This window comes from Mya arenaria, chromosome 11 (assembly GCF_026914265.1).
Source record: "Mya arenaria isolate MELC-2E11 chromosome 11, ASM2691426v1".
Classification (NCBI taxonomy): Eukaryota; Metazoa; Mollusca; class Bivalvia; order Myida; family Myidae; genus Mya; species Mya arenaria.
Window position 1 is genome coordinate 5,033,771 of NC_069132.1, and position 264,568 is coordinate 5,298,338.

The window sequence follows — 264,568 nt, forward strand, 5'->3', positions numbered from 1 at the left end:
TTTTGATGTGCAAACATTGCAAGGTGTGGTGAGAGAGGGAGACTTGTGATGTGAAACATTGCAAGGTGTGGTGAGAGAGGGAGACTTGTGATGTGCAAACATTGCAAGGTGTGGTGAGAGAGGGAGACTTGTGATGTGCAAACATTGCAAGGTGTGGTGAGAGAGGGAGACTGAGGATGTGCAAACATTGCAAGGTGTGGTGAGAGAGGGAGACTTGTGATGTGCAAACATGGCAAGGTGTGGTGAGAGAGGGAGACTGGTGATGTGCAAACATTGCAAAGTCTTGTGAGAGAGGGAGACTGGTGATGTGCAAACATTGCAAAGTCTTGTGGGAGAGGGAGACTGGGTATATGCAAACATGACAAGGTCTTGTGGGAGAGGGAGACCTGTATGCTAACATGGCAATGTGTGGTGGAGGAGGGGACCTGTATGGTAACATGGCAAGGTGTGGTGGGACAGAAAGACCTGTATGGTAACATGGCAAGGTGTGGTGTGAGAGGGAGACCTGTATGCTAACATGGCAAGGTGTGGTGGGACAGGAAGACCTGTATGGTAACATGGCAAGATGTGGTGTGAGAGGGAGACCTGTATGCTAACATGGCAAGTTCTGGTGTGAGAGGGAGACCTGTATGCTAACAAGGCAAAGTCTGGTGTGAGAGGGAGACCTGTATGCTTTCATGGCAAGGTCTGGTGTGAGAGGGAGACCTGTTTGCTAACAAGGAAAGGTCTTGTGGGAGAGGGAAACCTGTATGCTAACATGGCAAGGTCTGGTGTGAGAGGGAGACCTGTTTGATAACAAGGCAAGGTCTGGTGGGAGAGGGAGGCCTGTATGCTAACATGGCAAGGTGTGGTGAGAGAGGGAGACCTGTGATATGCAATCATGGCAAGGTCTAGTGTAAGAGACCTGTGATATGCAAACATGGCAAGGTGTGTGGACAGAGGGAGACTGGTGATATCCAAACATTGCAATGTGTGGCGAGACAGGGAGACTTGGGTTGTGCAAACATGGCAAGGTGTGGTGTGAGAGGGAGACCTGTATGCTAACATGGCAAGTTCTGGTGTGAGAGGGAGACCTGTATGCTAACAAGGCAAAGTCTGGTGTGAGAGGGAGACCTGTATGCTTTCATGGCAAGGTCTGGTGTGAGAGGGAGACCTGTTTGCTAACAAGGAAAGGTCTTGTGGGAGAGGGAAACCTGTATGCTAACATGGCAAGGTCTGGTGTGAGAGGGAGACCTGTATGCTAACAAGGAAAGGTCTTGTGGGAGAGGGAAACCTGTATGCTAACATGGCAAGGTCTGGTGTGAGAGGGAGACCTGTATGCTAACACGGCAAGGTGTGGTGGGAGAGGGAGGCCTGTATGCTAACACGACAAGGTGTGGTGAGACTGGGAGACTGGGGATATGCAATCATGGCAAGGTCTAGTGTAAGAGACCTGTGATATGCAAACATGGCAAGGTGTGGTGAGAGAGGGAGACTGGTGATATCCAAACATGGCAATGTGTGGCGAGACAGGGAGACTTGGGTTGTGCAAACATGGCAAGGTGTGGTGAGAGAGGGATACTGGGGACGTGCAAACATTGCAAGGTGTGGTGAGAGAGGGAGACTGGGGATATGCAAACATGGCAAGGTGTGGTGAGAGAGGGAGACCTGTGATATGCAAACATGGCGAGGTCTGGTGTGAGAGGGAGACCTGTGATAATATGCAAACATGGCAAGGTGTGGCGAGACAGGGACACTGGGGTTGTGCAAACATGGCAAGGTGTGGTGAGAGAGGGAGACTGGGGATGTGCAAACATTGCTAGGTGTGGTGAGAGAGGGAGACTGGGGTTGTGCAAACATTGCAAGGTGTGGTGAGAGAGGGAGACTTGTGATGTGCAAACATTGCAAGGTGTGGTGAGAAAGGGAGACTTGTGATGTGCAAATATTGCAAGGTGTGGTGAGAGAGAGAGACTTGTGATGTGCAAACATGGCAAGGTCTTGTGGGAGTGGGAGACCTGTATGCAAACAAGGCAAGGTCTGATGAGAGAAGGTAGACTGGAAATATGCAAACATGGCAAGGACTGGTGGAAGTGGAAGACCTGTATGCTAATATAGCAAGGTCTGATGGGAGAAAATGATCTGTATGCTAACATGGCAAGGTCTGATGGGTGAGGGGACCTGTATGCTTACATGGCAAGGTGTGGTGAGACAGGAATACCTGTATGGTAACATGGCAAGATCTGGTGGGAGAGAGGACCTGTATGCTTACATGACAAGGTGTGGTGAGACAGGAAGACCTGTATGGTAACATGGCAAGGTCTGGTGGGAGAGGGGACCTGTATGATTACATGGCAAGGTGTGGTGGAAGAGGGGACCTGTATGCTAACATGGCAAGGTGTGGTTAGACAGGAAGACCTGTATGGTAACATGGCAAGGTCTGGTTTGAGAGGGAGACAGGTGATATGCAAACATGGCAAGGTCTGGTGGGAGAGGGAGACCTGTGATATGCAAACATGGCAAGGTTTGGTGAGAGAGGTAGACTGGTGATATCCAAACATGGATATGTGTGGTGAGGCAGGGAGACTGGGGTTGTGCAAACATGGCAAGGTGTGGTGAGAGAGGAAGACCGGGGATGTGCAAACATGGCAAGGTGTGGTGAGATAGGGAGACTGGGGATATGCAAACATGGCAAGGTGTGGTGAGACAGGGGACTGGGGATATGCAAACATGACAAGGTGTGTTGAGACAGGAAGACTGGGGTTGTGCAAACATGGCAAGGTGTGGTGAGACAGGGAGACTGGGGTTGTGCAAACATTGCAAGATGTGGTGAGACAGGGAGACTGGGGATATGCAAACATTGTAAGATGTGGTGAGACAGGGAGACTGGGGATATGCAAACATGGCAACGTGTGGTGAGACAGGGAGACTGGGGTTATGCACACATGGCAACGTGTGGTGAGACAGGAAGACTGGGGTTATGCAAACATGGCAACGTGTGGTGAGACAGGAAGACTGGGGTTATGCAAACATGGCAACATGTGGTGAGACAGGAAGACTGGGGTTATGCAAACATGGCAACGCATGGTGAGACAGGAAGACTGGGGTTATGCAAACATGGCAACGTGTGGTGAGACAGGGAGACTGGGGTTATGCAAACATGGCAACATGTGGTGAGACAGGAAGACTGGGGTTATGCAAACATGGCAACGTGTGGTGAGACAGGAAGACTGGGGTTATGCAAACATGGCAACGTGTGGTGAGACAGGGATCCTGGGGTTATGCAAACATGGCAAGGTGTGGTGAGACAGGAAGACTAGGGATATGCAAACATGGCAACGTGTGGTGAGACAGGGAGACTGGGGATATGCAAACATGACAATGTGTGGTGAGACAGGGAGACTGGGGATATGCAAACATGGCAATGTGTGGTGAGACAGGGCGACTGGGGTTATGCAATCATGGCAAGCTGTGGTGAGACAGGGAGACTGGGGATATGCAAACATGGCAATGTGTGGTGAGACAGGGAGACTGGGGTTATGCAAACATGGCAAGCTGTGGTGAGACAGGGAGACTGGGGATATGCAAACATGGCAATGTGTGGTGAGACAGGGAGACTGGGGTTATGCAAACATGGCAATGTTTGGTGAGACAGGGAGGCTGGGGTTATGCAAACATGGCAAGGTGTGGGGAGTTAGGGAGACTGGGGATATGCAAACATTACAAGATGTGGTGAGAAAGGGAGATTTGAGATATACAAACATGGCAAGGTCTGGTGAGGGGGAGGGAGATTGGTCATATGCAAACATGGCAAGGTGTGGTTGGGGAAGGGAGATTGGTCATATGCAAACATGGCAAGGTCTGGGAGAGAGGGAGACTGGTTATGTGCGACTACTATATCAAAGGCATTTCAATATGTTGAATGCATTTTATGTATCGCCTTTTATTGAAAGAAAATTCTAGCATGTTTTTATTCTGAGAAAATTATCAGATGTTTTTAGGGTCGTCATTGTCATGCGAAAACTTAAACCTTGGCCATGACTAAAATAAACAAGTTGAAAGATTTACATTCAAAACTTTATATGCATGTTGCCAGGGACAATGGCCATAACTCTGGCTTCAGTATTTGTTGAGTTATGTCTCTCATTTTACTGAAGCAAAATATATTGCTTTCGGTATGGTTATCCATCTGTCCTCCAGTCACAAAAAAATTGGGTCACACTAGGTGTAGAATTATGTTGAGTTATGGCCCTTGATTTGCGTATTTCAAAAAGTATAGGATAACCAGCATGTGAATTTGTGCGCCATGGGCCCCTTTCAATAACAGATTTTAGTTGTAACTTCCAAAATATTAAATCTGTAGAGATCCAGTTATAGGTCATGGTCAATGTAAAACATGTGAGGCATTAGTTCACTTCATAATGATAAGGAAAACCAAGTTTCAAAACAACCTCTTAAATTGTAGAAATAGAGTTCTCCACAATCTCCATACCTACTAGGTGAAAAGTTTAATTAAAAGGCAAATGACAAATACCCCCAAATGCCGCCTGGACACAGGAATGGCAAACCATTCCTTTGAAAAGAGGCCATAACTCCAAGGTTACTGCACACTGCATCTTCTTTTATCATGCATGTATTTTTTGTCCGGAAACCGTTTTTCTATTTTCGTAACAGTGCACAAAAACCTTTACTCCACTGGCCCCATTTTCAATCACAAGCATTGTCTTCACAGAGGCTGCCTATACAGCAAGTTTCATCACAATATCTCATGCCCAATTAAAGTTATGAAGCAGAAACCATTTTTCTATTTTTAGTAACAGTGACCTTGACCTTGGCCCCACCAGCCCCAATATCGAACTTGACCTGTATCTTCTGATGTTACACCTGTGTACCAAAAAATGTTCAAATCTGTCAAGCTTTTCATGAGTTATCGTCCAGAAACCATTTTTCTATTTTTAGTAACAGTGACCTTGACCCCACCAGCCCCAATATCGAACTTGAACTGCATCTTCTGATGTTACACCTGTGTACCAAAAATTGTTCAAATCCGTTTAGCCTTTCATGAGTTATCGTCCGGAAACCGTTTTTCTTTTTTTAGTAACAGTGACCTTGACCTTGGCCCCACCAGCCCCAATATCAAACTTGACCTGTATCTTCTGATGTTACACCTGTGTACCAAAAAATTTTCAAATCTGTCAAGCCTTTCATGAGTTATCGTTCGGAAACCGTTTTTCTATTTTTAGTAATAGTGACCTTGACCTTGGCCCCACCAGCCCCAATATCGAACTTGACCTGTATCTTCTGATGTTACACCTGTGTACCAAAATTTTTTCAAATCTGTCAAGCCTTTCATGAGTTATCATCCGGAAACCGTTTTTCTATTTTTAGTAACAGTGATCTTGACCTTGGCCCCACCAGCCCCAATATCAAACTTGACCTGTATCTTCTGATGTTACACCTGTGTACCAAAAAATTTTCAAATCTGTCTAGCCTTTCATGAGTTATCGTTCGGAAACCATGAAAACCGACAGACAGACCGACCCACCGACCGACAGACCGACTGACCGTCAAGCTCACTCCTATATACCCCCTCAAACTTCGTTTGTGGGGGTATAATAACTGTTGACCAGCTTGACCGCAACTGACAACAAGAGTTCGATGCTTGAACATGGTGATCAATTGTACCAAGTTTCAGAACACTTCCTCTTAAGTTCGCCCTGAAAAGTCAAATTATGGCCATAAGCATAAAAGTTAAGCTCAGGGGCCTGTACTTCTTGAATCTATTCAGAAGAATACCTCTTTCCTTCCCTTTTATAGCTATTAAGTGAGAAAAAGTTAAAAAGCAATTTACTATAAACCAATTGGCTACAACTGAAGGAGCTAAAACAATTCACGCTGATCATGTGGACCATGTTTCAGAACTATCCATCTTTTAAAGAAAATTTCTCCAGGAACTTCCTTTAACAGACCGTCTACCCATGCGGAGGACCAACCGACTGACAACTAACACATCAACCAACTAACAGTATTGGAGGATATAAAAAAAAAACGAACCCCAAGTTACTTTATATATTATTTTAATTGCACAAGTCAAAAAATATAGCAATGAATAAAATCTCAAAAATGTGAAACATTAAAAAATAACATACTGTTATAAATACAGTATGTGAAATTGTTCTGGCAAATATAAAATATGATGCTGTTTCTGCAAACTGGATATATTAATATGAATACACTAAATATAAAACAATTATGGCAGTAGGTAAGTGCATTGTGAAAATAATATGCTGTATTTTTCATTCCATTTCAATATGTTAAATTGAAAAGGTATATATATACATATTATTATACATATATATATATATGTATATTCAACATCTCAGACTACAATAAATTGGTATTGAACATGTATGAACAAAAGTATATTGTTTGTTTAAGAACTCGTTCCCAAGACTACATGCACTTCAAATAATTTCGCATTTAAAATTCTGTAAAGATATAAAAATTATTCAACTGTAACACATAATTAATGCTGTAACACATAATTAATAAAACATTGTCTTTGAAGGAGGATTTATCCAATCTTCAAGTACTAATCATCTCATTGTACAATAATATTGAAAGAATTTAAAATACAGGTTTCTCAAAACTTGAATAAGTCACCAGGGCCATATGATTTCATTTTTAATACAGTAACCCTGAGAAGTTAAATGATTATATACATGTATGTTGTGAAAACTTATTGTTAAATCAAAGCATTAGCACATGAAATTTTTTGCAATTTAATCGTTCACTCTTATGTAATATTAAAAAACTAATATTAAAGTATTTGTGTGAACTTACAATATTTAGAGGTACATTTCTCCCTGAAAGGACCCAATGATCTCAAAAGAACACGCTGAAGTCACATAATTGTTAAAGTACTTGAGACAAGTACTAACTAGAGCACCAATGAGACCTACTAGTGGCAGAAGAGGTGAATCACCACGTTTAAAATCAGATAAAAACCACAAAACAGGGTAAAGTACAGAGTAATAAAATAACAAATACACAGCATGATTGATTGAAGTTGGACTTGGAACACTATGGGCAACCAGATGAACTACGCTATTAAATTTGATCTCATTGCATACACAATTTATTGTACTATCAACAAAAAAAGTGATCAAAATTAATGAAAATGACAGTTTCTTTGAAACATGCTTGATAATTTGATGTGTCTAAGAACAGCCATACTTCAAATATTCCTAGTACCTCTGAACAGCTTTTACAGAAGCTAAAATGTCAGATATAAAATCGAGTCATTTTTTAAAATGATCAGTTATATACAGTTATAATGATCTTTCATGTAATGTACAATGTAGATCTTGAGTATAAAATTTTAATGCCTAAAATAATTATGAATTATAAGCTCCAAATTTAAAGAATATCTACTTAGTAAGTTGATACCATAGGCCAGTTTCTACATATTCACTGAGAATTACCAGTATATAAAGAGTCGCTCAATATTTTTATGACTAATAGTCAGATCACAGAACGTCTCACAATTAGCCATTTCCTGACTGCAAAAATGCTTTCTCATCTCCTCACAAGCTTTAGCACACGGAACAAAGTACACTTTTTTTCGTATATCATCAGCTAACTGAATCGGGGACATTCTAGTATGTGTATGATACAGTGTCTTTGCTCCACCTTGGGTACACTTACACCGGAGCACTTGCATTTATATTGCACAGTTTGTGGGGACAGTGCATGCGTCTGAATACTGTGGTATAAACCTCCCTCCACTGAACACGCAGCAAATAGGGCTATGTTTGACTGAAAAAGAAATAAATATAAAAATAACAACACAATTCATAAATAGCCGTTTTAAATAATTCCGTAAATTCTTTTAATTTCACAGTTGCTAGTGTACAAATACTTATGTCTATTCATTAACATGAAGTAAGTTCTGTTCAAAATTTTAAATAAGATCATTTCCTGCATAAAAACACTACTTATGTCTGCTATACATGAACTAAAAGGTACTTCATATTGGAATCAAACAAAACAATTCTTGGGCGAGAGGTTTATACCTCACTTAAGCACAAAATTATGTAAGGATCCTACTGTAGATTTGCACATAATATGATCATGGGTTCTAAAGTCAAGGAAGTCAAGGTGGTCCAAAAATTAAAAATCATATCATCAGTAGCATTTTCATGACTTAATCAAGATTGTATTTTTGAAATATTCTTTGTAGCACTAGCAGGGTCAAATCATGTATATTCAATAAAATAGAGAAATGCATCGCTGGATACACACCACTTACCCATTCCGTCACACGGAATTAACACACATTAATAAGAAATTAGTGGGATGATGCAGTGAGTATGAGAATAGGTCGCACTTGGGTATGCGATGGTGTGGAGAGAGTTACTTACCTCCAGACTAGTAACGGTGGGGAACCACGGTGTGTATGTAGGGATGCTATCCGAGGGGACAGAACTCCGGGTGTGGTTGTAGTACTTGCACTGTGAGAAATTCGCAGCGCCCTGAGGACCCTAGTAAGATATATAAATATTGCATTATCCTATTTTGTTCAAGCACATACTATATCACAATCCTCTAAGCCTAAACACACAGAATATTTCGAGAACTTTGGTAAAAGACCTTTAGCTGCCGTATGTGTTCAGATGAGCTAATAAAAACAAACACATTTATAAATGATCTCAAATAAAAGTGCACTATAGGTCAATTAGGGAAATAACTAGTACATCACTTAAAATCTGTATCAAGATTATTTCTATTAATTGGGTAAAATAGATCTAAAGTTATATCTACTTCAACTTACAATAAACGCTAAAACTATGCACAAACCTGAGGTCCCTCCATCTTTGAGATTGAATGTAACTGCAGCTGTAGGGTGCTATTGAGATGCGAGATCACATCAGTTAGGTTGTTGAAGTCAGCCATTGCCTGCTCCACGTTCTTCTGTATCTCCATGGTCTGGTTTACATGGCGACCATTCAGACCAGCAAGCTCTGCTGTCAGGTTTCCTTGGATACGGTTCACTTTCTGAACAAGGTCTGACAACACCTTCATCGTATCATTGTTGTCCTCGAATGATGACAACTGAAGTTTAAAGAAATATCACATCATTAGTCATGAGATGGACAAAATGGGAGCGAACGCTAAGGCTATTCTGGGTTGGATTTCAGTCAAAGAAGGGGACAACCACTGCATTGAATTTCTTTAACAGATCTAGCTTATTAAGGAAAACTGATTAATAATCTAAATGTCTACGTTCTTGCGCAAAAAAACTTGCTTTTGGCAAACAAACACAAAACTGTTTCCAAAGGTTGATTATTTTTTTCCTCATATTTTCTATGGCTAAGAGGTATCTGAACATCATTTTTACACAAGGAACCATCACCCCTTTGACTATACCCATTGTAAACTAGATGCTCAATGTTAACTAGATGCTCAATGTTAACTAGATGCTCAATGTAAACTAGATGCTCAATGTTAACTAGATGCTCAATGTAAACTAGATGCTCAATGTTAACTAGATGCTCAATGTAAACTAGATGCTCAATGTTAACTAGATGCTCAATGTTAACTAGATGCTCAATGTAAACTAGATGCTCAATGTTAACTAGATGCTCAATGTAAACTAGATGCTCAATGTTAACTAGATTCTCAATGTAATCTAGATGCTCAATGTTACCATAACTAGATGCTCAATGTTACCATAACTAGATGCTCAATGTTAACTAGATGCTCAATGTTAACTAGTACCTCAATGTAAACTAGATGCTCAATGTAAACTAGATGCTCAATGTTACCGTAACTAGATGCTCAATGTTATCATAACTAGATGCTCTTATGTTACCATAACTAGATGCTCAATGTTACCATAACTAGATGCTCAATGTTACTGTAACTAGATGCTCATTGTTACTGTAACTAGATGCTCATTGTTACTGTAACTAGATGCTCATTGTTACCATAACTAGATGCTCATTGTTACTGTAACTAGATGCTCATTGTTACTGTAACTAGATGCTCATTGTTACTGTAACTAGATGCTCATTGTTACCGTAACTAGATGCTCAATGTTACCATAACTAGATGCTCAATGTTACCATAACTAGATGCTCATTGTTACTGTAACTAGATGCTCATTGTTACTGTAACTAGATGCTCATTGTTACTGTAACTAGATGCTCATTGTTACCATAACTAGATGCTCAATGTTACCATAACTAGATGCTCATTGTTACCGTAACTAGATGCTCAATGTTACCGTAACTAGATACTCAATGTTACCGTAACTAGATGCTCAATGTAAACTAGATGCTCAATGTTAACTAGATGCTCAATGTTAACTAGATGCTCAATGTTACCATAACTAGATGCTCTATAAAAACTATACATTCAAACACCTTGCCCGTACCAGAAACTACAGACAGAGCTCAAAAAAGGAAAGTTTTGTCTAGTGTCAATATAAAAAACTTGATCCTGTGCAAATATTTTGGGTAGGTATTTTTTCTTGTTATACCTTACCAATAGTTCTAGTCTTTCTTGGCTTGCAGACAATCGTTCAACTTCAGGGGACAGGACTGGGTGACGGTCATCTGAAATATTTAAGTTATCTCACTATAACAAAAGATTGCTTGATTTATTCAATAACCAATTATTAAAACATTACAAATTATTTAAGGAAACAGAAAAACAGTTTTAATACAATTAATATGTTTCTAGTTCATTATAGGCTCACCTTTAGTTTGGATGTTGTTGATAACAGCGAAAATGCTGACAGCGAGTGCCGCACAGCTGATGACAACAAACACAATAAGTGCGCACTTTAGCCAGCGCACCTGTTTCTTGAGAGTCTCTGTAATTTGATCGGACTTGGTCTTGTTGTATATGCTGGGCATGGACTGGGTCATGGCGTCATACAGCGGGTTTACACGCTTTCTGGAAGACCAATGTTATCTTTTTTTATAACATGTTAAAAACAAAACTTCACTTAAAAAAAAAAATTATTCAGTACTTTCCGAGGAGAGCCATCAATTTCAAGTACTTTTCAAGACCTGTGCAAACCCTGTATTAGAATAATAAGGCAAACATATTTTATACAGGTTGCAAGTTTGGCTAAATAATTTGTGAACTTTAAAAACATAAAAGCAATACTGTACTAAGTCTATTCATAGGTACTTACTTCAGGCAATAAATGGGTTTTTATAATAAAACAAGAAATTTGATAACCAGATACAAGTAAAATATCTCGAAAATGCAGTTACAAAAGTTTTACATTTACACTTACATGTAGACCTATTTCTCTCTCAGATACCAATCTGAACTTGTGATATTTAGAAATTGGCCAATATGATAGATGCAAATGTCAGAACACTTCAAAACATCACATGATACTGACAGTGGAACTGAATTTGGTTATATCAGATGTGTGATGAATCATTTAGAGATACATGTCTATAAAAAAAATATAATGGTTGAGGAAGAGGCATAGGGAGTTTCCAGTAAAACATACTGGCACACTAAAAAGGTCGGGTGGAAAGCCATGAATCATTCAAAACTGGGGCATTATGCTCATTTAAAGCTGCAATCCCACAATGACCATTTTGACAACTTCTTTAATTTTTGGCCTTTGAATGAACCAAATCTTGTGTTGTGTTAATGTTGGAAAACCTGTGATATAAGACTGCGGATAGAAAATTAGATAATAGATTTGAATATTTATGCTCGAAAATTGGTGTTTTATGGCTAAAAGCGTTACTAATGCTTTAAGAAAACTGAAAAATTTAACAGTTTTCCAAAATATTGAGATCTGTTCTGTTGAGTGTTATCCTATATGACTTATTTGAAAACACTTTTGCCAAAATTAGCTGATTCTTATTGAATTGAAAAAGTTGCCAAATCGGTCAATCTGTGAGAATGCAGCTTTAAGCACATGAGTACCAAGCACGTACCTTTTCTCACTTAAGTGACTGTTGCAAATATTGCTAGTATCTCCAGTCTCAGACACGGACCTATCTGTTGTCCCGCTGGAAGACTGGTACATCTCAGAGCGGGAGTCAATCCCGCTGTCTTGAGGCGACTTAGCGATGGACTTCCTGTTTGGCAGCTCCTCATACTGGTGTCCGTAGTCAGCATAGTCGTACGTCTTAGGCTGGGAACAATCCACATGGATGTGTTCTAGATCACCCACTCCTAGAAAACATACACACAGCCCACTGAACAACACTGCTATCATTAGAAATTGTTTTACATACTCTATACCAAAATTCCTGCTTTGTAAAATTTGGATGAAGCTTTATGTTTTAGCCATTCTGTAAAGTTGGATAAAAAAAGTATACACAATGTCAGAATAAAAATGAAAAAGGTTGTCAAACAGCTCTGTAAGTGTTTAATTAGCAAAGACTTATTGATGATTCAAGTTTAATGAATTATTTGGATTAAGTTTCCTTTCAGTTGAGAAAAGGTATAATGCAAAATATTACTCTTCATTGCATAGTGTAAAAGATGTTTGAAGCAAGATTCTAGTTTAAATATTCAACAAATCTGAATCAATAATCTTAAAATCTGCAAAAAGAGAAGTTGCATGCAAGAACATCTCATATGATGTTATTGTAACCATGAATTATTCATAAAACACAGCCAGGCCAAGCTTTTAAGGCAGCCATAAGCAGAAGCACAACATACCATAGATAAAATTACTTTGCACACGACTACATTCCCCTCGCAACCGCTGCCCCCTACAGGGCCTACTTTGCGGGAGCAGAGGGGCAATGCTCCTGAGCGTTGAGTCGGGGGAGGGAGTGCTTTGGATGCTAACATAGGTGTTTCTGTGCCCCGGGTTTGAGTCCCCACCTAGTGAGAAGGAGGATGACAGGGAAAATTGGGTCGGGCTCCCCGACAACTCTGGTGAGAGCAGATAACTCTCAGAGTCCTTTCTCTCCGAATGTAGACGAAGTCCAAAAGGACGTTTTGTTTTTCCAGTCGCCATTAATTTTTTCACTTTTCAAAATTGTGTTCACTAAGATTGTGCTAAAGTGTTCTTTATATCTCTTACAGAACTCAGAAATATTTATATCTATTCTGCTTTGAAAGTCACTCTGTTGTACCGTTCCTTTTAAAATATGATTCAAATGCAATATAAATGATAGAGAAAACAATAACCCACCTTGATCATAAACAATGTTAGAGTAGGAACAAGCAAGGACCCTATGCTGTTCAGCCATTAAACTCAAGAATAATTCCAAATCTCAGTAATATAGCTGGGCAGGTATTCAGTAAACACTTTGATAATAAGTCAAAAACCTGAACACATTAAACAAAAATATATCATAATACATGATGTGTTTTCAAATGTTTGTTTTTATCCAAATTTGTTGAAATAAATTTTAAAAAATCATATTATCATTTAAAAAATGTTGACAATATTTGGTGTAAAAAAATGTTACCAGTTTTAATTTGATAAGCTAAGAAATGTTTGAAATGGAAAGAATACCAGCCCTAAAATCCAGCCACACAAAAGACAAATCACCTAGCATGTGATAAAAGACCACTTACAGAAAATTACAGCTATTCATGACGATAACTAATAGTAATAATAAAGCTTGAAGTGGAAATGAAGACTTCTGAAAAATTGACAACTGGTACAATAATGTAATTGTACTTTAGTTTCACTTGTAATGAAAATTACTGAATAAAAACCTTAAACACATCTGATTGCAAACTGGTCATTATGGTCATTGAATTAAAACAGCTCTGAGTTGAATAAATAAATAAAAAAATCCCTACAAAATTGATCTATCGTCCTTTAATGTCAAACCCCTACTAGGGTCCTAGACATCTGTATTCACTTGTTCAACTAAATTATATATATCCACAAAAAATGTATTCCACATCCCAACGATAAATATAATATAAGGATAACACAAGATAGAAACAAATGTCAACTTGTAGTTTTGAAACATATATTGTACATGTACATGTTTGTTGAAGTGTTGTCAAACTGATTCTCCAAGTTTGGTGTTTTGTGTGCTTAGACAATGGACTTTGACCTCAGTAACTGAAGGGGGATTAAGTGGTTGGTGATAAAACACCATTTGTGTACATATCAATATAATCCTATAATATGTCAATTATGTCAATTACCTCATTTTGGTGGAACAGAAATTATATTGCAGCTTGGATGTCAAACAGTTGCACTAATCAATGAACAGGTACATGTAGTCTTCAGAGATTGATTGAAAACAGGCATTCTTTTTGAAACCCATCCAACGGCAAACTAAATAACATATCACCAGTGACTGCTACGTTCAGTTAAGGCTTACAGTCCCCCCCCCCCCCCCCACGCCCCCATTAGCAAAAAAGTTGTTTGTTTTAAATCCTGTTATATCGAAGGGAATTCAAACATTAGCTTTATTATTATGGTGAACAAATTTTAGATCTTAACTGTAAAAAAGGGCTGCTGTGCCTGTTCTAATGAAACCTATATATATCGGCAGTTTGTGTGTAGGCAAGAATCACACTATTTAGTTGTACCTTTGAAATATGAGACCAAACTATCATGTTCACGTAGTCATGTTCTTAAAAACCCCCAGATATTATTGGCAGTGTAAATATTGCAGGTTTTTTATACAGGAATGAGACAGTCATCACATGTTTCCAAAACAGTCCTATTATAAGTGTGATACTGTTTCATGTACAGTAGTAAGTAAAGAGTAATGTATTTTCCGACATTTGAAACCGGTTGGCTTGATCTCCTCATTGACTAGTTGTAAAGGACCAATTTATTTTTACTCTATGTAAGCATTCCCGCTTGGCTCGATATTCGATATAAGTATTTTGGCCGGTCCAAGGGATATCGAGCCAATGGGTTTCGACTATAATGAATTAAGCGGGAAATAATTGTCTCTGTTTGATAAATTCATTGTAACAACCTATTATGGTAGTCAGCTGACCAGTGGTGGTCAGTCAATAGATATTGTAGTATATTGGTCATTCAGGGATGGTCTTTTATGATACACAAGCAGACAAAAACAGTTGTATATCAAAGTTAAGTTTAAACAGTATTTTGTGAAAAGATAAATTTCATTGATCTGTGATAAGAATGTATAGTGAAATGTTGTTGTTGCATGCTTGTAACTGTATTGTTCAAGCGCTTACTTACAATTAACTATTAAACAATGAAAGATTCAATAGTTTTGTCTTACATAGTTAATGAACTGGAAATGGTAGAGGAACTTTAAGAACTATGTAGGAGTCTGTTGTCTCCATGGCAACGCCTTGGGGGATACCACACGGACACATTGAGACATTGATCCCAGAAATAATTTCTTCCATAAAAGAAGGGATAAATCTCATTTAACTAAAAGCACAATTTTTCTGGAGGTCTTAGGGAGGCATCGACATATTATACTAATAGATTCTGAATATTACCCCCCCACACAGTATCAGTTCTGATTGTCATGCATTCGGAAAGAAATACTTGATTGCTTTAGGGAAATCTTTTCATTTTCTTGAGGCAAATTGAATTTCATGGGTTTCTAACATTCAACAAATGAAATAAATGTTATTCAACAAGCTTGAATTATGTTTCTGTGCATTGATGGAAAAAAACAAACCAACTAAACATGCTTATATTACCGCTGATGATACAAGCCAAATGTCAGTAGAACAACATTCCCACTTTGAGACTTCTCATGTCTTGTAATGGCAGAAATAACTTACTTTAATTTACTTACTATACTTATAAACAAAATCTTTAAACATATTTTAACATGCCATTACATAGACCCAATGCAAAACATACGACCATGTATAAAAATATATATAAATCAGCTGCACAATTTATGCAAACTCGCATACAAAAAATACATGGTTATAAATACAGACATAATGTTATCACAGACATATAAATGCACCATTTACAAACCTTTAGAAATTGATATCATTTTGTTCACAAAATATTCGTATCCAGGATAAAAGCCTTGGTTTAATTTGTGTAGCGTTTTTTGCTCAATCAAATTAAAGTGTTTTTGCTTCGCTCCATTAAGTTACAGTAATAAATGACCTGTTTATGGTAAGATGAAGTACAATAACTTTGAAATAAGATGTTTGGGTTAATTCCAATACAAAACTTACAGCATTTATTGACTATGCTTATCAATTGTCAATGATTTTTCACAAAGATAGTTTATTGCAATGTCAAGCACAGGTCTATTTTTAATGTAAAAAAATATAATGAAGATGCTTTTGAGCTTACCATAATGATAAATAATTTTACAATTCAATTACTAGGTTGTATAAGGTTGTATTTGAAGGAATGGCAATCAATGTGTGTACAAAATTATTTGTTGCAGCTTATGCACCAGTCATTTGTAACCACGGCCCCCCCAGGTCCGGGGAATAGCCGGGACTTTGACTTTCAGTCCAGCCAACCCTGGGTAAAATCCCTGCCCTGCGGAGACGAACTGATGGTTAAACCCCGGCCAAATGCCCCCGCACCCCAGAGACTCTATATAAGGCCCAATCTCGGCTTAATTTGGTGGTATGACAAAACCACCGCGGTCTACCGGCTCTGCGGGGCCACCTGGAAAGTAAAAACACGGCCCTTTTCCCCGGCTATCTCCAGTTTACCCCCTGACCTGGGGGGGCCGTGGTTACAATTGACTGGTGCATTAAACAGACAGGGAGAATGCAAAATTTAACTATCCAAACAAGTATGGTACGAAAATGTGTTTTCAAGTTTGGATATAGTAATTGGTTATTCCTTGAAACTCATATGCTATCAAAACGGAGTGCCAAACATTTAATTAAAAGCAATCACACAGCTATTTCAGCTGATACTTGGAAGTTATTAATTTAATAGAATGAAACAAATATGAACATGTCTACAGTTTTTACATGTATGACATGGCTTTTTTTGGAAAGACACAGTCTTATCAGATCTTTATCAATTTCCCAAAAATATTGCAACATGATATGGTATAAGTGAATAAGAGTGGTATTAAATACAGATTATATATGTATATCATATGCTAGTATATATATGCTATAAATTATTTCCAATTTATTTTTTAACACATACTTATCAGAATTTTTTTAAATTTTAGTTCTCAGTTACCACATGAGCGCATCCAAAACATATCTCCTCCGCCCACCCTCGGGGCAAAAATGCCCATGTTGGTATAGACGTAACATTATAGACACCATACAGGGGGATTTTGTCCGGGGAGGCTGGGACCAATAATACAGTAATCCTACTCCCAGGGGGAGGGGAAGATGTTTGTCAATCTCCCGTGCATTACTCTTTTTTTTAAGTAAAAGAGTCATAAATTAAACAACATGTTTCATTTAGTGATAATATGCAAACTTCTATTTCAAAGTTAAAGCTCAAATTAAATATATGGATGTAACAGCTAGAAGAGGTAAATGAAATTCACCCTCCATATAGTCCTTCCCTTTTTCATCACTTTTTAATTACTGAACCGTGAACAGTAGGAGACACCTAGCGCATACATGTATGTAAACATGCAAGTAAATAGTTTAATCTGGTTTTAAACAACTAAATAAAGCTCTATTATGGATACACGTCACTTTAACTGTTTAAATGAGTATTAACACATACCAGTCCGTATATTCTGGGGTAATAAAGGATCCAAAGCCATTTTGTTATTGTTATTAAATCCATGCATACTGTCGTAATCATCCAGGTCAAGATAAACTGGTATGTCCATGATTTGTCTCCCTTTTATATATGACACTAGGGGGTATAACTTGTTATCTCCCTTGAAAGGTTAACACTGTATTAGGCGGTTGATAATCTATCAATTAAAGCTTAGTAACCCTTCAAACATAAATCATATCTAGCTGGTTATCTATTTTAATACTGTGCAATCATGAATGTACCAACTCTTGACAACTGCAAATCAAAATATCAGAAACGTTTTCCTTCCAAATTAAATGTCTTAATAAAAAAAGCTGTTAGTATTCTTCTTTTGAAGATCTTAATGAATTTAAAATGTTCAAATAATGTAAAAAAAGATAATTTATATCAAAGTTTCAAATATAATCACTCCCTTAACATAATTATGCCCAGTTGTTTTGTCACAATCCTTTACAATCAACTTTTTCAATATGCAAAATCAACCCTAAAACAAACAATCCTATTTGAGCCTTTAAGTCAACTGGTTGAATTTCTGTACAACAAGAAATGCAACTGTTTTTATAACACCAGGAAATATTTAATGGAATAACGTCACTTGTTCTGAAACTGTTTTCATGGCAGCACAGTCCTCCTACGATATTTTGCCAATTTTTCTGTCCAAGAAATACCATTGCCATCAGAGAGTGGGAGCCTTCAGTTAATGGGATCAGGATAGGAATTTCTCCGAGACTTAAACTAACCCAGCATATTATTCTGCCTGATTGAATAGCTGGAAATGTGTCAGGTCTTTTATTCTGCAGGATTTGAAGCAGTTAAAAGCTTTTGAAAACATCAAACACAACTGTTAGGAACTTTTTTCTGCAAAAATGACAAACATTTACACTGTGTAAACATTTTTCCATTTCCTTAAAACAACAAACAGTCGTAAGATTCTCGTCCAATTATTTATACCAGAAACAATATCTTGCTTGATTTATATGCAAACTGTTAGTCAACTTTATTACCATTAGATACACACTCTCCCGGAGTTTAATATGGTCAACATAAGACCAACAAACACAGCTCAGCACAAAACTGACTTGAAACACTACTAAGGTTATGACAATACTTGTTAAAAACAAACAGGCTAGAACTACAAGTCTAGAAGACATGTACAAGACCTCTATCAACGTCATGAACTATGTTGTAACTCAGAAATACTTATATAATTGTGTTACAAAATGTATGTCAATACCAGGGCAAGCCTGTGCTATACCTGGTAACTTGTCTAGTATATACACATGTAATTATGTATTATTGTAGTTATTATCACTCAATTTTTTGCCAAATTGGATAATACCTGGGGCCATGATTACGAACAGTCTCAAGTCCAAATCTAGACTCAGACTCAGAAAAGCATTTTTATAAAGGAACACAATATCATATTTATTCCATTTCTTTTACAAAAAATATGTAAATAATAGTTAAACATTCAAATACTGATATATTTCAGCAAATTTTATCATCAATACTCTGATAGAAAGAAAGTTCCATGAAATGAAGTATTGCCAAAATGAGTCTTGAGTCTGAACTCAGACTTGAGACTGTTCGTAATCACTGACCCTTGGTTCATGATTCAAACAGTCTCAAGTCTGAGTTCAGACTCAAGTGGCAAAACAGCAAATCCCCATTTCATTGTAACTCTCCTTCTAGTTGAATATTGATGATGGAATTTGCTGAATTTTATAACTTTTTGAAATTGTACCTTTATTTTCATTTACTTTTGTAAAAAGAAAAGAACAAATACAATTCTTTGTAATTTAATAAAAGTATGTTTCTTACTCTGAGTCTGGACTCAGACTTGAGAATGTTTGTAATTACTGGCCCTGGTGATGATAGGATGGGTACAGCATACACACACACACATACAAATGTTTGTAATTATTGGCCCTGGTGATGATAGGATGGGTACAGCATACACACACACACATACAAATGTTTGTAATTATTGGCCCTGGTGATGATAGGATGGGTACAGCATAGACACACACACATACAAATGTTTGTAATTATTGGCCCTGGTGATGATAGAATGGGTACAGCATAGACACACACACACATACAAATGTTTGTAATTATTGGCCCTGGTGATGATAGAATGGGTACAGCATAGACACACACACATACAAATGTTTGTAATTATTGGCCCTGGTGATGATAGGATGGGTACAGCATACACACACACACATACAAATGTTTGTAATTATTGGCCCTGGTGATGATAGGATGGGTACAGCATAGACACACACACATACAAATGTTTGTAATTATTGGCCCTGGTGATGATAGGATGGGTACAGCATAGACACACACACATACAAATGTTTGTAATTACTGGCCCTGGTGATGATAGGATGGGTACAGCATAGACACACACACATACAAATGTTTGATTGGTCAAATGAAATCATTTTTAAAACAATCCATATTTTAACCAACAGAGTGATCCAAAACTTAACATAATAATGTATAAACTTTCTACCAAAATCAGAAAAGCCCACACCCCCCCAGTGAGGGCACAGCCCAAACAAGGCCTTCTATTATCTATAGGGGGTTAAAAGTATATACTACATAAGGATGCAATTCAGGATGCAATTGTTTCTGGACCAATGATAATTGAGCTGTATTTACATCTGTGTCACAGCATGCTTCCTGGGTCAATGACGTCAGTAATAAGCACAATTTTAAGACCGAAATAAGTGAAGCTTGATAGCTCAGTTTGTAACGCTCCTGACTGCTAAGAGTTTGAACCTCACCTAAATCACGAACTTGTGTAAATTGCATTTACTTAAAAGATCATAAGTGTGAAACTTTGTCAGTGGCGGTCCCCATTGTACAAATTTTAGTAACACAACACTACCCATGGGCTGCCCGACAACAGACAAAACTAGAAATGTGTCCATAGGACACGGATGCCCCCACTTCGATTTTTTGTCACAGAAAATAAGCCATAATGATTATTCAGGATAATCTGAGGGCCCTAACTCCTAAATGATTAAAGCGATTTCCATGGCTATCGAACTTGATCAAGATATTATGGTCACAAACATGTGTTAAAAGTTTGGTGAGGATTGGACAAACAGTTTTCAAGAATTAGATCGGAAACAATCTTCGGGACGTATTTTTCAAGTCTTTTTTTGCAAATAAAGAGCCGTAACTCTTAAATGACAAAAGCGATTTCCATGGCTATCGAACTTGATCAAGATATTATGGTCACAATCATGTATGTAAAGTTTGGTGAGGATTGGACACATACTTTTCAAGAATTAGATTGGAAACATATATTTTTGAAGTATTTTTGGCAAAAAAGGGCCGTAACTCCCAAATGACTAAAGCGATTTCCATGACTATCGAACTTGATCAAGATATTATGGTCACAAACATGTGTTTAAAGTTTGGTGAGGATTGGACAAACGGTTTTCAAGAATTAGATCGGAAACAATCTTCGGGAATTTTTGGCAAAAAAGGGCCGTAACTCCTAAATGACTAAAGCGATTTCCATGACTATCGAACTTGATCAAGATATTATGGTCACAAACATGTGTTTAAAGTTTGGTGAGGATTGGACAAACGGTTTTCAAGAATTAGATCGGAAACAATCTTCGGGACGTACGTACGTACGTACGTACGTACGTTACAAGTCATATACGTACGTACGTACGTACGTACGTACGTACGGACAAGGGCAACCCTATATGCCGCCACTTTGTGGGGGCATAAAAACTAGAAATGTGTCCATAGGACACGGATGCCCCCACTTCGATTTTTTGTCACAGAAAATAAGCCATAATGATTATTCAGGATAATCTGAGGGCCCTAACTCCTAAATGATTAAAGCGATTTCCATGGCTATCGAACTTGATCAAGATATTATGGTCACAAACATGTGTTAAAAGTTTGGTGAGGATTGGACAAACAGTTTTCAAGAATTAGATCGGAAACAATCTTCGGGACGTATTTTTCAAGTCTTTTTTTGCAAATAAAGAGCCGTAACTCTTAAATGACAAAAGCGATTTCCATGGCTATCGAACTTGATCAAGATATTATGGTCACAATCATGTATGTAAAGTTTGGTGAGGATTGGACACATACTTTTCAAGAATTAGATTGGAAACATATATTTTTGAAGTATTTTTGGCAAAAAAGGGCCGTAACTCCCAAATGACTAAAGCGATTTCCATGACTATCGAAGTTGATCAAGATATTATGGTCACAAACATGTGTTTAAAGTTTGGTGAGGATTGGACAAACGGTTTTCAAGAATTAGATCGGAAACAATCTTCGGGAATTTTTGGCAAAAAAGGGCCGTAACTCCTAAATGACTAAAGCGATTTCCATGACTATCGAACTTGATCAAGATATTATGGTCACAAACATGTGTTTAAAGTTTGGTGAGGATTGGACAAACGGTTTTCAAGAATTAGATCGGAAACAATCTTCGGGACGTACGTACGTACGTACGTACGTTACAAGTCATATACGTACGTACGTACGTACGTACGTCCGTACGTACGTACGTACGTACGGACAAGGGCAACCCTATATGCCGCCACTTTGTGGGGGCATAAAAAGAGAAGCACCCAAACCCTTTTCAACAAAATATAGCCAGCCACCAGGTGTTCTAGGGATTATAAACAGGTGAACATTTGAATAATACAATAATACTTTACTTTTTCATTAATATTACAATAAAGCTTGATGTTTAGTATAAATTTTCTAAACAGTATGATAACATTGTTAATTTTGGCCATTTGCGTATCTTGTGATATGATTTTAGAAAGAAACTGCAGTTTTCAGACTCTGTACACCGCCTCACACTCCACTCTGTACACCACCTCACACTCACACTCTGTACACCACCTCACACTCACACTCACACTGATAGATGAGTCAGGACTGGGACAGAATCGGATTCCATTTCAATACTGTGGATGCTCAACAAAAAAAGTTAAAAGGGCCTTAAATTGACTCATTCACACATTTTATGTTGACAACGAGTTTTTAAAACTATGTTAAAATTGCTAATATTTACTTACTTTTAAGAATGAACACCAAAGAGCAACCGCTGGATACATTAAGAACAGAAAATTGTAAATCCGAGCCAAAAATAGTTCTATTTTCAATAGGATTACTTACTCCTTTCAGAAAAATAGAGTATTACATGTAACATTTTGAAATAATTAATAACAAAAAAAGCTATTTTTTTAAACTTTAGATGATGTTTATCAAGGAAACAAGTTTGTTTAAAAATATCACACAATTTTTCGTTTTCTCAATTTTTTTACCAAATATATCGTGAAGGAGTCCGTTTAACCAGTGACATGCCCTACATTGCGATTGAAGATAACAAAATGTGTCCACGCAATTCCGAGACACCTACATAACACAGAAAGTACTACCTGGAGGCACATTACTTCTACAGCTAGTATTCCCCATCGATGCTTTTTTTTCATGATCAGGTAATTTATACTGACAGTAGCCTACACAATGACATTATACAGGAGATACAGTAGTTTTGTCAACATCTTTCTTCAAATGTATGGGAACATGGTCTTTAGAAATACAAATGTCAAATGTAACCAGATGCACAGTGGGAAGCTTATTCAAAAGATTGAGGGAAGAATCATTCAAATATTATTTGTATTTCCAAAGAACAGAAAACAATCCTTTATCAGAAATAATCATTACTGGGAGAAACCATGCTATTAAACAGCAAAAACTGAGTAAACATTTTAATAAATCAAGGTCAATTTTGTTTTAACATTTGAAATTTAAAGACATGATTTATCAAGAAATCAGTCACCTACCTGATAAAGAATTTATTTGAAAACAAATGTAGCCATTATTACACAACATAATTTCTATAAAATATTGAATAGTTCACTAGTTTAATTAATGAATAACACTCCCCTCCTTTAGAATCGAATACTTCTTCATTTTTCTTTGTTACAAATAATATACAATTTTCAGAATCTGCATACAGAAATAGTATTTGGGAATATCTATGTACCAGGTAATGTTTGGCAAAGCCACGAATTTCCAAATAAAAAATGGACTTACAAAAGAGTGTTAAGCAGAAATTGTCTGATTTGTTATTAAACGAATGGTACACTGTGAACTCTTCAAGTAAATGTGTAAATTATAAATTACAAAGGCGACGTTTCATTGATAACTGTTATTTTAGAACTCTGAATATATTGTCATTTAAACGTGTTATGAAATTAATCCCCGAATGTATTATGTTTTCAAAGTTGTGTAAATTTTATGAAATGTATCATTAAAAAAGTCGATTATAGAATATAATGTACTCCTCTTTATACCATGATGTTAATTATTATTATGATTAAAGTTCATTTTTCAAAGCCTCTTTATGTGTAACTGTATAATATGTTCATTGCAATTCTCATTTTGTCATGCATGTATGACATGAGTTTACTGAATAAACTTGAACTTGAACTTGAACTTGGAATATCTATGTACCAGGTATGTGCAGCATATTCTGGATCAAATAGCTCCTGAATACTACAAACCCGTGAAGTGGGTCTCAACTCCCTACATACTGGTAAAGAATACCATCAAAATGTAATAACATGTTGCAAGATATTCAATTAAACTGCAATGCTTTTCAAGTAAACTGCAATGCAAGTGTGTAATTAGGCAAATCTTACCTTTCGAAGATGTCATTGACAAATAAGAATCCATATTGTAATGAGGACTTGCAGTCAGATATAACCTTGTGTACATTTGTAACAGCCTCAAGAATGAAGTAAATAAGTTCTATTGTTCAGTGTAACTTAAATTGTCATGCTGAGGTATTATATAGAAATCTTTAAAGTATATTGATTTGATTTTGACAGTTTACTATAACTCAATCTGAAACAGTATATTCACAAAACCACAAGGTGTTAAAAACATATATAAAGTGTGTTCATTAATGCAAGGAGTCATAACTGGCAGAGTTATGATGCATTTACAAACATTCATGTCAACACATGTATGGCAGGTGAATTATAATGAGTTACTCTTTTTATAAAGAAAATTAAAATTTAAAATGGTTATCATGATTTCTTTCCATTTTTATCTAAGATGAAGACTGTATTCCTTTTGTTTTACAGAAAATATTATTATTTTATAAATTTTAGAAAAAAATCCCTGACAAGCTTTATAATAACAAGCTTTAAGTTGTCTGGCTGGAACAGTGGTTAGCAAACTTGCTTATCACCCAGGGGACCCGGGTTGGATTCCTGGTCTGGGCGCATGTGTTTGGTTTATGGTCACCAAGCCGGACAACTGGGTTCCTTCCGGGTACTCCCCAACAACACAAGACCAAACTCTAGCGTAGCATCGTGCCAATGAGAGTGAACATTTGACCCAAGTTTCATGAAAATCCTTCTAAGGGTCTATGAAATACAGACAGACAATGTGTCTGCGTTAAACACCATATGTCTCCACCTGCTGCAAGTAAAACTATTCAATCTTTAAAGCATGAAAACTGCAGCCATCCTAAAATCTTGATTACTAGTTTACCTCTCAAATTGAAAGCCATGCACAGCTAATACGTATTGAATATTAATATTAAAGCATAGGTAGCTAAAAGTTATAGGGCAAGCATAAAATAACCAGTTCTTGACTTTTACCTGAGTCTATTTCTGCACATGAAGAATGGAAAAAGAATAAAGAATATAAAATAGTGTTTAAGCTTAAGATGCGAAACAGTCATGTTAGATACTAAAACAAACAACCCTTTACAAGACTAGAGATTACTTTTAAAAAAAGCGCTTGTTTCCCCCATTGTGAGATCATAGCTGAGAAATAATTAATGATGGATGGACATGAAGTTTGTACTTTTGGACTGGAGGAAAACCAACAGTGACCTTGAAGTTTGGTCTATTCACCTATATTCATTTGTGAACATAACTGCATAAGATCAGAGATCTTAAAATCAATATGGGTCATCTACTAGTCATGATCAACTGGCATACCAAGTATGAAGTTTCTGGGTGCAAGCATTGTTAAGTTATTGAGAGGAAATCAATTATCAGCTTAAGATCACCGCCAACATTCTGTTTTTCACCTGAAGGTCACCATGACCAAGACCTTGACCTACTGATATCAAAATCGACATGGGCCATCAAGTAGTCATGACCAACTCGCATACCAAGTATAAAGGTCATGGACTGAAAGGATCTTCAGTCATTGAGCTGAAAATGTTTTTTTTTACCTTAAGGTCACTCTGGCATTGATCTCAAAATCAATATAGGCTGTCTACTTGTCATGACCAACCTACATACCAAGGGCAAAAACAATATGTTTTTCCATGTGGGAGACGTAAAAACAAAATACACAAAACAGGAGCGTAGCTAGGCCAAGTCTGTTGTTACCCAATACCTACTAAGTTACATGCATAACCCTTCATTACCTTCCAACTTTCAACAGTTTTGCAATGTTTTAATGTCACTTATGAAAATGATGTTATGGATGTGTGTATGTGAAATTTGGCCCCTGGAGAATACAAATGAAAGAAACAGAACATTGAATCACTAACTAATACAACTTTCAATAAAGTAACTTATGAGCAAACCTGAATCAAAGGCTGAATGTTTTGGTCTCAACATTCCAGGCTCCCTCGGTACTCCAGCATAGGGATCCCTCTTGAAGACCCTAGTTTTTGGCCCTGCCTGACCCACTGCCTCCCCGGCTTTATGCAGGTCAGTCATGGACCCCTTGGAAAACAGGACACCGTCACTCCTTGAAATGCTCACTTGACTATCTTCTCGTGAGGGTGGGGGAGGTGGTCTCCCTTGGCTGTCTTCCCATGTAGGTGGTGGAGGGGGTTTCACATCCACTGATCTGGGAAGGTTGTTCATGTCTAAGGACCTCAGGGAGTTGGTTGACTCCAGTGTCCGCGGAGGGGGTGGGGGCCCGGGGCTGCTCTTGCTCTCTTTAGTTGGGTTCATATAATCTTCCTGCTCTGGGATGTTAACATATTGTTGTACTTCGCCCTTTAAGGTCTCATATATGTCTGATGTAATGGAAGGGTTCTTCTTTGCAGGTAGTGAATCATTGGACATCTTGAACTCTCCAGGCTTTAAACCTGTAATGCACAGTACCATCACTTTACTCTCCATTTCAGTATATCTCAAGTTATAAAAAAATAGCATTCTACAATCAAGTATACACTGGCAGTATTCTATATAACAAATAATATAAAACTTACTTTTACAATCAATCACTGAGTATGACTGCTTCATACAAACATTTTTGCAATACAGTTTAAGAATTTGTCCATAATTCTAATACTGCTAGTGCCAATATTTGGTTACCTATGTTAAAAACATCCTCACAATCACACTAGAGTTGTCAATCTAGTGACTTGACATGTTAAATTGTCAAAAATCCCCTAACAGTGAGTTTTGTAAAAGCTGTTGGTGTGTTGCTCTGACCTTTTTGTGTATCATTTAGCTGTCTGAAGTTGTGTTTTGGCAGATGATAGATTGTAAGTCATATGTATTACACCAGTGCCGTAGTTACACTGAGGCACACCGAGGCAGCTGCCTCAATGTACACAAACCATCGACCAAAGATACTCCAGAATGCAGGAAATCGCTTCTTGCAAAAAACAGAATCCAGGAGGGGGGGGGGGGGGGGGGGGGGGGGGGGGGGGGGGGCATGCCCCCCAACCCCCATAGACCGTTCTGTCTCGGTGTTTTTTTTAAGTCTGGCTACGGCACTGTACACCATCATTGAATGTGGTTACTTTCGTTTTTTAAATCTAATACTTTTAAATAATTCCTCAGGCAAATAAAACAAAAGCAAAAACAAATTATACAGGACATGTGTATACTTCAAACCAGTCTAATGACAATAAACCAACCATCGTTATCTGTATGTATATACATGGTAACTCATGCATGCAGGTCTTCTTTTATACCATCTTTATTATCTATTGTTTTCATCTCAATATAGTTGCAATTCAAAGTCCGAAGTGACCAGATGGTGATAATGATCAGTATCTGCATCAGTCCTTGATTACAAAGGTTTCAGTTTTCCAGTGATCACCAATATAATGACAGAACATGTTACCTTTCTAAATGCTGCTGGTCACTCTGTTAGATGCCAGTGTATGCTGTATTTTATCATCAATCCAATACAACATATAATTGATGATAACTTTTTGGTAGTACGTTTAAAGTATGCAGGTGAAAATATAAGGTTAAAATCACTGACTGTAGCAACTTGTTTAAATAATCTAAGTCATTTAACAAAAATACATCTTTAATTAAATGAAGCATATCAGAGAAAAACTTAACCTCACTAAACGTCCTTGTAGTAACGTTTGACTGGTATTTAAAAAAAGTATAAAGCATTACTCACATCACAATTTGGATTAAAAACAAACGTAGCGAAAAAGGTAATAACTAATCCATACACACAATATGAAAATACATTAAACAAAGCATGTTAAACACAACATACAGCAGTCACTTTGATTTGGACATTCAGACGACATGAAGGAGGGTGACCGAGGGTGCGTGAATACCAGATGAGTCCATGTTGATGGATGGCTGCAGTGATGTCAATCATTCCATGACCCTGACTCAAGTTGCCCCTGGCTACCAGCAGTTGAGTATGAATGGCCATACCACAGTACACCAGCATCCTAATTAACCAATTGGAAAATGTTAATTGATTTGTATGTTTTTAACAAGTGTCATTAGTAAATTAATCATTTGTGTACACATGAATTAAGTTTTAAACCATATTAGATGACTAAGGGGGGGGGGGGGGGGGGGGATGGTTTAAATAAGGTTTTTGGGTCCTCTAACAAGAAAGTTGTAGCTATATTTAGGCTAAAATGGTGCATTTTCTTTTTTTAAATATATAGGAATAAAAAATATAAGAGAAAGAAAGTAATGAAATATGCCCCAAATGCACCATTTCCCCCAATAAATTTTCTTGGGGAAGTAGCCCAATCCACCCTACCAAAACTTAACATCTACTAATTTATGGTTACGCCCCTAAATTTAGCCCCCTCTAATATCAAATTCTGGATCCACCCCTGCTGTGACTGTATTGCACTATTGTTATAAAATCAGGCTGTCAAGTGACCCTTTTTAAAAAGTATGAGAAAAGTAGGAATAAAATTACCAAAAAGTAGTACTAATAGGAAATATTTTGTTTTGGTTAACATAATTAGTAAATAAAGACAGAGAATGCAACAGCAAAGTTTTTCAAAACAACAGTTTCATGTACACCCAATTTATCTATGTTACATATTAATGCATGTTAATGGGAAATACATTACCATTATGTTATGTTAGCCATTGCCCAAGAAACCTTCTAAAATATTAGAACGGTAATCCACCTTAATAAATGTATTCTTCAATAGTCATTGGGTATTGGAATGTTTTACTTTTATCATAAGTCACATATTGCAAGTTTTAGCATTAGCACAGTTTGGTTTTATCTGTCTGTATTTACACCTCCAGTTCCATTCCTTAAATGAACTGCCTTTCTGCAATCGCGTTATCATCCGATTTACGCAACATCTTCAGATCGCGAGTCACCGCCTAACAATATACATGGCAATTGTTTATCTTGTTATTGATGGTATTGTATCAGCAGGACCAGTAAAAAATAAATCAATATTTTAGAAAGTGTTAATTTATGATATGTTAAAATCAATGTATTTTTGCCATTACTGTTTCAATTTTACATTTCAAAAGAGACTAGAGTTTCTATTTTGAAAAAGCGCTAGTCTCCCCTATTGTGTAGTCATAGCTGAGAAAAAATAAATGATGGACATGAAATTTGTTATTTTGGACTGGAGACGAACCACCAACAGTGAAGTTTGGTTTATTCAACTGTATTTAATAGGGAAGATCTACTGCGACCTTGACCTTTGACCTACTGATCTCAAAACCAATTGGCGTCATCTACTAGTCATGACCAACTAGCATACCAAGTATGAAGTTCCTTGGTGCAAACGTTCATTATTTATTGAGCGGAAACGAAGTGTGACGTACAGACTGAAGGGCTGACTGACGGACTAATCACAAAATCAATACGGGTCATCTACTAGTCATGATCAACTTACATGCAAAGTATGAAGTTCCTGGGTGCAAGCGTTCTTTAGTTACTGAACGGTAACCGAGGGAGCATAAGGTTTTGTGCATGATTTGTGTATTTGGGACGGGCTATTGTGCTCGTCTCCTCGACTTATTGAGGTTTCAATGCAGCGTTGGTATATTTTATATGAAAATAGAAGGAAAAATTTCCAGGACTAAGCTTCGACCGCATGGGACCGCAGGTTCTCGAACGACCGGAAGTCGAGCATCTGCTGTTTTACTGTACTTGATCTGTAGTTTAATTATTGGGAGTTTCTTAGCCAAGTGGATTGTAACTTCCTTTCTGATGTCCAATAGCATTACCTTTTGCTCTCCAGTATCTAGTTTTAAAGTTTGTGGAGTCTTTCCACCAACTTTCGTTTTATTGTAGTCAAAATATTTCTCAGGATCTTTGACATCAACATCAAGCAGTTATGATTCATTGGCTACAGCTACCACATCTAGTTTCATGAATATGAGCAGCAAGGTTCTTAGAAGATCTGACGATTCAGCATACAATAGATATATAAGTGGTTCCTGCTTTTGAAACATGGTTAAGAAGCATTCAAAAATGGGGCATGTGCTCAAAAAGGAACTGGATTTCCATTAAAGTAGAGGCTTCAACATCTTGCATATCCTTTGATACCTCACATGGCACTGCATATTATCACTGAGAACATTAACATTGACAAAAGTTCTACAGAGTACTAAATCATGACAAATATAGTATTGTACTGACTATACTACTGAGATGACTGTTCAATATAACTAATGAAATCAATTCTTACCATTAAGTAAGCAGCCACAGGCTCCCAGAGTCTGTACAGTCTCTGACATCAAGATGATTCCAGCTTTTTTATGCACTCCTAATTGAACAGATCCTACAAATATACTACCATTTTCTAACTACTTATATAAGGTAATTGTGAAGTTCACAATTTGAACCCAAAAAGTAGGAAATTTCAGGAATTTTGGCCTAAAAGTAGGAAGAAATAAAAAAACTAAGGAAAAATAGGAAAAAGTTGGAAAAATAAGAACCGCTTGACAGCCTGTTAAATTTATTACCAGTTAAATGTATATATATGCTTTCCATTTAATAAGAAATTTGATCTGAAAATTATAACTTCATACTTTCACTAAATAAAACTGTAATATTTTTCCAACATATCTAATTTTAAAGATAATATCATTTTAAAGATAATATCATTTAAATACAGTTCAAACGGGCTTTGGCAAAATATAAAAAAAGATAAATAAATAAATTAAAGTCAAACAGATCATGATGGAAAAATAACATTATAGCAAGAGGCAAAGCATGGAATGAAAAAAATTGAATGTAATTAAACCTGTTCTCACTTCCAAATCAAACGTCAGCATGCACAGGGCTGGGACACAATTTCAATGACCTCATTTAGTTTGCATACCATTTAGCGCTTTTTTCTGAAAAAATAAATAAATATCATTTTTTATTCTTTTAGGCATATGATAAAAAGAAAATTTGATTGTTACAGTTATATATTAGTGAGGTAAAAAACTAAGATTTTTGTTTACACCGGTCTGGTACAAAAAAATTAAGGTTGGTTGGTTTTTTAAACACAGTATATAGCCCCAATATCACTTATATGGAGTATATATATACAGCAGACACTTAAATAGGACTCACCCATGTTTTGGCACCAACTTTTTTTCCGATAATGCATCCGAAAACACTCATATTTTACTGTTATGTATGTATGTATGTATTTCTTTAGACCTTGAGATCAAGGATAACCCGTGAAAGCCCAAGCACTTATTTCCAACTGGGTCCTTTGTTTTTGCAGAAGGGACAGCACACGGAAGAGACAGTGGTGGGATACAAGGAAGTCCGGGTGCAATACCCTAGCTCTTTTTTCGAAGAGACCCCTTGGTTCTTTCACGTGCAAGGTGTAAAGCACCGATACACGGGGTACAGCTTTCCTGGGTTAAACCAGTACTGAGTACACCACTTTTCCAAGCACTACCCTTTAAAGCTGCACACTCTCACAGATATACTGTTTTTACAACTTTGTTCATTTTTGTCTTGGAATGAGCAAATTTTGCTGTAAATTCCTGCATACCAATGATAAAAGATTGCTGACAAAAGATCAGTTTGCAGATTTTCATATTTCTGATCGAAAATTAATGATTTATGGCTTAAAACTAACGGTTTAAGAAAAATTGGCTTGTTCAAAGACCAAAAATAAAAAAAGTTGTCAAAACGTTCAATCTGTGAGAGTGCAGCTTTAAATGCCGATTGCCAGACAAGGGAGCCACTTGTACCAACTTTTAATGTCTTTCGGTACGACACGGCCAGGGATCGAACCCACGACCTCCTGCTCTGTAGGCGGACGCCTTAAACACTAGGCCACTGAGATGGTAAAAATACAGCACTTACACCTTAAGTATTTTAACATGCGACGTCAACCAAATACCAACAGATCCCTTCAGAGAAAAGCATGCTCGACCCTGAAGGGGTCCGCTGGTCTTTAACTCCTTTCGAATACCGCTACCGTAACTGCCTATTGCAGACCAATTTTTCAAGGGTGCTGGTTACCGCTGCTGTTTTACTGTAGGAATACTGTAGTCGACTGAAACGTACCGAAAAAGTAGGTACGTCCAGTTCCACAGCCGCAAAATACACATTTTCCTCGAATTTGTGGTACATTTTTCATTAAAATAAGAAGGATTGTGAATTTTAAAAACAGCATTAGTACGCTATGGTACTTTGTCTTAGAAACAGTTACTACACTACGGAATTTCTTTCAAATATAATAACCATGCAAAAATAAGCAACGGTATTTCTTTAAAAATCGTCATTCAACATTATTCGGCTCTGGCTTTTGTAAATAATAAAAGCTTTAATAAAACAGCGTGCTTATGTTGTCCTCTTGTGTCAAGAGTACGCTGTGGTATCACTGTTTTTAAGAAATGAGCAAAACTGCGCAGTGGTATTACTGTGAGATTTGTGTTATGGACTGTGTGTTGACTTCGATAAGGTAAACATTTCATGATTGAATTAAACTAAAATCAGTCACTTAGGTACACTTTGGTAGCGTTCTTGAATCTAGAAGTATGCAAAACTACGTAACGGTATTTCCTGTATAAACATAATACGTTATCAACATAACCCATGTCAAAGGCGACGTTGCCTTTGAAAGTCATTTAACGCTAGTTACGCTCCCTTTAACTGTTGAAATATTAGCTATAACTTTCTTATAAACCCAACCGGACATCTATTACCTGATCGCTATTAAGTTATCATGGACACTATAGTGACTACAAATATATCAACAGAACATCCATTACCAAATAGCTGTCACAGTTGCCATGAAAACCACTGCAATAGAAAATAAACCAACCAGACAAATATAACAAGGTCGCTATCAAGGTTATATTGGAACCACAGTGACCCCTCTTATGGAAGCTGTATGGGAAACCAGTACGACTTAATACAACATGCATCAATAAATATGTTTTGATGAAGCAATGATCAAATGGCTCGAACACCATTCAAGAATCGTTGGTGCTCCTAACAAGCCCACAAAAAGGATTTAAAATGTTCGTGTGTCATGGGGTATCTTAGGAATTACCAGGTGTACTTAAGTGGAAAGATAGAAGTAGGGTTGACTTAAACAGTTATAGAGAACTGAAGAGAAAACATCGCAGGACGAAAATATGTTGTATTGAGGATGCTCAGCAGAGGGGAACACATGGCATGAAATACCTCGGAAGGGAAGCACTGCATGGGAATAATCAAAATATGTGTGCAACCCGGCGACATGTTTCAATCCTATAATAAATAGCCGACAGAACAAGGTTTTGAGGGAAGAAGTAAATACAAAGGGAAAGTGGGAAAAAGCATGCATCGAATTCCGCAAGTTATTGTTTAATTAAAAAAGAACATGTGTGTTGTAGACAGTCATGACCACTCGTTTGTGGACCTAATTTGTGTGGATTGCCGTGGACATCTCGCTTGTGATTCATCATGTTAAAACGTCAACCCTCCGGATACCCATAAACTGTTTGAGAGAATGGTAATACCTTTTTTACAGTATATTACAAACATTCTGTAGAATGTTAAATCGTAACCATAATCACGTTTAATAACATATTGATCGTTGCATGTACCACCAAAATGAAACATGAACAATATATTTAAAAATCAGTCAGGTGTTTAATGTTTTATGTTTGTGTTTTAAGGTTGCAGAACAAATTATCGGCAGGAATAGCACACGCATAAGGAAATCAAAACAAACAAGCGCCATTTCTGAACTTGACCTTTTTGGCAATATGCAGTGCAGAGTCGGCTTGCACAAGTATAATTCTAATGTTTATAAAATAAAACTCAAATTATTTTATTGAAGGGAATGTTTTATTCCGTACCATGTCATTACCTCTAGAAAAGGCCGAATGGAGGTCAAGTCCAATAAGACTATTGCCCCAGAAACACCGAGGAACGAAAAACAGCAATTCAAGTATGTAAAACATTTTCAGTAATGTATGTGTTTTTTTATATTATTACATTTTGAAATGACCCTTAAATCGAACCAATGAACGGCCTCTTAAGTTCATGAAAATTACAAATACATTAAATTATTTCTACTGTTTAATGGCACATCTTGAATTTCAGAGTCTAGTACAAAAAAGTGCCGTTTAGACCAATCAGGTATTAAAATAAATTTTCGATATAGTATTGATGAAATAATACAATTGTCGCTAACGACGTGTCTTTATAACAAATATTCATCAATATGTGATTTCTTTTTACAGACCGATGATATTGCAATGCACCAGAAACTCCACTAGACTCTGTTGCCGTCTCGTTAATCGCATGCTTTGATTATACTGGTGTTGTTTCCCGTGACATTTCTTGCGATATTTTTTGGAATATAATAGTAACAGTAAAATTCTTTGATCTATATTTTGGTCTATGTTTTTCCTTTATATAATTATGAACATGTGTTCTTTGTTGATATAGAGAATAGTATTATCATTATTGATTATTGTCATGTTTGATTTTATCCCTATGTATTCCCCAAGTTCCTATGATGTAAATAAATTAATGAAATTCAATCCATGATCTATACATTTTATAACCTAGATGTATGAATGAATTGTGAATCCGTATTTGGATTTAAGTGTTTCAAGTAGACATTTATATGGGAAATGAATGAGCATGTGTGTAAAATATCATGATAGAGAATTGTTATCTTAATTCCTTTCTGATTTATTTGATAAAAAAACAACATATTGTTTCGTAATTGCTCTATGCATGTGTAAATAATAAAAGAAAAAAACTATGTATAATATAATGAAAACTGCAGGGACAAACTGTTGAACATTAAAAAATAAACCCTGTTTAGGGGTACAAGTCAAGGACCCAAACAACAATGAACTACCAAGGCGACCCGGGTTCGATTCCCGGCCCGGGCGCATGTGAGTTTGGTTAGTGGTCACCAAGCCGGACAAGTGGGTTTTCTCCGGGTTCTCCGGTTTCCCCCAAAAACACAAGACCACACTCTCGCGCAACATTGTGTCAACGAGAGTGATTTAGTATAAGCTATCATAGCTTATTTCACAATCGTGGTAAAATATATAATGGTTAAAGTAGCAATGAACTAGAGACACAAACCTATTTACACCACTTCTTAAATGATAAGTTTTACTTTTTGTTTTATAACTGAATTTTCCATGGAATGACACGTGCCTGGAAAACTGTGATTATTTGATGTCTCCATTAAAATTAAGCACGGTATTTGTACATACATGGTTTAGTCACACATGGCATTCCAGAAAGTGTTTATGTGGATTTCTTCAATTTACTCAGATTCAAGCAAACACATGCATAAATTTATTGAAATATAAAAAAAATCACAACATTGCCTTTCAAACATTACGTGAATCATTGTTCTTTTGAAATATTTTGGAAAACCTTTTTCTACTACTGTAGTACAAAATTGCTGTTTAAGAAATATCAAATACTAGCCGTAGCGTATTTATGAGGAAAACAACAGACATTAATATCGAGTTGCTACAAAAGTTAAAACTGCCATAGTGTATCTATGCACGCACACGTGGTATAATTTTAAGACTGATTATAACATTAAACGTCCCCGGCAATTTTAAAATACATATACATAAAAGGTTTGTACTAGAACTACCAGAGTGTATTAATGCATAATATTATCCATTATGTACTTAAAAAAATTGTTAAAAGAAGCAATTCCTATATCTACAAAACTCGCCTATAGTAGTTTTATAAACATTAAAAAGTAGCCAATACCGAAGATGAAAATTACCACAATCTACATATCACAGGATTACCATTGCGCTGTTTTGCATGTGCGTTTACCTACTGATGATGGTCTTCAATTAAATTACTACAACACACATCTACGGATATTGCTACATTTGTTCAAAATTCATCATATCCGTAGTGTATTAATGAGAGTTTTGTATTTTTCCGAAGTCAACCAGAGCGTAGTTATACCGATATGTCGTATTTATTTATAAGTGAATATTTTAATTGCCGTTACATAATAAAACCAATAAAATGCATTTTATTGTATTAATATGTCTATAAAAAGGTTGATGTAAAAGGAAAAATTAACATTTTCACTAGAACATTACCTTATTAGAGATAGTGTATATGTCACTTATTCGTGAAATGCAAACTTGATTAATAAGGGCATTATATTATATAATTTTATGTAATATATAATGTTTGTAATTAATTTCTTTAATTGTGTAAGAAATTTGTACTGTTTCGAAATTGATAAACATTTTACCTAATTGCTAACGCATTTTAATCGGGAGATTTAAGTCTCTGCTTTTAGCAAAACATGTACAAGATTATAAAAATAAGCGGTATTCCCACGCTGTACGATAGCGGTAATCAGAAGCCAAAAAATTTGAGTACGGTTTACACTGATGTGGTAGTTCGCGGGTGTATGATAGAGGTAATGGAGACACACGAATTTAGGGTCTGCATTAGGCGGCTATGTTAGCGGAAAGGATATACAGTAAATTCCCAATCCACACAGAGTCCGGGCTTTGCTAATTTGCATATTATCAACCAAGTAAGCATACTATGAACGTACTTCCGTCTATAACGGAATATTATACTATTAACGCACACCCGCCGCCTACAGCGGAACATCACAGTAAGAATAATAATCTGATTTAAGTGGGGATGCAAACTCAAACATGTACTCTTAATGACCAACCTGGGACGAATAATCCTACTCCCAGACCCAGGAGCAACGTGTAACGTTTATACAGTAAGGGTCGGGTACAGAACATTCATGTCGGTCAGTTTTTTATACAATGTACATAGCCCCTAGTCTTTACTGAAAACGTCGGAGGCAGCGTTGTCTTACTCTTTGATTTACTACATGACACAAATGAACTTTATTAACATCACGATTGTGTACCATTATACAATGTCTTGAAAGTAAAAAAGGGCCGTAATCATTGACTTGTTCAGCCAACGCTGTTTGCCGTACAGATCCGTATTACTCGTTCTCTGCGAACACGCTACTGTATGCTACAAGGTCCGTGACAATCGGAACTCCTCGGCCAGTATTGGGAATTGTCTATCTCGAAGTTTGCCGGAGATGGCCGAGTTGTTACGATTGGGTCCGTGATATAGGAGAAAGGGAGTAGCTCAGCAATCAACACTCATAATAAAATAAAAAAGAACCGTTATACCGATCATTCTTATGGATAGGGCAGAGACAGGGCATTAGATCTATGAGAAATCGTCCGAATTCACCTTTTATGTCGAATTAATAAAGAATAGAATGCACAAAAAATGCACCGTCTAAAAATATCCTTATAAGGGTAATAAGACAATGGTACGGCCATTGTTATTTCATTATTTAGTTACGTACAGAATTCCTACTTTTATCATTGATAATGTTATACGAAAAAAATGTCATTTAATTTTCAAGTTTAGCCATTAAGCAAAACAAATTTTTCGAAACTTTTTTTTCTGAGCATTGGTGAATCGGTTCCTCCAGTTCGTAAACCAAGCATACAAATTCGTAGCTAACGAGATTGGGGACAAGTCATAAAATACACTACCCATAAAATGTGTTTGTAATAACAGTATAAGACATATGTTTTTGTTTTGTAACTTGATGTTTCTCCTTTCTATTATCAGTATAAACACTTGTTTATAAAAATGTGTTATCAAACATATTTTACAGTATATTTTGCAATGATAATTTTGTTTATTCCATTTTGAGCACGTGACCCTCCATAGTACAACACTGAAACCTATCAAAACTGACGTCGCGTTGCGACGTCAACAACACTATTAGTATCAGTCCTTAAAGCTGCACTCTCACAGATTTACCGTTTTTCCAACTTTTTTTATTTTTTGTCTTGTATTTTAGAATATTTTTGCGTTAATATCTGCTAACCTGTGATGAAAGACTGCTGACAAAAGATGAGATCGCAGATTTTCATATTTCCATTCCAAATGTAATTTATTATTAAGGAAGATACATAAAACATCAATTTTGGGACAGAAATATGAAAAACTGAGACGTGATCTTTTGTCAGCCGATTTTTATCTATGGTTTACAGATATTTACGCAAAAAAATGCTCCTTCCAAGACAAAAAAAGTTGTCAAAACGTTTAATCTGTGAGAGTGCCTACGTTAAACCAAAAAAACTTCGGCCATAAAAATGTTAGCCTGAGAGTGTGAAGACCCAAACTGTGCCGAATTCAAGGCTTCAATGAGCCCACCATGCAGGGCGTGTTGTTTGATATTCCTCAGGAGAGGATCTCCGAACCTCCTAGGATTGCACATTCCATGCATCTTGGTGTAGGCCCATCTCCGTCAGTTACGATTAAAATCTGCATTGAGCATACACGTATGCTGTTTATAAAACTTAACTTTTTACTTTTAAAATGCATACGTTTTTTGGAATGAGAGATTGTTGGCTCAAAACGAGTAACACTTGTTATCATTTTATATTTTACAATATTGTTAGTGCACGATCTACATGTATATAAAACAAAGACGAGACATTATGACTCACATGGTGTTAACCCATACGAGTAAAAATACAAAGAAATCGGTAGGGTAAATGCACGAAGGATTGACTTTGGGTGTGTTAAATGTACATGATCTGAACAAACAATAAAAATCTGATCGTCTAGAAATGGCATAACTTGCTAGAGCTAAATAGGGATAGGCTGGACCTCTTGCCGTATATGTGATATGTTTTATTTCCGTAACTAGACACTAAAGCGATAAATTGATACACTTAGATGGTGATGTTATTATAAAGTAGATATAAAAACTGACCACATTTATGTAATATATAAGTATGTCCGTCGCCATAAAAACGCCTCTCTTAGCTAAATTTATACAACAGTGTGATAACCTATCACTTTTACATGTCCGTGTACTAAAATTAACTGCCGTCACTGTCGTATCCCCATCAAGTCCAGTATATATTATTATGTCGGAAAAGGTCTAACTTATACAGAGTGTGTATACTACGTGATAAATTGCGTCATAAATGCTACGTCGGAAGGCAATATTTTGATTTGAAAAAATACTTTAAACAAAGATAACTTGTCCAATTCTTCACCATTTAAAATGAAACAAAGCGCAGTCTACGCCGCTAACAGCGCCCCACCTTCGGGTTTTTACCATAGTTTGATTGCGAGTTTACTTTCTTAAAACACTTCGACAAACCTATTCAAAATACGGCCGTCTGACGGAGCACTGTCAACACATTATTTTGGAAACAGGTTTGTCGAAGTGTTTGATGAAATTAAGGACCTCATCAAATTTCGGAAATAAAACAAATGCGGGACTCTTTAAGCGGCATAGACTGCCCTTTGTTTCATTGAAAATGGTGTTGTAAATGAAAAGTTATCTTTAATTTAAGTCTTCATTTTAAGCAAATGTTTGCCGTCCGACGTAGCATATATGACGTAATTTATCACATGGTATACACACACTGTTATAGTTCAGAGTAGAAAATATTCCCGACGAATCTCCAGCGGGAGGGACAAGAACATAATTTTTGGACCAGGTATGGACAAAAGGAAACCACATATGTGCGAAAATATCGCACGGGCTTGGTATAAATGGTGACACATTGAGAGAAACACACATCCACCTTATTAAACTGATGCTTTTTCTGCTTTTTTAGTAATGCTATTACCGCGACCATTTTTCGCGACCATTACTACTATATGACCTTATTGTTTCTTCTTTAAATTCGGTTCTAACATTCGCCAGTATTTTGCCAAAATTGTCCAGGAGGCCGCGCGCAGTCTTCTGACCTTACTTATCATGAAAGTAAATGTCACGTTACGCCCCTCAATAATATCCATGAACATACATAATGTTCAAGGAAATACTGTGTACCTCAAAAAGTATTAAAACCCATGCAAGTTTTTGCTGTCAGAACCATTACCTACGTAACTATAAAAATACTACCTATAATTAAAGAAGAATGGAAGCGCAGATGATGACGCCCCGCGTAAATGAAAGAAGTATAAACCGATACAAGGTTAAAGTACATATTCTATGCAAGATACTTAAGTTCAAGTCTTAAAGTAAGAAATCATAAAAATAGAATAAAATAGCTTACTTACTTGGAAATGCATTTAATTGCATATCACGTACGCACGAACGAACATATACGTATATATTAGTATCACTCCTGTGTTCTTTGGCGGTTATGGCATGGGGTTACTAAATCCGGGTGGACTACCTGGCAATACAATATTTATTTCTTCTTTTTACAGAACAAAGAAAGTTTCGAATCTTAACAAATATTTTGTCTGGAAGTCCAGATTCCATTTTCGTAGTGTCTACTTCAGCATGTTCAAGTCACTTACAGATGTAGATATGATAAGTGTTCAGACAGATTCGTGTTTTTCGGGTTTGGTAATCACCCCTTTACGACGGCTATTCTTAAAGATTGTGGACAGGAGCAAATTAATTCCACAAGCTATTAATGTAAAAAGTATAACATATGCCATATATCGGGAAATATATTGTGAAGAAGTATTGCATATTTCATTAAACAATACTGTGTGCAGTTTTTAACAACCACCCCTTTCTGCACGGAGCCTTTTGGCACGTCGTGAATAAAAATCATTTCAAAGACTGTTTTCTGCCCATAGCCTTACTAAGCTGTATCTTATTGTGTGTTTTCCAATCATTTTGTATTAAAAAGCTATGTAGATTAATGAATTGTTATTTGGATCTTACGTTTTTCTTTTTTCCTTATGTTGTAATGTCCAAGGTGGTTGGGCAATGCTCAAGAAAAGGCGCATTAAGAAACGGTTTTAAGGTCAGAAACCTTTCTTTCTAAGCAATAATTGGATGAAATTCATACCTTTATATTTGGAGAAAACATATACTAGTACACATTTCTATCAAATGTAAAACTGATCATTGGTAACGAATAACGAATAACGAATAGTTTATTACGTACTACAAGGCCTCCAGCCCAAAATACACAGTATCACATTTGTTATATAGATGACATATTCATAATTTAAATAATAAATAGACATGCACATGTATGTACAGTAACACATAGAATGGTTATGAAACGATAACATTGGTGCATAAATAAGCATATAGGCAATATTTAAACATGTTTGTAACATATAATTATGTTCGTAATTGAATGTTGTTTTAACTTGAATAGTTGCATCTCTTAAAGAAAATGCTTTTAGTAAAAAGTTTGCCAAACAACGTATATATATGTTCTTCCTGATCACTCGACATGATAGCATTAAATAGAGCAACACTCACAAATGTATTTAGCCATTGTGGCATAAAATGTTCATTTCTCAAGTCGTTATAAAGTGGACAAATTAACAGCATATGTAATTCATCTTCGACAGTGTACACATTTCGACTTAAGCAAAATGGGCAAAATCTATACTGTCGTTCTATATTCACATGTCTCGAAACGGTCTTTCTATGTAAATATGGCATATTAAGTGTTAGATATTTTTCAATGTCAAGTAATGATTTAAATTGGCAATAATAGATTGCTTTTGCAGATGAGTTTATGTCAGCATTAAGTTTCTGTAAAGCATAGTCTTTCAGTCTTCGAGTGAATGCAGCCATAAATGTCTTAACATCACCGATTTCGTCTGCAATCCACGCGTAACCGAAACCATGTTGAAACAGTAGCTGTTTAACATGGGACGTCCAGTTGATTCTTCCTGCCTCTGACTGTCTACGCAACATCAGGTAACATTGCCGTGGGTATCGTTGTGGTGACATCTGTAGAAGTCTCGTCCAGTACTTAATACATCTTGTCATATAATTGACAAATAACGGTAATCGTCCACATTCACTAAGTGCGAAGAAGTTTGCTGTATTCGTATGCACTGCACATATTCTCTTACAAAAGTTTATTTGCACACTTTCTGTGTTTATGGAAAGTTCATAGCCCCATATTTCGGATGAATAACAAAGAATCGGCACAACCATTGCATCAAATAATTTAAAAGATTGCGAGGGGTTGAAATGTCCAAAGTATTTTTCATATTTATAAATAGTAATGAGTGCTTTTGAAGCTTGTTTACACAGCATATCTTTTGTCATTGACCAACTTAGTTTTGGAGTGAAGTATGTACCCAAATACTTATAAAAGGACACAACTTCAAGTAATTTCCCCTTATAATACCATTGTTCATTAGCTCTTAGTGGCCCACCGTAAGGGGTAAGTGTTCGGAATAAACCGATAGCTTGATAAAAAAGTAGGTCAAAAAGTAACAAGCAAGCTCAACAAAGCACTCAATTGACATTTATTTTAAAAAGTGTACACATGGTCCAAATTTTATTACTGTAGCTTCAAAATTAAAAAAGTTAATCAAAATGTAACTTGTCTATGTCAATATTGATATTTGTTTGCAAAACTATACTCATATTCCAATGCATTAGCTCAAAATAAAGTAGGTCAAAATGTCAAAATCAATGTCATCTAATAAGCACAATAAAAACTGTACATATATTAATTATTGCTGTAGCTCTTTAAATAAGGAAGTAGGTCAAAAGGTCAAAAGCAAGGTCATTAACGCACAACATTCAACACTGAAGACATGGTCCAAATTTCATTGCTATATAGCTTCAAAAATAAAAAGTAGGTCAAAAGGTCACAGTCAAGGTCATCTGAGGACAACATTGAGGCTTGCTTGCAAAAATGTACACATGGTCCAAATTTTATTCTGTTTCTTCAAACAAAAGAAAGCAGGCCAAAAGGACACAGTCAATGTCATAAGAAGATATTCGTTTTCAAACTGTACGCATTGTCCAAGTTTCATTGCTTTAGCTTAAAAAAAAGAAAATAAGTCATAAGGTCACAGTCAAAGTCATCCAAGCACAACATTGATATGTGTTGCAAACTGTACACATGGCCCATTTTCATTGATGTAGCATCAACATTTAGAAAGTTAGTCAAACGGTCATTGTTGAGGTCATTCAAGCACACCATAAATAATTGTTTTCAAAACTGTACACATGGTCCAAATGTCATTACTGTAGCTTCAGAAATAAGAAAGTAGGTCAAAAGGGGTTGGCCAGCATTGACCCCAGGGGCATAATTACAACAATCTTGGTAAAGAACCATCATATGATGCTACAAAACAAATATCAAAAGTATGCGCCTAGTGGAAAGTCTCTTGGATATTTGTGACCCTTGGGTTTTGACCCCTGGGGCATAGTTGGACAATCTTAGTAGAGGACCACTATATGATGCCTTATACATAATATCAAGGATTCCGGGCCTAGCGGTTTCAGACAAGAGTATTTTTAAACATTTTCCTATATAAGTATACCAAACTTTTGAACCCCGGGGCATTGGTATAATTTTAGCAAACATTTATAAACAATTGTGGTAAGACACACGAAAGACAGACACTGTTCCATAATATAAGCTCTCCTGGCCTTTGGCCAATACAGCTTCAAATCAACCAACCCTCTTTAACCGTAAATTAGACAAAGGCAAGGGAGAGTAAAACATAAAAACAACTGCACAATCTAAAAACAGGTTGTCTCTCTCAAATTATAGACTTGGCCAAACAAGTGTTTTTTTTTATTATTTCGAGGTCCATAATCCACTTGCTGGTTTTTGAAAGGAACCGAGCTCTCATGGATATCTAACTACTGTATAACTTTTATTAAGATACAATCAAACTGAAGACTGTATCATGTTCACACGCAATTTTTACAGACACACAGATGTATTGACGACTTACATCGTGCCATGCCATAAGCTAATCTGGCCAGTACAGCTAAAAACCATTATTGTGTTTAGAGTAATTGCCCTTTGATTGTTTTTATCTTCTCACCATACCTCCATATGTTGTGAAAAAAGGCAATCTAAAATTCTGACAACTTTTAAAATCAGTCAACTTGATATGCTTTGTCTTGTAAATCGCCACCAATCGTGCAAAGATCAATCCACTACAATGGAGTATACGTCTATCAACTGCAATGGAGCATATGTCTATCCACTGTAGTGGAGTGTATGTCTATTCACTTTAGTGGAGTATATGTCTATCCACTGTAGTGTGTGTCTATCCACTGTAGTGGAATGTATGTCTATTCACTTTAGTGGAGTATATGACTATCAGCAGCAATGGAGTGTATGTATATCCACTGTAGTGGAGTGTATGACTATTCACTGTAGTGGAGTATATGTCTATTCACTGCAGTGGAGTATATGACTATCAGCAGCAATGGAATGTATGCCTATCCACTGTAGTGGAGTATATGACCATCAGCAGCAATGTAGTGTCTATCCACTGTAGTGGAGTGTATGTCTATTCACTGTAGTGGAGTATATGTCTATTCACTGAAGTGGAGTATATGACTATCAGCAGCAATGGAGTGTATGTCTATCCACTGTAGTGGAGTGTATGTCTATCCACTGTAGTGGAATGTATGTCTATTCACTGTAGTGGAATGTATGTCTATTCACTGTAGTGGATTATATGACTATCAGCAGCAATGGAGTGTATGTCTATCCACTGTAGTGGAATGTATGTCTATTCACTGTAGTGGATTATATGTCTATCAACTGCAATGGAGTATATGTCTATCCACTGCAATGGAGTTTATGTATATCCACTGCAATGGTGTGTATGTCTATCAGCTGCAATGAAATGCATGTCTATCAATTACAATGGAGTATATGTTTATCCACTGTAGTGGAGTGTATGTCTATCCGCTGAAGTGAAGTGTATGTCTATCCGCTGTAGTGGAGTGTATGTCTATCAACTGCAATGGAGTGTATGTCTATCCGCTGTATTGGAGTATATGTTTATCCACTGTAGTGGAGTGTATGTTTATCCATTGAAGTGGATGTATGTCTATCAATTGAAGTGGAGTGTATGTCTATCAACTGCAATGAAATGTATGTCTATCAACTGCAATGGAGTGTATGTCTATCAACTGCAATGGAGTGTATGTCTATCAACTACAGTGAAGTATATGTCTATCAAATGCAATGGAATATTCGTCTATCCATTGTAATGGAGCATATGTCCATCAACTGCAATGAAATGTATGTCTATCAACTGCAATGAAGTATATGTCTATCAACAGAAATGAAATGCATATCTATCTATTAACTGCAATGGAGTAAATGTCTATCAACTTAAGTGGAGTAAATGTCTATCAACTGCAATTGAGTGTATGTTTTTCAACTACAGGGGAGTATAAGTCTATCAACTGCAATGGGGCATATGTCTATCAACTGCAATGTAGTAAATATCTTTAAACTAAACTGAAGTATATGTCTATCAACTGCAATGGAGTGTATGTCTATCAACTACAAGGGAGTGTATGTCTAACGACTGCAGTGGAGTGTTTGTCTATCTACTGTAGTGGAGTATATGTCTTACCATTGTGGTTGAGTATGTGTCTATCAACTGTATTGGGGTGTATGAATTTTAAATGCAATGGAGTATATGTATATTCACTGTAGTGGAGTGTATGTCTATCCACTGCAATGAAATGTATGTCTGTCAACTACAGTGGAGTTTATGTCTATCAACTGCAGGGAAGTGTTTGTCTATCCACTGTAGTGGAGTATATGTCTATCCACTGTAGTAGAGTATATGTCTTCCCATTGTGATGGAGTGTATGTCTATCAACTGCAATGGAGTATATGTCTATCAACTGTGGTGGAGTATATGTCTCATCACCTGTAGTGGAGTATATGTCTATACACTGTAGTGGAGTGTATGTTAATCCATTGTAGTGGAATATATGTCTATTCACTGTAGTGGTGTATATTTTTTCATCTGCAATGCAGTATATATATTTCCACTGTAGTGGAGTATTAGTATATCCACTCTAGTGCAGTAAATGTCTATCCACTGTAGTGGAGTGTGTAGTGGAGTATATGTCTATCCACTGTAATGGAGTATATGTCTATCGATTGTAGTGGAGTGTTTGTCAACTGTGATGGAGTTTATGTCTATCCACTGTAGTGGAATGTATATGCCTATCCACTGTAGTGGTGTGTATGTATATCCACTGTGATGGAATATAAGTCTATCCACTGTAGTGAAGTGTATGTCTATCCGCTGTAGTGAAGTGTATGCCTATCCACTGTGGTGGAGTGTATGTCTATCCACTGTAGTGGAGTGTATGCCTATCCACTGTAGTGGAGTGTATGTCTATCCACTGTGATGGAGTATAAGTCTATCCACTGTAGTGAAGTGTATGTCTATCCACTGTAGTGGAGTGTATGCCTATCCACTGTAGTGGAGTGTATGTCTATCCACTGTGATGGAGTATAAGTCTATCCACTGTAGTAAAGTGTAAGTCTATCCGCTGTAGTGGAGTGTATGCCTATCCACTGTAGTGGAGTAGATAGATAGATTTATTTCGGCATAGGAAGCATATACATAGTTAACAACATAACATAGGATAAAATAATGAGCATTATTAAATACTATATCACATACGAGAAAACTATGACATACACACCAACACCAAGGATAACACAAAAAAGGGCAAGCCCTTATTTCCATTGTGGTCCTTTGTATTGGCGGCATGACACAGAGAGGCGGACCTAAATATAATCATGTGTAAAAGTACTATTGAGTCATAAAAATGTATATCACAGTCAAATCTTGATTTAGTGACACTCCTGTTTGCAGCTAGGATTTAAAACACATTTCTAAAATTGTAAAAAGATATTAGCAAACAATTTAAAATCCTGAGCCGAAATAGGTAAAAACAATTTTAAATACTGTTCATAAGATGCCTTTTGATGGCAACCTTAAAACTTTGTAACCTGTTGATCTCCGTTAACTCTACAGGTAAATCATTCCATAGTTTAATTCCAGAGAAAGCAAAGGACTTAGAACCATGACTTTTGACTTTAGGTAGACAATACCCACCCTTTTGACTAAGTCTTGTACTATAATTATGTACGGAATCTTGCGAAATAAAGTGTTCACCCATGTAATCCGGAGACAGGCCATTTTTTATCTGAAAAACATGACACAACATTATCTGTTCAACTCTTCTGTGGACCGGTAACCAGCTAAGGGACTTAAAGTGGGATGGGTCAATATGGGCTCTGGAATCTAAGTCAAGTACAAATCTCATTATTTTATTTTGACAAGTTTGTAACTTATTTTTTAAAGACTGTGTCAAGCTATTATACCAAACAGAGCATGCGTAGTCATAGTGACACTGAATTAGAGACATAACCAGAAGTTTCTTGGTATGCTGAGTAAGAAACTCTTTCTTGCGGTAAAGAAATTTTAACCGAGAGTTGGCTTTCTTAAGAACAGACTCGGCCATTGGTTGATTCAATGGATGTACCAGAACAGGTTATATGCAGGTTAGATTGTGACCTAAGCTTTTGCTTGGACCCAAATAAAATTGACTCGGTTTTACCCAAGTGCAGTGACAACTTATTGTCCACTAACCATTGGCTGACCAAATCCATATCATCTGTCAGCGCCTTTTCAACAACAGATAAACTTTTACCAGATACCAGGATACCAGAATCATCAGCATATAAAAGCAATTTATTTTTGACCACAGCTGACATATCATTTACATAAATTAAAAAGAGAAGGGGTCCAAGGATTGAGCCCTGAGGAACCCCACATGTTATTTTGGAATTGGAAGAATAAGTACCAGAGACATCTACAAGCTGCTGTCTATCTGATAAATATGATTTGAACCAATTTAGGACGTCAATACTAAGACCTGATGCTTGTAGTTTCATTAAAAGAATGGAATGGTCGACTGTGTCAAACGCTTTCTGCAAATCCAGCAGCACCATACCAACAACATTACCTTTATCGTTTTCATACCTGATAAAGTCTGTAAGGTGAACTAGACAAGTATCAGTAGAGAAACCACTCCTGAAACCTGATTGTAATTTATATAACAGATCTTTATCCTTAAAATAAGCTTCAACTTGGTCATAAACCACCTTTTCAAGGAGTTTAGATACAACATTTAAAATGGACACAGGCCGGTAATTACCAACAGACAATTTGTCGTTCTTTTTATAGAGGGGAACAACTCTTGCAGATTTAAGATCATCAGGGACTTGACCTTGGATAAGGGATAAGTTTATGATATGAGCTAATGGACCAGCAATAACTGGGGATCCATCTCTGATAAAACGAGAAGGTATACCATCTAAACCAGTAGCTTTTTTGACACCTAATGAAGTTAAGTATTTAAGAACTTTACTTTCAGAAACAATGGAAAAAGAAAAACTGTTTGCAAAAGCACCCTTATTTGCATAATAAGTATTAACAAAATTCTTACTAAATTTATGCACCCTTTCTGGCAACTTTTCAACAAGTTTACATGCAACTGTTGTATAAAATTTGTTGAATGATTCAGCAATAAGTTTCTTTTCAAAACACACATTATCATCGATATTTAAACAAATATTTGAACCAGTTGAAGATGAACCCTTCTTGGAAGGCAAACCAAGATTTTTAACAGTTTTCCATAAAGAGGTTGAGTCATTTTTGTTCTCCTCGAGTGTATTAGTAAAATATTCCTTTTTTGATTTGACAATAAGATTCTGAACTTTGTTTCTGAGAGTCTTAAATGATTCATAATTATCACAGTTTCTATCACATTTATATTTATTAAAAGCTTTATCCCTATCATTAATCGCACTAAGAATGTCTGAGTCAATCCATGGTTCTGTTCTCTGTTTAATTCTAGTCTGTTTCACAGGAGTTATATTGTCTATCACAGATAAAAGTAACTGTTTAAATATATTCCAGGCATCATTTACACTATCACTCAGCAAAACAGGAGACCAGTCAGTAGCTAGAAGACTAGCCTGAAAGTCATCTTTGTTATAATTTTTCAAAGATCTTAAAGTGACATTGTTATGAGAACAATGTCTACACTGTATGTCTATCCACTGTAGTGAAGTGTATGTCTATCCACTGTAGTGGAGTGTATGTCTATCCACTGTAGTGGAGTGTATGTCTATCCAATGTTATGGTGTGTATGTCTATCCACTGTGATGGAGTATATGTCTATCCACTGTGATGGAGTATAAGTCTATCCACTGTAGTGAAGTGTAAGTCTATCCACTGTAGTGGAGTGTATGTCTATCCACCGTAGTGGAGTGTATGCCTATCCACTGTAGTGGAGTGTATGTCTATCCACTGTAGTGGAGTGTATGTCTATCCACTGTAGTGGAGTGTATGTCTATCCACCGTAGTGGAGTGTATGTCTATCCACTGTAGTGGAGTGTATGTCTATCCACCGTAGTGGAGTGTAAGTCTATCCACCGTAGTGGAGTGTATGTCTATCCACTGTAGTGGAGTGTATGTCTATCCACCGTAGTGGAGTGTATGTCTATCCACTGTAGTGGAGTGTATGTCTATCCACCGTAGTGGAGTGTAAGTCTATCCACTGTAGTGGAGTGTATGTCTATCCACCGTAGTGGAGTGTATGTCTATCCACTGTAGTGGAGTGTATGTCTATCCACTGTGATGGAGTATAAGTCTATCCACTGTAGTGAAGTGTAAGTCTATCCGCTGAAGTGGAGTGTAAGTCTATCCACTGTAGTGGAGTGTATGTCTATCCACTGTAGTGGAGTGTATTTCTATCCACTGTAGTGGAGTGTATGTCTATCCACTGTAGTGGAGTGTATACCTATCCACTGTAGTGGAGTGTATTTCTATCCACTGTAGTGGAGTGTATGTCTATCCACTGTAGTGGAGTGTATGTCTATCCACTGTAGTGGAGTGTATACCTATCCACTGTAGTGGAGTGTATGTCTATCCACCGTAGTGGATTGTATGTCTACCCACTGTAGTGGAGTGTATGCCTATCCACTGTAGTGGAGTATATGTCTATCCACTGTATTGGAGTGTATGTCTATCCACTGTAGTGGAGTGAATGTCTATCCACTGTAGTGGAGTGTATGCCTATCCACTGTAGTTGAGTGTATGCCTATCAACAGTAGTGGAGTATAAGTATATCCACTGTAGTGGAGTGTATGCCTATCCACTGTATTAGAGTGTATGTGTATCAACTACAATGGAATATGTCTCTCAACTGCACTGATGTGCATTGTGCATATGTCTATCGACTGCAATGCAGTATATGTCTAAAAGCGTCTTGAACGATAGACTCAATATTGAAACATCTCTTATTACTGAGTATAGAGGATATAAAATTCCACCACCTCTTGGACCAAACCTGTTTAAAGTTATATTCAGAAAAGAGACCAATGTTCTGGCAAGCACTTTTACAAACTTGTTCGAGGACCACTCACTAATAAAGTGTTACGCCAAATATCTCAGGACTAAGCTGTCCAGGTGCAGACAAAAATATGTTTCATTTCGTTTTCCCATAGAAACAATGAGAGATATAAAGGCAAAATGAAAAAAATTGTTTCAGAATTTATTGGTAAAAGAATGAAATCACAAAGAACAAGATAAATGTGTTTGTTGAATGATATAACTGAATGATATAACATTCACTGGCATTATCATGAAACAATGAAGTACAGTCTATTTACTGCCTATTTTATAATATATATTTATTTCACCATTAAGTTTGTACATGTTATTAAGACAGGGCTCAGGTGTATACATAAAACAACAGAGTGAACCCCATTGCTTGTCTGTTGGTGCTTTTCAGTAAAAAAGGCATAACTTGATAATTATTGAAGTTGTGGGCCTTGCTGCACATGAGCACATTGTCACTCGTTACATGGTTACAAAGTTTTGTGTCATTATCATAAATGATTATTAACATATGGCCACCTTGTTTCTACGGGACTTATTCCAACTGTCAAGGGGCATAAATTGACAATTAATTAAGCCACTGTTGTTGACCTAGCTACACATTTGTATACTGTCCCATGTAACATGTGTACAAATTTTAGTTTAAACTTTATTTAATTTTACAACGACTGTGAAACAAGCTATAACAATATATATTAATCACTCTCGTTGGCACGATGTTGCGTGAGAGTGTGGTCTTGCGTTGTGGGGGTAACCGGAGTACCCAGAGAAAACCCATGCGTCCGGCTTGGTGACCACTAACCAAACTCACATGCACCAAGGCCGGGAATCGAACCCGGGTCACCTTGGTGAGAAGCGAGTGCGCTAACCACTGCGCTAACCGGACAACACAACAAAGTTTTATGTGTCATGGCAAAATTAATGTATCAAGGGACATTATCTGACCATTTTTTAAGTAAGGGTTATGAGCCTTGCTTTAAATGGTGCGCACAACATGTGCAGCAAGTTTCCTATAAATCTTAAACACTTAATTAATTATGGCTAAGGTTCAAGTTTTTGCACACTGACGGCAGCAAGGGCATCGAAACAGCCAAACACACTGAGGGCAGCAAGGCCATCGAAACAGCCCAAATATTAATTTTAAAAGAGCAACAACAGACAAGCCAAAACCTGTCTGTTACATTAACCTTCAAAATCAACACAAAGCAAAACAACAAGTATTCTCAATCACAGTGTTTTTTTCTAGTCAACCAAGAACTAATTAATTATGGCTAAGGTTCAAGTTTTTGCACACTGACGGCAGCAAGGGCATCGAAACAGCCAAACACACTGAGGGCAGCAAGGCCATCGAAACAGCCCAAATATTAATTTTAAAAGAGCAACAACAGACAAGCCAAAACCTGTCTGTTACATTAACCTTCAAAATCAACACAAAGCAAAACAACAAGTATTCTCAATCACAGTGTTTTTTTCTAGTCAACCAAGAACGTATAACTAAAATTATTCAAGCCTAAATGAGCTTGCCACACATAATTTGCATATTGTCGGTGTTTACTAGTGCACATTCATCTCTAGTGCCAGGGTAATCTGACATAAGCCATTGAACGTCATTCGTTAGTAACTAGTGCTATGTCAACAAATAAATGCAAGGTTAAACAAAACAGACAACAACTGACACATTCCGGGCAACACCTGACACATACCAGTGTGTTAAAATTACAATATCTAGATTTAACATATCACAGATTTTACACAAATTACAACCACACAAAACTGTAATGTTCCAAACTAACAGCTAGTTGTTAACAAAGTATTTATGGAGCTTTCTGTAAAGATCAGAAGAAATTTCTAAACCAACGATACTAGATGAAAGGATTATTTACATCAAACTTTTTTGAAAATACTTTTTTGAACACCACTAACTGCCATACATGGAAACCTTTTCTTATGGAACAGTTATTTGAATATAATTTGTTTTTGTAGTACATCAAAAGTGTAAAAGGCATTGTTTTCAATTGTACCCTGAGACTCAAATTAAATATGAGAATTATTGCGTGATTCTGGGCCTTCAAACATAATTATCTCAGCTCATACAATATATTGTAAAAAATGTGTTATGAATATTAACATGAAAACTTCATGTATAAATATTAATTTTGAAAGCCATTATCAACTACATGAACACACAACTTTAACACATGGAGAAATCAGCAACATCAAACATCAAGGATATGTGTATTTCTATAATAAATGTACCAGGGCCCAATTTCTTGAAACTTCTTAAGTCCCTTATAACAGGGGTTAGGGTTAGGGTAATCTAATTATTTTTGGTTTTTAATAAATTGCATAATATTAACTTCTTTAAGAGTTTTTATACATTAGATAAGATTATCTTTATTATTATCACAATAAACCATTTATCATAATTCAATTTAAGTATGTATTTTGGCTAATTGAAATAAGCTATTTAAGCCTGTTAAGCTTAAGAAGTTTCGAGAAATTGTGGCCATGCAGGTATATAATTAACTTGGTATTGCAATGTACATTCAAACAGAAAAAGCCTACAAAACACAATATAAGTGTCATATCCTTGTCATCAGAATACAATTTTCAAAATATTTTATGTTCCTTATACAAAAAGGTAGGTTAACAATTTCCTTCTGTTTATAGCAGACATTAGCCAATTATTGTTGATATATAAGTAAGTGTCATATGTATGAACAATCCAAATACAAATATCTGACCATAGGGCAGGTGCGGAAGTTTGTTACATTATGAGCAAACATATCAGTGATCCATTTTCTTATATACTTTAAAACTCTAAAGTTTTATATTATCTTAATTTATCTTATATATATATATATATATATATACAAATGTTCAGTTTGCAAGGTTATATTGCAATATAAATTCGAAAAAAGGAGAAAATTCAGCATCAATTGCAGTTATGATTTTTCCAGCACTGGTAAAAACAAATTCAAAATCGAGTATACAAGAAACACATGTTTTTAATTTATTAATGTTTTATTCAAATGCTCATGTTATCATATTTTAGATTAAAGTTTTCAGGAGAAAACGGTCAGTGAGGACGAGAAAATTAATTGTGAAATAAGCTACTGTAAATCAAAAAATCATTCGAGTTTCAAGCTTATAAAAAATGTTCCAATGAGAATGAGCAATGCCATGATAATGTAAATGCCAACTGTAACTAAGAAACTGGTCATATGATCATAATCCATGTCACATAACTACACATAAATATTATAAATGTAATGATAATTTAATGAAAATAAATGCAAACAGATATTTCTTCACACATAAGGCAACATATTTTTAACTGTCTCATTACAGAACTGTCAAAACACTTCCTCTGGTCACATGACCATGAATGATCAATCTACAGTGCACATCGCATGATCACATGACCATTAACAACATCACATGATCAATGCAGATCACATGACCATTTTGTACATGACATGAGCACATAACCATAAACAACATCACATGACCATCAAGTACATGACATGATCGATTACATCCAATCATTTCCTTTAATTGACATCACATGATCACTGGTGACGTGACGCGTCTGACGTGGACTGGAATGTATCTTGGGAACTGTCATGACTCGACTGGCGCACAATCGTCTTAACAATTTCATCGTGTTCCTGGAGTAAATGCTCTAGCTCCTTCTTGCGCTGTTTAGCATCTTCCTGAATTGCGAAATAAAATAGTAGTGAATTATTACTATGTAATACCATACGCATTCGGTGTATTAAAAATCTCACATTTTTTCTTACTTGCAATTTAAATCAAAATTCCTGAGCTAAACAACACCTAGAAAGGCACCCTGAAGTTAAGTCCAATTTACTGTATCAAATGCATTCTCATATTCTCTCACTTATTATTGAATTATTACTATTACAGACCACTTCAAATAAGAAAATAATGACATCATTCTGCATGCATAGTAATGTCGACATGGAATATTACAGAATCATACCGTAATCAATCAGAACTTTAAAAACAATGTTAAAAATCAACAACAACATGGCATGCATTTCTAACTACTGTATAGCGTGTTCTAGTGGAATATTGTTGATAATATGTTATTATTATAGCATGTAGACATATTAAAAAAAAATGATTTAAATAAAATTGATGAATTCAATATTTTTGAGTCAATTGCCAACTTGAATAGGTCTTTCATCAATGAAAAGACAATGATTGCATGTATAGTGTGTATAAAAACAGTAGTACTGTATAATTATTTACTTAACAAAACAGGAAAAAGGCTAACTTTATAGATTTATGTCTTTGCTAATAAAATAGTTTTAATAGTGAACTTAACATTTTAATGTTTGAATGTTCTTGTTTTGAAAAGAAGTTCATGCCAATTTTTTTCCAAATCCTACAGAAAAGTGATAGTCATTTCCACTTTAACATTATAATAACATCCATCATTGATAACTAAAAAACCTATCCATACAATATCTTCCTGTTGACTACTATTTTATTACAACCTATGATGTGCACAAAGCAAAAAGCTTAATACACAGCTTGAGTACAAAATAACTGCATTTCTAACATAACAAATATATGATTTCTCCAAAAGTACAATTACATATTTGACATTGTCAATGATGTTATGTAGATATACAATTAAAAGATAGAATGTTAACCTGTTGAAATCAGTTCTTAAATAACAACATTGTGTTGTCATAGTGATTTTGAAAATGTACACGACATGGTTCCTTCAAGGACTGTAAATTTCCCTTTATTCCAAATAATATGTTTAAAGTAATAACATAAGTTCCAACATTTCTTATCATGCAAAAACATGCAGTTAAGGAAGACAGCCATGTTAGAGTTAGACTGGGTATTCTGTTTATGGTTGCTAGGGTAACCTGTTGCTATGGATACCTGCATGGATGCAACTTTAGCCTCAGACTCTCTTGCTTTCTCTATGTCTAACTCCCCTGAAAATTCTACAAATCAAAACCCAACACCACATAAATATTTATCACAACAATTTTCATACATAAAATGGTTCAATCATTATCAACATCATTTCATTCCAGGTAACTCAATTTCAACAAAAAATATAATAACCAATATGTATACTAAATCAAAATAATTGTTTATAATACACAACAGTCATGAACAGATAATTGAGGAAAAATTGAGCATGGAGTCCCCTCTTTATAAAATTAGAATTAATCACAATCATACAAACTACATTTTGAGCCAATGAAACAGCTCATTGGCATGTATGTAGTACCGCACATGAAACCTTAAGAATTTCAACATTCAGCCGGCTTTTCAAGCTCTGCCTACACAGAATTATAGTCAGTTATAAAAGCTCATCGGAGCTAATGTTGTCTGTATATCTGTCTTGCCGACTTTAAATAAATCTTATCTTATCTTATCTTAGAATCTGAGTAAGCATTACCATATTTGGAAATGTATTTTTAGTGTCTGTAACAGTTCCTTCCCTTTCAAAACATATTGCCTTATGGTATTGTACATTGTTTCATTCACATTCATTCAGAAGATATTCATTTGTGTGGTCATTGAGGCCCTTGAAATCAAAATTAAATATTATTGATATTAAAAGTTGTTTTTTAACATAATACTGTATTATACTGTGTATAGGACACATTTTTGCCCCATAATTTAATGAATCTTTTTTTTCCGAATACCATTTCTGGCCGAAATTGCTTAAACATAGAAATAAATGGAAGAAAAACGTGTTTGTTAACATTTTTAACTTCAAAAGGACGTTACTCACATCGATTGATAGATTTAGCTATACTGGCAGTGTATGATCGGGAACGGTTAGCATCACTCAGTTGAGTCTAAATAAATGCAGTTAATTATTTTATTTAATTACGTCTCGATATTGTATGACAGATTTTACTTATTATGATTCTGTATTAAAATAACAAATAAACATGCGTATGTGACCTGGCATAATTGTGCTGTCAATGTGTGAATTCGGTGTGAAAAACTTACTCTGTCTTAGGCATGATACAATGTGTATGTAATACCATGATGAAGGTGTTGACATGTTGATAACATTTATGTACAATATACGGCTGGTTTTACAATGCGCATCAACAAAGAGCAACATCGGGGAGTGTGATTATTATTCTATTACCGGGTAAGAAATTTGCCATTTTCACGATTTACTAAATTTGTTAAAAATAAAATGGTGCTTATTTTGACATTTTTTCACTGCGTCCTATCTATGTTTTCAGGATTGTTCACGTATTTTTTTCCCTGCGTCCTATCCATGCTAACGACCTAAACACAGTATAATATGGTACCCTTCATAATAAACATGCAGGAAATATTGTCTTGGTGGTATTTGTGTGCGCTAAATTTCTCTTAACAAGCATGCGCGAACTGCTGTATAAATTATTAACTAACAAATAAATGAAAATGTGGCTATTGTTTTTGTCACAGACCTTCTAAATAATTAAATCATGACCTGTTTGGTGACACCATTGGCGGAGACATGAACATCAACACTAAAACCAGTTATACGGTACTACCGTAACACCCATTGTCAGGGCCCGTTAGTGTAACACGACTAATTGCGCAACAAATATTAATAACTACAAGATCTGTCACATTTTATTATATGACGTACAACATCCCCTCAAGACAATGAACCTATGATAGGTGAAGGCTTCAATAACCTGTCTACATCATAGAACTGGGGAATATCAATAAAAACCCTGTCTCCTCTTATCATTTCATAAGTTATATTTCCAAGAGAGCTTTATCCGATAAAGTGGCAGCCAGGTGTCGGTAATATCAGGAAACTCTTGCTTTCTACGTACATTTCAAAACCTATTCTGCAAGATAGTGTTACTATTTTTATAGTATATCAAAGAATTGTTAGATTTGCTAGAAGGTACGAAAGCCTTTTATATTTTATTTGTCACTTGCTTCCTTCTGACACACCTCAAGAATTATATTAGCATGGTGTTACTATTCCTAACACTGTCTTATATCATAATTATGATGATGTTTTAAGTAATACTGTTTGAAATAAGCAGAAACATGACTGCTGAAAATGCGATGCTCCATAATGGTTTATATCCAGGGAAAAGAATGAAAATTTTATCCAATGAGAAACCTGTAAAAGAATGCCAGTTTATTAAGCTTGTTAAGTGTTGTGCTTTCAATCGATAAGGGGCATAATTCAATAATTATTAAAGTGAATATTTCAGTTTTTGAGTTATGGCCAAAGTTAAAGATGCTCATGCCGACAAAGTTAACAATAACACAAAAACTATCACATTGTTTTATACTTAATGAATATGAATACAGGTCTTCCATTACAGGAAGAATATTTTTTCTTTAAATACCTGGAAAGGCACCCTGAAGTTAAGCCCAGCTAAAACTCCCATAATTAAACATTGGAAGTACAAATGTATGCTACCTCATGGCCTCATTTTCAATAGCTCTTGGAAGTAAAATACAATTTTGTAAAGTAGACTTGTCATAGTTGCAATTTATTTAATTTTTAACAGAAAAGTTCCACTCAAGTGAAACAATTCTTCGTTTTCGAGAGACAGAAACTTTCACATTTCAAAGAAAAACTGCAAAAACTTATGACAAAATTTCTTAATGGAAGCCCTTTATGACATCCCTAGCTTGTGGAAAATAAAGGGAAAAGGGTCAATCTACATTTAGGAACAGAATAAAACAGGTGTCATTACAACAGTGAAATGTACCGGAGATTATATAACCAGCAACACAGTGCATGTTTACATCATCAAGTGCTCTGGTAGTTAATACAATGCTCACAAAAGTGACCTATGCCATATAGCAGTCAGCTCTCAATATATAGATGCAATGACAACCAGAATACAGCTGTTTTTGTACCTCAGTAAAGGAGACACCCATTACATAGAGCTCAAGCTATTTAGATATACTATAGTCCTTTTTAAAGATACCGCCAGCTGTCACATTTTACACTGAGTAGTTTTGTCTGTTCAAAGCAATGAAATTGTGATTTGAACTAGACAGAGATAAATATTTTGTTGGAAAACCTGGCTATATAAGGTATCTACAAAAAGGTCTACAGCTTCAATTTGTAGCTGGGACATTATATCTTATATTTCACTGTTCTAAACAAAGTGTATTAGTTCATTGTACACACTGAATGACAATTGTTACTAAACAATTATGCAGCTATTAACAGATTTGTTGACTTTGTCAGGGAAAAAGAGGCCTGTACAGGAAAAGATGACATTTTCAACTTTGGGAAGTTTAGTCTGTTTCATAAATAGTTCATTACAGCTATTATTAAATACATTTGAAATTTATCATTTGGTCAAGATTTGCCAAACATATTTATGGATTGGTCAAAATATACCCCATATAATCACTTTTAACCAATCAAATATTTTCAAGGTGTAGTCCTAAAAAACATGCTGCAGAAAACTCATCAAAGTTATATACAATTTGCTGCAGTTTTTGCTTATCCATATCAGTGAATAAATCTTTTCTTTTCTTGATAATGTAACTGCCACTTAAGGACTTATTTTCTCTGACGATGTTGCTAACATTTGGTGTATTACCTGCATCATCCAGGTAGATTTCCTGTTTCTTTCCATCCTCATTCTCAAGGTCAAGCCGTATTGTGCCATTGTTGCTGGTCTGGCGCTGTGGTGGGTCCATGATGGGCGTATTGTGTGTGAGTCTACCAGACCTGCCTGTACCAGACTCTGACGATGGTGCTGTGTGTGTGGCGTGTCCAGTTAACTCGCCTTGGTTTGCTCGCTCTTCACTGCCACCGCCTCCTAGTTGGACACCTTCTGCTCTTAGCTCTAATGGCCCACTGCTGTTTACACCTGTAACATTGCGAGGTGATCACACATTATATTGACAATCTGAAGAGACAGAAAAAATTGTTTTAAACATTCCTCACTTTTTTTAAAATACAATTGTGTATAATAATGAACCTTTTGGACCAATTGTATACTTTCTCATTGCATTGGAAAATAATGTCAAAAAAGAAAAACCTAGAAAACCTAGAAAATAAACTCTTAAACCCTGGAGGTCTATGTTCAATTTTACATAGGCATTTTTAAGAACACGATTGCATACAATACATTTATGTCCATATATATGAAAAACATTTTTGAAATCAACTGTCAGATGATATTTTAATTTCTAAAGATGATTTTTTTTCTTTCTTTTTGCAGACACATGGGATAATAGTTCTGCTGGAACACGGAATATCGGTCTTATGTTACAGAGAAATTCAGTTTACTACGACAATGTAAAGTGTGATTTATTGCTAGACAAGACATACGCAACAAAGAAAGCCAGCACGAAGAATTTTCCGAGGTTATATTATGCATCAAAATGTCAAAATGCACTTATACATCAAGCCAGTAGATGCAGCCTGTCAGGTTTATTCTCCCTTACCATTAACATTAATTAGTCCAGTGGATCCTATAAGTAAATGAAATAATCCATTTCCCTGTGTGATTGATTAATTATAGAAGCCACAAATAAGAAATTTTATCATTCATCCACCCTACCAGGAGGCACATGCATTCTCTCTATCAGGCATAAAACAAGTGGGATCGGCCAATTCAAATATGGCATACATCAAACAGACTAGACAAAGTTGATCACAAAACATATTTCGGCTACCAAGTACAAAACTGTGTGTGTTTATATTACTTGAGTAACAAAGCTACAAACTCATAAGGACACTTGACCGTTTTCCTATTGAATCTACTGATAATAAGTTGAGGAAACATCTGGAAAAATACTTATGTCATCGCAATATAAAATATTTTTTTATCATAAAAATGAATGAGAATCACAAGGTTTAGAATCTTTCTAATGCATCCTTGTACATACAGATAAACACATGGAAAGGCTTTGTCGTAAATTTTTGCAACATCACATGTACTAAAATTATATAATTGTTCACATCATTTAAAAAGCTTATTCTAATTCCAGATTTAATGTTAAGTTACGTTTCATCATCTTTGTATCTCAATAGAAATATGAAGAGCAAAGCAGTTTGTATTTTTTATTTTGAAGAAAATATCTTTCAGTTTTGGACTGTTCTTCCATAGACATCATTTTTTAAATATTATTTTTCAACTACTTGAAATTATAAATAAGAAACATGCAAGATATTAAAATTATACATACTTGTTCAAGTTTTAGATAGCAACAATACTTTAACACATTATGCTTTACCTATGACTTCATCCAATACATTCCCTCCACTTTCTTTGCTGATGACAGTACAACAAACAAGTCAAATAGCAAATGACAATCATAAATTATTTTCAGTGTTTCTTTACAGAGGTTTGACAGTTTTTAGCACATTGTTGTAAAACGCGGAACACTTGTTGGCTATTTTATATGACAGCACTCTACTTATAGCAAGTTATTGAATAACTGTGAATTGCAATAAAACTGTGTTCATCCTTTTCATGACATTCCATTTGGTAAACACTTTCAGTGTATAACATCTAGGCATCGGGCAATTACTTTTTTTAAATTAAATGTTAAACCATTCAAACATGTTAATTAAAGAAAGTAAGTGCTTTTAAGTCTCCGGCATGAACAAAGCTGCACAGGAATAACTTATCTACAAAACAATTAATTATTTAATAAAACTTTATTAACTATTTTAGAAGAAATTTATGAGTGCACTTCTTAAATATGTCATAATTGAAATGCTTTATTCGTAGATCAATGCTTAATATGCATGAAAATGAATAAAAAAATATATTGCTGAAAATAGCATGTGAATGAATGAACATGTTAATTTGAATTCATTTTGATACAAATTAACATAACTTCACTTATCAACATTCACATTGTCTGAAACTAATGAAAAAAGATATGAATGCTATTTCCTGTTCATACATAATAATGTTACCATGCTTCAGGCACATTTCTTTTATCCTATCAATCTAACATATTGTTTGAAAATCTTTCCACAAGAAAGCAAGAAAAAACAAAAATTATCCCATTTCCAATTCCAAAGTCCACTAGAATAATACACCAACTTACCTGAAGCAATGGCGAACAATCAAAATAACAAAAAATAGTTTGTTTTAAAAACTTATCCAAGGCTGGAGCTTCGAGCTAACATGTGAAAGCTATGTAGGAGACATTTCCCCCCATTCACTTGTTTTACAGAGCATGGGGAATGACGTCAAACAGTTAATGATATACTAAAGATATGCCCCATCTTATTTTTCCTGCTAAATATAATTATTTATTTTAGGAACATTTATTCCTTTATTACTGATACTAAATCTGATATCTTCATTACTTCGTTGTTAGCTGATGTTTGGCTGTAATAAGAAAATGATTGCTTTATAGGAGGCTAATATTTTCCCAAGTAGTCCATTAAATATGTACAAGTGGCCACTGTAACATTAGAGTCAATACAAAACCACTACCTCACCCTTTTGATAATATGTCTCCTACATTGGGTTCTTGATAACAATCCATTACATTCAAGGCCATATGGTAACCTTTATGAGGTTTATATTTCCTAGTGTGAAGTTCAAGAGTAATAGTGTAATGTTCTAGACATATGCTTCAATCCAAGCCCTCTAGAGGATTAAGAAGGGGCGGGTTCGACAACATATTATATTAATAATTGAATAGGGGTTGGTCCCAAATCCCCAAATTTATATTAATAAACAATCTTTGCCCGAATTCGAAGGGAGATGAGTTCATGTCTGGCAATATTGTGATCATATAACATAAGGGTAAAAAGAAATTGCATATTGCAAATCTGCTAATGACTATTTGACATGGATAAAAAAATCTAGAAATCTCTAAATATGATTCTAAATATGAATGTGTCACCATGAAGGTCATTAGTAAGCAGTATTGAGAATGTCCACCTATTTCCATCTTAAATCCATCCTATTCCACAATAAATTAAATTTGTAATTAGCTGCACTTAAAACACAAAAAATAATTAGATTACATTCCCACTGCCATCACGCAGTCTTAGCTAGATAATAATTTAAAATATGAAAAAAAATCAGACAAAGCTTCATACAGTTTATATCAGGGGTGATAACCCTGAATAATGTGCAGGTCCATCAATAACTTAGACTGAAAACTTGTCTATGTCTAAGACCAAGTGTTGTGCCGATGATCGATTATAATCAACAATTGATTGGAAAGGCCTACGTTGGCGACAATCGAGTGAAATTTGAAAAAATTATTATAGAAACAAGGGACGTAACCGCTACTGACTAATGATTTTTTTCTGGTTAATGCTAGCTCATGTTGAAACGTTAAGGTGTTACTATGTTAAGTTGTTTAGTTATATTCTTATCAAGTCAGTATGTCACTAAAGTACCTTATTACAAATTTTCTTTGTAATCTTAACTGGTCATGGACTGGTTCTCAATTTCTCATGTTTGTGGGTTAAAAGTGATTTTTAAAACATGTTCCCATTTACTTTTTACAATGTAAGAATTTAGTTTTCTCAGTTTTCTGAAAGGACATGTTCTTGTAAAATATATAGAATAGTCAACTGCTTGTTGTACTAGTTACTGGGAAAAAGGGCCGTAAAATATGTTTCAACTAAGCTTTTTACTTACTGATTATTAAAACCAGATATATTACACATGTATACAATACTAAATGTACGACAAAAACTAGAGCCTATGGTCTCATGTTCTGTAATACACAATGTAATAACTTGTAAACACTAAAGGACAGTTGCGTTCTGAATAAATAAAGTAATTTATTCAAAGAAATGTACAAACAATATTGTAAGGGAACATATTGGTGCATAAAATTTGTGCATGTACTGTATCTGCATGCCTTAAATCACCAAAGATAATTAAATGATACAAGCCATCATTGATCAGTTTCATAAACCGATTATCGATAGTAATTTTTCTGTCCGATTCCCAACACTACTAAGACCCCTGTTGAATTGTTTTCTTTGCCATTTACATACATGTTAAAATAAGGGACAGTTACTTTTTACCATTTTTAAGCCAAAATGTACACTAGACACAAAACAAAATGCATGTGTTCAGAAGCTTTCAATCCTGATTTCAATGTTAATCCTGAACATTATCATCCCTGAAATTTACAAAGTATTTTAATAACTGTGATGGTTAGCACACTCAATACTTGCCAAGGGGTTCCAGGTTTGATTTCCAGCCTGGTTGCATGCGAGTTTCATTTGTAATCCCAAGCAGGAGGAGTCCTCTGGGTACTCCAGTCCCCCCCACAACACATACATAACATTAAGCCAACAAGAGTGATTAATATAATGTTGTAATATCTTGTTTCACAATTGATGTAAACAAATAAATTAGTTTAAACCAATAACGATCCACATGTCTACATTTGGAACATAAGCTTACCTAAATCCTTGCCTGGAGAGTCATTCCGCGGAGTTCCCTACGAAAAAACAAACAAGAAAATTGCATAAGAAAAAAGCATTTCCTACCAAAAATGTTAATTATTCTTGAAAAGCAAACTGATAGAAAGATGATGATAAAAATCAGATTTGCATCAGATACAAGAAAATGCATTTAATCACCTGTATGTATTTCACATTAAACAAGACATTTAAGTTCCATGAAAATTTTCAAGTAAATTCTGATATTTTCTTGAAAACAGTGTGCACGGTGCAATAACCAGCCGCTATTTATTTCAACTAGGTAAACCAAAACCACAAATCCTTAAAAAAAAGGCAGTTCAATGGGTAGATTAAATACATCAGACACATTAGTTTTTGCGTAATATATAAATAATGTCTATTACCCCGGTACTAAAGGAATCCTACTCAAACCTAAATTTCAACTACCAAACATCAAGTCTAGCAACATCAATTGAAACAGGGAGAAAAATAATACTTAGGATATTTTCATGTCTCCAATAAGGAAGCGAAACAAATCATTCTTAATTGACATAGAAATAATGTATAAATGAAAATGGTAACATGTATCTGAATAAAACTTCTTGGAACACCTCATACACCTATAATGGCGAGATATAATAAGCTTGATTGCTATATCATTGAATATCATTGATTTGAATGATTTTTTTGTCAAATGTTTTCATCCAAGCATATATCGTTACATATTTATACAATATATACACTTATACAGTGCCAGTGATATACAATTTTTGAACTGTGTCTGCCATTATGTTATAAATTTTGTACAAATACACTTGCAAAGTCTTGGTAGTTATGTTTAAATACTGTACATCAATACAAGGCAGACTATTGTGTGATTACCAGCAGGAAATGCTCAAATTGAAATCAACCACTGGGTGCAGCATCCACCAGTGTGTTTTTCTCATCAATCAAATGAACCCTTCCTACATCCACAGATTTTAACTGATCAGAAAGCTTGTAAAGATGTTCTACATGAAACCACTTATACTTAAAAAAGAAAGGCCTAAGCCACAAAAGACTGTGGTTTATCAATCAGCTCTTTTATTTCTATCAGAGATACTATCTCTGCAGTCTGTTGCCCCCAGTTGCAATGATACCTGCTGCCTGCAAATACTGTACTAATAATTTCATTCAATATCGTTTTGCTCTACAAAATCACTGGCATAGAAAGCAGCCGTCATACACCTATGGTGGGTATAATGGATATAAGAGTAAAACAGAAATGTATTGCCAAAAATTAGACATTTGCGCACAATAGAAGGGACAGGGGATGGAGATTCAGCTGTGTACTTGGTACCTGGTACATTACATAAACGCAACATAAGTGGATTCAGGTGCAGGACTGTCTTGTTTCCAATCATAGAGGGACATAACTCTACAAATATTAAAGCAAAAGTTATGGCCTTGCCACACATGAGCGTATTGTCACTGGAAATTATTAGCATGTGTACAAAGTATCATTTATTTCTGAACATTATTTTTGAACTTTTTTAAGCTATGACCATGCTTAATTCTATTGTCACACCAAAGCCAATAATAGCCCAAACCATCTCAATACATTGACTTATTTCTTAAAAAAAACAAGCTAATAATGGCCTCCCCGCTGATTTTCACTAAGTGACCATTGCACACTAGTTTCACATTGGAAATACCCTTATTTAATGTGAAGTCAAAGGTCAAACTAATATGTACATGCTAATGAGTAAGTAACAGGAAAACATTCATTCATGATCAACACATGATCAATATGACAGTATGAGGTTTCTACTCACAGCATCCATCTATAACATGTCATCTACTGTGTATTCACTAGCCAATATAGTATCATTGTATGGTTTATTGCATAACTGACTAACATTTGCATACAAATACAACAGAACATGCAGTTTGCACAGCGGTATGTTGACTCCCAGACTAGTCATTATTAATAGTGGACAAAAGGCCACTTAATGGAGATAATAAGATTAGCACCATAAATCAATGACAATATTTCTTTCCGCCTATAAAGGTGCATAACTCAATTACCGTTAAAGCTGTAGATAATTGCCTTATAACGTTGTTATAAATGTGTATATTGTCACTGAAAACATGTGCACCAAGTTTCATGTGAATTTCTTGAAAGTTTTTTGGTTAAGGTGATGGTTACAGATATTGCATATAATGAGTTGATCCTTCCAAATGTTACATTAACAGATGAACTAAAAGTAACCATAAGTATACACTAATGAATATGTTTAATTATTCTAAACCAATGTAAACTGTGGAATTAATGAGTATATGAATTACAAAGTCCATTCATCTATACTTATGCAATTTAAAATGCGAGAAAATCAAACATGTCTAATAACAGTACCTGACATTTATTTTTGTATAATAATGACGTAAATGTTAACTTTGCTTGGGTGAAAAAAAAGCTTGTCCTGCTTTATCTGTCCAACAAGGAACAATGACATAAATATTCAGTCAGAGTTATGGGCCTGGCTTTCATGTGCCATGATTACAATAACAACACTGGGGGGGGGGGGGGGGGGGGGGGGGGATATCACTTACTTCATTTTTGGTTGTTCATAAAAAAGACAAGCTAATAATTTGCTTTGTCCTAGGCCTTATACAAATGAGTGCACAAAACAATGTTCTCTTATATCAAAACGGAAAAGAATGATTTATGTTGACAACATGTGTATTACAAATAATATTATGGTGTTGCTGACATTTTCCTCTGTAGAAGGTTACTTAAGAAGACAATCGTTTACATTCTTTTGATAAATATTATTCTTAAAAATGAGTGTGTTGTTTTTTAATGAGACAACAGTGATTAATTTCAGCCCTTTAAATATGTAAATGTCAAGTAAGATTTGGACAGATTTTGTTCAAAATCAGATGAAAAGTCAGAAAAACCTATGGTTCTTTTACGCCTCACTCAGGACATTACTTAGAAATTATGGTACTATTACACCTACACCTCACTCCGGGCAATGGTATAAACCAAGGTCCTATTATGCCTCACTCCGGGCAGAGGTAAGAAATTATGGTCCTATTTCACCTCACTCTGGGCAATGGTAAGAAACTATGGTCCTATTTTGCCTCACTCAGGGCAGTGGTAAGAAATTATGGTCCATTTACACCTCACTACGGGCAATGGCAAGAAACTATGGTCCTATTATGCCTCGCTCCAGGCAATGGCAAGAAACTATGGTCCTATTATGCCTCACTCCGGGCAATGGTAAGAAACTATGGTCCTATTATGCCTCACTCCAGGCAATGGTAAGAAACTATAGTCCTATTATGCCTCACTCCAGGCAATGGTAAGAAACTATGGTCCTATTATGCCTCACTCCGGGCAATGGTAAGAAACTATGGTCCTATTATGCCTCACTCCAGGCAATGGTAAGAAACTATGGTCCTATTATGCCTCACTCCGGGCAATGGTAAGAAACTATGGTCCTATTATGCCTCACTCCGGGCAATGGTAAGAAACTATGGTTCTATTATGCCTCACTCCAGGCAATGGTAAGAAACTATGGTCCTATTATGCCTCACTCCAGGCAATGGTAAGAAACTATGGTCCTATTATGCCTCACTCCAGGCAATGGTAAGAAACTATGGTCCTATTATGCCTCACTCTGGGCAATGGTAAGAAACTAGGGTCCTATTATGCCTCACTCCAGGCAATGGTAAGAAACTATGGTTCTATTATGCCTCACTCCGGGCAATGGTAAGAAACTATGGTTCTATTATGCCTCACTCCAGGCAATGGTAAGAAACTATGGTCCTATTATGCCTCACTCCAGGCAATGGTAACAACTATGGTCCTATTATGCCTCACTCTGGGCAATGGTAAGAAACTATGGTCCTATTATGCCTCACTCCGGGCAATGGTCAGAAACTATGGTCCTATTATGCCTCACTCAGGGAAATGGTAAGAAATAATAGTCCTATTATGACTCATTCAGGGCAATGGTAAGGAACTCTGGTCCTATAATGCCTCACTCAGGGCAATGGTAAGAAACTATGGTCCTATTACGCCACACTCCGGGCAATGGTAAGAAATTATAGTCCTATTATGACTCATTCAGGGCAATGGTAAGAAACTATGGTCCTATTATGCCACACTCAGGGCAATGGTAAGAAACTATGGTCCTATTACGCCACACTCCGGGCAATGGTAAGAAATTATAGTCCTATTATGACTCATTCAGGGCAATGGTAAGAAACTATGGTCTTATTATGCCACACTCAGGGCAATGGTAAGAAACTATGGTCCTATTATGCCTCACTCAGGGCAATGGTAAGAAATTATGGTCCTATTATGACTCATTCAGTGCAATGGTAAGAAACTATGGGCCTAGTATGCCTCACTTAGGGCAATGCTGAGAAAGTATGGTCCTATTATGACTCATTCAGGGCAATGGTAAGAAACTTATGGTCCTAGTATGCCTCACTTAGGGCAATGCTGAGAAAGTATGGTCCTATTATGACTCATTCAGGGCAATGGTAAGAAACTTATGGTCCTAGTATGCCTCACTCAGGGCAATGCTGAGAAATTATGGTCCTATTATGCCTCATTCAGGGCAATGGTAAGAAACTTATGGTCCTAGTATGCCTCACTCAGGGCAATGCTGAGAAAGTATGGTCCTATTATGACTCATTCAGGGCAATGGTAAGAAACTTATGGTCCTAGTATGCCTCACTCAGGGCAATGCTGAGAAATTATGGTCCTATTATGCCTCATTCAGGGCAATGGTAAGTAAGTATGTACCTATTATGCCTAACTCAGGGCAATGAAGAGAAACTATGGTCCAAATATGCCTAACTAAGGGCAATGAATAGAAACTATGGTCCAAATATGTCTAACTAAGGGCAATGAATAGAAACTATGGTCCAAATATGCCTAACTAAGGGCAATGAATAGAAACTATGGTCCAAATATGCCTAACTAAGGGCAATGAATAGAAACTATGGTCCAAATATGCCTAACTCAGGGCAATGAATAGAAACTATGGTCCAAATATGCCTAACTAAGGGCAATGAATAGAAACTATGGTCCAAATATGCCTAACAAAGGGCAATGAATAGAAACTATGGTCCAAATATGCCTAACTAAGGGCAATGGTAAGAAATTTTTGTCCTATTAGGCCAAACTGACATGGTAATATTAAGAAACTTTGGTTTTATTATGCTTCACACTTTGTTAGTCTATCATTCCAATATATTTATATGGTAAATTCAAAGATAAATGATTCGTGCATGTTAGTACGCCAAGCTCAAACATCATGAAAATACTTAAGTCTTTCTCAATCGCAAGCTGAATTAGGTCATCATTTTTTCACATTACAAAATGACATGATTCCAACTCTTTTATGCATTATACAAGAAAAAAAGAAAAACGTTTCAAGTGCAACTCAAAAATTATAATTTGACTTCAAGTACAATGATTTTTATGTAACTCTTGAGAGAATATGCTTTTAATAAATATACAAAAATATAAAATTATGAATCATTTTCTTCATTTATCCCTTTGCAGCTAGTGCATGTAAGATAGTTTGGCCAACATATATAATGGTATAATGTGTTGAGATTTAGATTGTTTTTAAAAATTCTTGTTTGATATTAGGGCCCGGCTTTGCACAGTTACATATTACATTCTCAGTATTTTAACCAGGATATAAATAGAATGTATAATCATATCACCATTTAAAAAAACTAAGTTAAAGTAGTTCATGTTATGTAACATAAATGGCAGAACCATTTAGGTTAATGGTATATGTCAAAAAAGACTGTGTGACTAATGACTGATGTCAACTTGTTGTAGTATGTTCATATAACAAGTCAAAACACTGATCAGATACATATGTATTTTTACTAATAATCAGACCAGATTGTTAACAATGTTTAACCACAATTTAAATTCTAATTCACTGTATTTGAAACCATAATACATGTTTACCAATTATAATATGATAATGAATTGATTGCTTTATTTTTTTGTACATTATGTTTCTCATATGTCTGTATTTTTTAATATATTTATATGATTGTTTCAAATGTTGACATTTAAATCACTCTACTTAAAGTTAGAAATAAAGAGTATTTATAAATGCAAAATAAGCTTAGCCAACCATTAGTTTGCATAGATTACATTACGTTCAATGCTTCATTTTGTCTCTCTAAATATCACTATGACTTCTTTGGTGATGTGAAACACACAGATCACTGCAAGTGGATTCAACTCCTATCTTTATTTCTCAGAATATCAAGGGCATGATTAAAACACACCATTCCAGCCACAGTTCTGGGACTTGTTTGCCCTATTTACCAAATATCATTGTTAACATAAAAGTTATATACTTAGTTTAATGTTAATATCTTAAATGGCTTTTCAAATGAGTAACAGCCAAATCGGAATCTTTTTGCTCGATGTCAACATCAAAGACAAGGCATCAATATGAAAAATATAACTACATTAGTATCTAAAATTTTACTAAACCTTTCATGTTTCTCATACCAATAAGTTGTTTGATATATATATTTCCAGGCTTATATTTATTTTTTGTGTTAGTCATTCATTGTTTTAAAGAACTTAAAATAAACTTAATAAGAACTAAAGACAACAATTCCCTATATTAAAATTTGGAATCACAATCAACAAACCCACACCAGAATAGTAACTAGCTGAGAGTCAACAGTGCGAGGTGCATTGCAGTAACTGGCCATGCTGCAACAAAAATGCATGCTACAATACCGCGCTTACTAACAGTTCTACGGTTAGACAGAGTTGCGAGACCAGAGAACCTGAAACAAAAAAACATTCTTCACTACTATGTATGACGTACCATTTGGTTCAAGACGCCTTAAGCTACAGAAATGCCAAAATATAGGTGTACCTTTACGCATAAAGATGTGGGTGTATTTAAGAAATAGAGGTGCATCTCTACATACAAAAGGTGCAGATATATAATGAAATAGAGGCGCACCACTACATTAAATGGTGCAGCAGTTTTCATAAAATAAAGGCACAACTGTACATATACAAATATGGGTGTATTTATAGAGTAATGGCGCACCTCTACAGATAAAATTGCAGGTGGATTTATAAAATAGAGGGACCCCTCTACAGAAAAATGCAGGCTTATTAAAGAAGTAGAGGCACCCCTCTACAGATAAATATATGCAGTTGTATATTTAAAATAGAGGCGTCCTCTACAGATGAAGCTGCAAATGTATTTATGAAATAGAGGCACAGCTCTTTATAAAAAGGTGTGAATGTATTTAAGAATAAGAGGCACACCTCTTCATAAAAAGAAGCAAATATATTTATGAAAAAGAGTAGCACCCTCATAAAAAGGTGCAGTCGTATTTATGAAATAGAAGTGCACCTCTTTTTTACAATAAGCACTCCTTTTAATTTACTAGTAAAATGCAAGTTTTTACCCAATTGGTGCGTCATAGCTACATACTTATATATGTTGTGTTCTGAATGGGAGAAAACATTTTTCACTAAACAGCTTATGATGTGTTCTCAACAAGAACTGCCAACCAAAATGAGCCTTTCAATTTTTTCTAGTTCAAATTTGTGAATGTGTCAGACTGGTACACAGTTAGTATTAGGTTTACATATGTTCAAGCGAATCTTGTTGAGAACACTGTTTGTTCTTGAAAGCTGGGGATAATATGTTAAAAGCATGGAAATATGATAATGCTGTTATCAGTCTTGAAACGAAAATATGGATGAACAAACCCAATCTTTACATTAGAGATTGGCTCTGTGAAAAGCCAGCATATGTAAAATCTAGACATTGAGGAAGTCCAACAAGTATTTGAATAGGGGGCATGCTTTTAGCTTCTGCTTATTTTGACCATGAGCTTTTGTTCCATTTGTGCCCTCCAAAAAGTAGGCTCTCAGCTTTTTGGTTACAAAGCCAACAATTATTCATATTAAAGTATTAGAAAAGTATTAGAATACACATTTTTCCCATCAAATAACAAGAAATAATAAAACTAATGCGCTGAAAAGCATCATGAACAGATTTATTTCATAAAAGGGAAGATATGATAACCAGTAAACTGTATAATACAGTAAACAGACTTGTTTTTTAAAGGGAATAACTTCAGAAGACTTAAGTTAACAAAATTAAGCCCGACATAAAGATGAAGTTCATTAACATTTCATTTGCATAACTTAACCCCAGAATAGCAACACAGAGGACTACATATGGGAAAGCATGCAACATTCTGACATAACTGTCCCAATACTTCTTGATTAATGTCATGTTTAACCGTAAATGAAATTACAGTATTTCATTACCATAATTATATAGCACACATTTTTATAAGCCTTAAATACTTTTCTTACGACAGTTACATTGTGACATTTACCATAATAGTTTTGCAATTGACACAGCCATAATAATTTTAAGAGATCAAAGAACTATATTATATTTTCAACATGACAAATATAAGAAATAACCTATAAAAACAGAGCAAATCTGCAGTACTAATTATTGTAATTCTTAATAAAATAACTATTGCCTTTAATGTTCTACTTTCCTTAATACCTGTACTATGTCTCTAATGACATAAGCAGTGCTCCAGCTAGCCCGTTTTTCAATGGCGCAGCGCCCGTGCCCCTTTTCTTACCGCCCTGCCCCCTTTTTGAGTAGTGCCCTTTTCACAAATGCTCTATTAGCACCAATTATCCCGTTTGTGCCCTTTTTACTATTGAAATCATTATAAAAGATCGGCAGCCCTTAATCCGCTGTCATAATTGAGACAAATTACGTAATACTTATGATAATAGTGTTCCCGCTGGGTGTCACCATGCCCCCATTGACTGCTTAAAATATGCCGTACTGCCCTTTCATCTTACCATGTGCCTTGTCCAAGTCATATGACAGCTAATTGTGTATTTGTGTAGTGAGCAGACGACCTGTGTATTCATAATCCAATAATTAAGAAGAGACAAATAGGGAAACATCGGCAGGAGGCGGAGCTATTGAATATCAGCCAATCAGAATATACATTGAGAATTCGTTCATTTAATGATGAAAATTCGTAAATGCGATAGAAAATGCGAAGGGATGGTGAAAAATGTTGTCAAGCACAATTAAATCTTTTAAAATAATTGTTAATTGTATTGTACTGAAGAAAATCGTCATTTTAACATTGTTGATTTGAAGCAGAGGGTCACGGCCAATTGTAAACATAACAAAGGTGGCGCTAACACAATCAAATACTTCACTATTTCAGTAAATGTTTTTTAAAGTTTATTTGTAAAATATTATTGATGAAAATTTCATTGTAACCCAGAAATATATGCTGATGCTTTATGTAGTGTTTACCTATCGTGGTTATGATCATGTCAAAATTCGCCGAAACCGCCATTTTGTCAGAACGAATTTCGGAGTTATTTTATCAATGTTCTATGTTTTATAAGTGATTTTTAAAGAAAGGGCAGTGATTTTTATTGTCATTTTATTCTAAAACATTAGCATATTAAACATTATTTTACCAAAGACAATTAAAAACAGCCAGGCTGAATGTAACATTCGTACCCAATCCCGATCGTACCAAACTAAGATTCGTCACCTACATATTTGTTTTTTGTGTATTTATTTATTTGATTGCTTCAAATGTTTAACTGTCTTCGATTTTTGGAGAAATATGTGACATTGCACTAAAGGAGACTCCAGACAAGTACAATCATACTACCACAGACAAAAAGACAAATTTTAATTTTGATATTATTCAAACACACCCTTCCAAATTTGGAGAAAAAAACAAACTTTTTTTGTTCAAGTCTGGAAATCATGGAAAATGATTTAAATTGAGTATGAAAACAAATCAAATTCTAGGTGGAGACCCGCCCCCCCCCCCCCCCACAAAACAACAACAAACAAAAACAACCTTGTGACAGGGGTGGACCCCTCCCACAACCACCCCCAATCGCCCCTACACGACTCATGTAGTTGCCCTTTTCAAAACTCCGCCCTGCCCTTTTCAAATCCTGGCTGGAGCACTGCATAAGACTCTCATGCACTTGAACAAGACAACTACAATAGGATGGTAATACTTGACAATTTCTACTCTGTTGTTCAAGGGACATTACTCTATTATTAAAGCAAAAGCAGTCTTCAAAACCACCCACTCGCCCAAGGCCCGGAATTCGCAAAAGTGGAAATTCCAAATACCTGCCTGAACGGTCAAGTCATTTTTTATCCTAGATTGACTAGCAATTTAAAAAATATGTTGATAAAGTATGCAGGGAGACTTTTGGACTGGTCATTATGCTGATTGTACACATAAACCACAAATTTTCATTCATGAACCGTAACCAGTCGATTCCATATGCTGCAGCTGTTTAATGTTATGACCTTTAACCCTAAAAACAATTAACAATAACTAAATACTTTTCTTCAAGGAAGTGATGTTTGGTTATTGTTATGACAAAGAGCGGGGGAAAAAAGGCCACTGTAAGCTAGTCAAAAAAGATTAAAATGATAAAAAGACTAAACAGAACTATGAACGAAATGAGGAAACACAAATCCAGCCATTGTGACAAGCCAATAGACTGTGGCTCATGTATAAAAGTTGTTCTTCAGGTCGGGAATGATAGTTTTCTTGTTGTTGTCATTAAGAGAGTGAAATAAATGAAAACAAGTTTTTTGACATAATTTTATTCAGGCAAGTGAAAATGGTTATGGGCAAGTAAATTTTGAAAGCAACTGGGCAAGTTCAGCAAAAATTATTTCGAAGACTGCTAAAGTTGGGCTTGGCTACAAATATGTTAACAATTATCAGTGATATCATTGAGTTAAGGCCAAGTTAAAGATTTGCATGACACTGCCAACTTCACCAGGTTATATATCAATACCTTGACCTTTTTCTCTGAAAATCAAACAAGCCTGTTAGGTAAATAATAATAAGGTGTTAGCAATAATCATTTCCACATAACCCAGCTCCTACTGTCCCACCTACCCTTCGTATCCTTCCAGCATCCCCATCTGTCCATGCGGAGGATGACCTTGCCCCACCTGCCCGCAACGACCGAGACACAGTGCCCGTACCCGGGGCTCCAAATATCTTTTCCCCATTCAATACGCTGAACTGATCTCCTGTGAGACATAATTATAAATGGTTAAAATCTGTAATAACTGATCCCATGTCATCCTTGTCCATGTACATATGTCAATCTGAGCTTCTGTTTCATGTGAATGGACTGGAGGCACTTATACTTGTAGAAAGCTTTATTCATCCTGAGTGAAAGATAAGGCATTTAATAATAGATTGCCAAAATACATTTTTTGACAAGCATTGAACTTGGAGACTCATGGAAGTACTTGCCTTCTGGTTGTGATACAGGAGAGTTCCTCTTCTTGGTGCTATTGGCAGTCCTTGGTTTGTTGAAGTGTTTGAAGAAGTATGGAGCAGGCACAAGGGGCTGGCGCTGATGAGCCTGGTTGACTGGCACGGTCTTTGGGCGTGAGGGCTCAAACTCAGCCAGGATCTCTGCAGTATTCGGGTTTCTGTAGCTCCTGTTTAAGAAGAATGTACTTCATATAATTCCCTTAATTGTTAAAAAATTAATTACCATAACAAATAGATGCTACTAGCTGCAAGTTCTATATTTAGCAGACTTGATGCATTGTTTATTTGCGCCTCTATATTTCTTACAAAACATTGTTGAAATGACCATGAATGATGCAACAGTGACTGGGGTTACTCTTGTGATATGGGAATAACCCTGTTTTCAACCTGAAAGTGTCTGATACCTACCTGACAGTGAATCCTGTAGAGTAGCTACCCGGGCGGGCACTGACTTTTCTCAGGGGCAGCAGGCTGTGAAGTGACTCCGGGTTACTCTGGTAATATTGGAATATTCTTTTAACATTTTCTGCAATTATTTTATCATTTTTTTCAATAAAAATTCTGTGCATCAGAATCATAAACAAGAGCTGTCACAGTATGTGACGAATGCCACCCGAATGTGACATTGACCTATGAACAAGGTCAGTACATGAAAAGTTAAAGATCAAACAAATACATATGGCAAGTTATTTTTATTTGCCTCTGAACATAAAAAAATACCACCCATACTTGACAACCTACATTCTTATGTCCTTATATTCAGCATTCCATTGTGAATAAACACTAAGTGCATCTTTCACCTTAGAAGTAGCGACATGGGTGTTGCACATGACACGTCGTCTTGGTATGTCGAACACATGTGGCAAGTTATTTTCAAATCTGTCCATACAAGAAAAAGTTACAGCCCGGACATAACAACCAAAACTCTGTATCCTTATATGCAGCACCCCATTATGAATAAACACCTAAGTGTGACCTTGACCTTAGAGGTAGGGACACAGTTCTTGCACACGACACGTCGTCTTGGTATGCCGAACACATGTGGCAAGTTATTTTAAAATCTGTCCATACAAGGGAAAGTTACAGCCCGCACACGACAACCTATACTCTATGTCCTTATATGCAACATTTCATTGTGAATAAACACCTAAGTGTGACCTTGACCTTAGAGGTAAGGACACGGTTCTTGTGCGTGACACTTCGTCTTGGTATGCCGAACACATGTGGCAAGTTATTTTAAAATCTGTCCATACAAGGGAAAGTTACAGCCCGGACACGACAACCTATACTTTATGTCCTTATATGCAGCATTTCATTGTGAATAAACACCTAAGTGTGACCTTGACCTAAGAGGTAGGGACACGGTTCTTGTCGCGACACGTCGTCTTGGTATGCCGAACACATGTGGCAAGTTATTTTAAAATCTGTCCATACAAGGGAAAGTTACAGCCCGGACACGACAACCTATACTCTATGTCCTTATATGCAGCATTCCATTGTGAATAAACACCTAAGTGTGACCTTGACCTTAGAGGTAGGGACACGGTTCTTGCACGCAACACGTCGTCTTGGTATGCCGAACACATGTGGCAAGTTATTTTAAAATCTGTCCATACAAGGGAAAGTTACAGCCCGGACACGAGTTATTGAGCCGGACACACGGACAGACGGACGGACGGACAGACGGAGCGATTTTAATACGCCCACCTTTGGGGGCATAAAAAAAGTATTATCAATGGCTGTTTCATACCTATGCTTCAGTGCTGGTATGCCTAGCCCCCTCTCTTCCCAACCAAGAAGCATTGTATGGTTCGCCCTTGAACTATTACGTATCTGTACAATCTCTTCTAAATTTACTAGTCATCATGTTTGATGATGGCAAACTGTTTTTTTTAATTTCCCACAAAATGATTTATCTATCTTAAGCATTAATAGGGTAAGAGTGGTCTATTGGCGTAGATAGGATTTTAAGAATTATCCCCGACTAGAGGAACATTTTCAGAGACTCTCAAAACTGACACCAGTTCTAATTCACTCAGTATTTGACCAATTGATATCAATTTAAAACTAAAACAATCATGCTAAAAACATGGTATAAAATAAAACATAAAAAGAGCTGTCCTAGTCATGCGCCCCTCTTGAGCCTTGTCAGAACGGATAGCTATTATTAGAGCACAAGAAATATTGCCCCTATGTATTCCCCATCTTATTGCAGGCAATTAGTTCTAAATATTTGTTGGATAGTTTAAGGTAATGACCAACATCCAAACATGTTTGAGGCCTAAGTATACTCTAGTAATCAATAGGACAAGCGTTTTGTGTACAAGGTCACTGCGACCATGACCATTGACCTACTGATCTCAAAACTGATAGGGGCCATCCCCTGGTCATGACCAACCTCTGTACCTAGCTTTAGGATCATAGATATGCTTGACCATAACCTTTGACCTACTGACCATCCTTCCTGCCAACTTTGAGGATCATACACCAAGCATACTCTTGTTATCAATCGGACAAGCTTTTTGTGTTCAAAGTCACCACAAACTTAACCTTTGACCTACTGGTCAAAAATCAAAAGGGCTCATCTCCTGGTCATGATCAACCTGCCATACAAGTTCAAGATCCTTAGGCCCAAGCATACTCTAGTTATCAATAGGATAAAGTTTGGTCTAACAGACGGAACAACAGACGGAACAACAAGTGCAAGGCAATATACCCCAGCATCTTCGAAGCAGGGCATAATTATATAAAGCTGACATAAGGCCCTTACCTTGCAGACTTTCTTAAAACATTCTTCCAGACCAGCAAGGTCATCATGGGCACTGGCCATTCGCTGAACTTCGTCCACTAAAGCTTCGGGTGGGGGAGTGACCATCTCAAAGCCATAATGGTCAGCAAAGCTCATCAACCCTGTCAGGTTTTCTGATCGAGTCACACCATTATTGTTTATTGCAGTGTAGTGTCTGGCATTTTGCCTGAAAGTAAAAAGAATGTTTGCAATTTACAGAAACAATCAGTATTATTACATGACTACCAATATAAATCTTCAGTTACTAGTTTTCATTATTTCATGATTCGTTATATAAAAATCTATTATTTTTTGCTGTTTTATATGAAAGCTATCAATTTGTCTTTGATACTCTTCCGCAGTCAACAGTATGAACTGTTTCCCTCTCGCACAATGACGTTATTGAAATTTCCAAATTTTATTTTTAGATATTATACCATTAACATTTACAAAGTTTCCCTGTATTACTTATAACATTTTTTTAACACTACATTCAAATGAACTTTTGATCAAGTAATAAAACAGTTATTTCATAGTTATTTGGTAACAGTAAAAACTGTTGTTCCTTGAGGATGACATTCTGAACTGATGCCTTTGGCCTATCAGAAGGTTACTTAAAACATACACAGGGCAGTATTATGGTTTTAAAGCATTGCCAGCTATCTATATTTGAGGTTTCATTTCAATCCGTTTAGTATATTCAAAGATATGGCCCGGACAAGAACCCATTTTCCAAAATTATCAGGTACAGGGGAGGTAACTAGGCAGAATAATAGTGCACTGCACTTCATTTCATTCCCATCCATATTTATTTGAAGTTTCATTTAAATCCTTTTAGTATTTCCCCAGAAAAAAAATGGTTAAAGGAAGATAACATCATAAATATGCATGACATGATTATGTTTCTTCTGCACTGCACTTTCTATTACTGCCATTTATCTACAGATCAAGCATTATTGCAATCCCTTTCTTAATGATTTTCTAGATTTGAACCATACAAGCACAGATAATGAAAAAAAAATGGTTAAAGGGAGATAACTTAATATATATTCATAATAGGTTAATGGTTGTTGTGAACTGTCCTTCCTCTCATTGCCATCTACCTATATATGAAGTTTTATTTCAATGTCATCGGTATTAAATTTCGATGTTATTCTCCAGACAAGGGCATGCAAGCAACATTATGAAATAAATGTTTAGGGGAGATAACTTTTTAAATATGCAAGATAGGATAATGGTTCTTGTGCACTGCACTTCCTCTCAATCTATCTATATACCAAGTTTTATTCCAATCCAATAAGCAGTTATCAGAACAAGGGTGGGACTGATGCACAGATGGATGGACAAAGCGGCGACTATATGCTCTCCATTCAGAGAACAGAAGTATTCTCAAATCAAAGAGAATATGTCAATTTCCAAAATACTGTACCTAGAAAAACAACAACATCACTGTAACAAACACATGTAAAATGCTTAAACAAAACAAAAGAAATATCTTATTATCATAAGCACTGAATTCCGTGAAGCCAGAAAGGTACCCATGCTGGTCTGTAAGGTTCTAACTTCCAACACATGGCAGGGTGCAGCACCCTAGAGAAACCCCTACCGTATAACATCATCAAAGTGTCTTGGGTCAGCAGACTTGGCCGGTCCCCACTTCCTGTGATGTACTTGCTGGGGATTGGAGCAGCGTGGTGTCAAGTTCTCTTCATCCCATACTTCCACAGGCAACTTCTTCTGTGCAGGCAAAACAATTAAGTAACAAAAGTGCCAGGGAGCAAATGCCAATGTTCATCTGCTTTTGTTTGTTCAGTTAAAACAGGCCATTACTCAACTAATATACAACCAAGAGTTGTGGGCTTTGCTACACGTTTGACTCTAGTCCCTTTCAACATATGTACAACAAGAATATATTTTTTTGTTATCGCAAAGTTTAAGCAAGCAACACCAAGGCTATCACGATACCTTAACATATTAACTTAGAAAAAGAAAAGGGCTCATAATTATAATCTCATTATATATGAAAACCAAAGCCAAACACATCTTATAATTAACAAGGGGCTTGATACAATAACAAATAAATATAAAGGAATTTTAAAGATAGATATATTTTTATCTTTTATCTAAACTAGATGAACATGTCTGATTAAAGTGTTTATATGTTGCAATAATATAGGTCAGGGCCGTCTTTTTAATGATAATATCAGCCCCATTTCACAATGTAAAAATGAGATGTGTTTCCAAATTGGTTTAAACATTTCTCTTCAGGTTGTCGATCCTGTCTATAAGGAAATAAATTTGACCAAAATCAGATCAAATATGAACTTTTTTTCAGCTGCAGTTTTCCTGCCACTAGACTCTAGGTTATCTAGACATGTACTTAATATGATTGTGATTTTCAATATGACACAACAGTATCATTATACTTTTTATATATAAAAATATAAATATTTTTTGTGTTTGTTCCAAATGCCCTTTTGAGGGGAAATTCCATTTGTAAAGGCACTGTTGCTTGGTCATATTCCCCTAGTGTCGAGAGAGAGCCCTGTAGGAGGTATGTAATTACCAGTTCATTTAAACCCTTTTAAACATTTACCTTTAAGGTACCACCCTTGAAGCCTTTTATACAGTTTTCCTTGACCCTTAAAGATTCAACCATTTTCTGAAATAGTGAAAAGAATACATACAATAGGACCCATTCATATGAGTAAACATATATGAAAATAGATCACAAATTTGACTGAGCATAACTCTGTTACAATAAGAAGAGAGGAATGATGTTTATTTCCAATGTTCCTTTCAATATTTACCATAACATTCATTCAAGTGTCTTTATAGTTTATTACCATCTGTAAGAGTGAATATTTTGCATGGGAATGCCATAATACTCATGAATAAAGAAATGATCAAAAGCGTTGATATCATTTCAAGTATATGTTATAACATTGGTGAGAGCCAAGGCCTTATTCTTGAAACATAACGCAAAATGTTCATTGTACATCTCGAAACTCACATAAAGCATGGATATGAGGAACACGCTCCGTTAAAGAATCTTGAGACATAATTTGCTTAAATCCTAAATTTGTACAAATCCCATAAATATTGACATTATTATTTATAATATTTTCTTGAAAACTGGCTAATGTTCCATTTACACAAATGCTTATAAAAATACCAAATATGGCAAATTCAATTTACGCCTTTGATCGACTAAAATCTTCATTGAAACAGGCCCCAAACCCTAGCTAGCACCAAGCAGGCCAAGATTTCAGGCCCACTAGAGGCATTTTCTTACGGCCTTACTTTGGAAAAGTGTTTTGTTTTCACTTATGCATTCATTCTAATATCAGAATGGTAATCAGTAGGAGGAGCTTAATATTAAAGCTTACTGTGCAATAAGTAACAAGCAAATTAATTCCAACACTATTTTTATATATGCATACTGGATCTACTTATTGTAGGATTAACTTGACAATATAACCAAACTATATGAAACTCTCATGATTGAAAATATACATAACACTGGCTTTGGGTTCGTTCATAATTTGAACACCATGAGAAGTTGGTGCAGTAACTATTACTAGTACAAAGTCAACTGATGTGGCCGTACATATCGCCTGATCTCAGCCGTGGTTCTGGACTTGGATGATGTGCCCTTCCTCACATTGGCAGCAGTACCTCCTTTGTTGGGTGGTGGATTAATATTCCCTTCCTGCAAGCAAAGTGAATATTGATGTCAACACTATGGAATATGTTATATAAAATGTATATTTGCATTAAATATTATTCCATATGGCCATTGTGTGATATCCATTCATGAATGTTCAATCATATCTTATTATAATAATACTAATATACATAACCTTTTTATGACATAACCGTTTTATTTGATATAACTATATACAAATGGATCGGGTTATACATAAATGGTCCCATTAGTACAATTTATAAAGATTAGAAATTTAAAAACATGGCACTATTGTGTTTTCATGTAACATTGCATGTTTTACTGTCTGAATCCTTTAACAGTCTGTCAATAACAAAGGGACCCTCTCATACTGCTAGATAAATAGCAACATTTAGGACAAATGTATTTCTAGCCCAAAGTTAATACAAAGTAAAACTCAGTACATGTGTAACTAAAAATAATTCACTCTTCAGATAATTTATGTTCAAAACGAATTGTTGGACATAAAGATGCACTCTTACTCCAAATAAGCAGAACTACATTTAATACAATTGTTTTAAAAGAATGAATTCCTATCAAAACAATGGTTCTTATGAAGGATACCATGTTTAATTTGAAAGAAAGGTGCATAAAACACAGCATTTCTACCTTACGAGACTATCATTGACCTCCATAAATCTACTAGGACCCACCACTCATTTGATATTTGTGCATTTTCAGCGATTAAATGCATGGTTACAATCTTGCTATCAGTAATTGACATTTTCAATAAGGGCATTATTAAGAAGTCGTTGAAGGTTTATCACTCAAAATTTCTGTTTGTAATATTGATTTTAAATACAAGTATCACTGAAGAAAAGCTAGAGCAAAAAAGTTGACTTACCAGGCCAAGGTAAATTCCAGTCATATTTCTTGGTTGGTTTCTACTTGGAACACTGGCCGAGGACTTCGGCATATTCCTCGTCATTGGTAGCATTAACTTTGGCTGCAGACTGCGCAGCAATATATCCTCCGAATACATTGTTTACCCTTCAATCAATAGTTCCGTTTGCAGATAGATAATAATCCTTCAATTCAAATATGATTGTCTTTTTAAAGTGTTTGTCATCTCCAACTATTCAATCTTTTAACCAGAATTCATATGTTTTCAATAAAGAGTGTCATCTTATCACTGAATCAATTAAATGTTCAATTTAAACTATTGATTACCAGTTTGTGCAAATAATCTCATTTTTAAACCCCTGCTAGATTCCCCAATCAGACAATATTGATTATAAAGAAATACCAATATTATCCTATAACTCTTATTCTAAAATGTCTACTCTATGATCACAATGTTTCTATGCTTTCTAAATGAAACACCTTTGATTGAAGATTTTAAGTACAATAATAGTCCCAACAATATTTTCTATCAGATTCATATATTTTTTCTGTCGAAACCGTTATTAATTATATATTTTCAATCCAAAACCTTTATATATATATATATATATATATATATATATATATATATATATATATATTCACTCTTTAATGGAGCTGAACCAAGATCTTCCTGAAAATAAACCAAGGAATAAATATTGATATAACAATTGTTTCTATGTAAATAAACAGAAATTGAATTCTTTCAGAAAGAAGTTCCTCTTAATATTTATAAAACATCTTATAATCTTGAAAGATTAGCCAGCTACTTTGAGTATGTTTAATACTACAAAAACTCAATTACTCCTTTATTTCAGGCCCAGCCAATCTATGTATTTGTTCAGAGAAAAGAGAAAGAGTAATTATATGAAATTTCTTTATGTAATTTAAACAGGAGAGGGTGGAAAGAAAACTATCGTTTCCTCCATATAATTATACCATAAATGAAAATGTGAAACAATTCTCCAAATTTCAAACTTGAGCCATGTTGTTTACAAGGCTATACTCTCAATAATCTTCCAAACACATTTTTGAGTTATTTAAAAAAAAAATGTTTCTCAAGGAAGCAGTTTTTTTGTTGGTTTTTTTTTGCATCTTAATGTAATAATTGCCCTTGACATTTTTTACCAAACCTTTTGGCGTAAAACTGGAAGTGGTGTTGATATTTGTTTTTAAATCTTTTTATTTACCATTTCCAAATAAAAATCAATTTTGAGTGGACTTAGAGAAATCAAACTTCAATTCAATAAAAATTCAATTTAAATAAGTTCTGCCACAGTTTCTGGATTTGTTTGCTCAAACAGCGGGATTATTTTGTAAAATTACACGGAACAAAGGTGTTCATAAAGAAGTCTAAGCCAATGCACTGTTTTCCATTTACTGTCAGTAAGGTGTTGTTCTTATATTGTATTTTTAAAGAGGATTATCATATTAGACTTACTGACTTTTTAATTGTTCTCTTGAATTATAAGTACATTTTTTACAAATGTTTTTTTAATCATGAACATAACTTTGTATTCTAGTAAAATTTTAACTACAATTGAATATTACCAGTTTGTATGGTCAGAATTTAATTAGAATGTAAATAAGTGCTGTTGATGAGAGGGTCATGCGTTTGATCCTCAATTGCAGCTCTGCCATTGATTTCTTGTAATAGAGGTAATTACGGATTTACTCCAACAAGATAAATGCTGCACATGAATAAATATATAATTATATGTTAAGGACTCAAAACTATGACTTGCCCCACAACCAAGGCCATTCCCACAATCCGTCTGAGCATGTTCAAGGAATTCAACTAGCAACAGTGCTGCTCTGTAACATGCTAAAGTAGGTTATTTTCAGTTCATAAGGTGCAACTAGTTTCAGAGTTGGTAACATATCTGATGGAATGTTCCAAAGGGGATTCATTCATGTTTTGGCACCAAAAATAATTTTCCCGGTAATGCATCTGAAAGCACTTTTACTATGATTATTTTACTATTTGATACAGAAATTACCGAAAAAATACAATTAAAGTATATATAAACAACACGGTTTTAGTTGGGAGCAAGTTGTTGTACAAAGGTACAGTCAAGGAAACATTAGAAAACCGACAGTTTATCAAATAAAACTGATGGAATATTAAAGCTTTAATATTATATTGAACACATTGCTAGCATCATGTGATAATGTCAATCAAACTGACACACTACACATCTTTGCTGAATCATGTAAGTAATGCAAATCAGTTTCATTTACGAAAAAATTGAAACCAGAAATTGACAAGCAAAACAAACAGTATGTATTATATTATTCCTTAATGTTGTAAAAATATAATTTTATTCATTTCTGCTTTAACTTTATTAGTATTATGGGTTCCTATTTAATTTTCTGCCAAAGTTTTAAGGTGCCCCGGTTGGACACCTGACTTGGACCTGACTTGGAGGTTGGTGCCCTCAAAAATCTTGACAAATCATGATTGTGGCAACAATCATGATTGTTTCAACATGAATCAGGATGAAATAGTCAGTCAACAAGGCAAAGTCTTACTGGCATCAGATCATTTATGGCCTTTAAAGAGGATTATTACAGGGATTTTTTTACGATTAAGTACAAATGGATACGACTATTCCAGTCTTTAATATGCTTTCCTAAGCAATTGAAGATAAATGTAACAAGCCTTTAAGCATTCATGTTGAAAATTTAGATTTGACACATATCGCTGTTATTGATATCCTGTTGACGGATAAAACCCATTATTCATATTTGCGACATAATCAAATAAATAAAGATAATTCTGGAATCATGTACCCCTAATTCATCTTTCATCGATTAACAGCTCAACGATAAGTGGGGGGAAGTTGAGGCAGTGGGAGCCAGGCTTTACAATATCCTATGAAAGAATCAGATCCCTGAAATCATATTTCAATGATAATATACAAAAAATGGCTTAAAACAGATATTGAACACATAAATGTATGAACTAACATCCATTATCGGGGCTTCTCTATTCTATTATCTATAATTAGCGCTACAATGAAAAACACTATTGGTTATTCCATACGGTACCTTATTATTGCTCTTTCATGTCAACGGAAGTTCGGTATCCAATGTAAACGTTACCCCACCCACCATTTTCCATGAAACGTTTTTCAATCATATTCATGACAGATGATGACACGCTGGTTAATAGGTTTAAAGACAACATCTAAAATAATATTTACTGAACCTGAATGCTACAAAAAACCCATAAATTACTCCACAAACCTGTTACTGCAAAAAAGTAAACATTAAACAAACTTCGATAACTTCCGGTGTGCTAATTAAGAAAGCACCTGCGCAGCCTCGATTAATGCGGGAAAATTCAAAGTTTTCAGTGCATAAGCCATTTTGACATCTTAGGACGGTTCATTGCATTTATTTTGTTTGTTTACTTTTAACTGTGTTTAAATCAAAATCATAATACAAGTGAAGAAGACATTGCAAGTTAAAATACCCGCGATGTGAACACCTACACGTTATCGACTGCACTGTTCTTTGATAAAATTCGGTTTTAAATACTTTCTTTGAAAAGGTTGGATGGACAAAGTTTGTGATAAAAAAACTGAATATGGGGAGATAACATTCTAACGAAGTTGCCCCAGAGTTATGTTTTTTTCAAGGTGCACAACTATACATATATGTTCCAATTTAGCACAGTTCTAGTCCTTCAAGTTGTTCCCGAGTACTCCTCTGGAAAAATGGTTAATAAATAATTTATGTAAACAAAAGCTATCACTGGATGGGACTTATACCCCACCACACCACTGTCCTGAAACAAGAAACATCAGCTTTGAGTGATCATGGTGTATGCTCCTTGAATGTCCTACATGTGTATGTCGTTGAGAAGGCATCAATTAAGTTAGTGGTTCTACTGTAAGTATATAAGGTTTATATGACATCTGTGAAATAAGGCATGACATTTTAATTTATGCTTCTTCTGTACAGTTGAAGTCAATACATTGTACCTCAAAGACATAATACGTATATATACATACAAATAATCAAAGAGCATAAACTTGAAAATGTTTCTTTTGTACAGCACTTATCCTCAACACAGTCGTTATGTGTATGCAGTTTGAAGACAATACCTCAAAAACCCAGAGGTGCAAGGTCATTTTTGACGACGGAATGATTTTACGGTCGGTTTACTGAAGTGGCATGTTAACATCCAATAATAAATCTGATTTATCACTAGAATTTCTAATGATAATGCCGTTAATATTTATGAACTTATTATTTTTAACAAACGTCATTACATCATTTATACAAATATTGGTTAACTTATTAACATTTAAAAGTGTTTAACAATTTTAACACGGTTGGATGAAATAGATTTATTTATCACATGGAAATTTGAACCCAACATATTTTGATCAATCAACTAAAGGGAAGTAATAGTTAGCGCGAAAAGGGTTAAAACTGAATCTGGGTTATGCCTACTAAAATGCCCATTTTCATTTGCTACCATTAAGTTGCATTTCCGTAGTCAAGTGAGTAAGTGACTCTAGTAGACACAGAAGAGTCCTTTTAGCACCCGTTTTTGAAATGATTATTTTTATACGTTTTGCTTAATACATGTAAACTTCGACAGTTATGTTTACAGGACATGCCCTTTGTCGAATGGAAGACATTATATGTTATATAAGGATGAAAGCAGTAAATAGGTAACGGACATGGTGAGATAAAAACGCATGGAAACCTCAAAAAATAATGTATGTAGTACTCAAATGCATGCGAAACATTTACACAGCGTTCACACTGGCGAGTAATTCAATTGTAACGCTACAACGTTCACGGTGTGCGCAATATCGCGGCATTGTTCAAACAACATATCCACTTCTATTATCCTTTATAATGTCGTACCTGATCTAATCAGGCAACATTTATAAGGAAAATGTTTAATCATATTAAATGTTACAGATACTAGAAACTCAGTAACGGAGAATATGATACTTAACTAGCAGAAACGTGAACGTGATTGTAACCATTCAATAACGTATAGTTTGCACTTTATTGCTAAACAAAAGTAAATGATTGTTACACTATTAATTTTGTTCACTCATTCGATATCTAACTATGTAGTCCAATCAAACGAGCCGATCGACAACCAAACGACGTCGGGACGTCACGTCCTTACAGTACACCTTTTGCTGTAACACGAAGACGATACGCAGTTGAAATTCGTGAAATTGGTTTTGAAACAAAACTTAAGTGTATGAACACAACTGCTATAATTATGTAGATTGGTTTTAACATTATCAAAATACAAATAAATTGTGTTTATGAATGAAAAACGGTAGCAGTGACGTCAACGACTTGGAAGTCTGATGTGAGGAAGAAATTTGAATATTAAATACGCGAATTTAGGTTTCTATTTCCTGGAAACGTTAAAAGCATACCCTTTCATGTACTTTAAAGGAATGACTTCTTAAAGAAGTTTGTAAACGTTAATAATACAAGCGGTGTGGACTGAACGTATCGTGATGTAATGGTTTATTTTCGGAATCATTGTTTTTCGCCGTCTGTCATGGAACTATGTCGTAGGTGTTTTAAAATCGCTTTAAATTTTCTAGAATCACGATTTTAATATAACCGTAAAACCACATAAATATATTGTTTTTTTTCACTCATACGTTCTGCAGAATATGTTCAAAAGAGAGACGATTTTCCAATTTCAAGCGTATTAAGTGAGTTGAAGTGTTTGAAGTGCTATTGTAACCACCACACTCGCTCACTATTTGTCAATGAAACTGACTGAGATGAGGATGCTTATTCTTCCAAATAGTTTAAATAATCGTGATCAACTGAATTGTTTGGCGCGGAATTACATTGGATACTCTTAGACACATGATAGCTAATATTTGGTGACTATTTCCTTGTTGGACCATGCTGTGACCGATTATGATGGGTGACATTGTTCTCGGCGAGTGTTAGGGATCAACCATGCAGCGAAAAGGACCTTTTGACTTGGACTTAAACTGGTATGTAACAGATATAAATATACTATTTTATTTTTGTTTTTCTTCGAAAACCATGTTTCCGTACAACTAACAGGGTTGTCTTTCTTTTACCATGATTTGGGCTGGAATCCAACAGCATTTCCATCTTGATACAGAGGCAGATCCAGAATTTGACGTTAGAAGGGGCATCACTTGTCGGCGCAAGAACCGATTTTTTTTAAACGGGGGGTTGTTTAAATGGTCCACGGCACAAACATACATTGAGCCACCTTTTCCCTTTGTTGGATACCCCCTATACACTATTGCGCTATGCTTCGTTGTGTATGGAGTGATTCTGAACAGAAATAACTATGGTTGCCGACGATGCCTTTAACGTATTTGATGTACTGCAATTCAATTTTCACCAAGAAGTATGGTTCTGTACCATACCAAACAACAGTTTTACGGGTACCTTAACTCATAGTCAAACAAGCGTATGCCCTGCTTATTTAGCTCAATTAAAGGCTTGAGAAAACTTCATCCTTTGCTGTCGTCACGCATATCACATGAACGCGTTCAAATTCTTGATTTAAAAAAGTAGGATATCAATTGCGTTGGAGATGTAGCTTAAGGTAAACCCTGGCAGTAATTTTGGGGCTCTCTCTTGCGTTAAACGCGGCAGTAGCTTTGGGGCTCCCTCTTGTGCAAAACCTGGAAGCAGTTTTGGGGCTCCCGCTTGTGTAAAGCATGGAAGAAGCTTTGAGGCTCCCTATTGTGTAAAACTTGGAAGTAGCTTTGGGGCTCCCTCTTGTGCAAAACCTGGCAGAAGCGTTGGGGGTCCGTCTTGCGTTAAGCCTGGCAGTAGCTTTGGGGCTCCCTCTTGTGTAAAACCTGGAAGTAGCTTTGGGGGTCCCTCTTGTGTAAAACCTAGAAGTAGCATTGGGGGTCCCTCTTGTGTAAAACCAGGAAGTAGCTATGGGGCTCCCTCTTGGGTATAACCTGGCAGTAGCTTTGGGGCTCCCTCTTGTGTTAAACCTTGAAGTAGCTTTGGGCTCCCTCTTGTGTAAAAGCTGGAAGAAGCTTTGAGGCTCCCTCTTGTGTTAAACCTTGAAGTAGCTTTGGGGCTCCCTCTTGTGTAAAACCTGGAAGAAGCTTTGGGGCTCCCTCATGTGTAAAACCTGGAAGAAGCTTTGAGGCTCCCTCTTGTGTAAAACTTGGAAGTAGCTTTGGGGCTCCCTCTTGTGCAAAACCTGGCAGAAGCGTTGGGGCTCCGTCTTGTGTTAAGCCTGGCAGTAGCTTTGGGGCTCCCTCTTGTGTAAAACCTGGCAATAGCTTTGGGATTCCCTCTTGTGTAAAACCTGGAAGTAGCTTTGGGGGTCCCTCTTGTGTAAAACCTAGAAGTAGCATTGGGGGTCCCTCTTGTGTAAAACCAGGAAGTAGCTATGGGGCTCCCTCTTGGGTATAACCTGACAGTAGCTTTGGGGCTCCCTCTTGTGTTAAACCTTGAAGTAGCTTTGGGCTCCCTCTTGTGTAAAACCTGGAAGAAGCTTTGAGGCTCCCTCTTGTGTTAAACCTTGAAGTAGCTTTGGGGCTCCCTCTTGTGTAAAACCTGGAAGAAGCTTTGAGGCTCCCTCTTGTGTTAAACCTTGAAGTAGCTTTGGGGCTCCCTCTTGTGTAAAACCTGGCAATAGCTTTGGGGTTCCCTCTTGTGTCAAACCTGGAAGTAGCTTTGGGGGTCCCTCTTGAGTAAAACCTGGAAGTAGCTTTGGGGCTCCCTCTTGTGTAAAACCTGGCAGTAGCTTTGGGGCTCCCTCTTGTGTTAAACCTTGAAGTAGCTTTGGGCTCCCTCTTGTGTAAAACCTGGAAGAAGCTTTGAGGCTCCCTCTTGTGTTAAACCTTGAAGTAGCTTTGGGGCTCCCTCTTGTGTAAAACCTGGAAGAAGCTTTGGGGCTCCCTCTTGTGTAAAACCTGGCAATAGCTTTGGGGTTCCCTCTTGTGTCAAACCTGGAAGTAGCTTTGGGGGTCCCTCTTGAGTAAAACCTTGAAGTAGCTTTGGGCTCCCTCTTGTGTAAAACCTGGCAGTAACTTTGGGGCTCCCTCTTGTGTAAAACCTGGAAGTAGTGTAGCGTGGGTGTCCCAAGACAAAACCACTCAACTTCGGAGTTCGAATATTATTTATTTATATGTAGTCGAACGAAACCTAAAACATATAATAAAACATATAAAAGTATATGCTAACATAATCATATTATTAATAACACAAAATACAAAGACAATGAACAGTGATCGGTAAATATATCAAGGGAGACTTCGCGGTTAAATACATAAAACATTCTAAGAACTATGAGCAATAAACTTACCAGGCACGTCTAAATAATAATTAAATATGAATGAATATTTGAGCTCAAAGATAAGAGCGAATATTAGATAAGTAAGAATATTTCAGCTCAATGATAAGAGCGAATATTAAATAAATAGTAACAACTGTTACAATTGAAATCTTGACTTGCGTCGATGATGATTCAGAACGGAATGATATATGTGTATATATAAATAAGGGCGTGTGCAATGAAGCGGGAAAAAGGGGAAAAGGCATTATGAACCAATCAATCACTCTATAAATTTAGACAAACTCGCATAACCAGTATTCACGCTCTGACGCACTCGGACATAGACGGACATTGACGGACATAGACGGACAGTAACGCACAATAACCACGTAGCACAACACTGAACACGACGATACACAAACAATACAAAACGATATACGATATAGAACCATACCAAACACACAAACTAATAAAATACTGAAATATGCACCTTGCTACAGTAGCTTTGGGGTTCCCTCTTGTGTAAAACCTGGAAGTAGCTTTGGGGTTTCCTCTTGTGTTTAACCTGGAAGTAGCTTTGGGGCTCCATCTTGTGTAAAACCTGACAGTAGTTTATGGGGCTCACTCTTGTGCAAAACCTGGAAGTAGCTTTGGGGGTCCCTCTTGTGTAAAACCTGGAAGTAGCTTTGGGCTCCCTCTTGTGTAAAACCTGGCAGTACCTTTGGGGCTCCCTCTTGTGTAAAACCTGGCAGTAGCTTTTGGGCTCCCTCTTGTGTAAAACCTGGAAGTAGCTTTGGGGTTTCCTCTTGTGTAAAACCTGGAAGTAGCTTTGGGGCTCCCTCTTGTGTCAAACCTGACAGTAGTTTATGGGGCTCCCTCTTGTGCAAAACCTGGAAGTAGCTTTGGACTCCCTCTTGTGTATTACCTGACAGTATCTTTGCGGCTCCCTCTTGTGTAAAACCTGGAAGTAGCTTTGGGGTTCCCTCTTTTGTTAAATCTGGAAGTAGCTTTGGGCTCCCTCTTGTGTAAAACCTGGAAGTAGCTTTGGGGTTTCCCCTTTTGTTAAAACTGGAAGCAGCTTTGGGCTCCCTCTTGTGTATAACCTGACACTAGCTTTGGGGTTCCCTCTTGTGCAAAACCTGGAAGCAGCTTTGGGGCTCCCTCTTGTGAAAAACCTGGCAATAGCTTTTGGGCTCCCTCCCGTTTAAACCTGGCAGAAGCTTTGGGGTTCCCACTTGTGTATAACCTGACAGTAGATTTGGGGCTCCTTCTTGTGTAAAACCGAGCAGTAGCTTTGGGGCTCCTTCTTGTGTAAAACCGAGAAGTAGATTTGGGACTCCCTTTTGTGTAAAACCGAGCAGTAGCTTTGGGACTCCGTCTTTAGTAAAACCGAGCAGTAGATTTGGGGTTCCCACTTGTGTAAAACCTGGAAGCAGATGAGGAGCCCCCTCTTATGTATAACTTGACAGTAGCTTTGGGGCTCCCTCTTGTGTAAAACCTGACAGTAGCTTCGGGACTCCCTCTTGTGTAAAACCGAGCAGTAGCTTTGGGACTCCGTCTTGTGTAAAACCGAGCAGTAGATTTGGGGTTCCCACTTGTGTAAAACCTGGAAGCAGATGAGGAGCCCCTCTTATGTATAACTTGACAGTAGCTTTGGCGCTCCCTCTTGTGTAAAACCTGACAGTAGCTTCGGGACTCCCTCTTGTGTAAAACCGAGCAGTAGATTTCGGGTTCCCACTTGTGTAAAACCTGGAAGCAGATGAGGAGCTCCCTCTTGTGTATAACTTGGCAGTAGCTTTGGGCTCCCTCTTGTGTAAAACCGAGCAGTAGCTTTGGTGCTCCCTCTTGTGTAAAACCTGGAAGTAGCTTTGGGCTCCCTCTTGTGTAAAACCTAGAAGTAGCATTGGGGGTCCCTCTTGTGTAAAACCAGGAAGTAGCTATGGGGCTCCCTCTTGGGTATAACCTGACAGTAGCTTTGGGGCTCCCTCTTGTGTTAAACCTTGAAGTAGCTTTGGGCTCCCTCTTGTGTAAAACCTGGAAGAAGCTTTGGGGGTCCCTCTTGTGTAAAACCTTGAAGTAGCTTTGGGCTCCCTCTTGTGTAAAACCTGGCAGTAGCTTTGGGGCTCCCTCTTGTGTAAAACCTGGAAGTAGCTTTAGGGCTCCCTCTTGTGTAAAACCGAGCAGTAGCTTTGGGACTCCGTCTTGTGTAAAACCGAGCAGTAGATTTGGGGTTCCCACTTGTGTAAAACCTGGAAGCAGATGAGGAGCCCCTCTTATGTATAACTTGACAGTAGCTTTGGCGCTCCCTCTTGTGTAAAACCTGACAGTAGCTTCGGGACTCCCTCTTGTGTAAAACCGAGCAGTAGATTTCGGGTTCCCACTTGTGTAAAACCTGGAAGCAGATGAGGAGCCCCCTCTTGTGTATAACTTGGCAGTAGCTTTGGGCTCCCTCTTGTGTAAAACCGAGCAGTAGCTTTGGTGCTCCCTCTTGTGTAAAACCTGGAAGTAGCTTTGGGCTCCCTCTTGTGTAAAACCTGACAGGAGATTTGGGGCTCCCACTTGTGTAAAACCTGAAAGCAGATGAGGAGCTCCCTCTTGTGTATAACTTGGCAGTAGCTTTGGGCTCATTCTTGTGTAAAACCGAGCAGTAGCTTTGGGGCTCCCTCTTGTGTAAAACCTGGAAGTAGCCTTGGGCTTCCTCTTGTGTTAAACCTGACAGGTGATTTGGGGCTCCCTCTTGTGTAAAACCTGACAGTAGCTTTGGGGCTCCCTCTTGTGTAAAACCATGAAGTAGCTTTGGGGCTCCCTCTTGTGTAAAACCGGGCATAAGATTTGGGGCTCCCTCTTGTTGATAACTTGACAGTAGCTTTGGGGATCCTCTTGTTTTAAACCTGGCAGTAGATTTGGGGCTCCTTCTTGTGTAAAACCCAGCAGTAGCTTTTGGGCTCCCTCTTTTGTAAAACCTGGCTGTAGCTTGGGGGCTCCCTCTCTTGTTTAACCTGACAGTAGCTTAGTTGCTCCCTCTTGTGTAAAACCTGACAGTAGCTTAGTGGCTCCCTCTTATGTAAAACCTGGCAGTAGCTTTGAGGCTCCCTCTTGTGTTTAACCTGACAGTATTTTTGGGGAGCCCCAAATCCACATTGTGCACTAAATATTCCTTCATTATCTACCCGAATCTAACGTACTATCGTTTGAGTGGTCCTTAAAATCATTTAGAATACTGCAAACCGGGATGAGGGGGTTTGGAAGGGAGGTGGGGGAGGGTTTTGGGTAACTGTTCCCGTAAAGGTGCTCTGTAAATACCAAAGTATGCGGGTAAGGATTAAAGTGATGGATGATATTTACTTCAATGCAATTCTTGACAATACGTTTTTGTGATGGACGTCATTCACTTTAATACAGCTCTTGAAAGTGCATCCTTGTGATAGACGTCATTCACTTTAATATAGCTCTTGAAAGTACATCCTTGTGATAGACGTCATTCACTTTAATACAGCTCTTGAAAGTACATCCTTGTGATGGACGTCATTCACTTCAACGCAAAACCTTGATTGTTCATTCTTGTTATGGACGTCATTCACTCCAATACAGATATTGACAGTTCATTCTTGTGATGGCCGTGACGTCAAACACTCAAACTAATCAAATTGTTCATTATTGTGATGGACGACAGTCACTTCAACAGAGATATTGACAGTACGTTCTTGTGATGGACGTCATTCACTTCAATACAGATCTTGAGAGTTCATTATTGTTATCGACGTCATTCACTTCAATAGAGATATTGACATTACGTTATTGTGATGGCCGTCATTCACTTCAATACAGATCTCGACAGTTCATTCTTATTATGGACGTCATTTACTTCAATACAAGTCTTGACAGTTCATTCTTGTGATGGACGTCATTTACTTCAATACAAATCTTGACAGTTCATTCTTGTGATGGACGTCATTCACTTCAATACAAATCTTGACAGTTCATTCTTGTGATGGACGTCATTCACTTCAATACAGATCTTGACAGTACATTCTTGTGATGGACGTCATTCACTTCAATACAGATCTTGACAGTTCATTCTTGTGATGGACGTCATTCACTTCAATACAGATCTTGACAGTTCATTCTTGTGATGGACGTCATTCACTTCAATACAGATCTTGACAGTTCATTCTTGTGATGGACGTCATTCACTTCAATACAGATCTTGACAGTACATTCTTGTGATGGACGTCATTCACTTCAATACAAATCTTGACAGTTCATTCTTGTGATGGACGTCATTCACTTCAATACAGATCTTGACAGTACATTCTTGTGATGGACGTCATTCACTTCTATACAGATCTTGACAGTTCATTCTTGTGATGGACGTCATTCACTTCAATACAGATCTTGACAGTTCATTTTTGTTATGGAAGTCACTCATTTCAATACAAATCTTGACAGTTCATTCTTGCATTGAACGTCAAACACTTCAATACAAATCTTGACAGTACATTGACGTCATTCACTTTAATACAAATCTTGATAGCTCATTCTTGTTATGGACGTCAGTCACTTCAATACAAATCTTGACAGCTCATTCTTGTTATGGACGTCATTCACTTCAATACAAATCTTGACAGTTATTTTCTTGTGATGGACGTCATTCACTTCAAAACAGATCTTGACAGTTTTTTTCTTGTTATGAACGTGACGTCATTCACTTCAATACAAATCTTGACAGTTCATTCTTGTAATGGACGTCATTCACTTCAATACAGATCTTGACAGTTCATTCTTGTGATGGACGTCATTCACTTCAATACAGATCTTGACAGTACATTGACGTTATTAACTTCAATACAGATCTTGACAGTTCATTGACGTCATTCACTTCAATGCAGATCTTGACAGTTCATTCTTGTGATGGACGTCATTCACTTCAATACAGATCTTGACAGTACATTCTTGTTATTGACGTCATTCACTTCAATACAGATCTTGACAGTGATGTCTTGAGATGTACGTGACGTCATTCACTTCAATACAGATCTTAACAGTACATTCTTGTGATGGACGTCATTCACTTCAATACAGATCTTGACAGTACATTGAGGTCATTACAGTACATTCTTGTGATGGACGTCATTCACTTCAATACAGATCTTGACAGTACATTGAGGTTATCACTTCAATACAGATCTTGACAGTACATTCTTGTGATGGATGTGACGTCATTCACTTCAATACAGATCTTGATAGTTCATTCTTGTGATGGACGTCATTCACTTCAATACAAATCTTGACAGTTCATTCTTGTGATGGACGTCATTAACTTCAATACAGATCTTGACAGTTTCATTCTTGTGATGGACGTGACGTCATTTACTTCAATACAAATCTTGACAGTTCATTCTTGTGATGGACGTCATTAACTTCAATACAGATCTTGACAGTTCATTCTTGTGATGGACGTCATTCACTTCAATACAGATCTTGACAGTACATTCTTGTGATGGACGTCATTAACTTCAATACATATCTTGACAGTTCATTCTTGTGATGGACGCCATTAACTTCAATACAGATCTTGACAGTTCATTCTTGGGATGGACGTCATTAACTTCAATACTTATCTTGACAGTTCATTCTTGTGATGGACGCCATTAACTTAAATACAGATCTTGACAGTTCATTCTTGTGATGGACGCCATTAACTTCAATACAGATCTTGACAGTACATTCTTGTGATGGACGTCATTAACTTCAATACAGATCTTGACAGTTCATTCTTGTGATGGACGCCATTAACTTCAATACATATCTTGACAGTTCATTCTTGTGATGGACGCCATTCACTTCAATACAGATCTCGACAGTTCATTCTTGGGATGGACGCCATTAACTTCAATACAGATCTTGATATCGCATTCTTGTGATGGATGTCATTAATTCAATACAGATCTTGACAGTTCATTCTTGTTATGGACGTCATTAACTTCAATACAGATCTTAATAGTGCATTCTTGTGATGGACGTGACGTCAAACACTTAATACATATCTGGCAGTTCATTTTTGGTATGGACGTCATTCACTTCAGTACAAACCTTGACAGTCCATTGACGTCATTCACTTTAATACAAGTATTAGCAGTTCATTCTTGTTATTGATGTTCAATTCAATTCAATACATATCTTGACCGTTCTTTTATCACAAGTTGTCTTATGTTTTCGTCTCTATCAATTCCATCGTACTCCCGCCAAGTTGGCCAAACCATATCATGGATTTCATCGTAAACTTAGTGTTTTTCATCAATCCCTCTCTGTTTGGTAAGGAATGTCATTTCTCTAAATATTGTCGCTTTTTAAACACCTCATCTAGATTATCTCTCCAGCTCCGTACGAGTAACTGTCAAAGCTAACTGCAATTTTGGACATTTGAATACTTATGTTGGTTCTTTATTAGTTCCAAAATATTTTCAGACAATTTATGTTCTTCTAAATCAGTTAGAATGTGTTTTCCGCTCTTTCACGAAATTATATGGAAGGTTTTTGTGGTGAATTGCACCTTTTAGCCTTGCCAAACATGCAAATACATTTGGCAGGAGATTTTGCTTTGTGAACGTATCAACCGAGGTTCGTTCTACGTATCAACATATAACATTTTTCATAACAAATGATATGGCTTTAATATACACGATTTAATAGGTTTTAACAAAATGAAGACCCTAAACTGATATTCATGCCAACTTACCGTTAGTTTTTGCTCGTCTCGAACAAATCACACTCGGAACTCAATGACTCTTTTCTCTCTTCCTTCTAATACAACAGAAACCATTTGAGCTTCCTGAATATGTTGTTGTCTTGTACAGCGGAATGCATTAACATACTCCTAGGCCAGGTATTCGTCGCCCTCTGCTGCTGCTGGTCCAGACCAAGGGCGTAGCTAGCCCTCTATTTATGTGGTTTCATAATTGTGCTAGTGGGGTTTGGGGGCATGCCCCCGCGGGAAAAAAAACATGGTGCAATCTGAGGGTTCTGAGGTGCTTTATTAAGTACTTGGAATATGGACAGTTCAAGGATCATGTACTTTTTGCAATGATATAAATACTTTAGTATCGTGGTGCAGACGCTGTAAACAAAAATAAAGGGAGGTAACACGAATATATCTGACAATTCATTTATGTATACAGAGTTGTATATCGCTTGCTTCTTGCAACGACCAAGTTGCTTTTTTCGAATGACGTATATCACGGTGCGTATCCATATCAGTACCCTCTTTGTGAAATCTACTGAGACGGTACCTTTTTTGCACATGCACCGGTCATTCTCGGCTGAAAACAAATCGACGATGGACAACAATCCAGTTAATGTTCATTCTACTGATGAAAGGAGGTATGTCATGTGCAAAAGAAGTATACCACGGAACACTAGAATGTTATAGCTATGTCTTTTTTGTCATGTGCATATTAATGCAACTCCACAATAAGCTACACAATATCGATATGTCTTGCCTCTGCAAGTTCTGCGGGCTTAAATGAACCACTGGTTTGATTATGTACACACCCAATCTCATTAAAATCATATCGTGACGTTCACTTCATTTCATTACGTTATGTAGGGTTAACGTAACGTCGTGAAGCGTGCATTGGGGATCTGATTTTAATGAGATTGGTACACACCATACATATTACATGTATTCATTAATTATTATTTCATTTATATATCATATTAATACAAATTGCAAACATTTGTCAAAAATATATGTAAAATTAAATAAAACACCCTACTTTCGGTTTTACAGCGGCACGGGTAACCTCTTTGCTATTGAATTTTTTATATCACAGGTAATCTCTCTCTCAATTATTTTCATTGTAGAGTCGCTTTGCAAGAAAATGACTGAATTACTTCCAACAATTCTAACAAACTTAGAACACGCCGGAAAACATGCTGAGTTTTGTCAGTTTCTTCGACTGATAGCCGTAAACAAGTTTCCGTTAAACAACATATCATTCTTACTATTGCTTGAAAAAAAAAATGAGAGAGAGATTACCTGTGATATTAATCACTTCACGCAACTTAAACCTTTGGCGTAAATTGAAAATTATTTTATAATAATAGAGTAGTGGTGTGTTGACTACGCCATCCTAGACGATCCCGGACAGTCCGGGGGTCAAAGGGATTGGGGCTTACGACTAAAATACCATTCTTTCTTGTGGGGTTGTAACCTATATTAGGTGTTCCTGTGGTATGGGATACATGTCCCCGCGGTGCACCCTTATAGTACGCCACCTCTAACGACACATCCTGGATCCGCCTCTAGCCATAATCTCACATTCATTCCTGCGGATCTAGCCATAATCCCACATTCATTCCATGATCCGCCTCTAGCCATAATCTCACATTCATTCCATGATCCGCCCCTAGCCATAATCTCACATTCATTCCATGATCCGCCTCTAGCCATAATCTCACATTCATTCCTGCGGATCTAGCCATAATCCCACATTCATTCCATGATCCGCCTCTAGCCATAATCTCACATTCATTCCATGATCCGCCTCTAGCCATAATCTCACATTCATTCCTGGATCCGCCTCTAGCCATAATCTCACATTCATTCCTGGATCCGCCTCTAGCCATAATCTCACATTCATTCCTGGATCCGCCTCTAGCCATAATCTCACATTCATTCCTGGATCCGCCTCTAGCCATAATCTCACATTCATTCCATGATCCGCCTCTAGCCATAATCTCACATTCATTCCTGGATCCGCCTCTAGCCATAATCTCACATTCATTCCTTGATCCGCCTCTAGCCATAATCTCACATTCATTCCTGGATCCGCCTCTAGCCATAATCTCACATTCATTCCTGGATCCGCCTCTAGCCATAATCTCACATTCATTCCATGATCCGCCTCTAGCCATAATCTCACATTCATTCCATGATCCGCCTCTAGCCATAATCTCACATTCATTCCATGATCCGCCTCTAGCCATAATCTCACATTCATTCCATGATCCGCCTCTAGCCATAATCTCACATTCATTCCATGATCCGCCTCTAGCCATAATCTCACATTCATTCCTGGATCCGCCTCTAGCCATATTCTCACATTCATTTAAAAAAGTTGAAACCATTTTGCCTTAGACAGTCTTGAAAGAAAAAACATATAGCCTTGCCTGATTTCAAAGCTGTACACACAACTGTTTAATTCTTGAAATATATAAATGCTATAGCAGAAGTCACTCTCTGACAAATTTGGACGAAGGATATGCCCCTGGTGGTAAAAAATGTTATAAAATAGTATTTATTTCCCAAACTTATATACTTCTATATTGTATTTTAAAGGACACATGCTAATTTGTCTATATCTACTCGATTAACATTGTTGATCGCTGCCCTTTGGCTAAGTACTACTAATCTTACGAAGTAATATGTTCCAGGAAATATTACAGAAACTGATTCTTTCAAATGCCATAACGGTCAAAAGGTTAGTGATGCAAATAGGAAGATTCCAAACAAGGTTTGCTCAGTACTTAAAGGGATCATTTCGTGGTAAAATGCACTTTGTACGGATATCTTAAAATATAAAGTATGGAAGTGTTTACTGACAGCAGGAACTCTTCAACAATTGTTGATATATTGTATATAGATGTTTGAAGTCCGCGATTTAGAAAAAAAAAACCCGTTAGTAACGCGATTTAGCAAACGGTTGAAGCGTGATTAATTGATTGACATTATCACGTGGTGGTACAAATGTATTCAATAACGGTTTAAATATCCGTTTGCTTAGCATGAGTCCTTGTGGGTGAGTGGATAAGATACAAGTTTTCTTTTTTCTTTCTTGATTGTACCGGCGTAAGTGTGCTACCCACTACAACAAGCCTTTTTATACTTTAATTGTATTTTTTTCTGCAATTTATCTATCAATGAGGAAACGAATTATAATTCAGATTACCGGAAAACTGATGTTAGTGCCACAAATAGAAGCGAGTCCCTTTAAGCCTCTTGAAAGTTTCAGGAGATGTCATCAAATTGGTAATGACGGATAATTTGGTTAAAGATCAGGGAAATATAAGTTTGAGGGCTGAGGATGTACGCATATTTATCATCAGGATTAATACTGAATCCATGGAAAACATATATCGTCTTATAAATGATCTTTTGGGGTTCTGTTTCCAAAAATTGATCTTTTGGAATTCGGTTTTCCAATAGGGTTTACTTGTGATGAAGAGTTGATCAGTTGTTTCCACTAGATTTGTTTTAATCAGAACTGTGGTAAAAACATACCATATAACTATCGCTTACTAGTAACTGAAACCATGACATTTAACACAACCGGCACCGTCAGTCCAACCACGAGTGTGAACAAGCACGACGAACACTGTGGATGTTCTAACATTTTCTGTCCTTCTGCTAAAAAGCTGCACAAATATGATAAGCCATTCTTAGTTTACACTTAGTCGCATTTGTGTGCGTAATCTAAATGACCTGTCGTCATCTGAGCTTTTCCGCCTCGACTACAGCGGTTTGACTCCCGACCGGCTCAGAGGGATTCACATTTGGCTGTTATACAAGTATATGGATGATTGAAAGCATCTTCCCACTGTTTTTCACTCAATTCAATTTCCCTACTTTAAAACTAAAATATGAATTTAAATACATGAGTCCCATTCTTTTTTTCGATCACGCCGGCTTAAAATAAATTGAATGTTAGGTGATCACGCCCAATATCGTAAGTCACACATCCATAACAGAGTAACTCTATTTGTCCGCTGACTTTACCTTACGCAGCAGTCAATTGCAACCACGCCCCTCTTCCCCCAGGTCCGGTGAAAAGCGGGGACTTTGACTTTCGGTCCAGCCAAGCCCGGGTAAAATCCCCGCCCTGCGTGGACGAACTGCTGGTAAAATCCCCGCCAAACTGCCCTCGCAACCCAGGCAGGGACCCTTGGTAAGGCCAATTCCCCGCTATCTTTGGCGCGAAGACAAAACCCGCGCATTCACCCGGGCCACCTGGAAGGTAAAAGCACGGCACATTTCCCGGTATACCCCCGGACCTGGGGGGGGGGGGGCGTATTTACAAATGACTGGTTCATAAATCCCTGACTTCTTTGATCACTTTTCATGTTGTTGTTCTTGTTTCAAATTTAACTTTGCTGTTTTCATTCAGTGATGGACGCTCATCTGAACTAATCGATGATATTTTTTTCTAGTGTAAGACTATTGCAAAGGTAAACCTAGTAAAATATCCCCTAATGGAACAGCCAATCAAAACCTAGTTCAGTGAACGTGAAAAAGTACAAATAGGAAGTGAAAGTAAATTCTGCAGCGAATTATTATTCATTTAAAAAATGAAATACTGCGATTGGATATTCGCCTATACCAGTCCTGAGGCACTCTTTCAAATACAAAGTCGTTACGCTTTAAATATAATTGTTCTTATATGAAATGTTACTTTTTTCCTACCTTGCTTGATGTAAGCTCACTGGTTGAACTTTCTTGCTATATATGTTGTAAGCAGTCTTTGGGTTCGTGAAATTTTAGAAACCATTGTATAGATTTGTCAATTCACTGTAGAATATGTAGGAAACTTATTTGGTGATCTCAAACCTTAAAATCACGTGGAGATCTAGCGAATAGGCGATTATGGGGATCACCCAATCATTTGCCGATTCGAATGCCAGTCACATTTCTTTCTATTCATACAACTGCACATAAATGTTCTGAACATGCATACAAAACTAATTACACATAATAACACTTTTTGAAAATCTATTGGCGGAATAGGAACCAGGAAAAAAGAAACGTACCCCGAAGGAAGTGGAACTAGATGACAGCTCTATAAGTCATGATATTAATGAGGCCGATTTTTCAGAACTTTGTTACAGGTAGAAACGTGATTAACGGCATCGTTGTTAACTTTTAAGCGTCAAATATTTGATGATGTGCTAATATATTCAAATGAAACAAGTTCAGCTAAAACAGTTGACTTAAATCTTGTTAGGAACATAACAGATCACATGTGTATCCATTAAACTTCCAGAGCAGGAAATATTTGAAAGTTACAACGATGACGTTACCAACGTTGTTCACAACAACAAAGTTCTGAACACTTTGCCCATGGTTTATTTGGAACAACAGGAAATATACATGTACGTCTGACACCAGTTCACTTCTAATAGAATAAGATTCAATTCTAATTCCGTATTCGATGAAAAAGCAAATGAAATAAACGAAACATAAAATAAAATTATAATTATTAAAACAATACAAATACTTAGATACAAGCACGAAACCGAATGAACATTTGAAATGTCAACAATGAATCTGTTAACAGCATACCACGCCATTGTAATTACCGAAACGAAAAGATCCGCAGTTGAATTTAGAAAATAATTAATCGGTGGAGCCCAAAGAGGTAAAGTTGGTCGAGTTATACGTCCCATTGTTCCTGCGAGGTACCGATGAAGCATCTTTCGGCGTTCGAGAAGGTACGACTGAACAGCTCTACCTGACTATTGACAGAGGGACAGTGAACTGTTGGCGTCACCTTCTGAATCTGAAGAGATCAAGAATGTGAAGTATTGGGTCGGGTTCAAAGTTGCTGAATTGTTCAGAGAAGGCGTGCAACGGGTCGCCGAACCAGGAAAATAACTGTAGAGGGTTATTTGTGGTATGCGAGTGTGTGTGTTCAAACCGAACAGATCTGAGCTTGTGCTTTAGGCTAGAAAAGTTAGCTTGGTTAACCCTACTTTGTTGGTAAAGCGTGGTATTCTTGAAGAAAACACTTCACCATCAGCGCAGGGCTTCACAAAGTAGTCTGGCATTTCGTCAATGATCAGGAAATCTTCCTTAGCAACTTTATAAGGTTGAACTACACGGCGCTTTGCAACTGTCACAATTCTTGAGGTCGACTCACAAAAGCATGCCTTGCCATATGGTGGCATCAGCCATATGGTAGCCTCACACATTTGACCTGCATGAATGTGGTTACATGTCAACTTGCCATATTCAATACTGAATCCTTGCGTGTCATTCAGCAGTGTAAAATCTTGCATCTGAGCAACGGAGACACCTATGTCGTCAGCATGAAGTCGTATACAAGTACTGCTATTGACGTTAATTAATTCAAGCACATCATTAAGAGACGCGGTCCCGTTATATCCAACTGTTCCATCAGCAGACAGAGTACAAGTCACTGGTAAAGGAAAACAAACGTTCGTGAATATTTGTCCTCTGGCTTCACGTCATTCGCAGTCTCAGTAAGACGCTGGCAGAAGCAGGAACTAGAAGTGTTTTGCTAAATACTCCAATCGTTTGCACTCATCATACTGTCAGTACATTCTAATCCGTTTCCACTATCTTTCTGCTGGGGCATTTGCGATGAACTTTTCTACCTCCTGTATTGTTTTTAGTTGTTTATTTTGCTCTTTCCTTGAAAAACAAATGTGCCAGTTCGACAACCATTCCCTTTTGCGTTCGGAACGTTAGTGAAAAGAGTAATGAACAATCCTTATAATAAGAGATGCATTACCGAACGTCAGTATAACTCTGATAATTGGTTTATACATTTTTTTCCAGGAACTATGTATACATTAAGACGTTCGATGTGCGTCTTATAAATGTTTATGTTATTGTATGTCGAGGGGTGAATGCCAAAAGGTTCTGTTGTTGCAGTGGTATTCATATTCGCATCATACTTGTTCCTGGAAGTACCATGTTCTTGCAGAACAACCCTAAGCGCCATGCTTTGCAATGTGTTATATATGGCTACTTGAAGACCTCCAGGCGGCCGCGTTATCTCCAACTGTTCCATCCGCGGACAGAGTACAAGTCACTGGTAAAGGACAAGAAACGTTTGTGAATTCTTGTCCTTCTGGCTTCAAGTCATTCAAGGTCTCAGTAAAAGAAACGCTGACTGAGGCAGGAACTAGAATAGTTTCTTGCTTAATACGCACATTCGTTTGCATTCATACATTCTGCAAGTACGTTTGAAGCCGTTTCCACTTACCTTCTACTTGCCAGGGGTGTTTGTGATGAACTTTCTACCTCATGTCTTGTTTTCAGTTGGTAAACAATACATGCAAGGCATTTTGCTGCAGTGGTATTCATATAAACACCATGTTTGTCCCTGAAAGTACCATGTTCTTGCAAAACTACCCATGCTTCGCAATGTGTTATACATGGCTTCTTAAAGACCTCCAAATGAGCAAAATATGTAAAAATGTAGAAAAATGAACTTTGTTTGATGTCATCAGCATAACGCCGCATACACGTTCTAGCATTGACATAGGGACACGCTGCTACCATATGTGACATATTGTCGCATATATAACATCCGTTGTTACCTAACGGTTCATTATATCGTATTGCTGTATTAAGCCACTTCACTTTTTCGCAGATTTTGTAACTATTTGCTCACGTCTAGCGCAGGCTCAGGTTTCTGCGTACGTGAGTATAGACGGTCGGTCAAAGCACACTGAAAATACTTGAACAACGTTGCCCATACTGCTTCAATGTCTAGCTGGCCTTATTGCCTGCTGGTTAGTGAGGTATCCGGCAGTAACGATAGAACTTTAGCTTCTTTCGCGTGTACCTTAGCGGCCTAATATTCAATGGACTCGCTTTGCATGTGTAAATTGGCTTCGGCGGGCAGCGTAGCTAAACACCAAAGTTGCGCTAATATTTCTTCAAGAGAGAGCGACGTGGTAGGTCGATCCAGCGCAATAGTTGAGTGTCATTCATACATACTGTCAGTTCATTCTAAGCCGTTTCCACTAACTTTCTGCTGTGGTATTTATGATGAACTTTTCAACCTCCTGTCTTTATTTTCAGTTGTTTATGTTGCTGTTTTTATTGAAAAAGACTGTGTCAGTTTGATAACCATTCCGTTTTACGTTTGGGAACGTTACTGGTAAGAGAAATATGCTTATAATAAGAGCTGCATTACCAGACGTCAGAACAACTATGATTATTGGTTTATACATTTTTCCAGGAATTATATATATGACGTTCGATGTGCGTCATATACCAGTAAATGTTTATGCATTTTGCTGAAGTGGTATTCATATTAACATCATGTTTGTTTCTGGAAGTGACATGTTTTTTGCAAAACACCACTGAGCGCCATGCTGCACCATGTCTTATATATAGCTCATTGAAAACTTTTAAATGAGCAAATTATGTAAATATACATAACATGGTTATTGTTTAATGTTCCTCATAGTATGAACAGCCATACTGGCAAAATACCCCGACATACAAGCAAGTGGTGGTCTCCAGGACATATAACGTTAACTTTCCGTTAACTGTGCCCCCTTGTCTGACGACTGGGCATGCATGGTGTATTTGCCAAAACATTTTATTATGCTGAAGACATGTAAAATGATGTATACTACTTAATCAAAATTAGAAATATGTATGTAAATGATATTAAAATAGAATAACAATAATAATAATTAATAATAAAACTATTTGATTTGGTATCAATGGATGTAAATAATGATGCTAACAACATTTAAAAACATAAGCCAATTAGCTCTTAGTTCGTCCATGGATGCTATTTCAACATTACTGAGAGTCCAAGTTTATTCCTTATACAACAAGGTAGATGCCAATGAGTGTACATATATTGATGGCAAATCATAGTCAATGGACAAATGAACATCCATTGAAAGTAACTCAGAATATAAAAGCATAAAAAGTAATGGTGTCAATATTATATATGCAGTAAGATTTTGTGTTAGCCTTGACATTATGCCATAAAAGTAGTGCAACAAAACCACAGAGTTCATCAACAGTATGGAAATAACATCTACGTTTTACTTGACTGCAGTGTTAGCGCAACGATGTCAGCGCTGGCGAGGTACCGAACGACCAACAAATAAACAACTGTCATAAACTTTAATGTGTGGACTGTTTACGTCCGCCACATAACTAACACTAAGCAACAGTTGAATTGTAAACACATTTTGTTAAATATAAATGTGTTTATATATGTTTTATTTATTATATATCATATGTATGTCAGCTACTTTTGTGGCTAGGATTGGCGTAGAAATGGGCCAAGGCTTTGACCTAGATGCAGCCTGCTCGGGCCAGTATTCGGCGGTAGAGATATGGCATGTCTGATGATGTCACTGTTTCAACGCTATCTGCTGGTCCACCTTCAACACATGGCCCATTTCAACGACTGTTTCGTCGTACCTTGAATAATGCTAAAATTAGGATCATCTTTTTTATTTATGCTAGAAAGGTGTAATAAATCTAGCATACCATGTCATGGTATACTTTGCTGAACTTTATTAGAATATTATAAATGCCCCTCCCACTTCCAACAAGTGAAATACTGATTGATATGTTGACTTTATGTTTGCTGTCTTGTGGCGGTGAATGTCTAGTTGACGATGATGTATGTTGGTCTTTGACAGATGAGTATTTAAACAAACGCATACTAGTTGTAAAAAAATGACCTGTATTTTTTCCAAAGTATTTCCGATTGTTATTTTGTTTATTTCACTCTGAAAATCCCGTTTCAGTTCACTCTTCCAAACGTTATACTAGTATTTAAAGCGTTTAAGTTGTCATAAAATTGATGAACATAAGTGAAGGGCTAATTCCCCACGTCAAAATATTTGGGGGACGGACAAAATCATCTCTTACTTTTTATGTTGTTTCTGTGTAAAAAGTTTGATATAATTAAAAAGTATGCAACTGAAACAGAATGTGTGGTAAATTATCTTCGAACATAGAACGAAAAGTTGACAATCATAGTGGGGATTTTGTCCGCCTATGCAAACCTGTCGGGTCCGATCTCTAGGTGAACATACATGCATGTTTGATAACCTAGTAGTGGCTCTTTGGAATACTTTGCCAGTCTTTCGTAAGATCGAACAGATGTGACGTTGCCTTGGATTACTGTTAAGCCTGAAAGCACCAGTGTCCTTCATGTAGAACTTTATGCAATTCGGTTGAGAGATAAGGCTTGCGTCGTCAAGGAGGTCATACATATTTCGACTGAGTTGATATAGTCAATTTTTAACTATCAGCAAAAGTAGCGTAAGTCAATTAGAAATATATTGCAAGATACACTGGTTATGAACACACAAATATTGAAGCACTTAGTAGGCCAAAAGTTCGGCAAACAATTGCTGACCTCGAAGTGTATGTTCACAAAGGGGCCATATGGTTATCATTGAACCTAAACAAAATAACAGCGACAAAAACAACAACAAAACACTATTAATGCTAGATCACCAATTTAATGTGGTAGAAATAAAATGGAGTGCAAAAAATGATCCCTATCAAGTGGTAGTTATGCTATTCTATGCTCACCAAGGCTTTGATTTAAGTTCCTGAAATGCGTGTATCTTTCTAGCGATAATAAGCAAACGTCTTTCTGTGAAATTCTTGATCATTATTCATCGTATTGTTTACCAGAATTCTCAAAATATGTATCTAGCATACAATATATATGCTATTCAACCAAACTGCAAACGAATAACTCGGTCAATATTTTCGCCAAAATTACAAACTGCAAATCAGAGAGAAAACAGTAAAACTCATCAATTTACCGGCATCTAATTTATTGACAATTAAACCCTCAAGGAAAGCACTTTGATGATTGTGTTTAAAAAAGGCACCAGTGCAATGAGCACTGCAGTAACTGATTAATGCGGCACATTTCCCATTGTATATTGGGCATATCTATCAACAGTTTATTTGTTGCAGCATGTGAGGCTGGAATGACATCTTGAGTTACACTTCAGCTTTGCTTTAAAACATGTGCATCTGTTGGACTGGCACTTTTTTGGACCGTTGCAGTTGCACTTGGTAAAACCTTGCCCACCAGATGAAGATTCCGCAATAACAGCAGAACGAAGTGACGTTACATTCTCCTGACTGACATCAGCTTCTGTCAGTAATCGCTGAGGACACAAATCAAACTGGTTCCTGGACTATTGTCCCTTTAAAACACCCGCCTTTACAGCAATCTTGTACTGGTCAGTTGACGATGACACCAAGAATGTTACGAGGATCCCCTCTGCCACGATCTACTGCCGGTATAGGAATAGCCACATTGTCCCCAGGCACACCGGTATTGAGATCCACACGGCTGCGTTTCACCATCCTCTCTGCCTGAGATAGTAGTGCTGTATAGGCTTCAGCTCTACGCTTCCTGATCTGGATAGTGTGGTCTTCCAAGATTGGTGTGGTGGTGACTGATGGCTGAGTTTGGCTGCTTAAGTCGGCTGGTATGCTGTCAGTTTCATGAGAAGAAGCTGGGCTGTTTGATGAGGCTGTGATGCTGTCAGTTTCATGAGAAGGAGTTGTGCTGCTTGAGATGACTTGTATGATGTCAGCTTCTTGTGTATGAGGTGTGCTACACGAGAAAGCAGCCAGAAAATCATCCTCACTCTCCATCCTGTAGATCACTTCTGTGGGTAGTGCTGAAGAGGTTAAGCCCACTCGAGCTTCACAACCAAACATGGCCGAGTATGGTGAACACTTAATCCCCGAGTGATGTGCTGAGTTCTTCTGGAATTGTACAAACTTGATGCCTGTAGCCCAGTCCTGTGTTTCATTGTCTGCCATCCATGCCACTAACATGTCCTTGATGTCTCCATTTGCACGTTCTACAGAACCTTGGCTTTGTGGATGACGGGGTTTGCCATGTACAAGCTTAAGGGTTGGCCACACCTCCTTTAGCTCTGTGATCACATGGGATGTAAACTCTGAACCATTGTCACTCTGGAGAATGACAGGAGCTCCCATGAGGAGGAATATGTCCATGAGCTGGAAGGCAACCTCTGAGGCACGCTTGGTGGTGAGTGGTCGGATGACACAAAATTTGGTCATGTGGTCCTGGTAAACCATGATCCACTTGTAGTTGGAGTGTGCCATAGCCTGCATGTCTATTAAATCAACCTGGTCTCTACATGCAAACTCCTTGGTCAGAATAGGTCGCACCACTACACCCTTGGTCATTGGACGCTTCCTCTTTTTCTGACACTCCGCACAAAGTGACTTGAAGTGCTCTAGAGCCTTGGTAGTGATGTTCGCATAGTTTCGTTGTAGTTCCTTGATCATGCGATCACGACCACCATGTTTATATTCTACATTAATTTTATAAAGACATATATAGAAAATTCTACTATTATTCTTCGAGGGGATTTTGAGTATGCTGTATTTTACACCTAGGAAATTTTGACTACCTAGCCATTTTTGGACCTAGGGGATTATGAGCTAGGGGATTTTGTGGTACACTCGTTCCTGGTCATCTCTTTTCCAACTTTTCTGAGCATTTGGAAAAACAGACATATTTAAATTACTTAAATTAATCTACTTACTTGGATAACAGATAGTAGCTGCTCCTGATCTTCGTGTGATTATTGGTAGATGCCGATTTCAAGCTTTCTATAATTCTGTAATATTCTGTCTTTGGAATCAGATACTTCTGACATACTTCATATCTTTTGAACAACTCTTGCCTGAAAACGTCTTCCATACTATAAGAAGACATCTTGCATGAAAGTAAATCTATACTGAATGGGCTGAACCGGGATGGGATGCCTTTTTAATAGGACAGGCCTCAGGTGAAGCCATTTGCCAGGCTCACACCTATTGACCTGGTGTGACTGGAAATAATTGACATATGGTCAGACAGACAACCCCTATTGTCCTGACCGACACCTTTTTCCTGGTAGTGCACATCAGTAGAAGTGACTTCCTGACACTGTTTGTCCTAATGAGTGATGTAATAATCAGAAAAAACAACTGTATAGTAAGTTAACTAAAACAGAATTACACAGATTTACTGAAATCAGCCAGTAAGATAGTGTAAAATCCCTGCCCATATTTCAGGGATTTCATGAAATAACTGGAATTTTCAGGGATTTCATGAAATCCCTGAGTGAAACAGTAATTTCGTGAAATTACTGTAACATATATACATATGGCATATCATTTAACATGTATTGGTGATCGATATTATATTTTGTCCAAATGGATGGCACTATTTTTTTGTTCATTGAATTTGGTAAATCAGCAGTCAGCCGTGATTGTTTAAGTTTAATCAGGTAAATAAACAGGCAAATTATCATCTCGATGACTCAGCATGTTAAAGAGTTATTAGTATGCATTTACCATTATGGAATTGTTATGCGACTGCGTCAGTTATCACAGCATTATTCTTATAGCAGATGAATGAAATAATGCATACACACAGTATAAGTGTCAAATGGTCACCTTGTCTTACACCAAGTAAACATGGAAAGCCATCACTTATCTTATTGTTTGTATCGTTTTTTCAATTGAATGTGATCTAACATTGACTAAACATTATTTAGTAACGTTATATTCCTTTAATGTCAAGTTTTATCATCATGAAACATACACTGATATTTATAACAAAATAATCAAATGCCAATAACAAAATTGCGAAGAACCTTGGTTGTCCTATTGTTAAACATATTGTTAAACTTTCCATAATAAATTAAAGCATCTTTTTTGCAAATATGTAATGAATTATAAATGTCTGGATGTGTATTCTGAATGTGATATGTTTCAGGCAAAGATTTCGAGATATGCCAGTAAGTTTATCTGAGCAGACTGTACATTTCCTTCGATATGTACATAGAACACTATTTTCAGGCTTTATTTTTCACACCTACTAAAAACGAAGTTTTTTTCTTTAATAATTTACTAGTTTAAATTAATGGTTTTGTCTTGAGGTTTAAAAAATACACTGCTCATTCGAGCTCCTCCTGTAATTATTGGATTCTACCTGTTTTGCTGGGCTTTTTTATTTTATTTTGGTTGGAAGGTTGTGAAATCTCAAACGTAAAAGGTCAAACAGAAATATCAGCAATATTTACCGTGCAGATATATTTTTCAGACTATCAAGTTGACATAAAGTTAGAGCACTTTCGCATTTCTTTCCCTTGGTTGGTAGAAAGTGGAACGCTACGCCATTTAGGTCAGGTGAAAATATGGTCATATGACCAGCTTTAACCAATGTAATGATAGGAAACTGTCACATGACTGCTACGCAAATGAAATACGTCAATAACCATACACAATTATCTTAAGTTAGCTCAAACAGTAGCAGGATTTTAATAGCAGCGGCTGGTCCGCTGGATTTTGTGATTTTATATTAGTTTGTGTATTATATGTACTAATTGTTCATGAAAAATGGCACCGGGCCCTGTAGAAGAGCTGGCTCTTTTAGAATTAGAGAGGTAAGTGATAGAAGCCTGGCTTTATATGCGATAAAATACGAGTTTATTATAATGTTCTGATTAAGGTTGAAGCAAAATGGCAGCCGAGTTATAAATAGCGTCTAGTTAAAACATTGTTAGGCGTAGGCAAATATATTGTTTGCTCAAGGGTAAAATGTTATCAATATTTTGCTGATTTTTATCTTATTTTTTATTATTGTGGAAGAGACGTACTTGATATATATATATATATATAGATATTTCACTAATTTAAGATGAAATAAAATAAAAGGTTCAATCTTAATTGAAATTGTAAAATATATATATCAACCTAATGCACATCTGGGGTTATTATCGTCTGTAGTTTGTATTCATCATTTTATTGTCAATGAATTCCTTAGTCATCAATGATAGGTATTTTGGAATGTTTCCCTGTTCCATAAATACAGATGATAATATTGTTATTAACTTCTACACAATTAAAATTAATCGTCTTATTCTTCTACTTCTCATACTGATTAAACTATTCGTATACCCTTTGGAATTATAATAATATACTTGTTATGCTGTAATGGTAGTAACAAATAACCTATGTGATAGAAATATGTACGCTTATTAAATACTATCTGAAGTTGTATAAAGGTTTGACACTATGTGTACATGTATAGACATTGTGATTACAGCGCAGGTACCCAGATATTTGATACGGTTGAAGCATTTATGTAAGAAGCATATTTGTCAAATTTCTTTACATTTGCAGTGACCCGTCATGCAACCATTGGTTTGTTTAAAACTTGAATATTTAACTAATTGTTAACGTACTTGGCCTGAAGACAAGGCCATTGTGGTTTATTCATTTGCACAATTCAATTGCAATACCAAGAAACCGGTTATATTTAAGTGGAAGTACTTTCGACATAGTAACATTATAAGTGCTTAAAGATGACGGCCCGACCTCTAAAATGTTATCGCAATCTACAACTGTGTACACACATGTACTGGTCGGAGATGTAACTATGTCGACGGTTGACAGTTTAAAAGCTATGATTTGGCTTAACAGACTATGAAATAGTACACAGAGAAACAGCATTTTCTCTATTTTTTGGACGACGAAAAACACACAAAAACTTTCGTCCTTCTAACCCATCGACACGCAAATCGTTTATATTTTGACACTTGTATAGGAAAAAGGTAACTATATAATATTATGGAATTTGTCTAAAATAATCTGAACCCGTTTAGTGATTACATGTTTTTTTACCATAATTGTTAAACATAGCAAGACAATTTCGATACAGCGGGCTACTTTCCCATTACATGCAACAAAAACAAATTAAAACTAAAACCAATTCCAGGTGTGGTTTCTCTTGAGTTATTTACAAAGCGATGTATTTGTGGACAAGCGCTGCAACATTTTTTAGCGATTAAATCATAGTCTGCCACTTGTTACAAGACCGACCTTGAAGGAATCATGTATTCCACACTGACTGGGGCACCAGCCCCATGCTGCAGCTGACTACTTCACTTCTGTAAAACCGCGCTGATTCCAGGGAAAGTGTTGAACCGCATGTTATTCGTGAGATAAGCTGATATGAGATTATGTAGGGTGATCGTGCTCTGGGAACGTTCAGCGAGAACCAGCATGACACGTCTCTGTGGCATACGCAAATATAAAGACGGCTTTGTTCTGTTAATTTGTACAATCTTAGGGCTTTTTATTGAAATAATATTTTAGTTTTTGTAGGAACACCATAAGAATGACTATACCGGTTATGGGTTCCGGTGGTTTCCGTTTATACCAATAAGTACCGACAAAGTCCTAGTTTTGATTTTTGCAAGTTGAAATTTTAAGTACACGTTTTCTGTAAATCTGGTAGTAGGATTGATTGTTATTGGTCCAGTGTACAGGCACCTATATTGTGACGGGATTGGCTAGTTCATGTATATTAGCTAGGCAATAGTCTTTGTTTATATCTAAGTTTATATACGCAGATAAGGATGGTTCCTCTATGACGTCCAAAATGTAAAGGGAAGATCTTGGGGTCAGTCCCATTTGACCCGCCTCTGAGAGATTAACAAACTGGGGTCCTAATTGTCACACGTCATTAACTTCGGCGGACGTGTTCATTAAAAATTGCTGAAACATCGTAAAGCCACACCGGCTATGAACAATCCTTTCACTTATTTGCGAAAGATAAGTCAAGACTGTTGGAAACGGAAACATTGATTCACACGTGTGAAATCTTATTGATTTTAAAACAATTGTGAAAACCACTTAACAATATAACGTTATATTAACCACTCCCGTTCGCATGATATGCCACCAAGTTGTTGGGGAAACCGGAGTATCGGGAGTAAACCGTGGGGACAACACACAGAATACAGAACATAAATCAAAAAATGCACACACAATTTATATGCAGGTCGAACAAGGGGGCCTCAAAGCAGCGGCGAGATCAGATAAATGGCGAGATTGGCACGATGCGCGACCTACTTCCGCTCCCGGAGTCCGCTCGACAGAGACTATCCCAGCTTCAAATAATGTCGCTTAGCTGCGTGTATATCAGGAAATGTAACATATTACAGAAAAGTAAGTGGCCGTGAAATGTGTGTTTTATATGTTTCCCGACAATAAAGAACGAAACTGTGTTGTATGTGTGGACATCGATTTAGCGTGTGCATTGTATAAAGCAATGAAGTTACAAATACACCGCTGAAGCCCCACAACCATGATACTCTTGTAACTGAAAATAATCCTTAAGCAATAGTAATAAGTTTAATCATCTTCAAAGTAAGTGATTATTATAAGTGTATTGGTGTATCCTAAAGATTGGTTTGTTGTTGCTGTCCTGCGAAGTGTACATAACTATAATTAGGTCAATATACAATGGTATAATGTTTGGAAACGGTGTTTTTAGAAGTCATTTATTTCGATATAACACAAAAGAACTACACGACCCATCCTATGATCTTAAGGAAAATTCCCTCCTCGAAATTATCAGACAATTACAGAGTTTTGGCACAAATAATGAACGTTTCCTGTTTTCTTTTGCAGTGCTGCCAAGCAATCGTTGCTCAATCGAAGTGCCTTGCGATTTCTCATCGGTGAGTAGGCCTGTACCTATTGTCCCATAGTACACCAGTAGCATGGATTAAAGATGCACTCTTACTCCCAAATAAGATTTACCAAAATTAATAATAGTGTTTTAATATTCCAAAAAGGATGAATAAATGTCAAAAACAATGGTTCTTGTGAAGGATACCGAGTTTAATTTGACAGAAATGAGCATAAAACACGCTTTCTCTACCTTATAAGACTATAGTAGACTACAGTAAATCTTTTAGCATTCACCAATCATTTAATATTTTTTGCGCTTTCTGCTATTAAACTCGCGCTTACAATCTTGTTATCAGTAGATAGTATTTTCCATAAATGCATTATTTAGTAAGTAGTTAATGGTTTATCAGTCAAAATTTCTGTTTGTAATTCATGTGTATGTATTGATTTTGAATAAGAGTGCAAATGAACAACCGGCCATTTCTTATATTGTTACATAATCGATAAAAGTAGACCATTATTTCAACCCTTTCTGTCGGCTTAAGGCACTGATCGGCTTTGGAAATAATAGAATGTTTAAAAGATTAAGAACTAAAGTATTAAATTAAGAAGAAACAATTAAGACTGGTATTGAGTTTTGGGTCACTGTTGGTCTCAAACATTTTTAAGAGTATGATGATAAAGAAAAGTATGACAATTTTATATCTCCTGAATCAACTGGTTTGTTTGCATTTAAAACTGTTCAAGTATTTGCCATTTCACAATTTATGTGTATATAAACCGAAATATATTTTCTTTTAACATCACCATAAAAGAATGAGTCACAGCTTGTTACATTTTACATTCTTAAACCTATAAATGCAAAGAAACTAGGAGTGTGTGTTTGTGAATATATTATTTTGAATAAAAGAAACGTCTCCTATGGACGGGCAGCAGTTTAAGAACATATTAAATATAATACGTAAACAGAAATTTGCTAGACTATGTATATATGGCTGCTTGCCAAATGATGATGGGTGCCCTCGTTTTGGTGACAGATGGATCAGTTGCGAAATGAACGTAAACTATACCACCAATCCTAACCTGGTGATTTGAATACGATGTTTGCATCCGGTAGACAGATGATTATGATAAATTGTCTTGTGTCAGAGATGGACACTTTTAGGACAGCACTTGGTCAATCCAAACCTTGCTGTAATGTCTACAATACGTTGTACAATAACTCTGTATTTATATAAACGCAAAACGTATGTACATTTACACGGATTGAAACGAACTTTAAAGCAGAAAATATATAATTAGGAGTCTAATTAAGTACTGCAATTTAGCTCTTCATTCTTCGAATAGGTGGCAAGGTTAAGTTTAGAATACAATGCACGTATGTTCAGTTTACCATTCGCTCAGTTCCTTTAAGACCAGACTGAACAAAAATTAAAGCAGAAAATATATAATAAGGAGTCTATATAGATTAAGTACTTGGATTTAGCGCTTCATTCTTCGAATTGGTGACAAGGTCAAGTTTAGAATATAATGCACAATAGAGAATGTGCGTAATGTTTTTACCTTTCTTTTAAGCGAGATTGAACTAAAATTTGACATAAGCAATAGCGAGACCAACGCTGAGTTGAATTACGTTCATACCCAATTGGCTAAGTAGGCCGACCTCTGACGTCATATGCCCATATATGGTGTGTCAATACCCGGTATAAGTTTGCACAGTTGAAAAACATTTCATTGAGCTGATCGGATCCGATTACATTTTCCGCAATGACGAACATGTTCTTTATATACGAAATCAATGACAATTTAGTTTCCTCCCATTTTAAAATTGAAATAATTGTGTGGTATTTGTGTCAGATCCCTTATTCGATTCAAGTTTGTTCGGTATTTAGATATAATTACTGTATAAAGATGTTCTGAAAATGTAACGTTAGATCAGTGTTACTGAATGCTGTGAATTCAAAAAAGTACATTCGCTGAATATTTCTAAAGATTAGTGCCAATACACTACCATTGATGGACCCTGCGGTGGTGGTTAGGTTAGGCTAGGAAGCAAGATCAAACCAGTTGTTGCACGAATTTCACATTGCAATCAGTTTGACACCAAATTTAGATTCAAACATACACGAATGTATATATGTATATATTTGATAACACTTAGGAAAACCGCGTTTTGTGAACACTAAACTACTAAGTTTACGTCTAGACATAAAGTATGTAAAAACCCTGTAACATAGCAACCGAAGAAGGCTTATCGTGAAAATGCCACATTACTATCAAGGAGATGATGATATAAGCAATTAACTCATACATTTTCTCTGTTCACTGCAGGCACTGACTGGGTTCATACTTGTGACGACCCGGGACGGCAAGCTGGTCTATATCTCGGAGAATGTAACCGAGTACCTCGGACACTCAATGGTACGTCACTCAACCATGTCCATACCTAGCCCCTCTTATTACCATAGCGATCACGTCTACCGCGCTTGTAATTTTGATAGTCTCAGTGTTATTCAGTAAGTGTTACTCGGAATTTTCTCAGGAATAGCAAGTGTCACCTTATCTGTTATATTCAACTGAAACTAATGTGGTTCTCTATTCAACTAAACCTATGGCGCATTTTTTATTGGTTTTCGGCCGATGTTTACAATTTTGTATTTTCCTCTCAAACACTTACCATCGGGCAATAACTTGTGTATTTCTATTATGATGTAAGAAATACAGGTTGCATTATATGAAATGTTATAAGAGTGGGGACAAAATGATTAAAAATGCTACTTAAATCAGAAGTTTGCGTCTCATCAAATTTTAATTTTGTCATTGAATATAATTCAAATAAATTACAGTTTATTGAAACCATATCTTTTCTTGTCAAAAATAAAATACATCATTACAGGTGGATATGAAAACCCAGGGCGACAGTTTGTTCGACATTGTGGACAAGCGGGACCATGGAACTGTGCAGGCGCAGTTACTCCATGGCTCCACTTCCGCCGAGGGATCCCAGGACCGTCAGATCTCTTTTTTCTGTCGCATGAACATGTCACGGACGCTCAAACGCCAAGGCGGCTTCGGTGATGTCAAGGTGAGTGTGACGTCATATCCGTGTTTGCCTGGTAGCGGTGGAACATCATTAAACATGATAGCACAATTATCAAAATGGGCCTTCCACCTTGATTGTTTTTGGGCTCATATGATGGTGACTGTTGTAAAAGAAAAGTTTCGAATTTCCAATGTGAAGTATTCTAAGTTTGTAGACATAATGGAGTCACGGCCATTGCAGTCTCCTCAAATTACGCTATCTTTGTGAACGAAAACTGTTCGCCATATGGAACACGGGGTACATAGGCGGAATTCCCACGGCGCTGTGGAGTTTAATGGTTATTTCACATTCCTTGGTGAAGTAATAACGAACAGTTTTTACATGTTTTGTATGCGCTGCTCTATAATTGAGGAGAATGAAATATTCAAGAGAGAACAAGTGTTAGGAAGTGGAGCGTTTCAACTTATTACCAGCGAGCGGAAATAATCGAAGAAGTAAATAGTTTGTCATTCTGGGCCCAGAAACCAATTATCACTGAGAATAATTATAACAATACTGGATGCTGTTGACAAAATTATTTTAATGTATACCTGTAAATTTGTATGTCTAAAAAAACGGAAACAAAAGTTATGCCGCTTATACCCATCACCTCATTATGGTGTGAAATGCGTTAACGCGGATGTAACAGTATTGCTATGGCAACTCACTTTAAGCTGTAAATGGAGGAAGGCTGTACGGTTATTTTTCGTCGAATTCAGTTAGAGTATTGGTTGGGTTGTTGGCCAAAGAGCACATACCGGATGAATCCCTGGTTAAAGCTACTCTGTTTTTTTTATCATGCACTAGTATAAAGAACCGTCAGTCCCGGGAACCCCCGTGTAACGTCCCTCCCGGGAGACGTGTCTGTTTGTGAGTGGTGAGGCGGGGGATCGAACGTGCGATCCGTGCGACAGTCACAAATGGCAAATGCCGCCGTTCTCATGTTGTGTTGACGATGGTTCTCTTTCCGGGTCAGAAAGGGGTCATAGCTGTTGGACCATTACGATGTTGTCCTGTGAGCAGAAACTATTGTTCGACGTTAATGTTTTATGAACAAAATTTACACAAGATATCTATTAGCGTGTAGCGGGTACAGAAGGACTAGTTGAACTAACTAACAGCGAGTGTACACGACCATGGCGCAACGTAGATACTTCAGAAACCCAAACGCAATTATAATTTATCGCAACATCAATTGCGACGATACAGAGAAAACCCATAAAACACTAGAGTTCCAGATTCCGTACAATAGTTTTACAAGTGGTGGTACTTACAGGCCGTGCACATTGCCGACGTAAAATAATATGACCCAGATAACTTGACGCCACTTTATGTGAAGTTGGGTAGAAACTTGGAACACATGAATTCGGTTAAATAGGCTTAGTAACATAACACTTACGGCCCGGTATAGAAGAGAATCATGCTCATGAATCTACCCACGGGGATATATTAGGTCTACCTTTAAATATGCAATTCCTTTTACTACAGAACTTTGGTCTTTATTTCTGACCTAGCTGTATGTGTAGGTCGTAGAAAAACAAAGCAACCTACGTGTGTTGAAAATGGTACTAAATACATCTCCCTTGTGCATTATAATTTGCTCACTCTGTGTTGAACCATTGATTCACTGAGTATGAAAATATAGCAGCAGTTGGCAGATAATGACTAGTAACGTTGCTGATAGCTACCTACTTCCATGAGGGATCGATATAACATAGAGCACATCCAGCACCGAACCTAGTCTGTGGGCGATCCTGGCTGGAGTTGTGTCAAGTTTGTTCATTACAACAGACGCATTGTCCTTTAACAATGTAATGGCGATATAATCGTGTATAAATAAGTTTGGATGGTCCTAAAAGAACGTTTTGATTTGTACAAACAATATTGAACTTCTCGTCTTGTCGACGTCTGAACGGTAAACCAATAGTGGGTGTCCTTTTGGTCGATGTTAAATAACTGAACACATGCATGGACAGGGTAAATACGATGATTGAACTGAATTAAAAACCAGTTGAATTAAATTACTTTTCTGTCGAGAAAAGAAACCTGTCATTACTCGTTTAAATGTCACCAGCAGGGATTCAGAAAAAAACAACAACATATCATTGCATCAACAGACTACGTTTTGTATTTACTCTTATCTTTACTGCACAGATGAATTTTATCTTGTTCACAAGTGTTTCTGTTTAAACAAGTTTGCAAACAATGCAGGTCTTCATTCAAACTTCCGTTTTAATGTCAGTGTTCAGGAAATTTATTATCTCCAGCGTAGAGGAAATTTTATGATAAATGACAAGGATGTTGGCAAAGAGAAATCTACTGTTTTAATCTGAACATTATGAGCTGAGACAAACACAGACAACTGCGGCATGTAGATATGAGTATACATGACTGTACCTTGGAACCGTTGTAGCACAGTATTAATTCGCAATTCATGTTAGTGGGGTGGGGGTGGGGGTTAGAAAACGGTCCAAATTTGTTTAATAGATCAATTGGTTTCGCTTTATTGACTAATTATAAGGTCGCAATATCGATGATTTGAAAAACAAAAATAATCCCAAGTCGTAATTCAAAGGTAGTATTATAGTTTATCTTTGTCGATTTCGTTTTAGTTACATCAAACAGTTTTATAAACAGAAATTCGAATAATAAAGTCTCAGTAGAGGAGTGAATGTTCACCTTACGACTGTGAATGAATTTGTCACTCGGTCTGACGGGCTGTCAAAACCAGTTGTGTAAGACCCCGTAATGAAGATATATTGTCCGCAAACGCAGCTTTCTCGCATCCTATAGGTGCACAGCGGTTTACACACATTTTATTCAGTTGGATTACCAAATACATCAAAACCATTGTGCCGTTAACTTTAATGAAAGGGTGTTTTTGCGAGGTATTGTAGTCGTACCTGAATACTTATGTCCTCGTAAAGTCAGCCAGGTATGACTGTATACATTTATATAGTTCATGTATTTCTTGTCTTTTATATGTTGAATGAGATCTTGTGCCAGGCTATCGTTATATTCCTGTACATTCAGAGCCACGCCTCTCCCTGCCATTGTTTCTAGTTCTTATCGTAACGAATGATTCCCGAGAAGCAGTATCAATTAGGCATTAAACGACAATCTATCTATATGCTGTTGTACATTTCATAAGATTTACGACGCGAGTCCCAGTCGTGTATTGGCGCTAATCAGCCCTACCCACCGTCTGTTTCCGAGAAAAAAAGTAATACCTACGTACGAGAACCTCGATTCTGGCAGTGTTGTGGAAAGTGTTGATAAGATACTGGGGAAATTGTGTGGCCATGTCTGCAGTTGGCAGGCTGTAGTAACAGGGGGATCACTGTCATTTCTGTCAGACTCGCTAGGATGAATAATGAATAATGTTAGAGCAGTAAAACGCGTAAACATTATGATGCAAGTATACTTCACAATTATAAATCCTACAAGTCACTGGTAATCAAGTCACTGTTCTGACAGTTGCGGTCAATTAACAATCGCAAATATTCACAAGTTTCGTAGGTAAACCCAAGTTGACCTTTTTGTAAACCAACGGTTTAGCAGTTATGGGTTCATTATTTTAACAACATATTTCTTAGTCACAAGAGTACGTACAAGTACGTAGTTATTAACGAGTACGTGTAACAAGTTGTAACGAATACCTCTACTTAGTCTAGAAGGTTGTCGAATTTGAGTAACTTTTGTCTATGTAGGCATATCTGTTACAAAACATTACGGTAAATATTGAAGATATGTTTATGATTTTTCTACATTGTTTACTTTGACACCTCCAGGTGATGCACGTGCGCGGTCACTTGGTACCAGTTGGCGGGAAAGAGACGAGCCCCGAGCAGCACATGTTCATGGCGCTGTGCACGCCCCTCATCACCCCTGACGTAAAAGAAAGCCTTATACAGAACAACACAACTGTGTTCAAGAGCGTTCACAAGCTCGACATGTCCTTCATCGAAATCACCGAGACGTACGTATACAACCCATTCAATCTCGACAGTGCCCGCCTAATAAACAAGCCTCTCCCCTCTCTCAAAATTTAATCTGACTAGAATATAAGACGGTTGGTGGAAATGATTGATATTTTGTTCTACTATCTATTAAAATCATACTAAACTATTATACAAGTGTTACAAGTAAAACGACCAATGACCGGGCACTGGCCGAGGATTGAATTATAATAAAGCTTTTCAATCAAACACGCGTCTGCTTATAGCCCCTTTAGTAACATCATTGGAGCGCTGTAAGATCAGCGCTATGGGGTCTGCGTAACGTATACATACATGTATATTTGTTGATTGTCCATTATTCAAACAATGTCGTAACAAAGTGAAAAAAACATTACAAATAAGCACTATGTCATTCAATTACAGAGGAGAGTTTCATCTGGGGCTTGGGACAACGGAAGTGGAGGGCCGCTCCTGGTACTCCATGCTTCATCCGGAGGACCTCGCCGAGGCCCGCGCTAAACACATGCAGTGTGAGTACCTTGATGTTCCTCTAGAGAACTCCGAACACCTTAGTGTGCCCTTTGAGTACTCATAGTACAAGTACCTTGGCGTACCACTTGAATACCGAGTACCTTGGTATACCATTTGAAGACTTCGAATGTCTTGGCGCACCAGTCGAGGACTACGAGTGTCGTATTCTACGAGTACCTTGGCGTACCGCTATAGTATTTCGAGCACTTAAGCGTACCGTTTAAAGTATTTCTATTTCGAGTACCTTGGTTTCAGGACTCCCAAAACTTTGCGTACTTTTTGAGGACCCGATATTTTGATGCACATGGTGTAGCTGGGTGTACGTTGTGCAGTAATGTATGTGTGTTTGGATAACACGCTCGCACCAGCCAATGTCTGTATCAGGGATTGACAAGATCCACATGCTCCTCTAGCCCATTTTAGTCTAAAAAGTTGTCGTATTCTGAAGATATATCGTCATTAAATCAACTTTCAGTCAGTAAAATTTTGCAGTTTTTTTCATTTATCATTACCGTCCAATTAACATTCTTCTGTAAGTGTTTTATGGTTATGATTGATCGATATGCATCTGAAAAGGTTATTAAAACAGAGCTGGAAACTTTTGGCGTGTATTCCATATTTTAAACAAGTTTCTTTCAATGTTTCAGTGATTAAATCCCGACACGAGATGGGATGCATGATGACAGTGCGCATGCTCACGGAGACGCACGAGACCGTGTGGGTGAATATAGTGATGCACGTGCGACAGGCGCTCGTTACCAATAGTGACGACCCGGTTATCGTCTGCATTAATCAAGTTGTCAGGTGAGAGCTCACTCCACTTACTTATAGTTTATATTTTGTCTTTAACTTGTCATTTGTGATAATTATCTGAACAATATGCCTGCTCATCCAAAAGGAACCGTTGTGGTTAAACGTTTTTGGGTTAAGTGCGTGAAGAGACATGAAATTTGCATAATTATTGTTCACATTACAATCGTGCATTGTGTTTTTATAAAACTTACTAACATCTATCATGCGGTTTTAGAAACTGTCGGGGAATTTCTGTTTTTCAAGAAAATTTCCCTTACGTTTTTAGCGAGAACGAGGCTGCTCAATTCAAAAGTCAAGGGCAACTGTTTGCCCTGTTTGCTGCAAGGACACCGGACATGTTCTTCGGCGGCCACCACTTCAACCAACTACAGCAGGAGATGCTCACACGACAACACGCTCAGGCGTACATGCAGCAGCAACCGGCCCAGCCCCAGGGACCCCCGGGCTTCTTTGCCGAGCAACAGCGATACCAGTACACCGCCCCTTCTCAGACACAGACTAGCTTTCCGCAACAGCAGTCTCAGTATATGGGCGGAATCGACTCAATCTGCCAACAGCAGAGGACTCAGGGACACACGAGCACCATCAGGGCTCTCAAGCGGAAACTACAGGAAAACTTCATATCATCATGCAAACCTAGCAAGATGTCCAGGGTGGGTTCATTTGACAGCGAGGATGGTGGTTTTGCGGACTTCATCTCGGGAGGTGAGACACAGTATGTCATGAATGTCAACGTATTTAGGTCTGCCGGCTCCGCTTCACAAGCTGTGGACAATGGAGGTATCGCTGCTTTCACTGGCGAAACCATGCCATTGGTCTACCAGCATAATAGCCTGGACCCCATGCACGCCCTACGACTGAAGAAGTCCATGCGTCTGCCAGTATCTATGAATCCTGTTGCTTTCGGTGCGGCACCCATTGTCCAGAAACTGCCACCAACTTGCACCTTAGAGCAGGTTGTTCCGGAAGTAGTCATTCCTGATTGTTACCTGACCCCTGACCCATCCCCGGCTTCCTCGCCCAAACCTCTGATCTCCAGGACAGGTATCAAACAGGAAACACAGGAAATCAAACAGCTGACGTCATACGTAATGGGTAGACTTGACGAATTAAAACAGAACCAGACAATCTCAGAACCATCGGTAAAATTAGATGGAAAGAAACGGAAAAATCTGCCAATCATTGATGCCACATTCGTTGATACATTCTTCGATGAGATAGAGCCTATGCTCGTCAGACCAGGCAGTGTCGAGATCAAGACCGAGCCTATGTCTCCTCCGGTGCCTATGGTTCGGGAGAGCCACCTGTCTCCCCCAGTCACCCAGACATCGCACACGCCTTCTCCGCCGCCCACTGTCTTGCCAATGCCGCCGACGTGCGAACTGAAGGAAGAGCTCACACTGGAAGACTGCACATACCTGGAGGAGTTCCTTGGCCTGGTAGGTTCGGCTGGTCCTGAAATCCAAGCCGCGTTTTCTCCGGTGTCCGTCGCCGACAGCATGTCTCCAGTCGCCTCTCCGACGTCCGTTGGCACCGGCTGTATGCCGGAGTCCCTGTCACCTAGGGCACCAACATATGGCTCCAACCATTGCATCAAGCAGCAGAGCTCTATGGATCAGACATACCCAGAGCTCAGCCCCTGCTCCACTTCCCCCGGATATGAGGGTCGGGACGATCTCATGGACCCAGACAATTGGCTGCTGGAGCCAATCAGTCTGCCCCTGGAAATGACATTAGACGGCCTCGACACCCTGCCGGAAATGAGGCAGGATGTGCGACAGGACGAGCTATGCCGCCTGAAGCAGATTCTTCAGCAGACCTGGGGACCATGTGGTAAGTCTGCCAACAACTTAATTGATACTAGTACTGATGTTTATAAGTAATTGAGATGCTGCGGTGTCGTGTTTATTTGTAAGGAAATGCATAAAGTTACTTTTCATTTCCTCTAGAGTTACACTATACACCCATATGTTTAACTGTTATAAATGTGTAGTTCATTTTTCAGTATTTTATTATTGTGGCCTCTGTTATTTAATAGTATCCTTATATTGTGTCGTTTCAGGTTCCTTCTCGCATAAAACCACCCTGTAGGATTCTCGTGTGTAAGTGTTACTTACGTCATAATCGTGTATGGCATATTGCCATGTAGCCACTCAGCGTCCTTGGCGCCGCCTGCTGGTCAGGACTTCCGGTCGCCTTACAGACGCCGCTGTATCGGCCCCCCTCGCTTGCTGGTCGGGCGAGGCACATCCTGTTTTATACCCATCATTGGAAAAACTTACATTGTTACATACTGACTCAAAACATCTATAGATGTCCGGAGCCATCATCACAGTGTGTACTTATACTGCAGCTAGATTATTCTTATTGTATTTGTCATGCTGGTACATGAACAATTTTTATTTATTTTGTTTTACTTTTGCGCGGGCGTACATTTCATTTTACACAGTATGATATTTGCCTGGACAATGTATTAGCTTATAGGGCGAGCTTAGCTCTGAACTGAATATCATTGGGACTGTGTAAACAGACGGAGACGGTTGGATAGGAAGAGGAGTGCCTTCGTTTATTGTTAAAGTTGACGCGGGCGGAACCGAAAAATAAGTGCTTTGTTTTAAGGAGAGCCGAAGAAAACTTGGCCTAGCAGTTAGTTAGGCCATGTTTTTCTGAAGCTTTCCTGTCGTTTGTATATAATTCAACAACCTATGTATTTGCCTTTATTCATGATGTATGCTATTGTTTTCCCGCGTTTTTCACTTCAGAAATGTAGTTAATTTGAAGCTTTATGTTTTGCTAACTTTTTTATGATTTTAGCCTGATTGAGTTGGCGCTGGTAGCTTTAATCAATCCCAAATAGTTTTGTTAATGAGAACATTAATGTTTTTTGTGTATATTTATGTGTCGTTCAGCACGTCGCTTTCATTATTTTAACAGCGTAACTCTTTGGGCAAGACTTGATGGATTTGTGTTTTTGCCTCTGTCGAACTGTTGTCGCCTGCTGGTCAGGCGGGCAACAGACGGGGTTGTCGTCAGCTGCGGTTCCCCGGGTTGCTCGTGCGCTGGTTCGCACTTCCGGTAGTTAACTGGAGAGCCGGGTACCGCGGTCGAGATGAGAGATTTCTCTTAGTATGTTAAGCTTGGTTTTGACATTGTCAATAACTCAATGTGCTTCTGCCGGTCGGAGGCACGAGTCGTTCTTCCTATGTTGTACATGCTGTAATTAGCTCATTGTGTCCATTACTAACCTCTTTTGTTATGCTGCAAGTTTTTGCTACTAACATCGTTTTGTTTGATCACCTATGAATGTATTTTATTTTCGCATTACTTGAGGAAGAGGCGTAGCTAATTTTGGATTTATTTGCATTCAGTCTGCACCGCACATATTATCATTTATGTAAGGTTTTTGATTTCACAAAGTGATGTATTAAGTTATGTCAGCCGCTGGTCGGAAAACGTTTGTGAATATTTTAAGCTTTATTTCGATTTAATTCACCACTGAAGCAAATAGGTCTGAATATCAAACGTCTTGGTGAAGCTTAGCTGGCAGGCTCAGCCAAGCTTTCAAACCAGTCTTTTGAAAGTTAAAGATCTATTTGCATACAGTATGCTACTTGTTATTCGTGTCACTATTTTATTAGCAGCATTTAATTAAATTGGCTTCGTCAGAATTTTCCAACACCGATGCTAAATTGGCCAAGTTTCAGATGAACCTCACTTAAAAGGTTAAAACAAAGCCTTGTTAGCGTTGATTAGCACACCATTGACCAGAGTCGGAAACGTTGGTTTTGCTAATGAAGTTGGGTCACAGACCCCATTTACTCTCGCCCAAGTGCAAAAAGTATAAACGCAGGACGGTTATATCCATAAGAATCGCACTTTTGATGAGAATGAACTACCAGACCATCGAACAGGACGAGATAGCATTGCGTTTTAAACTTTTCGAATTTCTTTGAAGTATTTTTAACTCAAAAATTATTCCCGCTGGACGGAAGCTGTCAAAGAAATGAGAATGTTTCATTTGCAATACTGTGCCGTTTTGTAACTCGCATTGTATTTAAACACGGATGTGTGCCATGCATGAAGTATATACGTGTACAGTTGTTCCTTGGCCGATTTCTCGCTTGAACCTTGTTGCCAAGTAGTTTACCGTTGGGTGTGAGACCGCTGAGCGGCAGGCGCCGTGGATATTACCAACTTGGCAGCTTGTTTGGCACGGAATCAGCCAGGAAATGTACCAAAGCACTAGCCCCGACACATTTCCTTCACGCATCTCCGCTGTGCGGGTTTGTTTTCTGACGGAAATGTGCGCGGGGTTATTGTCAACCGCATTGGGTTACTGTTCAGGGTATAGGGTTTCACAAAGAGCTCCTTCGCTGGCCGATCTCTGTTGTGTAACCCGGTGCTAGAACAGCCTTAACGCAATGCGATGCCTGGAGAGGTCACATTCTACGGTTTCCAAAGTTACGTCTCTTCTGAAAGAACTTAAGTTTCGAACAATTGAAATTTTATGTTGCGTAAGAGTGGATTTTTAAATTAAAACAGCTATTCAACGACCGCATTTATTAAATAATTCAACGACCTAATTATGTCAGGTTAAAATAATGTGACACTTGTCATTCTGGAGTTATATATTAGTTAGAAAGTACAGTATATCAATTGTGTAACATAATAGTGTTGATGGCATCGTCATTCTAGCCATAACCATTTACTCGTCACAATTTTTTGTCACCTAAGTTGTAAGACTCACCAAAGATCTATTGTTTGCAAGCTTTACACATATACGTATGTGAAACATCAACCTTTATTTTTGAACTTGAATGTGCTTTAAAATATTTTTATTCTGACATTAACTTACCTGAGTGTTTTGACTTTAAAAGCTTAATAAAATAAGATAAGAAAAAAGTTTTCGTGTTGTCTTCTGTACCATAAGTCAAAAACTCTTGATCAGAAACTGACTTGAGAGAGAGAGTGAAGGTCGGGTCAATGTCCGATGAAGGTCGAGTCAATGTCAAGGTCAATCAAAGGAAGGGATGTAGCCTTGGTGTCGTCGGCGTCGGCTTTCGGGTCATACCTGAAAATATACGAGTGATTTTCGCAACATTTTCTATATGTTTACAATGTACATGTACGTACGTGCATTTACAGATTCTATACAATTAAACGGAGATTAAATGGTTATTAATTTGAGCATATGTGGTCGAGTAGTAAGACTCCTGACTGCCAACACAGGGCTCACAGGTTCGATCCCCCACTAAACCACTAAAATACGAATCATCTTCTGTAATGGACATCAAGCAGGGGTCCCGTGCGACAGTGCTATACACATGTTAGATCGAGCCATTCTGTCTGTGCACTATTCCCCACAACGTAACAACCTCAATTGCGTCACAGGAGCAGACGCCCAGATGGTTGGCCAGTGATAAAAGTACACCTTCTCATCCAAACAAAGATGTTTGTGTGATATCGGCCATTGTGCTTAGTGAAAAGTTTTGAAATCGCTCTTTGTAGGATATAAATGTTGAAGTTGGGGGAGGTGGGGCTGCAAACGCGCACTTAAAACACTAACTTTGAAGTGGCATATAGCGGCACAGACACCTCGGCTTAGATTGTCGGTCTGAGCATATACATGTAAAAGTGGTTTGAGGTCACCAAGCCGGACATACAAGTTTCGTCTCGGAGTAAGCCGATTTTATTATAATTTGATTTAAATGGTTCTAAAGGAAATCATGAGTGCGTTTGTTTTCTACAAAAATGGCGACAGAGTAATGTAAAACAACAATACTATACTGCTGAGATTCAACGGTGTAACCATGTAGATTTCATTCATGATGATATTTTGAACACCAGGGGCACTGCTAGATCAATGAGATGTGCAGGACCGTCCTGCTTTGGGGATCGGGGACATGCTCCCCGGTCGTCTGTTCATTCTTCAATGCCCTATAAAGCGTATTCCGGCATACCAAAGACTTTTTATGTGTTTTACCTTTTCTCATCATGATACGCATGGTCCGGGCATACAACTCATTTACATGAAGCTACCGGACATACAACTTATTTACATGGAGCTACCGGGCATACAACTCATTTACATGGAGTTACCGGACATACAACTCATTTACATGGAGCTACCGGGCATACAACTCATTTGCATGGAGCTACCGGGCATACAACTCATTTGCATGGAGCTACCGGGCATACAACTCATTTACATGAAGTTACCGGGCATACAACTCATTTACATGGAGCTACCGGGCATACAACTCATTTACATGGAGCTACCGGGCATATAACTCATTTACATGGAGCTACCGGGCATACAACTCATTTGCATGGAGTTACCGGGCATACAACTCATTTGCATGGAGTTACCGGGCATACAACTCATTTGCATGGAGTTACCGGGCATACAACTCATTTGCATGGAGTTACCGGGCATACAACTCATTTGCATGGAGCTACCGGGCATACAACTCATTTGCATGGAGCTACCGGGCATACAACTCATTTGCATGGAGCTACCGGGCATACAACTCATTTGCATGGAGTTACCGGGCATACAACTCATTTGCATGGAGCTACCATGCATACAACTCATTTGCGTGGAGCTACCGGGCATACAACTCATTTGCGTGGAGCTACCGGGCATACAACTCATTTACGTGGAGCTACCGGGCATACAACTCATTTACGTGGAGCTACCGGGCATACAACTCATTTACGTGGAGCTACCGGGCATACAACTCATTTACGTGGAGCTACCGGGCATACAACTCATATACGTGGAGCTATCGGGCATACAACTCATTTGCATGGAGTTACCGGGCATACAACTCATTTGCATGGAGTTACCGGGCATACAACTCATTTGCATGGAGTTACCGGGCATACAACTCAAATACGTGGAGCTACCTGACATACAACTCATTTGCATGGAGCTACCGGGCATACAACTCATAAACGTGGAGCTACACAGGTTTATTGGAAGCAAAGCTACATTTTTTTGTTAACTATATGCACATTACTGTGTATGTAACGTCACTTTAGTCGAGTATCAAAGGAAAATATCGAAAGACCTCGAATGTAATCGTCGGCCACTGTACCTTTTACTGCACGTGCTAAATTCACACTTCCGACACAGACAGTTGTATCATAATGATGTTTACATCGTCATTCCACATACATTGAACAAAGAATGATTTTCATATCCAAAAACATTTCAGAAGAGTAAGGTTAATTTCCAATTATGAATAGAGGTTGGTTTTTGTACCAAAAGCTTGCGTACAGCAGGACGCTTGCGAACTACATGCTTTAATGATGGAGTTCTGTAAATGTCTGGACAGTTTGTCATGACGTACCATTTGGGTCAGATGTCCTCTTCGATTAGTTAAAATGTATACAAAAGATTTTCGTCACATATAGGATGCACCTCTAATTAATGCTCTATGATTAGAGTTGTACCTCAATTGCATAAAAAGGAGTACATCTCTATGATATCATTAAGAAGTGGACATGTTTCGGTGCTATTTTAACCGACGTTTGACCCACATGGTACGTCATACCTCTTGTTACGTGCTGGTCATTTAGTGATTTCTTCGTTATTGTTTTGAATGCAACCAACAGATTCTTTGTTTAAGTCAAGATTTGGCTGATATTTTCGGCATCATGTGGTTAAATGAAGCTTCAGGTTTTTTTTTCAAATTCCTCGAACACCTTCAGCATTGTAAAAGATTTGCACATGTATTTAACCGTAACACGGCCGGTGCTGGTGGTGTGCGTCTACCAGGTGTCAGCAAGAACACCCGAAAGTAAATAAACTGACACATTTACATCGTCGAAAAAACGATAGCTTCAATACAAATACAAGTTGTGCTAAATTGACGTCATACATCAATACATGTATGATATAAGTATTTAATGTCAGGGCTTTCAAATATGATCACGGTACTATAGAATGATTTTTTTTTTGGAAGACTGATGGGGCACTAGAAGAACGTACATTTCGAACGCCCGGAACACTCAAATTATATACGTTTTTTGGACTATTGACCATTGTGTTAGTAACATGTTGTGCAAAAAATAGTACTTTATCTATAAACAATGCGTGCTTTTCTGCGCGGAACATGGCGCACACCTTTGATCAGGATTTTTACAGTGCGATCACAAAGTGTTGTCACTGATAACATTTTTTTCATACAAAACATGCTACTAGTATGAGGTTTCTAGGAATTCATGAAGCTGGTAAAGCCAGGTCCATAGAGTTTCGACTGTGGAAAAATATTCATAACTCGTTTTAATCTTTTAATCTGAGAACAAATCGATACTCTGATTTGAAAAAAACACAAACAAAACGAACATAGTCAAGAAGGATAATTTAAACAGAATTTAAAATGAAACAAGGTCGCCTTACTTAAACAAGATGGTTTAAGGTCTGGAATTGGTTTCACCAGAAAATATATTTTGACCCGTTTTCAAAGCTGGTTAAAATAAAGAATTTGAATGACCGCCAGGCAGCAACATTTAACTCATCATTGGATCTATTGCAAAATATTGTTCTGAATTCATTAAACGGGAAAAAATGATCCGAGGTTGCCGACGATGATCTGTGGAATTATTAAGTATGACTCATTTCTATATCACTATACTTTTTTAAGGGAAACAGAAGAGCTATAAAAGGTGCACTCTGTCCATGTCCAAATCATGAACTTTCCCCGTGAAGTACTTGAACGGCGCGAGCCTTCATGTCGGCATCGTGAACATGTGTAAATATGTTTTTATGGTATTATGTCAAAGGCTTTTTTGGGTCAACATTAAATTTAGTTCGTTGAGCCAGACGACAATCATAAACGCAAACGAATACTATACCGGGAGCTTTAACAAAACTGGTACGTCCCTGTAACAGAAGGGCAGACCGGGGGCTTTAACAAAACTTGTACGTCCCTGTAACAGAAGGGCATACCGGGGGCTTTAACAAAACTGGTACGTCCCTGTAACAGAAGGGCATACCGGGAGCTTTAACAAAACTGGTACGTCCCTGTAACAGAAGGGCATACCGGGGGCTTTAACAAAACTGGTACGTCCCTGTAACAGAAAGGCATACCGGGGGCTTTAACAAAACTGGTACGTCCCTGTAACAGAAAGGCATACCGGGGGCTTTAACAAAACTGGTACGTCCCTGTAACAGAAGGGCATACCGGGGGCTTTAACAAAACTGGTACGTCCCTGTAACAGAAGGGCATACCGGGGGTTTTAACAAAACTGGTACGTCCCTGTAACAGAAGGGCATACCGGGGGCTTTAACAAAACTGGTACGTCCCTGTAACAGAAGGGCATACCGGGGGCTTTAACAAAACTGGTACGTCCCTGTAACAGAAGGGCAGACCGGGGGCTTTAACAAAACTGGTACGTCCCTGTAACAGAAGGGCATACCGGGGGCTTTAACAAAACTGGTACGTCCCTGTAACAGAAGGGCATACCGGGGGCTTTAACAAAACTGGTACGTCCCTGTAACAGAAGGGCATACCGGGAGCTTTAACAAAACTGGTACGTCCCTGTAACAGAAGGGCATACCGGGGGCTTTAACAAAACTGGTACGTCCCTGTAACAGAAAGGCATACCGGGAGCTTTAACAAAACTGGTACGTCCCTGTAACAGAAGGGCATACCGGGGGCTTTAACAAAACTGGTACGTCCCTGTAACAGAAAGGCATACCGGGAGCTTTAACAAAACTGGTACGTCCCTGTAACAGAAGGGCATACCGGGGGCTTTAACAAAACTGGTACGTCCCTGTAACAGAAGGGCCATGATGGCCCTAAATCGCTCACCTGAATGAACATTTAAAACCTGTTTTTATGACAATGAAGTTTGTTTCCTTTATCTCTCGATGTTAAACAGATGACCCTCGGTGCGAGGCCATTTTTGACCACAGGAGCATAACGTGAACAATACCGATAGAAGACTACAAGACAATGATACACGACAAATATCTAAACTCCATGGGTTTTTCAGTTTTAAACATGTAATTAACAAACTAATTTATCACTATGTTAGACAGGTGAATCTCGGGCGGATCTATTTGTGATCCCACGGGCATAATGTGGACAATCTTGGTAGAGGACAATAAGAAAATATTACACTCCAAATATGTAAGCTTGATATTTGTATTAATAACTGTACGCATGGTCCAACTTTCATTGTGCAGCTTCGAAATTAAGAAGTAAGTATAAAGATTCACCTGTCAATGTCAATATTGGTAAATGTTTGCAAATCTGTACAAATGGTCAACATTACATTGATGTTGCTTCATAAAAAAGAAGGTAGGTCAATAGGTCACAGTCAATGTCATCCAAGCACAGTATTGATATTTGTTTTCAAAACTGTACTCATAGTCCACATTTCATTGCTCGGTGTTTGTATACCACGTGATAAAATGCGTCATAAATGCTGCGCCCGAAGGCAACATTTTGCTTCGAATGGAGACTTTATACAAAGATAACTTCACTATTTGGGACACGGACACTACGAACCATGGACATTACGGACCAGACATTACGGACCAGATTTAGGGACACTTCGGACCAGATTTAGGGACATTACGGACCATCTTCAGAAACTTACGGACCATCATTTATAATGTTTTTAAACATTTGTTTTTTTTGTTTTATTTATTTGTTAATAAATACTTGAATATTAGTGCTCAGTATGACAATTATCTTTAATGTAACTGAAAAATCCCATGAAATTCCAATGTTGAACATCAATGTATTTTTAATAATTTGAATAATAATGAACGAAATATGTGTTTATCTTATAATTGTAAATGTGAATATTAATATTTTCATGTGATCGATTGCTTTCGGATTTTTTTTTTGATAATCATATTTGTTTGTTTTCCGTTTCATCTGTTTTAATTAAAATGTTCAGTGAAAGTGCGCCGTTACAATGAGTTTTCACACTTTTATGATTGCCAATTAAAGGTTGTCAGTATAATGTTTGTTTCGTTTGTAATATACCGCCGATAATTACGGGTACAATTATAACTAATAAACACTAATTAAGGCAACAGAAATCTACGCTGTGGTACAGGTATAACCATTGCCCAGTATGATGTCGCGAACCTGGATGGTACCGAGTTAGAATCCACGTGCATCACGTGTAATGATGAAGCTCGGCCAGAGGAGTCTATGGAAGTCCAGGTATGTTACAGTTTTCTCATAAGATTGGATGATGAACATGGTAAACATATAATAATGAGTGAATAATTTAAAAAAAATAATGTTTAAATCATGGTCCGTAAGATTCCGAAGATGGTCCGTAATGTCCCTAAATCTGGTCCGCAGTGTCCCTAAATCTGGTCCGTAGTGTCCCTAAATCTGGTCCGTAATGTCCATGGTCCGTTGTGTCCGTAATTCCACTATTTCTCCACCATCGTAAATGAAACATAGCGCAGTCTACGCCGCTTCCTGATCTCCGCCTTCGGTCTCTTGCCAGTGTTTGATTGAGAGTTGTTTCTTAAAAAACCTTTGACAAACCTTTCTTAAAACGGCCGTCTGACGGAGCACTGTCAAAACAATATTTTGGAAACTGGTTTGTCGAAGTGTTTGATGAAACTAATCACTTTATCAAACTCCGGAGATTATGCGAAGGCAGGGCTCTTTAAGCGACATAGACTGCCCTTTGTTTAATTTAAAAAGGTGTAGTTAACGAAAAGTAATCTTTGTTTTAAGTCTTAAAAATAATTCAGTCTTCTTTTAAGCAAAATGTTGCCTTCCGACGTAGCATATATGACGTCATTTATCACGTGATATATACAAACACTGTCGCTGTAGCTTTGAAAATATAAATAAGTAAAAAGGTCACCTGTCAATGTCAATACTGATATTTGTTTCCAAAATTGTACACATGGTCCAAATTCCATTGCTTTAGGATTTAGAAATAAAAAAGTACGTCCAAAGATCATAGTCAAGGTCAACCAAGCACAGCATTGATATTTGTTTTCAAAACTGTACACATTGTCCAAATTTCATTGCTTAAGGATTTAGAAATAAAAAAGTACGTCCAAAGACCACAGTCAAGGTCAACTAAGCACAGCATTGACATTCATTTTCAAAACTGTACACATTGTCCAAATTTCATTGCCTCAAAAATAAAAAAGTAGGTAAATAACGCCTCGGTCAACAGTAGGTCAAAAGGGGTGGGCCTGAGCCAGTTATTTCCCGAGAGTGCAAATGCTATGCACGACATACCTCGCGATGCTCTACATTTATGTCAGGGATGATTGAACTCTGATTAAAAGTGACAAAACATAAGCTGACATAGAAATTGTATCTCTGAAATCTCTAGGTTAAAATGGCTTTTAAGGGTGATCTTCATATTTCACTCTTCTGCTTGACACACCTTCTCATGCTGTTCTGCAATTCAATGATTTTTGATAAAATGGATATTGCAATGAAAATTGAGTAGACATGAATTATTACTGTGAAATCCCTATCGTGCTCAATTGTCCTCTTAGTGTGACCTTCACCTTGAAGGTGAGAGCAGCAATGCTATGGCAACACACCTATCTATGCAGCTGTACAATTCTGGGAAGTTTGTTTGATATTCAAATACAATTAAGCAAATTGCAAGCTAAACATGATAGTAACAGACTGACAACATTTCGACTAAATAGCCCTCCATTCGGGGGCATAACTCAACACTTATAGAAGCCAGAGTGATGGGTATTGATGTTAGTGTATTTTCCCGGAACCGTTATAACAGTCCGATGACAATGGCGCCAAAATCATGACAATATCTCAAGCTATACAAATCTATAAACAAATATCTTAAGATCATAGGTAATGATTGAAATACATGTAGCTACTGATTAATGCTTTTAAGTAAAATAAACCTAATTGCAGCATAAAGAAAAACATCAAAAGTCTCAGCTACCATTCCAAATAATTAATGCGGTTTACAACTATCTTGTGTGTCTTGAAATGTTTTGAGATGGCAAATAAATGATCAAAGCACTAGAACAAAATTGGGTGTAATTAAATGTGACAGAATTGTTGCCTGAATATTATTTATTCATATTCAACATATTAAAGCGAACATTCTTTAGAATGCATTTTTATGGATGTAAATTATCTGATTAATAAAACACATGTGTTAACTATACAACTTCAATAACATTGTATATGAAAAGATATAGTACAGTATATACCAAAATTGTACACAATATAAAATATCACAGCAGTACAGTGTAATTGTGGTGTAATTGTTAGTGCAGTTTTGATATCCCGTAAGATAAAATTGGTAGACCAGGCGTCGACCAATTGTTTAACTTTCTTAGTGTGCAAACGCAAATTGCCTTGAGGAAGCTTTTATATCAGCCAATGTGCATGCACTAACTTCTAAACTTAATTAAACAAATTTATGACTAAATGGAAATTTGGCTGTTGTCCTCGTTACTAAATTTGGCAGTTAATTGTAATTTGGTTAATGGATTCTTGGTTTCAGAGCTTTTCCAAACGATTAAATGTGAATCTATGCAGCTATTTAATTAAGTGAATTATTAAGAAAGCACATGCAGACTTGCTTATATAAAGGCATTTGCTGGCTATTTCCGGAAAGTCGGATTTGTTATTGGTCCCAGGTATTTCACACTTAACACTAAGAAAGTTAGCATTATTTTTTGTCTTTTAAATGGTTACTTTATCATTCAGAAGACCAAAAATAAACGCTGACTATCACATATTGCAAACTATAATGGTACTTAATATAAAATTGATTGCCTAGTTCAAAATACAGAATTATCATATATCAAGTAGAAAAATACAAAATGTAAAAACTACAACTATTAAACTATATATTGTAAAATGAGAAAAGACATAAAATGGAAGTGACATAGTCACCAAAATAAATTTCATCAAAATTCAATACAGACTGGGGAAACTGAATTGAGACGAAGTTATTAAATGAATAAATCAAAATTTGCGAATGTTGCATTATAATTGTAAATTACTGTACCATGGTTAAGGGCACATACAATAAAAAAAACTAACAACATAGTTGAGTAGATTGTTATCAACAGATGACTTTCCCTACATTATTTTATTCTGAGTTAGGTAAAGCAATATATGAGAAAATGTCATTTAAAAAGTTTTTTATAAAGAATGGATGAAAAGAAAATTTCAGTTTTTTCACTCTATGTGAAAGCTTCATTTACCACACACTTGGCTCATTGTTCAGAACTTAGTAAAAGTTAACAACCTAATGAAAGCGTAATTAACTTTTAAAGTTGAAATATTTTATGATTGAAGTATATATTTCAAGAAAACAAGTACAACTGAAACAGTCTCAAATCTCTCTAGAAAACTGCAGTATAACAAGTGTCTTCATTACATTTCTAGAGTAGTACATATTCAAAAAATAAAAACAATGACTATAACAATGCTGTTAACTTTTAAGATTTGAACAATCAGCCAATTGTTTCCTAAGGGGACACTTTGTGATTTTGAGTGATTTATGTTCCTATAAATGATGCTCCTAGGTGAACATCACAGATGACATTTTGATTTCTGTTCATATATGCAACTTTATCTTAAACTGAAATACAGGATTAAAGTGACAAAAACATGCTCCTAATTTTAATAATTTCAATTTACTATCAAGACCATTTATAAAATTAATCCCTAAATGACTGAGCATCTGAATGACAAACATAAGTTTCGAGCAGTTAAATGATCATATCAACATATGGACTGTCTGAGCACAGTGATCAATGTGGGCATTTGCAAGTTCTACAGTGGCCATCCTTAAACATGATAACAGAACTGTAAGAAACAGAGGTATGCTGATACAACTCAATGCCATTGTAAGTTTATTGACTAGAGGGGTTTTAGTGCAGATATCTCCAGTACTTTTCAGGCAAGGCATCTAGCAGTCCTGAAATATAGCAAAGGGAATTGGTTTGAGGACAAAATTCACCCTGGTCAAAAATCCCTTTAACTTCAGACAAAATTCCCCAAAGGCTTTTAAACTATCTTTTAATGGTGTTTTTGTGTCCAAATGTTTTTAAAACATAATAAATTTCATTCAATAACTATTGTAAATAATATAAGACTAGATGCCACCAAACATCATGTCGAGTCTTTGACATTGACATATCTAAACCTTTGACCACTAAGCGTAACCCTTGACCTATGAAGTACAGACTGGAACTTGGGCACAACATGCCAGACTCATCATGGTGAACCTTCATGGCCTGCTTTTTAAAAAACCATTTCATGAATGTTCAAGATGCAGCCTGAACAAGAATCATTTCAACCTTTGACCTCTTTATCTTGACCTTTGTGATACAGACTTGGGTCCTGTTCGACACTCCACCCCACAGTGGTTAACCTTTATGGCAAGTTTTTTGAAGATCATATCATGAATGGTCAAGCTACTTCCCTAACAGGCATCATTTCAACCATTGACCTCTAAGCCTGACCTCGACCTTTGACATAAAGACCTGGGTTTTGCATATAACAGCCACCTCATCATGGTGAACCTTAATGGCATTTTTTTTTTAAATCCTACATTGCATGGTCAAGATTCAGCCCAGACAAGGTTCACTTCAACCTTTGACCTCTAGGGTGACCTTGACCTTTAAGGTAGAGACCTGTGTCTTGTGCATTACATGTAAACTCATCAATGTGAACCTTCAAGTTTTATGAAAACGCCATATGCATGGTCAAGATACAGCCCGGACAAGGTTCAGTACTTACAGACATACCCAGTACTACCATATGCATTGATGCACGACCATACACCAAACCACTGTTTTGACAACTATGTTTTGCTCATAAAAAAATTGTGGGAGTATTTGTCTGTACTATATGACTATAGGTATAAGGCTTACTTACCATGACATAAAATAATATCATTTGTAAAAGGTTTAAAACATCACACTTGTTTGAAACAAAACATGTCAGGGTATTAACCTGATGAGTGACAGGGCTGAGTTGTGGCATCAAATACCTTTCAATTATGCTTATATCACATTTTCAAGAAACATTTTCTAATAATAAGTCCGAACGATATTAATCATTTCAGCTGAACATCTTGCATTTACCTTTTTCTTGTAAGACATTCTTGCTGAACAGCTTGGCATAATAACGCTGAAAGAGAAAGTCTTTTGTTACATACAATTTTTTTATTTCCTATTATGTATTATCGACATATAACTGCGTCACGATTGGTCCAGTCAAGGTCACACACAAGTCAATAGTATACACTTACTGTATAGCTTTCTGGGCAATAGTAAAAAATAAACCACCATGGTTGAAGAAGGACTGGTGAACTATTGACCAAGGCTGGAAGTCTGAGGGCAACCCTTCACTTGGTCCTTCCAAGACCGAAGCCTCTTTCAGGTTCCTAAATTCCTCTTTAACTGTGAGAGGATGCAGTGGGCTTATTTCATAATGAATTTACTCCAAAAGTGATATGGACCTCAAAAGGATATACATGTAATGATAAGTAATATTCATTGACCTCAACAAGACATTTGCATCTGAAGCCACGCGTTCACCCATCATGTGACAAGTTTTACATAAACATTACAAATAGAATCCTTGGTCTGCAATATATGCACTTACTGTTATTGAATGTTTGTGTTATATTTGAAATAATAATTTTTGTCAAGGTCATATTATAACAGAGTTACATTTTAATGATCAGGAAAAATATTACCTTCTTGAAATTCAATAGACTGACAAAATGTACAAATGGCGATTCTATATTATTCTGCCTTCAATTTAAATAATTTCATGTTTCTCAAAAATCTTGAGCTTAAAAAACATAATTTCATTGATTATTTTATGTGTGTTCTTTTATGAGTGACAATTATAAATGCTGTTCAACATTTCTAAAAATCATCAGGCAAAAAGGAATCTGATTCCAGTATCAATTATAAGTGTTCTTTGCATAAACTTGGAAAAAGATAAGAAGATATTGTGCGTGGTAAGATTAATTTGAAATAGAATACATTGAGGGCTGAAAGTGAAAAGGTTTTTATTATATGGTTTCCAGTGGAATATAATATATAACAGAGAAATAAAATTGATATATTTAAAAACTGTTTGAATCAGAGAAAATATCAAATTGATATTTTTCACTCTATTGATTTTTTTTTAGGTATTTAAACTGGTATAAATAATTCAATAAAAACATATAAAAACTGTCGGAAACAGCTTCTCAACCAGTATGACTCAGAACCCAATACATGCCTGTCCAGTATCACAGAGGCAAGTGACGATAGTGCTGCCTGGTCCCATCTGCTTGGCCAGTTGGTACGCTGCAGACACATTCAGCCCTGACGAGGCACCAACGAAAAACCCTTCCTCATCTAGGAGGCGGAATGTCTGAGGATAGAGAAGACATGCATTGTAAACAGCAAAATTTCTTGAAGTTATATTGAGAGAATAAGAATAGTCTGAAACAGGGAAGACATATTCAGAGAAGTGTCTAAAACAGAGAAGTAAAATACAGAAAATTGCCTGAAATGGAAAAGACATATTCAGAAATGTGACTAAAACAAAGAAGTCATATTCAGAAAATTGCCTGAAATAGAGAAGACATATTCAGAAATGTGACGTACTAAAACAAAGAAGTCATATTCAGAAAATTGCCTGAAATAGAGAAGACATATTCAGAAATGTGACTAAAACAAAGAAGTCATATTCAGAAAATTGCCTGAAACGGAGAAGACATATAGAGAAGTGTCTGAAATAGAAAAGACATATTCAGAGAAGTGTGGTCACATGTCATCATTTAGTCCATACAATTGTATGCGGATGGATTTTTGTATATTTTTTTATAGTACAAATCTATCACATACTTTAACAAGACAGTAACAGACAGCTATATCCTCCGCCTCATGGGGGCATTTTTTGTAACGAAAGCCAATCAATGGTAAGAGTAGTTTCTCAGGAACATAAGAAATGCGTAAAATTAAGGAAGGGCAATAACTCTTTCTAAAATGGTCGAATCGCAAAAGCCCGACAATATGCCCTGTGTCACTATATAGTCATCAATCTGTGAAAGTTTGGTAGAAATCGCATAAAAAAAGTAAGAGGATTTGCGAAGAAACCAATTTTAAATGTAAAATTAAGAAAGGGCAATAACTCTTTCAAAAATGGCCGAATCGCGAAAGCCCGACAATATGCGCTGCGTCACTATACAGTCATCAATCTGTAAAAGTTTGGTAGAAATCGCATAAAAAACGTAAGAGGAGTTGCGAAGAAACCAATTTTAAAAGTAAAATAAAGAAAGGGCAATAACTCTTTCAAATATGTTCAAATCGCGAAAGCCCGACAATATGCGCTGCGTCACTATATAGTCAACAATCTGTAAATGTTTGGTAGAAATCGCATGAAAAATGAAAGAGCAGTTGCAAGAAACCAATTTTAAATGTAAAATAAGCAAAGGGCAATCACTCTTTAAAAAATGGTCAAATCACAAAAGCCTGACGATATGCTCTGCTTCACTTTATGATCATCAAACTGTGAAAGTTTGGTAGAAATCACATGAAAAACGAAAGAGGAGTTGCGAAGAAACCAATTTTAATTGCAAAATAAGCAAAGGGCAATAACTCTTTCAAAAATGGTCGAATAGGGAAAGCCTGACAATATGCGCTGCTTCACTTTATGATCATCAATCTGTGAAAGTTTGGTAGAAATCACAAGAGAAATGTAAGAGGAGATGCAAAGAAATGAATGTGGGACGAACAGTTGCACCCACACACAGACGCACGGAATCGTGCCTAACATTACTATATCCCCTCGCCTTTTCAAGGCGGGGAATAATAAAATTAAAAATCAATATTTCACCTTGACCTTCTGACATATTGATCCCAAAGTCCCCAAATCAATAGGGTTATCAACTAGTCATGACCAACTGGCAATTATTATGTAAAAAGTTCCTGGATGCAAGCATTCTTTAGTTATTGACCCAAAACCAATTTTCAGCTTTAGGTCACCGCCAACATATCGTTTTTCACCTAGGGTCATGTACTCTTCATGATCAATTTGCATACCAAGCATGAAATTAGTGGACCCAAAACATTTTCAGTTATTGAGTGGAAACTATTTTTTTCACCTCAAGGTCACTGCAACCTTGACCATTGACCTTCTGATCTTAAAATTGTTAGGGTACATCTAATGGTCATGACCAACCTGCATACCAAGAGTGACATACTGACTGACTGACTCACTCACTGGCCAACCAAAAAAAAATGTCTCCTTCATTCATTCGAGGAGACATAATTACATCACATATTATGTCTTAGTTTCATTTACTGTTTTGAGCACCCATATTTTGATTGTACATTTTTTACTATTTTGAATGAATAGTATTCTCGACTAAAGACATTGTGGTTCATTTTTATTTCATTGATTGTAACAGCATAGTTCAAAGACATAGTTGTTACATCTACAACTCTGGTGTTGGCAGTTGCTTCCATTATCATTTTTATAGAAAAATTCGGGTAATTGAATTAAGTACCATTTCTAGGAAACTCGGTTTCTAGTTCAACACTTGTGAGGTCATTTCAGCTAGCATTAGGTTACTATTTCCAGCTTATGAAGAACAGCAGCTGTTCAAAATATGTTAACAAAGCATAATCTCCTTCCAACAAATATACCATTCCAAGAAACAAAATATAGAGTATAATATAAAATGTAGACAATATGTGTTTGATTGACAGAATGATACTTCTTTTACTCTTCCATTATTAAGGACCCCTAGAAGCCACCAGAACACAGGAAATGTAAAGTAATTCTTTGAAAAGGGGCTATAACTCCATCAAACATTGGTGGCTTATAATCAAAGTAAAAAGAATCCTATATTTTGAATTGTTAAACACTTGACACATTAAGCTCTATTGTACCTATCATGAGGTAATGTCCGAGCTTGACCAGCATTTCATAGCGCTGAACAACCCTTTAGTGTAGTTTAAACTTAATAATTTTTTAAAATTGTGAAACATGTTTTTAAAACATTATATTAATCAATCTCCTTGGCATGATGTCAATGAAGAGTGTAGTTGTGGGTTGTGGAGGAAACCAGATACTCAGAAGAAACCCACTTCTCCTGCTTGGCGACCACAAATCATACTTCCATGTGCACAGCCTTTCAGCCCTTCCATTACTTATTTTCAAGACGTAGTATATTTTCGGCAAATTTTAAGTTGAAAGGGGAACTTCACCAAAAATTTGTAGTTTGTTACCAAATCAAATTTTATTTTATGGTGTTCAACATGTTAAGTAATTAACAATGTATGTGAATAGGTTTAAGCACACATGTTGAATTGATGATGCAATAGCGGGATAATGCATTTTAGTCTTGAAAATTTCGGTGAAATTAGCGAGTAGTTGGTTTGTTGAGTAACATGTTATAGGAAATTCAGGTATGAAATTGCATGTTTTTTGTTAAAACTGTACATTTTCTTAAAGATTGACACAAACTCTACAAGGAAATTCCAAAAATGTAGAGTTTGGTTAAGTAGCCCTAGGTGCATGACTAGCCTTTCTGATGAATTACAATCAATTTTCTGGAAACAACACATTTTTGTTCATACCTAGAGATGTCCAACCAATCAGTGTCTAGAGCTACTTGTCACTTACTAACATAATCTAATTGGAAATACATAAACCATAACATAAACTTGTAGTATGTTCTGCCTCTTCCTGTACCTCTGATCCATTAAGCATCTCAATTTTTTTTATTGCCAACTTCTTTTTTTTTAACAAGACGCCAATGCGGCAACGCCTCATCAAAGCCAGATTTTTTATTTGACGATGCAATTTTGCAAACCTAGGATTTGAGCTAGTGACCTAGTAGTTTTAACAAAAAAGACCCATATTTATACTTATCGGAGATAACGTTCATACAAATAACCTGATCAACAAAAACTATTCCATTTGTGTGAGGAAAAATGAACATTTTATAATTACATCAGCTTTTCCAATAAGATCTGTCCCAGAGACCTAGTTTTTGACCCTATATCAGACACACTTTATCATCTAAGATTTCATTTTTTTTATGACATCGGGAAAATATTTCCTAAGATTTGACCTAGTGACCTAGTTTTTTATCTGAGGTGACCCATATTCACAAATGTTTAAGACAACATGTAGACACATATTCTGACCAAGTTTCATAAAGATTTGACAAAAAGACCTAGATTTTGACCGGGGATGACCCATATTAAACTTTCAAGATATTATGCAGACAAATACTCTGACCAAGTTTCATAAAGATTTGACAAAAATTGTTGAATTTATGACGTGGAAAGATTTTTCTAAGATTTGACCTAGTGACCTAGAATTTGATCCGGGATGACCGATATAAAAAAGAAGCAAGATATTATGCAGACAAATATTCTGACCAAGTTATGAAAAAAGAATTTATGACGTGGAAATTTTTTTCCTAAGATTTGACCTAGTGACCTTAATTTTGACCCGGGTTGACCCATATTAAAAAATATGCAAGATATAATGCAGACAAGCATTCTGACCATTTTTCATCAAGATTTGATATAAATTGTTGAATTTATTACCGTGAAATATTTCTTCTACAGATTTGACCTAGTGACATAGTTGTTAACCAGAGATGACCCATATTCATACATATTCAAGATAACATGCCGAAAAATAGTCTGACAAAGTTTGATAACCATTGGATAAAAACTCTTGATTTTATTAGGCCTAAAAAAATAATTGTTTGGTTAGGGTTACATCCTTTTCAAAAATAGGTAATGTAGGCTTTATATATTTTTTTTTATTTTTTTTATTAGGCTATATATAAGAATGTTATTTTCATCATTGGATAATGGTGTTAAAGTTATCTCCTGTATAAGCATTTAAGGTTTTAAACAACACATCGAAAAGCAATTAAAAAAAAAAGGTTTTTTTTTTTTTTTTTTAGTTTTTCAATTTTTTTTTCAAACTGACTATAAAAACGGTAGGGTCGGCGCCTATTCCGTAGGTAGGGTCGGGTAACCCGAACCAAATGTATTTTTTTTTTAGGCCTTACATAAAATGAAAACTTTAACGCAGAATTGTTAACGCCCAAGCCCGGTTTTCTCCATTTTATAACACGTAATTTTTTGTTCAAAAATAGTAATAAAATACCCCCAGAATGCACCATTTTGGACTAGAAATTGTTACAATTTTCTTATGCGAGTACCCCCATGCCAACACTTTAAATTAAATAAATTTCAGTTCTGAGGGAGGGGTGCAAGTCAAAAGGTTACATACATGTGAACTCTACCGGCGGTAGGTAAAATATACCGCTTTTGAGACTCTTCTAACGTCATACCGCTTTCCCATCCAAATCTAACATTTTTGAAAGCTCTTCTAAAAAACCTCAAAATTCTATCAAATTGACCTTAACTTTTCTTTTAAAACCCTCAAAATTCTATCAACCATGCTAAAATACCATATATATATCTGTCACTTTAAAGAACATGGTGCAATAAACAACTTGTCAAATCACTTCACACTTTGGCTGAGATCATTGCTAAGTTATCAGTATGGTACAAAAGACTACTAATCAGCATTTTTTGTTAATTGGCATCCTACTAATCAGCAAAGACATTATAAAACTGTCAAAACAATAAAGAAAATAACATTTCCAAGGTATTATTAATTATCTACAGTACCGGGGGGGTATATAAAATTTTACGACATTTTGGCAGGAAAATTGACATATACAATTCTGCAGTCTTCTGCACTTACACTCCGACCTGATTTGGCAGTCTGATTTGATTTTTTAGCAGCTCTTCAGAATATGAACTTGATTTTACAAGTCAGAGGAAATATTCCTTCTGTTTCTCAATCAAACACTGACGTTTGACAAGTCTCTTAACCATGACATATTTTATGCGTATTTTCCAAAAATCTAAAAATAGTAACAAATATAAAGTTTTTGTTAACATTGTTTCCATCATTGTTTTTGACTGAAAATTAAAGGAATTAGAAATTCTACCGCTTTTGAACCCAAACTACCGCTTTTGAGACCTAAATCTACCTCTCTGTCATTGCCAAAGGTTCACATGTCTGAGGTTACATCCCTAAGTTACGCCCCCCTGATGTCGAATCCTGGTTCCTATCATAATCCTATATGAACCCCAACCTAGACATATTAGTTGCAAAGGCTTTTAATAGTCTGGCATGGTTTTAGACAGAGTAATCATGGTGCCTATATATTTCATTTTAAACAGGAGTGGGAGGGAATCATGTGACAAAATATGACAGAAATAACTCATTTCTAGATACAGCCTTTTATGAACCTGGCATCAACAATATAAATATCTCTGCTTAACTTGCATTTAATACCAGTACATGTTAACTCAATGAATTGAATTCCTCATCAGTTGAAAAAGAAATTGAATACTGCACATAAAGCTTAACTCAACGTATATAGATGTATATATTTTCAATGATCTACAGATGAAAGAAGAGCCTAAAGAAGGGTGCAGCTCGATTGAGGCTTTCTACTTTGGTAGGACGTTAAAAATATAAACTATCATGTGGATGCATTATTTGAGGACAAATGAGAACAAAGTATCATTGAAATTTCTGTCACTGCATGCACACTGAGAATGACATAAGAAATAACTTTCTAATAGCAGATTATGTAACACTCTTTAACAGAGAAGGAAATGCATTGGATTAGTTATCATAAGGAACCCTTCGTCATAGAACTCATATATTTTCAATTACAATACCTTATAAAAGACATAAAATTGAAATCTTAATCATTCAATATTATAATAAACACAATATTGTAATTTTTCTATCATTCAATCTGTCACAGATCCAGCACCATCTGTGCAAAACTTCATAAACATGTACGCAGATTAAGTTGATTTATGTAAGCAATAGAATAAGATTTAAGATTTTTCTGCCTTAGTTATTTATTACTGTTTAAAGATATATACACATGTATATTTAGCACTCATAATGTCTTGGCCAATTCGTACAATAGAAATTTTCTAGCATGAAGTTTTGGTGGAAAAAAATAAATTGATACCAAACATTTAGTAGTAATACAATTATGTATATATAATGAGTATTATATATTGTTTTCTATTATACCTTACATAAATGTGTCCCTTCTTTGTGTATATCAAGTTGATCCGTCTGTAAATCAATGTATTTTGATATCCATATCATGTTTTTTGCCGATACGGACCTCGCCAGAAATATAATATGGACCGCTGTCGTCATATAATATGGACCGCTGTCGTCATATAATATGGACTGCTGACTTCATAAAACCGGTGAGTGGTGCTTGCAGTTTTCACAAGGACATTTTTTTCGCAAGTAAACATTATTAGATTTGTTCAATAAAATACATCAAAGGCGCTTTAAAGTTATTAGTTGGTAAAAATAGTGTTCGGCTAATGCCACGGTCCATATACACCTCGAGGGCTGACTGGCCGGTCCTTATAATGTCATATGACCCTCGGTGCTGTGTAATATATCTTCAGTATTCCATACACAATAGAAGAGCTTGATGTTATTAAAATAATTTTACAGATGGAATGAGTTCTGAAAAAAAATGTGTATTAATCAAACAGTGTTTCAGTAAGTAATCGTCCTTGTATTAATTTTACTATACAATTTTATCATGCCTGAGCAAGCTGTAAAAACAAACAAAACTGTTGCATGCAGACCGCTCTCACAACTGCAGCTACCACAAAGGAAGCATGACATTTCACTAAAAATATGGTAACATGGAAATAAGGCTTCTAAAACTAGAGTGCCACAGAGGGATTAATTAATAAAACCACAAGTAACATGTGTATACAGGTTTTTGTAAATATCTTGAATATCTTGAACAGTTCAGTTATGGTCAAACTATCAGGGAGCATAACTTGACAAGTATTAATGACAGAGTTCTGGAACCTGACACATGTGCATATTGTAACTAGAAACAGGTGTTCAACATCGTTTTTTGAAAGTCTTTGTAGTGATGACTTACAGTTAGTGTTTTTGCATTTTAATAAAACAACAACGACACAAAGGCTATGACAATAGATCTCAATTATTTCAGGATTTAAAAAAAAATTCTTTCGTTTATGCTGCATGAACCCAGTAGGGGTAACTAGCAAATTATCAAGAAGCGGGTGGCATAACCGCAAAAAATGTAATTAATACTTATATTTGCATTTTAAGTATTTGTTCATTACCATTAAAAATGATCAGTATCTTCTGACTATTTAATTGTTCTAAAAGAAGTGTAACTGACAACATACATTTGTACAAAAGAATAGCTGATATTTGAAACGTTGTACATCATTGGTTTAATGATGTTGCGCTAATCCATGCTAATCCATAGTAAAATATTGAAATAAACCATGACATCATAGTCCCTTGCAGGTTATACAATGTGAATGTCAAGTTTTAACTTTACAAAGGACTAGGTGAATGTAAATATCTGGGTATGGGTCTTTTTCTTATAACTCCCAGCAAAAAAACACTGGATCTATGCAATATTGTAAATCATAAAATCCTATAAATTGTATATTGTCATATATAACATATTAATATTCAGTGAGTGTTGGAACACTGTATAAAGAGATTGAATTCCACTTATGATTTTGAAAGTCACACAGACAAGACCTTAAAAATAACAAAACGGCTAGAACTTTTTGTATTGATAATTGGCTTCCATTCTAATGTCAATGAAGTTGAACACTAAATGCCATCACCTCCAACTCATTACTGTCATAAAGCTGTTACTTGTTATGGTTTTCACTTTAAATATTAAATTGGAGAAATTGCATCTGATGTCAAGAATTCTCATTAAATACCATTAATGAAAAGTGATCCCAATATTATTTTTTCAGAATAATCAGAGATGGAAATATTGTTATATCTCCTTAGAATATAGCAAAGTGCTTTCTTTAAGCCACACAGAATCCATATTAAATAGACACGCCTACAAATCACTTTTAAGATCGTATTAAAGTGACTCTCTCTCAAATAACTTCACTCAATATTAAAGTGAATCTCACACAAATCACTTTCACTCCATATCAGAGGGTCTCTCTCACAAATCACTTTCACTCCATATCAGAGGGTCTCTCTCACAAATCACTTTCACTTCATATTCAAGTGACTCACACATATCACTTTCACTCCATATCAGAGGGTTTCTCTCACAAATCACTTTCACTCCATATCAGAGGGTCCCTCTCACAAATCAATTTCACTCCATATCAGAGGGTCTCTCTCACAAATCACTTTCACTCCATATCAGAGGGTCTCTCTCACAAATCACTTTCACTCCATATTAGAGGGTCTCTCACACAAATCACTTTCACTCCATATCAGAGGGTTTCTCTCACAAATCACTTTCACTCCATATCAGAGGGTCTCTCTAACAAATCCCTTTCACTCCATATCAGAGGGTCTCTCTCACAAATCACTTTCTGTATTAGAGGGTCTCTCTCACAAATCACTTTCACTCCATATCAGAGGGTCTCTCTCACAAATCACTTTCACTCCATATCAGAGGGTTTCTCTCACAAATCACTTTCACTCCATATTAGAGGGTTTCTCTCACAAATCACTTTCACTCCGTATCAGAGGGTCTCTCACAAATCACTTTCACTCCATATTAGAGGGTTTCTCTCACAAATTACTTTCACTCCATATTAGAGAGTCTCTCACACAAATCACTCACTCCATATCAGAGGGTTTCCCTCACAAATCACTTTCACTCCATATCAGAGGGTCTCTCTCACAAATCACTTTCCATATCAGAGGGTCTCCCTCACAAATCACTTTCACTCCATATTAGAGGGTTTCTCTCACAAATCACTTTCACTCCGTATCAGAGGGTCTCTCTCACAAATCACTTTCACTCCGTATTTGAGGATTTCTCTCACAAATCACTTTCATTCCGTATTAGAGGGTCTCTCTCTCAAATCACTTTCACTCCATAAATTATTCAAGTGACTCACACAAATCACTTTCCATATCAGAGGGTCTCTCTCACAAATCACTTTCACTCCGTATCAGAGGGTCTCTCTCACAAATCACTTTCTGTATTAGAGGGTTTCTATCACAAATCACTCACTCCATATCACAGGGTCTCTCTCACAAATGACTTTCACTCCATATCACAGGGTCTCTCTCACAAATGACTTTCACTCCATATCAGAGGGTCTCTCTCACAAATCACTTTCACTCCATATCAGAGGGTCTCTCTCACAAATCACTTTCACTCCATATTAGAGGGTCTCTCTCACAAATCACTTTCACTCCATATCAGAGGGTCTCTCTCACAAATCACTTTCACTCCATATCAGAGGGTCTCTCTCACAAATCACTTTCATTCCATATCAGAGGGTCTCTCTCGCAAATCACTTTCACTCCATATCAGAGGGTCTTTCTCACAAATCACTTTCACTCCATATCAGAGGGTCTCTCTCAGAAATCACTTTCACTCCATATCAGAGGGTTTCTCTAACAAATCACTTTCACTCCGTAGGGTCTCTCTCACAAATCACTTTCACTCCGTATTAGAGAGTCTCTCTCACAAATTACTTTCACTCCGTATTAGAGGGTCTCTCTCACAAATCACTTTCACTCCATATTCAAGTGACTCACACAAATCATTTTCCATATTAGAGGGTTTCTCTCACAAATCACTTTCACTCCATATTAGAGGGTCTCTCTCACAAATTACTTTCACTCCGTATCAGAGGGTCTCTCTCACAAATCACTTTCACTCAGTATCAGAGGGTCTCTCTCACAAATCACTTTCTGTATTAGAGGGTTTCTCTCACAAATCATTACACTCTATATCAGAGGGACTCTTCTCACAAATTACTTTCACTCCATATCACAGGGTCTCTCTCACAAATCACTTTCACTCCATATCAGAGGGTCTCTCTCAAATCACTTTGACTCCATATTAGAGGGTCTCTCTAACAAATCACTTTCACTCCATATCAAAGGGTCTCTCTCACAAATCACTTTCTGTATTAGAGGGTCTCTCTCACAAATCACTTTCACTCCATATCAGAGGGTCTCTCTCACAAATCACTTTCACTCAGTATCAGAGGGTCTCTCTCACAAATCACTTTCTGTATTAGAGGGTTTCTCTCACAAATCATTACACTCCATATCAGAGGGTCTCTCTCACAAATCACTTTCACTCCATATCAGAGGGTCTCTCTCACAAATCACTTTCACTCCATATCAGAGGGTCTCTCTCACAAATCACTTTCACTCCATATCAGAGGGTCTCTCTCACAAATCACTTTCATTCCATATCAAAGGGTCTCTCTCGCAAATCACTTTCACTCCATATCAGAGGGTCTTTCTCACAAATCACTTTCACTCCATATCAGAGGGTCTCTCTCAGAAATCACTTTCACTCCATATCAGAGGGTTTCTCTAACAAATCACTTTCACTCCGTATTAGAGGGTCTCTCTCACAAATCACTTTCACTCCCTATTAGAGAGTCTCCCTCACAAATTACTTTCACTCCGTATTAGAGGGTCTCTCTCACAAATCACTTTCACTCCGTATTAGAGAGTCTCTCTCACAAATTACTTTCACTCCATATTAGAGGGTCTCTCTCACAAATCACTTTCACTCCGTATTAGAGAGTCTCTCTCACAAATTACTTTCACTCCGTATTAGAGGGTCTCTCTCACAAATTACTTTCACTCCATATTAGAGGGTCTCTCTCACAAATTACTTTCACTCCGTATCAGAGGGTCTCTCTCACAAATCACTTTCACTCAGTATCGGTCTCTCTCACAAATCACTTTCTGTATTAGAGGGTTTCTCTCACAAATCATTACACTCCATATCAGAGGGACTCTTCTCACAAATTACTTTCACTCCATATCAGAGGGTCTCTCTCACAAATCACTTTCACTCCATATCAGAGGGTCTCTCTCAAATCACTTTGACTCCATATTAGAGGGTCTCTCTAACAAATCACTTTCACTCCATATCAAAGGGTCTCTCTCACAAATCACTTTCTGTATTAGAGGGTCTCTCTCACAAATCACTTTCACTCCATATCAGAGGGTCTCTCTCACAAATCACTTTCACTCAGTATCAGAGGGTCTCTCTCACAAATCACTTTCTGTATTAGAGGGTTTCTCTCACAAATCATTACACTCCATATCAGAGGGACTCTTCTCACAAATCACTTTCTCTCCATATCAGAGGGTCTCTCTCACAAATCAATTTCACTCCATATCAGAGGGTCTCTCTCACAAATCACTTTGACTTCATATTAGAGGGTCTCTCTAACAAATCACTTTCACTCCATATCAAAGGGTCTCTCTCACAAATCACTTTCTGTATTAGAGGGTCTCTCTCACAAATCACTTTCACTCGATATCAGAGGGTCTCTCTCACAAATCACTTTCTGTATTAGAGGGTCTCTCTCACAAATCACTTTCACTCCATATCAGAGGGTCTCTCTCACAAATCACTTTCCATATCAGAGGGTCTCTCTCACAAATCACTTTCTGTATTAGAGGGTCTCTCTCACAAATCACTTTCACTCCATATCAGAGGGTCATTCTCACAAATCACTTTCCATATTAGAGGGTTTCTCTCACAAATCACTTTCACTCCATATCAGAGGGTTTCTCTCACAAATCACTTTCACTCCATATTAGAGGGTTTCTCTCACAAATCACTTTCACTCCATATCAGAGGGTCTCTCTCACAAATCACTTTCACTCCATATTAGAGGGTTTCTCTCACAAATCACTTTCACTCCATATTAGAGGGTCTCTCTCACAAATCACTTTCACTCCATATTAGAGGGTCTCTCTCACAAATTACTTTCACTCCCTATTAGAGGGTTTCTCTCACAAATCACTTTCACTCCATATTAGAGGGTCTCTCACACAAATCACTTTCACTCCATATCAGAGGGTCTCTCTCACAAATCACTTTCACTCCATATTAGAGGGTTTCTCTCACAAATCACTTTCACTCCATATTAGAGGGTCTCTCTCACAAATCACTTTCACTCCATATTAGAGGGTCTATCTCACAAATTACTTTCACTCCCTATTAGAGGGTTTCTCTCACAAATCACTTTCACTCCATATCAGAGGGTCTCTCTCACAAATCACTTTCATGTAATCAGCAGGCAAATCCTTTTTTAACTAATACCAACAATATATGGGGTCACCAGGGATAAAAAATTAATAGAATTGTTAATGGAACTACATAGAAGTGGTATATAGATAGCTTATTTACGGGATGAATACCTTGAACTATTTGAGTATCAGTCCCTTTTTAAAATGTTGTTGTTTAAGAAAGACTAAGACACAAAATTAATAATAAAATTAAGAAGCTTTTATGGTTAGAAAGATCTAGCAGACCTCTTATCATTGCTAATATGACATTAAATATTGGCTTTAATAACACTTTGCAGATTTGAGCCTCATAGCGCCATCCCTCATCAAACACTGTAAATTTAAGCCTCATAGTGCCATCCCTCACCAAACACTGTAGATTTGAGCCTCATTGCGCCATCCCTCACCAAACACTGTATATTTGAGCCTCATAGCGCCATCCTTCACCAAACACTATAGATTTGAGCCCCACAGCACCACCTCTCACAAGACTCATTGTAAATTTAAGCTTCATAGAGCCACCTCACAGAAAAAATGTTTTGAATTTAAGCCCCCAGCCCCACCAGCGGCACATTCTCTTGGCCACCCCACAAGGACGCCAGTGCTTGTTCATACCAGAGGCACATTCTCTTGCCCGCCCAACAAGGACGCCAGTGCTAGTTCATACCAGAGGCACATTCCCTTGGCCACCCCACAAGGATGCCAGTGCTTGTTCATACCAGAGAGACATTCTCTTGGCCACCCCACAAGGATGCCAGTGCTAGTTCATACCAGAGGCACATTCTCTTGCCTGCCCCAGAAGGATGCCAGTGCTTGTTCATACCAGAGGCACGTTCTCTTGGCCACCCCACAAGGATCCCAGTGCAAGTTCATACCAGAGCCACATTCTCTTGCCCGCCCCACAAGGATGCCAGTGCTTGTTCATACCAGAGGCACATTCTCTTAGCCACCCCACAAGGATGCTGAGTGCTTGTTCATACCAGAGACACATTCTCTTGGCCACCCCACAAGGATTCTGAGTGCTTGTTCATACCAGAGGCACATTCTCTTGGCCACCCCACAAAGATGCCAGTGCTTGTTCATACTAGAGGCACATTCTCTTGGCCACCCCACAAAGATGCCAGTGCTTGTTCATACCAGAGGCACATTCTCTTGGCCACCCAACAAAGATGCAAGTGCTTGTTCATACCAGAGGCACAATTTCTTGGCCACCCCACAAGAATGCCAGTGCTTGTTCACACCAGAGGCACATTCTCTTGGCCACCCCACAAAGATGCCAGTGCTTGTTCATACTAGAGGCACATTCTCTTGGCCACCCCACAAAGATGCCAGTGCTTGTTCACACCAGAGGCACATTCTATTGGCCGCCCCACAAGGATGCCAGTGCTTCTTCATACCAGAGGCACATTCTCTTGGCCACCCCACAAAGTTGCCAGTGCTTGTTCATACTAGAGGCACATTCTCTTGGCCACCCCACAAGGATGCCAGTGCTTGTTCATACCAGAGGCACATTCTCTTGGCCACACCACAAAGATGCCAGTGCTTGTTCATACCAGAGGCACATTTTCTTGGCCACCCCACAAGGATGCCAGTGCTTGTTCATACCAGAGGCACATTTTCTTGGCCACACCACAAAGATGCCAGTGCTTGTTCATACCAGAGGCACATTTTCTTGGCCACCCCACAAAGATGCCAGTGCTTGTTCATACCAGAGGCACATTCTCTTGGCCACCCCACAAAGATGCCAGTGCTTGTTCATACCAGAGGCACATTCTCTTGGCCGCCCCACAAGGATGCCAGTGCTTGTTCATACCAGAGGCACATTCTCTTGGCCACCCCACAAGGATGCTGGGTGCTTGTTCATACAAGAGGCACTTTCTCTTGGCCGTCCCACAAGGATGCTGAGTGCTTGTTCATACCAGAGGCACATTCTCTTGGCCGCCCCACAAGGATGCCAGTGCTTGTTCATATAAACTTATCTTCTTTACAATCAAGCAAAAATAAATTGGTTTGAAGTTCAGTGAGCTAAATAAAATATCACATAGAGTGAAGTTTCTAGATTAATGATTAAAGTGATGCTAAATACGGTGATTTTAATACCAAAAACATAACTCCCAAGTGTGCCTATGACATCAATGGTATTAAGCAAAATATAACAGTTCAGGAATCAGATACTGTCACATTAATAATGCATGTAAAAGCCCTCTTAATAACAAACCAAGTATATTTATCATCATGATAGCAAATGCCACCTTGATATATGATATTTAAATTTAGATAAATAATCGAAGTACTATTAATAAAAAAAGATGCCTAAAAAATACTATACACACAATTTATTTACTTTGTCACCAATTTTATAATGGACTTCAAGCAGATAAGGTCATCCATCACCATAATTTAATTTCCTCCAGAATTGTAAGGACACTTAAATATGATTAAGATTCGCAGCCCTCGATAAGTATTTTCTTTGTTTAACAAAAGAATACACTGAATCCAAATCCACAAGCATTTGTTTGTGCATAGTTATCATGTGATCATGTTATCTGTGACGTTTGGTAGAAATTGTCCAAATGGTTTAGGAATAAAAGTTGTTTGAAGAAAAATGTGGACAACTGACAGACGGTCGACGTACGATGGACAACAGTCACAATTACCCTATCAAAATAGCTCATGCTGAGCACTTTGTGCTTAGGTGAGCTAAAACCACAGCAAATGAGTAGGATAACCATATTTTTATTTGATCTGTCCTATCAGCAAAGTAAGCATATCTTAAACGAATTTTATCATAATTTTTTATTGAACTAAATATTAAGTGTGGAAGACATGTTGGAAATCCACTTGTCCGGCTTAGCGAACACCAACTAAACTTACATATGAATACTTAAGAATTATGTAAAAGAATACAATCTAAATATTAATACGAGAGTTGATCCACAACTGTGTGACAAGCTCAGTACATGAACATGGGATTATTGATATGACATTATTTCAACATATGTTTAAAGCATAATTATAATGTACATTGTCAGAAAATTTCATCTTAACACGGAGTTGTTGGTTTCCATTCATCGCTGTTTTTCCAACCTGTTTCAAAAATTGGAGACCCATCCAGCACATTCACATGTCATATTTGTGTAGTCTGTACAGATTTGATGTACCATGGTTTTACTTAATTCGGTTACCTCTGTTATTTCTCGAATGGTTTGCCTGTGTCGGGCAGTCTTCTAACTTTGCCATTTTTGAGTTTTTCTCAAAAAACATTACAAAGCAACTGTTTATGACATCAGAAAATTGATTTTTTACATATGACGTCATAGTAATTGCAAATGACGTTCAAGTGTTATTTAGAGTAAAAAAAAATTAAAATAACTGTTGAAAGACATATACTGGAATGCATAAACTTAAAGTCATAAATGTCTATGTGTGCTGGTTCATAGTACCTTTCATTATGTCTTTTGATATTAATAATGCTTTGGTGGCATTTTCGTTATTAAACCTTGCAAGGACATAACACAATAATTATTGAGACATGTTATATTCACACGTGTTATTACGTCAACTTCATGACCCAATTGTCACAGAGTTTTGGACAACCCTCTTATCTCCTGAAGATTTCTGTGTTTCAATGAATTATTACAAAACTTGAACTACTTTTCAAGCAGAACATGAACGTGTCTACAAAACCACAACCAATAATGGATTCCTACTGAAGAGCTTTTGAAAACCATCAATACCTCGACAATAAGTAATCAATACTGAGTCGCAGATAACAGTCTCTTAGTGATTCCATATAAGGACAATAAAAATTGTCAAGTTTCAATTTATGTAACTGGGGTACAAATATAATATTATATTTCTACAAAAACACCACTACAAATACTCGCCGTTAAATGAGAAAAGAACATGATTTAAAATGACTTTATTTTGGTATGAATTTTGAAATATTCCACAAAGATGCTAATAACTGAAGAATCTTCAACAACCATTGACAATAAAGATGAAGGTTTTTAAAAGCAAGAACTATATAGGAGTTTTGATTACCCAGGAGGTAATGACACCAACAAAGAAAAAGATTCAAGACCTGTTAGGAATTCCTGCTATAAGTGAGGCTCTCCCCCCACACCTACATCTGTTATGCCTTGCCATAAGGAGTGAGAAGGGAATACAGTACCTAAACATTCAACAAAAGAGCCCTGAAAGGGTATTCAAAGATCCAAAGTCATTTCCCAACTCAAGTTGATTTCTTAACTTTTTTATAGGCAAATTAAAAGAAATGTATAAAGTTGTCTGTTTTTCAAAGCGTGAGTATTCAACATAATCAATGAAGATAAAGTATATTAGGTAATATTAAGTTATTAAACTATATGACCAGTGAGATACTTAACTTAGGAAGTTGACTCAGGATAGGAAATGACTTAAGATGTTTTATGAATATCGGCCCTGGAATCAACGCCTGTCTATCGTTCCCATGTCAAACAAGTGGCATAACTCACAACTAGATAAGCCAGACTAACAGGCCTTGCTTTACCTGTGATTATTTCTCTTGCAACATAAGTATCAAGTTTAATTTGAACGTCTTGGATGAATTCACAGTTATGGCCAAGGTATCAGTTTGTGCAGACCACCAATAACATTCAAAGCGCTTAAAGTGTTGAATGGCTTTCGGCCTGCAATGTTTTGTGAGTATAGTCATGTAATTGTAAAACATAATTATAAACATAAACATCCAAAGATAGAATATGCTGGCTCATAATTTCCTTTGTGAAAAGGGTTTAATGTTGATTCTAAATGAGATCATGAAGAATAAAAATGAAATGTGGAATACGCCAAATAGTTATTGATAATTACATATAAAATCTTACCTGGAGCTTTGGTTTCATAAACAATGCACTGCCACGGATAAAGCATTAAGGATTTCTTAGTAAAATCTACTCTAGTCACTACACCTCAAACTTGACGAAGGCGTGTTTAATTAACTAACAGAGTATGGCAGCTTAACCAAATGCATCCAAACAAAATGCATTGGACATATTAATTAGGTTTATGGTTAAGACTTCTTTCTATGAATGCCAAACACCTGGATTGTATCACCCACATACTATTTATTCCCTGTATGCTTTATGTACATGTATCTTAATAATGCCCTCAACATATGTCACTCGACTGTGACAAAATGAACAGATTGATATCAGTTGTGTTTTTAAATATGCATATGCATTATGCTACATGCTCAAGATATTGGACTGAAATTACTGAGACAAACTGAGATATATTCACATATTTTCCGTTTCATTCGCCATTACATGACTATGGCGCAAATTGTAGCAGGTCGATAGCTTGTCAATGCTTTACGCGACTTGATTTGAATGGTCACAAAGTGTATAATATTCATTTAGTAATGGTTAAAATGTTGTTAGTATTTACTTACACAAGAGAATGGTTTTATGGGACACACATTTACAAAAACAAGTAAAAACTAACAATCTCAATAAACAAGAGCTGTCATAAGACAGCTCGCTCAACTACTCCGCTTTGACTTAGAAGTGAATACAATAATGATGTAATATGTGCTTGTCAAAAGCAATAAAATAATCAAATAAAAAAGTGAACAAGAATCGCGATGTGAAAAACCAGGTTATTAATGATTGGCAGAAGAGATTCAGTTTCAACTGCTTTCTTCTATTTTTTGTAACAGTGACCTTGATCCTAAGGGCCCCAAACACAATCCCTTGGAAGTCTTCCATAAACTCTTCCTACATATCAAGTTTGGTCACAGTATGTCAACCATAACTGAAACAGTAATCTATTTTTAGAAACAGTGACCTTGACCCTAGGGGGCCAAAAGGCAATCCATGAAAGCTCTGCACAAACTTGTCCTATATACCAAGTTTGGTCACACTATGTCAACCCTTACTTGAGTTATTCAGATCTAACCATATTTCTATTTTTAGCAACAGTGACCTTGACCAAGACCATAACTCTTGGGGCCCAAAACATCTCAGGAAAGGTCTCTATAAACTCTTCCTATATACCAAGTTTGGTCACAATATGTAGACCCTTACTTAAGTTATTCTATACCAACCCTTTTTCTATTAATAGTAACCTTGACCTTGATCCTAGGGGTCTAAAACGCATTCCAATAAAAGATCTCCATAAACTCTCATAAAGTGGTGTGTTTTTTTGAAATCCCAACTTCCCCTTAAACTTTAACCTGCCCTAAAACTTTAACCTAAGTCAATCAGGGGCAATAACTTGTATTAAGGATAATATGGAGTTATGTAACCTCATTGTGTGATGGTCCTGAACAATTGTGTGAAGTATTAAGTCAATTGAATGAAGGGTATAGAAGTTATCAATAAATATCCCAACCTGCCCTAAAACTTTATCCTAAGTTCAATAGACAATCAGGGGCCATAATTATTATGAAAGATAATATGGAGTTATCTAACCTCATTATGATGGCCCTGAACAACTGTGTGAAGTATTTAGTCAATTGAATGAAGGGTATTGGACTAATAAGTGAAAATCACAACTTGCCCTAAAACTTTTACTTGCCCTAAAACTTTAACCGAAGTCAATCAGGGGCCATAACTTGTATAAAGGATAATATGGAGTTATGTAACCTCATTGTGTGATGGTCCTGAACAACTTTGTGAAGTATTGAGTCAATTGAACGAAGGGTATAGAAGTTATCAATAAATATCCCAACCTGCCCTAAAACTTTATCCTAAGTTCAATAGACAATCAGGGGCCATAATTATTATGAAAGATAATATGGAGTTATCTAACCTCATTATGATGGCCCTGAACAACTGTGTGAAGTATTTAGTCAATTGAATGAAGGGTATTGGACTAATAAGTGAAAATCACAACTTGCCCTAAAATTTTAATTGAAGTCAATCAGGGGCCATAACTTGTATAAAGGATAATATGGAGTTATGTAACCTCATTGTTTGATGGTCCTGAACAACTTTGTGAAGTATTAAGTCAATTGAACGAAGGGTTTAGAAGTTATTAATAATATCCCAATCTGCCCTAAAACTTTAACCTAAGTTCCATAGTCAATCAGGGGCCATAATTTGTATAAAGGATAATATGGAGTTATCTAACCTCATTATGATGGCCCTGAACAACTGAGTGAAGTATTTAGTCAATTGAATGAAGGGTATTGGACTAATAAGTGAAAATCACAACTTGCCCTAAAATTTTAACTGAAGTCAATCAGGGGCCATAACTTGTATAAAGGATAATATGGAGTTATGTAACCTCATTGTGTGATGGTCCTGAACAACTTTGTGAAGTATTAAGTCAATTGAACGAAGGGTTTAGAAGTTATTAATAATATCCCAATCTGCCCTAAAACTTTAACCTAAGTTCCATAGTCAATCAGGGGCCATAATTTGTATAAAGGATAATATGGAGTTATCTAACCTCATTATGTGATGGTCCTGAACAACTGTGTGAAGTAGGTCAATTGAATAAAGGGTATTGGACTTATAACTGAAAATCCCAACTTGCCCTAAAACACCGACGCTTGGGCAAGTAGTATAGCCCTCCTTATTCTTCGAATAGTCGAGCTAAAAAATGACAAGTAATAGCTGATTTAGGCAATTTAAAACATAGAAAATATACTTATGAATGAACTACAATCACCAAAAAAACTGATTCTAGGATAAAATGATGCAATATAATTTCATGAATAATATTTTACGCCTAAATAACATTTAATTGCATCATAATATGATCCATATTTTTCCGGATTTTAACGACTTCTCAGAGTTTATTTCCTGGGAATAAACCTGTCCGAATGATATGACACACATTCTATTCTTAACTACAATGTACATGTAGATATTATCGGTTCTCGGCCGAAGCAAAATCTCAACACAGGTTTATAATACATGTATTTATTTGATTCAGTACAGGGTCATTTTAAAACTATTAACAGATTCACCTTTTTATATTGCGTTCTGTAAATCGCCGATATCAAAATAATTGCTTTTTGTACAATTTTAATTACGCAAAACACAGCTTTTTCGAACTATATTAACCGCATAACATTGATTGAAAATTCATTACAGCGCTATTTATAGCAAGCTAATTAATGTGCAGAACGCAGTCCGTAACAATTAGAGCAGATTGCTTACGAGGTATTTTCGAGGTAAATGTTTTGTAAATTAGGTAGGTGACCACCACAGATCTAACCATGCTGGGGTTGATACGCCCGTGTGCGCATTAATTCACCAAAAGTTAAAAATGTTATGTCAATCTGCCGATGCGATTTACGAGATACGTTATAAAAGTCTGCAGGCCTAGCGGCCTACAGCCTAAAAAAAGCACCTATGCTAGAACAATACCTGGGAAAACAGAAAAGCTGAAAGTGGGCAATATTCAGTAGGCAAGGAGAAAGGGAGGTAACACCCTCATACCTTTAATAGTATTTACAATTTATACAACATGTATAAAACTTTGTGTTTTTGTTATCAGCTTTATAACATTATGTACTTAAAGGCTAAAAAGATTAACTAAAAATTTAATAATAAAAGAGAAAGGTAAATCTGAATATCATTTCACCAGGCTGCTGCATTTAGACAGAGAAAGAACCATTACCTGATCTTGAAGAACTCTTTTGCTTAATAAATCAAACTGTACACAAACTGTAGTTTTGCCATTTTTACAACCTTTGCATTTAATCCAAAACTTTTTTGCCATATTAAGCGAGATAATAATATTAATACATTCCAGCCAATGTTGATGACATTTGAATGATAAAACAAAATTTACTTAAAGCATATATAAAGCAATAATCATGATTTTTCTTACCATTTCCACTGCATCTTTATCTAAGATACACAGAGCATCATCAATTGGGGCACCCTTCATGTTTTCAGTGACACGACCTTGACCTATGCCCTCCGTAATGGAGCTTCCCTCAGACCTCTCCAGTTTACCATGCTTGAACCAGTTGTACAGCACACTACCCTGTTTTAAACAAACACTAACAAGAAATAATTTAACTAACATGAGATCCTGTTGGTTCAATTTCATGTAGCTTTTATGTACAAGTCCTAGAAAAAAAATTTGAAATGTTCTTAATGACCATATCAGGTGTTTATCTCAAATAAACAATAGAATTACCTGAGGGTCGGCACAAACAACTTGTATATCTTTGTTTTTGTCCTTCATGTATGTACCAACACCTGGAAATAACATAAATAAAAAATTATATTCTCAGAAAAGTCATTTATTTAACCATTATATCCTATATTTGCCTACATGGCTATTTTATGCAAAGATGAACCAGAATTCTGATGTGGCGTCTGTCAGAAGCGCCAATCATTTTTATACAAAAAGTCATCATGATGTACCTTCACCATAATCAATACCAGTAGTCATCTACTGACAACTGACCATTCGGCATACCGAGTTTGAAGACTCTACAATAAGTCATTTAGAAGTTATTGATTTGAAACAAAAGTGTGACAAATACAAAAACGTGGCATTTCCTAACTGTCTACTCTGCTTCCTAGGCAACACAAAAATAAAAGAAGATATTAAAGGTTAGGACTCCAAAAAAGCCAAATAGTATAACTATCAAAAAGATATCAGTTTTTACAAAAAGTGTTTTTGGGCGTTTTAGTGTGTCCAAAGCAATCATTCAGACTGACGTTTTTTAGTGAAAAAAGATTTGGCAACTTAATTCATAAAAATAAAATATGTTATTAAAATAAAAACAATCATTACCAACAAGGTTTGCTATTATGTACAAAGTGCATTCCAGCACCATATATATTATTCAAACTCTAATTAAGCACTGGTTTATTTAGGATAATAACTTCTGTAATTTTACTTTTAACTTTTCATTGGAACAATTTTAAAATTTAAGTTCACTTGGCAAAAGTGGTCTCGTGCAGGGCTTCTGAAAACTGGCAATTTGCCGGTCTGGACTGATTTTGACCAAGCCAGACCGATTGCAGTTTCAAAAAGTGTCGAAAAAATCGGTCAAAAATTTTCTAATATTTTTATAATTTTGGTCCAAAATGACCAAGTCAGTAAAAATTCTAATAAATACACAAACATTCTTGGGTCATTCACACATTCAAAATTACCCCCAATAAAAGTGTCCTAGTTACCATCAGACCAATGAGATAAATACAATTGTCATTGTTAATCCGCAAAAGCATTAAAATTCCGAATTAATTAACCTAGTCCGATAGGATATCAACAGCGACACATTTGATTAACTACAGAGTTTGAAAGCTGAGTGCGGCGCTTACGGCATTTTAATACACTGTAATGAAAAATTTGTTGTCGATATCAAACTTATAGATAGAAGCCCCGACTATAAATCGAGATATATATGATTATTCAAGATTATCAGTTGAATGTTGACCCACTGTAGTAGCATTAAGCAAATAAATCATAATACGCGTTTAGCTTATTGTCGTCTGACCGCTTCCTGCCGGCCACAGTTAATTACGATTGCAGCATTTCTTGTTAGAAAAGCCTCAGAAATCGATGAGAATCTCATTTGAAATTTAGTTTGTATCAATTATTATCTTATTTGGCTATGATGGTTCTAGAGCCCTTATACGCATTGCCACATCCAAAAAAATAATGACATAATACACATCGCGAAAATGTGTGACATTTCTATATCATCAGACTTTTGAAAAAGTCATTTATTTGGAGGGGGGGGGGGGGGGGGGGGTTGTCGCCGTGTCTGGACCGATTTAGGTTCCAAACTTTTAGAAGCTGGTCTAGTGGTATAGGCATCGATCAACCTCTCACCCAAGAGGTTGTTTGATTGATTATTATTACCGAGGGTAGTTTCTCATGGCCATTTAAATCAGACCCCAGTACTGGTTTCTACCTAGGCTCAAGCATTATTCATGATAAAAGTTTGTCACAATCAAGCCAAAAGAAATTTGTATAAACTAAATTAAGGGGGTGGGGGATGTAGTCATTTAAAGTCAACGCAAAGCCTGGACAAGCCAAAATACATTTTTTCAAATGACCCTTAAGTAAGATCCTGACCTTTGATCTTTTATTTATGTGACATGCCAGTTTCCATTGCTGAACATTTGTGCCAAGAAATTTTTAAGTCCCCAATTACATGGACAATTTTCAGCCTCGGACAAGCCAAAATACAAAGAATTTTGACCAATGACCCTTTGGTGTGATCTTTACATTTGATCTACTGGCATGGGTGATGCACATAACACCCCGGATTCTCATGCTGAACATTTGTGGCCAGTTAGTTTTAAATCCCCTTATGCATGGCCTAATTACAGCTGGGAAAAAGCAAAATACATGGAATTTTGACCAATACCTTGGAGTGTGACTGACCTTTGACCTACAGCCATTGGCCTTGAACACAACACATTATCTTGTCATTGTGCCGAGCTTTTTTTAAATCTCCGTTACAGAAGCTCGATGGTATGCATGAAATGACACAGTGGAAAAATAAAATAAGCTTAATAAACTTTACACCATATGTCAAGAACTCCTTATAAATAGCTCTATCAATTATACATCGGTGTTTAGGTTATTATTCACAAGGGAAGTATAATTTTGGCTTGACTAGGAGAATGTCTGTACGGTTCAGGAGAGATTACAAACACTTAACAATACAATATTCAGGTTATCTATTAAGAAAGAATCTAATACTATATTAAAAAGCATATTTATTTATTTATTTTTTCTTTCTATAAAAGTGTGAGATGCTTTCACCTCAGTTTTCTTCTGAAATGGAAAGAAACAGAAATTGTTTACACTTTACAAAGTTTCTAGCTTAAATTTTGTGAAAAAGCATGTATAAAAAAAACTATTTGAAAGGTGAAACTTAATAAATATGGCAAATCTGAATTGTTTGAGCATAAAAAAACCCCATATTACTTATACTTATTGTTTAAGATTGCTTATTGGTTGTTTTGTTACTTTGTTACCGGCAGCTTACTGGGAAAAATTCATAGACAAAGTTACCCTGGTTAGAGCTAATCTTGTTCTACAATGTGCGTCAGTGTAAAGCACTTTCACACTGGAGAGCAGTTTAACATTTATCCTGGCTTTCAGTTTGTATTCTTTTAGCAGTAAAGTGGGGGATTGAACATGTAAACCCTACCTGGCCCTAGGCTGACAGTCAGGTGTTTTACCATTAGACCACTAAACTACAGATCCACCACCAACCTGCCAGAGTTCCCCCGGTCCCTGTTCCAAACACCACTGCATTCACCTTCCCATCTAAAAACAAAAATGTTGTGTATGACATGGCTTGGTTACCAGGTGAACAAATGCTAAGAAGCTTCCATTTTATATAACAATGAAAGATCTGCATTGAATGGCTTAACTTTAACTCATTAAAAGCAACTGAAACAGGCACCAACAGGCACCAATAAGGTTCTGAATGGAAAACAAAACTGATAGAAACTTAAGGCTAAGGCCTGTTTGATATAGATAATTAAATATGTTTATTGATAATTGTCATACATGAGGAATGACTCATCAGAAATAAATTGTTGATAGATTGCTTTCAAAATAATACTATCCCATGTCCCCCGTCTTATTTTATCTACTAACTAGTATCATTCCAAATTTCCGGGCCTGTGGTCTCAATATGGGCCTGCCGATTGGCTGTGTTATCAAACTGGTTTGTCCACACTGCATTGTCCAAGCTCTCGGCGTAACGTCGCGCCTGATATAATACAACAGGAGTGCACATCTTCAACGCTTAACAAGAGCACTGTCAGCAGGTGCCAATGTTCATCTGTTTTGCTCAGTTGATTAAGAGACATAATATGAAAACAAATATGGCCAGAGTTATGGAAATTGTAACACATTTATTGTCAAAGATGGGCTATTTTTATTTATGGTCATCATATAAATATTAACATATGATAACAATTCTGCTGCTGCTGTTGCTGCTGTCATAACCAAGGTTTTGATTGAGATTGCCTCAACTATTTTCTTTGAAAAAATCCAGATTTTTCTTTAAAAAACAGACAAACTTAAATGAGACCAAAATTAAGGAAGATCTCGGAGTATATCAATGATTTATTTCTTTTCCATCCATATGAATTATTAGAGTCTGCAACTTCTCTTCTCTGCACTGGCATCTTTTTAAGTTAAAAGCCTAAGGGAAACTATCCAGAAATATTTGCTATTTGATGGACACACAATTAATTGTAAACCATAATCATTTTGTTTTTAAATGTTGAACATACCAAGTTAGTGCTATCATAACAGAACTGATCAGAAAAATTCAGACATAATTCATTAATGTCTTAGAATAAGATAAGGTGAAAAGAAACGTGATATTTGAAGCCATGTTATGAAGGCATCAACATTTTAATGGTGCACGTTAATTCATCCCAACCGTTTAATATAATCTCACTGCAAAATCATTGATCTGCTGTAATAAACAGAGTTGTGTCCTGGCATTGATATGTCAACAAATTAAAAAATCATATTAAAAAAAAGAAGTAGATAACATTTCTAATCAATAAACTTAAAAGGTTTTCACTTTTTTTCAAGGTTGTTTATCAGTGGAGGAAATTGCATTTTAATGATAAAACTATAATGTCAGGAATCTGCACAATTAATATATACTGTATTACAGTAAGAGCGTTTTGTTTCCAGATCTGGCAAAAACTTGACAAAATTGTCCTGATTAGTAAACACTGAAGGGAAATTTCCTTGTATCCCATCAGGCAATAGTCTCCTCCACTGTTTATGCTACATTAAAAAAATCAAGCAGATGATGTGAATTAAAAGCCCAAATTGTACTCATCATATAAATGCAATGAAAAAACGAATAGCGAAACTATCAAATTCTCTTGCCCAGAAATAAAGAAAGCTAGACTGTACAATGAGTTTTACCTGGTGATTGTAATTCATGTCATCAGTCCATGGCTTTACAGGGCAAGGCCGGACTTCAGCACCTAACGTCCTCAACATGTCAATTTTTTCCTGAAACATAAATGTTACAACAGTCAACAGGAAATTGACAACCAATTTTTTACAGGAATTGTGATCAAACTGCTCATAGTGTCTTTGAATGTAATAGCCATCTGTTTACAGTTGAACAACGTTGATCAGAAATCGTAGGGACCCAAAAATTTATTTTGATATAGCGATATTTCGGATTTACAATTTTCAGAAAAAGACAGAGTTTGCAAATTATAGATGACATGAAATATTGAGTAGTGAAGATACGATACATTTGGTATGAGTGATCTTTCATTACATGTTTGTTGAATTATTAATAAATGACAAATAATTCATTATTACACTTTTTTATTAAAACAACATTAAACATTTAAAAAAAAAAATGACAGCACATGGGTTGGTTACCGGACCTTCTGCGGATTGTTCGGTAGCGAGTCGAGTGAGCAATGCGGTGATTGAATCTGAGGAGACATTTTTGAATGATATTCAGGTTGTGTTAACCAGCAATTATATGCACACTTCATCACCCAAATAATTCACTCATTTTCTGACATCAATGTTTGTAACATGCACATGCTCAATGTCATTCTTTATCAAGGTCTAATTGTGCTCCATTGTCACCTCAAGCTGATGAGATGATCGAGTTCAAAATAAAGATTGATAAATAGGTAAAAAATACCATATCGGGACCATATTTTTTTACTTTAAAATAGCGATTTTTTTCGGAATAGCGATTTTGGAATATAGATTTAAGGTTAAGTTAAACAAAGAAGGAATAACAAAGGGACCGAAAAATAATTTCGAAATAGTGATAATTTCAGATAAACGGTGTTCAGAATAGCGGTGTTCAACTGTATTTACATGTACATATCAAACTGACAAAATATGAAGAAACGATGTGTTTAAATATATCAAACTGCAAGTAATTATTAATTTTAAATTATCCCCTACATGAGAACATTTCTGACTGGACACGAAAAGGTGGACTGAAGGACACATGGACAAGTTTTTATTTTATTAGTATTATTGATTTCAAATATGAGTATAGTCCAACTGTATTATACCTGAGACTGGTTATCGGGCATATAGATGACACTCTTGAATCCCATGGCCAGACACATGTGGGCGAGACCTATACCCGTGTTCCCTGCTGTACCCTCAACCACTGTGCCACCTCGACCAAGCTGCCCTGTACACAAGTGAATAGAACTCTATTAGAGCAGTAATATAATTTTTTAAGATCTTGAAATGTTATCCAAACTAGAAGGAGTTTTTGTCAAAAATATATGTCCCCCTACCCCATCAGTGTGAAAGAATGTGTACAGGGGTATGGGATGGGGACAGGAGGTAACTGGGAAAAACATGTGCTGTCACAGAAGTGATAACTATCCATGTATGTCGCCTTGACACAGAATGTTATTGAATATTGAAATAAAAATCATTGTAGATGTTTTAAGATTATATGGAGAAGAGTAATTCTCACTTACCACAAGATCAATCTAAACTCTTCAAAAAGGGGAAAGTGTTTAACTGTTGTTCAAGGACACATAAATCACAAATGAATCCACTAGGGTCAATGAAAATGAGCCAAATACACTAGGCACTTCTACCCGTCATGGTAGTAATGTGTATCAAGTATCGGAATGATATCTCTCAAACTGTATTTGAGTGCACATGACTCTAAGACAAAATTGATGTAGGTCTCAAAAAATAAGCACTTCTTCATAACATGGTGGTAAGGTATACCAAAATTATATTTTACACATACTTAAACATGTATATCATCTATATAAGACATTGCCACAAACACAAAATGAGATTTGACAAAATTCAAAAGTACCCAATACTGTAATATAACTTTCGTTAGTTGAACTGCTTTATTATGACTTTTATGAGCTCTGACTTTTATGAGCTCTTGTCATCAAGCCACTGTGGTTTAAATATGTATAGATAAAAATAAACCAGCTGAGCTGAACAAACATATTCCTGCAGTCACTATGGCTTTCAAGGAATCAATTTAATTTATAAAAACATGAACTGTAAGTGTTGATGTATGTGAATTCTAGGAATAGAACATAAAATAAATCTATATCTGTAATCTATTCTACCTAGAATGATCATACCGGTCCTTAAAAAACATAACCATCTTTTATCCAAAGACAATTTCAGCATAAAATATAACTGAATATTGAGTTTAATACAGTATTATATGATATATGTGCTAAACTATATAAACATTGACCCACATTTGTTATGTTTTAGTACAGAAAGATGAACAAACATTAACCAGAGATTGAAACTTGTTTAAGATATTTTAACAAACTTCTACATGTATATACCAACTTACATCGATGTGTTAACATTCACAGACACTGTGCTGCTTTGCTAAACCAGTTTGCTTTTTTCGCAAGAGGTCACTTGTTAAAGATAAATAATCATTTACATTAAAGAAACTTGATTGTATCAAGATGTTTTCTGATGTTACAGTGACTATGGAATCATTTTGTACCCCTTTTTTACCATATTTGCAAGTTCTGACAACCATTTTGTTCACTTTTCCAACTGATGTGAATCATGTTCAAATGTCGTAGGTCTCTGAGATATCTTACCTTTATTGAGTGCATCTTTAATAAGGAAATAGGCAGCTCTGTCCTTCACTGACCCTCCTCCATTGCAGAACTCAGCCTTTGCAAGGATTTCACATCCTGAAAGCAAAAATAGTGATTTAAATAAGCAATCCACACTGAGACTTAATGATGCTTTAAACAAATCAGAGATTGTTATATACTGTTACTTATAAACTTGTTTTGAGGGCTGTTAGAATGTGCAAAAATAAAAGGAATATTTATACCTCTGCCTTCGAATTGTTCCAAATTTTTAAATTCTTATAGTTTTCCTTCTCCTAGAGTAAAATCATAATTAATCAACCAGTGATGTCAAATAAATATTTGGGCAGTCATAACTTGGTTTCAAGTAAATATGTATCTTAACACATTTTGATCATAAATTTTATACCAAAAAGTTATGCTTGGATTACATACCAGTTTCATCACTGATTTTATTCAAGCGAACCAATGGCGTTCTGAAAGGATACGAAAACAAAACTTTTATTTGAGACTGCTATCAATAAAGAAAAAATTGGGGTGTTTTTTTGCTGAATACATGTATAATTTATTATACTTTGAATGAATTAAACTGCCAACAAGAATATAAAACTAAGATGAATTGTTAATATTTGTTTATGATTAATAAATATTTTGTTAAACTTTAGATTAACTTAAGGATTGGCCACAGTTGTGGGACTGGCCATAGATCTAAGTCTAACATCTATATGTTGTTAAAATCAGTAACAAAAGCTGTCATAGAAACAGTGCGCTTGACTATTCTGCTGCTTTTAAGTTTAAGAATTGCAAAGGTTTGGTGAAACGTGCATGGATCAAAACAGTTATCTGACTTGGTTATTCAAACAGGTTGGATGGTTGAGTACCATGTATCATGTCTCAATGCATCAAATAGTTGCTGAGATATTAACCATTGTGTGTTTAATTGCAAAACATTAACCAGAATATCTACATACATGTATGTTGAATAATAAAGGGCAATTATTTGCATTATCTGCATGTTAGAGATACTTAACTTAAGTAGGTTGGATAATTGGGACCACATCATGACAATGTCTAAGGTTTCAATGCAATGTATGATGTTTTTGCTGCGAAAATGACTTAAAGGTGCTTAGAGCAAATTGCTCATCAAAACCTTAACCAAGGTATGACGCAGACAATAGGGTGAGTAGTATAGCTCTCTTTTTCACTAGCAGAAAGAGGAGGGGCACAAATCAAAAGGTTTCACCCCTAAGTTACACCCCCTCTAACATTGAATCATGAATCCACCCTTGTATTTTCCTTTTAATTTGCCTTTTAAAATTTTAAACATGTACTGTCAATGTTAACATGACCTTTTTGTTTGTGTTAACTTCCATGTAAATAACTTGAATGGTCATGAAGTTACAACCCAAAAAGTGTTAAACAATACCTCAACATTTTATAACAAAAACAAAAGAATAATGAAGTGCATCATAAATCCTTAGTTTACCTTCCAATCATGCCAACAATGCCATTCCGAATCGGCATATCCTGAAACAGGTGATAAAGATGTTCAGTTAATATTATATGTTGAATATGTTCACACATCTAAGAATTTGACTATTTAATGTAAAATTCTGTATGCCCATTTAAAAGCTTGGTCATGAAAGCCTTGTTCAAGCATCTAAGCAAAGATTTTCCAATGAGAGCCAAACAGAGGCAATGTCAAAATGCCCAAAGCTTGCACATTGAAAACCAATGAATATACAATGTACTAATTTTATTATTTGTTGTTTGTGCAATTGGTGCAGTTAATTAATGGGCAGAAATTCCTGACATAGGAATAGTCTGTTCAAGTGTTTTTATAATAATAATTAGAAGTTTGTATATCATTGTAAATGAAAAAGATTGAGATTATCAAAATTGATATGCAAAAAATAAGGATTTTAAGTATTTAAACTGTTGTTCTCTGATGTCTTGCAGTACTTGACATTTAAATGGATATTCAATAAATACCCTCTGAGTTCATTGCTACATTTGGCACCTCTAAAATTTCATAGCTTATAAAACATTTTAATAACAACATGATAACAATGTCATAGTATGTGACCGGTAAGCACAATCTTGGTTCGCTTATGTCCGGAGTTAACCTTTCTTACACCTAGGTATAAATTTCTGTGTTCAGGTTATAAATAACAAAAATTAATAAGGTTGGAAAAAAATCTAATGTTTGGGAAAGTGAATTAGTTCAAATGTTAAAAAATAAGAATTTTTTTTTTAAAATAACAGCTGACCAAAAAATGACTGTTAAAATGTTAACAATTTAGCTAATTCTTATTGGCAATATTTTCATCTACAGAGAGTCAGACTGCCCTTCCATATTAATTATATCAATTTTATTTTATTTTTTTGGAATAAGCCAATTGTTGTGTATATGTAAATGCGAAAGCAGTCCTATAATACTGCTGACAAAAGATCAGATCACAGTTTTTCATATAAACGATCATTTTTATTTTTTTTACTAATTAACGCTTAAAGAAAAATGAGGCATTGATGCCAAAATCAGCTGATTCTGAGATGCTTGAAATGTTTAGCAAGTACCAATTCTTTTCATCAGGTAATGATAATAAGAAGTCATATTATACATTGTAAGGAAAAACATTTTTAAGTTGAACCTTTATATTCTAAATGTGTTAAAAATAGATGCTCTAGTACCATTCATGTCATACGCATAGAAAGTCATTTTTATGACATAAAAATAAAATTATTTATATTATCTACTGGTTTAGATATTCAATTTTTAAACATATAAAATAAAGAAAACTCACTTCTGGGCAAGATTCCAAATTTTGTTGTTAATTTTAGGAAGCGTCCGAGAACTACTTTTGTCAAACTAAATTTTGACAGGGTTAAGTTGTTATTTTCACTTGATTTTGAATTATTTCAACAGTAGAGAAGCTGAAGGGTATTATAAAATAAATTCTGATATCTACAAAATTCAGGAGAATATCTCAATAAAGCCTCAAAAAGTGTCCGGAACTACTTGCTTATTACATTACACTATAACTTCTTCATAGCCAAACTTGGGGAAGAAGTAATAGTGTAATGTAACCACAACATGTATGTTTTGTTTTTTAATTTACACATTATTTCACAAGTATATTTAGACTTTTGTGTTCGTGTATTATTGAAAGGTAATTTATGAAATAGGAATAATGTTGAAAAAGTGACTGTATTATTAAATACAATATTATAAAAATGTTGGTTGTGTATCGGAACAGTGTGTTGAGATTTTTTTTTATACTTTCAGAAACTTGAACAAATTTCTTCAACTAGATGCATATTCAGGTGAGAAATCTGGTTGCAATTGAAAGATTGGATGGTAATCTGCATGTTGGCTGCATGTTTTCGTTGCAACTTTTGGTTTGGGTACTTTTCTCAGCATGTTTTTTGTACTCAACACATTAAGATCAAGTTTAACAAAGATCAAGTTTAAGATGTTTCACTTTCCTCTATAAGGCACTTCGAGATTTTCTGACATTGTTAAACTTAAATATTTCATAGTTATTTTATGCTAGATAGTTAGTAGGATTGACCCCTTTGATAAATCTGAAGAAAATATAAATATTTTAGGTTAAATGTCACTAAATTTTGTACAGGTCAAATGACACCTAAGCAGGAGTTCATTCCCATCAAATGACTGTGGGCACATCACTCATAAGATTTTCATAGATTAACAAAAGAAAATACTGTGACAGCTAACATTTACCTTGTCTGCATTTGAGGTAAATGTACGTGAACATTCTGGCCAAAGTGTTACTTTGTTCGCCGCTTTGTTAAGAAGATTAACGCTTCCAAATGCATTTGACGTTTGTGCAACCCTCCTCATATTTATGTTTGCTGCGAAGGTGAAGGACATCACGTTTACACGGTAAAGCTCGTTACTCTACACTCTAATTCCCGTATTGTGTCGTACCAAACACAATATGGACATGGCATGATTGTACGGAACGGCGGAGGTTAACGCAGTGTAGTTACGAGTATATGTACATTGTATGTACATGTATGTCATCTCGTCGTCAATAGTGACTTCTACTTCTACTTCTTCCAGATACTGGCCACGTTCAACAAGCTGAACATTATTGCCAGGGGATAGCACAATAACATAAATTAAGACTGAAGAAAAAAGTGAGAATATGTATAGTAAATGATGAAAATAAAAGCATAAGAGTCTAGATAAATAAGAGTCTAGGTAAAGAGTCTGCAAGGCATCAACTGAGCCTGCTGATACAGTGTCCATTGGGAGGCTTCTCCACTCCTTCATTGTTCGCGGGAAAAAAGCATGATTGTTGCCGATAGCTTGTAGCACATTGTGGTCTCTTGAAGGAGTGTGATGGTGTATGTCGAGCGAGATGAGATGGTGGAAGAAGACGATTGGTTTTGTTGATGGCAACTAGATCGTTTGAGATTTTGTATAGTAGATTAAGGTGGGAGATCTTTCTGCGCCGGTCCTTTACGTAGTGGGGTCCATTTGAGGTCTTGGAGCATCTCAGTGACTCTTTACCTATACTGATACTTATGTTTGACTAATCGTGCTCCTCGACGTTGTACCAGTTCAAGTCTTTTGATAACATCTTTTTCGTGAGGGTCCCAAACAGAGCTAGCATATTCCAGGGTTGGTCGAGCGAGTGATTTATAAGCGATTTCTTTGTGGATGAGGAGGGGATGTTCAAGTTTCTTCTTACAAAATTGAGGTTTCGGTTGGCTTTTTTTGTTTTGTTGCTGATGTGTTTCCCATAAATAAACATTTTGAATATTCAGGAAAACCTTTTCTCCCTGTCCTAAAGTATACGAATATCAAACTGATCACATCAGTCACCGCGTGAATGAAGTTAAACATACAATTTATCAAAGATACTGACGGCTTCCTTTACACACATCTTAGTATTGGTCTTAATGGGATATGTACAAAGATCATACAGAAATGTGGGGACATAGTTACACTATGTCTGCTTCAATCATAAACAATAGTTTTAGCGAGATACAATTTCTGATAAACTTACAAATGCACCAGTATTACCATTTTTAAATCAGACTCGAAAGAGGACCCTAACAAATATTTATTTAAGATATAGTCAGTCCGTGCTGCTGCATATGCATAAACGGTCTTAGTCAACTTGCGTGTATATTCTTTGCGGAGTTAGGCAATGATGATGATGATGATGATGATGATGATGATGATGATGATGATGATGATGATGATGATGATGATGATGATGATGATGATGATTGTGGTGGTGGTGATGGTAATGGTGGTGTTGATGATGATGAGGTACGTCGGACTCAGGTCGATTTCCTGAAGATTCCGCTGTTCTCTTATTGTAAGTCATCGCTGAATTTAAAAAATAAATCCGACTTGAGCCTCTGCACACACCGAAATGTTTCACCGAAACATCGACATATTCTTAGTTACCATCACTTACAAAGTTGCGGTCAGCGCTATATTTTCCAAAGGACCATTTTCCCATCGTATGCTTGTAGATACTAATGGGTCTTATTTCCAGATCAATCATTTCCCGAATCCCATTGTTCACGGCCTCTAAACGCCAGCTCCACCACTTTACGGTGGTGCAAAGAAAAAGAGCTGTCGACACTTCCGTGGTGGAGCTGTGCCCCATGTTTACATGCACAAACGGGAGTATGATTTATATTTTATTTGATAATTTCATTTAACGGACATATTTCGAAAATCGGAGAATGTGGTACCGTGTAAGCACACTTCTACTGTAGGCTGGTTACTATTTCGTTCCAATATTGTGCAAACTGTGGTGTCAGGAGCTTTTCTCCCGAATCGGACTTGTGCATATTTTGAGATCTGATTGCATAGCAAGTACATTTTGGTGCTTACACACCCCGTAAGAACATTCTCACGCATGCAAACATAACTGTTATGTATAGTACCTATGCCGGAACACAACAAAACTGATAAGCAGTTCTTAAAAAGGAAATATGCACGTATTTATAAAAGTGGTGGCGCTGTTGCCCTAGTGGTGGCGCTATCGAGTATTTTTTGCGCTTGAAGTAATATAAAAAGTAAACGCTTTTGGAATGAATACAAAAGTTGCTATGTTTATCATTCATTGAACATTATGCTGGTTATGTATACTACTTGCGGAAACAAAACTCTACGCGAACTACCTTAACCTTACTGAAAACTATTGGCTAGGTGCTGTTAATTTTACAATATAACTATGGAGCTGGCGTTTAGAGGTCGTGTTGTTAGAGGGCAATTTCCTCTACTGATGAAGAGACCAAAATATGTGCATACCGCATGTAAATATTTGTATGCGTTTTTATATATTTCAGCCTAGTCACCTCGTAGAAAACTCGCCCTGAATGAATCTTCGCCATAAAGGACTTGCCAACTGGCAAAGTTAACCAGGCGTAGGTAATCATAGCATTGTGTTAATCTCAATATAGAGTTATAAGGCTGTGTGGAATGTTTTCGTCTCTTAACCTGTAGACAAACCCTTGGAGCTGAAAATATTTATTTGGTTTTAAATTGAAATTGGAGGCAAAAAAGTAAACCTTTGGTTCCGATGCTACTTTCCTCATGAACGGCCTTACATGTAAGGTACCTATCTATCATGTGGCAGTCGAACTGGATTTGAGCCAGACTAAAATCCTCGTAACAATTCGTGTATACCCGGCTGTGTCTAGCTTCCCACCCAAATTCAGTAATAGGACACAAATAAGTGTAACAAAACTGAAAAATATAAACTTTAAGTTAATGAAAAACAAGGTTTACCACTTGAAAGTATAGTCATTTCTTATTAAGGTATGTTAATAATAAACAGCACCATAGTTTTCGCATTTTCGGTGTAAACAGCAAAACAACAGCTGTCACAGTAACGAAATATGATACTTGTGTCTTATTATCACGGGTTAATAAAAGTATAATTTGCCACAAACTTATGTTTTATCTGTTTTCCAAGAAAATAGATATTTACCATGAATATTTATCTATGACAAAGCATTTAACGTAAAACAGATCCAAACAAGGGTATACGCAGAAAAAACAATTTTAACGTTTTATGACAACTTTATTTGGCAACTAAGAAACGTACTGACAACTTTATCAAACATACTTATTATAGTCAAATTTATATTATTTGTTTTACAACTATAATTGATATGATCTATATTGCTTTATATAAACTAAAGTATCAGTTAGTCAAACATTGTTTTTATAAGGTAAAAATCACATTTTCTACAAATGTTTAAATGTAACCCTGAAACCATTGGCTACTGACTCGTTGAGCCCGTTATCGTTTCCTTGATCAAAAGCATCACACGTGATCACAAATTTCCACAAAATCATGCATGTGCTGAAAAATCGAAAATAATTGTTGTTGATTTTTGTCGCGAAATACTTCCTCCCAATATCTTAATATGTTCTCATGTTATTTATATTTGAATCATTGGTTATCATTATTGTTATTCTTGAATTAAGAGGAAGTATATTCGACTTCTTACTTAAAAAACCTTTTGCTAGAATTCTGCGTGCTCGTACACCAGAGTGATGATGCTATGCGTACTGTGACAGATTTATCATTATCAAACCTCTGTTGGATGAGAATGCCGATTTTAAAATCGCTGTAGTATTGTTCTTACCTAACAAATGTGATGCGCAGTAGATACTGAAAGAAAATGTGTAAAGACTATGTATAACGCGCTATAAAAATGAAATGTAAATAATCGTTTCAATTTATCCGACGTTAAAATGTCTTAAAGATAAAAGTAATTTGACGTTTCGTTTATGTGCCGGGTAAGCTTGCGCGACGTCATTGTATTGTGTTATAATCACGGTATTGGTTTTACTTGTCGCTGCCTTTACGCAAGTACGCGGCTGAATCCACATGATTCTGACTCTTTTTTTTAAATCAGCCCAAAGTTCAGTAAGCGTACTTGACTACATGAGCCTATAACTGTCCATTTTCTAGTACTAAATACAGCACCTCAGAACGCCCTGGATGCACCAGATTGCACTATGGTTTACAAAATTTTCCCAGGGGCATGCCCCCAAACCCCAATAGTACAATTATGAAGCCACATCAATAAAGGCTAGCTACGCCCCTGCTTGATACCAATATATGCTTTTCGATAAAAGAAAACACGACCAGTTTTATTTTAGATTATTGACATATATGTATTTGTGATTGACCAAAAAAATCACAAAAATTAGACGAATAAATCACAGCCGTTCAAGACCAATGTAAAGTTGGCGGGTGCAAATGTCCAACAATCCAGGGTAGCCAAGAACGCACGCTGGTCTAGGCCTTGTGCCCGTGCCACGTGGCGTAGTCTTGGTTCTGATCGAGCTTGCTCACGTGCTGATTCACATGCACAATGTCCCACTTCTTCATCCACGGGCCTTGGATTGTCGTATCGAAATCCTCACTCTCCGCTTTCTGAAAGTGCAGATAAACATTATACATGTACTACAAAATATGCCAAATTTTGACGATTTACAAATATCAAGATGAAAGCATTTAAGTATTGACATTTTAAATCCACATTTAAGTAAGTTCTAAAATTGAGAGTACCGAGTGAAAATAAACACTTAGAAGGAACCAATCATTTACATCAATATGTACATATGTAAAGTTTTATCTGCCCATTTAGACAAACATTATATTGAGTATTTACAGATGAATCAATACACACACACTACTGTATGACCAATATTATTACCATCTATCAATTTTCAGTTATAATATAATCAAACAAACGTGTTATTACCTCTTAAAAAGCTGTATTTGTTTAAGGTAAGGTTTTCAACACATAATATAATGTAAATAACTGATAATGTAACCATCGTTGAATATTTCCATTTATGATGAAAAAAGTTAAAAACAAATATACATCGATTAATCTCTATATCTGGCCATTTAGAGAACATCAATTAGAAGAATACCGGCGTAAATGATTTTTGGAAAGATGAAAACAAATGTTCGTTAAGGTATGTGATGAGATTTTTTTATACGATTTTCACATCAAGTTATATTGATCAACAACATTTATGTGTTCAAAACTACAAAACGAATCCGACAATATGACTGTTTTCATAAATTTTAATTTATCTTCAACACAAATGTTTTTTTGTTTTTTTTTCATAAATGCTTTTTTTCAGCAAATTAACTGACCGAAATCAGTTGTTCGATCTATTTTTGTAATAAATTTAAGCATATACATGTATATAATTTATTTTGCTTAGCTGTTGAAGTCGATATTATTACTCAAGTCAGTACTCAGGTCTTGGCCCCGATTTCTCTAAACTTGTTGAATCCCTTATAACAAGATTAAGCTTTTGTTTGGGTATGATTTGAGTAGTATTTAAATTTTAATGTTTTTAAACCCTTAAAGGAAATTATGTATAAAATGTTGTTGTTTTTTTATTTAGTAAAACGTAGATCAAGGAAGACGTTTGACGTAATGAAATAAGCTACTTCAAGAACTGTCGAGAAAATTCAACCAGTCTTCGAAAAGTTTCAAAACGAGTTTATTCTTTTCACATGTATTACTTCTTTGTATTTATTTTTTATGTGAAACTATTGGAAATAATATATGCATACTTAAACGTGTCAAGTAACTGGAATATCACACATGGGTTTCCTATGATACATCATGCGCTGGTGTTAATCATAAAATTGAAACTGATTTAATACCGGTATAACATCGTTCATGTCCGCCACGGCTTCCTTCTGCAGTGGGTGCCTATCGATACCCTCAAACTTGTCCCAGTCCACCTGAAGGTCCGGGTTATCGGCTGTCCTCATCAGCACACACTCCTTCATGTTGTAGAAGCCGTTGGGCAGGGCCGGGTCTTGCCATCGTAGATCCAGGCTCCACCGGATCTGGCTGCTCACGTTCGGCAGGCTACGGAGGAAAATATGAATATATCTGACTAAACATGTGTTAATGGCGTTGAATTTTAAGGTATCTCTTGAGCAAATAAGCGTGTTGATTTATGTGCCATGATGTTAGTTAAAACATGTAATTCAGAATTTGAACTGGACATATCATGTTCTTTGGCAAGTATTGTTTATTAACTAGTTGTATTATACTGTGTTAAAGATGCAATTGCTTGGAAAATAGAAACTTCATGGAATGTGTCAAAACGGAGTTGGTATTAAACGTTCACAAAATAACAGAGTTTAGCTTTAATGCCCTGTGACTTAATATAACATGTCGTTCGCTCGAAGTTCCCTCGACGGTCCCGGCCAGTTCGAGCCAATGGGTTTCGAATGTACTAGTATTATCATTTAAAAAGGGTACTGCTCAAAAATACTTTCACAACCATGGTATCTCCACTCAACCTCAGCCGCAGATTGATGTGGATTCCATTGTGTTATCATTAAATCAATTAAGTACATGTAGTTAATGTAAACATCTGTTCGTTAACTTTCGTTTTTGTTTGTGACGTACATACTTACCTCCTGTGTGGGATCATGTTGTTGAGCAGCAGCATTCCCCCGTACGGCACCCGGCACAAAACACGGTCCTTCTCCACGTCTATCGCTTCAGAAATAAAACTTCGTGTCAAAATCATCATCATCATCATCATCATCATCATCATCATCATCATCATCATCATCCTCATCATCATCGTTGTCGTCGTTGTCGTCGTTGTCATCGTCGTCGTCATCATCATCATCATCGTCGCTGTCGTCTTCGTCGTCATCATCATCATCATCATCATCATCATCATCATCATCATCATCATTTCAGGAGCAGCAGCAGTAGCAGCAGCCTCGTGACAGTTCTACAAACTAGGTGAAAAAGGGCATTAAGCAGTATAGGTACGCATTAGTTAGACGTTTTTTTTAACTGTTGGAGGTTGTGTATAAACGGTTAAGTAGAAAAAGTGGAATGAGGGTTACCGAGTTTGTCTTTCATCTCTTGTTCTTCGAGCATGACGTACCACGTGCCTCCATGACAACACTGATGCGTGCCCACCTTCCCCGACCTGTGGCCCTTGTTCATGAGCTTAAATATAATAAAACTGCGAGATGTGTTTCATGCTTTCGTATATATTCTCACGGTCCCATTGTTAAGTTCTTGGCATTGATAGTTGCGTCTGAGCTACGAATAGGGGTCTTATATAACGTAAGATTGATAGACTGTGACACATAACATATACATTTATTAATACCAAAGAATCAGCGTAAATGTATACGAGTACTGACCCAACTTTTTTCCTCAGTACATTAAAGCTACACTCTCGCAGATTGATTATTTTGACAACTTTTTATTTATTGCCTTGGAATGAGCCAATTTCTGGAAATCAGTGATATAAGACTGCTGTCAAAAGAGCAGATCGCAGTTTTCATATTGACGTTTGAACATTGATGTTTTATGGCTAAAAGCGTTACTAACGGTTTAAGACCAAACCGTTGACCAAACAATCGAGATCTGTTATATTGTGAACAATCTTATTCGACTGAAATGAAGGCAGTGATGCCAAAATGAGCTGTTTCTGTGACAAAAGAAAACTATAAAAAAAATCGTCAATTTATAAGAGTGCAGCTTTAAAAACACGACCGAACCTGTTTTTTTGTGTTCAGATAGGTCAAAGTGCAACCTTTCGTATATCATCAGCCTAACCAAACCTGGCGGGGCTTCGACGAGGATACTAGTTTGCTTCCACGGTGGGGCAAACATTTAGTGTATTCTTACAAAGCTGAATCACAATTTAGTTGGATACGATATGCCCGTATGCATAGGCATTACGCATGCGCACCTCCATACATCCGTTAAATTCGTTGGCGTCGAGGAGCGGGATCCAGGCCGTGGGCTGCAGCACCGTGTACGAGTTGTTGTCAAGGTAACCCACGTCTGCAACATGCAGTTTGGCAGTTGTATATAATGAATTTATATATTATATCAATTAACTATAAATATTGGTTTTTATTTCTGAGACAATCAGTCTAATCAAGTTACTTCAACAGCGACGTCCGCGGTGTTTTAAGAACATAAAGCAATACTCTATATGCATAAGGTTAAAAACTAAAACTTATTACCCTGATGCCAAGGGACGGTGGTAGCCTCGTTCTGAGGCGTCTTTGTGCGCAGGTTCCAGACTGGATGTCCGGCAATATTCGGGCCGATCAGTTGTTCGACGACGTCCAACAAACGCTCATTTGTCCACAGTGCTTTGAACGCCTTAAAATCATTGACACTTACAGTTTAATGTACAAACCTAACAAAAATATCTAGAACGATGTTGGCGTTTCAAGCATCGTACCTATCGGCTATTTACAAGTATATGCAAGGGCAGGGTGCGTTGCAGCCCCCCCCCATAATTAACTGTAGTAATAATTCCAGTTAGTTATTACTACTAACAGAAAAGCAGTGACGTTCAGTGCAGTGGCTCTCGCTTCTCGCCAGGGCGTTCAGTGGCTCTCGCTTCTCGCCAGGGCGTTCAGTGGCTCTCGCTTCTCGCCAGGGCGTTCAATGTTCGATTACCGATCTAAGCGTATGTGAGTTCGTGATCAGCAAGCCGGACAAGAAGATTTTTCTGGGTACTCCGGTTTTTTTCCACGGAATACCGCACTCTTGCGCAATATCATGAACACGAGGGTGACTTTTAGCGCAAGATATACAACTTTCTTTGTAATCGTTGCAAAAAAGAAATTTTCACTAATGTTACGCCATGCATACCATTTTATCAGGCAGATGCGCTTTGACTCCTTGTCGGGCGATTGGAAATTTGTACGATACATCCAAAAAGAGAATGTGCCACATCGAATTCACAGCATGAAACCGGATTGACATATAATTATACAGTTCTTCTTGTAAATTTCGCATAGTCAAGTAAAAAAAAAACCCAACTCGCCAGTGTGATTTCCATTTCTGACGAAACTGACGTTACAAGCTTCGGTTTCCCCTAAACAAGCCACTTCAGATAATGTGACACAGTGTTCACTTATTGAAAAGTTTCGCAACTGAATACATAACATGAACTGGGCTACCAGGTGTCGTTCCTACTCGCAATTTATGTGTTCATGAGTATTTTTTTAAGGTTGTTGTAGTTGAAATCATGAAAAAAACATGGCCTTACCGCTGGCAGTTTTCCATATTTGTGTAGAATAATGTTAGCCCCTGGAAAATCTGCCTCAATCTTGATCAGTCTCTCGAAGAATCCCAGGTCTTTATACAAATCTGAAAAACAGACATCAAACTACTTTTAGCGACACGACGTCGAAAATAAGTATTTGGGAAAAAATGGCATTCTTATATTTTTCATAGTATTGCGTCTCATTAGCAGACAAGTGTAGCTATGTTGAAATTTCCTTAATCCTGTTGTTGTTGTTGTTGCTGTTGTTGTTGGTAATGTTTTCGTAATTCAATAACATTAATTTGGATCGTTTATTCTCAATAATGTTATCGCCCCAACAGTACTCAGTTCCGCTGATGACGTCACATGTGTTTAGGTTTCAGCGGTTGACCGTCTGCATTAAAGTATGTGGCATTTGAAGAAATTAAGGCGACAAAATATCGTGTTGCTGTCATGTATGTTGTGGTAAAAACAATGATAGATTTTTTTGGCATTGTTATCTTAACAAAGTTCCACTACTACAAATGCGCTACCTTTGATTTTGAAGCTCTTGTTGAGTTGTGTGACGAATTGAGCCATATTTTGCCGCTCGTGTGATGTTAGTTCTGCCAAAGGTAGTTTGTTTACCTTTAATAAATATTGCCGACTTTGTTGAATTGTTGGTCGAGTTGTGTCACCTTCTGAATGTTTTATCGATGATTGGCTTAGTCGAGAATTTGGGCGATATGCTCTATGCAGATACTGATTGTGAACCCTTTGATTTTACCAGACTTGTAGAGTTTTGGGGCAGGTTGTTTTACATACTGACTGTGTGATCTTTTCCGGCATACATGTAGTAGAGTTTTTGGACGATGATTCGGTTGGCCTTGGCTAGTTATGCACACACACTGAATGTGTTACTATTGATTAAGCTGACCTTGTGGAGTTTTGGGGCGAGTTTATCAAAACAATGATTGTGAGCTACCTTTGTTTCAGCCGGACTAGTTAAGTTTTGGGGCGAGTTGGTCCATCCAATGAATTTGAGCTATCTTTGTTGCAGCCTGACTAGTGAAGTTTTGGGGCGAATTGGTCCATACAATGAATGAGGGCTATCTTTTATTATGCATGCCTCTTATGGATATACTACCTGCTTGTGCTTATTTGATTACGCCTTGTTGACCTCTGTGGCCACAATGAATGGTGGTTATTTGATTTTGCCTACCTAGGGGAGCTTTTTTGTTGGTTGGTCCACACACAGCTAAGCTTGATTTTCCACTCTTATGGAAGTTTGAGGCTAGTTGTGCAAATTACTGGTTATTTTGCATTTTAGTTTGCTGGTCTAGTGGGGCTAGGGGCGATTTGGTCCATGCACTGATTGCGTTACCTTTGATTTTGCCGGCCTTGTAAAGTTTCTGGGCGAGTTGTTCCACCAGCTCGTTGACCGCCTCCCGGCACGCGTCCATGTCCTTCTTGTCAAAGAAATCCTCCACGATCACGAAACCCTTAAAACAATTTCGGAATAAGAGTGTTTTAATGATTTTGATTATACATATATTACCATACAATACACTTGCACAGCCACGTATTTTAAAGATGCCCTCTTACTCCCAATAAGATTAACCACAATTAATGCAATAGTTTTGATATACCAAAAGGATGAATAAATGTCGAAAACAATGGTTCTTATGAAGGATATTGAGATTAATTTGGAAGAAAGGTTAAAAAACACACGATATTTCTACCTTATGAGACAAACGTAGATCACACTAAATCTTTAAGCACTCACCAATACTTTTGCGTTTTCAGCTATTCAACACACGGCTACAATCTTGGTATCAGTAATCAATATGTTCCATTGATGCAAATTTAGTAAGTACATGAAGTTAAAGGTTTATCACTAAAAATTTATGTTTGTTATACATGTGTATGTATTGATTCTGAATTAAAAGGTTATACGTATGCATACACAAACCTTCGTGACAAATAGCCCTGCATTGGCCCATTTCGGCCACTTAAACTTATAAATATATACTTCTACACCTTTAACCAGTTATATGAATAGTGTGTCTCCTAATCCATTCCCTGATTAAAATATTTGAAAATACTGACATCCCATTGGGCAAAATATAGTATCGAACAAAAACTCCTTCAAGGAGGCTGTCAAACACGTTGAGCTGATTAAAATGTTCTAATGAAGGGAATAGATATTGCGTGTTACTGAAAATAGAAATAGAAATAATCGTTGATCTGCAAGAAGTTGACAGCGAATATGTTACATATATATGGGATTTCTGTGGTATGCAGAAACTTAAACATGGACACAAAGTGGTCCGCAGTCCTTCGCGTCAAACTATGTTATTGGTAAGCATGAATCAATCAGTATAATTGGTAGGCAACTTGAGTTTGTACTCACGTCATCGAAGAACTTCTTAATCATTTCTTCCGAAAGCTGGCCAGGTTTCTTCTCCGTCGGTTGTGGCGGCATGGCCCTCGAGTCAAACACTTCCGGGTGGGCCTCATCCGTGCCGCCCGGTGTCACCTTAATCGTGTCGGCCATTTTGGTTTCCTTGCACTTCTTAGTTTTACGAATTTCGTTTCTTACCGTCTGAAATATGTGTAATATGCAGTCAGTTTTACATTAATCAAATATCGTTGTAAACACCGAGCATGTAGTTCACCGAGCATGTGGTTCACATCGGTAAAGGATTTGATAAGACAAGATACTCAGTCCAGAGTTTTTGACCCCCAAACTTATCATTTTGATAAAGGCTACAAAGGATAAGATTTTATTAACAACTCTGTTATAATGACCTACAGCAAGCCAAACATTTGTAAATGCTGTCTGCCCAGCTGGTATTAAATTCCTACCACATGTTTCTGAGAACCGAGTTGTACATCGTATTTTCACTTGTTCATTTCATTTGATTTAGTTTACTATGGGCAGTAGGATTTTGTCATAAATCAAAGGTATTCTTGAACTTGAAGAATAAATTTTGGTGTATTTCATTATAATCACATTAACAGTTAAGAATGATATCTTTTTGCGAATATCTCATGAATATCCCAGCACGACCAAGTGTCGGAATGCCAACTCATTTTAAATCTGACCATGTATGACAAAGATATTGACCAGACACAAACTGTCATTAGTAAGGCTGATATACATACTTAGTTAAGATGGATGTTGTGACCTTGACCTCGAAGGTAGGATCAAGGGTTTTGTGTGCGACACCTCCTCATACTATGATGGTCACTTCGGTTTAATAATTTAAAATGCGGCATTGTGTGACAAGATATGGACCGGACACATATACTACTATCAGTAAGACTCACATATCAAAACAACCTTATGGCGTTTTTGTAGGTAATAAACTGGTTTTGGTTTAATATTGGTTTCACAAACAGTGTATTTGTTTTGACAGTTTCAAATAAAAAAAACATACCAGTTTTATCGTTTTGTGTTACGAAAACTTAAACTGGAGGCGGTTTCGTCGCTTCATTATTTCCGAAAACTAGCCCACTTTGAAAAGCTTCATTGCGGACTTTGACCCAATTTAACATGTGAGTTGAAACACCATTTAGTTAAAACAGGCTAGCGACCATCTGCGGTATCATTGTTTTGAAGAAATTTAGGAATACTGGCTACCTGCAGAAGCTCCATCATGTTGTAGATGGATGACCCATCCCACATATCTAAATAAAAATCCAACAAACACTATAAATGTAGTGACGGTCTCCTTTCTTCACCAGTTTCTTGATTTCAGGAGTGTTCCAAGGTGCAGAGTCTTTTGATTTTGCCATTTTGTGTGGAAGGTGTTTGTTAATACATGACTTTAGACGGTTTTAAAGGTGTTCATTACCACCTAAATAAAAATCCAACAAACACTATAAATGTAGTGACGGTCTCCTTTCTTCACCAGTTTCTTGATTTCAGGAGTGTTCCAAGGTGCAGAGTCTTTTGATTTTGCCATTTTGTGTGGAAGGTGTTTGTTAATACATGACTTTAGACGGTTTTAAAGGTGTTCATTACCACAACAGTACCTTCATTGGTGTTCACTTGAGATGGTTTCTGTAAATGGAGATGGTAAGTGTCAGCTCGTATGCTATCCCATTGGACACTTGTAGAGAGTGATTTTTCTCGGAATTTGCTTGTGTAACACATGCCGCGTGTTAATTTCCACCAAGACAGAGTCGTGATCAAAGATTCCAGGCATGTCGCCAGTGCGTAGCGCCTTACTAGGAATGTAAGTGATGAGGAGATCTAGCGTGTTGTTATTTCGGGTTAGCTCCTCTACAATTAAGTTGTGTTAATCCATAGTCGTCTACGCAGTTTCCAAAATTGTAATGAAGGTGTGTGTGTGTGGGTGTGGGTGCGTGCGTGCGTGCGTGCGTGTGTGTGTCATTTGGTTTTAGCGTTATGGATTTCAAGTCCCAGCTTGGATAAGTTGAAGTCTCCGCCAATTATACAAGTAGCATCGGTGATGGATGCTGCTTGATTCACTGATTCTTCAACTGGGTAAGACTGAGTTCGTCGTTAGTTTTCGAGTTGTACAAAGAGCGCAAGTGAAGAGTTTTTGAACCCACCAGGTTAATCTTAGCCCAGATGATCTCACAACTGTAGCTCTGGTACATCTGTACTCGAAGTAGAGTGTCCCTCATGGCTTATAGTACACCGCCGAAAGAACGCCCACCACCAATAACAATCCTAGTACTTAACTGTCATATTCTTTGATTTCTCTCAATGTTCAAATGTCTGCCAATTTCAATTGATAAAGAATAGTTTGTGGCCCTAAATTTACAAAGCTTTTTACTACGGTTACTAGGTAACAAGTCAAGATAATCTTCAAAACAATGATTACTCTTAAACATCCTTTATACAGAACATTTGGAAGAACTATAAACAGTACAAGTCCAGTTTTGCAAGAAGTGGTCAAACATTGGTCTACTTTTTACAATGGACTTAAAATGATCATGACTATTGACTGATAATCAGACAAACCAACTCCGTTTAAACATCGTAAACAACTTGCCAAAACAACTTAAAATAGTAATACGTCTATAGTTAGTCGTTCTCTAAAATCTCCCTTATTCTTATATATAGGTAAATATAACTCCACAGCTCCAGACATCAGGAAAAATGTCTGAATCCAAAATATCATTGAAAACGTGACCAACAATAGATCGATAAACTGTGATCGCTGTCTGCATGTTTTAGGAACTCATTTAGAACAATAACAAGCAAAGAATGACATTTGTTATATTTCAACAGACTAGCAACTTGTTTTTAATTCTTCAATGCTAATTACAGCATTTAAAAACTCATTGTTATTTGTAACAAAAGCATCATGGAAGTCTTGAGATTCAACCACATTACCATTACGGACCTTCTTTATAGGTCCGTGTTACCATCAACAACAGACTCATTCAATTTGATAAATGTGTTTATAACAAACATGAATTTTTTCAGACAGTATCTTTCCTACCACCAGAATACAGTCATGTTTAACAACATCCAGAATGGTTTAGGATCATAAGAGCGTAAATTAATAAGTTCTTTACTTACATCATCATTAAACAATCTTACTTTCATATTAATTGTCTTTTTACAACATTTACTTAATTCTTATTAACCATTGTATTATTACTATCAATAGTTTTTTATCCTTCTATAATAATTCTAATCATGCAGATAGCTTTTCCTAGCAGTATCACAATCAACATCAAACCAAGGTTTCTTCTTAGAAGTATGTGGTTAGTACACAGAGGTCTTTTTTTAAATCTTAATCCGCTTTAAAGCTGCACTCTCACAGGTATACCATTTTTACAACTTTTTTGTCTTGGAAAGAGCAATTTTTTGCGTAAACTGATCTGCAAACCAATGATAAAAGATTGCTGACAAGAAACCAGATCGCAGATTTTCATTTTTCCGTTCGAAAAATTAATGTTTTATGGCTTAAACCGTTACGAACGGTTTAAGAAAAATGCATAAAACATCATTTTTTGAACATTAAATCTGAGATTATTTTTTTCAGCAGTCTCGTATAACTGGTTTCCATTGATTTACGAAAAGACGGCTCGTTTCAAGACAAAAAAAAAGAAAAAGTTGTCAACACGTTCAATCTGAGAGTGCCGCTTTAAAGTCAACATCAATGTCATCATGGTCGTGTCTATCAGTATTATCTGATAAATTATTATCAGTTTGTTTATGAAATAGACGAGTGTGCATCCGAAAAGACAGGGTTTGTGTCATTTTAAGCAAAAATACAATAGAAGCATGCGGTTAGTACACATGTATCTTCTTCACAACAAATAGATTACAAATATCAGTAGAATTAACAAAAAATCAGATAATTTATTAGTTAAACTATTAAAACTATCTTCTGATTGTTAAAAATAGAATCAACTTCTACAACATTCTACAATGTATCTTCACCAAAGCTAGACAAAAATCTATCTAACAGTAGTATCACATTACTACAATATAACAATAACACATAGTCAATCAAACTTGTATTTTTATTCCATATAATCCATTAGCAATAAACAGTCCAGTAGATTTGCACAAATCAGGGGCGGGTCCAGGAATTGACATAAGGGGCGTAATTAAGGGGCGCAACTTTTGACATGTGACCCCCCCCCCTCCCCCAGAACCGAAAGTATAAGGCATGAACTGTTTGTATGGATGGGGATTTGGGGTTACTCCCTCAAGAAAATTTTAACAAGTTGTAGTCGGAAATGGTGCATTGTGGGCGTATTTTATTACCTTTGTTTCTCTCATATTGATGAACACAGTAAACTTGGATGATTTTAGAGGGGGTGCGCGCCGGGTGCACCCCCATCTGATCCCGCTAGTGCAAATCCAACAGGCGACAACTATAGTTATTAACTTTTCTCTGGTACAATGAAAATCTTTCTAATGGAATACCCAGATCCGAAAGATTTTTAATTGACATATTTTAATAGTAATATCATCTAAATTATTATCTGATACATAAGGGTCCAGTTTAACGTAATGTAACAGCTTGCCACAGTGTGCATTTGAATCACCAAAAATATTAAGGGATGCATTGTTATATTGTGCATGTAAATCAACAATATTAATTTCAATGTTATCAAAAAATTGGTGAACCCTCGGGGGGGGGGGGGGGGGGGTTACTAACATTTTAAATAAAGTTCATATATATGCTTTAGCAAACTTGTTTTATTAAAATGCCAATACCTCCAGATTTCCCTTAAAATACTTCACGATGTTTGCCAAACAATGTAGATCTACCGTATATCCAATATCCATCAACTGAAGGATTATCAAAACAATCTAACTTAATTTCAGCAAAATAGACAATATCATTGTCATGATAATTAGCGAAATTAAATATAATTTCATAAAATGTGTATTTCTGGTCCGTTATTTCATTGCGATAACGAGCAAAAAACGTGCCGTTCACGACCGGCTTTTTGTTTAACATACGCGCTTTCAGGGCTCCCATCGTAACAATGGACGCTGAGCGACCTGAGTTTGTGGTTTTCATTCCAACTCCTCACGACTGATGTTACTACTGCAGATTTGAAGATTCAGAACAAATGACTAATATGGACATGATTCCATAACGTCGTTTGCCATGAACACAGACATTTTCAGCATTTATTTTTTCTGATGCTGAAGATGAAGAGATTGAAGTTGTCAGACCATTATTGAATTCGTTTAAGCCAGACCATCTCAAGTGGCATTTGCACATTTTTTTCCGGTTTGGATTAGTTGCCAAAGCATATATATGTTAAAAGTAGAATCACAGCGGCAATAAAGCGATTACCCGATATGTATTGTGTGTAAATAATCCAAGTAACTCAGTATAGTTTTTAATTTAACCACTTTCCAATCGGCTGATCACTGAAAAAATGGCGTCGGAGCAAAATTGCAACGTATGTCGTTAATTGTTTCGGCCCTGATCGATCATTATGTATTTTTTCTCAAAAACACCGATAATGAAGTAACACAAGTACCTGCTAAAAAGTAATTTTGAACTTATCATTATTATTTTTATTATTTTCATGACGTTTAATTGCCCTTTTAACCACACCAGCTTTTTGCCGTTTGTAATTGACCTATTGAGATTTGTGCTTGAGCGTTTTCCGTGCCTTATTAATTCGATAAAATATATTTTCAGAGCTGCGCATGCGCAAATAATGAAGCGCCATTTCCGAAAACAACAAAGTGATCTTTCAAAACAAATAATGGCGAAAAAGAAAACAGGTATAGTTTTTATTATTTTGTTAAATTCAGCCCGAAACCATCTTTTTAAGTTTTATCTTTTTTTAATTTATTATGATAAATAGTGCATTTTGTGTGTTTTAGTTGATTTCCATGTTTATCGAATTTTATATTAAAATCAACTTATCCTCAAGTCAATATTTATTTATTGTCGGGTACTATCATCAACAGTTTAACATAAGTTATGAATAGCTTTTGACCGACATTATAAATAAATAGCATAATTTATGTAACTAATATATCACACACATCAGTTCCATTCCATGCCCGGACTAAACTCTTGAAATGATTAAAATTAGTTTCTTCCCTAAAATGTTGTGGAAGGGAGTTCCAGAGTTTAGGGGCACCGGAGCGGAAAGAATTGCACCCATATGTTGTAGTTCTTACAGTTGGGATAGCAGCCATCATCTTATATCTAAAGTTAAAGGAATGTTCTTTTATTACCACTAAGTCATGTAGATACATTGGACCCTGCTTGTGGATAATTTTATGGGTTTCTATAGCAATGGACCTTAACCTTCTAAGCTTAAGAGTTGGCAACATTGATTTAGATAAAAGTGTTGGGTAATCAGATGTGTAATCATTGTATATGTATATCCTAAATGATGTTTCTTAATATTTAAAATTTCATCAATCATGACTGTTAAACAAAGTTTGCAAGCAGGTCACGAACAGTTCCGCCCGAAAAGGTTCTAAATAAAAAAATCACCCTAAAAATTTGAAAGTATATACAAATGTAATTTAACAAAATATTAGTCCAAATATTGGTACGTTGACGGATTTCTGATACGGCAAATCTTGTGGGTAGTTATTGGGATTCCGGGTTAAAGTATAATGCATTTGTAAAATATCATAAAAACAAGAAATATTACCATAAAAAATGTTACCAGATAATGTTATTTTATATTAGTACCGTAGACTAAAAACAAATATCCAATGAATAATTATGAGTTTAATGGGTTTTTCTTCATTTCATTCTGTCAAAACATAATGATATATACTTGAAGGGCACATGCAAGGCTGCAGTTCACAATTTTACAACAATTGGAACACTTGGGCCATGGCCATTTTGTTATGATTGTATTTACAAGATCTATCTCTAAGCTTGTCCGAGGTGGCCGAGTTATCGATTGGGTGGAGTTGTTCCGCTTTGCATAATTGTTTATGTGTCAGTGATGTGTTTAAATGCTTGTATTGTTTAAAATAGCTTTGCACTTACATGGTAAAATATGTATATAAACTTTTATTAAACCTTTATTAACCATTTCAAAACTAAAGTACTTCACTAAATACAATTTCAATATCCCCCCCATAAAAAAAAAATATATAAATATTTAAAAAAAAATCCAAAAGCATTTGTCTGAGGTGTATGCAGAATGTATTTAACAGCTTTAAGTATGAACTTATGCATCAGTCAATTTAAACCACACCCCCAAAGGTCCGGGGAATGGCGGGGACTTTGACTTTTGGTCCAGCCAAGCCCAGGTAAAAACTCCGTCTGTGGGGGTGAATTTCTGGAAAAATCTCGTAAAATGCCCCCTGCACCTCAAGGACCTTAGGTTAGTCCCATTCCCCGCTATTTTTGATGTGAAGACAAAACCACTGCATTCACGCGGCACTGCGGGGCTACCTGGAAGGTAAAAATCTCGGCCCATCCCCGGTTTTCCCCGGTAAACCCCCAGACCGGGGGGGGGGCGTGGTTATTGACTGGTACATAACTTCATTAAAACATCATTATCTTTCAAATCTTTGAATTATTAAAGAGTTTTGGTGCTTACTTTGAAAACCTAAACAGTTCTAAATATTAAATCCGTATGCAAGGTGTGAACAACACAACAGCAACATCAGCATTCCACAGGCATGCTTCCTTTCAGAAGAAGGCTGAAAAGGTAATTTGGCCAAGTTGATCCGGCACCCTGTGTACCATACAATTTGTACATGCCTAGCTTATTTCTCACTGAACTTTCAGAAACCTATCCTGTTATGAAACTTTAAAATCACAATTATTATTATTCTCTTATTGCAGGTACGGCTGTGACCTGTGTGAGGTCATCAAAGCGAGTGAGCGTCTCACCAGCAGATCCTTCAAGCATGTATGATTTCATGAGTGAATCCCTGCAACATCAGGGCAAACCAGATATTAAGGATCTAGCCAAAAGTAAGAACACTGCAAAAACTAAAGTCAAAGCAGTGAAAAAGTTTGGTAAAATCAGTGCCAAGGAGCCAAAGAAAAGCAAGGTACAATTAAGTGAAAAGAAAAAAGAAGCAACACCAAAAAGAACTCTGAGACAATCAAAACAGGCATGTGGGAATGCAGCTCCAGCTGTGATCATAAAGTGTCCAATATCAACACCAAGTCTTGATAACATTTCTCCTATTATAAAACAGAATACAGGAAGACACACAAATGAGAGCAAGAGAAAATTGAGATCATCTGATGTGAATATTGAAACTCCTGCAGTTTCATTTGCTGAAGCCCAACAAACACCTGCTTCAAAGGATGACAGTGCAATATTTATCTCTCCAAGAAAAACCATGCCCAGATTTGATGATGAGAAGACATCAACGCCTGCATCATTTGCAACAAAACAGAAAACAAAACCTTTAAAAAGAGTTTTAAAGACCTCAACAGTGACTAACACATCTACTCCAGATGAACCAAAACCTAAACGAGCATATACAAAAATAATAGAAAAGAATCCAGTCCCTTCACCAGCAGAAAGGGTGGAAACTCCAACTTCAGATTATGCCTCAATGGATTCAAGTATTCTCACACCCAGCCCCCCAAAACCCAAGTCAGTGAGAAGAAAGAGGGAGAGTTCTCCAGCATTTACACTGGAAGAGCAAGACATTGGTGGGTTATTTAACTATGTGGAATAACTTTTAATGTGATAAAATGCTGGAATAAGACCAAAATTACCCGGTAATAAATATTTACGGTAGTTTGGTATTAAGCTACCGCCATCTTTATGTGTTGGCAGGCAGGTAGGTAGTTACTAAGTAGTACTGCCTAATATCTGAACTCTAAAATGAAAAAAAAATGACTGACAGAGAGGTTTAAAACATTCAGGTCTTTGGAATATGTGTGAGTCTGTTGGGAAAACAGAGAACTATTAGTTGTTGCTTCAGTTCAAGTAAATCTGAAAGTATGTTATTGATCTTAATAGTCTTGAACATTTTATAGTTTTTAGATGTGCTTTTAACAAAAGCTTTTTGTCCATTGTTTACAACATGTAAAAATATGACCTGTACAGGCAGTTTCTTCATTACCGGTTCATGTTGCTTTAACTACTTAAACATCTTTTTCCAGAGTCGCCAAGTCTGAACAAATCGATGGATGATAAAATGTACAAGAAATCTAAAAAGAAGTATAAAAGCCATAAAGAATCTGTAAGTATTCCAGTACATATATACAGGGTAAAAGTAAGTTAAATGTACTCGCATATTTTTGTGAGTGGTTTTAGTGCATTAATTAGAGATAAATTAGAAAATCTCCAAAGGCACCAGCAGGCTGGTAAAATACTGAAAATTTAGTGGTTCACTGGGCTGGTACTATTTCTGGCATATGAACAGTACTTACAAATCATGTCTCTTTATATAGCTGCAATTGATTGAAATTAAATGACATTTTCTGTTGAAAAATACACCCACCCAGATTTTGTGTGAAAAGTCACAAACGCAGCAAATATCAAAAATGATGTTCCCACTTCACATAACTTAAAAATTGATTATTTAGATTTATGATTATGAATAATTATATCTTTATTTACCATTCTGGCTGATATTTGGCATATCTTCAGAAGAACAATTACATAATTTGTTTTAAAAGAAGCCATTCGAAAATAACTCAGTTAACTCTTATTCTTAAGTGATTTTCTTGGATACATCATGTATTTGCATGATCATGCCTGACTACGCTAAATTGCATGAATGCAGAAAAAATAAGAATCAATGCTTTATAAATGGAATTCATTTCTGAAGTGAAAAAAGTCATGAAGTGTTGTGTTAAAGTTAAGTGCAATTACATGTGGTAGGGTCAAAACTTCAAACAATGCTTGAACACATTTAATTGACCACATAATGCATTTGATAAAAGGGAAGAGCGCTTTCCTGACAAAACTACTTATTGAATTACAGAACCGAACTTGATATAAGATGACAGAGAAGCATCCCAATGTAATAATAGTGTCTTAAATTGACCATAATAATTATGAAGTTGGCCTTTCAAATGTGGAATGGAGATAAATTTGGAAAATTTTAAACTTGGTTAGCATGTTTCTATTTAACTTATCAAAGAAAATTATACAAGTGGGCATTCCTGCTTTGTAGAATTACCAAGGATGGAAGTTTTTTTGCTGACCCTGGGAGTTCATCTGTAAAATGTTAGTACTTCTTTATGAAGTATTGTTATTTATCAGATATTATATTGGTGTCAACTTGCTACATTGTGTACCTTGTTGGATTGGAGCAGAAACACATGTAGAAGTTCTGTGTAACATAGTTTTAGGTTGTAGAGGTGTTTTGTAATCATGAAGTTTGATGAGTGTATCCATGATTGTATGTACATGTGTGTATATGGTGATCTATTTCAGTTGCAGGCCTCCAAGGTAGAGGAATGGGCAGAGAAGGTCAACTCAGAACTCGAAGACGTTGAGAACTTCGAACTCAGTATAGAAGACTGATAGGCTGGCCCAACCGATATCAGTAGTCAGTCAGGCGATTTTACTGAAATTGGACTGAAAATTGTTGATAGAGAGCTCATAGGCTTGTCTGACAAATACCCGTAGTTACCGGTACATGTAAGGCTTTTAATTGAGAAGATTGGACTTGACTTTCTAATTGAGACCGGTTTTTAAGGGGTTTCATGGAAAAGATCGGACTTATAGGCAGTCTAGCCTGTAACATAAGCTGTCTAGCCAGTAAAGAAAGTTAAGGCATTTCATTGAAAAAATTGGACCTATCTAGCAAGTACCATAGGCTGTCTAGCCAGTGCGTTTCATTGACAAAATTGGACTATTAAACAGACAGTCTAACAATAATGAGCTTACAGGCTGTCTATTCAATACCAGAACTTTGTTAATAAATTTAACAGTGTTGTGCATATAGAAGCCTTAGTTATTGTGCAACATGTATGTATTGGACCAGTGGTTAGCAGCTGTCATGAATATGCTATGGAATTATTTTTACTCAACTGACCAGTATTAGAGATATTGACAAGAGATATTGACAACAGCAAATGTGTCAACAGCTATGACTTACTTAGCAAGCCCTTTTCATGTCTCTAAGTAACCTTCGAACAAACTCTTGACTTACTTTGATACATGTATAATTACAAAGTCACAGCCTGCCAATGTAAACAATTTATTCTATTTAAAATTGATTTTTTTTCACTTGTCTACAATTATGTTAAAATTTGTATTCATGTAAGTAATTGACATTTACAAAAAAGGTCTTATTTTTCTCATAGCACTGCCTTTCAAAGATTGTTTTGAAGGACTGATTTAACCCTTCATTTCCCAGTATTGAAGGACTGATTTCACCCCTTTATTTCCCAGTATAAAAGGATTTATTTCACCCTTTTATTACCTGGTATTGAAGGACTGATTTCACCCATTTATTTCCTAGTATTGAAGTACTGATTTAACCCCTTCATTTCCCAGTATTGAAGGACCGATTATTAGCCTCTATTTCCATTTATTTCAGGACTGATTTCACCCCTTCATTATCTCAGTATTGAATGACTGATTGTTACCGTTTATTTCCCTATATTGAAGGACTGATTTCACCTCTTCATTTTCCTTTATTTAAGGACAGATTTCACCCTTTTGTTTATTTGTATTGAAGGATGGATTTCACCCCTTTATTTCCCAGTATAAAAGGATTTATTTCACCCCTTTATTTCCCGATATTGAAATTCTTATTTCACCCCTCCATTTCCCGGTATTTAAGGAGTGATTTCACCCTTTCATTTCCCAGTTTTGGAATACTGATATCACCCCTTCATTTCCCAGTATTGAAGGGCTAATATCACCCCTTCATTTCCCAGTATAGAAGGGCTGATATCACCCCTTCATTTCCCAGTATTGAAGGGCTGATATCACCCCTTCTTTTCCCAGTATTGAAGGGCTGATATCACTCCTTCTTTTACCAGTATTGCAGGGCTGATATTACCCCTTCATTTCCCGGTATCAAATGCCAGATTTCACCCCTTCATTTCCTCGTATTGAAGAACTGATTTCACCCCATCATTTCCCAGTATTGAAGAACTGATTTCACCCCTTTATTTCCTCGTATTGAAGAACTGATTTCACCCCTTCATTTCCCGGTATCAAAGGCCGGATTTCACCCCTTCATTTCCCAGTATTGATGAACTGATTTCACCCCTTCATTTCTCAGTATTGAAGAATTGATTTCACCCCTTCATTTCCCGGTATCAAAGGCCGGATTTCACCCCTTCATTTCCCAGTATTGAAGAACTGATTTCACCCCTTCATGTCCAAGTACCAGTAGCATATTGTACATGTAATAAATATTCTGTATGTAAGTCTGTCTATACTTGCATAAATCTTTTATTAATATGCTGCTGTTATTTTGGCTGTTAAATGTTATAATCAGGTACCAAGGTCTGTTGCTTTTTTAAACTTATCATGAATCTTAAATCATTTATATTGAACCAGTCATTGATGTAAATTTTAGGCCCATTGTTCAGAACTTCCTTTAAATTTACAATGTTGTTAATATCAAATCTTAACTGCCCTGGAAGTTTCATGGATACATTTGTGATCTTCAGTTTTATACTAGACTTGAGACAAATGTTTCAGCTATACATAAATATTAAAGACTTAACATGTATCTCATTCAAAAGTTAACAATGTCGAAAATAAGGTTTTCATCTTTAAACAAAGTTCTGAACAATTGGCCATTGGTCTTGCATTAAGCTTGGGACATAAAGTCAAGTCAGTCCAACTTGTTATATACTCTGTGAAGCTATATTGGCTGCTTTTTTATAAGGCTTTTGATTGTTGAATGGTGACAACAGTTATGTAGTGTCTGATTTTCACCCCACTAAAAATATGAATCAAGTATAGTTCCTAGTGTATTATATGCCTAAGGCTTAAGTAACCGGAAAAATGCTTCAAGCTTGTGAATATAAGAATGAGACGAAAGCAGTTGAATTATTCTATTTTGTGTTGTGATTAGGAACTTTAAAATGATTGTAAGATGAGTATAATTAAACTGATAATGTATATCATGATGAATATTTTAAGCAAGTATGTGATTTATTTTTTATCTTTGATTCAGAGCTCCCAGAGATACATTTACATGACATGTTAAATTACTTGTAGTTCTTTGTTTTTCTAATGTATATACTAGTATTTATATTCAGTATCGTAAATTGTAGGTAGATTTATTTTACAAGCATTATTTGTACACCAGCATGAAAGCAATAAAACTTATATATACTGATAAGTGGAATGTCTTGCTTGTTAATAATGCATGTAAGCCTGGTGTTAAACTTTATAGCTTTCCTGTAGCTGTCTTAATGATCCGCCCCAGTCCAGTGGCATATATACTGTTTTACCTGGTTTATAATATTCCGAAAAAAGAATATTTTTGTTGACAACCCATGTAGCCTGTTTTTTATAACTTGTCCGTTTCTTAGAAATGTTAAAGCCTTGATTTCTGCGACGGACTCGTCGTTAACAAACGTGTACCCGGCCTTAACTTAAAACCATTAAATAAAAAAACTTGATTTACATCTTGCCGGGGACCCTACATGCTTATTCAAGAGTGTAATCCTTGTAACACCCTTGTTCACTGAAAATTAATAAAAGAGCATTGCGGCCGACACTCTTGTTGAGCTTTGAAATCTTGTTGAGCACTGCACTATTGTTTAACACGGTACTCTTTGTTGAGCACGGCACTTTTGTCGATCTTGAAACACTTGTCAAGATTGGAACTCTTGGTGAGCACGGCACCTTTATTTAACACGGAAGTCTTGTTGAACACGGCACTCTCATTTAATAAAGAACTCTTGTTAAGTACTGCGCTCTTGTTGAGCACACCACTCCTGTAGAGCATAACACTTTTGTTGACAACGGCACTCTGGTAGAGCACATCACTCTTTTTGAGCACACCACTCTTGTAGAGCACATCACTTGTTGACAACGGCACTCTGGTAGAGCACATCACTCTTTTTGAGCACACCACTCTTGTAGAGCACATCACTCTTTTTGAGCACGGAACTATTGTTGAGCAAGGCATTTATGTTTAGCCGGGCGGTCTTGTTGAACACGGCACTCTTGTAGAGCACTTCCCTTATGGTAAGCACGGACCTATTGTTGAGCAAGGCACTCTTAAAGAGCACACCACCCTTGTAGAGCACGGCACTCTAGTAGAGCACGGCACTCTTGTTGAGCACGGCACTCTTGTAGAGCACGGCAGTTATGTTGAACATGGACCTATTGTTGAGCACGGCACTCTTGTAGAGCACATCACCCTTGTAGAGCACGGCACTCCTATAGAGCACGGCACTCTTGAAGAGCACGGCAGTTATGTTGAACTTCAACATGGACCTATTGTTGAGCACGGCATTCTTAAAGAGCACATCACCCTTGTAGAGCACGATACTCTTGTTGAGCACGGCACTTTTGTAGAGCACGGCACTCTTGCAGAGCACATCACTCTCGTAGAGCACATCGCTCTTATAGAGCACGGTACTCTTGTTGAGAACATCACTCTTGTAGAGCACGGTACTCTTGTAGAGCACATCACTCTTGTAGAGCACTTCCCTTATGGTAAGCACGGACCTATTGTTGAGCACGGCACTCTTAAAGAGCACACCACCCTTGTAGAGCACGGCACTCTTAAAGAGCACACCACCCTTGTAGAGCAAGGCTCTCTTGTAGAGCACATCACTCTTGTAGAGCACGGCAGTTATGTTGAACATGGACCTATTGTTGAGCACGGCATTCTTAAAGAGCACCTCACCCTCGTAGAGCACGGTACTCTTGTTGAGCACGGCATTCTTGTAGAGGACGGCACTCTTATAGAGCACAACGCTCTTGTAAAGCACGGCACTCTTGCAGAGCACATCACTCTCGTAGAGCACATCGCTCTTGTAGAGCACGGTACTCTTGTTGAGAACATCACCCTTGTAGAGCACATCCTCTTGTAGAGCACGGTACTCTTGTTGAGCACATCACTCTTGTAGAGCACATCACTCTTGTTGAGCACGGCACTCTTGTTGAGCAACTCACTCTTGTTGAGCAACTCACTCTTGTTGAGCACGGCACGCTTGTTGAGCACGGCACTCTTGTAGACGACACTACTCTTGTTGAGCACGGCACTCTTGTAGAGCACATCACTCTTGTTAAGAGCAGCACGGCACTCTTGTAGCGCACATCACTCTTGTTGAGCACAGCACTCTTGTTGAGCACGGCACTCTTGTAGACGACATCACTCTTGCAGAGCAAGACACTCTTGAAGAGCACGGCACTCTTGTAGACGACATCACTCTTGTAGAGCAAGACACTCTTGTAGCGCACATCACTCTTGTAGCGCACATCACTCTTGTTGAGCACGGCACTCTTGTAGACGACATCACTCTTGTAGAGCAAGACACTCTTGAAGAGCACGGCACTCTTGTAGAGCACGGCACTTTTGCTGAGCACAGCAATACACTCTTGTAGAGCACATCACTCTTGTTGAGCACAGCACGTCACTCTTGTAGAGCACGGCAGTTATGTTGAGCACAGCAAGACACTCTTGTAGAGCACATCACTCTTGTTGAGCACAGCAGTCTTGTAGACGACATCACTCTTGTTGAGAACGGCACTCTTGAAGAGCACGGTACTCTTGTAGAGCACATCACTCTTGAAGAACACGGCACTCTTGTAGAGCACATCACTCTTGTTGAGCACGGCACTCTTGTTGAGCACGGCACTCTTGTTGAGCACGGCACTCTTGTAGAGCACATCACTCTTGTCGAGCACGGCACTCTTGTTGAGCACGGCACTCTTGTCGAGCACGGCACTCTTGTCGAGCACGGCACTCTTGTTGAGCACGGCACTATTGTTGAGCACTCTTGTTGAGCACGGCACTCTTGTTGAGCACGGCACTCCTGTAGAGCACATCACTCTTGTCGAGCACGGCACTCTTGTTCAGCACGGCACTCTTGTAGAGCACATCACTCTTGTCGAGCACGGCACTCTTGTTGAGCACATCACTCTTGTCGAGCACGGCACTCTTGTCGAGCACGGCACTCTTGTTCAGCACGGCACTCTTGTAGAGCACGGCACTCTTGTAGAGCACGGCACTCTTGTTGAGCACGGCACTCTTGTAAAGCACATCACTCTTGTCGAGCACGGCACTCTTGTTGAGCACGGCACTATTGTTGAGCACTCTTGTTGAGCACGGCACTCTTGTTGAGCACGGCACTCCTGTAGAGCACATCACTCTTGTCGAGCACGGCACTCTTGTTCAGCACGGCACTCCTGTAGAGCACATCACTCTTGTCGAGCACGGCACTCTTGTTCAGCACGGCACTCTTGTCGAGCACGGCACTCTTGTTGAGCACATCACTCTTGTCGAGCACGGCACTCTTGTCGAGCACGGCACTCTTGTTCAGCACGGCACTCTTGTAGAGCACGGCACTCTTGTAGAGCACGGCACTCTTGTTGAGCACGGCACTCTTGTAAAGCACATCACTCTTGTCGAGCACGGCACACTTGACGAGCACGGCACTCTTGACGAGCACGGCACTCTTGTAGAGCACGGCACTCTTGTAGAGCACATCACTCTTGTCGAGCACGGCACTCTTGTCGAGCACGGCACTCTTGTCGAGCACGGCACTCTTGTAGAGCACGGTACTCTTGTAGAGCACGGCACTCTAGTAGAGCACATCACTCTTGTAGAGCACATCGCTATTGTTGAGCATGGCACTCTTGTTCAACACATTTTAGCGACTGTTCATGTCGTCGGTGTATAGGCTTAAAATGAACATTAATCTACGAGTACTGCCTGTTAGTATTGTCAAATGTTCGTATAAATGGACATACAATAGTTTGGCGTTGATGTCTGTCTGTCCATTGTTTCTGCTCAATATCTTAACAACGACAAAATTCCATAGGGTTGGTCATGACAAGTAGATGCTTTTTTATATATCTTCAGGGTCAAACTTGAAGGTTGTGTTCAAAGAGGCACTCGATTACAAAATTGTTTCTGATTAATACCTCAAACGCGACTGACACTGTCTTCAAAAACTTATGGGTAGTCATGACAAGTACATCACCCCTATTATTTATATCGGATGTCAAAGGTCAAGGTCACAGTGGCACTCAGCACTATAATAGTTTCTATTCAACAACTCAAAAACAATTGAGCTCAGAATTTTCAAATTTCCCCATTAATTTTGTTTGTCAAGGCAACAGATATTTCTGATCAATAACTCAAAAAGGACTAACCCAGAGACTTCATATATATAAGGCACATGGCACGTACAAGGCGCCTTTCCTTTATTTTTGAGTCAAAGGTCAAGACCAAAGTAACCGTCGGCAAAAATGGTTTCTGTTAAAAAACGACATTCCTGGGTCCTCAAATTCTCGTAAGGTTTGCTATGACAACCCTTTATTGTTTTAGGGGGCAGACTTAGGTCATGGCCATATATAGTGACCCTCAGCAATACAATGGTTGATCAACAACTTAGAAACGACTGAGCCCAGGATTTTCTTATTTCACATCGGTCATCTTCGGGCAAAATAAAATATACATGTAAAAAGAATTCCGTAAGTTTGAATATCATACTAAAAATGTACACTGTTCTAATGCTTTTAATATTTGATATTTTTTTTTAAAGCAATGAAACCCTAACCCTCATGTTATTTTGGAAATAACAAGATTAAAATGGAAACTCCTGATATATATGTAATCGCGTGAAAACCGGTAATGTTTGGCATAGCATTTCAATCTGGGAAACCGTATATAATAAATATAGATATGCACAAGTGCACATGAATGAGCTGACACAAATGGTTTTGGACATGAATAAAGAAAATCTAATTTCATACTGATATTTTGTTATGATTACAAAATTAAAATACATACTTATTGTCCAAACCATATTTGTCAGGATTAAGGTAAAAGAAGATAGAAATAATTATAAAAGACAGAATACCTGATCGATATTGAATACACGCTTTGAAATTAAACAAGCGTCTGTCCCCTTTTAGTTTCCAATAGACACTCGAGTGGACGATTATGATGTTCTTTCCTGGTGTCATTTTCACGAAGTATCTTTAGTTTTGGCATATCCCCAAATCCCACAATTTCTTAATTGTTTTATATAAAGACTAGAAAGGGTTTTGGTAATGTTCAAATTCAGTTATTTAAGTTCCTAAAAATGATGACCTTAGTCGTAAGCATTTCTGATAAAATTACATTTCAAAAGTTCAACCTTAAATTAGAAACAACACCAGCAGCAGCAGCAACAACAACAATAACTATTTCACGAAGGATGGAGACCTTGCCGGAAATGGCCGAGTAGTTTCGATTGCACTTGGTACTCGTATAGGTGTGTTGTTTTCACAAACGAGACGGGTGTGATGGATGAATGTCTCGCCCTTTTCTATCGTGCACCACTGAAAGACACGAAATTCAGATATCAGATACACGTGCACAATTAGAATGCACTATTTCCCCCGACTGATACTTCTATTGGAGGCAGCAGTCGCCTTGTAGAACGCCTTCGTGATCACGTTTGACGTCACCTGGCAAAGGATTTTCCATCGCGGATATTCCCTGCAAAACGCGCGATGTTACGAATTAACATTTTAGCAGTTTCAATGAAATCAATAATACGCTTATGCAATCTTCAAATTTACCTCGTCTGTCTAGTTATTAACGTCAGTGATCAGTGGAATTTTAAGCAGGTCCAGGGATCCCACTAACGTCACATGGCATTGTAATGTACACATACTTTATTTTTTGAAAATAAAGTTCATCATGTTTTTTAATAGACAGTTTAAATTGAATCCCATATACCCAAATTTGTATCTACATGATTACAACTTAACCCACTGTCAGTGGCTGTTTCCAATTCCCACCTTTGATTGCACGTACTCTTAAGATTGGAATCCAAGCACTTTGATTGAGCCGTATCTAAGGACATATCCATATTCTTAGGGATGTCTCACTGAATCTATTCACTCACTTCACTTGGCCAGTTATTCAAACCCTAAGTCTTGGACTCTAAGCTTAAAATTATGTTAATTTAAAGTGGTTATTGAATTTAAGTTGTTGATAGTGCATGAGCTGAGTCTGTTGGTCAGCCTGATGCTCTCTGAATACACCGTCTCATTTTATCGGCATAAATCATGTTGCATCCAATTGATTACGATATAATAATATTCGTTTACAACAAATATAACTAGTACCTTTATATATTTCGTCTGATTTTAGCTGATGTAATAGCATTGATGTCCGAGACGGAGTCGTCGTTCACAAACGTTTACCTTGATCATAACTCAAAACTGTTAAGAAATGGAATTTGGTACGTATGTTGCCGGAAACAATACGCTATTGGATATGAAGCTCAGAACTGAATTTAACCATTATCGAATAATGCCCCCCTAATTCGACAAAACGTCCCAACAACTTGTCGGTGTGTATGCCAAAAATCAACATATTAATACATGATTTTACTACTTGTAATTCTGGTTACTTTCTTTGTAGAACTGAACATATGGTATGGCATTTATGTCTGTCCGTCCAGTGGTTTCCGATCAATGTCTTTAAACGACCACATACGGGTTCCTCAGATTCCACGAGGTTTGCTATTGAATTTTATATATCATATAAAGTTTGGCATCGAATGTCACCGTGGCCTTTAGAAATACAACTACCCCAAAACGACTCAGCCCAAAGTCTTCAAGTACCATAAAACTGTTCTTGGCAAGAAAATGGCGCCTGCATATATATATGGTGTGGGGGGGGGGGGGCATATTTTGAAAGATTTATGCCACGGTGACTCTCGCAATACCATGGTTTCTGCTCCACCAATTTTTAACGACTTGGCCCAGGATTGTCCTATTTCATCATGTTGGTCATACCATGGGGAAGAACCTAGTGACACAGTGACCTATGGTAAAATGGTTTCTGATCATCAACTTTAAATCGACTGACCCAGAGTCTTTAAATTTATGAGATGTGACCTTTAGGTAATAATAAGGTTTTATTTTTACTGAGCCCAGGGTCCTTTAGTTTCACATGAACACCCTATGGGTTTTCAAATCAAACAGAGAACCAAAGAAGTATTTAAATACAATATGCATGGGGGAATGTTCTGTTCTGTTCTTTCGGACGTATATTGTATTGCATCAAAACGATGGCATATATGTCTTTTATATAATGTCTTGTTTGTAAAAATATCACAACTTATTTAGACAATACATTTATTGTAAAATGAAATACAACAATGACATTTATTGACAAGATGCTTCTTTGAATACATCAAATAATTTCGTTTTCCCAGGATTCCTCTAGTAATTTCTCGTGTGTATTTTCTGTTTTCACCAACTTGTTGTACATTGTGAGGAAAAGGTACAAAATCATCATGAAGAACGCCACAAAGGATACGCCGAACGCGCAAGTTATTATGACGTCATCGGCATTTACGTTGTGCTCTTGCTGACCAGTTGATCTAGATTGTACATTAATAAATACAACCAGTATCCGCACCAACAGAGCCACACCTGAAGTATAAACACAATGTCATTAAATGATGAGTTCAGTACAATCGCTAAAAGTGACATTCAAACATAAATTTTAATTGATAAACCTTATACTACTTACTAAATAATGCATTTATAAAATATATTGATTACAAATAACAAGATTGTAACCATGTATTTAAGAGATGACAGCGCACAGATATTAAATAATTGGTTAGTAATACAGTAAATCGTCTAGCACATGCTCTTCTATCGTATCATAAGGTAGAAATACCGTATTTTATACACCTTTCAAATGAAACTCGGAATCCTTCATAAGAACCATTGTTTTCGACATATATTCATCTTATTTGGTGTATTAATTGTGGTTAATCTTGTTTGGGGGTGAAGGTGCATCTTTAACAGTGATTTATCTTACGGTCGGTGATACGTGCTGAACGTGACAAGGCATTTGACATATTGCAATAATTTATTAATATCTTCAAGATGACAAAAAGGCTGAATACCTATTATACGTACACGGTATGAATTGTAGAACCAGAAATATGCTTATTTCCTTCAAAAACGTCTTCACTCTTGCCTGGGTTAAGGTGTTTCTGCGAGCGTTCATTGACCTCGCATGATAGAACGCCACGGGCAGAAGACTCACAGGCACAAGCGTCATGATGGAGTTCAGCACAACTAGGCCTGCAATGGAAGATAATTGAATAAATCAAATCCAAATCTGCAACCACTTAATTATTTAATGCGCCAGCTCCCGAAAATGGCAACATGGATCAAGTTTGTGGATCTGGTTTGTGCGAATTACTGAACTATGAACATTAACTGCTCAAGATAACAAAGTTTAGAAAGCGGCGTTTTATTCTTTCGCTTGTTAAAACAACGTATACGGTGACCAACACTTTTGGTATGAAACGACATGCCAATCTTTATTAATTAACTTACCTGTTATGTTCGATTCCTGTAACATTTCACTTCCATTCGATGTGTTGTGTGGCGAGGCAGTATGTATGGTTATATTGGACCAGACGGCCTCCGCTATTGCAATTAGTGTTCCTATGAACTGCACTGTAGCTGTCATTGTTAGAAAATGATCCATATTCCAACAAAAATTTCCAAATTTTACACATTTCATGTTCATCTTTCCTTTCGTCGGCAAACTACAATCTAATAGGAATTCCGTAAGTTTGAATATCATATTCAAAAAGTGTACAGTATTATAATGCTTTTAATATTTGATGAAATTTTAAAAGCAATGAGTCCTGTTATTTTGCGATAACCAGATTAAAATGGAAACTCCTAATTTATTTAAAGCACGTTGGTATATATGCAGTTTTGATATCCAATCGCGTGAAAACGAGTATATTTTGGCAAGCATTTCGAATTGGGAGACCATATATAATAAATATAGTTATGCATAAATGCGAATGTATATAAATTGATTCGAATGATTACGCAACGGCTTTTAAAGACATGAGTAAAAAACCCATCTTACACGCAGTTGTGGACATTTTGTTTTGGTTACTGATAAAGACAAATCATTTCATTGTTTAAACCACATGTGCCAGTACCGGTGTGGGTTCGTTACAAAAAAGTGAGAAATTATTTTAACAAGAGTATCGCTGGAAGCGATGGATGCCCTTTGATTTCATGTAATTTATTGTGCTAGTAGAAGGTGAATGCCATTCGGAACTCCTCGGTCATTTCTATCGAAAACAGCAAAATGGCCGAGGAGTTCCGAATGTGTGAATGCAGTATGAGGAATCACGTGACTTCAACGGGGTTCTGACATGGGTCACCAAGGGCCAAGCAGATGTAAAAATACAAGAAAATAACGTTAATTTCTAAATATATTTTTGACAGAAAAGGTAACTATGAAAATATTTCTTTGCCTATAATAGACTATGCTATTTTCTGCAATCCTTGGCCAAAATTTCAACTTATGCGCCGTGATTCTTTGTTTTGTATGCATATCATAGTAATGAGCAAAATTTTAGAAGTCCGACATGCGTAAAAAAGTTAGTTTTGTTCATAAGGACCCATTTCCGAAAAACATCAGTTTAAGGGTTATGGGGGTTAACACGATAATTATGTCGGGCATGATAATAAGTCTCATGTGCTGTTCTTCCTCTCATCACCCATACAGTCGAGCCCCGTTGGCTCGAACCAGCTTGGCTCGATTTCTTCGTTGGCCCGAACTGGATGTAAAGGGCCAATTTCTTTCTACTGACGGTAAGCTTTCCCGTTTCGGTCGAATTTTTGGAGTGTCGAAGTATATTTGCCGATCCCTCGGAGTTCGAGCCAATGGGGTTCGACTGCATTTCAAGTTTCAAAACCCTTTAGCACTTTCTTAGTTATGGCCGGGACAAACCGATTATTAACAAAATGGTTAAGTGGAATTAACTTAATAAATATGCATGATATATTTATGGTTCTTGTGCACTTTCTCTCATTGCCATTTATCTATATACCAAGTTTTATTTCGATCCCATCAATACATGCAGTTTTTAAGTTATTCCCCGGTCAAGGGTGTGACGGAGGGACGGACGGACAACGCGGCGACTTTATGCTTCTCATTCGAGGAGCATAAAAATCAGGATCCCTGGTCGATACCGCAACATTTGATTCAAAAGGGAACACGATTCTAATATTTATCGGTTGTTTAATTTCACAGCAATTATTCATTACAATATGTTCACTAAATCTCAAAGTATTTAATAAATTCTGCTTATTGCACATTTTTGTCATCGACACATTATGCCGACATGAACATCTTTTCGTTTCAACTTCGACACAAAAGTCAACAAACATTCTGTTCCTTTCTCAGATTGTATTCACGAAGCATTTTAATAATTTACCTTTTCCCGTAATTGTTCTCTTACATTAGTAAACTGGGTTTCGATAAATGTGTATATTTGTGTTAAAATTTACGTATTTTAATTTCTAAAAATGATTTCCTTAGTTGTAAACAAAAGTCTGTTAAAGAAATATAACATTTTAAAAATTTAACCTTAAGATTAAATAAAAACACCAACAATTTCTTTTGAATACTTTCGGCTAGTTGTCGAAGTGTCCCGGGGTTCCCAGAGATGGACGAGTGGTTTCCATTGCATATGGTTCTCATAAATGTTGTTTCTCCACAAACGAGATGGGTGTAATGGAATAATTTCTCGCCCTTTTCTCTCGTGCATCACCGCGAGACACGAACTTCAGAAACCTGAAATACACATGTACAATTTGAATGTGCTTATTTCTGACTGATACTTTTATAAGTGCATGATATATCTAATATGTGATCATACAATAGCTGATACCGGCACGGACGACCACAGTTCATGCAATGTATATTTTTTTATCTCGAATCTTCGCTGTCACTCCTTTGCTAAACATCTTTGTTTTGCTCGGTACATTTATATATACACAGGAAACGATCGTGAGAATGTTTAATATTAATCAATAAAAAATTATGCCGAGATTGACATACAGCATGAGAATTAGACTAATGATGTTGAATCCCGCCATGAGGAAAAACACAGCCCCGCCCCTGGAGGCTACTGTCGCCTTGTAGAATGCATTTGTGATCACGTTTGACGTCATCTGGCAGAATGTTTCCACGGCGGATATTCCCGCCGCCAGCGAACCTGCAATAAGCGCGGGGAAACAATTAATTAAATGGCAGTTTCCCGTAAGTAAAGTACCCAGCATATGCAATCTTCAAAATATGCTGCATTGAATGGAAACTAATATGTGGAATAGTACTATAATACGGATGTCACACTATACATTTATATATAATTATATATAGGAATATTTTTCTTTCAGTTTCAATTTGTTAACCAAAAAATCCAGTGAATTTGCAAACAGTTAAATACGTTATCAATACCTTATATACAAAAGTTTATGCAAATTGTGTTTTCAAGACCACCAGGGGCCGTGTACATAAAACTTCTTAAATAATGCCTTTATACTCAAGTCGATGTCTTTAAAAAAATGAAGCAATATTAAAAGAAACGTATATATTAAACACCCATGCTGGTACAGTCAAGAATAAATAGAAAATGTCAACAAAATCGCTCGCCCACGAGGACTCTTAGATATAATGAGCGATTATTTAACCTTTCGGCCCTTTGTTTAAAAGCGTTACTAAAGCGATTCAAGGTCGTGGACTTCAAAGACAATAAAAACTGTTTATAATACGAGCATATATCAACATTTGTTGAATGGTTCCAGCCGTCAGTCTCTTACTTTAAGCACCGCAAACGATGTGCCACACTTGATTTGGTCACTTAACAAGTGCATATTACAAAACCATGAGCTCAAAAGTTTACATATTTAAGAAAATCAATGAATATGAAGTATTTTAGATCTTATTAGATTATTATAGAATATGACCAGTAGGATATTTAACTCGGGAAATTGACTTAAGTAAGGAAATGACTTCAGGTGTTTTATAAATACCGACTCAGGAATTATCTGAAAGTGTCCTCCGTTCTTGAGTACGAATGGTTTTACCTTGTCGATCATAGGACGTCATCCTTGACATGATACTTCTAAGCATGGGGATCGTAAGCAAGCCCAGGGATCCCACTACCGTCACTGCCAAAAAATAAATGGTACGTACTTTCTATACAAACGTACGCTTTAATGACATAAACATCATTGTAATGTACATATCACTTTTTAAAATTGAAGTTTTATCAGTTTTCAAAATCGAAAGTCCCTATGGAATCCCATTTATCCAATGTACTATTACAATGTAATATCTATTTACAACTTTACTCACAGGATATCAGAACATGACTTTTCATGATTATACCAGCTTTTAACAGTCCTGTTTCATGCATTAAGTTTACATGTACTTGCATGGGATACTCCCGCTGTGACTTACCAACATAGAGCATAACGTCAGTTTTGGCAAACCCTTCAATCACAAAGCTGATCCCGTACGAAACACACCCGACAATGGCGATGGTATCATCTTCCATGGAGAGTCTCTTCAAGATGGCAATAACAAACATGCCGAAGATTTGCTGCAGTAAAGATCTTACTGCTCCGAACAGCCCCAGTTTGGTAGGGGACCAGCAAAAAGGGGCGTTCATCTGATACAGGGTTTCCACTGAGTTACGCCCGAGCACGTCAAACATGGTGAAATAGAACACAACAATGGCGACAATGTAGCGCCATCTAAAGCCATAGTTCCATGATGCGTAGTAGAAGCCGACCGCGTGTTTTAAGGTTACGCATGTTTGTGAGGGCTTAGCTCTCATCTCTTTAGGGTAAGACTCCGGTAATAGAACTACACATATTGTAATAGCTACTGCAATGCACACGAGCGCAACAATGAACGGCTGATTGAAGCCTATGGCTTGGATGACAAACCCAGCAGCAACAACTGAAAGTGTATGGCCTAGACCGATCGCAACTTCATTCGCAACGATACCAAACGCTCTGTTCTTGGCCGTGGTTATGTCGGCGACATATGCATAGCTTGCAAGTAGATAGCAAAAAACCGAGCCTGAAAGACCCTCAGCGCCGAACGCGATTGCAAAAAACTCAATTTTCATTGTTGTATACGCTCCAATCATGCAGATAAGAACTCTGATAAACGTACCGGACATGGCTGCAACCATAAGAAACTTTCTACCAAACCTGTCGGTGTAGGATCCGATCACGATGTTCACAAACACGGCCGGTATTCCGGAGGCGATGTTAAATATCACATTGTAATGCGCGGCCTTCTTCTGAACCCCAGCAAGAAGTAATACGTCGGGATTGCTGTTGTTGTAATCACAGTATGAAATCCCTGTCTGAAATGTCTTGTTAGGGTATGCTTCTATCTGTATCCGGCGGTAAATGTACTGGCCAATCACAAATAGCCCCATTTGCGCCCCGCCGAAATAAAAGAACCCGACGGCGCCGATGAGCCAATTCCGCCATGTCCGGTTTCTCGTGCTAGGACCTTCGTTCCGTTCGGGCGCATTTCCATGTTGCTCATTCGTCTCTCCATTTGCAGAGGAAAGTTCAAACCCTCCCATTGTCTGACTTTTGTTTTAATATGTGACGGATACATTTTATGCTCCTTTAATAAAGAGATAATGGTCTTCTTTGTGGCCTATATGAATTTAAGTCATAAAGTAAGACGCGATCTTTTTGATTGTGAAGGCCGGTATTATCATCATTGAGATTGTTATATCTCACAAGCACAATACATTTTCACACTGCTTATCTGTATTGGACTGGTCGACCGTAAACACATGTACATACTGTAGAGCATCAAATAGCTATGGATAATGGATGTCAATCTAAACCTATTAAATTATCACTTGGCATTAAACAGGGGTATCCATTCTCTGATTTGCTATTCATATTTATTGTAGAATAAATCTCGTTATTGGCGTTAAGAATAATATCAGTAGTATAAAAATAGGTGGAGCGATCTTTATAAAATAAAGATTTGGCTCCTTTTGATGGGGAGCGATCTTTGCTTTTTGCTATCGTATAAACACAATACATGGTCTATGGGAAATAACTCGTACAATGGAGTACATAGGTGTATACAAGAGTGATGTACCTGTGAACTATGGGTTCTCGGTTTAGTGTGTCATATGAAGATGGGGGGGGGGGGGGCGTACTTTTGTCGAGAGCCGTTACGGGTGATATGATATGGTTTAGTCATTGTTTTTTTATAAATGAAACGGTTGTTTATGTTTTGGCTTCATTGATGTCGAGTTTGATCTACCGTCAGTACTACGCGGTGTCAGTATAAACACAAAATTTGGTGTATGGGAAATAACTTTTACATACGAGTACATGTGTCTTGTTTTTAGAGCATTATTTTTCACTTTACTTACCCATAAGAAGAGAAACATTATATAAGCTTTCAGTTTTTCAATTTTGTTTTTAATGAAATGCTTAGTCATACCTATTAATATGTGTGCATTATTGTGTTTTGTATATGTGCTTACATATGTTTTAAAAGGTTTGTATTTACTTAATAAATACAGCTCAAACTAAACTTGTTTTGGTTATACAAGTGCGTGTTAGACATGACATACTTTTAAAAGTATATTCGACCTACAATTAAAATAATTTAAATATTATGTGATATTTCACACGTTTTCGGAAATGACTTGTATTATAAAATTAATTTATGAAATAGCGATACTGACATTCATAATAATTGTGGGTCATGTATCATTACTAATCTGAGTTCCAAATCAGAAATATATGTAAATTATATTACTGTTTATGAAAAGCGTTATTTTATCATCAAATAAAATTGTATAAGTTAAACATTATATGGTATAATTTAAACATTACATTACCATGAGAATTAAACATCTTCGTTAGATATGAAAGTATTACATTTTAAGATACCATCATTTTGAAAAGTCACTATGATAACCCTTTTTTAATTGAAAAATAAAATTGTGTTATGGTTACTGGATGTCTCACATTTATGATTTTTAACCTATATATTTTCATCAGTCTACATTTAACCTTTGTTAAGTGAGGATGGCTAACCAACATTTCAGCATTGTGTTAACACAACTTTTAAAGTGCAAGGTAGAAAACAGCGTGCTTTGCCACAAGGTGTGTTTTTTTGTTGTTTTTTACGATTTATCAACTTCTTTATTATATTAGAATTAAAATATCGTTTACGTTATTTTATATTTTTTTTATTTATTTTTTTAGGAAAGGCAATTACTCAGTAAGCTAGTTCTAGTATACTTAATATGACGATATTAAATTTGTGGGAATTTTGACATGTTTATCTTTTTTTTTTACCGATCTGGTATTTGGTGGTTTGCCTCTTTAAGTTGTAAGCTTTTTATTGTAATTTTTCAGAATGCTGCCTTAGAAAGAGAGATTGGTTCTTTAAAAGAACAAAATGCTGTTTTACAACAGCAAGGAACAATAATTGAACAAGTAAGTTGATTTTGCTGTTATTGAACCGACTTTGTGATTATAATTTGCTTTACTGAATTATTTAACAATTTCAAGTTATTTTTATTTCACTTCATGTGCGACATTTGAAAACCCAATTTGTTATGTCAAGACAGAATTAAGCCATAATGCATTCAAATACACACACATTGATCAATTTAAATTTACAAGTAGGAAATTGTTTCACATAAACCACAACCAGATTCTTAATGTTTATTGCTCTTGTTTTTCAGTTAGAAACCATGAGATCCCAATTATTGGGGATCCAACAATATATGGAAACTCAAAGGGAAAAGGAGAGGTGGGTTTTTTAAATATTTTTATTAAGGATGATACCTTTAGGAAATATAACATCTTTTTAAATACAACAACTTAAATCAAACTTAAAAACAGTCAACAAACATTAACATGACAATAAACTTTTGTTTTAAAAAATACCCTGTTATACCAAATAATAATGTTATTGATAGAAAATTGACAAAAATGGATGTGATTGATTTTAGAATTAATGAAAAAATATTTACATTGGTAAAGGATGTAAAATGAACATGACAATGCTATGAGGTAAAATGTTGACATGCAAAAAATATATGATGGGATTTATGAGGTAGAATATATACGACATACAAAATATATGAGGTAGTATATGAGATTATATTAAAAACAGAATAGATATGAAACCGTATAAAATAAGGTTATCATAAGTAAAAATACCTATGATAATTATTTTTACATTCACAAATATAAAATATATGAAATGTGATTCTATTGCAGTATCCAGAAGAACAAAACCCGAAATGTCTATCCGGTATGTAACAACATGTTATATTGAAAATAGAAGTTCAAAATTAGTTTTCAGTTTAAAAAAAAATGGATCATACATGAATACAAGATTAAATCAAGAGCAAGTTGGAACTAACACTGTAACTATGCATATGTATAACAACAGAAATAACACTAATGAAAAAAACAACAACTATCAATAGGAACAAAATAATACAACAAGTTTTGTGTTTAACGTAAATGCTCCCCATTTCCAGTGATTATCATGAAAAGAATATTAGGTGTACACATGAGGCTTTACATTTCTTATTTTTTTATATACATTTGGGATATACACAACAAAGAGGAGAGCTTTCAACATATCAAAAACAACATTAAAAGTAGACACAACACTGGTAATAAAACAGGTTAAAATTAATACGTATTTTGTAGGTGTCTGAACCATACATCATTGTCGAGCAAATCGATGACCAAACTGTGAGGGTCCAGCCTACCATAAACAAAATGGAACAGCAGTAGTAAGTGTTTTCACAAGTTCACTTTTTGGAATGTGTTTAAAAGATTATTTATTGGAATGTAACAACCATATTGTGTTATAAAATATAGGCCTTAATGTTACTAGAAGAATTGATGACATTTAATTATAGCATGTACAATAATACAAACCACCATTTTCTATATTTTTACACAACAAAGTTATTCTACATGTATTAGTCTGTAATGATTTTAAAAAAAAATGTTATTTTATGTGATATAGTATATAATTTTACAACATGCATGCCACACATTAATAAATTGTATCAATGTTTTACAGTATTGAATTATTTTACAGCTATTAAGCAGCATAAAAAAGAACATCACAGAACTAAAAAATAAGGTAATTTTGCTACATTTTCATAATTAATGATTTAAAAAAATCATGAAATGATATGATATTGTAATACACAGTAGAATTTCACTGATAAACACAACACCAGTTCTATAAGTACCAAGACACAGACAATAATATTAAATATTACCATTGATAAACTGATTTGAAATCAAATGATGTAGATTTAATATCAGATATGTTGTTAGACATTTAGATCAAATATCAGCTTTATCAGTCTGCTATTCTATTTATTATTTCGTTTTGTGATCCTGTTCATTCAATACATAATATATCAAATAACTTTATAGATATTGGTACACAAACATTTTATAGACATTGGTAGACAAAGTACAACTGATAAACACATTAGCGCTTAAGGATTTTGTTGCGATGCACCAGTGTGATATTTGTTTGAAAATTTTCGGAAGACGCGATAATATGTTGCGACATAAAAGGTCTGCGCATTCACACGAAGATTCGGATGAAGACGCTTTGTCTGACGTTACTGACCAAGAGGATATTTTTGGATCTGTTGATGAAAACGAGTCTGATAAAAGCGACGACGACATGTCTGTAACCTCGGAGAACTCTTCGGGTATTCATCCTTGGCAGGAGGTTGTCGATGAGGCTTTACACGAGTGTCAATCGCAGTATGAGGAGGAAGTGCGTGAACTTATGCAGGATGGTATCGACCTTAGTGAAAGCGAAGTCAAGAAGGATGTCTTTGAGGATATGCGAGGTACGTACAGAAAGGCCCTGATAAATAGTTTTGGGGCAAAGCTGATGTGGTTTGACTCTATCTAGCGAGATACCATCTATAAGACCATAAAGAAAACAGTTAATCAACTTAAAGAAACAGAGGACTACGACGGACAGGAAGCCGTAAAGTACGCCATCCTTAAGCGGAGATTTCTGTTCGATAAGTTCTTGGACAGTTATGACGTTCCTCAGTTGGATGCAAAGCAAGAGGAAGAAACAAAACAGTGAAAATCATTCAAAGATACTTTAATTCGTTCGGACTAGAGTGCTTTGGGAAATTATTTGTTTTCAATCCTTACACAATGCAGAATACAGACGCTTTTTAATTCCATAACACAATGTATCTGATAGTTTTGCAACGCGTACTTGTTTTAAAGTAAAATAAATGGCTTTAATGATGCAATATAAAATGTCTAATAATACGAAACGGAGTTGTTCTTGTGTGTTTTAGTTGTAGTTTTATTTATGTTTTAAGCGTTTTCCATTTATAAACAAGACAAATGTTGATGCTGGGTATCAAAGACGCCGCCAGATCAGTTAAAAATAATAATGATTGCATTAAAATATTATGTTAATATTGTATTCAGTCATACCTCTTAGTTTGTAAAAAGGTGTGCTAAAAATTAAACATCTCAACTGTCCAAATAATGAACTCATTTCATTGTACTGAGCATTAGGTTTAAAGCTACAATTACTACAAAATTTAATCAAGTTTTATATCTGGTTACAATTCATGCATACTACATAAGTATTATTCTCGATGACATTTTATTACCCAGCTTGTATGTCTACATGTTATGTTCTATTTTTATATCTCTATGTTATATTTGTTTACTAACACATTAATTGTGTATGTCATCTGCAACAGTGCAAATTCTTCTTCGCCTTTGATATCTGCAACACTATATCTATAATATGCGTTTAAATCTGCGCCCATAACCAGACTGCTGTAAATGTGCCTTTTCGACTGGTGCTTCGAGTTCTTTTTCAATCCTAGTTTGACTATTGTTATCAATTTTAAAATAAAGCGAACTGTGCTGATTATATTCTTGTACAACATTGCTTACCATTTCTTGGTGAAAAATATAGGGAACCAATAGCGAGAAATGTCTATAATACTTCCGACCATCGTGAATTAAAACTCTGCTAGCAATCACGCGATCTCCGTCGGATTGTTTCAATCGAACAAATCCATGATATTTGATAAACTCAACGCTCTTATTTTTTCTTGTATTTTATACCTGTTCTTATAATACTGATACTGCATATTATCTTAGCTCTTACTTGAAGATAAAAGATATCAATTTACCTTCTGTTTGGTTGTCTGATTTTCCTAAAGCTATAGAATGGACACGTCTTAAGAAAAGGGTAAACCAATCAGGTCTCTCTTACAGATCACATAACCCTACATGGGGGAGGGGGGGGGGGGGTGTTACCTAAATGTATAGAATGGAGAAGTCAAAAAAAAAATAGGTCAACCAATCAGGTCTCGCTTACAGTTAACATGATCCTACATGTTCCCATATGAAATTGTCGTCGGCCCGGAACTACGTTGACTAATTACATGTAAATTGAATCCAATGAATAATTAAGAAAATCGAATGTATGCAATTTAAGTTAAATATGTTGTGCTGCTCTAACGAGGTCATCCTAACAGACATATTGATATAAATATATATTGCTTAAAGGTAGAAGTAGGGTTCTTCAATACATGTTACGTATGACAATACGAAACATCAAGTCTGTTACACGCTTCACGTTTTATATAGTTCAATATAGCGTATTATAGTCAGGTGTGGCTATACAGAAAAGATGCGCTGTGTTGAACCCTTCTATATCTTTATAAGTCCGCCATCTTTATTATTTACTTTCCAACGGGAAACCAGGCTCAAGGAAGGGTAAGACGGTCCTCGAAGTGACTCCAGAGGTTTGAGGAGGGTATTTTGAGGCCCTCGGAGTGACTCCGGAGGTTTGAGGAGGGTATCAGGAGGCCCTCGGAGTGACAAAAGAAGTTTGTGGAGGGGGTCAGGAGGCCCTCTGAGTGATGGAGGAAGGAGTCAGGATCTTGTTTAAGTGTTCGGGGAGAGCCCGGTAATAAAATGTCATCGAGAATATTACTTATGTAGTATGTATGAATTGTAACCAGATATAAAACTTACTTGATTAAATTTTGTAGTAATTGTAGCTTTAAACCTAATGCTCAGTACAATGAAATGAGTTCATTATTTGGACAGTTGAGATGTTTAATTTTTAGCACACCTTTTTACAAACTAAGAGGTATGACTGAATACAATATTAACATAATATTTTAATGCAATCATTATTATTTTTAACTGATCTGGCGGCGTCTTTGATACCCAGCATCAACATTTGTCTTGTTTATAGATGGAAAACGCTTAAAACATAAATAAAACTACAACTAAAACACACAAGAACAACTCCGTTTCGTATTATTAGACATTTTATTTTACATCATTAAAGACATTTATTTTACTTAAAGACAAGTACGCGTTGCAAAACTATCAGATACACTCTAGTCCGAACGAATTAAAGTATCTTTGAATGATTTTCACTGTTTTGTTTCTTCCTCTTGCTTTGCATCCAACTGAGGAACGTCATAACTGTCCAAGAACTTATCGAACAGAAATCTCCGCTTAAGGATGGCGTACTTTACGGCTTCCTGTCCGTCGTAGTCCTCTGTTTCTTTAAGTTGATTAACTGTTTTCTTTATGGTGTTATAGATGGTATCTCGCTAGATAGAGTCAAACCACATCAGCTTTGCCCCAAAACTATTCATCAGGGCCTTTCTGTAAATACCTCGCATATCCTCAAAGACATCCTTCTTGGCTTCGCTTTCACTAAGGTCGGTATCATCCTGCATAAGTTCACGCACTTCCTCCTCATACTGCGATTGACACTCTTGAAAAGCCTCATCGACAAACTCTTGCCAAGGATGAATACCCGAAGAGTTCTCCGAGGTTACAGACATGTCGTCGTCGCTTTTATCAGACTCGTTTTCATCAACAGATCCAAAAATATCCTCTTGGTCAGTAACGTCAGACATAGCGTCTTCATCCGAATCTTCGTGTGAATGCGCAGACCTTTTATGTCGCAACATATTATCGCGTCTTCCGAAACTTTTCAAACAAATATCACACTGGTGCATCGCAACAAAATCCTTAAGCGCTAATGAGGAGGAGTGAGTGAAACATTCAGCTTTATACCTGCCCGATGGTAACGATGTTTTCGGACTTTTCTGAAGTTTGTCTCGGCGTTTTCTGTCTCGATGGTGCCACCTTTCTAGGTTTTTTGTTGCCCTTATTACCGATAACACCCGCACTGAGCACTTTGCCTTTTCGTTTATTGCTGGCTTTTTTCATTCTTTGTAATTCCAAGTCAATCCAAGTCCCTTTAGGTTTCGACTGACGGTCAAGCATGCTTTTGGCGATAGCTGTCGTCTGTTCAGCCGGGAGAACCATCCGTATATACATTTTCGAGAGAGGCTCATGTCTGTTTCGAGAGGCACTGCTTTTCAATTTTCTCCTCATTTTATATTTTCGTGTATCCAATAGATCCATTTTTTTCCACTAATGTACGACTTGACTACTTGTCATCCGAACACTCACTGAGGTTGAAAACTTCATGACACTTGATTTTATAGTAGCATCATTAACCGCGCGGGTTTGTACCAAGTCTTTTCTTCAAATGCAGCAAAAATGTTTTCCGATCCTGAAACGTTTACAGGAGTCACAGCTGGTACCAGTGTATTGTTGACGGTGTTAATAATACTAGTGTTTAAACGGAAAATAAAAAAAAAATAATTAGGTAATGCCACGTTTCTCCTGAATAGTACGGTTTCAACAAGAACAGGAGATGACATTGAAAATGTGGCAGTTGATGAGGATGTAGCTGTTGTCACAATTAATAAGGAACAAAACGTAGTTGCAGCTGTTGCATCAGATGAAGTCACTGCTGTTGTTGAAACTGAAACAGAATCAATAAGTCAAATAACAAGGTAAAAAAAATGAGTTAATACCATATATATCATTTGAAATCAGTTCATCATCATTCAATTAACATATCAATAGTAACTAGATTTAATAATTGCTGGATACTGATTCATCTAGGTGTTGTGTTTATCAGTTGTACTTTGTCTACCAATGTCTATAAAATGTTTGTGTACCAATATCTATAAAGTTATTTGATATATTATGTATTGAATGAACAGGATCACAAAACGAAATAATAAATAGAATAGCAGACTGATAAAGCTGATATTTAATCTAAATGTCTAACAACATATCTGATATTAAATCTACATCATTTGATTTCAAATCAGTTTATCAAAGGTAATATTTAATATTATTGTCTGTGTCTTGGTACTTATAGAACTGGTGTTGTGTTTATCAGTGAAATTCTACTGTGTATTACAATATCATATCATTTCATGATTTTTTTAAATCATTAATTATGAAAATGTAGCAAAATTACCTTATTTTTTAGTTCTGTGATGTTCTTTTTTATGCTGCTTAATAGCTGTAAAATAATTCAATACTGTAAAACATTGATACAATTTATTAATGTGTGGCATGCATGTTGTAAAATTATATACTATATCACATAAAATAACATTTTTTTAAATCATTACAGACTAATACATGTAGAATAACTTTGTTGTGTAAAAATATAGAAAATGGTGGTTTGTATTATTGTACATGCTATAATTAAATGTCATCAATTCTTCTAGTAACATTAAGGCCTATATTTTATAACACAATATGGTTGTTACATTCCAATAAATAACCTTTTAAACACATTCCAAAAAGTGAACTTGTGAAAACACTTACTACTGCTGTTCCATTTTGTTTATGGTAGACTGGACCCTCACAGTTTGGTCATCGATTTGCTCGACAATGATGTATGGTTCAGACACCTACAAAATACGTATTAATTTTAACCTGTTTTATTACCAGTGTTGTGTCTACTTTTAATGTTGTTTTTGATATGTTGAAAGCTCTCCTCTTTGTTGTGTATATCCCAAATGTATATAAAAAAATAAGAAATGTAAAGCCTCATGTGTACACCTAATATTCTTTTCATGATAATCACTGGAAATGGGGAGCATTTACGTTAAACACAAAACTTGTTGTATTATTTTGTTCCTATTGATAGTTGTTTTTTTTCATTAGTGTTATTTCTGTTGTTATACATATGCATAGTTACAGTGTTAGTTCCAACTTGCTCTTGATTTAATCTTGTATTCATGTATGATCCATTTTTTTTTAACTGAAAACTAATTTTGAACTTCTATTTTCAATATAACATGTTGTTACATACCGGATAGACATTTCGGGTTTTGTTCTTCTGGATACTGCAATAGAATCACATTTCATATATTTTATATTTGTGGATGTAAAAATAATTATCATAGGAATTTTTACTTATGATAACCTTATTTTATACGGTTTCATATCTATTCTGTTTTTAATATAATCTCATATACTACCTCATATATTTTGTATGTCGTATATATTCTACCTCATAAATCCCATCATATATTTTTTGCATGTCAACATTTTACCTCATAGCATTGTCATGTTCATTTTACATCCTTTACCAATGTAAATATTTTTTCATTAATTCTAAAATCAATCACATCCATTTTTGTCAATTTTCTATCAATAACATTATTATTTGGTATAACAGGGTATTTTTTAAAACAAAAGTTTATTGTCATGTTAATGTTTGTTGACTGTTTTTAAGTTTGATTTAAGTTGTTGTATTTAAAAAGATGTTATATTTCCTAAAGGTATCATCCTTAATAAAAATATTTAAAAAACCCACCTCTCCTTTTCCCTTTGAGTTTCCATATATTGTTGGATCCCCAATAATTGGGATCTCATGGTTTCTAACTGAAAAACAAGAGCAATAAACATTAAGAATCTGGTTGTGGTTTATGTGAAACAATTTCCTACTTGTAAATTTAAATTGATCAATGTGTGTGTATTTGAATGCATTATGGCTTAATTCTGTCTTGACATAACAAATTGGGTTTTCAAATGTCGCACATGAAGTGAAATAAAAATAACTTGAAATTGTTAAATAATTCAGTAAAGCAAATTATAATCACAAAGTCGGTTCAATAACAGCAAAATCAACTTACTTGTTCAATTATTGTTCCTTGCTGTTGTAAAACCAATCTCTCTTTCTAAGGCAGCATTCTGAAAAATTACAATAAAAAGCTTACAACTTAAAGAGGCAAACCACCAAATACCAGATCGGTAAAAAAAAAAGATAAACATGTCAAAATTCCCACAAATTTAATATCGTCATATTAAGTATACTAGAACTAGCTTACTGAGTAATTGCCTTTCCTAAAAAAATAAATTAAAAAAAAGAAAAAATAACGTAAACGATATTTTAATTCTAATATAATAAAGAAGTTGATAAATCGTAAAAAACAACAAAAAAACACACCTTGTGGCAAAGCACGCTGTTTTCTACCTGGCACTTTAAAAGTTGTGTTAACACAATGCTGAAATGTTGGTTAGCCATCCTCACTTAACAAAGGTTAAATGTAGACTGATGAAAATATATAGGTTAAAAATCATAAATGTGAGACATCCAGTAACCATAACACAATTTTATTTTTCAATTAAAAAAGGGTTATCATAGTGACTTTTCAAAATGATGGTATCTTAAAATGTAATACTTTCATATCTAACGAAGATGTTTAATTCTCATGGTAATGTAATGTTTAAATTATACCATATAATGTTTAACTTATACAATTTTATTTGATGATAAAATAACGCTTTTCATAAACAGTAATATAATTTACATATATTTCTGATTTGGAACTCAGATTAGTAATGATACATGACCCACAATTATTATGAATGTCAGTATCGCTATTTCATAAATTAATTTTATAATACAAGTCGTTTCCGAAAACGTGTGAAATATCACATAATATTTAAATTATTTTAATTGTAGGTCGAATATACTTTTAAAAGTATGTCATGTCTAACACGCACTTGTATAACCAAAACAAGTTTAGTTTGAGCTGTATTTATTAAGTAAATACAAACCTTTTAAAACATATGTAAGCACATATACAAAACACAATAATGCACACATATTAATAGGTATGACTAAGCATTTCATTAAAAACAAAATTGAAAAACTGAAAGCTTATATAATGTTTCTCTTCTTATGGGTAAGTAAAGTGAAAAATAATGCTCTAAAAACAAGACACATGTACTCGTTTGTAAAAGTTATTTCCCATACACCAAATATTGTGTTTATACTGACACCGCGTAGTACTGACGGTAGATCAAACTCGACATCAATGAAGCCAAAACATAAACAACCGTTTCATTTATAAAAAAACAATGACTAAACCATATCATATCACCCGTAACGGCTCTCGACAAAAGTACGCCCCCCCCCCCCATCTTCATATGACACACTAAACCGAGAACCCATAGTTCACAGGTACATCACTCTTGTATACACCTATGTACTCCATTGTACGAGTTATTTCCCATAGACCATGTATTGTGTTTATACGATAGCAAAAAGCAAAGATCGCTCCCCATCAAAAGGAGCCAAATCTTTATTTTATAAAGATCGCTCCACCTATTTTTATACTACTAATATCTAGCCAAGATAAAAAGGCATGCTTAACGAGAACAAAATTTGCTGATGATAGTGTACAGTATTCGCATATAGATACATGTATGCGGAAATGAACTCCCTGTTAAAATAAAAACAACTGATGATTTTAGACCTATATCAAGTCTGTATTAAAATAAATCAAAACGGAGGCAATATGGTATGTGAAAACTAAGTGAACCTAAACCGACCGAGTTTCTGGCATTCTCTTTTAAGCATCCACAAGAAACCATTTAAAGCATCAAAAGGTGCCGTAAAACAGCTATATAGTTGTCCGGCATAATATAATATATTTTATATTATATACTATAAATATGTCGCTTCGAAAGAAACAGCCTGAGAGATAAATTAAACAATCAATTGTAGCAAAAATGAAACCTTCCAGAGGTTAACACAAACTACCTGTAATCTTTCTTGAGTTTGTGTAAATAGAATGACATTCAACAATATAAGTCGTGTGACTTCATTTTTTGATTTGCAATAGGAGCGTATTTAAAATTAAAGTAGAACGGATTGGATTACAGAAACACTTCATCAGTCTGTCTGTCCGTCTGGCTGTAACATTTCGTGTCCGTGCTATAACTTACTTATGCATTGATGGATTACCATATTGCTTGGTACAAATGTTGTCCTCATTGAGACGATGAGCAGTGACATTGACCAGGATCCATAACTCAAAGATCAAAGTCGCACGAGATATTTAAATGTCAGAGTACACATACTCGTGTCCGCGCTATAAACTCTTCCTACATATATCAAGTTTGGTCACAGTATGTCAGCCTTAACTAAAACAGTAATCTATTTTTAGTAACAGTGACAACGACCCTAGGGGGCCAAATGCATCCATTAAAGCTCTGCATAAACTTGTCCTATATACCAAGTTTGGTCACACTATGTCAACCCTTACTGGAGTTATTCAGTACTTACCATATTTCTATTTTGACCTTGACCTAGACCATAACTCTCGGGGCCAAAAACACAATCTCAGGAAAGGTCTCTATAAACTCTTCCTATATACCAAATTTGGTACCAATTAGAAGACCCTTACTTACGTTATTCAAAACCAACCCTTTTTCTATTAATAGTAACCTTGACCTTGATCATAGGGGCCTCAAACGCATTCCCATAAAAGGTCTCCATAAACTCTTTGCATATACCAAGTTTGGTCTCTGTATGTCAAACCTAACTAAAATTATTCGATACATAAGGTGACTTTGACGCTGCTCTAACACCAGCCCGCCCGAACAATGACACAGGTCATTCAAATATCTTGTTTTCCCTTTATGAAAATGTGGTTAGGAATATAAAAATGTGCCTTTCAAAAGAAATCAAAAGAAGAGTTAAAAAGAAAAAAAAACATTCAAGGGCAATAATTTGTATTTAGGGTTAACATGAAGTTATGTTCCTTAGTGTAAGATGGTCGTCAATAATTCTGCGAAGTATTAAGTGCATTGAAAGAAGGTATAGAAGTGTTTTTTTATTAAAATCCCAACTTGCCCTAAAACTTTAACTTGCCTTAAAACTTTAACCTAAGTCAATCAGGGGCCATAACTTGTATTAAGGATAATGTAAATGAAGGGTATAGAAGTTATCAATAAATATATCAACCTGCCCTAAAATTTTAACCTAAGTTCCATAGTCAATCAGGGGCCATTGTGTGAATAAAATCTGATTTGGAGTTATCTTACCTAATTATGTGATGGCACTGAACAACTGTGTAAAGTATTAAGTCAATTGAATGAAGGGTATTGGACTTATTAGTGAAAATCCCAACTTGTTCTAAAACTTTAACCTGTCCTAAACCTTTAACCTAAGTCAATCAGGGGCTATAACTTGTATTGAGGATAATACAGAGTTATGTAACCTCATTGTGTGATGGTCCTGAACAAATGTGTCAAGTATTAAGTTAAATGAACGAATGGTAGAGAAGTTATTAATAAATATCCCAACCTGCCCTAAAACATTAACCTAAGTTTGATAGTCAATCAGGGGCCATAACTTGTATAAAGGAGTTATCTATTCCCATTATATAATGGCCCTGAACAACTGTGTGAGGTATTAAGTCAATTGAATGAAGGGTATTGGACTTATAAGTGAAAATCCCAACTTGCCCTAAAACTTGAACCGGACACCGACACCAGAACGAATAGTATAGCCCACCTTATTCTTAAAATAGTCGAGCTAAAAAAACACAAATGTGATAATATATTTATAACATGTGTTTTCTCTTCAAAAACTGTGAAACAAGGTTATGATATCACCACAAAATATATGTATCACTTTATCGAAAATACTTAAGGCTTGCTATTTCATCGATGTTATGAATCAAGACTCATTTTCCTTTTTTTAGCCAAAATAACCTTGACATTGATCTTACCTACACTACACACAATATGTATATATAACTTTAACGAATACTCTTTTATTATGTTCAAATATTCAAGAATATTTTAGGTTACTGATCATACAACTTGTATTTCTATATTCTTGACCAGTGGTTGTGTACAATTTTGATCAGATTCAACATACCGGACAGGTTGCGAGAAAAACAAATTGCCTTGTGTTGACTTGATGCAGTGTCAGCTAAAGCATTGAGGTAGGTTGTTTCGTTAAGAATCAATTGGTCCTTTCACACTTGCAATGACAAGTTTTTCATTTTCAAACTTTCCTCTAGCGTTTATAGGGAAGAGCACTGTGAGGAAGAAGTGAAGTGCAGGATCGTCACCGATTGCTTTTAGTTCAGGTATTGTGATGAGGAGTAACTCAACTGTTGAAGATCAAGTTGTAACAGTTTCCGCATTTCATACCTACTGCTGCGTTTGATAACAACCCCAGCTGTGCAAAAGTAGGCCACTTGTGTAAGGGACTGGCTCTAGCATAGAGGACATTTGTCAAGGTCCATTTACTTGTTGCCACACTCTAAAAAGATATGAAAGGAGTTTGTTATGATATCATGATAAGTGAATGTAGCACTGAAGACCTGATAACATGAAACATGAGAAATAAAATAACTCTAAACATTAAACTGAGGTGAATTTGTTTGGTTTCAAGGTTGATTTCATAAGCTTTATTCGAAATGTGAATTGACAGGTAATTTGCAATTTGATGTCAATTCTGAATCAGGTTTTTCAAATCAAACATTGATGCATGAATTGCAGAATAATAATTAAGATTAAGTATTTATATAAAAGTAATGATTTCATTCCTTTATTCAGCTATTGAGTTAAGCAATTTTGTTAGAAAAAGTGAAAAAAATGCTATTAATTTTTAGGAAGGCTTCATAAATATAAATATACATTTTATTGAGACAGAATCCTGTAAAACATGTTTATTATTTTAAACTAATGCACCAGTCAATTGTTACCACGGCCCCCAAGGTCCGGGGGTATACCAGGGATAGCCGGGGAAATGGACCATGTTTTTAACTTTCAGGTGGCCCTGCATTGCCGGGTGAATGGGATGGTTGTGTCTCGCTTTAATTATAGCGGGGAATGGGCCTTACCTAGGGTCCCTGGGGTGCAGGGCATTTGGCGAGATTAAACCAACTGTTCATCCCCGCAGGACGTGATTTTAGCCAAGATTGGCTGGACCTATGGTCAGGGTCCTCGCTATTCCCCTGACAGGGGGGGGGGGGGGGGCGTGGTTTCAATTGACTGATACATAAGTCTAAAATAATAACTGGTACATAATGAAAACGATGCAAAAATTTAATGACTACGAACAAATCACCTTAAACTCGTTACATACAGACTGACTAGTCCAAATAATTGTACGTTGACGGATTTTTTTTAGATTTTTGATATGGCAAATCCTTCACGTACAAATTGTTTAGTATCAAAAGTGGGTAGTTGTTCCGATCAGGATTCCGGGTTAAAGCATATAGCGTCTATGAAATATCATAAAAACAAGAAATATTACCAGATAATGTTATTTTATATTAGTTCCGTACACAAAAAATAAATATCCAACTTATGAGTTTGACGGCTTTTCTTCATTTCATTCTGTCAAAACATAACGATATACATGAAGGGCACCTGCAAGGCTTCAGGGCACAGTTTTAAATCGCTCGGAACAGTTCGGCCATGGCCGAGTTGTTACGAGTGTATAACGAGGTCTATCTCGAAGCTTTGTCGGAGGAGGCCGAGTTATTACGATTGTATCTAGTTGTTCCCCTTCGCATAATTGTTTTCTGTGTCAGTCAACTTTCGTTTTATTGGAAAGGTAAACAACTTGTTTTAATGCATTAAATGCTTGTTTAGTGCAAAATAGCATTTCACTTACATGGTAAAATATGAATATAACTCTTTATGATCAATTTCAACTATAAAATACTTCAATTAAAACAATTTCAATATTTTTAAAACACCCCCGTTTAGACGTTAGGGATTGGAAGAATCCCGTTTAACACGTCTAATATTTTAGACTAACAGACTGACATGCAAACTTTGCGCATGCATTACAAAGAAGGGCTTGAAATATCATCCCTACCACTGTGACTCATTCAGTTAGACGCGTTAATGTCCAAATCGAACGTTTTTGTTGCGGTATTTCACTTCGAATCAGCCTCTCGCAATTTTGACATTGACCGCACACTCGCCTATATCTGAAATGCAAGAAGCGTTTTCATTGGACGGCTATCATTCCTGGTTTTAATGACACAATTTGAAAAAGCCTTCAAATGTTGTCCAAAATGAAAGTAGGAAAACCGCAAAAAAAACCGTGCTACTGTTTAAATCGAAAGACACGAAACCTGCTTTTAAAATGATAAATATAAAATAACAATAGTTTTTCAGTTCACTACGTAAAAAGAAAATGAAAATACCTTTCCCCAACCGCCAGCGTGTTGACCTCGATATCCCTAGTCTACTGGACGCTTGCATCTGACCCGTACATGTCATAACCGGGTAATCAGATAATAGACTGGTTCACCGATTTTCTAAGATTATTGTAAGATACATTCTGCGCATTCGTGGTTTATTCTTTTATGTAAAAATATTTAAATAAAACAGAGAAGTTTTCTCAACAACTGTGCATTTATGATATTTTTTCTCTAAAAGAGTTATTAAAAAAAATCTCTGGTTTTAATTTGCCTTATATTTTCAAAGCTTCACATATTAGAAGATTACCAATCTTCTATTGCAAAATCGAACAGGAACCAGTCTAATGGCGAACTGCTTCAGAATTATCCGAGAGCGGACGGTAAGAAACGGCGCATGCGCGATCAAAACAATGAAAACGCCGCATGCGCAAGCCCATTGCACCAGAGACACTTCTAAAACAATCAATATATGCGCCGGGCGCCGATGCGCCCGCGCAATAATTACTATAGAATTGAGTTCCATTACCTTCTTTATGAAGATCAAAAGATAGTACGCGAAAAGGCGAATTGTCGGAAACTGTTTTCCGTCGGAAACGGCTTCTCAACAAGAAGTCCCTTCAGCGCTTTGATTTTTAAAATTAAAAACACTTATATAACACGTGCAACAACATTTGAAAAACATTTTTAGTCATTGGAAGCCGACCATTTTTTGAACAATGATCATAAAATGTCCTTTAGAGACCCACTGAGGATACATTCAAAATAGTGAAAGATACATGAACCACGATTATAAACGCTTAGCATTAGGATAGAATTTATATTTATTGTGTGCTAGCTAAAGTCGTAAGCATCGGTGGTTCAGTGGTAGAATGCTCGCCTGCCACGCGGGCGGCCCGGGTTCGATTCCCGGCCGATGCACATTTTTTCTCTATCAAATTTAACAATTATGTCTGTTTTATGACTTTATCAGAATTTAATTAATTTGCAAGCTCCAAATAACAAAATGTTATTTTTTTTAGTTAAGGTTTTACTAAAAGCAATGGATTTGGTAAGTGAAAATTAAAAAGGCCAAAAATCATGGTAGTGTTGTCATTATTTTGAAAGACTACTGAACATAGTGTACAGATTTGTTTCGCATTTTAATGTTTCGTATAACAGTTTAGGATACTTTTGAATCTTGTCAAATCTCATTTTATGTTTATAACAATTCAATATATTAATCTATAATCAATATATATATATATTGATGAGGTACATGTTTAAGCTGCACTCTCACAGATGGACAACTTTTTTTGTCATGGAACGAGCCAATCTATGTGAAAATGCATGAAAACCATTCATTTAAGACTGCTGACAAAAATAAGTCACAGAGTTTTCTTTTTCAGTTCAAAAATTGCTGTTTTATGCATTTTTCTTAAACCACTAGTAACGCTTTAAGCTATAAAAGCTTAGTTTTCGAACTGAAATACGAAAATCTGCGATCTTATCTTTTGTAAACAGTCTTAAAATTATCACTGGTTTGCAGATATTTACGCAAAAATGTGCTCATTCGAAGACAACATTAAAAAAGTTGTAAATACCGCAAATCCGTGTGAGAGTGCAGCTTTAAAGTATGTGTAAAATATATTTATGGCGCATGAACTGATTTATTATGGCTAGATGGACTAATATGAGCTTCGGTCATCAAGTCCACTGTGATCAGTTGCAAGTATATTGCATGCATTTACCCACGAACTCACAAAACAAAGAATCAAATACTTTTATAGTATGAATAGCTATTGATAATAATTATCCCACATATTTTGCGAACTATTAAACCTTTTATGGAAGCCAATAACGGATTTTAGTTTCATCATGCCATTGGCCGTAATGTTACAGTAAATTTCGATGCCAGATGATCCCATACCATTTTGGTATTTGAAAGGGTACTTTTTAATGATTACAAATATGTTAAATACATGACTTGAAATCAATATTAAAAAAAATGCTACTGTTTGTGTTGTTGTTGTTTTTCAGCTGACATCGTACCTGCAATCACGAAACTTACAATAATACTTGTGGGGGAAACGAATTACTTGATACTTTTTCAGTCTATTTTTTTTTTATTTTTACCTGTTCTTTCCTTACTCATTCAGCTGGAACCAAAATGCTAGGATACCTACATGTTTGTTGTAAAGGCGGCAAAACGGTTTAAAGCTGCACTCTCACAGATTTAACGTTTAGACAACTTTTTTTGTCTTGGAACGAGTCAACTTATGCAAAAAAAGTATGTTAACCAGTCATATAAGACTGCTGACAAAACATTAGATTGCAGATTTTTATGCTTATGTTAAAAAATTGCTGTTTTATGCATTTTTCTTAACCCGTTTTAACCATAAAACATACATTTTGGAACGGAAATATGAAAATCTGCGATCTGATCTTTTGTCAGCAGTCTTTATATCTTTGGTTTGCAGATATTTACGCAAAATAATTTGCTCAATTCAAGAAAAAATATATAAAAAGTTGTAAAAACGGTAAATCTGTGCAGCTTTAAGGTCCAAGACGCTTAGATACGTACATGTACGCTCGTGGTTCGTGCAAAATGAATTCAAACAGTCCGTTTCCTTGTGCATTTAAATAGATAAATAAATAAAATAAAAGCGCTTAAAATTAATAAAGTTTTACGCCAAAGTGTGACTAACTGCGAAAAGCAACGCAGTGATCTGTAACTATGCAATTTGTATATAGTGCAAAGGGAAGAAACCGCTGCGTCGAAATTGATGCCAATGGTGTACCGATGCAAGCCGGAAAATACACGTTTTGTTAATTTGCATTGTTTACGTTTAGCGCTTGCTGAACCTAATTTTTGGGAGCCGAGACAATCGGTTGAAATCTTATCAATAAATATGGCGTAAGTATATATCTAGTTAACCATATGTGATATTTGAACATTTAAGAGGTTCTTAGAATGTATATTTTTCTACATTTATCAGAATATGTTCGGAATATCAGCCCTGTTATAAAGCCGGTAAAACCGGAAGTCGTTTTGAAACTAGTTTTACACTAGTTTTTCGTGTTGTTGTTTATTTGTAGCGTCGAATGACCTTATTAAGAATGACTTTTCAATGCATTTTAAACTTTGATTAATAAACATGAGTTTGATACTCTTATTTTCTTCCAAAATCTTTAACTTAGCATTTTTTTTTATAATTTTCTTCTGATATATCGTGTAAAAAATGACAAGATCATAGAAATTTAAATAGGAATTTACTTAATTATGGTTTCCATAACTTAAATGTTGATATTTATTTTTTTGATGTTTACTACACATTCGACATATCCTAAAAGGTTGTACAACAATTTACTGTATGATTTAAGTACTCCAAACTTCTCTGACTTTCTTGTGCTGTTTTCTAATGGTGTCTATTATTAATGACAAAGACCGCACATTGTGTCAGGGTGAGGATGGCAGATTTGAAGAAATGAAAAGATACAATGAGATCTGATGCTTTTCTTTGAACACTCTACAGACACCAACTTTCCTGGCATTGTAGTCCATATTAACAGCCGCTTCAGAGTCTTTGACGGTTTTTTATTTGGCCACTCTGCGCGTCCATAACCCACTTGTTGTTTTCCTAGCCAAGAATGACAGATCCCAGCCCTAAGTATATTGAGCAGAAAGATAACAGGCACCTGCTAGATGGTTTCAAAATGGCGATGCTTTATTGACAGAAGGCAATCTAAATTAAACTTATTATTTGGGTTTCATCAAACACTTAAGTGTATGTTGGCTGAAATAATTAAAGTGTGACTTTCGTGTTTTAATTTAACGGTGAAGTATTAACCCTTTACTTCATGTAAAGCTAAGCCATTTCAGGCTGCCAGTGTATGGCTTATCAGTTCATATCAGTAGCCCTACTTCATAGGAGATTATTGATATTATTGGAATTTTAACCCTCATGTATTACAAACCTATTTTCTTAGTATTTCTTTTGGTTTAATCAATAAGTCATCAATGTAAAGTTTATAGAGAATTAAATTTCCAATCCAGTCATATAAATTTTATTTTGTTATCTAAATTATTTACGCATGATATTCATAAGTAAACAGAAAAATATGTCAAATTTGATGAAAATTAATGTTTATTGCACTTTTATTTATCAAACATAACACAAAATATTATATAAACAACATATTTTTATAATTCATTTAATGCAACCTGAATTGAAACAAAGATGGACAGAATTAAAAAATAATTCACAACAAAGAAGCATGGTATATTTATATATATGAAACAGAAGAAAAAAAAAGTTGATCAACAGTCACAGTACGTATAACTTTCGGTTATTAAACAATACAATGAACAAATAAAGTTATTATTCAACTACTAAATGAGGCCTGCATGTTGTTGTTTATATCGTTTATTGCATGTCCAGGTATTGTCATTTGGGTTTGATTTTAAAAATCCTCATTTCTCGTATCCCTGTGTGCGTGACGCCGAGGTCCGAATTCGCCATCTCGACGTCGTACTTAAACTAATTTTAATCGAAGCCAGAATGTTCCGATTTGTCAGACAAACACTGAAATATAAATGACATTATTCAGGAATGTTGTTTTAAACTGAAGTTAAAAAGGGCAGAAATTAGATCTACATTGCATTCTTGTGTATTCGAAAACACGTGTTTCAACAGCTGATCGATGTTAAATTGGGTCATGTCAAAGTTTAACAATAGGGATAGTCATTATTTTATAACACATTTGTACTTACTTTCAATTTGTAGAAGCAGATGCGCATTTTTATGACCGGATTAGCGAAACAGAAGTGACACATATGTCCCATATAATGATTTATGGCCTTTGTTTATACAAGCCAGATGATTTTTTGTTTATCCGACATTTTGACACGTTTTCGAACCATGACCTGTGACGTCAGGCGCGTGATCAATAAAACATAGTTGTATTATTGGTAGTTAATTATAACTTGCAGTATTGTGTAAATTTCCACGAGGAAAACAAGAAAGGAATGCCCACAAACCTGCGCAGTCAACGTTTTACGCATCTTTGATACCAGTGACCTTATTTCGTGATTTTCCGAAATTCTTTAAATAGTAACATAGTGTTTTTTTTAGTGCATTGTATTTATCGATGTTTATACTTCATGAATATGAATTTATAGCGAATAAACAAGCATCAGGTATGAAAATAAATGCCCCTACATTACGAATACGTAGGATTACGTATCTATGAAGCTATGGATAAAACGTTAAGATCCGTATCTATGAAGCTATGGATAGATAAGTAAAATTGCGTATCTATGAAGTAAAGGGTTAAGTATTGTGGAGTAATAGTTGAAGAATATATTTTACATTGGTACTGCTCAGTTGACTTGTGGCGTAAGGCAAACAAAATGAATATCCAAATGTTGAAAAAGTTCCCTAAAGGTGCATTATTGTGGCTACTGGCATTGTAGAAGTTTCACATACATTACACTTAACAAGTTAGACCCACTTTCTGTTTCCCTCTGGAGACTTTCGCCATCGCGGCCAACACATTGTATTTATTGACTGTCCACGTTCTGCGGAGTTTGAAATTAAGGCCCTGGGAGGGTGATCAGTTGACTGAAGAATTACGAACGCGGTGTTCTTCGGAGGGGTTAACTCTGCAGATACTTGATAAGACTCTACATGCATGATTAAGTTGTTTTTTTTATTCATTGAAAATTTCAACCAATTATGACAGCTCCTGTAAATTGCTATTATTCTTCATTGCACCTTTTGCATGAAGTGAGCTTACCACAAGAATGCAGTCATATTTCACTATTTGCACATGCATCTTGTAAATGTGTTTTGCGAATGACTGAATACATTGATTAACACATTCACCCGAAAAAGGCTAGGTTACTAATTACAATTTTTTGGAAAATGAGTAGGTCAAACACGCGTTTAAAGTTCACAGTGCATGGTTGACGGTCTTCTTGCCTCATTTTCTGTGGAAAATTCCCTAAGACGTCATAGCTATTTTTAACCACTAATAATAACTTGTATATTCTACATTGTATTGATCATGCACATGACGTAAGAGGTCATGGTTCAGAATCGTGTAAAATGTCGGCTGTTTTATGATGCAATGCAGTTAGTGGCAATTTATCAAAAATTCAATGTTTGCTATTAACAAGTCAAGACAATATTCAATTGGCATTTATAGACACAAATACAAATTTAACGCTGGTAAAAAAGCTTGTACAATTAACAATGTACATAAGCATAAAAACAAATAACTTCTGAACAAGAGTTATTTCTTGCTTATCTGATTAGACACAGAGTTCCGCCGAGAAATCTTAAAATCGGACGATTTTCAACGCCATCGTTCATATTAAACTGGGCGGTAAACCAGCCACTCGGAGGAACTTGTTGGGAATTTAGTGAGGGCATCAGTTTTACCCTCGGAGGAAGTCTGCGATCATCGACTTTATCCCTCAGAGAGAGTGAGGAAAGTGGGTCTAACTCGTTGAGAGTACTGTATTAGAGGAAACGCTTGTGTTAATAATGTCAGAGAAAGTATCATTGTCATTTTTTTTTACAAATGAATTTAATGTTTGCTGTTCGAGAAATAGCTTAACTGTAACCAGTCCACCATGTTTCTTCAAGCATTGTTGTCCAATCAAATGTCTGGATATAAAAATCAGCGCTTGCGATTGGATGACTTATAGACTGGCTATAGAAACGATGAAAGGTTTATTTGCAAGGAGTTGTCTTTCTTTCCCCGACATTTAAAATTGGATAGTGGAGAGAATAAAAAAGTTTGGAATTTCCAATTTTATTTTATTTTTGACGTCAAGTTTGTTTGAGTGGTGGGTTTGTTAAACGAACAATAACAAAACATTGGCCTTAGACTCTTATCAAGTGTCCGCAGAGTTTCACCAAGTTAAACCCTCTGAGAAACGTCATGTTCTTAATTCTTTGGTTGACTGGTATCCCTCCGAGGGCCTTAAATTCAAACTTGAGGAATGTTGACACAGACTTCCCGAAAGTTGAAAAAAGTGGCAGACAAGACATAAAAATCTGTCAGACCCAAACGAAAAGAACAAAAATGAAGTAATAACATTGCTTTATTCATCAATAGCAGCTTATTTCTAAATAAAGGCTTTATTGTATTTTTCTTCATCATCAGTCTGTCAAAATTCAAAAGTTCATATGGATATTCGAAACACTCCTCATCAATATCGGGGTTAAAGTCCTGTTAGCACGGAGAGTGTTAAATCTCCATTTCAAGAGCCTGATGTAAGGACTTTCAAACACACATTATTTACAGAATCCTGTTTTATCTCAGTATCAGACACAGGTAAAAGTTCTGTGGAGAGGTCTTTTATATCCTGCTGGAATCCCTGCTCCGAAACGCTAGAGACTTTTTCATCGTTGGACAGGGTGACAACAACCTGTGATGGCAATGGTGTAGTCTGTTCGATTATACTGTATGCGCAGGCACATCTAGACTCTGCCTAAAAGTACAAAATTTATCATGGTCAGTGGATGTACTGTAAATGACTGGGTATAAGACACACTTTTTTCCCTCATATTTCGATGTAAAAACATGCCTGCGTCTAATAACCAGTAATAAGCTTTTGAACTTTTTTTCTGAGGTTGATTTCAGGCCGAGAGTTTGTTTAGATTTATGTAGAGAGGGATGTTACTCGCGTCAAATCGATCGAGTATATACGGGTTTAAACGGCAGTTGAAGATAGGATACGGTATATCGTAAGACGTTTATAATTTAAAAAAAATATTGGACAATTAATATTATTCAATATTATTTTGAATAAAACAATAATTAAACATGCATATAAAAAAGCAAGGTTGGGCACTGTCAAAATATTTTTGTCAGTTGTACAATAAGGTGTGAAAAATTTGCACTGCCTTAAGACCTGTTTAACATACCAATAGTCAATACTACAAACTGATGCGATAATGGTCTTGTTTTTTTCGTACAATATAAGGTTTTTCAACTTTTTGCATAACTTCGATTTTCATTCTCGACAGGATATCATTTACGATATACTGTCAGAAAGAAATCTTACAAATAGTCATAACAGGTACTTTTCAGTGCCATCCAGAAACAAATTGTCACACTAAGTGCCTATCCTAACATGAAACGTATAAAAATGAAACACATTTTGCATTATCATTGTATGGTTTTAAAGATAACCATCATACTATTGCTGTACTGTTATTTTTGTATATATGAACTGAATAAAATATGTTTAAACTAAAGATAACCATCGCCAATTTTATGAAAAAAATAATTTTTGTCACTGTCAACAAACATGGTGGCCAAGATTGGCAGACGATTTTGGCATTTTTTCTATGCATCCTTTAACCCAAAACATAGATTAAAAGTTTTTCCTCAGATTGTTCACGTTTTTTTTTGCCTGCGTCTAATACTATTATCTTATACCCAGTCATTTATGGTACAAATAAACTATTATCAACATTTTTTTCACAAATAAAATGCCTTTCTGGCCTTCAAAACATGCCAAATATTACATTACAGTGGTGAATTTAGATGACACTTTGATAGCTTATTATGGATTTTTTTTTTTACAGAATAAACTTTTTTTAAATTTATGAAAGTAAAGCTATTTTTTAAAGATAGAAGTAACAATTGCCTACCAACAATGTGTCCATAGCTTTATGTGGATGGAATGTTATATTTCTGGAGGTTTGAGTTTCATCATCGTCATCGCAGGTTGCTCGCTTTTCTGAATCTAAATCTGAATCTGAATGATACATGGTAGAGTCCAATACTGGCTATAGCACCTCGGGGAAGGAGTGCGCTTAATCACTTTTTGTTAATGACGATTTTAGAGTCCACTGAAAGTGTACTATAATGTCACTTAATTTGTTCCAGTCAATAGCTGTTTTTACAAAGAATGAGTTTTTATAAAGTTTTAGCATGAATAGCCACAAAAGACTTGGTGTTGTTGTTCACAGAGTTTTCAACAATGTTTGAATTGACTTAGTTTTCAAATTTTTTAGCCCTTATAGTTCTTTTAGGTCTTTGAGTTTTAAGGATTGGTCAATGTCAATGGCTGATATGTGCCCTTCCACCACCTTGTACAGGAAGATCAATCTCAGGTGTCTGCGTCTCTCCTGGAGGCTCCGTAAGTGAAGGTTTTGCAAGATTTCGGAGACGCAGCCTTCTTGTCTTGATTTGGAGTCGCCTGTGATGAATCGAGCCCCTATGCGTTGTATCAACTTGTATGTCTTTGTCGATAACGAGTCATTTCCTATTTCTTTGCAATTTCACAAAAGAATTCTTTCATGACATTTCGTTTTATAATAATTTTACTTTCAGAGCATTCATCGATTGATAATATTCTCTTTATTTACCAAGTATTTGTAAAATGTTTGAGAAGCCATATTGGATGCGCAAATGACTGATAGTATGTAACATGCGTGACGATTGGTTATTTTACGGTCACTGTGCCGAATTTTTCAGACTTTGTTTACAATAAATATACATGCCAGCTAGTATGTGTATACACGAACAAATTTACCCAAGCAATGCAACTTTATCGTAGATGCAAGCTGGGCACCAACGCATGTGCCGTGAATAATTTCCGGTTGCGCATTGTCCATGTAGGCATATGCGTAACGAAATAAACAAAGATTGTAAATCGTGTGAACGGCTCTGTTGGACGGTACTTTGATTTCCATTTCACCTGTATCGTGATAGATATATTGTTTCTCTTAAGCACACATGTTGAATTGATGATGCAATAGCGGGATAATGCATTTTAGTCTTGAAAATTTCGGTGAAATAAGCGAGTAGTTGGTTTGTTGAGTAACATGTTATAGGAAATTCAGGTATGAAATTGCATGTTTTTTGTTAAAACTGTACATTTTCTTAAAGATTGACACAAACTCTACAAGGAAATTCCAAAAATGTAGAGTTTGGTTAAGATTTGATAAAGTTATGACCTCTTAAACAGGGTCATGTCGGCAAATATATAGAAATTCAGGGTCAAGTCGTCACCCTTGACAAAGATAATAGAATAAAAATAAAAAATAAATAAAAAAATTGCCAGTTATCACAAGTTACAGTTACCACATCATATTCTTACTAAAAAAAAACAGGCGGGGGCGTGGTGTGTCAAAACAAGGCAACGTGTCCCTGTGGTGTGTACCACGTTACGTATTGCGTCACAAATGCTACTTCGGAAGGCAACATTTTGCTTCGAATAAAGACTTTAAACAAAGATAACTTCACTATTTCTTCACCATTTTAAATGAAACATAGCACAGTTTACGCCTCTTACGGAGCCCTGCATGTATTTAACCAGAGTTTGATTGAGAGTTTAGTTTTTTAAAACACTTCTACAAACCTTTTCACAATACAGCCATCTGACGGAGCACTGTCTACACATTATTTTGTTAACAAAATGAAGGCGGGGCTCTTTAAACGGCATAGGCTGCCCTTTAATTCATTAAAAATAAAGTTGTAAAAGAAAAGTTTAATTTAAGTCTTCATTTTAAGCAAAATATTGCCTTCCAATGAAGCATGTATGTCGTAATTTATCACGTGGTATACCCACACTGTAGTATATATATATGAAGAAAAAAATCCTTCGCTCAAAAATAGTGCAAAGTTTCAGAGGTTTTGGGGACTGATTCATTCTAGTTTGATCCCTTATGAAATTGAACTACATGTACAGGCATGGGCATATATGTCTGTTGCACATTTGGTCATCTTTCTTAATGTCATTGTAAAAGAATAAAGGAGCACCATCTGCTTCTGGTACAGGTGTTCTGGGGCTCAATTTCAGGCTCAACCGCAGTCATACATGTATATTATAGATTTTAATATAACCAAATATAAACCGAACTTAAATGACATATATCTTGGAAGATGCAAAATTTAAAGTCGAGATTTTTTATGAATTAATATCGACTTAATATGGTAAGCGCCTGTCAACTCAACAGTCAACACCATGAATATATATATTGGTTTCAAGTGATTATCTGTACAAATCTTTATTCTTGGATATTTCATGGAGTGCTGTATTTTCTTGCAGAAGTCTGATGCAGAAGCCGAAGAGTGAGATGACCCCAGAGGAGTTGTCGCAGCGGGAACAGGAGGAGTTCAACACAGGACCCCTCTCAGTGCTCACCCAGTCAGTTAAAAACAACACACAGGTCCTCATAAACTGCAGGAACAACAAGAAACTGCTTGGCAGAGTGAAGGCCTTTGACAGGTTTGTATTAATATTTTGAACTCTGGACTTGATAATAATTCAGGCATCTGAAATATCTGTGTCAAGTCTGTAACTGATTATTTAACTACCAGTACAAGTAAATGATAATGAAAAGTCAGTGTGGACTGAACGCATCATGATAGAAAGGTTTATTTTTCGGAAAGGTAGTTTATAGTTTTGCAGAATTTGGGAAATTGTCTGACCCATCAGCTAATGCAGTCTGGTTTAATTTGAGTCGGTCAGATAAATCATAATCATATTATATATACATGTAAAGGGCAGATTAACTTACAAGGTTGGTCAGCATGTTTTTTTTTCATTTTAAGGATTATTGCATCAACTCAAATAAAACTTATTAGGCCAGAAATGGGCTGTTGTGCCACTCTTACAAGAGTTGTGGCCCTTGAATTAGTAAAAAAAAAATCACTGACTCACATGTTACATTGTATTGTAGCATCAAGAGTATTTTATCTACACTCATGAAACTTCATCTAGGGTTTTAGCTAGAAGTTATGGATGGGTATGGCACCCTACCGATTTTTGGAAGCACCCTTCTACTTTCATGGAAACCAGCATAGGCACCATGCTGCCTTAATAGAAATAAATGATTGAGAGTGTTAAATATTTCTTTGTTTGAATTGGAAGTTATAAATAGATTATAATTACATGAAAACTTTACATACTGGTGTCGGCAGTTAAAAACTTTTATGACTTCAAATAAACGTCATTCCTAACATTTGTTGTCCAATTTACAATGATCAAGTTCTTCACAGCCAGATTCTATGTGCCCTTTTTCTTGCTTGGCACCCTGTCCCTGTTCTGCAACACCCTGTCCTTTTTAAAACTGGCTAAAACCCTTCTTCATTGCCAATCATCGTTGCCAGCAGTTTTTTTTTATTCAGCGAGGATTGGGAAGGCTTTAAATTCTAAGTTGTAAAACTGGCAGCCAATCGCTATGTCTGTGTTTGCAATGTGTGTTTCAGAAACTGGAACCTAAGTTTGCCATGTGTTTCATGATTGTGACCTCAGTTGTTGTTATCAGAGTTTGCCATGTATGTTTCAGGCACTGTAACATGGTGTTGGAGAATGTGAAGGAGATGTGGACAGAGGTTCCTAAAACTGGGAAGGGTAAGAAAAAATCCAAGCCTGTCAACAAAGATCGCTTCATCTCCAAAATGTTCCTCCGAGGAGATTCTGTCATCCTTGTGCTCCGAAACCCACTCGCTACTGCAAAGTGAACACCTTGAGACAAGTTATTGAGTGAATAATCAAGAGTTTAAGACTTTTATTACTAATTGCAGAGAAGAAATTAAATGTGCTGCATAATTGAGAAAGAAAATATGGACACAGATGCAGATTTTGTGGATGTGTGATAAACGCTATCCGTGCCATCCCACACTTTATCTGCAGTTGTAAAAGTATTGTGGTGTTCAAGTGTACCAAAACAATTTTATCAAATTAACCGCTTAAAATGTGAATACGAACAGAAGTTGGTATTTTAATGTGGACAACTTTTTCATTACATCAATCATGGTAACTTACATCTCATTGCAACTTTTTCATGCATATTGCTTTCATTAGTAATCATGTTCACTTACTGTTAAACATTTTATTGTACTGTAAATACATGTAGAATTATTGTGACAATTATTGTTCTTAGTTATCATTTCACCTTAACACATAATGGCCCTGTTTCCATCTAGTATTGTCAGTGTTTTGCTCTATACTCGATCTCAAGTTATTTCTTATTAGACCCTTCCGCTTTTTACTTGCTTTCGGTTTTTACTTGAGGGAACTATGGGTTTACCCTGCAATATTGCAATAAATATGGGAGCTAGCTTCATAAAACTTTTACATGGTTTGAGGGCAACAAGTAGGTAATGTGGCTCTTAATTTTTGTTTTACAAAGAAGTCTGCTTTATAATGGCAATGAAACTTGTGTCAACCAGTAACAGTTTTTAACTTGATCTTGGCATTACTCATAAAAAAATAATGCTACAATGTAGGTTCACAAAACTTGGTATGAGATCAGACCGCAATACAAACATAAACATAATGTGCAGCATTCAATTTTTGGGTTGGTCAAAAATGTGTATGCCTTGTTATTGAAATATTGTGAATGTGAGTTTGTCTGGAAAAAAACTTGATCCTGATTACAATATCTTGAGAAGTATGCAATCTATGTGAGTAAGGTATTCGGTTTGAGAGCATCTGTTTGAGGACAATACTGCAAAAAATACACTTGAACTGGATCTTAGCACAACTAAAAAAAATGAAACTACGATCGTGTCATGAATGGATCAGTATGATGTCCCATCAATAACTTCTGAAGCCTTGGTCCAATTATCACCAAATTTGACAAGTTTGATAATCAGTTGAGTCATTGAAGAGTTAGCGCCCTTTCATTATAGCAACTATCTCGAATCGGTCTTGTCCTATCAATAACTTAAGAAGCCTTTGTCCAATCATCACCAAATTAGCTCAATATGTTTATGTGCATAATATCTCGGACAACTTCGAAAACCAGCTATGTGGTTTAAGGGCTTTTCCAGTAAAACATATAGCCTACAGGGGAGAAGGCAATTATTTTCTTAGTATATGGGTGGGTGACTTCGCTAGTTAAGACCTCGAAAGGGTAATTTACTTCTGTAGGGTGATGGTATAATTTAGAAGTGCATTACCCCGTGGGTTATATGTTTAAATGGAAAAGCCCACAGTCACTCCTGAGTAATGACACTTGACTTGGCTGAAAATTTACAGTTTTTCGGTCTCTGAATTTTGCTTAACATACAATCAATTATCACCAAACTTGGTGTCCTAAAGATAGGGCAGGTGTATTTGCGACAGCTTTTTTAAGAAACAGATTTAGAGATATAGTTGGTCGTGTCCGTGCTGTATCTTTGTCATGCATGATATGGATTTTGAACTAAATTGCACATGTGATCAATATATATATCGACCACGTGTCGCATGCAAGACCAACGCCCCTACATCTTACTTCATCATTCCCCTCCATTTGAGGTTAACCAACTGGGGTATTGCAAATGATTGTAGTTTACGTTTGCTCTTACGGAATGTAGACGTATTAGTAATTGCATAATCCATTAAACTGGATACACCGGGGATGAGCAAAAATGTCACGTGACCATAAATGCAAACGCCAGTAGTATTTTGGCTCGATTGATCGTCAATCAAGGTAAGTTTCTTATCGATATTTTTGTTATACGCGAGAGTTCGTTCAAATGACATAGCGCAAAAAAGAATGCATTGTTTTGTCTTTCGATCGGTGTATTGGTCACCTTTCATGTTTGCATAGTTTCCGAGAACACTTCGATATAAATTGTGTCCATGAATGCAAACGCACGTAGGTAGTGTTAAAATGTCACATATTTTGATAAATTGCCACATTTTATTAAAATGTTTGTTTTTCAGTTGTTCAATAATTGTTTCTAATTTCTTTATGAATACTTTGTGCGATGCAATATGTACAAAAATGCATTTTCTGAAGTATTTCAAATTTGGCAAACGTACGTAGTCTACCTAAAATGGCAAACGCACGTAGGCATCTTATAATAAGGAGCAAACGAATATTTCGTTAGCCTTTAATTGAAGATATTTATCCGCTTTATTATTAAATATCCATCATAATGAAAGTTATATAAATTTATGATACGTAACAAACATTGACACGATATTATGCGGGAGTGTTGCGGGAAATATGAGTTCTCGAACAAACTCTCATCCGGCCATATCGATGGTATACAGACTTAACCAACTTTAAAATGTATCTCAAACATTTAGAACAGCTGTTGTAATATCACACTTCAGGAACCACACGTTTGATACAAAGAATCGGAGTACAATACAGTACGAGACTGTTTTGATAAACAGAAATGCATTACAGAAGGGAACTATTGGTGTGTGCTGGGAGCGGGCCAGACGCAACGATTCTAAGATGCTTGTAACAGATCGCATGGGGATAAACATAAATAAACCTTTTATTTAACCATTCTTCATGTTGTGATGATAATACTGTCATGATAATTGTTAATGACAGATATTGTGATAATGATAACCATAAAATGATATTGCGATGATACAATGACAATGTATGCTCTACCCGGAACAATGTTTATATCACTGAAAATACTCTGAACTGTATGTATAAGTGCTGTTTTACAGAAAGAAAGACATTATAATGGAATTGTTCTTCATTTATTCTATAACTGTATATCTTAGATTAGTTTTATACATTGAATAAAATGATTGACAATAAAAGCGATCACAGATAATCAGATAAAATCAAAGATAAGTAATCAAATAACATAACGATTAATTAATAAACAATACTTTTGTTATGATCTGCCTGAGATTCTACTTTCTTCCACATCAGATAAGCTGACCTAAAAATTGGCAAGGGCCAAGATAAAACAAATACCCGTATGGAATTCATTTTTTTTTAAATCGTGATCACATTATTCCCTCCCTTGTAGACGAGTGTCGTCTGTAACATCATGGAAACATTGTCTCGTGGCAATTCTAAAAATCAAAATTGATTATATCTCGCTTCAAATGGAGCAATAGAAAAGTTTTCGCGCTCCATTCAAGAAATAAAGCTGTCCTCTTTTTAGAACTATAAATATTTAATCATAACATACATATAATCTGAATCACTGCACGCATTTCCAGGATCATCGCCGCTCGTGTAAGATAGGTTAATGATAATCCCACCCCTCTCGCAGAGTGTTTTGCGGAAACACGGTAAACCCCGCTTCCGCAATACACTCTATGTTCGGGGTGGGATGAACCTTGCACTCTCGGCCATGAAAGATACTTATTATCTAAAATTTGATGTTTTATTTGGTGTGTTTAATAACTTTTGACTGCACAATCTACTTCTATGCCGATAACATTTCCCACATTCAGCGCACTGGTATGATTTCTCGCCAGTATGGCCGTCCACATGAGCCTTCAGGTTTATTTCTCCTCCATTAAAATCCCACACATGTCGCACGTATAACGTGTCGTGCCATCTTCTCCTCGCCAATGCGTGTTCAGATACGTATGTGTGGTGACCTCCTGCATGCATTTCGGGCACATAAACTGCTCATTGAATCCATGTGTGGTGCACCTGTATAAATACATGTATGCCTTTAAAAGTATGCAATTAAAATACTTTTAATTGCAATATTTTGGTATCCTTTAATAAAAACGTCTGAGCTTGTGACTGGTAGATAATTGCTTAATTATAGAATAAAACAAGAATAATATAAGCATTTTTTAATACTAGAATACACTTACATATGGTGCGTCAAGCTCTCCGTGGTGTATAACTGTTTCTAACAGCATGTAATGCATTCCCACAAACGTGGCAAACAAATGACATCACTGAAACAGACACTGTCATTCATTAATTAAGCGCCACTTGATTTACTTCGCAAAATATATTACACACACAAATTGTAGTTTGTTAAAAGAATACGCTTATTAAAATCTTAAAAGATGGCTTATCTAGCTAAGTAAAACGACATAAAGCGTTTCACTTTCCCTTATGCATATGACCGTAAGCATTATGATCATAATAATAATTAAATATAAATTCAAAAATTTACAGCAATAGTTATGGATATAAAAAGAATAAAAAGTTTTAAAAGCATTCGACATATACGATAACTCATTATTATTATTATATAAGATGCCTACGTGCGTTTGTCATTTTAGGTAGACTACGTGCGTTTGCCTTATGAAAATGCCAACGTGCGTTTGCCAAATTTAAATTCTTCAGAAAATGCTTTTGTTTGTACAAATTGCATCGCACAGAATATTCATAAAACAAATAAAAGCCATTATTGAACAACTGAAAGTCAAAACAATTGAAAAAATGTGGCAATTTATCTTAATATGTGACATTTTAACACTACCTACGTGCGTTTGCATTCATGGACACAATTTGTATCGAAGTGTTCTCGGAAACTATGCAGACATGAATGGTGACCAATACACCGATCGAAAGACAAAACAATGCATTCTTTTTTGCGCTATGTCATTTGAACTAACTTTCGCGTATAACAAAAATATCGATAAGAAACTTACCTTGACTGACGATCAATCGAGCCAAAATACTACTGGCGTTTGCATTTATGGTCACGTGACTTTTTTTACTCATCCCCGGTGTGGATAGCATTTCTGGGACATTAATCACTTACTGTGACAGCTATTGTGTATAAATGGTGCATTATCTTGTCAGGTCAAGGTTAGATGTCAAAAATGTCCAGTCAAAATATATCTCGCGTGGTTTAATCTGAGAAAAACAAGTCTGTTTTGCCTTTTTATAAAACACAATCATATCATTTTGATATGACATATCATGATCAAATAATAATCTTCAGGTCATCACGTCGATTGAAAAGAGAAAACAAACCTTATTTATTCCGCCTTCGGCACCAAGTGGTCTGGGTGTCAGCCTACAGAGCAGGAGGTTGTAGGTTCAGACCCCACTGGGGACTTGTTCTGATATGGCTTGTTCCTGATCAAGCAGCTAGTTAAATACGGTGGGTTCCTATGGCACCCGGCATATATGATAGGATTCAGGAGTCAAGTCCAGCGGATTCACAGGTCCATAACTGTGAGGGGCGACATACTACTACTATTATTAATAATAATAATAAACAAACACTTAATTTCTAACTTGACTTGGTTATAATGTTGAATGAGTGACAGTCAAGTGCAGCGCTATCGGTGACCGATATGAGGCAGTCGCTTCATTCTAACATTATCAGTAAAGATGGATACCGTCGGTATTATGATGGATAAATTATTAGGTACATTTGACTGAAATCAAATGTGTAACGCTATGTACAGGGATTTCATGTTTATTCATTGATTTTAATAACGTATTGTATTGTAAAACAATTGATTTACCACTGTTTGGAATCGTTTGCTCAAAAAGGTGAACATTTACTGATTATTTTTATCAATGAGAATGATGAACCAAATTGCGAAAGGCAACAAAGCGATTACTTAATGGGGACACTAAAGATACAGTATTTACACTGGTTTAATCTTCACTACAGTGTCAATTATTAGCGCAGAAAAATTTATATATTAATTGCAATAAACAATGGAAGATAACCTTCACTTACCTCTACTTGTGTTAGTCAACGGAAGAATTGGGCGGTTAAACTGACGCTGAGCACAATAAACAAAATCATGGACACAACCATGAAGAAAGATCCAGATGAAACGTCGCCGTTAATAAAATATGAAATAGGCAATGAACAATATGAGCCTGAAGTGCAGGTGGCGTCCGAGAAAAACCCACCATCGGGATCCTTCCAGAAGTCATCACCGCTTCAACCGCGCGTGACAAGACGTCACTGTCTCGTGTGGCCGGTGGCTTTTTTGTTTATAAGCGCGTATTCCATGTCATTCTTCACGTTTTCTCAGTACGTGTATATCAAACTTCAGAATGAAAACTTTCCGGGAATAAAAGTAAACACAACGACCTCATACTGCGACGTTAATGAAAGTTCCACTAACTTCAAAATTCAACAGGACGTTCAACAAAAGGCAGCGAAGTGGGGTATATACTTGTATCTTGCTGGAGGTTTAACTTCCATCATTGCAAACTTTGTTTTGGGTACATGCACTGATCGCCTTGGGCGGAAATTTTTATTCGTTGTTCCATTTTTCGGAACGATGATTCGGACAGCCTACGCAATAGTGGGAATAAAGTACGACTTTCCGCTGTGGTTGTATGTGCCTGGTTACTTTATTGAAGGATGCACAGGGCAAATGTTCACTATAATACAGATCTCGTATATTTATGTTTCTGACATTACTACTCCAGGCAAACAGCGCTCCCTTGGAATAGTAATCGTTGAACTAGCTCTCGGACTGGCAGGCACGTTCCCTCCTCTAGTTTGCGGCTACATCTTGAAGGTTACAGACTCTTTTCTACTTCCGTTTTATATATCGTTGGGAATTCTAGGATTTGCACTCCTTCTTGTGATAGCTTTACCAGAAACGTATCCAAAGGAGGTACGATCGCAGCGAACGTATTCTTCAAGACTTGAGAACCTTAAAGATTCATATGACTTATTTGTAAGCAAAGAGAACTCTGGAAAACGTTGGATGTACATCATCACTTTGGCAGTTTTCTCCCTGACTACGTATGACGTATTTGGAAGAGTCGCAGTTGAAGGCCTGTACCTTCTGAACTACCCGTTCTGCTGGGGTCCCAGCCAGCTCGGGGTGTTCACCGCACTGAGAACTGGTTGCCAACAGATCGTTGGAATGGCCATGATTAAGGTGCTCCACCTCTGTTTTAACGATGAACTCATTGCCGTGATCGGCTGTCTCTCGTACGGAGCCTCCTTTGTGCTTCAGGCCTTTGCAACAAATGATCTCATGATGTACCTTGGTGAGTTTTATATACATACTACGAAATGTTTTAATTTTCGCATGTTGTATGTGTTTAGCATACCATTATTGCTGGTGATACATGCAAATTTGGATTTTTGCTTACTTAAAACGTTTTATATTGTTATTTGCCACTATTGCTGCATGTGTGACTGAGTGTATTCAGTGTGGACTGCCTGTGTTACTGATGTGTTTGTGTGTTGCATTTCAGTGGCGGTGATTGGTGTATGCGGGTTGCTCACCATCCCGATGATCCGCTCCATAATGTCCCAGATGACGTCCCCGCATAAACAAGGTCTGAACCAACTATGATACCTTTCTGTATGAAGTTGTACACAGGCTCAGTTTTACACTGTACACTGTTGTATATGCGCAACTGAAAAAAAAACAACAACATATATTGATGGTGAAGGTATATCCTTGTCCGTATAAAATGCTGTATATGCCAGAAAATAACAATATAAACGATATTTATGGAAATCAATTAGGTTTAAAATGAGATTCCATACTGCCAGGAGCTGTGTACGGAGCTATCGGCGCTGCAGAGACCTTCGTGAACTTACTGGGGGCCGTGACGTCACAGTCCGTGTATATCGCCACTATCAAGGTCATGCGAGGATTCACATTTCTCGTCTTTGCAGCCTTTAACGTCATCAGCCTGCTCCTTATGATGTAAGCTTATATGATTATCATATTCGGTTAACATGGTTTTGTACTACATGCATGCGTTACTTATCTTTTTAAAGGTGCATTCACACTAAAGATATGACAGATCATCGACGTCCATCAACTGCTAGTGGCTAGTTTGTTGTCCTGAATTATAAAAAAGTAGTTGACCTTTGTCTGTCAGTCGTTAGTAAGCCTGAATTATTTTAGCATTCTGGTCGAGCAGATGTGTTCGCTGCGACAATGCAGTTGTTTCAGTGTGTGGAACGTAGCTATATTAAAGACAAACCTCAAAATATATTCCCAGGACATGCAATTGTTAGCAAACCTTTCTTGAATAGTTATTGCTAATCGTAGAGCAGCCGTCGACCAGTTGCCAACGATCGACCATAAAAACCGATGCATTTTTTCGATAAGTTTTTGTTCAAAGTTCCGTCGTCGTTGGTCGCAGCTCTGTTCGGATTGCCACAATTCAGAGATCGGTTGCAAGACGAGTATGATCGTAGACAATATATTTTGGTATTGCTTCCAAAATGTTAAATCCAATTTCGAGGTCATATACGTACATGTTTCAACTCGTATACTTTTCATTTTGACGATGCAATGTGTTAGAATATCAGAGTTAACTTAAATCGTGTGTTCACCTACATGTAGTTCTTGCAACGCACACATTGTCCGTATCTGACATGTATAAATTGTTTCCATTGATACGCGCTTTCCTCATATCTTTACAATTTGTATACGTCTTTTTCAGAGTGTTTGTGATCGGGAGCCGAGGTTCGAAACTTAAGTACCACCAATCTAGCGATTGACTCTAAACTAAAAAGACGTATGTTTGGTATCAGTAAAAGGCAAACTTAATCACTTTTATGACTACAATGTTTCGTCGATATAACATTATACGATTAGACAGTTTTAATGAATAAAGGATTATTGAGTCAACTATTTTACTTTAGTTGTTCATGAAGTGAGATATAGTGCAGTCTTACACTGAAACAGACACTTTTATGTTTAAAATATGCCTATAGAGTATATAAAATGATATTTAATTGTAGTTTCTCAGAAAAGCGCGCCAAATTTCATGCAAACAAAATGCCATTTCGAAAATGACGTCTTTGAAATTTTATCCCAGCCCAGCGCACGCTGACGTTTGACGGAGTTGAGAGCTGGCTAAAATTTCAATTTTGTGATTTTTGTTTTGCTCACCGTTTGAAAATATCATTTTGATAGTTTTTCGCATAAATATTTACATTAAAGCTCGTCTAGTGTATTTGCATTTCCAAAAAATCCTTTTCATGAAGTTGTATCATTTCATCAGTACTCTAACACATTCAAATTATGTATGCCCCTATTTCGACAACAAAAGTCATTTCGCATTATATATATATGTGGGGTAATTTAATTTTATTTAATACCAACATCTTTTCAAAGTTGAAGGATAGTAGGTTTTGCAAAATTATTCGATTGCTGTCTTTTTTCTATACAACATAAAAATATTTTAGTACATGTATATTTATATATATTCTTGATAAATTATGTAAATATGATATATGTTGAAAATAAATGAGATTTTTTTATGTTATTGACTAGTTAAAAGTGTTGTGTTATGGGCTGGTTGTTAATAGTTTCAAGTAAAACATTCTCCTGATTTGTTGATTTTAAAATCATTCGGGGTCTACAACAGGGAGCTAAGGGCATGACCAACCTCCCAACAAAGTTTGAGGTAATCGGACAAAGTATTTCTGTACAAGATCAATGAGATCTTGACCTTTGGCCTGCTGACTTCAAAACAATAACCGGCATCTTCAGACCATGACCAACCTCCCGGCCCGTGGTCAAACACATTGAATCATATACTTGGTGGTTGCAGTTTTGTGCAGGCCGATGTCAATTTTAAACTTAAAATTACCAAAGTGTGTAGGCATGTTTGTTAGAAACTTTGTCTTTCATATTTATTTGTCTTAAAGTGTTAAAACTAACACTTGTTACTGAATGTTAAGTTTTAAAATACCTTAATAGTCTTGGTTCAAACGAGACCGCTACACTTGATGGCAAAATCAACCAATCAAACAACAACAAAGCCGTACTTAAGTGACCAATTGCGTTGTGAACACTAATAAAACTTGTGGACTTCAAAGACGATATTTGAGCAAATATCAACATTTGCTGAAGGGTTCCATACGGAATGCAGTTAGGGCCATCGCCTATGAATGTGCTGATCTGAAACGCGATACTCGATAGTACGATGATGAAAACGCAAAATCACGAAACTACGATGGTGAAAACGCAACAGTACGATGATGAAAACGCGACAGTACGATAACGAAACGCGACAATACGATGATGATAATGCTATAAACTATCGTGTTTTCACCATCGTACTTTCGCGTTTTCACCATCGTGGTTTCGCGTTTTTATCATCGTACTGTCTTGTTTTCATCATCGTATTATCGCGTTTTTATCATCGTCTTGTCGTGTTTTCATCATCGCACTATCGCGTTTTCATCATCGTACTGTTATGTTTTCATCATCGTACTATCGCCTTCCGGTGCGCATGCGCATAGAAAAAAACGTCGGTTTCAGGGGTGCTTGTATTAAGTCATTGAATCATGTTTTCAACTGTAGCTTTTATCACAAGCCACTTTTATCGAATGGTGCACAGGACAAATTTTCACTATAATACAAATATCGTATAATTATGTTTCTGACAATGACCAACCCGGGTAAACAGCGCTCACTCGGAAAAGTCATTGTGGAACTAGCGTTTGGACTGGGGGTACATTTTCGACTCTATATTCTGGAAAATACGGACTCTTTTCTACTTCCGTTTTTTATATCGTTGGTAATTCTAGAATTTACGTTCCATCTTGTGATAGCATTGCCGGAAACATATTCAAATGAGATTCGATCTCAGCGAACCTATACTTCAAGACTAGAAAACATAAAGGATTCATATAGCCTATTGGTAACCAAGAGAACACTGACAAACGCTGGGTGTACATAATCACCTTGGCTATTTTCTCTCTCACTACATATGACGTGTTTGGTAGTCACAGTTGAAGGCCTATACCTTCTGAACTACCCGTTCAGTTGGTACCCGAGTGAACTTGGTACGTTCACCGCGTTATGGTCCGGATGCCAGCAAATCCTATGGATGGCCATGATCAAAGTCCTCTACCTCTGTCTCAACGACGAGCTTATCTCTGGTACGGAGCCTCCTTTGTGATCGAGGGATTTGCCACAAACGATCTCATGATGTACCTTGGTAAGATAACAAAGAATGTATAAGTATATGATGTATCAATCTTATTCCCAGTTAAAATATAGTACCAAATTATTCACAACGCGTTGTTTATATCTAGCACTCTAGTTTTTAACTGTTATATAAACGGTCAAGTATACGATGTATTAATCTCATTCCGAGTTAAAATATAGGACCAAATTATTCACCTGTGTTGTTTATAATTAGCATTCTAGTTTTGATAGCTGACACGTGCAGATTTGAGATCCGAATTTATATCTAGTAAAATATTATAAGCCAGATTCATAGGTTCGAGTTCTCTCTTTGATTGCTGAAGCTATGACTGTAAGTGTATTCTAGTGCATTGTGTTTCAGTGGCGGTGATTTGCGTGTGGGGGCTACTCACTGCACCGATGATCCGCTCCATCATGTCCCAGATGACCACTCGCATAAGCAAGGTCGAAACCTTCTTTGAAGTAGTTTGCTTATAATAAAGAATATTCAACGTTAAGTGTTACAATGTAGAATAATGTTTTGTACCCATATTGACGTGTTGTGAGTGGACTTTAGTCCATGTAAGATGCTTTTAAAATGTTCAGTTTGCGGCGTTCTCATATTATAGACACTAACACCTCGTTGAGTATGACTGTTTACATTTAGGAGCAGTATACGGAGCCATCGCCGCAGCGGAGACAGCCGTCAGCCTATTGAGCGCCGTGTCTTCGCAGACCGTTTACATTGCCACGGCCAATGTCATGCGGGGATTCATTTTCCTCGTCTACGCAGTCATTAATGTCATCAGCATGGTCCTCATGGTGTACGTTTGTTTTGATCTTATCATATCGCCAACTTCCTTATATGATGTGCTTAAATGTACGAACGTGTTTTAGTGGAACAATCGACCACAAACTTTAGACAGCCACTGATCTAATGTTGACTGGCGTCTATAAAAAGGTTTCATTGATTGGTGATTGGTTGTTTCAGCATATCAGTCGCCTCTGCTGCGCTAAAACGTTCATGGTATAAGACAGGCTATCGCAATTTGTTCGCTTTTTAATGTATGTTTGTGGCAATTCGTAGAATGGTCTCGAATTGGTCTTCAGTGGTTCAGATGAAGTGATTTTGCTGACAAACAATAGTGATATATATACAAACTTGAATTGGAGTTGAGACCGGGCTTAAATTTTTAAACTTTGATATTTGTTTATTTCACCATTTGAAAAAGTGAAATATCATTTTTATTTCATGAAAGTTCGTCTAGTATATTTGCATCCCCCCCCCAAATAATTCCATCAATACTTATGCATCTTCAAAATATGTATGCCCCTTTTTCGACAACCAAATAGTCATTTTACATTATACATCTGTGGGGTAATTTAAGGTTATTACCAACATCTTTTCTAGCATAGTAGGTTATGTCAAATTAGTCGTTGCAGTCTATATACATTTTGCAATTCAAATGTAGAATCAATTAAACATTGATATTGGATATGTCAAAAAACACATCAGTTGTGGAATATATTAAACAACTTTATTGCATTGACATCAATTAATATAACAATTTACAAACATGAAGCCCTAGTGGGAATACTCCAAAAAAGCAAGTACAGCGATATCTGTATTTTTTAATTATCTTAATGAAATGTTATATCAACTCAACAAATTGTTATGACAGGCAATTATCTTTTGATGCATATCTGCATTACCTGAAATTAAGAAGAACAAAAAGCATTACACAAGGATAAATATGAAACCCATTGAAATAAATGGGATGTATCTGAAATTCCTAACAACTAATAAACATGGAAAGACACATCTAGCCTAAACCACAACATTGCTTTAAATAAAGTAATACTATAAACGGTAAAGAAAATTGTTTTTCTATACAACAAAGAAATGTTCTAGTATACGTATATATATTCTTGACACATTATGCAAATGTGATATACGTTGAAAATAAATGAGAAAAAATGTCATCATCGTTTTCTGTGACATTCTCTAAATCATTCCTGTAAAAAAACTTGAACTAGTTTACGTCCTTCCATGACCTCAATTTAGACGTGAATTACTACCCTGGTGCTAAAGGTATCATAGTATCTGATCCTCCAAATATTTCTCAAAGTGGTGTTATTTATTGTTGTCTAAAAGATCATTTGTTAACTTATTGCACTAGAAAACGAACACGTGATTTTATTGGTAAAAACAATTCTGTTGAAATTAGATATCAATAAGGAAGCATTTCAGGGGAGTCTTTTTTGCACTCAGTTTGATGTTATGCTTTATTAAGTGAAGATATAAATATTGTTAGGAATAATTTTAAAACTTTTTTGGGGTCAATTTTAGATTGCGTTGCTCCTGTTAAACAGGTCTGTATCAAACAGCGAACAGAAACTTGGATTTATCATAAAGTTATTCAGTGTATAAAGGATATTGATATAGCACTTTACTATATACATAAACAAGAAACAGACGATACTCATTGCACATTAAGAAAGTTGAGCAATAAGGCTCAGTCTTATATTGCAAAAGCTAAAAATAATGACCTTAAGGGTACCCTTGAAAGCAACAAAAATGATTAAAAATCTCTTAAACATCCTTAAACAGTTAGGTTTAGCGTCCAAGATAGTCAGTCTTCATGTAATAATTGGACAAATGCTTTGACAAGCTACAGAAAAATAGAATTGCATCCACTCGTCCGCTGCTGCTGAATTGTGAAGGTATGTTTGTTAGAAACTTTGTCTTTTAAATTTATTTGTCTTAAAGTGTTAAACGAACAGTTGTTACTAAATGTAAAGTTTTCAATTACCTGAATAGTCTTGGCTCAAACGAGGCCACTGTCCTGGATGGCCAAATCAACCAAACGCACAACAACAAAGCCGTGATTAAGTGAAAAATTGCGTTGTTAATGCTAATTGTCGACCTCAAAGACGACATTTGAGCAAATATCAACACTTGCTGAAGGGTTCTAGCATTTGGTATCTTAGTTGTAACACTTTTTATGATTTGCACACTTTATTTAATCATACAAAAACTGCATTTTACAAAAAACATGAGCGAGTAATTTTAAGGTATCTTCGAAAACAGCTCCTTCCTACATGAATGATTAGTTCAGTCCATAATTAAAAACTAAATTTAGATCGTCCTAATTTTGGTAATATGTCCTTTGTCTTTCGTGGCTGTTCATTGTGGAATACGTTTCCACTTGACACAAGGAAAATTAAGTTCATGAATTGTTTTAGTTCCTATGTTCAATCGTACTTGCCTTTTTTTATTCTATTGTTTTAATTTGTTAATTTGTCGTATTAGAAACAGTAGGGTAACATAGGACGAACACTATTAAGGAGATTCTTTAGGTCAATGCTGCAAAAAGACAGCCCCGACGACATATACAATACCGACCAAACAGATCTCATCTACAAGACAAGACAGTCGAGTTCACTGTCACGGTGGAAAGAAGAGCAAGCAAGGAGCGGATGACAGCACTTGTTTGTGCAAACATGATGGTATAGACAAAATGCCACTGCTTATAATAGGCAAGGGGCAGAAAGCAAGAAGAATAGCAGGACAGTTCCTCTTCCATCAAGGGCAAAAACCGGACATGGATCGATGCCCAGATGTTTACAGACTGGTTAACGAGGATCGACAGGAGGTTGAGACGCTCCCATAGATAGATAGCCTTCGTCTTCGATAATTGCAAGGTACATCCTAAACTCAAACCATTGACGAACGTTAGTGTTCCTGCCACCAAAAACAATCAACAAGTCTCAGTCAATGGACCAAGGGTTTATACGAAACCAGTAGGTAAATTACCGGAAGAGGGTTGAACTGAAGCAAATTTTGCACCAGTCATGGAAATGCGTGACGGAAAAAACAATAGAGAACTTCTTTTGTTACGGAAATTTCCAAAGGGACTGTGGCCCATTTAAGCCACAAAGTGCAACAAATTAACAGCAAGAACAAATACAAAAATATGTACAGCTTACTAAAGAAAAAGATGTCAAACACATACAGCTTAAACAATATTGAGATTGAAAAAAGGAAGATGACTCGATTAACATTAAGCATTATGATTTTAGCAAAACAACTAGCTTCACTAAAATACTTTTATCAGTACTACACTTTTGATGTTTAATGTTCAGAATGTTTGGGTAACGATAGAAGTTTTGATTCATATAAATAATGTACGTCTGTCATTTATAAAGTGACTGCAATTAAAAAGATAGTGATACTCATCACCTAATTCTTGACTATGACACAATGTACACACTTTGTTTTATCTTACAACAGTACACCATTATTCCTTTTCTATTGGTAAATTAGAAATCAAACAGCTAAATTTACAAAGAGCAACAGCCAATAGGTCAAGTAAACATAATGAATAAATTTCCAATTTCAATTCAGTCTTATAAATTATGTAATTCAATGATGAGTTTACCTTGTTCTTAAAAGAATAACAATTAGGTATACTCTGCATTATCCAAAAATTCTTTATCTTGGCAACACATACACAATGTAAAATACCTTTTCATGTAGATGATACGGGGTTCTGAATAAAATTGTACATATTTTGTCTTGTTAACCACTAACCATTTAACCACAAAAAACTAACATTCGATAGTAAATCATATTTTCATATAGGACTGGTTCCTAACTCATCAATCACCAAAGTAAATATGTACTTGTAATTTATAGACATTTTTAATGTTAATACGTACTTGTAATTTGTAAGTTGAAATTGAGATATGACAACAAAATTATCGTAGCCCCATACTTCGGACCCATACAATAAGATCACCACACCTAGGTAACTAGAATCATCTACAGCTTCAAAGAGGATCAGATAACCAACTTCGCAAATGGTATAAGGTTGTGTTATACTAAACTAATTCAAAGGAATAAATGTTACAAGCAGTTCAGCCCCTTCCGCCTTTTCTTGAAAATACCCTCTCTAGTCTCACAAATCCGAAGTTCATTTATGGGACACGAAACAATCAAAGCTTTAAGAATATGAGGTGAAATAATAAGTATATGTCATTAAAGTTAAATATATTACAATTTACATTTTTATATCGATAAAATTAGCCGTTTCTTAAATAAATAAAACTATAACAAGGTTCTGCCTACTGATAAAATAGTCGTTGCTTGATATGCATTTTTTTCTATGTTAGTATGTGAATTTCCTTGGGTTTATTTTTAAATTTGAATGAACTAGATTTATCGAATCACGAAAGAGATAGTGAAGATTAAACATGTTCTATTTTAGTTTATCATAAACGGTTCACCACTGAAGTATAGACGTTACAAGTAAAAGGTAAACATAAAGTATATCCTGCAAATATACATGTTTTAGCCAAAGCAATTATGGTTGATTAAACCGGGTGGAGATCGAAATAAGTAAATATGGACCAGACAACAGTTATTGACTCAGATGAAACGTCACCGTTGATAAAATATGAAATAGATGGTGGACAAAACAAGCCGGAAGTGCCAGACTTGCAGGTGCCCGAATGGAAAACATCTTCCGTTGCCTTTCAGACGTCAAGTCCGGAACAACTGCGCGTGACAAGACGTCATTGGCTTGTGTGGCCGGTTGCATTTCTCTTTACGAGTGCGTATGCCATTATGCATTTCACGTTTTCTCAGTACAAATACATTAAACTTCAGAATGAAAACTTTCCAGGAATAAAAGTAAATACAACAACGTCATACTGTGAAGTAAATGAAAGTTCCACTAACTTCGAGATTCAACAGGATGTACAAAAGAAGACTGCAACATGGGGGATTTACTTCTATCTTGCTGGAGGTCTCACCTCCATTGTAGCAAACTTAGTATTGGGTACATTTACTGATCGTTTCGGGAGAAAGTTTTTATTTATAATACCATTTTTTGGAACAATGATTCGTGCAGCCTACACAATAGTTGGAATATGGTACAATTTTCCGCTGTGGTTGTATGTGCCTGGTTACTTTATCGAAGGGTGCACAGGACAAATTTTCACTATGATACAAATATCGTATATATATGTTTCTGACATGACCACTCCGGGTAAACAGCGCTCCCTTGGAATAGTCATTGTGGAACTGGCGTTCGGACTAGGGGGCACATTTTCGCCTCTTGTCGCCGGCTACATTCTGAAGGCTACGGACTCTTTTTTACTTCCGTTTTATATATCGTTAGGGATTCTAGGATTTACGTTCCTTCTTGTGATAGCATTACCGGAAACATATACAAATGAGATTCGATCCAAGCGAACCTATACTTCAAGACTAGAGAACATAAAAGATTCATATAGCCTCTTTGTAAGCAAAGAGAACACTGGCAAACGCTGGATGTATATCATCACATTGGCTGTTTTCTCTCTGACAACGTATGACGTGTTTGGAAGAGTAACAGTTGAAGGCCTGTACCTTCTGAACTACCCGTTCTGCTGGGACCCAAGCGAGCTTGGTGCGTTCACCGCGTTACGGTCCGGATGCCAGCAAATCATAGGGATGGCCATGATCAAAGTCCTCCACCTCTGTCTCAACGACGAGCTTATTGCCGTCGTCGGCTGTCTCTCGTATGGAGCTTCCTTTGTGCTCGAGGGATTTGCCACAAATGATCTCATGATGTACCTTGGTAAGATAAATATAAACTTTCAAGTATATGATGTAATAATCTTATTCCCAGTTAAAATATAGTACCAAATAATTTACCTATGCGTTGTTTATATCTAGCATTCTAGTTTTTAACTGGTATATAAACTAGTATATGAAAACAAGTATATAATGTATTAATCTCATCCCGAGTTAAAATATAGGACTAAATGACTTACCTATGTGTGATTTATATAAAGCATTCTAGTTTTGATAGATGACACATATGTTTGTTTGTTTATTGGAGTTTATCAAGGTCTGCCCGCGCCCATTGGCTGCATTATGGCTTGACCCCGCCGTGACGCCATCACGACTTAAATTGTGTTTAAATGCCATGTGACATGAGATCGAAGTGATTGCAATTTGCAGTCAAATCCAGACATTGGAAGACTTGAAGAAACAAGTGAGCTAAAAAACAGATCCGAGTGCGAAACCCTAGCTCTTTGCGAAGAGACCTTTTGGTTCTTAAACGTATCGGTGTAAAGCATCGATACACGGGAAACAACTTTCCTGGGTTGAACCAGTACTGAGTACACTACTTTTCCAAGCACTACCTTTTAAATGCCGAGCGCCAGGCAACGGAGCTACTTGTACCAACTTTTAACGTCTTTCGGTATGACGCGGCCCGGGATCGAACCTACGACCTCCCGCTCCGTAGGCGGGTACCTTAACCACTTAGCCACGGAGACGGTAGGTGACACTTATAGATTGGAGATCCGAATTTATATCTAGAGAAATATATTGTCAGCCGGATTCATTGGTTCGAGTTCTCTCTTCGATTGCTTTGAGGTATGACTGTAAGTGTATTCTATTCTAGTGCATTGTGTTTCAGTGGCGGTGATTGGTGTGTGGGGGCTACTTACCGCCCCGATGATCCGCTCCATCATGTCTCAGATGACCTCCCCGCATAAGCAAGGTCCGAACCTTCTTTTAACTAGTTTGCTTATATTACAAGGTATCTTATATCGTTAAGTGTTAAATTGTAGAATCATGAATTATACCCATATAGACGTTTTGTGAGTGGATTTTAGTCCATGTAAAATGCTTTTGAAATCTTCAGTTTGCGGCGTTCTCACATTATAGACACTAACACCTCGTTGAATATGACTGTGTACATTCAGGAGCAGTATACGGAGCCATCGCCGCAGCGGAGACAGCCGTCAACCTGTTGAGTGCCGTGTCTTCACAGACCGTTTACATTGCCACTGTCGAGGTCATGCGGGGATTCATTTTCCTCGTCTACGCAGCCTTTAATGTCATCAGCCTGGTCCTCATGATGTATGTTTGTTTTGATCTTATCGTATCGCCAACTTCCTTATATAATGTGCTTAAATATACGAATGTGTTTTTGAGGAAGCACCGACCACGAGCTTCAAAGAGCCACTGATCTATTGTTGACTAGCGTCTATAAAAAGTTATCATTGATTGACGTTTGGTTGTTTCAGCATTTCGGCCGTCTGAATGTGACTCTGCTGCGCAAAAACATTTAGGGTATTTAATAGGCCATCGTATTTTGATTGCTTTTTAAAGCTGCACTCTCACAGATTGAACGTTTTGACAACTTTTTTTTATTTTTTATCTTTGAACGAGCCAATTTTTGCAAAAATCCATGCAAACCAGTTTTAAAAGACTGCTGACCAAAAAATAGATCGCAGATTTTTATATTTAAGTTCAAAAATTGATGTTTTATGCATTTTTCTTAAACCGTTAGTAACGGTTTAAGCCATAAAACATTAATTTTCGAACGGAAGTATGAAAATCTACGATCTCACTTTTTGTCAGCAATCTTATATTATTGGTTTACAGATATCTACGCAAAAAATTGCTCTTTCAAAGACAAAAAAATAAAAAAGTGGTAAATACGGTAATTCTGTGAGAGTGCAGCTTTAATGTCTGCTCGTGGCAATTCGTAGAATGGTCTCGGATTGGCATTCAGTGGTTCAGATGAACCGTTTTTGCTGACAAACATTAGAAATGGATATGCAAATAACCTGTGAATGTAAATGCTCGCAACCGACTATCGATTTACCTCTTTAATCGGATATAATGACCACACTCGACAGATGCTCGACAAAAGAATATGCATTTGTTTGTCAATGTTTATTTTGTGGCTCTTCATTTATCTCATATGGTTGTAAGTTATAAATAAGAGGGTGGTTCGGCATCATACCAATTTCCTTATCCTTTGATTAACACCAGTAATACTTCCGTGACGACATTTGCAACGTGCTGTGTTCGAGTTCATTACTAGTTTTTTGGCGATTGAAAGTAGAATAGATGTCTCTATAACTGTATGTCATATTAAGTCGTTTCTAGTTAATTGTCGGGAAGTGTCTACAGCAGTTTTAATACTAGGTGCAATTCAAACGATATTTATCCTTTAAATGACATTTTATTGCATGCTATCAAGTATTACAATGAAAATAACAATGTATAATTGATAAATGAAATATGCAAGGGGTTTTAAACGACGCATTCAAGAGGCGCAATACAAGTTTTTTTCTCCTACGAGGAACAGCATCCCACTTGTTTCTATTTTAAAAAAGTACATTTTTTCTTACATTTCATGTTTTTCAGTCACGTTTTTTTTTCTAAATAACTCTATAATTACTTCTGCATACAATTAACGCCATTTGTGCCACTATCGAACACTTTATTTGTAAGTTCCATTTTGTTCCAATCACAACACAGAAATGTATTCATCCGTTAACTCCCTGGACTTATTTTTTTCTAAATTTGGGTTTACCTTTAGTATAGTTTGACCTTGTTGTTCATTCTAAATCTACACCACACTTATGCTTTAGTGCTTGAAGTGCTTGAAGTGTATCGTAACGGCGCGGTGATCTTTCAATATTTATTATTTAGAGGAGCTAAATCGTTTTAAGAAAATACATTTTCAACACAAATGCACCGGGTTAGTTGATATTCAAGCCAGATACTATATGTGTTATATTAACATTCATTTAAAAAAAAATCAAATAAACTCGTACACGTCTTTTGCAGAGTCTTTGTGATCGGGAGCCGGGGTTCGAAATTTAAGTACCACAAATCGAGCGACTGATCTTCGACGAACCCGAAACACGTATAGTTTCTAAAAAGCCATCGGTTGTCATAGGAGTGGAGATTGTTCACAGTTGACATTCTAAAACCATGACAGTCACGTTTTTTATTTGTAATTGTCCTGTAAAAAATATTTAAAACATCGGTGTATATTTCATTAAGTACGGAACACCGTCGTATCTTAGCATTTTGTACGATCGACCTAGACACTTATGCCTTTCAAAAGGAACATATTAAATTGTTGGCTACTGGACATGTCCAGTTCGATCGTGTGCGGTTCCATATGATGATTTGAAGTTCTTAAATTACGGAAATACTGTAACTGTGTGAAGTTAAGTATCCATAAACTACGTATTATCCCAAGTTATCGGGACTAAAAAATCGAGATAACATAGTTCGACATAACGGCTTTCGATTGTATGTGCTGTGGTAATTATATGAGAGAGCCATACTTTACTTATTTAAATTGAATTAAAACTATACTTACTTTAAGTATGAAGATGACATTTAAGCAAAAATCTACATTTCCAGATTTTTGTATCTAAGTTATTATTTGCCACACTTGATTTCGTCAATAAAAAGTGTTATACACTATCTTACACATTAAAATAGCAATAAGGAGGCAAGTTTATTACTATTTCAGAATCAAATGTATCAACATTGTACAGCCTAGGAATTCATTTGGGGAACCAATGTAAATTCTTCTTTGTTGCTAAAAAGTTTGTTGTTCTAATCAATAATGTCAATAATCACATATTGCATTGCCTGAATGAAAATTTCAAGCTTAAGTGAGCTACATATCGAACCTTACATGAATTGCCATTTACTACAAAAAATGGGAAACGTTCAGGAAACAAGGTCAAGTTAGCCTTTGGCGAGATTTATAATCTTTCCTTGACGAATTGCATTGTGGTTTTCTTTTAATTATATGTAAATGAATGTAAGATGAATTTCATAACATAACACTTATATCGACACGAATTGATATTTGATGAATTTTCGTTTTTGTATTCGCAATAAGTTGGCAATAAATATGCGATGCCAATGACAGGTTGTTTTACACAGGTGTTGTATAAAAAGTAAGAAATATGGGCATTGCACTCAAAACAAACAGCACCATGAGATAAAAACTAGTAACACGGGCCTTGTGTTTGCCACATCATCATGATTTGGTTGTCAATTCTGCTAAATAATTTCAAAATCCGATCATGAATGAGAAAAATTTAAACGTGCAAACAAGGTACGGACGGATCGACAGACGGACATGACGACGCGCGTGATTTCCATTCAGTTATGTTTGCTCTTTGTGAAGCGTGGGGTTAATAAAACCAAGTTGTTCCGTTTTCTTGTAAGCGCAAATTGATATTAAAGAAGAACATAGATTACGTTATGGGGAACATACTTTCATACATGTAGTTAATGACTATATATGCACACCCTAAAAAAACTCTTTATAGGCAGCGAACTCCTCTAGGCTGTGCTTCGCCACAAACAGCAATGTAAAGATCGACTCTGGTTTGATTTTCTGTATATGACTCGTGTTCAAAAGTTCCAATGTATATAGTTCATGACTTCGGGTATTAAGCCTCGCTTAGAATCGCCGCGCTCTTTTCAATTATTTCGAGTGTTATCATCGTATAGGAATGATATTTTCAGTTAAGACCCTGAGACTCCCTTGTGGGCGATTCATTGCAACCGGATCAAGGTGCCGCGAACAGAGGCTGACCACTCTATCTGCTTTTCTCCCGTTGGAGTAACGTTTAGAGGTTAATCACCGTTATATCACACACACCTTTTGAAGACTTTAAAACGGTACTACTGTCAAATGGTGAAACTGTGGTAACAATTTTTGGATATACGAAATCCATTTCAATTTATATTGTTCTTTTGTCTACGAACTATTTTACTAATTAAA

At 36.4% G+C, this 264,568-nt stretch overlaps 12 protein-coding genes and 1 non-coding gene across 25 annotated transcripts; 6 read left to right on the forward strand and 7 right to left on the reverse strand.

Moving 5' to 3' along the window:
- Nucleotides 1–6,036: 6,036 nt before the first annotated feature.
- On the reverse strand, nt 6,037–28,306 carry LOC128209653 (uncharacterized). Of its 9 annotated transcripts, none has more exons than XM_052913784.1 (9): nt 28,175–28,306; nt 26,280–26,792; nt 25,336–25,347; nt 11,952–12,192; nt 10,739–10,938; nt 10,525–10,595; nt 8,836–9,090; nt 8,400–8,519; nt 6,037–7,794 (listed from the first exon to the last, which is right to left on the reverse strand). In XM_052913784.1, the coding sequence occupies exons 1-9, from the start codon at nt 28,206–28,208 to the stop codon at nt 7,615–7,617; spliced, it is 1,626 nt and encodes a 541-aa protein (XP_052769744.1). In that variant the 5' UTR covers nt 28,209–28,306; the 3' UTR covers nt 6,037–7,614. The 9 variants fall into 9 exon arrangements, with proteins under 9 accessions (XP_052769744.1, XP_052769748.1, XP_052769747.1 ...); XM_052913788.1 differs by lacking the exon at nt 28,175–28,306 and adding an exon at nt 28,073–28,088; XM_052913787.1 differs by lacking the exon at nt 28,175–28,306 and adding an exon at nt 27,782–27,900.
- A 22,427-nt stretch (nt 28,307–50,733) lies between these two features.
- LOC128208139 (uncharacterized) lies at nt 50,734–86,083 on the reverse strand. Of its 4 annotated transcripts, XM_052911519.1 has the most exons (14): nt 86,054–86,083; nt 83,411–83,438; nt 82,767–83,054; nt 81,806–81,907; nt 80,792–80,857; nt 79,802–79,932; nt 78,178–78,382; nt 75,816–75,901; nt 75,384–75,574; nt 75,018–75,154; nt 64,003–64,039; nt 59,194–59,466; nt 55,520–55,584; nt 50,734–54,309 (listed from the first exon to the last, which is right to left on the reverse strand). In XM_052911519.1, exons 3-14 carry the CDS (start codon nt 82,902–82,904, stop codon nt 54,166–54,168), a joined length of 1,575 nt encoding a protein of 524 aa, XP_052767479.1. In that variant the 5' UTR covers nt 82,905–83,054; nt 83,411–83,438; nt 86,054–86,083; the 3' UTR covers nt 50,734–54,165. The 4 variants fall into 4 exon arrangements, with proteins under 4 accessions (XP_052767479.1, XP_052767478.1, XP_052767480.1 ...); XM_052911518.1 differs by lacking the exon at nt 86,054–86,083 and having other exon boundaries at nt 82,767–83,245; XM_052911520.1 differs by lacking the exon at nt 86,054–86,083 and having other exon boundaries at nt 82,767–83,006; nt 83,411–83,433.
- A 23,012-nt stretch (nt 86,084–109,095) lies between these two features.
- Nucleotides 109,096–110,181, reverse strand: LOC128207829 (KRAB-A domain-containing protein 2-like). Its single transcript, XM_052910981.1, has one exon. It carries the CDS (start codon nt 110,179–110,181, stop codon nt 109,096–109,098), a length of 1,086 nt encoding a protein of 361 aa, XP_052766941.1.
- A 1,996-nt stretch (nt 110,182–112,177) lies between these two features.
- On the forward strand, nt 112,178–128,656 carry LOC128208024 (uncharacterized). The gene is made up of 10 exons (XM_052911305.1): nt 112,178–112,331; nt 114,734–114,900; nt 115,366–115,415; nt 117,700–117,789; nt 118,265–118,453; nt 122,242–122,429; nt 122,833–122,939; nt 123,588–123,744; nt 124,019–125,586; nt 125,816–128,656. Exons 1-10 carry the CDS (start codon nt 112,285–112,287, stop codon nt 125,842–125,844), a joined length of 2,592 nt encoding a protein of 863 aa, XP_052767265.1. The 5' UTR covers nt 112,178–112,284; the 3' UTR covers nt 125,845–128,656.
- An 8,146-nt stretch (nt 128,657–136,802) lies between these two features.
- LOC128209773 (uncharacterized) lies at nt 136,803–174,350 on the reverse strand. Its single transcript, XM_052913973.1, has 13 exons — nt 174,213–174,350; nt 171,954–171,994; nt 170,903–170,943; nt 170,471–170,566; nt 168,926–169,050; nt 167,793–167,882; nt 166,494–166,608; nt 166,104–166,157; nt 163,053–163,114; nt 162,738–162,896; nt 141,003–141,137; nt 139,850–139,895; nt 136,803–138,678 (listed from the first exon to the last, which is right to left on the reverse strand). Exons 1-13 carry the CDS (start codon nt 174,330–174,332, stop codon nt 138,632–138,634), a joined length of 1,131 nt encoding a protein of 376 aa, XP_052769933.1. The 5' UTR covers nt 174,333–174,350; the 3' UTR covers nt 136,803–138,631.
- A 4,276-nt stretch (nt 174,351–178,626) lies between these two features.
- LOC128208990 (uncharacterized) lies at nt 178,627–191,641 on the reverse strand. Of its 2 annotated transcripts, none has more exons than XM_052912774.1 (10): nt 191,544–191,641; nt 185,956–186,147; nt 184,927–185,044; nt 183,567–183,667; nt 182,527–182,668; nt 182,247–182,341; nt 181,387–181,492; nt 180,940–181,024; nt 180,172–180,382; nt 178,627–178,914 (listed from the first exon to the last, which is right to left on the reverse strand). In XM_052912774.1, exons 2-10 carry the CDS (start codon nt 186,097–186,099, stop codon nt 178,777–178,779), a joined length of 1,140 nt encoding a protein of 379 aa, XP_052768734.1. In that variant the 5' UTR covers nt 186,100–186,147; nt 191,544–191,641; the 3' UTR covers nt 178,627–178,776. The 2 variants fall into 2 exon arrangements, with proteins under 2 accessions (XP_052768734.1, XP_052768733.1); XM_052912773.1 differs by lacking the exon at nt 191,544–191,641 and adding an exon at nt 191,354–191,488.
- Nucleotides 191,348–198,389, forward strand: LOC128208991 (nucleolar protein dao-5-like). The gene is made up of 5 exons (XM_052912775.1): nt 191,348–191,462; nt 191,708–191,793; nt 193,838–194,665; nt 195,122–195,201; nt 196,404–198,389. Exons 2-5 carry the CDS (start codon nt 191,727–191,729, stop codon nt 196,491–196,493), a joined length of 1,065 nt encoding a protein of 354 aa, XP_052768735.1. The 5' UTR covers nt 191,348–191,462; nt 191,708–191,726; the 3' UTR covers nt 196,494–198,389.
- Nucleotides 198,390–206,265: 7,876 nt separating this feature from the next.
- On the reverse strand, nt 206,266–207,937 carry LOC128209497 (uncharacterized). Its single transcript, XM_052913544.1, has 3 exons — nt 207,486–207,937; nt 207,060–207,227; nt 206,266–206,561 (listed from the first exon to the last, which is right to left on the reverse strand). The coding sequence occupies exons 1-3, from the start codon at nt 207,736–207,738 to the stop codon at nt 206,320–206,322; spliced, it is 663 nt and encodes a 220-aa protein (XP_052769504.1). The 5' UTR covers nt 207,739–207,937; the 3' UTR covers nt 206,266–206,319.
- Nucleotides 207,938–208,883: 946 nt separating this feature from the next.
- On the reverse strand, nt 208,884–212,575 carry LOC128207830 (solute carrier family 46 member 3-like). The gene is made up of 4 exons (XM_052910982.1): nt 211,429–212,575; nt 211,053–211,136; nt 210,025–210,181; nt 208,884–209,757 (listed from the first exon to the last, which is right to left on the reverse strand). The coding sequence occupies exons 1-4, from the start codon at nt 212,573–212,575 to the stop codon at nt 209,661–209,663; spliced, it is 1,485 nt and encodes a 494-aa protein (XP_052766942.1). The 3' UTR covers nt 208,884–209,660.
- A 17,668-nt stretch (nt 212,576–230,243) lies between these two features.
- Trnag-gcc (transfer RNA glycine (anticodon GCC)) lies at nt 230,244–230,314 on the forward strand. The gene has a single exon. It is a non-coding gene; the product is annotated as a tRNA-Gly (tRNA).
- Nucleotides 230,315–232,168: 1,854 nt separating this feature from the next.
- On the forward strand, nt 232,169–242,279 carry LOC128207271 (small nuclear ribonucleoprotein Sm D2). The gene is made up of 3 exons (XM_052910104.1): nt 232,169–232,289; nt 240,450–240,629; nt 241,693–242,279. The coding sequence occupies exons 1-3, from the start codon at nt 232,285–232,287 to the stop codon at nt 241,865–241,867; spliced, it is 360 nt and encodes a 119-aa protein (XP_052766064.1). The 5' UTR covers nt 232,169–232,284; the 3' UTR covers nt 241,868–242,279.
- A 5,237-nt stretch (nt 242,280–247,516) lies between these two features.
- LOC128209885 (solute carrier family 46 member 3-like) lies at nt 247,517–251,189 on the forward strand. The gene is made up of 4 exons (XM_052914143.1): nt 247,517–249,051; nt 249,262–249,345; nt 249,566–249,722; nt 250,471–251,189. The coding sequence occupies exons 1-4, from the start codon at nt 247,839–247,841 to the stop codon at nt 250,526–250,528; spliced, it is 1,512 nt and encodes a 503-aa protein (XP_052770103.1). The 5' UTR covers nt 247,517–247,838; the 3' UTR covers nt 250,529–251,189.
- Nucleotides 251,190–258,282: 7,093 nt separating this feature from the next.
- Nucleotides 258,283–263,333, forward strand: LOC128209845 (solute carrier family 46 member 3-like). The gene is made up of 4 exons (XM_052914086.1): nt 258,283–259,576; nt 260,426–260,509; nt 260,715–260,871; nt 262,597–263,333. The coding sequence occupies exons 1-4, from the start codon at nt 258,358–258,360 to the stop codon at nt 262,652–262,654; spliced, it is 1,518 nt and encodes a 505-aa protein (XP_052770046.1). The 5' UTR covers nt 258,283–258,357; the 3' UTR covers nt 262,655–263,333.
- Nucleotides 263,334–264,568: the final 1,235 nt, after the last annotated feature.

Bases quoted from the DNA above. Each gene is read 5' to 3' on its own strand.
- LOC128209653 (XM_052913784.1), bottom strand. From the start codon at position 28,208: ATGTCGTCTGAATGTCCAAATCAAAGTGACTGCT. The intron at 10,596-10,738 runs GTGAGCCTATAA...TAAATATTTCAG, and splicing joins CAACAACATCCAAACTAAAG to ATGACCGTCACCCAGTCCTG. The intron at 9,091-10,524 runs GTAAGGTATAAC...TTTAAACTTCAG, and splicing joins AAGAAAGACTAGAACTATTG to TTGTCATCATTCGAGGACAA.
- LOC128208139 (XM_052911519.1), bottom strand. From the start codon at position 82,904: ATGTATTCGGAGGATATATTGCTGCGCAGTCTGCAGCCAAAGTTAATG. The intron at 80,858-81,805 runs GTACGGCCACAT...TCACTATTTCAG, and splicing joins CGGCTGAGATCAGGCGATAT to AAAATGGTTGAATCTTTAAG. The intron at 55,585-59,193 runs GTAATACACCAA...TTTGATTTGTAG, and splicing joins AATCTACCTGGATGATGCAG to AATTTTCAGGGGAGTTAGAC.
- LOC128207829 (XM_052910981.1), bottom strand. From the start codon at position 110,181: ATGATCAAGGAACTACAACGAAACTATGCGAACATCACTACCAAGGCT.
- LOC128208024 (XM_052911305.1), top strand. From the start codon at position 112,285: ATGGCACCGGGCCCTGTAGAAGAGCTGGCTCTTTTAGAATTAGAGAG. The intron at 114,901-115,365 runs GTAAGTGGCCGT...TTTCTTTTGCAG, and splicing joins ATGTAACATATTACAGAAAA to TGCTGCCAAGCAATCGTTGC. The intron at 122,940-123,587 runs GTGAGTACCTTG...TCAATGTTTCAG, and splicing joins CCGCGCTAAACACATGCAGT to TGATTAAATCCCGACACGAG.
- LOC128209773 (XM_052913973.1), bottom strand. From the start codon at position 174,332: ATGAGGAGGGTTGCACAAACGTCAAATGCATTTGGAAGCGTTAATCTT. The intron at 166,609-167,792 runs GTAAAACTCATT...GTATTATATCAG, and splicing joins ACATGAATTACAATCACCAG to GCGCGACGTTACGCCGAGAG. The intron at 138,679-139,849 runs GTAAATGCAAGA...GCTATATTTCAG, and splicing joins GAATGTCTTACAAGAAAAAG to GACTGCTAGATGCCTTGCCT.
- LOC128208990 (XM_052912774.1), bottom strand. From the start codon at position 186,099: ATGGCCGACACGATTAAGGTGACACCGGGCGGCACGGATGAGGCCCAC. The intron at 181,493-182,246 runs GTGCGCATGCGT...ATTATATTTAAG, and splicing joins AATTTAACGGATGTATGGAG to CTCATGAACAAGGGCCACAG. The intron at 180,383-180,939 runs GTAAGTATGTAC...TTTCCTCCGTAG, and splicing joins AACATGATCCCACACAGGAG to CCTGCCGAACGTGAGCAGCC.
- LOC128208991 (XM_052912775.1), top strand. From the start codon at position 191,727: ATGAAGCGCCATTTCCGAAAACAACAAAGTGATCTTTCAAAACAAATA. The intron at 191,794-193,837 runs GTATAGTTTTTA...CTCTTATTGCAG, and splicing joins AATGGCGAAAAAGAAAACAG to GTACGGCTGTGACCTGTGTG. The intron at 194,666-195,121 runs GTGGGTTATTTA...ATCTTTTTCCAG, and splicing joins ACTGGAAGAGCAAGACATTG to AGTCGCCAAGTCTGAACAAA.
- LOC128209497 (XM_052913544.1), bottom strand. From the start codon at position 207,738: ATGATATTCAAACTTACGGAATTCCTATTAGATTGTAGTTTGCCGACG. The intron at 207,228-207,485 runs GTAAGTTAATTA...CTTCCATTGCAG, and splicing joins ACAGGAATCGAACATAACAG to GCCTAGTTGTGCTGAACTCC. The intron at 206,562-207,059 runs GTACGTATAATA...TTTATACTTCAG, and splicing joins GGTTCTACAATTCATACCGT to GTGTGGCTCTGTTGGTGCGG.
- LOC128207830 (XM_052910982.1), bottom strand. From the start codon at position 212,575: ATGGGAGGGTTTGAACTTTCCTCTGCAAATGGAGAGACGAATGAGCAA. The intron at 211,137-211,428 runs GTAAGTCACAGC...ATTTTTTGGCAG, and splicing joins TGACGTTATGCTCTATGTTG to TGACGGTAGTGGGATCCCTG. The intron at 210,182-211,052 runs GTAAAACCATTC...CGCTTATTGCAG, and splicing joins GACGTCCTATGATCGACAAG to GTTCGCTGGCGGCGGGAATA.
- LOC128207271 (XM_052910104.1), top strand. The intron at 240,630-241,692 runs GTTTGTATTAAT...TGTATGTTTCAG, and splicing joins AGAGTGAAGGCCTTTGACAG to GCACTGTAACATGGTGTTGG.
- LOC128209885 (XM_052914143.1), top strand. From the start codon at position 247,839: ATGGACACAACCATGAAGAAAGATCCAGATGAAACGTCGCCGTTAATA. The intron at 249,052-249,261 runs GTGAGTTTTATA...GTTGCATTTCAG, and splicing joins TGATCTCATGATGTACCTTG to TGGCGGTGATTGGTGTATGC. The intron at 249,346-249,565 runs GTCTGAACCAAC...CCATACTGCCAG, and splicing joins GACGTCCCCGCATAAACAAG to GAGCTGTGTACGGAGCTATC.
- LOC128209845 (XM_052914086.1), top strand. From the start codon at position 258,358: ATGGACCAGACAACAGTTATTGACTCAGATGAAACGTCACCGTTGATA. The intron at 260,510-260,714 runs GTCCGAACCTTC...GTGTACATTCAG, and splicing joins GACCTCCCCGCATAAGCAAG to GAGCAGTATACGGAGCCATC. The intron at 260,872-262,596 runs GTATGTTTGTTT...CGTCTTTTGCAG, and splicing joins ATCAGCCTGGTCCTCATGAT to AGTCTTTGTGATCGGGAGCC.